This window comes from Pocillopora verrucosa, chromosome 3 (assembly GCF_036669915.1).
Source record: "Pocillopora verrucosa isolate sample1 chromosome 3, ASM3666991v2, whole genome shotgun sequence".
In the NCBI taxonomy this organism is placed as follows: Eukaryota; Metazoa; Cnidaria; class Anthozoa; order Scleractinia; family Pocilloporidae; genus Pocillopora; species Pocillopora verrucosa.
This window is the reverse complement of record NC_089314.1, coordinates 14,975,514-15,218,013: the sequence shown is the minus strand read 5'-3', so window position 1 is coordinate 15,218,013 and position 242,500 is coordinate 14,975,514. Positions and strand designations below refer to the sequence as shown.

The window sequence follows — 242,500 nt, the reverse complement described above, 5'->3', positions numbered from 1 at the left end:
GTTACCTGAAGAACTCAATGCGTATTGTTGGCTGAAATTACTTTATTTTGGAATTTCACAACACACTTTAAAACCTATTCTTTTTCTCTTATTTTCCCAGGTACCTACTATTCAGTGTTGCGAAACTGAATATAGTTCATTGACCAACAGTACTATTTACCAACATGTCTCACGCTGGATCCTTATTTGAAAACAGACGAAAGGGCATCGCATTTAATAATAAACTAACAACTTTCTAAAATGATTAAGGCTGAGCTCTTTTCTTTTAAGTTGCACGCGGGAATTTCATCCAAAACTTGTCTTCTATTTTCAAAACGTGTGTTGGATTATTTACAATCTTTAAGAACCTTCCAATTTTTACCGTTTCCGTGTTTCAGTTGTCTTCGTTAAAACGCTCGTCAGAGGTGCGGTGTAAGCACAGAGCACAGAGGTTCATAAAAAGCAAATGATAACAATCATGAAAAAAAAAAACCGTTCTAGAGAAGTCGACATTTTTCTGCTGGTCAGGTAACGTTTCACAACTCCTATATAATATGGATAGGTCGAGGCCAGTCATTTGTCAAATTAGAATTCGAGAGGCCTTAACCAACAAGGAAGGCGGAAAAAAGGTTCTTTTTCAAGCCATAAACAGCATTGCCATAGTACTTAGATTCTTGGTACTTACCGAGTGCTTGGAGGGAGTTAAAGAAAACCTACCAAACGAAAACGGGAGACGTGAATTACATATTTTCAATTGAACGAGAACAGCTTCCTTTTAAAAACAATGACTCACACACACTCACACACACAAATACATTTACAAACATAAGAGCTAGGCTATAAGATAACCAAATGCAAACCTGTGTCATGATGTAAAAGCTTGCGAAGAACAAGAAGATCGATCGTGGCCTCATCATAACAATCTTCAGTTTGCCCAAAACCAAAGAAAGATTCGGCTTCACCACGCAAAGGCGAGCTGTTAAATTAATTGTGGAAGCTGCTCATTAGCAAATATAATACTTTTTACCACGGGGCAATAGATATCTCTAAGTAGACATAAGATTAATGAGGAGCACCTGCCCAAAACTAGTTTTTGTCAATTTAAGATTTTAAAATACAAACAGGGCGACAACCAACCGAGAGATCGCTTAAATAGGCAAAATCCGCTGTATTCTGAAACTTTTGCACATGTATTAATATTCTAAACGGCACTGCAATAAACGTTGAGTGGATATCCACTCGTGACGCAATGTGTTGTTGAAACAAGAGAATCGCATTGGCTTTTAGGGAAAATTATATGTCAAATGTGTTTTGTCTAAAGCTCGTTCGACCGCCTACCGGGGAAGTTTAGCATAATTGCATCTCATCGCCAATCTTAAGTTTTCATGTAAATTAATTATTTAACAAAATATGCATTGGCCAGGTTTCCATTTACAAACCGCCCCATAATCTATAGATAAAAATGGATCATTTCACAAAAACACTCTCTTTTCCTTGAAAGCAATATAGGTTTTCTGAATGCGCGTCTTTCCATGACTTTTTGCCTCTTCATTTGACGATAATCTTTTTAATTTGCGGAAGTTAATCTCTAATAACAAAAATGCCGAGAACTGTCCTCCAACGCTCGAATTCGAACTATGTCATGGCAGTGTTTAAAGAATTGCCATTGTGTCATATTTTCTTTTATAGTCTGAGTTATTGGTAAGAAGACACTCTCCAAGGGTTCAAGCAGTCCCTTTTTGTAATCCATGACTTGATTTAATAAAAACTGTTGGGTCTTACACAAATCATTTATGTTAGCGTAAATATTATGCTCATTCAAATCCTCTTTCGCAAATAGGAAATGTCCTCCATTCAGCAAAACAGCTTGTTAATGAGACGGAAATTGAGTGGAAAGAGAGAGATCGGATGATTTTTGATGAGCTAATCTTCAGTTTTTTCGGTGATACGTGACTTCTAAAATGTATATCCTAGCGCCTTTGATGCGTAAATCTAAAATTTTTTCAATGGTTTCAATATATCATTTGGTATTTTTACGATTTAAGAAATTTCGTGCATGCGGAATCCAAGGGAGAATTTATTATTCATTCTGTGGAGGAAAGTTATGATGTTATGTTTTCTAGAAAAGAAGTCTCACATGGACAGTTTGACAGCTTTAAAGCAAATGATGGCATAAGTAAACCTCACAAAAGTAATTAAAAAAACTGGCTAAGTTTGGGAAAAAAATTAGAAAATGTCAACTATCGAGTTTGGACACAAACAGACTTCCTAAACTCTTGAAAAGGACTTACAAATATGGGTTAAGATCATTTTTTATCAGTGACGTAGCTCTTTAGCGTTCATTTCGACGCTTTCAGAACAGTAAGGAATAATAATTGACATAGTCGTCTTACTTAGTTTCACAATTGCGTTTGATAAAGAAACCTAGGCGACATGCATTTCAGATTCAAGCATGAAAATGTTTTAAGTTGAGTTTGAAGCTTGAAGCTTGTAGCTTGACGGGATGTATGGAGACCTTAAGCCTCTTGAGAGATTCCCTTCTCGGGCATTGACGTTTTGATCCATTCAACAAGTTTTATTCTGACCGAACTGCCAGTATAATTAGTAGATAAACACAACAGACATTTACATATCTAAAAAACCTGGTTTGGAAAGTCAAGCAAAAAAAGATTCTATAAATCGAGAGCTTCGTCTTAAGGTAGTGAGAAACCTATTGAATCTTAACCCTAATCAGCACTGAGTGGGTACTTCCTTTTTAGAAAAAAAACTCGTCCAACATCATAAGAAAACCTTCCCGAAATTACGAATTATACTTTGCAATTAATATGTTTTAGCGTTAGGGACTATTTTTGTCACCTCTTTGTTTTTTTTTTAAGAGAACAGATGTTAGGAAGCTGGTGCAACTTTTATCATTTTAGTGATGGGGGGTGGGGGGGGGGGGCGCAAAAAACACAGAACACAGGCAGATTGTTTGCCGGTAAACGAATGAATGAGTTGCCCGTAATCGGATCCTGCGTTTGCGCAAAGAGTTCTGGGATCGTCACGGGACAAACATTGTAACTCGCTATAAAGGAACGTGTGGTGAAAGGTTGCTTTGACGCCTAAAAAAGCAATTTTTGCGAGAGATTATGGCTTTTTCGCCGCAGTTTTACCATAGATGGTTAAAGATATGTTGGCACGAGGGAAGTGTAAGTTTTTGTTGAAATTACCACGAAATATGTTGAAAAACTTCTCTCCTAGCGTAAGGTCCATTGTGAAATCGTCATCGCGTAGTGGTCTCGAAATATTACAGAATTAGCCAGGAATCCCTTGGAAATAGCTCATTTAAGTCTTTTCAGATGTATTTATATAAGTACAGCCTATTTTCATGCTTGTTAACGTATTTAATGAACAAATTACGACGTTTTAAAATATTCCTCCTTTAAGGAGAGAAGTCGTTGTCCACGGAGATGTAATTATATTTACCGGGCTGTTGCTCTCTGAAAGGACGAAATAAGCGATGGAAAACATAAGGAAATCCCTCGTCCAAGTGATTGTTTGTTTGAAAAAAAAATTGAAAGGTCTTCGAGCTGCAACTTTTCTCCCCGAACTCCTTGAAACATCTTGTCAGGAAAGCAAGATCACGGGAACTCAGGCAGAAACTGTGGACATATCATCCGTTGACAAAATTTTTTTTTGGGATCAGTTTCTGAAGGAGCTTAGAAACCAGGCTCAACTCAGTAGCCAAGCCTACTGAATTTGTGCCCAGGCCAGAATTAACGAAGAAAGTGTATTTTAGCCAAAGGCAGAAGATTCATATATGTACGGAGCGGAGCGAGATAAGGTAATATTATTTCCCGCGAAAATTACAAAAAAAAAGGTAATAGATAACTTCCCATTTGTTTTTCCTGCAAAAATTATGAAAAAAGGTAATAGATAACTTCCCATTTGTTTTTTCTGGAAAATTACAACAATAAAAAAAGGTAATACATAACTTCTCATTTGTTTTTTTCCCGCGCAAGTAACAAAAATGTTTCCTTCCCTGTCCCCCTCCAACTACACTTCAACCAGTCGGGGGTGGTGAGTGAAAAATTGTCAACGTCATCAAAAGGCATGGCTCCCTAATTGAGCCTGGTGTCTAAGCTCCTTCAGAAAGTGATCCCAAAAAAAATTTATGCCATCCGTTGTGCATCGCTCCTTAAGGGACCAATTTGTATCCCTCAAAGTCACAGAAGAAAGAGTTCAGTTTTGAGCCGATTATCAACGCTGATTTGTTCGTATTCATCACAACAAAGAGGCAGTGTAGGTGATTCATCACTTTAATGTTCCGCAATAATATTTAATGCTCAAGCACGCCATCTCAATCTCCTGCTGCCTCAAGGTAGCTCTTCTAGCGCTCTTTTGTATTACCAAGCCACGAAAACGCTAGAAGTAGACTTACAAAAAACTGGAACGGCTTAGTTGAGTTATTCCTCGGCGATTTGTAGTTATGTTTTCAAAATTTCGAGACCATTACGCGATGTCAAATTCACAATAAACCTTGCGCATGGAGACAAGTTAATCGGTAGATTTTACTACATATTACATGGTTTTTCAAAAAAAAAACTAACATCCCCCTTGTATTAGCATTATCCAAATCCATTTCTGATAAAGGAACGGCGAAAAAGCAAAAATCTCTCACTAAAATCGTTTTTTTTTGGACGTCGGAACAACCGTTCGCCATACATTTCCTTTTAATGAGTTGCAATGTTTGCCCTGTGGCGATCTCAGAAATCTGTGCGTAAACGCAAGGATCCGATTACTGGCAACTCATTCGTTTTCTGAGCCGATCTTGAATTCTAAAAGAGTGGTTTTAAAGATCTAAAACTACTTCCGTCCCACCCAACATTTCTTATTACAATAGTTCTGAGAAAGTGGTAATACGACAAACAGTTTACACAAGATGATAACCTTATCACGTGTCTCCTAGACAACGTATTTCATGACGAAACTTTACATAGCTTTCCACTGAGAATGAAAAGATTACAAATTTGATCATCAAATCAGTCCCCTATCACGGCTTCTGTTACCAGCCACAAGGCAATACGTCGAGTCGGGGTCAACAAAATGGATATAAAAGACCCTGGAATCGAAAATAACCAGGCTTAGAGACTGAATGACAACCGGTGCAGCTTTCTCGTTTACAAAAAGTTGACTTTTGCCTACAAATATTTAAGTCAACGATGTAAACTTCGTTAGCACAGAAAGAAGCTCACAGTTTGAAATTTCTAATCGCAACTCCAAAACACTGGCGATTGTGAGGCACCATCCTGAGTAAAAACTGACTTTATGAATTATGCAAATAGTTAATAGTTAAAAGGAAATAGTTAAATCTCCAGTTTGGCTCCTAATAAGAATGAGTTTCAGCTTTACCCCTAAATATTTAAATTATTATTTAAGTGTCTAGGATAGTCTAGTCAAGTCGTAAAAGTGTAAACGATACAGTCGGTTGATTATACATATTGCGATTTGAAGCACAGTCCAAAAAGTACTCGCACAGAGTGAATTTCCGAAATTATTATTTTGAACGGTTTCTTAATTACTGACCTAGTTATCATATTTTTACGAAACTTGGGAACGAAAAGACATCTTTATCATTGTCTTACCACATCATATGACATTTGTAGCGGCGTTATTTGCCTTTTAAAGACATTCTTCAATTCCGAACTGTCGTTCACTTACGCTGCTGAAATGGCTCTTTTGTCGCCATGAGCAACACCACACCTTTGGGTTCAGTGTACGGACAAGTGTTACCGCCTAATTACCGTAATGATTCGACTTAGTGCCCGGGGCGCTTATATACTTATGGTATGTTTTACAGAAACCGTAAAAGAAACAAATATATTGCAGTGAATATTCTCCTGATAATGGTAGAGAATTTTGATAAAGGTTGAGAGACTGGACGAAGACCACCGTTTTTGAATTAAATGAGGCTGTAAGTGAGCAAAGGGAGCTGAACACGGTTGATCTCAACGTACAAGTACTCCAACAGTACTATCACTGAAACAGAAAAAGGACGCTTATTGGAATAGGGGCGCTCTTTGGAAGAAGGGTGCTCATGCAATAGAGGTGCTTATTGACAAATTCGAGGGGGTGCTTATTGGAGCGAAGGCGCTACATCGAATTATTACTGTAATCTGAAGTAAAGGATGCTTGCGACATTTGCGTTCTTAATATCAAGGCCTCGCGTCGAATAAGTTTAACGCCACTAAAGGTGAATTGGCAAGGAAAAGATTCGACCGTTATAACGCAATTCCCTAAAGCAGATGTCGGAAAGTTGATTATCAGCGTTTAGGAGCTAGGGGATACCCGATACGAGTGTGCACGAAGATTTCTTAAATCGTATAGATCATGAATTGACTTAAAGCGGCGCATAATGAAATCCACCAACGAAAATTCTGAGGCGGTAGTTGCTATACGACAACTTTTTACATTTTCTAGATCGATATCCAACACAAGTCTTACATTATTGAGGTAACGGGAAAAAGCAAAATTTATTGGAAAATGAGTTAAAACAGCCAAAGAAATTTATTTCGCAGTTTTTATCCTGAAAAAGTAAAAGTTTAATTGGTCATTTGTATAAATTTTAATTATATGAGTCTCGTCGTCAAAACTAATTACAGATTGTCTTTCTCTCAACCAATGGATTTTTTTACGGTTGTGCCCTAAGCAAATGTGTCTAATTTGAACGGAATATTTTTTCCAAGCACGTTTATCTTAAGTGGCTTCAGGTCGATCTGGTTTAACCCTTAACGTGCCATGTGATATCTACGCGATCGTTGACACCAAAAAGGAGAGTCTCGGTAAGCCTAGTTGAATTATTTCCAATGAAAACAACTCCGTAAATATTATGTGTCCAGACAGTGAGCTACCCTGAGGATGGATAGGTTGAGAAATATAAACGATCAAAACATAAACAATAACGTTTAAGTTCTGATCGTAGATTATTTCGGTGACTTGATTCAGTTCTTGAATTTTTAAATCACGCCGTAAGGACATTATATCGTAGAGACTTAAAATATGCTTCAATAACCAAATCGTTCTACAGGTATGGAAATGCTTTAGATTACATGGTAGAGCTCATGTTTGTAGCTTTGCTCGGAAAAAAGTGAGGTCTGATGTATTTTGTGACATTTTGCTCCATCGCACAAATTTTATAAATGAGAATTTTGAGCACCATTCTACTCTGGTGTTTAGAGATGAAGAGTCACGAACAAAGCTCGTCTTTTATTCTTTTCTTTCTTACTTTTCCATTAATTGTCAGGAGAAAGTTCTAGAGCTATAATGTTCTATTTACGATTGTTGCAAAGACTCTCTTGCATGAATGGGAAAACACTTTTTAAAAACATCTGTCGCGGTTTATGTTATGCAGAGTTATAAAATATCTTTAATGGCTTTCTAAGACATCTTTAAAAGAAACTTTAATAGCATTTAAAAGGTTGAAAAGTGTCACAAGACACAGTATTTAAGTCTTAGTGTAATTCACTAGTAAATCTGGTATAATAATTACCAATTAATTTCCCTGAGCTTCGCCTATGACAATGTACTTTTACATGTTTCATTAATATTTTATCGTTGTCATTCGTTATTACGGTTAAATGCTCAGAATTACATAAATAAATCAATCCTTATATGTACTGAGCTAGGCAGGTGAAAACCTAGGAGAGAGATCATGCTTTAACGAAACCCGTAGACACCAGTTTTCCCAAGCATACAAAATACTTCATATCAATTACGAAGGGTACAGGCTACATTTGGCCAGAAAGATGGAATAGCTTCTCTAATGTTAATTGTGAGACGACCAGACCGACAGCATGCAAGACACACGTTTCACATTTCCCTTCCATTCTCTTCTTCGATTGTAACTTCCACTGTGGCCTCATTGTAAAACTAGGACCGAAAAATATATTCAATGAAGGCACAGAATTTCAATTGTTATTTACCAAAGTCATCTTCGCGAGGGTCAATAGCCTAATAAAAGGTAGCTTTGGACACCGGATTGGCTTATTACAGCTGGGGTATTTGCTCGGTTAAGAAAAAATAAAGCTTGTTGTTTGCGTGTCTTATAATTCGCGCGCGACGATGCGAAGTCGGCAACGTTGAGCACCAAGTTAGAGACTAAGTTAGAAAACAGGTTTTTTTAGTTGAAGATAAATGCATAGTAATAAAGAATTTTTTTTTCAAAATATCGTAACGAAAAACACCTCATTATATGATGTATAACAAAAATTATATTATCTCCTTACTGTTCAAGATAAGGTTGACCTAAACGTATCTCAGTGCAGTTTTGTAACGTGATCGATATTAACCTGGAAGATTTTGTTACCAATGTTAAAAACAAAAACCACCGACGGACAAAAATTTAAATTGAAAACCAATAGCCTCAAGCTTTGATCCGCATCAAAATGATTAAATGAATTAATGAATGAATAAAATGATTAATTAATGATGAACTCCCCTCAGCTCAGACAATGCGCTTTATACTGGTATCAAATCACGCATTTATATAAGTAATTTTGAGATAACAGTGAATGGAAATAAATCACTTTAAAAATAAAATTCAACTTGATAAATTAAATCACTAAACTACGTCTATGAAATTGTAAATATATTATTTGACGTTAAACCTGCTGTGAAGGTTATTTGTCTCTTAAGGTACGTTATAATCCAGAATGTTACGATGAAACCTTTACATATTTCCTACCCTCAAGCATGTGTAGAGTTTCCTCTCTAAAAAAAAATACATCATTAACCACCATAGAAATCGTAAGTAATAATATTTCGTTGTGTTTTGACAGAGAATTAAACCTAATCTTGCGAAGGAAGTTTCGGGTACTGAAGGAGACCATACTGTCCACATCTCAGTCGACTTTTTTAAAAGACTAATTTGTTATAATTCCATAGGATCACTCAAAAATTTCACAAGATTCCCAAAAAAGGGGAACGTTGCGAAAAAGAACTCTTTCAGTTGCTTATTATTTGTAGCTGATGTGTTATTGCAAAGAGATCTGAACATCTTCATCAGGATACTTAGTATGAAACTCCTCACGGACTATCGAAAATATTTGATTTCTTTTACTTAATGTGGACTTCCATTGTTCTTAAGAATACCCCTTGGTAAGATTACACTACCTGTAACAAATGAATATTTGACAATCTTATAGGAAGGACTCCGCGCAAATGACTGATGATGAGCTTATTGCATATCGATACTTATACCGTTCATGTTTCCTGACCACCGAAGAATAAGGGTTTAATGTATACATAAGAAAATTAGCTTTCCACTTTATCCAGAGATAAGAAATATGCTTAGTACTTAAATACGTGACTGTTACAAAGTATTTCTTCCACTTATTTTGTAAGCAGAATATTTTCCAAAAACATGCTTAGTTCTTTAAGTACGACGAATATACTAGACTTTCTCTGAACAAAAATCCTTTTGAGGAACCTTAAACGATTTACATAACTTGTGGTCAACAGTTATAAACTGGAGCTTTAATAGATGTAGCTTCGGAAATTTTCTACAGTTCATATCATAAGCCGCCTTAATTCCAAATCACTTAATTAGCTGCAACAGCCAGTACACAACAAGTCACGAACACATTAACATCGTTAGGAATTAAATTTTCATCAACCCTTGGCTCTTTAGGTAGAGGACGAAGGCAACACGTGTATAACATCTTTATTTTGAATCTCCGGTCTATGGATTATTGGAACACCAGCTAAGAATTATTTTATAGCAGTGTATCATCTAAGTTTGAAACAATAGGCCTAATCAGTACTCTCTCTTCAATCAATAAAAGAGTGATTTTTAAATTCTACAACATGGAAAACATGTTTACGACAAGAGCTCGAGGCAAACCCAACTTGATAAAAGGTTATCCGTCACATACGACGCCAATTGCATACACAACCATGTGACATTTATAGTTATAACTATTGGCACTCCCAATACAGCTTTAAGATCGAATTGAGCTGCAGTTACAGCAGGGAGCCTTTAAAGAGAACAAGAGTTTGATTGAGGAAACTAGAGTAATAAGTGAGACGTATTTCCTTTACCACTTGGTTCAGTAATGGATTTTGTCTGACGATTTCCTCACGGTCATCACGACGGATTTACCGAAGTGGCTACACACGAATTACTGAAATACTTATCATTCATGTGGCTTCTTTAAAGAGATCAGACAGTTATATTCTAAGAAGGTTTGTGATGTCCTTGTATGTTAAATGCCACCCTTATCATTCTTTCATTACCAACCGTACTGTTCATTACGGAGTGGGTGCTTGTTGGCCCTGACTGTATTTTATGCGTTGAAAGCAGTGAAGGAAGTCGCACCTGACTCTCGTGGTTAGCTATCGAAACTGCTTTACCCAATTTCTGAGCCAGGAAGTACATTTACAGCTGTCCTATTTAAAGGTGAGCAGCGTAATAATCATTTATGATGATGATGTTTTCGAGTCTTTAAACGTATGCCGATTTGCCCTTTTAGCTATAAACATAAGTCATTGGTTTTGAAGGCACACGATTTCACCAATGGCATAGTTATTCTTAAACACTGCAACAGAACATCTATGAGCCCTCCTCGTAGTTGCGTGCAAGTCAAGATCCATTTCAAAGTATGCTTCTTAGCTTTGGTCTCTAAATAAAAGTTAAATGGTTAATTACAGAAAATAATGTAAAGCGATTAGAGGATTAACAGCCAGGTGTTTTTATCATAATTCCACTCAGATTTTAAGCCGATTGTTAAGTCATGTCATCAGCTCCCTACATTGGAAATACATCCACAGAAAGTCGACTGATATTTTAAAATGATAATTGACATTTTATGTACTATTTATATTGAACAGATGGTTAATATACATGGCAAAATGGAAAACACAGTTCTTTTTTTTCTTTCTAGTTTACTATGATCAAACTGTTTAGGCTTCAATGCATATTTTATTCATATTCGTAGAGTAACGAAATTAATAGATGGAGATACAGGCAGATTATCTAACAATTTTACTTTTTTAATAGTTACACAACCAATTGCTAAGGTTTGAAGGTTCAAGACTCTTAAAATCATAAAAATCTGAAATAGGTCGCGAATAGCTAATAAATTAAGTAAGATTCCTGAGCAAGCCCATGCATGGCGCTGAATAAATCAGTAGATGTCATGATGTTTGCCGAGTTTAGCTGAATACAAGTTTTACGACATCACTGGTGTTCGTGTTTCTCTCTACTCTATTTACGTTCTTGAAAATTTTTTTTCCACGATTCTACAAGGAAAATAGGTGAACGTGGATCATTAACTGTCGATGAAGAATAAAATTTCATTGTAATCATCAAATGCAACTCCTCCTCAGGTTTTTTCTACAGAAAGGTTTGTAAGCCTGAAATTAAGCAGCTTCTCCTAGAATTTCTCTCTGTTCAAGAAACCGAAGATACATTCGTAGAAAAGGGCAGAGTAAGGTGGTTGTTTTAACTTGTCTCCCTTTTGGTGCATAAAGGGTAACTGGTACCTAATACCTGGCTTAAATAAGGCTTTTAAAACTATTTTGTTAATCTATAAAAAACGGCCATTTCAATGTGGCTCTCATTGAAAAGTTGTGCTTCATCATCTCTAAAGATTCATACAGTTGGACTTGACATGCGTAAAAACAAAATACCTATGACTTGACATTGTTTCGAATCCAGCAAATGCGAGAGTATTCACCTGTGATACTTCAGCATCACCATGCAGAGAGAAACTCTTGTCGTTGGGTTGCCTTGACCTAATATGCATGGTCAAACATATTTTTGATCTTCAATATCGACATGAAGTAAAAAATACTTCTCCGTGTTCATTGTAAACGAAGACACGTTAAACACACAAAACACACAAAACACACAAAACACACAAAAAATAAATTACTTAAGAATTTGATAGAAAGTCTCCTTTCATTCATACGCCCTGCATTCAATGAAAAAATTTTGCCTAGATGTAAAGCTTCTAATAATATGGCCACTGACCGTTCTCATGGATGATTAACATTAAAATTCTCCTCTATTTTTGCCGTTGTATTTTCTTTGGAGGGATATCCAACAATATATGATAAAATGCCTTTTTAAGGGGCGATTTCTCTTTGCCGCCAAAATGCGACTATCTGGAGTCGATTGGCGAAAAGTCAGGGGTTAAAACGCCGTGTTTACAGCGTTAACGAGATTTAAGTACGTTTGGCATAAACCAATATACTTCAGCTCTCAACCGGATGCTAATTCGTCTTTGGTGGAAATTTACCTTACCATATCTGATTTTAATGGAAAATTAAATTTCTCAATATTGGTGTTTCTTCATAACTGATTTAGACGTGGATCAAATGATTCATTGTGTCAGCGACTAAGAATCGAAATGTAAACATGTCAGGATTAATGCGGTTTTAAAGAATGGAGCAGACAGTTTGACTCCGAGCAATTCTGCCGCAAGGAAACAAATTTGAAATAAGTGAAATTCGTTTTATTGCCAAGTTTATTGAAATTTTGCGGTCTCGCATTGAAACTCGATGAGAGAATAGCCAGCAAAACTTCCTTATTTTTTGGGTCTTGATAAGAACGAATATTGGAATTTTGAATTCTTAGGAAATACATTTCTTCGCTCTTAAATTAACTTGCATTGTTTCAAATTTTCCTGCCTTTGTCAGATATGACTTATATGTTCATAAAACTCAGCTTTGAGATGCTTTTTTCAGGCGTGATCTGAGTGGCAGGAAATGGTACTTGAGCATTTCGTTTGTCGTAAGTAACAGTAAACTAATCCCTCTTCACAAGGTTTCTTTCCATCAAAAATTGAAAGATCGAAACGAGATTACTTTGGTCAGCTTAATAACTTGAAATCAACTTTACCGAATGACTACTTTCCTATCGTGCTACTCATTTGGTTGATCAGCTTTGCTCTTCATCGAAACCGTGAAAATGATTCGGTAAAATATTCAAGATTACATTTCTCAGGAAAGGTAGGTGTTTCTTCATTGTATAAATCCGGTAATTAAAAAACGCAAAGTGCTATTTAGTTTTTGTGTGTACGCATTAGTAAAGGGTGAATTCGAGGTAGTCACTTAACCTCAGTTGTTTTTGCTTTAATAGAAAGGTTCGAAACGACGTGACCGGAAAATGATTTTAAACATTTGTCTTAAAACTGAATGATTCCTAGGAATTTCTAACATCGTTGTCACAAAGAGATTAACGGAGAGCCAATAACTTTGTTTTAGCTTTTTTCGTTGTGATTAATCTCTTTCCTGTTTTTCTGTCGACTAAAAAGGAAATTGAATCGACAGGCGAAATCAAAAGCAAGTACTTATTCCCTTAAATTTGGCAATTCCAGGCGATGTTTCGTACACATGTGAGAAATATTTCCTAAATCAGCTTGCGTGCCGCTTGGATAAATATATCCGCTAGTTAAAGGAGAGCCAGCCGAATTCGCCATCAAATATATAATGAGTTTCTTTCGGTACATGTCTTAATGTGTTTTCCAGTTGTGATACCATAAAATCCCACATCGTTGTGGAAGATTAGATGGCCTGGTTGTCTCAAAGTGTTAGTATAAACTGCTGTCCTGCAGCCTTACAATCGCAGCAGGTTAGTTGCTAAATAGTATTCTAGGACGGTTGGAAAGAATTTTAAAGCTGGGTGACATTTTCAGGGTCTTTTTGGAGCAGATCGAAGCGTTAAGAACAGGTAAAAACATCGAATGAAAATTTGTCGATTTTTCTGATCATGCAAGGTACAGTTTGCGCTTCTGGGTTCAAACGCTGTAGTGAGCTCATGATATTGTCATACTATCATGGTTCACCACTGGCCTGCTGAGAACTGCTCCTTTTTTGGAACTAGTTATTTGTGTAAAGATTTGTTTGTTTTGTTGTTTTCAACTGTCTGAGTTCCATTCTTTAGAACCTGGTGACTTATAACCTCCAGAGTCTACATTGTCTATAGATATGATGCAACGATGAGACAATTAGACTGTTATTTTCTTTCTGTTTTGTTCAAAGAGGGAAAAGAGACGAGCATAATTTTACCTAATCTGACATTGGTAAAAGAGATATTATTACTGAGGAAATCATCACCAAAAACATCGCTCCAAAAAAACTAATAATTCGTCTAATAAGAATGTTGATTTCATCCGTACGTTGAATCATTTCCAGCAGGATCACATTACGGTTAACCTGACGTATGTTAGATATGCTCATATTGTTTTTGTATTCATGAACACAAGATTGAATTGACAGATTTCCCATAATTTTTAGATTAGACTAAAAATAGCAACAGCAGCATCAGGCAGAGTGTGAGGGTCTAAAAGCGCTGGTTTGGATTGCGAATGAGTAATCTCCAATTCTTGCAAAAAAGCCGAATTACCTCCCTTTTTCCTTAAATATTCTACGGAAAAGAAGCAGAAGAAGACATACATGTGAGAGAAGCTTCCTTGCCCTTCATCGCAGGAAAATAAATTTCGGCAGCTAAGCTCGTATTTACCGCCAGGTAATCCATACCTAAAATGGACAACTTCAAATTTGCATATCGGTTTGATTGATTTTTCGTGTTTTGATCTCACGACCCAAATTGTTCACGCGGCGTTTATAAAGCTGGTCTTATAAAGAACAAATTGCCCCTTGTGATATCTTTGACAAACACGTCTTGAAGTGAAATATTATCTGTGTGCTGATGGGTTGACTTTTGCCCCGTGTCTTATATTCAGGCAGCAGAACACATTTTCTCCAAAAGGATCCACAAATATACTTTGTTTAAATTGGTATACTTAGGTAAACTTTGAGTCAAATGGCTCGAAAATAGAAGTTAGGTCCGCTCCTTTTAAACAAACTAAACATCTCTTCTCGAATTCTAAGAAATGCGAGGAATCTTAAGTAAAGAAAGGTAATACGACAAACGTCAAAATTTAGGAGAATCGCGGCGTTCCTTGAATGCTACAATTCTTACTGACCTGACTAGCATGACATGACTAGAAATCATTGTCTTTCCAAAAATTACTTGTATGTCCTCTGGAATTATCTCAGACAAAAATTTCAAATGGCAAAAAAAACAGAAAGTTGAATATGTCAAACGAGACTATGGTTTTGGAAACTTGTGCTCCTTTGTTCTTCTCTCTCCTCATTGAAATTTTTCAAACTCCTGTTATATAAACTGCATACATCATTTCTGCCAAAGGAAAACCCGGGAAGTTTTCATTTGAATCCTTTCCTTTTTCATTTAAATCCTTAAGTTCTTTCCAGCACTCAATCACTTGGAAACATTCCGTTACGGCTGGTAATTTTTCAAGCACTTCATGGTCACGAGAACCTTAAGTAATAGGGCATCTAGAAAGGAAGCATCAAATATCTGAGGCAGAGGATCTTTAATGCAGATAAACAGTTCTAAATACTAGATGAAACTTACACCCTTTTAAGAGGGAGGATTGTTTTCTGGGACTGGAAAACATAACAGAGTTTTTGACAGTTACAGCATAACCCAAGTGCTAATGACTAAACCTATAAAAAAATAAGGGTGCGTCATACGCGATGTAAGGCTCTAATTTCGTCTTCTAAAGCGTGACATGTGAGCAATCTGGTAAAAACAAATCGTTAAGTGAACATAAAAGCATTCACCACATGCCACGCTTTCCTAAACTTGTCTGCTTCATCTGTGAGCGGATGTGGTTAGGTTTCGTGACCAAGGCAACTGAGTAATCCACGCCATTAGTGGGGTAATTAGTTTTAAATCATTCTTTAAGATTCTAAAATATTGTCAACGGTAAAATTTCGTTGTTTTATTATAGTTAGTAACTTTCAAGCCTTAACTATTTGTATTTATCTTCAATTATTCTGTTTGTCATTATAGATGATAAAAATGTGCTATCTCTGATTCCAACTTACTTCAAGTGTGCCTTTTTATGATTTTTTTTTTATTTCATATACATCTGTATTGATAAAAAAACGAAGAGTGCTCGCACACTTGTTCATTAATCCTTTTTTCGGTCATTCTTTCATGTTCTTTTTAAATGATATCCATGAAAAGATATCCTAGATTAAAAAAATCAGAGGCTGTTCAGACGCACGAGCACTCAAAGTTAAAATCTTCAAACGAGAACTCCCTAATGAACCTGTGGGTTTTACCCAACGATTATGAAAGAAAACAATGTGTTTTAGTGGGAAAGAGATTGCGTTTCAAAATAATTATTCCTTTACGGACATAGAGGTTGAGAATGCATGACACACTAAATAAAACTGACCTGGAGGGCACACATTGAGACATGATCAGGCATTGCTATGACACAAAAAGATCACTTCATGAGATAATTAGCTTAGCGGCGAGCCAATACAAAATAACTTCACTTCTTGACAAAGTGCATGCTTCAGACTAATCTCGATGCGATTTTAAGAATCTTGCAAGTTTTGGCTACCAACAGGAATCCGCAAGTGACCTCTTAACATAAATACCCGTTTTCTTCCTTCCTCGGAACAGAAATCAAGTAAAGCCAAGAAGGAAAGCATCAAGTGGAGAGTTAGATTTAAGACTTGAGAGAGATACAAGTCTGCAAACGTCATGGATGTAACAAGGGTTCGCCTTACCTTAGCTTTTATTTGGATGTTACTAGGTAGGTATTTATTACTCGTTTTCGTTCTGCTGTAACTTCAAATTAACCACAAATTTGCCTTTGCTCAGGGTATTGTTGGTCAACACAGCTGCTAGAGATCTGCAAAATGTTGTGTCTTAAATAGGAATCTAAAGCCTTGCTCTGTTTTTTCTGTATGTACTATATATAGTGCTGTCAAGATGCGAAGCTAGTAAAGACAATTGCCTTAACATCGTTCAGTACATATACCACAGCCTTGGATTACGAAGCCGTGCACAAGGTGCCCCGAATATAGCGGGAGAGTGGACCTCATCGAGGTAGGAATGCATAAATATAGTTTGATAGAGTCACACTGATTATTTCAAGGAAATACTACAGTGCGTGTTGTAATCCCGAGGATTAATAAACGTTTCAACAACATAATCCCCTGATAAGGGGCGGCAATATACTCAGCGAAACGTATTTAAGTTATCCGTTGCTTTCGCCTGTGGTAAACATTCGAACTTAATTATTGTTTATTACAGTTGGTGACTTGGAGCGTGGAGGGGGGAGGAGATAAGGCAAATTAACTTCAGAGACGAGCGTCTACCTGACTGGAGGCGTTTATAATTGCTTCGATTCTCACAATTGGTTCACTGAGACAGAAAATTCCTGTCATTTTGACAGCAACATAACTGAATTTGTAAAAACCCAAAACTAGAAGCATCTCACAGTTTATTAACCGATTGTCTTTCAACATCTCTTCCTCGGGGAGTTATCAAGTTAATTGATTAATATGTGTGTAAATGAACATCATATGCACTAGTAACGGTGCACTTAAATGAACTTCACTCTTGACGTTGTTTATTGGTGGCCAAATGGCTTCGACAGTTTCAAGCGCCATTACTTTGTGCTCTTTTATTCATCATTGGTAATGTGGGTATCTTGGAATGCTAACAACGGAAACTCTTTCATTTTTGTTGAAAATTAGGGCGAGGTCCACTTGAAGCCAGTTCATATTTTACAAAGTATGGTAGTATGATGCCAATTTTTTCATACCTCACAGAAATTTAATTTGTTTTTTATTTCAAGATAGGCTAGGCCTTTATTCCGTCATTGTACAATTTACCGTGTGAATTTTATTAGCTACAAAACAATTTTAAGTGGAATGCAACGAAGGCTTTGTTTTGTTTCAAACTCAATCCAAAATAGAATCAGATCAAAGGTCAAAACATGTCACTTTCCATGAGCTTAATGGACTAAATTTTTTTTTCTTTTCTTTCCCTGGGTTATCGCAAAGGCGAGATTTAGTCGAAACAATATTAATGCGACAAGTAATAATTATTGGAAACTTCACGTCTCGGTCATTGTGATCCTATGAAAGACAATTACACGCACGAACAAATTACGCTAGGACCTTGTGCAGAACAAAAGATATCTTTTCTTGCGTGGTCAATAGTACCAGTGCGACAACATTTGATATATACTCTTAGAAGAAAGCAGATTTTTCTCCAAATATGTTATGTGATTTAAGAACCCCATCGTTGTCCTTCAGCCATTCATTTACTTCCATATTGTATTAAACAGGACCCATGCTACGCACGTGACCCACACTAAATTTCCTGTCATTATCCTTCGGGGCCAAGAGCTCAAATTTGTGTTGGCAGCTGGCCCAGTAATTCATACTAACCTTTTTGTTGTATCTAAACACATATCTTTAAAAAGAGTAAATTTCCTGTCTAAGCCAAAGCCCGAAACCTGGCTAAACGAGCCTGTAAGTGATATTGATGTTGTTTTGAGTTGTGTTTATGTCTAATAAAAGCTCATTATAAAAGCGGACACCCCGTGAGGCCATGATGTCTTACGGTTACTTTCTCTCAAGTGCTTTATTGAAATTTTTGATTCAGTTATTCCAACTAAATCACCAACAAGGTTTAAGATGCGTGTCTTTCCAAGACAACAATGGGAGGCTTTAGATAACCATCCGCGACGAACTCAGGAACATATAGATAACCGAGAAACTTTAATGTGTAAATTGTCTCTACTTAAGATAAGGTCTCAGGCAATAAAGCTCTTAAGCGTTTTAAGATATTAAAACGCAAAATACGATATTGACACTCTTGTAGCCTTTTTGTAGCCAGAGTCATAACATCGATATCCAAGCGTTGCACGATGTGCCTGAAGAACTGAAATAACGACTGCTAAACGTTCTGCCAAAAAGAGGTGTAGAAGAAAAAAATCTTCTCCATTAGAATTACTTTCGTTTTAAGAATTTCCGTGTAATAGTTGTTCATCACACGATATTTTTCAGATAAGAAAGAATGCTTCATTCTATTCTAAATAAGTGATTAGGACAAGCTCTAAATTTCATTAAACCATGCGAATAACGACCAGGGTGTCTGGATCACGCAGCGCACACGGTACTATACAAGTGTATTTGAGATTTTTCCATGTTGGCTGATTGATAGAGTCGGATAGGTTTACGGGTTGCATTTTTCTCTATGGCAAGACATTGCATCCATTGCTATTGCCAAGTTATTAAAAACTGGTAAATCCTACTTTCGTGATCGCAATTGAACGTGTACAGACTTGTTCCCGAAAATACCTCCAAAGCACCCCTAAATTTCAACGGAAGTTTTTTTTTTTGTAGTACAAGAGTTTTTTTATTCAATTTCGACTAGCTTTGCTTCATCTGCAAAACACATCTCTTGAAGCAGTGAAAGAGTCTTCAAGCCCCTTTAGGAACTGATTGTAAACCATACTTCAAAAATTCAAGTACCGCTAAATGAGTCTCAGTGTAGAATTGATGGATAGCCACTCTTTCGTTCCTTTACCTCTCTAAAATCATCATCTCAAAATTAATTCAAAGAAGTGCGAGGAATATGGTCTATGACACAAGCGTGTTGATATCATATGACCGCATAAATCGTTCTTACTGTGTTTGAAGCTTTTGGCTCTAAATGGAGATAAGTAAACTCTGATATTATCAGCTATCATTTTGTCATTGTTTTCTTGAGTAGGATAAATGACTGAGCCGGCTTGGTTGGAACACAGGCAAGACTTCTACTGACTTGTGATTATTATCAATTTTGCGGATTCGAGTCACATACCCCTTAAATCGTGTTACGATTTTTATTTCCGCTAATAGCTCACTCCCACACAAGGGGTCGGGTTTTTAGAAAAATAGAATATCATGGGTGAGATTTTTAATTTGAAGAAAACCTCATTACAATTTTATACTTTAGACCACGCAAGATTGTCAGCTACTTTTATTTGAACTATAATCTAGTATCCTATTACTATGTGTCCCTATCTCGAAGATAAAAAATAATTGAGCCGAAGAACACTGTGGTTCAAGCCATTTGAACCATATGGTCACATATACCGATTGGTAGCTGATTTTTGCAACTATCAAAGAAGTAATTTCTGGCGAATAAGCTAATATTTACGTGTTGATCCAGGAAAGTGGATATATAGCCTTTTCTTAACGCAGCGTAACTGTAATTTAAGCGACATGTTGGTAATTTGTTGGTTATTTCTGTTTTACTTTAAGCTGTGAGATAAGACCTGGTCCACAGTTTTTTACACGGTATATCAAGATCTTACGGAACTCCACGTGGGAAGGTTATTTCCATCGCTATAACGACTCACAATGTTCCGAACCCAAGTTAAGTCTCTACATGAGAGGATTTTACAAGGTAATGGACGAACCTTTGGAAACCATAAAGGGCAGTAACAAGGCATTCTTCAACTTCTCAACGATACAGCTCTACCCGCACAACGGCTACGAGCAGGAGATGGTTATCAATACGTCAGCCGGGCATTGTCCGAATACGCTGGAGGTTGTGAGAAGCCTAGACTCTACTGATGTTTTTGAAGTAGATAATAGAGCATTTAGACGACGAGCTTGTAGGAACGCATTTGGATTCTTGGAATCGGAATTTTCTGGATTAAAGCTCGAAACTCGGAGAAAGAAAAGCTCTAAATATGATAAGCTGTATTTTGGTGAGGTCCCCACCACAAGAGTTTCTAGAAAGTACAAGCCCAATTCTTACCAGCTCCCACTGATTAGGTACAATTCTCAAAATTGTACCAAATGTATAAAAATTCGATTGGGCACTGGAGCGCGTCCACCAAAGTTTGTTTGGAAACCACCTCGTCTTGGGTTATTAGAAGGAGAGTGGGCAAGCACAACTTGTGAGGCAATCCCAGGAGGCGTATTCTTGACGCGTCACTTCAAATTCACTAACAGTCAAAGTTCACGTAAATGGGAATGTAATTATTATTTCTATGTGGATTCAGAATGCAAAAAGCGTGACTTTGAACTGAATGGGAAAGGACACTTTTCGTATGCAATACCTTCCAAAGCGGTGAATGGGGCTTCTGAATACGTGTTCACCATGACAGAGGCAGCCATTAGGCCATTGGATAAGATCACTACGCGAATGTTGAACACCGCTACACCTAATACATGTGGCAAAACTGGAACTTGGAAGACAAACGTCAAGCAAGACATCACACAAACTCAAGGTTGTAAATTGTACGGCATTTCACTCCCGAACACCGAGTACGATCTCCTGAAGATGGACACTGATCATCGAGACAATAGACTTCTTTATGTGGGACAACGAGCTAGTGATGGTTCCGACCCCTCTACTCCCTCGAGGAGAGCAACGTCATTCCAAGTACCACTTATCGAATGCACATCGTACAAATTTAAATTTGTACCTCCTACAACTCGCCCAACAACTCGTCCAACCACCCGAATTGGCATTGTGTTCTCTATTGGGACGTTGCCAACCAAGAGAAAGGAAAGTACCACCAGAAGGCGAACTGATCGCGATCCTGGCCGTCAAACAACCCACAACAGAAGTGGAAATGGTTCTGATGTAAACACGGAGAATGTTGAATACCTTTACCGAAACAGTGCAGCCAGCTTGTTAAGTAAACTTTTATTGGTGCTAAGCACAGTCGTCGTTAGCATTTTGACGAATTAAATTTTTCATAAATAATGAGATGCTACGCGAAACATGTAACAAAACTCCTTTTGAACTGTAAAAGAAAACAATTGCGCAGTTTGAGCGCGGTCAAAGGGTGGTGTATTTCATAGATTAAGACTGTTCCTTTTCAAAAATGACTTTTTCGTTATTGTTAGATGGAACCTCCGACAATCTTAGTATAGTGTCGCCTTTTGGCTGGAGTGCTCGAAACAGTACTTAAACAAATGTACAGAGGGAAAGACTGGCAAAATGAGTTGGGGAGTTCTAGAAGTATAAGTGGCAGAGGGTAGCGTAAAAACTTCTTTAAGCATCGTTCCCTGAGTGAATTTGTTGATGAGGAAATACGAAAACTAATCGCTGAAGTTGATTTTGCCGGACTCGAGGAAACATTTTTCTGAAGACTTCAAAAAGGACGGTCTAAATTTTTTTATGAAATAAAAATATTCTTGGATTATTTCTGGTGTATAATTTCCCAACTGGGATATGTTACAAACTCTGATTAATAACAAAACTCTATCGCTTTTTGTTAGTCGAAAGATTAACTAACTTTTCGGGTGTTCGCCGAACATTCCAAAGGGTTCTTACAACAGTAAACCGGTCTATTGATTGATAAATATTTTTTCAGAAGCTAACATTGTGGGCAATATTCTGGGTTAAGACAATGGGATAAATCGTATGTATAAGGACCGATTTGGGCGTTTCAACTTCGCAGTATTCCCTGTGCGAATAAGGAGAATTTTTACCTTTAGAGACTAATGATTATCATGGATTGTGAAAAACGTTAAAAACTTCATATGCACGATTCTCGCGTGAAGAGCAACGAAACTTAAACTTCCAAAGAGTGTTTTAGTTAAGTTTTGTCAGTTTAATTTTGCAAGTAACGTTGAAAAAACGAATGAATTGAATCAAAGTTTTGTAGATAGAATAAATTTTCATTAAAACTGCACAGGAGTATTGGAAAACGTTGTGTTCCATTTCATAAGTATTGCTATAACTTAGGTCATCTTCCGGAAAGAACGGTTGTCGGTAAAGAGTTAAACGTTTCCAAAAACTTAAACAGAAGTCATCAACAGAGTGAAATCACTCATCAACAGTTTGTTTAGTAAATGAACTTAAGTCAATTTACAATGGGTTTACTTTCCATTGCATTACACTTCAAAACTCCTAGCTTTCATTTTTTTCTCATTAGGCTTGTATTACATTGTTCGGAAAAAGTCTACCTATTTTTTGCAACAGAAATCACAGGAGTTGTCTTTTGCCTAAATATAAACGAGTCAGTCTTTTTCTGGATGTTCTTACGTATTATGGTTAGCTTGTCGGAGGCTTCAGCACAATATAAGTTCATTATCATCACGTTGGTACTAATATCTAGTTAGAAAGAACCGAAATATGTCTTAAATGATATTTTCAGAAAAGATTTAGTTGGTTGCACATATATTTGAGGTTAATCCCTTTTTAGGATTACCGGCGAGGTTAGAGTAGGAGCCACGAGCGGCACTAATGATCCCAGCCACAGGAAACAGTGCAGACTATTAACTAGGAAATGCAAAGGGAGAGGTTAAGCCAGGCGATACCCCGGAATACTAATATCGTGTTGCAAGAAAATTCTTCAGTTAAGTAAATAGAGGTATTTTGAATAACTTTGAGTGTTAAGAATGCATATTGACATTTGATTCACACGCAGCTACACCAGCTACACGGTGTTTCTCTTACATTCCTCTAACACCCCAGTAATTCTTCCGACTGACTTCCACGCATTCTCTGTTAGAGCTATATAATTCTGTTAATGTGTGCGATCAATCCCTCTGCATTGGATAACGGATCCGTTATCTTAGTGATGTGATAAGTTCAGAAGAGGATGATGCAAGAGACCATAAATATTCGCAATTTCCCACGTTTCTAACTAACCTTCCTGGACAAATAATTCAAACCAAACCTAGTTTTTTAAGTGATAGATGGTGGCAAAGTAAGGAAAATGTTGATCAAAAAATGTTGATGTCTCCGGCATCGTCTGCATGTCATTCCCTTAGAACGGAAACATCGAGATAACAAAGCATTTTTGGAGATATCCTCTCTCTGTTATTTCCAAATTTCTGAGTTACTGTTACTCACACTCAGCGTAAGTTCCATATCCCTCGATGAATGTTTCCGAGATCAGGTGGATGGCCAAAATAAAAATTGCTTGTGCGCCTGAAAGTCTTAAATCGATCATCATTTGTATCGTGGTATTTCCTTCGTTTCCAAAGGAAATTGCATTGGATATGACTTTTCTTTCCTCAGTATTTAATTTTTGTGGAAAAAAAAGCCTTTAGCTGATAACTGGTATCACGGCAATCTCTTATCCAATCAGTTTACTCATCACTCATTGGCAATATTATCCTCCTCAGAGGCAATTCATTGAAGACGACTTTCCTCTTTACCCTGAGCTCAGTTCATCACTTCAATTATCAACTGTAAGGTTTAGTCCAAGTAGGAGTCATGACACCCATAATAGTTGAAATTGAACTTCTATGGCTTGATAATGGAATTACTGCCGCCTAACGATTCCAGATGAATCTCAGAAATCCAGTTTAATTGCTAAAATACCGTCAGTTTGTAGTATAGGACATATCTGTATGAGATGCCTTCATTTAAAGTTATGATTTCCTGTTCCATGGCACAGTATGTTCATTAATCTCAAAGAAATAAATTTTCACCGAATTTTACGAAAGTCTGAATGCTGTGATCTTTTGCATTTTAATTTAAAATGTAATCATCAGCTAATGATCTTATCTTTGGATTCGTATTTGTTTCATACGGTCTAGTCCTCGTAGCTTTGCCAAAAAAAATTTACTTGGTCATGTCTTGTAAATACTTGACGGCATTAAAATTCAAATTAAAGAGTTTAAGTCATGCCAAGAGATTACATTCACGGCCTCGGTCATGCAATATATAAGTTGACCTGTGAGACCTTATGTGACAAAACTGGACTTGCATTAATTAATTTTTGCTGTCTCTGTATGTGGAATATCAGATTACGGCACCTCATTGATTGCACTAGTCCTCAACCATAGATGTCAATAAAAGAAACATTAGAGTTTTCGGCTCAGCTACCATACCTTCATACTAGGGATGTATATTAAATTTATCACCTGAGATCAGTCTCCAGTGGGATTAGACAAGGATTTTTTTTTTAACAGAGAACGATAACAAAGTGAACAGTAATAAACCCTTCATCAAAAACGGTGGCTGAAAAGTTAACAACTAAACTTTAAGAGTAAATTGTTTTTTTTATGTGACAGTATGGGTCGTGGTGATCTATGGTAGCGCTACCTGAATCGTACATTTTCTTACGTCGAAGACACCTTTCGTTCATAATTGGCCAGTTTTGGAACGGCGGTCGCAATAGTGGAGAAAAGTCTATTAAAAATATGTTTGTTGGTTGTTATTGGTTGTTATTGTTAGTGAACCTTTACAAACCCCTTTTTCCTGGTCTAGAAATTGTAAAGTTCTCGTGACTTCTTGTAACACATGTCGTCGGTAGGTTAAATAGAATATTTTGATTCAAAAAGCAGAGTATGTTTTAACCTCGGTAATGTCAACATTGCTTCTGAAAAATTGTGTCAAACCGCAACATTTACAATCGCAGTTCGATGAGACAAATCATTTCAACGGTGAAATATAGGCATCACAATATCTCAACACTTATTGGCGATGGTTCTTAGGAATTACCAGAAAAAGCTATCTTGACAGTGCTTTTAATTTTCGCAATTTTTCAAAAGGAATGAAATCCTAATCTGTATATGAATTACACTACAAAAAACTCTTCAAATGAAGACGTATGATAGAAAGAGAGTACTACGCCAACCAGCGGGAGAGCAGCTTGGCAAAACAGAGAGGATCGACATGCATCAGTCACAGCAATTGAAAACCAAACAATCAAGCTTGACAAGGAGATGTGTAGTCAGTGACATTCATCACCTGAAGAGGACTGTCGTTATATAATGGTAAACTCGCCATTTGCGTTAAATGTGACAACTTTGCGATAGAAAGAACTTAATACTCTATTATTATCGTCTTACTCCAAGATAAATCACCCAAACCTCACGGGTATAACCGCAGCTTTAAAGGTAAAGATCACAGACAGCAAGTATCGTTCCGGAAGTCAATGTCGCATCCGTGGGCAATGTACATAGTCTTATAAAGCTTCTAAGATTGATTAAAGTTAACTTTGATTTTATTTTAATTTGTGTAAGCGTATGGGTCCTCTCGCAAATTTCCCTCAGCTTGAAGAATCTGTGTCCTAAAAAGCTTCAGCTCTCTTTTATGGACACTACTTTCTCGATGCAAAGTGAAAATGATATTAATTCTGCACGAAAGCATTCCTCTCAAAATGATTTAATTTAAGATTTTCCTCGGGATCAATTTATAGCAATATAATTATTTGCCTCGATTTAGCTAAAAATAAAAATAAAATAATCAGCGTTAAATCAGGACATTAATCCCGTTGCTTGTAAATCTGCGCGTGAAAGTTTTATCCGAAGAATCAAGTATAATTTAATTAGACTTCTGACGACAGAAGTTCTTAGAGTGTTTCCTTTCTGCCGATGCATGCTTTATATGATTTTAAGATTAAAGAAAACAAAAAAATTTCAAATTTTCGTTGGACAGCGCCGCTCACGAATACTAAATGACAACCAAGATTTGTTCCTATCGACCAAAGATGGTGACAAGATGCAATCTGCAATAAAAGAATACGAAACAGTATAAAGATACAGTAGGAGATTAATATTGACTTATAGCGATGGATTGTAAGTTAGTTTTATTGGTGATCGGTTAATGAGATTCTGCCAATGGAAGAACCTGGGCAGACGCATGGGTTATTCTAAGACCTTCTTGGTAATTTATGCATTTGTAAGAACGCATTATTATCACCTCACAATCCGAAAAAAGTATTTATTGGACCCAAAGTTGTTATATGTTTCGCACCAAGTTTTTCAGTTTAATCTTGTTTAACAAGTAATCCAGTAATAACAAATCTCATAAATAATCAGTGCTTTCCGTTTTGAAAATTATTTCCGGCTCATCTAAAACCACAGAAGAACCTTAAAAGAGCATTTGTTCCCATTTTGACGTGAAAAAGAACCCATTAAAGCTGACATATCGCATTTAACAATTTAAAAGTCTCAGTAATACTGAGAAAGCAAACTCCACTGCGACCTCAGGTAAAATGTTAACTTCCAGGAGTGTAGTGCAGCTCAGGAACAGTTTCGTGCTCTTACAAAGTTCATCAGTATTCAAGTGTAAGAGGAAGACAATGCACTATTCACTTTTCACCTCCATAATTTGATTGATGACATCCGACCACATCAAAACAGTTTTATAAGCTTAATTATTTGTTTGACGAGTACACCCATCTTTATACCCCAACTGTGACGTTCTGCATGATATTCATGGCGCTATCATGTAGCTGCATGCATCTGTATCGTATGAATCGAGGCTGAAACTAAAGCTATTAATAAATGGCATGGGAATAAAAGCGTCTTACAACCGGAATATGTATAATCTAAGGTTCTTTTGTTAACCCGATGAATAGAAATCAGACAAAGCCTCTGAAACTAAAATGAGAAAATATGTCCTCCACGAATTTAGCTACCTTCAATATGCGTCAGCCTCGCTAGTTCTATTCCACTCCAGACGCATCAATAGAACTTCATTTGTTAGATTAATCCCCCTCTCAACCTGAAACATTAACTTCCCATTCCCACCACTTTTACTTACTCGCTAGCGATCTATGGTCAACTTTTAGCATTGACCCTCAGAGGAAACCTTAACAAGTAAATTTGCAAGAAAAATGCTTACCATTTTTTTCTTTATTCTTGAGTTTCTAAGCTAAGAAATGAAAGTTATTGCATATTTCTGAACAGAATCTAAGGTTTGTTTTACCTGGCCTATCAGACCGTTGGTGCGTCATGCCCCTCACCGAGACCGAAATTAAGGCGTGAAGATGACATTTAGTCCCAGTTCTCTGGCGGTAACAACAAACATGGCGGACATAAGGCCTTCCGGCAAATACTGTCCAACTGTTAGAAATAGCGAAGACTTCTTGGTGTGGATTTATCGAGCGAAAGAGATAATCAATGGAAAAATATGGCTGCAAGTACCTCAAGGTAACTTTTTCACTGTTATGCTGGGCATTCCACATGCTAAACAAAATACAGTCAGAACAAAAGCGTGGAGGAGTTACTCGGTCCTTAAGCCAGTTCGAGAGTCACTCCTTGTCTGCCAGCTCCAATTCATACTCGGGGATGAGTTATTCGAGCTCCAAACCAGATTGAGAAATATTCCTATAGCATTTAAGTGGATTGGAATTATCAAGTGTGCTCGGTTTTAAAATCTTATCATTGTTGTTAGAACACACAGACTGATGGATCACTGGAGCAGGTACTTAGGGATATATTACAATGGTAGTTCCTTAGGCGAAAATACCTTTTATTCGCAATACCGACAATAAGTTATTTTACATTTACAATTGTTACTGGAAATATATTGAGCACGCAAGTTAAACTCATGACATGACAGAAAAATAATTCTTTGGGCTTTCAAGTTTTCTATTTTCTTAAAATTATAATAATATAACTATTAAACTTGAATCGCAATAACAATACAAAATCTAAAATTCTTAAAGTTGACTAGAAGTGCTGTGTCTTGTTCTATTTGTTTGTTTACTTTTCTGTCAAGGTTTGTTTGCTTTGGAACTGCAGTATATTATTAATTAATCTAAGAACTTGAAGGTTTTGTATAGGCATTAACATGATTTTAAGTGCAATTCGGTGTTAATGCGCATGATTGAACACGAGACAAAAAAATTGCACAAACCCATAGGGAAACTGTAATTTGTAGTTTTTGAAAAATTTTCCAGTGCTTTATACGCCAAATTGCAAGAGAAATCATGTCATGACTTGTTTAATAATGTACATGAAAAGATGTCACAGAAAGTCAAGACAGATGAAATTTTGAAAGTGTATGCTATTTGTAATTTGCACTTGTCTTACAAGAGAAAGCACTTGTTTTCAACCAATCAGAAGTGCATATTTTTTTCATGTACATTATTATACATATAATTTGTCAAAACTTTAATAAATTAGATAACTCTTGGATTGCTTTCTTTTTCAACCAGGGCCCTGACCAAGAAATTTGGTGGTGATGTCTTGGAACAATTTTGAAGAGTTTAAGGTTGCCCATTGTTATAGGATTTAAAACTTAAGTCAATAATAAGATCTTTTTCTTTATAAAATTGCTCAAAAGAACGAAAGTGAGTTGTTTACAGGAATGTAAAATTGTATGTAAAATTGTATGTAAAATTGTATGTAAAATTGTATGTAAAGGAGATACATCATAGAAGTAGCAGTCAAATTTGAGGTCATTTTTTATCAAAATTATCTGAGGATAATCTGGGAAGTCCTTAATTTATGTATTTTTTCCAATGAATTTAAACAGAGATTTTCCAGAAATAGTGGAAACATTAGGAAAAAGAGGCCTGCGTCAAGTGTTGGTGAGTGTGAAGCAAAGTGGTTTTGTGTACTATGTACACACCCTGCATTAAGATGTAATAATTATTATTATAATTGTTATATAATTTGATTTGATGGCCTTGTTTGGTTTTATCCTGGGGTCAAATTATATTTTGTTTTACTTGTGACTGATTATAATCATAAATTATGTAACTGTACCCAATATCACAGAAATTAAACAAGATTTACTTAAAATTAAAGACAGGTTATAGTGTGATCTCTGTGTTTTGGTAGTTTTTGTTTTGCTTGATTAAGCAAATATGACTTGAATTTGTTGGGGGAAAATTTTGCTGTCCAATAGGTATCAAGGTAGGTTATTAGGTAGTTCATGTTAACACTTTTTTTTCTTGCTGTCCAACACTTACCTAATGTACTATACTCTTGACCCCTAGAAGGAAACACTCTAAGTGGTTTACTTTTTCACATGTGAACATTGTGAAATGAAATGAGAGTAGGCATGACTTAAGATTTTCCATCCAAAAAGATCTACATTTTGCCCTCTCAGCTGTCCTGAAACTGAGTTATTTACTCAAACTGAAAGAAAAACACTTTTTTTTCTTGCTGTCCAACACTTACCTAATGTACTATACTCTTGACCCCTAGAAGGAAACACTCTAAGTGGTTTACTTTTTCACATGTGAACATTGTGAAATGAAATGAGAGTAGGCATGACTTAAGATTTTCCATCCAAAAAGATCTACATTTTGCCCTCTCAGCTGTCCTGAAACTGAGTTATTTACTCAAACTGAAAGCTGTCCAGCTCTTAAACCATCAAAAGTGTCATATGATACAGTTGTAGGTGCACTGTACCTACTCTGCAAATTGTTTTATATAAATTTTGAAGTTTTAATTCACATTCTTGTAAAATCAGTAAGAACTTTAATAAGACATTTTGTGGATCTTCATATATTATTCTAACTTCTACTGAATTAATTAATTTACTTGACATTAAATTCTCAGACTGGCAAAAATCATTGACATGGAAGAGACGACAAACAAGCAGTGACTCAATTTCTTATGTGGTAAGTGTATTTGGCAGGTTTCATTGTTGCATTTATGTTTGCAATGTGATAGCCAGGAATATGAACAAAATTTCTCTAATTTTTTTCATACTTACTTGTGTGAGACTCTCCCAGTTCATGAAGTCTCTCTAAAATCATATATAATGGAATTTTTTTGTAGTCTAACCCTGAAAATGTCACTGTGATTGAGGGCTTTTCCACTGATGAAGAAGATGATGATGTGCATTTAGATTCTGACTCAGATTCCACTTTGTGCTTATCAAGGTAATAATTTTCATGATCCTCAGCTTTTTCCAGAGGTACAATAAGTAAATTTTCCATTGTCAACTTTTTGCTTCTTCAGATCTACAGGTCTTTTCTTTCACATAGCAATGTAACACAAACTTTAAGGAAACTTATAGCATTGAATAACAAAGACACATCAGACGTGCATGTATATATGATATATATGCATGAATAGCATATTATTATATACACATCTATCGACCTGTGTCTGTGCATGTAAATGCATATGTGCGGTTAACCTATATCTGGGTGGTACTTTATGCATGTACATGTGATACAGTCATTAGGTAATGCTTTTCAGCATCACACCAAAGAATAAAATTATGCTATAAGTCCTGTGTATTGTCCCAGTATACACATTAGCCTTAATATAAGTATGTCATAAAGGTGCCTGTGACAATCAGGATTCTTCTTGATCCAAGGATTATTGTCTAACACCTGCATTTGTTTTCTCCCAGGAAGCTAGGTAAACCTTCTATCAAGAGAAAGTATTCTGATGTAAGAATATGTACTGTACTCTAATTTATATCTAATTTTTAATTAGTTGCCCTTGTTATGTATCACAAGTGTTATCTCACTAAATAGAACCAACACTTAACACAATTTGCAAAGTTTAATTTGAGTTTCTATGTTACCATGGATCTAATGCCAAACATTGATGAATACCATCTGTTGAATATTCGTTGGTCAGGGAACTCCTTTCATTTCTCTAATTAAATTTTCCTTTAGTCAATGATCAAGATAGTATATTTAAAGCGCAATTGAGTGATATGAAATGTCCTTACAATGGTAAAGCTATGTGATGCAATACACTTCACTATCTGTACAAAAAATAGTGCACCACTCACATGTGATAGCTATTGGTTTTTTTTCTTTTCACAGTGGAAAGCTCTCACAGAGAAAAGAGTTTCAACATCAGGTGGTCAGGACTTGAGTTATGCTGACCCCACACCAAACAGAAGGGATGGAGGAGATTATAAACACAGTGACTTCATACCTGATGGAGCTCATGAGCTGCTACAGTGTTCAAACACACCCACTGAGGATGAAATATTCTGGTGTGCAAGTGATGAAGAAGGTAATGTGAAATAAAGAAATCAATATTAAGATTATAGAGTTTAAAAACCACTTCAAACTTTAAGGGGTCCAACTTGGAAATACACAACTCTGATTTTTACTGCAAAAAAAATCTGAGTTGATCATTTTTTGTAATGGACAATTAGGAATTTTAAAAACTCCAATTTTTGTATTATAATTCTGAGTGGTCTATTAGAAAAGCAAACTACTGGATAATTGCAGAACAAAGTTGAATTGTGCATTCAGGAATTAGACAACTTGGATTTTTTGGATTAAAATTCTGAGTTGTGCATGAAAGGATATATACTACTCAGATTTTTCTTTTTATGAGTTGTGTGCTTATATAATTACAAAGAGACACTTTATAATTATATTTTAGTACAAATTTTAACAAATGTGTGAGGTTTAAAATTCAATCAAAAAAATAAATGGTTGATGCTCTATATAGGTCACAGTACTCAAATTATCCACAATAATACTGTTACAGTATATCCAACAGTGGCTTTGAACTCATCTGAATAATCATTTTCACCTGCTGTTTTGAATCCATAGAATTACCTTGTAAAGGTTTTAGCAATGGACCAGAAATTGAAAATTGTGACCCCAAAGCAAAATTTCCTAGAAATGAGACAAAACTGGAAAATGTAATGAAATCAAGGATATATAACAGCATCCAATCTACAGGGAACATGCCTGTAAGTACTGCAGTTCAGTTTTACATAGCAGTTATGTGATACATTTGAAGTCAATTGTGGTAGAGGGAGTTGATAGGTGTTTAGTATCTCTTGATGTACCTGATTATGATCTTAAACAGAAGTTAAATTCTAGAGGATTTCGGGATTCTTTGAGGAGAAAAAGTATGTATTTCCCACAAATTAGTCCGGCTTGTTTACACCTATAGAGCTGTGCAATTCCTGAGACTTGCCAAAATTTTTCCCATTCAAAACATACATGTGATTATTTCACAATTCTGCAATGCTCAAGATGAATTAGTGTTCTTGAGTACAGCTACAATTTAGTACAATACATGTATGACTTTTAGTAGAGAGGTAGACCTCATTCACAATAATTTGGCATCAGTGATCATTGTATTATTGATATCATTATTAATATGCTGGTGTTGTTTTTCATTTTGTAGGCCAAGGATGAAGCCATAAGTGATTATGAAACAGATCAAGGGAGTTCACAGGTCTATCTTGTTTTACTTTAACGATGAGTTAGTCTTAAAATGCTCCTCAGACCTCCTCCTATTAAAAGGAGAATCTTTTTGTAATGTTCATCAGTTAGCTTCATTGTCTCTTTGGTGTTAGATAAAAAGGACCAATGATCCCTTACCTATGAACTGAAGAATAAACAAATATTACTTCAGGAAGTCTAAGTACCATTTTTTTATCCCTTTTCTCTGAATGAGTGAAATTTTTTTTGTGTTGCATGTAGTTAAAAAACTTGTGCCATGTTTGTGCACTAGAAACATTCGTATTATTTTCAGTCAAATGTTAACTGGAGATTTAACATTTACTGTTTACAATAAATTAAACAACTTGCCACCCTTGATCTGGAAATTAAACATTTAAGGATAAAATAATGTACATTTTGTTTCACAGGAGTCTTTATCAGCTGACATAACTACCCCCACCCTCACCCCTGTTAGCCCTGTTGTTGCTGGGACTCCTAAGACTGCCAGTGAGTGGCTTAAAAAAGTTCAACAAAACTCCCCTCATAGGAGTGAAGTGGAGAAGTCTCCAGAAGGGAGGAGTGTTTATCTGAATGTATGTGATTCTGCCAAAAAGAAAAGAAAATTTTCCAGGTAAATACTTGAAAATCTAAATGGGGAATAAAGAGATGAATTATGGATAAATATCAGTAGATATTTCTCATAATTATGCAAAAGAAACTCTCTAGAAAACTACATCTACAAAGTCAAAACTTAGAGATTCACAGATTTTCTAAATCAATGAAAAAGTCTCTAAGACAAAATCTGCCAATGCAAGACATTTATTCAATATACCTCAATGCACTTGTGTTTTTTTTGTCTGGATGTTTGTTACAGCGGAAGTTGGTTCCTTGTGATGTAAATATAGGCATGTGTAGCATGCAAGAGTTATTTTTTTTAGCCGGGTAGGTTGAGATGGGACACTTTGTGTTCCTAATGTTTTCATAACTTTCAGAAGAACAAAAATATCACATTACTTCACTTCAAGAGAAAGCAAAAAAACAATTTATCTAAACTCACATAGGTACCATTATTTTGTGGTCTGTTGTCTCTATTGTCTAAATACATTGTACTTCTGAGCAGAAATAAAATGTATCGGTCCCATGCTAACTGTAGTCTCCTTCACAGCTGTTGTTAGGTCTTGTCTATTCCCCATTGGAGAGAGCCATTGTGTGACGAGACCAAGTAACGGTTGCAAAAGAGACTACCCTTACAGCTGTTCCTCTAACAGAAAGAAAATCAAAATTATTAGGTTGCAGTTAGTTGCCTCAAAAATATAATTCCATGTAATTTTACTGCAAAAAGCAAACTGAAACTGTGGTATCTCCAATAGGCCCTTACCAAAGACATGTTGTGATCTTGTATAAGAAAAGATACACTGAGCAAGAGAAAAGGATAATATTTCAAAGAGGGCTCCTTGATTGGTTGTTGCCTATTGGGACTTTGCCCTCTGTGTGTGAAATACCTGATGAAATGCAGGTTGTTTTCAAGGCATTAACATGCAAATGGATTAATTCCAAGGTAGCTAAAAGTGAGTTTTATTCATAGAAAAAGTCAAAACATGGAAGAGTGCATGGAAAATTCACTCTCACTATTTTTTTAGTGGTGTTGGATGATGCAGTTAAAATACAAAATGATAAAATGCAGGTTGTAACTAACTCAAAAATCAATTCTTGTGTGAAGCAATCTGTCTTTGCATTTCTATACTTAGTTATATTTTATGATCAATGTGTGCTTCAGGTCTGGTTTGGCACAGCATTTGCAGCATATCATTTCTCGAGAAAGTTCAGAGAAGGCATTCTGGAATCACAGATTCACAGAATTAGAACAGAGCCAGAGAAGTAAGCATGACAATGTTTACATTCAAACTCTCTTGAAGTTCTCCTTTAAGTTGAGTCTGTGCATTTAGTTACACATCGGGGATAGACCAAATTCCAGTGCTGAATTAATGTGGGACAGAATAACAGATTATTGATACTTGATATATTTGATGATTTAAAGTCTTGAAGAATTGTTTTTCATAATTTAGCATGCTGCTCAACATAAATTCTACCAGAGGATTTGGACAATTATTCTTCTGTGTTAAGGATAAATGTGCCCCTAGCCTGAAAGTGCCATGATACCATTCCAATATTAGATTGATAATAATAAGCACTTTGGAAGGGTACATAGATGGGTGTTACAAACTTCTCCAAGATGATGTTGATATTTTCTCATATTTGTTGTAGCTAATTCCTCTCAAATGGATAGATGTTTAGTTGTCCAGATCATGTCTGACCAGCTTCAGGGCTCAATTCATCTGACACAGTGTTTGTTGTGCAGTCATGAAATAAGTCTCCCACAGAAGTTTCTGTTTGTCCTATTCCCATGTGATACTTGGAAACAGTTTGCCTTGATTGTTGGAGCTACTGTAAACATTTATCCTCCATGGTATGTTGAGCAATTTAGATTATGTTGTAACTTCAGTTGTAATTAGAGGTTACTAGCTCTGTAGTGTACACCTTTTTAACTAAGATATCAAATGAGTGTCATTGATGGTATTTATCTGAAGGGGCATATATTAGTTGGGAATTGTGTGGAGAATTTCATCCTTTAAATAGTTGCCTCCTTACCTAAGAGAAGCAGGTATCTGCATAAACAAACAGTAACAACCTTCATTTTGATAATGGTCTGGTGAGATCATATATTTTGTGAATTTGCAGGCAGAGATTGGATATAACAGAGTGTCCATGGCCTGTTCTACTTGGTACATACTTCTGCAAGCAACACTCTGTACCCACACAACAGTTGCATGCTAAGAGTTTCAAGTCACTCAAAGGTTATACCTTTTTCTGTCATTCTTTAATGTAGTAAGTAATAATACAATATGTCCCGGATTTCATGTGCCATTTAGAATTTTAAAAAGATTATTTTATAGGAGAAAAACTTGTGAATGTGTCAGATAAATAATGGAAATTAGTTCTCCTTGACTTGCACTACAGATATCTTAGACATTCAAACAGATGATTGTTTCCATCAAACTTAATTAGCATCTAAGCATCATCAAAGTGACATATTTGTTTTGGTCTTTGTTATTCAGGTGGCTTATGTATTCCACTTATCTGTGAATCAACTTCATTGCATCTTCATCAATCACCGAAAAAAGTAATCAGATACTTTTTCTTAACCTTGTTTTCCTTTTCATGATTTTTTCAAACTCGTAGGTGTAGTCCAAAGTTTTGTTTCTATTTTACCTCATAGAATTTAACTCCTTTAAAGTTACTGTTTGACGATATTCATGGTGAAGATACCAAACAGAATACAACAGCAGTGTCAAAATTATATACTGCCCAGCTTGCACAACCAATCAGGTCAGAAAGCAAAAGAGGAAGCAAAGTGGACACATCAATACTTAATGCAGTAGAATCCAGTGGAGGCTGCAGTGGAGTGCTTGCCACTTTTCAGTGTTTGGTTCAGAGAGTGTATTACATGAAAGCCCAGCTCACAAAGGAAAACAAAGAAACATGGAGGTAGAAATTGAAGGAATGAAATGCTAGCCTGTATTACATGGAAATATAATTAACTCAAGCAGAAGTTATGATATAAACTGCAAGAAAACGGGGAATGAAATATAAGTGTTGGCAGACAATATCAGACAAGATTCAATGGGAAAGGAATAGAATGCAACATGAGAGTCATTCTGGCTAGTTGACCAAACTTTTGTTAGAGGGAAAAAGGAGGGTAACAGAATATTCGAATTGTCAATTACGTGTAAAATGCCCAGGAAACACGTGGGTGATCAGGAGAGAAAACGATGCACATTATGCGAACCAGTTTATTTTTCTTCTTGTTTATTGATCGATCCAGCTTCTCCTTGTTGAATCAACAACTACGATCACAGGCCCAATCAATGAAAGAGATTGCTGATAAAGAATTATGGTGAGTAAACTGATTTCCTCAGAATTGTGCATGAAAACTCCTTACATGCAACTAAATCTTATGAATGCATACATACTTTTGGTGTATTCTGTACGGTTCTTGAATTATTTTCTGTTTTACTAGCTGGAATCTCCTAGTCCAAGACGTTCACGGAATGTTTGCTGAAGTACAAGTTCCTCCACGCTTTCAAGACTCCACTGACTGGTCAGTTAGTAATGTGATAGATATTCTCAGACTGATTTAGATAACCTTTGTAATGTCACTTGCTACAGCAACCTGACCTGATAAACAATGTCTCGTTTAATTTTTATCCTCTGTAGGTCACTTCTTTCCTCTAGGTTTACGTTATATATTTTTCTTACTGCTATGTCGTTGAGCCTACTTAGAAATGAATTTTCTCTCCCTGGGTCTTCTGATTAATTAAACCGACGAGAAACGAGAGTCCCACATATTCAGATAGAAAGTTAACTTTTTGGGCTTTAAAAACACTAGCAGACAACGAGAACTCAGGCTTATGAGTGGCCACAAACACTTGTTGCAAAATGAAACCTTACACTGTATGCACATGGTATGCGAATAATTAGCGGTGACATTATTACGGAATTATATTCTGAGGTTCGGTTATAAAGCACACATTTTCCTGCTTTTGTCAAAGAACTAGATGTAAAAAGTAATGCGTCATAGTTGAGAGAGTTTAAAACTGGAAACAGAAACTTACTTCTTTTATTGTTCATCGACGATATGGATAAGCCATCACATGAGATTGATCTTCCTTCTCCTCAGGAAGTCTTGCATCACTAACGGAGAAAACCAAGTATTTATCTTTTCAAATATGAAAGTACGAAAGAGAACCAACAGAACAAGGTGAATTTACAATACACCATCAACATATTGAATTTCAGTTAAATTCGTAGGTCAGATGATATTTTCCTTTGCCTTAAACTCGGTGTCATCTATCACAGTAACCAAAAACGAAGGAAAATCATTTAAGATGTAAAGCAAGAATTTACTTGTACCACATCATTCACAGTGACACTTGTATGTCTAAATACGTCGACTATAAGCAGTCAACGTCATTCTCTGAATATTAACATTATTTCTAGCGTTGTCTGTGTGTGTGTTCTGTTATATGACCTGTGTTTTCTGTTATGTAACCTGTGAAGGAAGTACCATCGTGAAATTTTGATGCACCGTACACTATTTAGCGCACATTATATGAATGTTGGCACCACTTTTTCTTTTCCTCTTTCTCCCGCACGCTGAGCGGTTTTCTAAGCACCCGTTATGCAGGCTCTGAGTTTCGCTTTTTGGTTTATTCCTATGCTTCCTAATGTCACATGTGGTCGATAAACACTTCAATTAAAAAAAAACTACCAATTTCATAGATCACCTGGACTTTTCAGTGTTATACAGTCACTATGGTATTCAAATGATGACAACACAGCTAAGCAAGTGGATAAAAGCAGACAGACTGTGACCCGGGAGGTAATACAATTAATAAACCCTTCTTTTATCAGTTTTGCTGAAACTCCATCACGAATAACAACTGATTCATCACAACTGATGATTGCTTATATAGTCTTACAGCGAATACCAGTATTAATGGCCAAACCAATCGATGTGCTTTCAAGTTTTGCTCTTCGAAAAGCATACCACTGACAAACAATTGTTTGCGTGATCCTGTTAATGACCTCCCACCCACTAACTCTAGGTAAATAGCATAAGAAAGAAGATGAATTTTGAGCTCGGTGAGGAAATAGGAGAAGGATGTTTTTCGTCTTGTCACAAGCGTGGGACGAAGAAAAATTCTGAGTCCCCACGAGGAATCCAACCTCAGAAATTCGTATTCCACACTGTGATGCTTTACCACTTAGCCACTCCATGGTGAACAAGGCCACCACTTGGTTCATATGCGATACGCGTTCTGGATACTACTAGGATCAGAAATGTTGGTAGCGTCATGTTTGATGAAATACATCCCTCTCTATTTCTTAACTGAGCCCAAAATTTACCATCTTTCTTATTCTATTGACAAACATCGTTCTCAACTCTAGATAATTGTAACATCCTTCATTGTTGTCGGCAACTCTTTTTCAGTACACTAAACAATCGCTTAGCAATCGGCTGTGGCTGCTATGCATACCTCTCGAAATTATTTCTTTTTCTCGTTTCTAATGTTAGAGTAAGAGTCAAGAAACCCTCTCCAACTGTGCGCCAGACTTCTGTTACGTATTAACAGTCCAAGAATCAAGTCGAGCAATGCTCTGCCAGGAGACGGATGATTGTGGTGACAGTAGGAGGACACTGGGTGGGTTATGTATGACATATGGCTAAACTGAATACTACTACATTGGATATTATAGTGAACTTGTTCACGAGGTTCAGAAGGTTAGTCCGAAGTCCGAGCATTTCGTCTGGTTTCCCTGATATATATATATGCACACACATATAAATGAATGTGGGTAGAGTCTACCTTGGCATAAAGTGCGCAATGCTGTGGTAGCAGAGCTAAGTGTACATAAGTTAAAGAATTAAAGAGGACGCATCGATTCTCTGTTACTCTGAGTTTCGCGCCTAAGCGCTCGTCAGACAGAAAAGTTCTGTTAATAGTAGATAAGCTCTTCCCGAAAGACAGCAAACTTAGAAAAATCTTTAATCGTAACACAATCAAGATCAGTTACAACTGCATGAATAACACTAAACAGATCATCGACAACTTCAACAAACGCATTTTAAATTCATCCAAACACATCGATGACACCGCAAATAACACCAACACAAAAGACACCAAAACTTGCAACTGCCGACAGAAGAACACATGCCCTCCTAATGGAAACCGCCTCCAATCATCACTAATCTACCAAGCCACCATCACACGGAAGTACAACAGCACCACTGAAACATACATCGCACATACAGAAAACGACTTCAAGACTACATACAGAAACCACACCACATCATTCCCACACACAAAACACAGAAACTATACCGAACTCAGCAAACATCTCTGGACTTTAAGAAAATAGCATTGACCACTTTATTTCGTGGCGTATTCTTTCATCAAGATCACCCTACAGCAGCGCGAGCAAAAGATACAACCTCTGCTTCAAAGAAAAATTACTTATCATCCCCCGACCTGAATTATCATCAGTCAATAAACGTAATGAACTCGTGTCCTCATGCCGCCACAGAAACAAAGTGTTACTGCGTAACAAATGAACAAAGCGTTGAAATTTACCGCCACGCCTATTATGCAAATTTGTAAAGTACATAAACGATGGTTACGAATATTCTTAACAATAAAATCCCCTGATGAGTGAGTAATCACGAAACAGGCTTGTAGGGATGAAAGTATAGTCTCTTTGAATTTTTCCTATCTCAATATATATGTATGAGTCTTGCCCAAGAACACAGCACGGTGACCCGGCCAGGTTCCCGACCATTCTCTGACTGTCAAAGTTTAGAAAACCAGTGAGAATTTCTTTGTAAAGATAAATATGCTCCAACATGAGAAGAATATACCCCAAAATAAACAAGGTGCCCAAGGATGGAGACGATTATAGCGGATAAAGAAAAAGAGTTGAAAAAACAGAAACTTTTTTGTACGGTAGTTTTTTATACAGATGGCTTCTTTGCATCGGGTTCCACTAGGTCACCGTGTTACTGAGCAAGTTGTTCTTTTCAGGTTCGCTCTACAAACCTCAGGCTGTCAAGGCATTAAAGGATTTCCTTCAGGTTCCGGACACAGTCAATGAACCACAACGAGTCAGCACATTATGCAAGCTGTTGCATTGCCGTTCAACTGGATCATCCACTACGGATAGCAACGATCATTCTTTTTCTTTCGAGTTGTTTGTTACTGACGCCTCCTTACAATACGTAACAAAGTCTGTGGGAAGCTTTGACGGATTCCTTCCATATCTGAAAATTACAGGAAAAAGTTCCCAGGTGTTGCCTTCAGAGCTGAGAGCTGTGCCCACGAGTTGTGGAATGAACCTTTCTGCCAAGCATTTGCTTTTGAAAGCTCAAGGTGCGTGTGCGGTACGGTATACAACTGATCTGACAACATTGATAAAACAGAAAACATATTCACCCAAGATTTTGGAACGGGTTCTTTTGCTGTCCTTCGATCCTATACTAAGATTGGTTTTTGTATATTTGCTAGGTCATCATCAGAACTCGGTGATGTGATGATTTAAGTTTAATAAATTATAGTTAATCTTTTCGCGAACATTGTGATGTAAGCTGTGAGAAAATGCGGTTATTGATCACTGGCTATGAACAGATTGATGCTAAGACATATACTCGTGAATAGTTGTCAACAAATAAATTTTGAGTCACACTTATATTAGTGTTGTTGTGTTACAGAATCCCACCAGCTATTTGCTGATTCGTATTCTGTGATCAGAAAAGTTGTTCCTCATTCCACTGCGGGGGTCAAAAGCTCGGTAAGCCTTGGGAGGTGAATTGTGAGTGGTTGTGAGCATTTGAACAAAGAGCATTATGTCAGTGGCTTTGTCAATGATGTTCTTCTGTGTAATTAAAACATAATTTTTTCCACCTCATCCTGTTAATTTCGCTCCGTTTGAGTTGATATATCAACGCAGGTTTTTGTTTACTTTTTGTAGTTCTATGTAGAGTGTATACCGGAGGAGGTTCTGGACAGTCTTTATACCTTGAAACCAGTTTGTCTCCCTGACCTACCAGTTTGTCTCCCTGACCTAACAGTTCATTCCTTGCTCGGTTTCATTTTTCGCGTGGAAGGTTTGTCTTTCCTTTTGATTTGTGATCACAAAATTATAAACAGTTATCCTGGGTGCAGACTTATACATTTTCTGGCTGCCTAACTGACCTAACTTACTGACCGATTAACGGACTTGCTGGTTGGCTGGGGTGACTGACAAACTGACTGACTGACTGAATGACCAGCTCACTGACTGAATTGTTGGCTGGGTAACTCACTAGCTGAATGAATGAATGATTAGCTCACTGACTGACTAGTTGGCTAACCGACTAACTGACCAACTGACTGACTGGTAGGCTGACTTACTAGTTGGTAGGCTGACTGACCGACTAACTGATTAGTAGGTTGGCTGACCAGTGGCGTAACCGAGGCTGCCAATATTTTGGAGGTTTCAACCCAACAGACATCTTTTTTACAGGTGTTGTCATCGGGGTGGACGAAGAAACAGCTTGTTGTTGGTTGGTCTGTGATACTTGTGGAAATCCGGATATCACAGTTAAACGTGAATCTAAGTGAGTATTTTCATTGTTGTCTTCACTGGGCTGAACTATCAGCATCAAGAATATGACATTAACCTTGTTTATCTTGCAGTTCGCAGTTTTCCTGTTCATCTTGTAACTGTACCGTGGAATCACCTCAAACCAGAACATACCTTGCAGTGTTTGTTAAAGTCAAGCGTGCTAAAGATGCTCAAGTCAAAATAAAGGTGAGATCGATACTCTCTCTGTGTTAATAGATTCCTTTATCTTCACGTTTCCCCACGGAAGAGTAAATGTTAAGTCGACTTACGGGACAAGGGGCCATCCCTCCGTAACTGATCGTACTTTCTGTAGAAGGAAGCTAACATATTGTCTATAGCTAACCTGCGGTACCTGCGACTCTTCTATTTGCTTGTTTAATTTTAACGTTTTTCAAGCAAGCGGAGACAAACGTGAGTCCAGTCCATTGCAGGTTAACTCCCCCTCCCTCCCCTCCCCTCCCCTCCCCTCCCCTCTCGCACGGTTTCCTGGTAACCATCTTCAAAATGAGTGAATATTTATCTTGAAAATATTCATCCCTCTTGCGATCCTCCTTTTATTCAGCTCAGTATTTAGTACAAATTTCATTTTACTAAAAGTTATAAACTGAGAGTAGAGTTAGTACACGTAATAACATTTGATCATGTTTGGTTTCAGCTCCATCAGAGTACAATTGATAAACTGTTACCAGTGTCCTATCAAAACAGTGATCAGGTAGGAGGGTTGATCTTATGCTGTAGTTATTCAGTCCGCCCACGTTAGCCTATTGGCAGCGCATCCTGTCGGTAAAATCTTGTCTTCCGCCACAAACGAATATACCAAGGTGACCTTATAGCTCCTTTTTGAGATGAAATACGTGTTTCACTTGGCGGTCAGTACTGCATTGTTTTGACCTCAAAATGGAGTCATAACAAAAGATCATCAAAAAATGTAAATTTCTCTGTTCGAATGTACACTCGAATCGTAATTGTTGGAAAACGCAGCACTTGTTTCGTTAAAGCATAACCTCTGAATCGTAATTTCAGATGAATTCATCTTATGTGAGTCACCTTTTCGTTGTCTCCTCAGGGATATGATGTTGATACTATATTAGGCAAACAGCTTGGACCAATGAATTGTTACGTCACAGATCTTTCCAAACAACAACATGGCAGCCTTGCAAAGGACAGCTTTACTTTGGAAGAGATACAGATCCAGTAACTCAAACTGAGGTGCGTGTTTTTTGATATGATACCCATGTTTAAATAAGACAGGAATCATCTTTTTATGTTTTTCAGAATGACTAGAGAAAGGTAAATGTTTCTTTAACTTGACAGCAAGTTATGTAATTGGCGCATTATCGTCAATGATGGAACTTTACTTGACTCTCAAAAGTTTTCACACATCAACTAACCTTTCCTGTGAAAAGTATTTGAACAATAAAAATGGCTAGCAATTCAGGTCACGTTAATCGAGAAGCTGATTGCGCGCGACTCCCATTATTGAAAGCTGTTTGTGACGTCCGAATTACTGACGACATACTGCATTGAAAAAACCGGAGCAAAATAAACAGGAAAAATAATTTTTTTAAAATGATGGTGAAACCAGTGAAATGTTAGGTAAATATAAATCGAGGTAACTTCTTCTCATCAGTACAAGTACAATATGTAATTGATTAAAGTTTTCTTTTTCCTTCTTTTTTTCCATGGTTTAGGGAGCATAAAGGACATCATGAATATTACAGTCAATACCTTACGTCAAAAACTTCACATCCTCAATGAACAAGGACAAAGACTGCTTCAACGCGGTAACACCATGAGGAAGATCAAGCAGAGCAACATATGTTTGCAGAAACACGTCATTCTCATTGCACCACTTGGAATCGTTGGCTGTGTGATTCTGTCTCCGTTTCTTCTCTTCTCGTTTTTTGTTATGGCTCCTTCAGTGTTACTTTTCTGTTCTGCAATGGCACTCCTGGTGATGTCGTTCTCATTATTTTTCGGATTTCTTCTCAATTGTTGTTTAGTAATGTTTGTATTTGTATCGTCATGTCATATATTATACCACATCTGCTTCTACACCATTTGCCGTATCCAAACTTATTATAAGTACATACAGTCCTCACCGTCTTCTGTGTACCAATACCTTAGAGCACGAATGTGCGAGGTTTTATTGCAGCTCGTAGATATTTTATCTGACGACATACCACAGCAAAGAATTGATGGTAGAAAATGCGTGGGATCTTGTGACTCGAGCGAGCTGGAAGATATTGAGCCAGATTACAGAGACAGAGAAACCAAACTGTACGAGGCTTTGGTGAACAGTCCTCAGAAAACTGGCAAGGACACCTTTGAACCGTTCCCTTATTAAAACTGGTATACACATGAAAAACAATTGTTATACAATCTATTTTGACCAATGAATTCTTAAGAATAATTATTTAACGTCGAGCCCTAGGACTAAGAACCTTTCAAATGTATAAAGAAAATAAGTCGAGTTAGTGGTTTTGTTCCAGTTCAAGGATTTATTTTGTGTTGGTGTTAAAGTGTCATTGTTTGATATGCAAGTTGAGACAAAAATTGTTGAAAAGACAACTGTTCGAAGCTAGATCTGCTGTGATTTGTCAATTAATGAACCTCACTAATGATACAGTTGGTAGGTCGGTGGATGGCACCCGTGAAGGAAGAATGGGTTAAAACATGAGACTGACTAGACAGTTATAATACTAATACCTAATGGTCTCCATCAGGTTACGCCACGTCTGAGAGGTCCGGGTTCCACCTTTGGTATGGTCAGTGTTCTTGGGCACGGCTCTCACAGCCTCTCCCTTGCTTCTTCGGGTAGGCGAACTGTCAAGAAAACGATGAATTTCTAGAGGGGATTACCTTCAATTAACTAGCATCACGGTTATAAGAGACGTTAAAAATACTCCTTAATTCTTCGCGCTACAGAAACGTATATCACTAACCGCCTCCACTTCGGTCAATAGTTGTTAATTATAACCAGGACCCCGTATTTCAAAACGAAATGGAAACAACGAGAGGATGAGGCTTCTAAGTAGAAATTCAAGTTGTTCAGAGCCGGGAGAAAGGAGGTCTTTATGCTCACCCTGCTGTTATGTTACCTGCCCGTGACGATACTAAGTAGTGTATGTATAACTGTACCCTTTATAGCTGGGCACCACTTTCATGTTTGGTGTATGAATTAGGCGTATTCTTGTATGAAACTTGGATAACTCTTCATCGGTAACAATTTTTCTTTGTAAGAAGTGCGTGCGTTTAATTATTCTTCTAAGGCTGCTTGCACTTTAGCGCTCAAAAACTTCTTCAAACGAGGATTAAACTATTCAAATCATTGTATTTGGCATGCGCCGGTTTCTTCAGCAACAAGAAACTCCTTTAAAACACCAACATTAAATACTCTACCTGGATTTCAGTTGCGTTGTAACGTTCTCCACGTCAATTCATATCAATATCTATTCAGAGCACCGTACTCTTTTTTCATATCCACTGCGTGAATGGTACATAACAGTCTAAGATATTTAGCAAGTGTTAACAAGTGAGGCCTCCTCGTCATTTTTCAAACGCTCTTTTATTCGCAAACGAACTGAGAACTAAAAATACGTAATGCATGCATGTAACTGGTACGTTGGTATTTCGTAACTGAAGCCAACTATCAGACCATTCTGTAATGTGAATTTATAACGTCAAGTTGCGATTTGGGTTGTAATGACCAAGTATCCTCTTATCTCACTCAGTATTCGCGAGATGTAAATTAAAAGGGATTCATTTATTAGATCTAACAGAATTGCGTGTCCTTCTTTACACAAGAGGGTCTATTCAGTAAAGAGAAGATGAAACGTTGCTCCCCAATTAAGCATAAACTGACATTAACGAAATTCATCGGCGTTCAGAGCGACTTGCAAACGACTGTGTTTTTTGTTCTTAGTACTAGAACCCATTCACTGTTGAGACGGGATAATTTATATTTCTTTGTTGATTTATTTAATTGTAAATTTTACGTTCTGTTTGTGAAATAATTCATTCAGATGAGGATAAGAGGTCTGATGTGATCTCGATTGCTTTGTGTTTAAAGAACAATAGACCAATCGTGAGGTTGTGGTTGTTTATTTGTTATGCATAAAGCAGTATGTTTTCGGAGGTTACCTGAATAGCCGCAACACTCCTAAAAGTGTTTGTAAATTATAGTCTCTAACGTTGACTCGCTCTTCATTCAGCACAATTCGCCGACAAGATGAGTTATTCAGTATAATCAATGTTTGCATTAGAGGTTCATACTAATTACACTTCTCCTAGTTTCCTACAATTAACTCTTGTGAAGTCACTACGAAAGAAAGCAATAGATTTTGCAAAAGTATGACAGCTTTTTAATATCTGATTTAATAGCAATAACTCACGCTCCCGTGCGGGAATGAAATGTTTTGTATCATGTTTGAAACTCGTGAGGACGGAGAGATATTTGTGTTTAAATTTCAGTTTGCTACACATTACATTTGCCTAAGGGAAATGACTTCAGTCACACAAAAGTCTAGTCTGTGCTGCATGTATGTTTATTGAACTGGGTAAAAGATAACGGATTGCACCTGGAGACAAGGACTATCCTGGTCGCACGAATCTGTCACTTACTCATACTTGTAAAGGTAGAAGTTCACCATTGGTTTTAGCAGTTAGCGTTTGACCAAATTACCTATTGGTAGAGGTTTGAAACCGGGTTAGCACAAAGTTTACGACTTGTGATAGCGGCGAAAGCTCTTGAATCTAGATTAACTGTTGAATTTCAGTGTAACTGGTCAAAATTTTTTATCCATACACGTTTGTGTAGCTCTTTAGCATCTATTGAACCTGAGTCCTAACAAAGTCTAGTGTCAGCAATAACACAACAAAGTAAAATTGAAAAATTTCGGAATAAGTTTATGGAATATGTCATCACCCTGAGAGCGCCTGCAGAGGGTGAAGAAAAAGTATCGGGGAAGTGAAAATGATTCGTTTTATTCACGGGTTCAATATCGCAGACTAACTGGAAAGATGAAAACTTCCATTGACCTGGTTTTCGAAACCCCGAGCGTTCAAGGATTAATAAAAGTGCTATATTATTTGCGTCTATTTTCAGGTGCGTCAAAAGCGTGCTGTTGTCTTATCTATACGCCTCTCTATACAAACCTATATTGATGGTGAAACAAACCTGATTATTTTCAGACTAGACTTTATCATTTTTACATTCACTCATGTCACAAGTACTCAGGTAGCTTTTGAAATACGAGATCCTTCCTTCCTTCATAGATCCCAAATAAACTGAGTATGCATTACATGTATGCATTACACGACAGTGTCGTACTTCCCTTTTCTTTTCTTCTTTATGTTAACTTTTATCGCGTGGATCTGTCTATCTTGACGGGTTTACCGCCGGCCCTCACCCCACCCATATCCCACCGTTCAGTCTGCGTCGAAAATCCAGTGGCTACGTCATGTATGCCGTAACCATCATGGCTGCCGAGGTAAAGACCGAATCTTTTTGTGGACGTATTTTATGTGTCGGTCTTGCCGCTCTTGATATTGTGAACACGTGTGAACGGTATCCAAATGAGGATGAAGACGTCAGGGCAATATCACAAATATGGCAAACTGGTGGTAACGCATGTAACACCTCAACTGTGCTGGGAGAACTGGGAATTGATTGCGAACTGTTTGGGACCATGTCGTGTGGACCACAGGCTGATTTTCTTTGTAAACAGATCAGAGAGCGAAAAATACGCTATGAAAACTGCGTTTTCCACAAAAATTGTGGAACGCCAACATCTTCTGTCGTGTTGAGCCTGAACAGTGGTAGTAGAACCATTGTGCACTCCAGAAACAATCTCCCGGAACTTGAAGTTGCAGATTGTGTGAAACTTAACTTGACAAACTACAGGTGGATTCACTTCGAAGGAAGGAAAAACGAGGAAGCTATTGTGCAAATGATTGATAAGATCGAGGAATTTAATGCGACTCAGTCGTGCAACGAAAAGATTTCTGTATCTTTGGAATTGGAGAAACCTAGAGAATCTCATCTTCTTTTACTTAACAAAGCCGATGTAGTATTCATAAGCAAAGAGTTTGCTCGATTTCGCGGTTTCTCTTCGTCTGCTGAAGCAGTCAAATCCATTTACAACAAAGTCAAATCTGGTGCCGTGTTGATTTGCGCATGGGGAGAGGGAGGTGCGGATGGAATTGGTCCTGATGGTGAGATAAAACACAGTAATGCCTACCCCCCAAAAGTAATAATTGATACTCTGGGAGCAGGGGACACATTCAATGCTGGAGTCATTTGTGGTTTGCATGGAGGATTGACTCTTCAAGACACATTAGATTTTGCTTGTTTCCTGGCAGGTGTTAAATGTGGTATCCAAGGATACGATGGCTTGGCTAAAGCTGTGGCGAGCCATCATTGTTGGGAGACTTACATGAAGGGACTAGTGAGCAATAACCTAAGGTAACAATGGTGGAACACATTTGAGAGAGAAGGAAGTTGTGATAGGTACAATAATGTGTAAGGTACTATTTAGCCTGGGAAGCAGTCTCCTTTTTCTCAAGTGCCTAGTGGGAGTAGTGCAAGGTGTGAGCTTAGAAAGAGTTATGTAAAGGCAGAGGGAAAAAGGGAGCAAATTTCATAAGAAGCAGGTGGATGAGAAATGAAGGAAAGAAAAAGCTTGTTGGTGAGTGTAGCTATTTTACCAAAAGCCTTAGAAAGTCTCCATCAGGGCAACAAAGGTCATGACCTGTCATGTAACAAACAGTCATCATAACCTTCTGTTTAGCAAAATAAAAGAACACAATTTTTTTTCCACTTGAGAAGAATGTTTAACGCTGTCACATCAAAGAAATGTGCAAATTACTTTTGCATTCCCTGTGACAAAAAGTATTTCCAATTTGAAGGTCTCTGAAGAATCTTTTTTTTCCTTATTTTTTAATCATATAATTATGGACAATCTTGCACTCTGATTATGACAGCTATGGGGAAAAAAATAAACCTCTTTTGAAGGCAGCTCCAATTTTACTTGATTTGATCTGATCACTAAATTAGCAGTAAGCTCTGGCCAATCTGTTCACATCAATAGCTTTTATTGATGTATAACTGAATGCAGCTCATCTTCCCTCCCCCTTGCTCATAATTTTCTTTGCTCTTTTGCCCCATGCCTTTAGCTCATGCCCATCTTGCTACTTGCTAGGTTTCATTGATTTATTAGTGAAACCTTAGTTATGTGGGCAACTATGGGATTGCTCCTGTGTCCACTTGATACAGATCCTGGTACTAAAAAGGAAATTGTGCAATAATTCTTAACAGTTCATTTTTGGAGAACAAATCAACAGACTGAATTTGTTTGTAAACAGAATTGTAAATAGACACCTATGTTTGGTGGTTACATTTTATCACCAACTTCACCAGGAACCTCTCAAACCTTGCTAACAAGGGTGCTGGTTCACTTGTGACTTAAAAAATCCTCACTCAAACAAACTTTTTAACTATGTAACATATCAAATATTCCATTAGTGTACAGTGAAACAGCACAATAGGAGAAATCACATTTATGACAGAATTGCAAGGGTATTTATGAGGTTGCTTTAGACATCTGATTTGTGCAAACCACAAATCTTTCAAGGCCATGGCAAATTGAGACATACCATAAATTACATCAACTTCTGGAATAAAAATCAGGCAAATGTGAACAGAATTAATAGCGTCCTTGATTAAACGGTGATTTATTGTTTCCCTAGCTGTCCTAAGTAACTTGCATTTTAGGGGATTAACCATTAATTACATAAACCTTCCTTTCATTTCCTTTAAAACTTACACAGTAGAGATAAGCTTGATTTTGTCAAATGTTTTTATTCTCATTTTCATCTTACAACCTATGAGAGCCCTTTGCTTTTATACAAAATTTTCATGTTATTTACAGACAACAGCTATTGTCCTAAGTTACAGTGTAATATCAGCATTGCAGAGTGCAATATTTTAACTGACATATTCTCACAATAATCCTACTCTAAACTTCTTTTGCATCCTAATTTTTTTAATTGCCATCTTTGCTTGTTGAAAAGTTTAGTCAATTATGAATATAAATTTTTAGAAATGAAATCCGCCCATTGGTAAAGGTTGTGGAGTTCCAAACTTGTATCCTTCACTTGTAGCTTCTGGGGCAATCTGCTCAGTCTCCTCAGCACTCTGAAGACATAAACCAACACAAAGAGTTTCTTTTCTATAATTATTTGACAATTTCCTTTTCCTTTAAGTGCTGTGATGCCAGAGGTCCTTTAGCCAGTGCCATAAATCAAAAGCCAAAGTCAAAACTAAATTTGTTTGATTTTACTGTAGCAACTTATTTACAACAGAGTCCAAACATCTTTTGGGTTACCAGACAATTAGATGTCACTATAAAGAGCTCTGGCAGGGAGCCTCTTATCTTGTGCACAAAAATGAGCATCTCTGGGGTTTCAGCTGTTTATATAATAGTACACTGTATTTTTTCAATCTGAAATGAGGGCAACAGGGCTTGCAATTGCATGTGGGTAAAAGTATAATAACTAAGCCTGCAATTCACGAAAGAGGTCTCCACTGAACCGAATATAGCAGTATCATGCTTAGATGAAAAACAATGTAACATTTAAAGTAGAAATGAAACCTCACAGTTTTCAAGAAATCTAAGTCTGAAGATTTTAATGTTACCTCCTCTGAGAAAAATTTGTCAATTATTGCCAGAGCAGCTTTGTACACCTCAAAGTTTTGATGTGTCTGTAAACTCTCAATTCTTTGGACACCTGAAGAAAGTAAAAAAGGAACATCAGTCACTTTCTGAATCACTCCACATGTGAATTAGCTCAATTTCTTATTTTCAATGAAAAGAGACTTCGATCTTTAAAGAAAGAAGTCACTGAAATTCTTTAAGGCAAATTTTAGGCTGTTCTTCAAACTAAATTAAATTACAGGGTTATATTTTTTAAATAAATGGAACTTTGGCTTCATTTTGACATAATATTTTAATGCGTGCACACAACCATATTGTTTTGCATACCATCATGCTCTTCCATTTGGGTGCAGATCAGTTCAAGGATGGGAGCACTTTGACTAGCAGTCTGTGGGTAGAACATTTCACTCAGTTAAATTATGAAATAACAAAAATGCATTTACCCAACATCTACAACATGCTATGCCCAAAATTTTCAGGCTCAAACAAGTGAGCAGAAACAAATAATTTGTTCTATAGATCAGTGTATGCTTCTGTGGTTTGTCAATATCTAAAATATATCACAATTCTGCCACTGAGGGTAAAAATTAACTGCAATGTGTTTAACACAAAACACCATTTTACAGTGCCTTTCAGAATTGTTTGTACTATAAGGTTAAAGGCATGAACAGGTAGATACTCACTGAAAGAATGTTTCTGAATCCATCTAAAAGAACAAGGATTACCTAAAACACAAAGCCTGAGAGTCAGTCCACCAGAAGCAAAAATTCACAGAACAGAGCTCTCTGTAGAGCTGGCTGAGGTTTCAATCCTCACACAGTATTCATTCAGTTATTTTTCTCTCCTTTACTCTGCTTGCATGATATGTAGGTTCCACTTGTTCTGTGTATCAATTTATAATGTTATAGTGGGAACATTTATCATGTTCCATGGTATCAGTATTTAATTTAGTGTCTGACTGTACTTAGTGAGTTAGCCCAACCATTTCCAAGACAACTCTACATGCATCAGAAGCCACTAACTGTACTAGTCGTGTTCAGAAACCATCCTTGTCAGTCATGAACAATAATCATATGTCATAATATTATCTGAATGGACTGCTCTCTAATCAGAAAGAAAGTCAACAAATAATAAAAAACATTCCAAATAAGCATATATTTGCTAAAACTCCCAACTGCCAGGAAGCAAATCAATTGGCTTTTAACACAGGGAAGCAGGAGTGGATCTCAGAGTAACCAATATACATATAACAGGTGGCAGGGTGTAGGACAACCAGGTTACAAGTCCAGCACACAATTAACTGATGACAAAGTGAAACCCACAACATTACCTTGGCATCCAAAAAATTCAAGAGACTACACATTGGCTCAATAACCCCATTTTCAACAAGGAAGGTTATCTATAAAAATAACCAAACAAAAATGTATCAATTTTGGGGTTAGAATGGTATGAGCAGAACTATTTACCTTTCATGAGCAAAAAAAAAGAAAAAAGGGAAACAAAACATAGTTAAGAAAATTAGACAGTTTCCCTACCACAGCAATCACAAGTCATCGAGTGTTGGCCCAAAACTTTCAAGAGAGTAAAATCCAAAACAGGTACTTATGTGAGAGCTACCTTGAATTAAAGAATTTCTTGGGAGATATAATTTCTTTCCTGCTTAATTGGTAATCAAGGCAAATAAATATTAAGACATTATACATGTTTCTCTTTACTGTGAGATGTTACATTCCTGTTCCACATTTTTCACCTGATAGACATGTAAAGCATTCTCTGTAAGAGCAAACAACACAGTACCTGGTCTATTGTGCTGGCTGATGTAAAGTTGGTGATGGCCCACACAGCCTCTTTCTGGCTCTTTAAGTCCTTTCCCTGGGATTAATGCAAATTTCAAAGGCAAGTCTGATCACAAGCCTAGTAACTCAACCTGCTACAGCACATTGGAATTTTATAAAGCTCTTTACATTCAAGGAGCACACTTATCAATGGTTTATAGCTTATTTGCAATTTAAGGCCAATATTGTAAGTCACAAACCTTTAGAACATCTATAATGGAAGGTACCAAGCCTGCATTAATTACAGCCTGAAAATATTGAAATAAATTGTCTGTTAACACTCACATGTTAATATTCAATAAACATTTTATCACCTTGATAGACTCTTCCAAGGAAGGGAAGGTGGGAGGGCTTAATTGCAATGGCTATCATGAAAAACAACTCTCTTTTGGTTGGTTTCTTAAACATCTTAGAAATATGTTTCATTAACTAATCTCTACACAATTTAAGTTTAGTTAAAACTGTAGTAAGCAAAAAGTCCTATACCATGCTACATAGTTTTACAATTAATTCACTTTATGCAGTCACAATCAGCAGATACTGAACATTTATTTGTACCTGAATTTGTTCTTTTGGACCAGCTGTAATATTTGATATTGCCCAGGTTGCCTCCTGTTGGAAAAAATCATAAGCTGATGTGGAAATTTCAGATGAAATTTTCCCTATGAATAATATTCATGAAAAATGTTTTACTGACTGCACAATTAAAAAAAAGAGCAGAAAGGAGAACTTTTCTGGAATATTGCAAACTGAGCCAACATGACAATATTAAAAAGGGAAAAATCATCCCATTCAGCTATGATTGGGTGGATTACATTTTGACAACAAAAATCTGGGAAAAAACAGTCCAAGAAGGTTTTTTCCCCTTGGAACTTTTAAACAATAAGAATGATCATAGTTACCAACTACAATTACTGATTTATCACTAGATCTGCACTGACCTTAACAATGCTAGCCTTAGAGTGTGACAAAAGCTTCTTAAAGAAAAACAAGGCATTTTTCTCTATCACCAACTGAAATAAATTGATACAAAGGTTGAGGACAAGGTTAGGCTTTGGCAATCTAACTACACTTCTCTCTTTTTAAATAGCTTGATAATTTTCTTATTTGTTAAGATATAATCTAGACTGTGTTTATGGCTTATACTAGCACTGAATAAATTTATTGTTCTCCTTACAAATGCATGATTGAAATTCAAATTGGATACATCAAATGAGACACTGTGCCATACTACATTTCCTTAATGACAAAAAACACTGTTGGGCAGATTGGACTCAATACTTATTTACCTTGTAAAATTTGAAACCCTCAAAAGTTAACATAACCTAAAGTAGCTGTTTCAAGTAGGTTATATTGTGTATATTCTTCAGTTAAATTCATTATTACACCCATTTTGAAATCACTGGTGGTCCCTGTAATCTGATTGGCTCAGATTGATGCGATTTATTCACGAATGGTGCCATTTTTTGCTTTAAATCGCATCTTTTTCCCAGCCAATGAGGAGGTTACACTAAAAACAAAACAACCAATCAGATTTCAAGGCTTGTTTAAAGTAACTGATCAAATTGCAGGAAAATGAAAGACAAAGAGTATCATGTGGCAAATTTTGCAACTTTTGTTTCGAAAACTCTTACTTTTTCCCTCCAAAAAATGGATGAATTTATCAGCTCAGTACTGCATCAATAAAATATTTGAACTTACCAAGTCCTGTATTTGGGTTATTTCTAAATGGATGTAATAAAGTGGTAATTGAACCTTGTGTTGTGCAATTTTGGTCTGAAATCATACTTGTGATTTCAAATCATGTGTACAACTTCAGCCCAAACTGCACTCCACTCAATTCAATTACCATTACTTAAATCTGTAAAAGCATCAAATCATGTCCAGTTTATATTGTGGTTTAACTTTTACTTTGGTCAGATTTTTTAAACCAATTTGTGTTCTTCTTCCTCTCTGCTTATGGTAATCATTCTGAGACAGAAGGAAACCATGCAACCTTTATGTTCAAACCAAGGAAAAATGTGAACCATAATTTTGGTGGACAATGACTTACTTGTGTCTGAATATCAGATCCTGTCACTATATTACCAACAGCTCTCAGGGCCGGTGTCTAGAAAGAACAGCAAGTTGTTACATGAATACTTGTATTTGTTACAGCAATACCAGTGAGTGACAACATGACAATGATTATTCTTTCTGGAAAGGTTTAGGGGGAGAACCGGTGGACACTAAATTTATAAGTACAGGCTCCTTGAAAAACTGACAAAAATGTAAAATGATATAGTATGGTACCCCATTATTTTTATGGGAAAAAAACTTACCACAACAGTTACTTCAGTGTGGCCCAACAAATTGATCAAGGACAGAAGAATTCCAGAATCAATTACAAGCTAATGCATGAAAACAAACAGTAACTCAATCAATGGTTAAAGATACATGGTACTAAGGACTATGTTTTTGGTTTACAGCCTTTCTTTTCAAAGGCACAACATATAAAGGTAAATATGTATGGTCAGCAGTTAGGTACAAGACTGAGCAAGACTCATGGCCTTAACACTTAACCAGTCAACCAAGCTGTAGTAGGAAAATGATAGACCAAGTTCACTGTCTTCTGGATCCACTGGTCTGTTACCAGATCAGGATCAAAGATTGTTCTTTTTCCTTTTTTTAAAGCTAGTTCTTGAGTATCAATCCCTATCTTAATCATAAGCACACATGTCCACATTCTTCTACAAGTAAAGCTCCTTTAGTCAGATCTTTCAAAAGTTGCTGAAGATATGGAGATTTCACATGAGTTTATCAAACCACATACAAGAAGTATACAAGAACATGTAAGCTTGTTTTCCACCTTTTTCTCTAATGTGGTCTTCTATCCTCCTGTGGAGGAGAAAGGGAAGAGAGTGCACTCATTTCCCAAAACAGGCCCAGGGCTGGGTAACCAAGCCTAAAACACATGTTGCTTACTTGTATTCTATCATTTGTTCCATCAGTCAAGTATGACAAACCCCAACAAGTGTCAGAGAGAATCTGAAAAAAAAAAAAGAGAAAATTTTAATTAAATTAGACAACAACAAAAAAAGAATTAATAAGTAGTATAGGTAACATGAGAAAGAATGCCAACATTCATACACAAAGAATTTTATTTTTTGTGAGGTGAAAAGTAAAAACTTCACATGTAAATGCAAAAATTACCATTGATGATATTTTTTAAGTTCCCAAAATGATGGTGGCTTTCAGTTCATATAAATGAACTTCAGGATAGACTAAGTTTTACCTCTTTGTCTGTATGATTGATCAACAGTACCAAGGCTGGAAGGATCTGAAATAAAAATATTTCAGCTATTAGGAAACTGGGTAATCAATTGAAGCAGCTTTAATAGGAGTATGGGCTGGTAAATAATAGATATTGAAAAAAAAACTACAAGGAAAATTAAGTCAAATTTTGAAGCATTCAGTTTTTTAGTGAAGCTCAAGTGTTAACATATAACCCATGCTTATGAATAATTTTAGCTATAATTAAGTTTGTTATACAGGACAAATATTCTCCATGTTTGAGACTCAAGTCATCCAAGTTCTGTGTAGTAACCAGAGACTTCTCCAAACAGGGATTAACTCATTGACAGCTAATTCATGATCAAACCCCCAATATATTCTTAGTCTGAATATCCACCCAAGGAAAAATAGCAGTAAATACTATTTTCAAAACTTTTGCCAATTTATTAAGGATTCTTATGCCTCTTATTCAGTTCAGTTTTCCTCACCTCAATAACTGCTGCTATCTCAGGAGGTGGGTTCTTATTTCGGCACAGATTTGACAGTGTCCATGTTACATTACGAAGAAATGGAAGCTGTAAAGCATAGATCAGAAAAAAAATAAAATTAATCATATACAACAATTACAAATAAGCTTACAGTAAAAAGTGTGAAGTCTCAGCTTCACACTACATGTATGTTAGAGTCTGCACTGTTCAAAAAAATGTCACATTTCATAAAAATCACACTAAGGTTCAATAATTATGTGTAGGGTGAATGTTAAAGGATCAAAGCATTGCCTTACATTTTGGTTTGGTTTGATTAATTCCAGTAGAGGTCTTAAAGCACCATGGCCCAAAACAAAATTCCTAAGATTTGGACCATCACCTGAAAGACAACAAAACAAAAATTGTTAATCCAACTGAATCAGAACACGTCAAATGATGCTTCATCAACAGTGCTCTGTAGAAATGATCACAGGGATAATGTTGACTATCTGAGGGACTGACTGGCCAAGTGACTGACTGATTGATTAACCAACAGCCTAACCATAAGGTTTAGGACTGCTGACTGCTTGTTGGAAAGACAGATGGACTGAATAACTGTCTGTCTCACTGCTTTTATCTTTAATACAAGGGGAGAATTCACTCTCCTACTAGGTTTGCCTTTTTCATCAATTACATCAAGCAATCTATCTGATTGATGTGTGAACACTGGATTTATTTTTAGAAAATTATTGTGTTGAGAAGAAAAAAACCAACCAGGTGAGTAATGAGATGCAGAATATGTAGTCATGCTAATTGGTTTGTGCTTTTCTACTTAGATTCTGTGATCTGTTCTCCAATGTGATTGATTATAACACAATAACTATGTTTTCTGAGTTTGATTTTTAATGGATCAAGGTCAAACTAAAGTTTAAAATAATGTTTTTATGGAAAGAGGAGAACCAGAGAACTTGGAGAAAAAGACTTGAAGCAAGGACCAGAACCCAACCACAAACTCTGAATCCATGTTTAGTACCAAGTTTAAGAACTGCACTTGGTTACACAGGTAGGTAAAGCTTGTTACTCTGGATATAATATCATTCTTCTATACATTTTCTCACTGAAAGTCTATCTATGAGTAACTGCATTGTATAACTCACTTTCCATGTGTTATAGAACACAAGGAGGTACTGTATATTTAGCTGCACAGGATTGATTGACAATACCTGCTATATTTCCCAGAGCCCACACAGCCTGTTCTTGAACTTGAGACTCAGGTGATGACAGTAGCCTGACAAATCTGGGCACAGCACCTTCAGATGTGAAAAAAAAATTAAGGTATTAATGAACTTTTAAGTTAGAAGCATTATTTGTATCTTCATTGATCAAAGTTAAACAGTTTATGGGATAAATAGTCAAATGTAGCAAATCATGTGGTATAAATCGTGCTCAAATTAAGTCATAGCACTACTTGAATTGTCTCCAACTTAAAACTGGTATTTAAAAATTATTTAAAAAGTGTTTAAAAAGACCCCATCTCTTTGATTAGTCAAGTTTTACCTTCATACAACCACCCTCAACATTATTAACACCAAAGCACTCTATAATATTTTAAATTCTGTCAATAATTGCCTCACCAATCCTTTAAGAGGAAAAAAAATTGTCTGTCAGCATTATTAATACCTGCTATCATCACTGTCATCCAAACTAAAAATCTTTTTTTTAGTTTTTCTGCTTAGTACGGATTCATGATTCAGATTGTTCCTAAAGACAGTTACTCTTCTCACTCTCAATGATCAGTGTTTGTCTGGTAATCCCTTCCGCACCATCTCAAGGATTACAATAGAAATTTGCCTCACATTTTGCAACTAGCAGCAATTAGTTAAATGATGAAACAGAAAAAGTTGACCAACCTGATTCCACCACAACTTTTGTCTCATCACAGGAGCCTGAAGCAATGTTTGTGAGCACCCAAGCAGCTTCAAATTGAATGGAAGGACTACAGGAAAACATACATTGAAAAAAAAATCCTCATACAATTCCTGCCTAATCCTTATTGATAGCATCTCTCTCAAAAAAAAAAAAGAAAGAAAGAAAAAAAAAAGCAAAAAACACTTCCTTAAAAGAGGATGGGTAGCACAACTAATTATTCATGTAAGCTTGTCAACATACTTGTCAAATCTCTCCAAGAGAGTCACAAATTTTGGGATTAGTCCAGAGCTGAAACAAAATAATATGGCTATAAATAAACACTACTGGTCAAGTAATGGAAAAGATAGTGCACTACAGAGATGAATTGTTGAAATATGTTAATCACATTATTAATTGTACCATATTAGGGCCACTGTAGAGAAATAAATATGGTGTGAGTTTAAAACAGATTGAAAAACAATATGTTCATACAAGGCAGGGTTCTCAGTTGAACCCGTAACCCGTAACACCTGTCACGGGTGTCACAGGTAAGTGTTACGGCTGTCAAAGTGCTTCAACCAGTAGATCAATTCGTCTATCAAATGCAAATAAAAGAACGGCTTTTTGAGTAAATTGCTGGGTAAACTATTGACTGTTAGTTGCTTTCGCAATGTACCTTTCTTCGGTTTTAGTTGTCAAAGTGAATAGCCTTTTTGCAGACCATAGAATAACCGAACAATCGCTTCACGTCTCCGCAACGTTGAATATGGCCGCCATATTGAATTTGTAAATTTGAACCCAGGCCTCTCGCAGATGTCGTCTTTCCACGTGCAAAAACATGGCCGATTCATTCATTAACAAATATTTGCGCTATCTTATACTCTTTCTCATTTAGATATATAGCAGTTACTGGGTCAGTGTGGCCTTGAGAATTAGTTTTTGTAAGTGGGTGCCCCCATTTGGAGAGGACTGGTTACCTAATAATTATTTTTGTATAAAATGAATGCCATTAACTCAGAAAGCAAAGCATTGTCATTGCAGGTTAATATTTCATTGAATATTGCAGTGTAGTTTTCAGTTTGATAAGAGATAATTTCAACTTTCCGTAGTTCAAAGCCACTGAACAGATTACAAAATGTACTTAAACTTGTTTGGAGAAAATGAGAAAGTATGCCCCCAAAATGAAGGAAAAAGCATTTCTGAGCATCTTAAATAAAAAATTTCCCGGGGGAGCATGCCCCCGGACCCCCCTAGCAGCTTAGGCCCTACGGGCCCAAGTTACACGCCCAAAGGGCATGTATATTAGGGTTACGCCTGTAACTACCAAAGCAACGGCTGTACAAAATTCTACTGAGAACCCTGCAAGGTAATCAAATCAGATTGCTATTGAGAGAGTCTACAGTGGTGAAGGTGGCCTCAGGACCACAAGAGAACACTACACCCTTGAACAAGGCACATGACTTCCACATGATGAAAACATCAAGATGTTTGCTACTGTTTCTTGCTATTATCTACTCTTTAATATCTACTCTTTAATTACAACTTACTCAATGAAATCTTTGATTGGAGGGTTTTTGTGTTTTGATAGCATCTTCCTGAACAAAAGAAACAACAAGCATAATAATCAACAAAATAAGAGTTTTCCTTCAGTTGAGAGGTAAGAAGTAAATGCAATGGGGATACAACTGGCTCCCAGTTTCAACAGTTGATATAGATCATGATAATAAAGAGATTGTCCAGAAGCTAATTCACAAACAAAAATGCAAGGCAACCACAATTAGGAAACTTTAAAAGTTTCATCACCTGGAGATTTGAGCAGCTTCAAATATGGCTTTATCCTCATTCGAGTGGAGATACTGAAACAAAATCACTTTGAGTTATATAATACAATTTTCAATTTGTCTTAGTTTTACAGATACCATGTAACTGAACTGAAGTTGAGAGTAAGAAAGCTGAAAAAAACTCCAAACAACTGTAAGAATGATTTTAAAACTGAAGTCACCTGTGGTCTTCTATATATAGAGGTAGGATATGATGAGGCTTACAGTATATGCACCTCTCTTCACCATGGTTTTGTTGAAAAAATGTAATTGCAGAGGGATAGTGTCGAGAAACTAGAGACTATTTTTGGAGTCTGAATAAAAGCACTATTCTTATTGCCTGAAAACTTATAATTACAGAACCGTTGAGGAAAAATTATGTATTGGTTGCTTTTTGGAGTGAAATGGTTCACAAGATGAGCTTTCGCATTAGTGGGATCTAAGTAACTCTGATTAACCCCTTTTTAAGCCATTTCTGATAACATACATACCTCTGTAATGGTGGAAAGCGGCAGATGAGTACAAGTCTGTTGATGTAAAAATATATAGTGGCTGTTGCTTGATAATTTTTGTTTTACTTTTGCAAATGTCATTTAGTCTACTTTGAATCATTTCAAATGCAGATAGGAAACTATGCAGGAGACCCAAGGAAACACAACTATCTAGAATTGATGTAACCATGCATAGAACAGGCAAATTACCGGTAAATGACAGAAGGCAACAAAGACTTGAAATTCTTATAAACTTAGATCTATAGATATAATAAGCATAGTGGATCAGTGAAAAAAAGACAAAAACAAAACAAAAAAAACCCCAAAATTTAAACAAGTTCTTAATCTCACTAACAATAACAGTTCCAGATGACTAACAACCCTATTATCACTATTTTTGCAATTCTCTAGCACAGTAGCATAGTACCAAGTGCTTAAGCGCTTTGGTCAATTAGTGGAGTTAGCACTATATAAATTATGTTAAATTAAATTAATTAAATTAATTAATTACCAACTCAGAAAGTAATATAATGATGTCAAATTTTCTACAGTTTAAAGTTACATAGAGGGTTACTGCATGGTAGGCCATTCATAAATTGGATATATTGGCTGAGCTAGAAAATAAATAACATTTCATGCATTAACCATTAAATCAGTTGCAGAGTTTTCCACCTGATAAAAGAAGGAGTAAATTCTTATGGCATATTATTTTGGTGGATTTTCTCTGTTAGAGCAATTTTTTTTAGATTAACAACAATCCAAAAGCTTTTAAAACTGCAATTTTTTTCTTTCTACACAATTGCTGCATAAGTTATTTTAAAATAGCTTTTGGATGTAAAAAGTACTTAAATGAATACAAAACTTCACACCTGCTGACCATTACTTTCTTTCAATGGACTGTCACTTTGACCTTGAGAGATGTTGCGTCTTTTAAGAATCTGGTCATCCCTCTTACTCTGAGAAATATTAACAACAGCTACTTATTTCAATCTTTTTGTTTTAAATGGTGAACTGGCACTTGGCAATATCTTAAGAAAAAGACTGACCAGTTTACCACCCAATCCAGTGGTCTGAACCTCAAGATAAATAGGGGGGAAAAGTTTCTGGAGAAACGGTGATGCTGTGTCGCTAGGGGGTATTAGAGATAATTTGGTTTTATCAAGTGAAATTATAAAGAAAATTGCCACCGTAAAGAGTTTTTAAAGCTTCAAGTTTAGAACATTGGCCCTTTGTCAAATTAACTGAATTTCAGGATGTCAGGCAGTAAATGAATGCATTCATAATTGACAGAAATAATACTGCTCTAATGCAGCATAGTAAAAGATTGATCTTTGCTATAAGAGATCGTAAACTAAGTCCCTCTCCTCTACAACATTTAATGCAGTTAAAGATATGCATCATAATTATAAATTCCCAGGTCTGGAAAAAGGAACTGGTTACCTTCCGTAACTCAATCGTAACATCAGTACGCCTACGTCGTAGTTCCTGCAAACCAACCGTCAGATATTAGGTTACGATGTATTGAATACGACTGCCCTGATTGCTGTGCATGATCCAAGCGTAAACGAATGGTCACTAAGAACTAGGAAAACTAGGGAGTCTCTTAGAGATACTCTGGTCGTAAATTGATGACTTCTACATGAAACAAACCACCATACCCAGGTTTATAAATAAAGTATTATTCCGGTTCGGCTTGTTAAGATCTATTTTAACATTTATTTCACAAAGTTAGCAGGCGCTTGATGTCGAAGGCTTCGAGACACGGAAAACTACAAGTTGTTTATGAGCCCGTCTTAAAGTTATTCTCGAGTACATGACGATCAAATAAGGCTGCTAATGCCACAAGCGAAACGCGAATTTGAGGGGCGAATCAGAAGTACGTTGAGAAAGCTTCCACGAGCTTGAGATTGGCAATGTACTGTACAGTAGTTCCAAGTTTTCTTTAAACGAAATTGAGACACCATGTCGATTTTTCAATTTCCAGAACAACACTCTCTCCATAAGCTTTTATACTTGTAAGAAAAACCCCTGAAACTTGAGTTTCATCAGTCCACTGATGTTAAGCACATAAAATACAAGCTTGTGGACATCTGCACTAAAGAGAGATAGCGAATCATTTAACGCTGTGTGGATCGTGGATTTGAAAGGATTCAAGTACATTTCAGCCATCCCCATAGCAATCAACTGAATATTGCACCAATTTCCCTACTCCAATAGAATAAATAGGTCAGTAGGCTGCATTATTGGGAATAATACATGAATAACCACAAAACCATACACCATACCTCTGTTCAAATTATCCTAAATTATTCCATATTCGATTGAGCTCGATTAGCTTCGCGTTTTGTCACTTTCACAACTGCCAAAAAAAATTCGATTCGTCAACAATATTATCAGCAAACTTACACCAGTATCCTTTCCTTTGTTCTTGAAATTTCGAAGACGGTTTTCTGACATGTTTCTTTAAGGAAAATGGACCTTTTCGGAAGATCAATCAGCAAAAGGAATCCCTTGAAAACGCGAACACACGATGGACGGGGAGCAGTTTGTACTTTTAAAATCTGTACATTTACCGCAAGTTCCTCTTATGATTGGCTGAATTATTCCTACCCAATCGAATTTATTCACTTCCAACGGATCTGTACTGTTATTGGTTCATGTCTAAATGTCATTTATTCGAGAAAGGGACTGGCACCTAAGAAAATGCTCTCCTTTCCCGAAGAGGGAGGGGTGGGATAGCAAAAATGGCTATTTCACTTCGTATTTAATTTACTTAGAATAACGAGAGTGAAAGCATGCGACACTTTCCGCGTGACTGTCTCGACTTTTTGTAGTTGGAAGCCGTCAAAAGATTAAGACCAAGAGAATGACAGAGAACATAAAAAAATTTTTATTGATGCACTTGCACAGCTGATCAATATTTTGCTTCAACACCTATCTTCAGTAGAGTGAATGATTAGCAAGTAATAAGATTAGCCATTCACAAAAAAAATAAAAAATTGAAAAAAAAACTAAATGAATGAAAAATAAAAAGAAACATAGACCAAATTCTTAAGAGGATGTCATCATCCATCGAACAAATTTGAAATATTTTGGCACGTCACCCAAAATTCGTTTTCCGTCCTACTTTCATATTTTGTAGCCCAATATGTCCTTAAAATTAAGGTATAGTTTTAAATGTGAAAATATATTTCAGTTTTCGAGAATTTTTTTTTTTCGTTCGACCGCTCAAATATGCAAATTTTCACCCTGAATATTACCCGAGTTGTGTGACCTTATATAACGAATTTACTTGACCTCCGGTATTTCTGTCAACATAAGCCTTTGTTATATAATCTAAACTTAACACCCTGTCATTATTGAAGCTGACAAAGAAATATTTATTTTTTGGTGAAAATTTTGTCCGACATACTTTTGCTATGTCGAAAAGTAGCATCAAAACAAAGACAGTTTTAACAATGACCGACATGGCAGAATCTACTGAACTTCTAGCCTTAAAAAGACAAAAGGATGGTTATAAAGTTACTGTAAAAACTTCCTTGTGTATTAGTGTTGTTCTATCGTGAGACGAACTCAAAGTCCAGCAAAATTTACTTGCTAGCGACTATGAAATATGCATGGTGGCCTACTTGTCGCCACCGTTTACTAGCATAAATCACCACAATTTGTTTAAAAAAATCTAACGTAACACTCTTACCTTGTTTAATTATGATTTTATTAGCTGTTTCGATGATCAAGTTATGCTCTACCACATTTTAGCCAGATTTGAGTTCCAGTTTATAAATCTTCTCCACATTGTTATATCAGTTGCATGACAAGCGTGACACATATAAATTCAAAGATGACTCAACTTCCGAATTACTAAGAGATGGGGTTTTTTTCCTCTTTACATGTCTAGAAAAACCTTCCAAGAATTACTGTATTTTGAAAATTAAAATGTCCAGATCCATCTTTGCCGGCGGAAGTCAAAGAATGTTTACAAAAGTCAATTCGATTGACAAGCTACATACCAATTTAGCTAATTGATCTGTTGTTTAAGCGTCTCGTCTTACATGCCAACATGGAGATTTGCTGTTCATTTAAATCGTTCGCTATGGAGAAGCCCGACGTTGCATATCTCAGGTCGTTCCTTGCATAACTGTAAAAAAGACATTTCAAGTCAATTGCGGAGTTGCAAGTTTTCAGGTCCAGAAAGTGAAGTTGATCTTATTTTGTCGCGTGCCGGTGTCACAGCGGATTTGGACCCCCCGGACCAAATCCGCTAGCGGATATGGACCCCCCTTCGCAGATTTGGACCCCCCTACCAAACTTTCCTTTTAAGCAGCCTTTGTATCATATTTGGTAACTAATTCCATTTGCAAGCTTTTTGTCGATGTTATTTTCAATCACAACACAACATTCCTCAATAAAGGTTAAAGAGAAAACCAGCCATTTCGTTCCAATTCTACCGCATTATTATAGCGAGTCGTACAGTATACGTAAGAATCAGATGTGAACAAACTACTGCATTTGAACTATTGAAATTGTTACGATAAATCTTTACTTCTTCTGATGCGAATCAATATTGATACGAAACGTCATAACAATAGTGGAGACTATTGCGTCCAGTCACAAAAATAACTCAGTCTGATTTTCTAAAATAATAACATTAAACAGTTTCTGAACAAGAACGAAGAAACTACTCCTACTACAAGTCGTTCGTAAAGCCTATGATAAGTAAAAATGTTTCTATTCTGAACTATTGGAACTCTCAGCTTATTTTCAGATGCAAATCAACATTAATCAACATTAATGTCAATGTCTTAACAAAAGTGGAGGCTATTACATCGAACTCAATCTTGTTTTCTAATTTTAACGATTATTAACTGTTGAGGGATCCGAAATAACACCTTAACAATTACGAAGACGTCTAGAGTCTGGCGATCTGCAGACAATGCAGAGCCACTCGCCCTCCGGGGTAGTCTTAAATCATGTGAAACCATTCCTCGCACAACTCGCACCGTACCATGTCGTCCCAGCACTCGGGCATTGAACAATGACAAAATAGATTAGTGTCACAAGTTTGTCTCCTATTGAATCTAGTGGTGTTCGACTATCGCGGAAAAGGTTCAAAAACGACCTCTCCCAAGACATCAAACTAAAATCTTGCCCATTTTCCCTTGGTCAAAAGAAACATCCGACGGGATGCCAGTTCGTATGCATTAACGATACGTATGTTTTGAATGAAAAACATACTTTAGTACGCACTGGAACAAAAAGTATCATCCATTTTTACTGGAACGTTAAGGACGATGTTTTCACTCAGTTTTGTTAGGGGGTCCAAATCCGCGGAGGGGGTCCAAATCCGCTAGCGTATTTGGACCGGGGGGGTCCTTATCCGCTAGCGGATTTGGACTAGGGGGGTCCAAATCTAGGGGGGTCCAAATCCGCTAGGACACCGGCATCTTCGAGACGCCAAAAGATATCGATGATTTTACAATTTGCCCCACTCATAGATCAAATCTCGGTACCAGTGTTGGGTGGAGTCGTGGTTCCATCAGTAGATGTAGAGTGCCTAAAAAAGTGTCCGGCCATGATAAAGGTAGGGTTAGTCGAATCCAGAAGCCGACAGGGGAATTGGCAAGCGTGTACCACAGATAGTACGCAAGACGTCTGGAAAATTCATATAACATGGCTCCTGTAAGTAGGCTACTTACCACCTTGTGCAAAATTACGCGTCCCATCAGACTTAATCTCGATTGGGAATTGGTCAATAGGCTACCAAAAATCCAGACAGAGGCGGAGTTTTCTATACTAATGTCTGAACACTTTTTAGGCTCCGGGCCGTCTGGCGGGACGCGTAATTATGCATACTGTGGTAAAGGGCCCTTCCGCACTAGCAACTAGACGCTGGCAAAACATTTTTCTCTTGGCCGCAAATCACATCAAAATTTGTCCTTGCTAAATTTCAAGTGTGCTGCACGTATCAGCAACCCTGGGGGAACCCTTATACACACGAGGGTGGGGATGCGCGCCAGGAATTTCAAAATGACCCCTATAAAATTATAAAAGGTACCTGAGTCTTATCCGTGTGGGAGTGACAACAACTGATGTCTACCCCTAAAAAGTACCAATTTAAACACAAAAATTGAAACGATGTGCTCCAGAGGCTCAAGTCAGATCATTAAAATCGTGCTGGTAATGCTTATTTCAGGTATTTTATTGAACGAAAACACTCTAAAAGGTACTATACCAGCTCTGGCAGTCCACTAAAATTTGAGACACCATAAAAGGTACCAGATCGCTGATTTTGACCCCTGAAAGGTACGACGAGCATCCTCACCTATTTCCGATCTAGTAATACATATGTATCCAAATTCTTTCATCACACAAAAAGTTGAAGGACCTGATTGCATCTTAGGGACAGACCATTAGATTTTTGATTGAGGGGGGGGGGGGTTGTTGGGGGGTTGGGCAATAACCCCCCCAATAATCGAGCACAGCCTTAATGGAAGAAAAAGTCCTCCCACCCACGTAACACTTTTACATAATTCCAAAATGGGTTTCGTTTCGGAACGAAATCAATTTCATACCGCGTTTACATGCAAGATAATTTAGCTTTTAAAAACAAGTATTTACGTTCTCTTTTGTCTTTTTCTATGCTTCCCTCGCTCCTAAAGAGGATTCATACAGATATGAGCGTCGTACCGCGTTTACATTATACAGGTACAAAAGGTCGTCCAGAATAAGCGTTCGTTCCGGAATGAAAACCTCAATAAACTCATTCTGAAATGACTCGTTTCGAATAGTTTCACTCTGGTATCGTGTGGCAACTGGGATGAACTCGATCTTGAATAAAACTCATTCCGATATCATGTAAAAGGCCTCTAAGAGTTTATTCCCAGAGCATCACGCTTTGCTCTCCTATCAGAATACTATAAATTTCAATAGCATAAAAGCAACAACCCGTTTTTAACTGCTCCGCTGCCACTGAAACAACGATGAGTGACCGCAAAAAGTACATATTATAATATTGTCAATTCAACACAAACAAAAATCTTCATACAGGGTAAATATCCATTTGTGTTGGTATCAACTATTACGTGACTAGCTTATGATAAAAATGGGGTAGGGGAAAACACAACGTAAAACCTGGGATCCTGACAAAAAGTAATAACCAAGCGTAATATAATAATCGAAACAGCTTATAAAATCATAAATAAACAAGGTGAGAGTGTTATGTTAGATTTTTTTACAAAAAAGTAAACGGTGGCGACAAGTAGGCACACAAGTAAATTTTGTCGGACTTTGAGTTCGTCTCACGATAGAACAGCACAAATACACAAGGAAATTTTTACATTAACTTTATAACCATCCTTTTATCTTTTAAAAGCAAGAAGCTTAGTAGATTCTGACATATCGGTCATTGTTAAAACTGTTTTATTTTGATGCTACTTTTCGACATAGCAAAAGTATGTCGGACAAAAATATTCACCAAAAAATAAATATTTCTTTACCAGCTTCAATAATGACAGGGTGTTAAGTTTAGATTACAAAACAAAGGATTATGTTGACAGAAATACCGGAGGTCAAGTAAATTCGTTACATGAGGTCACACAACTCTGGTAATATTCACAGTGAATAATTTCTCGAAAGCTAAACTATATTTTCACAAAAAAAACTACATCACAATTATTAGGACATATTGGGCTACAAAATATGAAAGTAAGAGTGAAAGCAAATTTTGGGTGACTTGCCGCTGTTTGTCTGATGCATGTTGACATTGGCTCTTAAGACGCGGGACTGAAAATGACACAAGCTGGTAAAACACCTCAGGCTGTTGAGTACGAAATCAGGCGTAATAATTAGTTGAGCGACATGATGTTGAACAAGCATGTTTACCAGTAAAATCCCACGATCAAATAGCTTCCAGTATTTGGTGTTTGTTTAGCCATTCCATGTTGTGGGCAAAACACGAGATGTTGAACTAAACAGTTGGCTGGATGAAACATTCACAAAATCAGAATTTTTTCATTTGGAGGTGACGTGACATAGTCTATTCGTTAAATCTACCATCAATCCCAAAAGTTGATATCCCCGTCTGCGTTAATTAAACATGACACGAGTATTTCGAGTAACATATGAGCAACATACGGATGTATCGGAGTTCATAAGAGTAACATGTGGAGACATACAAGTAATTACAAGTACCATACGAGCAACGATCTGATACATTCGAGGACAAACGAGTAACGAGCGGATAAATAAGAGTACCTAAGAGTAACATACCAGAAACGAACGGATACATTCGACTGTATACGAGTAACATGCGATGCTTACGAGTATATACGAGTTACATACGGATGTATACGACTACATATATATAAACGAGTACATATACATACATAAATGATAACACTTGGATATTCATGGAATCTTCCTTTTCCGTTTCTTTTATGATATTCGAAGCCATAAGCTGGGTAAGGATCATCAGTGTAGGAGGCATGACTACTAAAAACAATAATACAATTAAATGGTAGCTTTCTTGCATAATTACCGACGCGCATAATCATATGTATCCGTATCCTAATCTTATCATTCTAGGGGTGCATGTTCACTCATAAACTGATGAAAAGTCTATTCAAATATCTAACACGGTTCGAAAGTGCATTTCATGCGGCAACCCCACGATGAGCAAAACGAATCTTGGCAAAACCTTTATTTTTGAGATATCGTGTGACCTAATTGAGAAGCATGTCTCAGAAGAATGAAAAGGCGTTGTAAATTTTTATGGAAAACTAAGGTCCGTAAGGGGTCGAATACTTCCTTTAAGACAATTTTTGGAATTTTACAGCAGTCTACTATAGGTTTTCACAGTATATCAAATTTCAGTAAGAATGACCAAGACTTAAAGCACTCTCTTTGTAAATTGAAAAGACAGTGGCCAATCAGCAAGATCAGTAAGATTCTTAGGGACAAGCCATTACCCACTACGGAAAGGGGTGGTAAACATAAGAAAAAAGAGGGGCACATAAATTTCATTAACTTTTAAATACTGTGGAGCTTACAGCTTTGTTTATTAGCATGCTCAGGATAAAAAAATGTGCTTGTTAAATTGTTAGAGAGGAATAATACAAATTTTAAACGACCTTCTTTAGTTACTATTTTATTTGCACAGCCCTCCGCCTTTACATAGAAGAACACCCTTAGCTAAGCGATTCGTAGTTTTTTCCTACGACAAATAGCATACCTATTTTGATGTACAAGTATAAAAGCTGCACTGGTTTTCGATTTTCCTGTTTTGAAGAGGAGGGGTGGGGGCGGAAGGTCGTCCCATGACCCTACCCACCTCCAAACACACACTGCTACACGACAGTAAGCTGGGAACCAGGAAGGGTTTTGAGATTAAATGCCCTTAACCGCTGACATACCACCGGAGATCATCACGTGATCGGAATAAATAACATAAGATGGTGGGGGAAGAACAAGATGTTTAATTTGCGCAGTTATTAACGCGACAATCCTTCAACTTTGTTGTCTTTGAAACAGGGTTATGGAATAGCATTCTGTGTTTGGGAACATGTCTGTGGAAAACACGTACTCTCCTCCGCCGGGTCTCGGCGAAGAGATGGGACCGATCATCGGAGCATTAAAAGAGGGTAGCGCCATGACAAGATACTACTCTAAAAGGCAAACACCGGATTTGAGGATTTTCATGTTGAAGATGGAAGAGTTTCAAGTTGTTTGGTGCAGAACTGGAAAAGAAGGAGGCAGACTTGAGGGCTCAGGTGATGATCGCGCTTAAACTGTCTGTCTATTTCACTGTTTTGATTCGCTGAGCATTTCACGGCACTTCAAAACTGTTACTGCTCAGTTTTCAGTGTGATCGTGTGTTCATTCATTCTGTTGTTGTTTGCAGTTTTTATTCGAGAGATTAAAGAAGTTCGAAGAGGGTTAGGGTCCAAAGACTTCGACAGAAATCCCGAATTAGCTCGTAGACTCGATCCAAACTGTTGCCTCGCCATCTTCTATGGCAATGAATTCAAGCTGAAAACGTTAAGTTTAGTAGGTAAGGTTATTTTTACATTTTAGCAGATCGTTTGCACACAGAATCTTGAATTTCAGATTAGATCCGCCTATATGCTGTATCCTCTTTCCAAGTAATGCCGTGTCTTTAATTCTAGCGCCTAGCTTTAAAGAACGAGAATACTGGGTTAGGGGACTCGTGTATTTGATGTACGAAAGTCTGATAGCGACACAAGAAGTGCTCATCCACAGGTAGGCTGTCTTTCCGTTCGAAAATAACATGACACTTTTTGTAATGATACCAAGGGTGACTATCTGACAAATGTGCAACGACAAGAATTGATTAAAATTTATGTGCAGTCTGTCCTGCTGATATGTGTACATGATTGAAATCAAGGGTAAAAATACAAAATATTTCACTTCCTAGGAGACATCCTTTTAGTTATGAAAATTTATCTTCAGGAGCTTTATGTCAGAGTGTTTTTCATTTGAGCAGGATATCGTTGTAGAACAAACAGTGTTTCGCTGCGGCGTTTTTGTTATGTAAACTTGAAACCTTTTTGAGGAATTTAGTGCGAGAGTTAGAAAGTGATGGTATTTTGTTCCTGTTTTCCAGATGGTTGTTGAGAGAATGGAATGGTATGGCTGCATTGTCATCTGCACCAAAAAGATCGTAAGTCAGGCAGCTTCTTCCCTAAGCGTAATAATTGTGATGCTAGACACAATTCTAGAGTAAAGAGCATTAGTATCTAATGGTGATTTTTTGACAGCCCATATTTTTGAGCACATAAACTTTGATCACTGCCCATCTGGAGACTTCATGACACTTTGTTTTTTTCCCTTTCTTTTCTAAACAATATGAGTGCGTTATTTATACCCAGTGGAATATTTTTTTAAATTTAAATGCTTGACCTGCATTGTATTAGCCACCTCAATTAGCAATTATTTTTTTCGCTACAAACATATCTGAGGGGTATTATGATTTTATGCTGAGTTTCTGACAATTAATCACGAGAAAAATGTCCCTTCCAGAAAACAGCATTGTTGACATGTTAATAGCACCCACCTATCTTTTTCCAGTAGTATATTTAGTAAACTTTCAGTTGTCAGGTTAAATTCATGTTTGCATGCAAATAGTTCAGATTGTAGAATGAAATTACTAGTATCAAGGAGGTAACCTTTTCATGGCAAGCCAGATTTTGATTTTATTGTTTGCTGCTATTTGCCAGATACCCTTATTAAAACTCTTATTTGTTGTGAAAAATTATTTCGACTAATTTTAACCAAATATACTGTGTACAAATGAAACTAAACTTAGAGTCAACAAGAACATGGATCTACAGCCTATGATATTTCAAACAGACCTCTGTCTTAGGGTTTTCTCTGGGGTTGTTACTTTACAGAGGTCAATATTGACTTTATATTTCAACTTACACTTAAACACATGGTATTTGCACAAAATAATAAGATTAATTCTAAGTGAAGGAATTGTTTTTATTAAAAAACTCTGTGGATTAGTTTCCTCCACACAACCTCTTTCCAGCTGTTTTCAGCGAAATCCTAGGGATCTTCTCCGTTTGTTTGTTTGTTTGTTTTTTTTTTTTACTTAGAAAGATACCACTTGAAGTACATTGAAGTCAATGTCTGTGGTGAACAATGGTCAATGGACCATCCCTGTCAAAAAGTTTTTTTTACCTCAACATCAGGATATTCTGTGATGAGATTTTACCTTGACTTCCTCTTTTTCAAGCACAAAAAAAAAATCTGTAGAGTAAGTGGTACTGAATTATATTATAAAGAGACTTATTTTGGGGTGAGGTGTGAATGGTCTTTGATGCAGTGTTTGCACTACAAATTCTATCATGTGGCTTTATGTTGTATAATTTTACCTGTATTTGTTTTATAAATCTCACATTGGCAGCATTAATGAAACAGGAAATCCATCTGCAGTATTGTAAGTTACTGATTGCTCTTCTCCTTCTTCTTCTGCTTCTTCTGCTTCTTCTGCACACTGATTTGGTTAAAAATTACCAGAGTAAAAGTATTCCTGTCAGGCTATTGATTTTTATTGTGCAATGTAAATAGCTGTTTCACTTTCAATTTTTTACCAAGACAGTAGTTGACAATTCAAATTTTAATTTATCGAAATTATTATGTAATAGTATTGATTAAGATACCTCAAGTAAAAAAAATTTAAAAAACTTAATTTAGTCCTAAATGTTTCCATTTTATAGCTGGTAGTGTGTCTACTGGTAAATACACAAATGTTTTACAGCATCCTTTTCTTGCATTGTGCTACTTGTTTCATTCTTTTTTTCATTTTCAATGTTGATTGTGGCTATTTGAAATGAAATTTGTAAATTTGGTTGACTCTGTGATCCTGATTTAAAAATTTCTTTAATTTTCATGGTATAATGATAAGTTTATAAAGGTTTTTATACTAAATAAACTGTCAATACTGTATCATTATACATTATAGAATCATAGTGACTAACTGAAAGAAGCAATTGAGAAGTGTCTAATAACAAAACTTCAAGATAGCTCATGAGTTATTTTAAAGCAGGAAATTAGGGATGTTATTCAAGTGACTTATAACCCTTAACTTGTTTCATTTGAAGATTTCCACCAAGGTTGCTGATATATGAGTGCATTTTAATATAGCAAATTGAATGCTATATTAAAGTAACAAGCCTTTTGTAGTGTGTGATTCAGTTTCTTTTCCAAGAGGAACTGTTCTCATGGAAAAGTTGTGGTTACAATCATGTTCTGTGGGCATCAGAGTAGTCATAGTTAACAGTCTTACTGCACTATGATTTTTTTAAAGTTCATCAGTATCTTGCACAAGTTTTGTTACTCTAAAGGTAAAAGAGTGTCAGATACAGACTTAGTCAAATGAATTGTTTTTTATTCACAACTTAGAAGATCTATGGACAAGTGAGATGATCGATTTGAAATTTGTTCTGTGTACCATGTTAGTTTGGTACAATCATGAATTTTCCATCTGTTTTCTTCTTTATCAATATTTTTACATCTCATTATGTTGCAATTTTTTTCACAGAGAAAACTTCCTCCAGTGGTACTCTTGGTACTGTAATGTGTCTTATTTAAAATTGATTTATTTATTTATTTATCTTTTTGTGTGTGTTAAAATAGCAGTTACAGTCCTCTTTGTTACATCTAGATAGAATTAGATGATTTTGTTCATGCCATTCACTAGAATCTTTTCTTTTATAATTCCAATGTTATCATAATTTACCCACTTTGTTGGACTAATCACAAATTGTTGTTCATTTATTAAGTTACCATGGAGATGTTGTCATATTACATTATTTGGGTTACTACATCTTGCTATAAATATTATTATATTTATCTATATCTTCTTGGTGTACTATTTCAGCAATTTGATTGTTTGTTGACACAGATGTAATTTTTTACTGGGAAGAATTGTTGTCACATGTTGATTTAATTCCATCACTGAATTAGCTATTAATCTTCAATCAAATGTGTTTTTCACATTTTCATGAACTATCAATTTACAAAGTACATCTTCACTTCTATTCACAACCACATACAGTATATAGAAAGTTACTGTAAGTAAAGTCAAATTCATGAATGTTTTAAAGTTGTGAGTGTTTGTCTGTGTAAGGAACCACTCGTTACTTTGGTGGTACATAAATTAATGTTGTGTTTTTCTTGCTTTATACTTAAAAGCTGATAAATTTACTTGTATGTCAGATTTATTTTCATTATTTTGTAATATAATTTTGAAACTTGCACAACATTTTGCACTTGATTAGCAATTTCTTAGATCTTCACAAATTGCATTAAAATTTTGGTATCTTTGAAAAAACAAGCAAACAAATCTGTTCTATGCAGTGTTTTTTGTATGAATGGTGCTTTTGCCAAAGATTTTTTAAATTACAAATTATTTGTGGGAGGCGGGTGCTCCAAGTCAGTTACATGGTGGTTACATCCGCAAACTTTCTTAAAAACCAATTAATGTCATTAAACTGTCTTGGTCAGAAAATATTGGGAATTACTATACCCTCTAGAGATCTCAGCTATAGTTTTTCTCAATATGGACCTTTAGCCCATCAGTAAAAATACCTATTTATTGTTTTATGGAAGTTAGAAGAGTCACTTTTTAATTCAACATTGTTATGCATTTATTTCTCAGTGGTCAAAGTTTCTAAAATGTTACTTTAATTTAGAGTTTACATGTAGTTTCCATGAGATAACAGGTTTCTATTTGTTAAAAGGACTGACTGTTTTTAATTATTGAGTAGTATTTTAATGTTTGACTTTAATTTTAATTTATTATTAATAATATATGTGTAAATTGTGTGAGTTGTCCTTAGGAGTACTCACTGTCATTATATAGTGACACAAAAAGTCTGTGTAATATGTTTAATGGAAAATGTTTGTCCATATTTGTTATCTGGGAGATGCAACGTAGTTTTCAACTGATCATCTCCTTGTAAGTTACATCAACCACTTTAAATTTGAAAAATGAATATTGAAAGTTACAGGCTATGTCAAGTTGTTAAATTTAAACCATCCTTTGTTTTTGGGATGGGTGTTTTGAAATAAAGTGAAACGAAGGAAAGATATTCTGAACCAATGGTTAGATTAAGCAGCAACAGATAAGAGTCTTTGCATTGGAAGTGTTTTTTTTGTTTATTTGATAGCAAAAAAATTAAGGCAATGCATTAATTTGAACAAGTTGCTGCAGCAACAGTGATCCTTTCACATCATATTTATAACCAACTACCATCTCTTTGTTATGGTACATTTATTTTCTTAATTTAAAATTGTTAATAAAACCAGTCTGATTTTTATTTCCCTTTGCTCATATTGTTCCTTGTCATTATCTAAAACAAACTAAAACTAGAAAAAATAAACAACAACAACAACAAAAAAAGCAAAGTATGTACAATGTACTTTTGTCCAATGTGATGTCTTACCATCTATTCTGTTTTAATGTGTAGGTCTTTAGAACACCCAGTGTCTATTGGCATGAAAGAGCTTAGAGCATTTTTCCAGCGTGCTAACATCAAACTGAGTAATGCAAGACTTAAAGAGCTCATTCAGGTATATGGCATTTTTTATTTTCATTGCAAATTGCATGGGGAGATTTGGCAATTACTAAATGCAAGTTTAGTTCACTGAAATTTTATGTTCTTGAAACTGTTAGCATTGACAGGTCTAATTTCCACCCCAAATTGATATCAGTAGCAAGAATTAAATTTGACTCAGTCAATAAATTTTGTTTCAAATTTGTCATTTTGTTTTTATTGAATTCAGATTGCAGGAAGAGGGGAAGGGCACATTGATTTTGAGGGATTTCGAAAAATTTACAATGAGATAATGACTGTTAAGGAGGTAAGTTTGATAATATCTCATCTCTTTGATGATCATTTTTTCCTCTTTTTTCCTCTTAAATTGTTCAGGAGTCTACAAAAACATTTACAGGAAGTTTTTGAGATTCTCTCATTATTGGTTTCAAAAGCCCACTGTTGTGTTGAAGACTGATTGCAGAAACAGATTTTAGTTTCTATTTAATAGTTATCTATGTAAGTGTTGTTGAAAAGGTTTTGCAGTGTTTACTTACATTGTATTGAGTTGTTGGCTTGTTTTTCAGCTGACAAAAAGATTTGGTGATTATATAGAAAATGGGTAGGTATGGAATAATGGACATTTTTAGTGTGGCTCATGAGTTCAGTGTTTCTGACTTAACTCTCTCACTCCCAAGATTGCGTTGTCTATCACACATTTCCAATTTTAGCTCAAGAATTTGGTCTAAAAACAAAGAAATTTCAGTTTTCATGCCATAGAAATTGATCCAGTAAATAAATGCTTTATATATTTTGAATTGTAGCGCTTAAGTAAAACTTTTTCTTAAATTCATTTGCTATTCTATCGGCAGTGTGTTCAGCTTTTAACTTTTAGTTAATAACCTAAAGTCTCTCTCTTTTTATGTTAGCAAACACAGTGGAACAGTTTCTTTTACAACTTAAAACACTGTTTAATTTAACTATTAATCCTCAAACACAGGAAGTCTTTTATTTGTATCTCTTGCTTTAGTACCTATGTACCTCTTGCAAATTTTCAGAGATTCCTTTTGGAGGAGCAGGAGGTAAGCCTATGTGTATTCAGGATTTATGTAATACCTCATCACTGTTACTTTGATTTAAAGCAATTTTTGGAAGAATAAATTTATGGTTATAACTGGGTTACCATCTTTCAGGAGCCTGGAGCTAAGGATTTAGAGACTGTCAGAAGTTATATGCTGGAATATTTAGCAGATGGAAGTAGAAGCTATTCTGAACCCTATTTCACTGTGTCAGAGGTAGTGTATTCAGAAATATCTAGTAGTACTTCTTGTTGCATCCAAAGACCTATGTGGCCAATTGATCATCTTATCAAGGGAATATGTTCATAGATTGGTGTTGAACAAATTAAATAGAGTGAGGTCCCAAGTGACCAATTGAGGTCTATGAAAAGTGTGAGGGCCCTTGTAACAACAGTCAATACATTATCAAGTGAGCAGGTCATGAGACAAGTTAGACAAATCCACAATGTATGAGCTAGAGAATGTTATCATGATATAGCACCATGTTCTCATGAAAAACAATTCACAAGGTACCTTACATTTGTAATGATGGGAGGTGGATGATATCAGAATAAGTTCTTCATGTGTTTTGTTTCTTTAGAAAACCTTTACACACAAACAAAACTAAGATGAAAATGCATGTATTGAAACTGATAGGAAATTTTAATCGAATTTCTTTGCATAAATTAAGATGGTTAATGTGATGGGATGGTATTTTTCATAGTTCTTAGATTACTTAATGTCAAAAGGGAACAGTGCATTTAATTCATCACATTGTGAAGTCTATCAGGACATGACGAAACCACTCACAAGCTACTGGATTGCCTCATCACACAACACGTATGTTTTATGTTCCACTCCTACTCATGCTGTTTTAAGTTTTGCTTGTTGGTAGCAGCAGTTAAAGATTTACCCTAAGCTCATCACAGAATTTGTATGATTATACACAAATGGTCATATGATGATCAACTTGTACTCGTGGGCTTAACTATATTGTCAGTAATAAATGTTAAGTACTCATCTGTATTTATAGCTATCTGACTGGGGATCAGTTTCAAGGTGAAGCATCTGTTGAAGCTTACATTCGTGCTCTGAGGATGGGTTGCCGCTGCCTTGAATGTGAGTTGTATCATGTTTCTCTTGAATAGAATTCATAGTTTACCATTAGTACATGTTGATCTAAAGAGAGCAGATTTTTAAGACAAATTTCTAAAACTCTTAGTAATTCACAAGTTTGAACACAAGAACAATACCTCAGTTTAATTAATCATCATAATTAATCAGCTGTACTGCCAGTTAACTTTTTTTTTTGTTGACAAAAATGTTTACATCACAATTCATGAACAAAGAAGCATTCAAAAATGAAAAACCTCAGCCAGTAGTTCTAGGTGTTGGCATCCATTTTTGTCAAATTTGTACCCAATGACTGAACTTTGTACAAATCTCTATCATCTTAAAAAGCACCACCAACATCAAATACAGAAACTTTAATTTTTCTTTTTATCAGCCATTTGTAAAAAATATTTATTTCCCATTTGGTTTGACTTAGGAATACTCCCTCGCAGCAACTTTGATTGCCCAGTTTTTGGAGAATGAAAACAGCTTAGAGTATTCTATGCAAAAGTCTCCACCATCTTCACTCCTACATGACTTACAACAAACAACAACAAATTTTCCATGTTTTGATTATTTTTTAAATACATAATCTCATGGAAAAATTAGAGCACTGAAACAATACCCCCAATTACTAAATATTAAAAAAGTGTGAATAGTTTTAGAAGCCATATCAAAAACTTGTGGGTCGTGTTTGACTGAGATCTCCAGACACCTCAAACAATAAAAGCACAAGGTGGTAGGCCAAGTGCTTTCATCTGTTTCTCGGTGTCTGGACACCCTAGTCAAACACTAGCACTTGTTTTTGATATATTACCTAAAGAATTTATTTGCAGGCTATTGGTATGAATTTTTCATGTGATTTGATATGTATGAAAAGGGCTCTGTGTGATAATAGTAACTAACTAACTAAAGGTAATTCCAGAGGGCCATAGTAACACTCCAAGGTCTTGTATGGTAAAACCAATAACTGAGGTTGAGAACATTGACAACTTGACACTGATATAAGCAGAGACTAAGCAGATGCTTTCAATGAGGTAATAAGCCCCTTATATTCTTCTCAATGAACAAATAGAAAAGAAATGTTGAAACACAATGTAGGCAAGAGTGGGTTAATTTCTCAGGTTTAGGAATTGTTTCCTAATTTACTGTTTGGTTTATTTTCTAGTGGATTGCTGGGATGGACCAGATGGACAACCCATTATCACACATGGCCACACCCTTGTCTCTAGAATCAAGTTTGTGGAAGTTGTTCGAGCAATCAAGGACAATGCATTTGTTGCTTCAGAGTGAGAAACAACCTTTTTTATTTGATGGAAACTGTAGCTTGAAATAAACCATGATTTCAATCACTTGCTCTCTAAGTTGTTCTTACTTTCCTATTGTTAGGTGTGATGAGCCAACAAATGTGACTCACCAAGATTTCAATTCATTTGCATTTTCAGCTACCCTTTGATTTTGTCTTTGGAGAACCACTGCAGCATACCTCAACAGAAAGTCATGGCACAGACATTTAGAGACTTGTTTGGAGGTTTGTGGTCAGACTACTCATATTCTTAATTATGTTTAATAAATACACCTACCAAACATCTGGAATGGCTTAAATGCAAACTCAATAGGCAAAGAAGTGGTTTAAGGGCAATTTGGACTAAATAAGTGCATTTAAATTGTTTAAAGAGTGAGAAAAATTTCACAAGCCCCTAAGGTGAGAGTAGTAAATGAGTGTTCATTACCATTTGAATTGAAGAGATAACTCTTTGACTAGTAATAGTTCTTGTGTGATGAATTTAGTTGTCATTGTTTTGTGGATTATAGATTGTCTTCTCACCCAACCAATTGATCCCCTTGAGAAGGAGATGCCATCCCCAGCTTCCCTCAAGCACAAGATTATCCTCAAGGCAAGAAAAAGAAACTTTTTTATAAAACAATAGAACTTTTAACAGTGTTTCTTGTAATTCTAGAGCACAGGCACAGTTGTTGATGCAAGAAGTCAATTCATAACAAATGGGGATAATTTTGTTTATTAGCCAATCTTTAACACATGTAAAATTTAATTATGTGTCAGTTTTAAAAAATCATTTGAGAATATTGTGGTTAAAAACTACTCTTGGATCCCACATGTTGCAGCACATAGGAAATTGTTTCTAATTAGACAAATTTAGGGTATTGTTTATGTTTATCTTCACAGTAAGATGTAATAGTTATTTTGTTATCATGTTAGAGGGTGATAGTTTTCAGCAATATTAACCAAACTGCTTGGGAATTTTGCTAAGGAGAAAGGGAAATATGTATGTTAATTTTTCATACACTCTTTTTGCAGCAAAATTGTGCCATACAATTATATCGAAATTTAATAATCAGTTTTTTTTATAGCATAAAAAACTACCCAAGGATCCCAACCAGGTTACAGAAACCAATTTTGGTGATACCAGTAAGTTACTTGGCATGCTTATTTATTTGGTGTCAACTTTGGGTCAGTTTAACATATTGAACTTCAAATCAACATGAGCACATAACTTTTCAAAAGTTGTTACTTACAATGGTTCTCAGGAAACATGATTCCTAATTAAAAGAAGCCTTGTGAATTATTCAAGTATAACTACAGATTTCACCTTGAGACATTCCATACACTGTGCCTGCACTGAAACTTCATTCAGGAGAACCTATTTTTATTCATCAATAAATTTCAGAATGTTAATTTGTGGTTTTTTTTTAACTTTGCAGTTTTGGAGGATGATCTGAGCCAGTCAGTAAAGAATGGTTATTTACTGTTAGAGGATGAAATTGATCATGTAAGTTCTTTGCACAACAAGCATAGTAGATCTTACAAAATGAAATACTGAACACCAAATTTTTATGGAAAGTCATAGCAACTGGTTTTGGATGTTAGAAAGTCAAATGATTTTTGTGAGTTCTAAATATCAACAGTTAATTTTGAATGAGTGGTGATTTTTGTGTTACTGCAGTTATGAAAAACAAAGAGGAAGTCCCTAAAGACATCACAGAAAGTTTTATTGGTTTGAAATAGAAAAAACCACAAGATTAGATAGTTTATCTTTTTGTTTTATTGATGGATCTGTTGTTTATTGGTTATTTACAAGATACATTTTACTGTCAGGGTTGGAAACGCCATTTTTTCTGCCTAACAAAGAATAAGCTGTTCTGGACGGAAGAGCAAACCAAGTCAGAGGATGACGATGATGATGAGGGAGCTGATGGAAATGGAGTTGGAGAAGTAAGTAAATCCAAATTTATTTTGGCATATCTTTATATTAGGTTGTGTTTATAGGCACATACTTTTCTGTTTTACTTACAAATATAATAGTAATACTAGGTGTGTGCCATATTGTTAAGTAATCACTTGTAAGTCTATCTGGCAGTCCCTAACAGTGTGACTCTTTTTCATAGGATTCCTCTGAAACTAGAGTTTTCACTCCCTCGACTCCTCTTAGATCAAACCTTTAACCTCTCCATTTTATGTCTTAATTAGTTAAGGATTTAACACAGTTTAACTTGATATGAACTGTGATGTCTGTTGGAAGCCAGCTACATGTTTTTATTCCAACACTTGATTTGTTCACAGGCTATCATCTGGTACCATCTAGTAAGTGTTTAGGGATTGCAGAAAACATTTGTTCACTTAAGTGTATTCTGTAAGTCTTGAAGAATGCATGACACAAATCATTACAAACTGATCTTTCTCTGAATCCCACAGTTTATTACCCTTTGTATCACCATCCAAATGTCTGTTTTCATAGGAAAAGAAATATACCTGGCTTTTTTTATGCCTTGTTAAAAATAAGTTTGATACAAGATCTAAATAATGTCTTCTATGATTTATATCAGGAAAAAGCAATCCTTTTGTCAACAAGACTTTCAGTCAGTTATAATTAATTTGGTTATGATTATTTTGTTAAGATAATTTGTGTTCATCAAAGTTCACTGATCTCTTATTTATTTAGTTATTGCATATAATTTTAACATAGTGTGAGGAGGACAAGTACAAAGTAAATTGTTAATACAAAATTGTCAACCAGGTGATATTGCCTAGTTGATAAAAAACTAAATTCTCCACGAGAACTAACAAGCTGGGTTCAATAAGTTGGGAAGAAGTCAACATTCGATCTTGGGAGTGACATGGTTAAAGTTTGTGCTGGGTAACTTACTCATGCATGAACTCACATGTATACACCTTGTTTGTCAAAGTTAAGTCAGATTATCTTAAATTATTTATCTTCTAGAGATTGTAGTTTTTAGTATCAATGGAATAAGACTATTAATTGTGAATTATTTAACTCAAAATGCTTGTGAAAGTAACTGGTAACCTCTACTTAAGACACTTAGTATACGTTATTCTATGCAGTGGGCATAGATAGTCTAAATCCATGTCCTAATCAGAGTTCTTGTTACTGTAAGGTCATGGTGACCATATTTACTGGAACTGGTGTTTTTCCTTATGGATAGAAATATTAAAAAGAAGCACTGATACATCAAATTTCAACTATGGAAGGTTTCTAGTTTCCATTTCTATTTCCCCACCTTCAGTCTCAACATCATCATCTTTGGAGTAAATGTGATGCTAAGATATCTAGCGACCATGATATTGCATCATACATATCAGGGTTCTGATTTGGGCTTTAGTAGCTTTTTATTTATTTAGTTTTTAGGTCCATGTGTTTTTAGGAATAATTAATTTTTGTCTGATATTCATCTAAATGCTGTAATTGTTTTTAAAAAAGTGAAGAATAGAAGACAATACTGTAATCCAGTGGGGGTATACATGTGTAATTGTTAGTTTAACTAAGCATACTGTTGGGTGAATTTTACTGCAGGAAAATAGATTTCTCTTTGCTTGTTAAATATGATGTTTAACAGATGTGTTTTGAAAGTAACTTTAATTGGTGAGTAAACTTGTGAATGGATGACAGTATGAACATTTCACTCTTCACCCCATATATAGTAATTTGTATTAGAAAGTTGTTTTAGAGATTGTGGAAAATTCATTCAAACTATTCAACCTATTGGTGAATTGTCAGTTATTGGTGAATTGTCAGTTGTTGGTGAATTGTCAGTTGGTAATTCTAAGGTTGTCCCAGTAAGTACTGCATAGAATCTTGGGGATTAGCTTGATGCACACTCAAAACTGGACACCTACATAACCAAAACATATAATGCAGCATATCATCACCTGCATTACATTTGAAGGAATCTGAAAGTACATCACATACGGTTGTACACAAACCTTGGTTCATGTGGTAGTAATTGGATGGATTGGCTACCACAACAGCTTTCTGTCTGGTCTCCCTTACATTAAAATCAACAAATTACAGAAAGTACAGAATGCAGCTGCTAGACCTATTACAAACTCTTTGCGTTATTGTCACATCACGCCAGTATTACAAGAGTTACATTGGCTACCAGCTAGATTCAGGATAAACTTCAAAATATTGTTAATGAAATTCAAGGCCATTCATGGACTGGCTTCAATGAGGAAGAAATTGTTGTTAGTTCAACCTTCCCACTAAAGTCAAAGAAGAGGTCAGGAGACAGAGCCTTTTACGTGGCCACCCCACATAATGGAATGGATAACCATAGAATATCAGACATGAAACTAATATCATACAATCCAAGAAAGAAGTAAAGACTTTATAATTTAGCAAAACATATATTAAGTAACTAAGTTTTTCAAAATGTTTCATTAAAGAGCACGTTTTTTAATTGTCTCTGCGCATGTGCTGCACGCACACCACAGGTTAATAGGTTTTAATAGGTTAATTGTTTAAATTTTTAATTGTTAGGTTTACTTATTTTATTTCAGTTATTTTCAAGCACATTAGATCATATCCTTATGTATATTGGGCTATATAAGTAATTGTTATGAGGCAAAAGTTTATTAAAATAAGTAAAGAAAATGTAAACAATGTTAAAAAGAAAAAACTTTGGTCAAATCACATGCAATTGGGTTCTAAAAACGTGTTATTTGTTTGTTGTAGTCATCTAAAGATGAACTTCACTTTGGTGAAAGGTTAGTACATAGGTCTAAACAATGGTCTCCCCAAAAACTATCAAGTGAAAGCTGAAATTCTTTGACTGAAAATGGAATTGCCATAAAATCTTGAGTGCGTTCACAAGTTTGCAAGTAGTTTTTGTCCTCATGTGAGTAAGAGTTTCAGTAAATATCAAAATGAAAATCCGACCAGTAAGTTTGTTGCTACAATTTTCTCAAAATATTTCTCAGTGAGTAGTTTGGGGAATTATAGTCTAGAATTTCTGAAGCTCTTCCACTTTGACAGTTCAACAAAATACAAAGGCATAATACGGAGCAACCAGTTAATTAAACTGAATTTACCTGAAAAGTTTGGTGATGTTAAAAAAATTGAATCTTTTGCATTCAAAGTGATCTCTTTGTTTCCTCCAAACCAAGGGCCCTTACAAATTAAAATCTAGGAATTTGCCCAGTGTGGTAAATATACAATAGATTTCTGACCAATCAGAGTACATGTTATGTCTAAGTTATATTATGATAAGTGATATGTGATTAAAAAAATTGCAAGATCATTTAACATGAATTTCATTATCATTGTTTACATTACATTTTAGGTTCAGCTCTTGTCTGTTAACTAGCTATGAATAATTTTGGGGAATGTTACTCAAGGATTAGATCTGTTTGCAATTTTTAGATGGTTTCATGGAAAGCTTCCAGATGGACGCAAAGCAGCAGAAAACCTTTTGAAACAGTTTAATCGTGGAGATGGATCTTTCCTTGTGCGGGAGAGTACAACCTTTGTTGGAGACTTTTCACTATCTTTCTGGTGTGTAGAAGTTTTAATTTGAATTGCATGGTGTCTTCTAAGAAAAACAATATATTATCACATCAGAAAATTACAACAGCGTACAGTAATCATTGGCCATAATACCTTGGAAATACTCATATGGGGTTTTTCTAACACTCTAGGCGTAAAGGGAAAGTCCAGCACTGTCGAATCAAATCTAAGCAAGAGAATGGACAAACAAAGTACTACCTTGTTGATCAAGTGACATTTGACAGTTTATACAGCCTCATCAACTTTTACCAGACTCATCCACTAAAAAGTATGAACTTTGAACTCACGCTGACAGATGCCATTCCACAGGTGAATTACTAGACTTGTTCCATGACAGACTAAAAGCACTGGCCTTAAAATCATCTGCATTTTACCAATTTTGAACTAAGGAAGCCATTCATTTATTTTCCTTTGTATAATATTCATTGTGTTTGAAAATACATTGCTCTCTTCATTGTGTGATCCTGGATACAAGATAATTCACCAAAGTACGTGAACATAATGAGAGCAAAATATATACCGGTAGTTAATAAGATGAATGGCGGAGGTTATTATCAGCTTTACTGTTGCTGTTTTATTTTTGTTTTCCTCTTTTTTGTTCACTAGTTTTTAGCCTTCTGTCATCATCATTTAATAACTGGTATCCTTATCATTGTGTTGTCTGGTGTCTGTTGACACCATCATCTTGATATTAAATGTAAAAACACAGAAAGGTCCATTAAGATGTTCTAATTTTATTTTTTGATGTTGTTGTATTCTTCCTTTCTGTATGTCCAAAATCCTTGCGGTAACAGCCAAATGCACATCTTGAAAAAGAGTGAGTACACAAAAGATTGTTTTTTGAATCATTCCTAAAAAACAAATGTTAACATATGGATCTTAACGTAAGACATCAGTGCCAAAAGAGTGGTCAAGTATTTGTCGTAGCTATGTCTATTGGCTCATTAATAATGCAAAGTGATTTACTTCTTGTTGTAGTTGGTACCATGATAATCTTAAAAGGGACAAGGCAGAAGACATGCTGAAGAGGGTCAGAAAAAATGGAGCCTTCCTTGTTAGGAAGAAAGAGTCTGACAACCCAGCAGCTGAGCAAGAGCAAGCAGAAAACAATCCAGAGTCACAGAATGATGAATCTTCATTTGCCATATCATTTAGGTGAGCTTTGAGGTTTGTCTGTTTTACTCCTTCAACCATAAATGGGACTGTTGAGTTGGAAGCTTTTCACTGCATCCAACGGCTCCTCTACAGTCACAGTGACCAGTTAAGCGTCTCAAAAATTTCTTTGCAGTGAACAATATGGCTTGCCACTTAAAATTTAGTAAAGAAGTTTATATCAATTCCTCCATTAAGGCTTCAATGTCAGCTGCTTTTTGTAACACTTTAAGTAGTTGAAACAAATGTCAGCCACAATAACCATTTGATTTATTTTTCTTCCATAAATTGTTAATAAAAGCCTTCTAAGAAATATTCTGGTTTCAACTTAATTTAATGATTAGAAACTTTTGATAATGTTTATTTGCAGAGCTGAAGGCAAGATTAAGCACTGCAGAATAAAACGTGAAGGACGCTTGTATACAATAGGAACTGCTCAGTTTGAAAGTTTGGTAGAATTGGTTGAGTTCTACATGAAGCACCCTCTGTACAAGGGCATGAAGCTCAAATACCAAATCAATGAAGATGTAAGAAACTTACCTTTTCCGTAATGTCAGAAATCAGATAAATTACTGCTGTAGAGAAATTGGAACACTCTTCTCTGTAAAATCATAAAAAATGATGGAAACTGGGTAAAGAAGTTTTTTCTTCCCATTACACAAATTCACATACAGAGGATTGTCTTTATTTGTCTTAATCCTGTTTTTTTCGCATACATGCTGAGAAAATATTGCTTTGAATTCTTACATTTGTCACTTTTTTTTATCCTACTATTTGTTTTGTGTTAATGATTTTTAAGCTTTACTTTCACAGCGTGAGTGGAACTCTAATGATCTTGAAGTTTGTGAATATGTTATGTATGGTTTATGATCATTCTTCACCTAAAAATGCTGACTTAATTTCGTGTTATCTGTAGGTATTGTCTAAAGTAGGTCAGGTATGTACAGTTTGGGTTATTCCTTTTCCCAGTTATAGATTACTATTAATATGTTTACTTAATGACAAACTACTGTAACATTGCTGTAATGCTTCTTTTTCTTTCTTTGGTATTTGGTATTTCTAATTTGCCTTTTTAAATGTGATTTAAACCTAAAGCAAATTATAGAAAAACTTGCCAGCTACCCTCTCAGACACTGTTTTTGGGACACTTGCTGCCTCTGCTGCCCCTCCTAGTATTATTCTTTGAGAACTCATGGACCCACTGTCAATAATTGACATTGGAAGAGGGAGAGGTGCAACAGAACACAGGTGGTGTTCTAAGGAAGTTCCCAACTAGTCATCTCAAGAAGGGTACTTTTTTGTCACTGAAGACTTGATCATTCAAGTTTTCAACTTGTGCAGTTCTTCATAAATAAACAAGACCCACAACTTGAACACTACTGTAAATTATTCAGTAAAACCTAGCAGGGCCTTGTAGATGAATCAGGCCTATCCAATGAAAACAGCTGCTAAACTTATAGCCCAGACCATATTATGTGTATGACTGCTAACAGTATAAGTTGCTTATCATGTAAAACACTTCTGTTAGTCTCCAGATGAAGATGCAATTTATGGGACTGGAGATCATTACCATGAACCCAACCAGTTTATCACAAAGGTAAAGTCATTTTTTCCATCAACCTGTGTCCCCTCAAGAAAAAGTTTGGAGCTATTTGGTTAGAATACTGTGTAAACAACAGTTATTGGTGCTAAATTATTGTCTGATCTGTGAAATCTTGTGCAGTGCTGTCTGATATTTAGATTCAGTGGCCTCAGCCTGATTCAGGCTTACATTTAGAAAACATATATAGCAATTTTAAAATCTTCTTCAGATTTACAAATGAGATTTATATAAAGAATGCACATCAGAAACAAGTGTAAATTATCTTTTGAACATTTTCACAGTACAGCTTCAGTTTCACATGTTCTTGCAAAGTCAAGAGAAAGATTCTTCTCTCTGACAATGTCACAGTGGCTCTTGTGTTTGTGTTTTCTCAGTGACACTCCAACATTTAAGGGTATTCTTGTTTCCTCTTGACTTTTTCCAGGCTGCATGCAGGGCACTGTGGGATTATGAAGCTCAGAATCCAGACGAGATGTCATTTTGCAGGGGAGCATTTATCACTAATGTCAGCAAGGAGGATGGGGGATGGTATGTTTTTCTTTCAATTTCCTTTTTAGTTGTATTCTGTAAAAGAAGACATTGTTTAAGAGTAAAGAGCAATAATATATTAGAAAGCAATGCTGTTCACAAATGAATGCATTTAGTGCTTAGGAGTCATCATAGTGAAACAGCACAGTGTAAGAATAGTTGAACTTTTGAGATCAATGTCAGTATCTGAGCAACTGCACAGCTACCCCTCCCTCACCCAACATCAACCTCAACTTGTTTTTAGTTGACTGATGTCAGCTTAGGGGAGCCGCAGGTGCACAGTTGCTCAGATGCTGACATTTATCCAACATTTGTTGGTGACCAACAACTGGATTGTGATCTTTTGAAGGGTTCTGAAGTCTATTGGGTATTGCTATGAGTTAAAAGGAAAGTAATGGAAAAGAAAAGGATTTATGAATGAATAGAATGCTTAAAAAAATCATCCACTTCATTGCTTTTTGAATTAAAAGGTGGATTGGTGATTATGGAGGACAGAAACAGAAGTTTTTCCCAGCTAACTATTGTGAAGAGATTAACTATGTTGCAGAAGATGAACAGAACATTAATCCCCAAAATGACAATACTGAGGTGAGGAAGAGGCTAAATTGTTTTAATATATATCTGCCTTCTTACATTTAGAACAGAACGTGAGGGGAAATTTAAGACTCAACACAATAGACCTCTTTAGCTTGACTGTCTATTTTGTTAACCCATTTCTGGTCAGATGTTGATGCTTCAGAGAACTGCTTCTTTCAAATTTCTCTTATTGACATATGTACAAATAATTTACAAAGATGTAGCTGGGAATTCCCTGGAGACCAGGAATGGGTAAACAAAAAAAATGCAAGCTAAAGACTGAGGTCTATTGGTTATATGTACACATTATAACTTTGCCCTCTTAGATTGTTATTTTTGATCAATTGAACTGAGATTTATCTGAAATGTTCTTCAGATATATGAAGAAATATATTTTTTTATTTGGGTTACTCTCTATGGTTTGATTCTGTTATTTGGTTTTTAATGCAGTGTTCTCCCTTATTTTAAGCATGATAGGTAAAATAAATTTTCAAACCTGTAAATCAATCCTTTTATCTGTTGAATTTTCAAGAATTCCAAGGAATTCTAAACGGTAATAAGAGGTACTACAGTCGGTTAATGTTACCAGTTACTGCCTGAAAAGGAGAACATTTTAATGCAAGTGTAATTAAAAAATGGACTTTTTGCACTATCACCAAATGAATATATTGTGTCCTGTTATTTAACTTGTAGAATCATGAAATGTCGCCCCTGGGGGATCTCCAGAAAGGAAGTATAGACCTCCAGGGATGTACTGTTGGTATGTTTCAGTGATAAATGTTGATAATGAAACTTGCTTCTTCTCTGGTAATGGTGGAGAGTGGCCTCATGTCTTGTTGAAAGTTAGTGATGTAACAAACATTTTATCTCACTGATATTCACATTTTTCTGCAAAGTCTTTATAACAGTGCTGGAAGTTTTTTTGTTTGTTTTCATTTTGTTTTATGGTTTTTTGTGGTTTTTTTTGTCTTTCTTTCTGTAAAAAATTATTTGGTGGTTTGTTTCTATTTATGCTGTTTCTAATTTTAATTATTTTTCCATTTATTGTTTCTGGTTAAATTCTGTTAAATTAACTGTTACTTTACCTGTGGTGGCTGTTTTTATGTGTTACAAGTTCTACATGTTTTTATTTGAAGCAAGAATTAAGGTTGTTTTGAAAAATTGTGCTGCATTAGGTACTGTGTCTAAATTACACATTTGGTGCCTCCGTGATAATAGTCATCATCTCTTTCAAATTAATCAGGAAAGATTGTTTGTCATAAGCAAGCTACTCTGAACTGTTTTGTGTTAGTCCTTTTCTGTTCTAAATATTGTTATGCCACTCGTGAGTTATATTGTTGTTATTTTGTTTTTTTCAGAAAATATAGCAGGTAAACCAGGACAGAGGCATGTATTTCAAATTGCCAAACGTGATGGTCAAATTTTACTTGAACCTGCAGCAGAATCCCAAGAGGTTTGTGACTTAATTCTTTTCAAGTTTCATTAACTTGTCTTCAGATGGAGTTTTAGCAAACATCTTTTTGTTACACAGGATTTAGGTGATTGGTTACAAGCACTTCAACAGATGGCAGATAAAAGAGAAGCAATGGTTCAAAGAATGGTGCGTCAGTCAAATCTAAGTCAAGAGCTGTCTGACTTGGTAGTGTACTGTCAGTCAGTACCATTTGACATTGGAAGTAAGTTGTTTTCATCAGTGTTGTTTTGTTGCTCTTCATAGTGACATGTGCACTACTTGCCAAGCTTGCTCATCCAAAACTCCTCAACTTTGCCTTGACTGATTGCTCAACATTACTGTCAAACACTGACAATTTGCAGTAACAGTGCTTTTTTGGAATACAACCAGTATGTTACATTCTCTATTGCTTTTCCTATGTATGGGTTAATTTTTTTATCCTGTACAGATGTATCTGGCAAACACTATGAGATGTCATCATTCCCTGAAACAAGACTGGATAGATTTTTTGGCAAGAGGTTGAGCAAACAATTTATCAAGTATCCTTTCCTGTTTGTAAAACATTACTTTAATCCATTTATTTAAATAGATTAATTATTACTGTCTATAAATACTAACATTGGGAACATTCCAACATGTCATCAAACAATTCAGTTATCTGAAGCATGTGCATGTACATGATATGGAATAAAATTGCAGTTCTAAATTGGAACTCAACTCCTAAATTTTCCAGACAAAGAAACATGTTATAAGAAGATTGTTATAATTGCCCTCAATTATAAGGAGCAAACAAAGGCAGTGCCTTAACAGCAGTGAAGATATCACAGAAAACAGTTCAGTAGAGTTTATCCCAGAGGGAGCAGAATTGATTCTTCTAACTATGACCCAGTGATGATGTGGAACCATGGGGTACAGCTGTGTGCTCTCAATTATCAAACACCAGGTAAGAAATGAGATATGGACATAAAAATTGGCTCTAACTCTACTAAAAAAATTAAAAAATTTTGTCCTGTCTAGTCCATGTTCAATAATATTCAGGTAAGAAAACTGGATGCCAGGTGCTTACCAAAACAAATGACGTTGTGTGGGAAAGAGACTGCTGTATGAAGTATTTGCAAGCAAAGGGAAAGTTTGATAGAGCCACTTCTTATGAAGGAAGTATGGCCATGTACAAGGGCTCTCATCAATTTTGGTGTCCATGTGTACTCAGGGGAGAAGTCCACTGGGAGAAGTTGGTTTAACATCAAATATGGCAGGAACAATTTCAGACTTGGGCTAATGTGTACTTAGAGCAGGTTTTGGTTGATGTGGGGTCTGTTAAATATAGGTTGCTATGCATTGGTTTGATGTATTAGTAGGCTTAAGGATACTTGAGAGATATTGTGGCAGCTGAACAGCAGTATTTATCCTTTACCTCAATTTTTAGATCGAGCTATGCAGTTGAACCACGGTAAATTTTTGGACAATGGAAGGTAACATCTTGATTTCTGGAAGTTTTAGTGTAAAAAGTGTGGTAATGGCTTAACAGTAACCATGCTGGAATCTGTATTTAAACGTTGCAGTATCAGATCATGCCAGACCTATTGTTTGGTTCTTGGGTAGGACACTTTGATTGTAATGTCAGTATATTGTCATGAAATGCTAACAAACTGTGGGAAAGGGGGTTAACAGTGTTCCCTGTAGTAAGAACTACCTTGTGGCTTTGTCACCAGCTCCTTGTTTTTAAGTGGTGGTTGTTTAAACAAGAAAAAACATTGAAAGACCTATCTTGAACTGAAATAAATTTAAAGATTGATGTAAACTGGAAGGAAACAGTGAATAAAAGCTTATGTCCCCTTGGTACCCACCTGTTTACTGGCTACTTTTTTTTCATAGCTTGCTTCTTGAAATTCTCTGAAGAACACTTCAGGGGAAACTTGCAATGGACTTAAATCCTATCTGACTGTCATCCTAGTTGAGAGTTTTGTTGTGCTTTAGAGACTGGGTAAAGCTTCAATGCCAGGACTACTGTGTGTACTACAAGGAGATAAAACATTATAAAATACATAGAGTTGGTTATTTTTAGGTGTGGTTATGTGCTTCACCCAGAGTGCATCAGAAGTGAAACATTTGATCTGTACAATCGGGATGCTTCTGGAGCAGAGCCATTGACTCTTACTCTAACGGTAAGAAACACTTTGGTCATCCTTTTTTGAGCAACTCATTGTACAATTCAGCATGTTTTTGAAGTTACACTGTGCCCTGCAAGAAGTCATACACAAGTCATTTTATTTAAAACCTCATAAAGCTTTATGTTTTCTTGTAGATCATTGGAGCAAGGCATCTCGTGAAATCAGGTCGTGGGATAGCATCTCCTTTTGTGGAGGTTGAGATAGTTGGAGCACCTTATGACAACACCAAATTCAAGACAGAGACAAAACGTACGCAGGTTACTCTTTGTTTGTAGGCCTAGTTCCAAATCAAAATTCATAATTTCTCTCATGTCTCTCACCTTGTTGAGTAGTGCTTTATCAATTCGTTATACCCTTAAAAGCATGGTTGGTTATGTTTTTTTTTTTTTAGCGGATAATGGTTTGAACCCTGTATGGTGGGTCAAGTTTGATGTAGACGTTATCAACCCCCCTCTGGCTTACCTTCGGTTTGTTGTCTTTGATGAAGATATGTTTGGTGAACCTAACTTCATTGGCCATGCAATATTTCCCATGTGCAGTCTGAAGACAGGTTGGTACTCTGTGTAGTTCTCTGAATGGAAGCAACAATTGATCTTTGGTAAATTAATAGGCCAAGGGCCAGTTAAGGATTAATTTCACAGTAGCAAGGTGGACCTACTAAAAGGATTGTCTTTGCTTATAAAAATTGAATAGCTCAGTTTTAATCACCTGAGTTTGCACAGCTTGCTACTTCATGAAAAAAGTTTTCATGTTAAAATTCACTTTATTTTTATAATTTTTCTAACTTAATTGATTTCATTCTGTTTTTGTTTGGATCCAGGATACAGATCTGTCCCTTTGAAGAATGCATACAGTGAGGAATGTGAACTTAGCTGTTTACTGGTCCACATTGACATCAGAAGTGCAATGGTATGTACATGTTACAGCTTGTTGTGTTACTCAGATTGGTTTTCTGTTCACAGTTTAACGAAATCAAAGGTTTTTCATTTATACTGGTTAACTAAACTAATGAGGACCCTAATATGTAGCTGACTTGTTGGTAGTGGTCTTTGTGATCTAGAAATTGGAGCACCAGCTGGAAGGGAAGGGGGAAATGGCTATAGAGTATACTTAGTTTCTTGTTATCCTGCACACCTTAAACTTGCCTTAACTGTTTGTTTTTTTCTTATGATGATTGGGGACAAATCAACCATAGGAGGGCATCATTGCATTTTGACTTCAACTGATGAGAAATCATGTTTTGTTTCAATGATGCAGGGTGGTGATGAGAACTTGTATGCATCAATCCAAGTTCTTCGAGATCGTGTAGAAGAGATATCCAATCACATGGAAAATGAAGAATTGAGAGCACGTGCAACTATTGCAAATTTACTGAACCAACAGAATGGACCCATGTCACTGGAGGCACAGCAGAGAATCCAAAATGATCATCAGCATCAAATGGAAAACCTTGGCAAACAGCTCAGACAGCAACAAGATGACTTGCGTAGACTACAGAAAGAAAGAGCTGCTAGGTTTGTTGACTGATGGCCATCTTCTAGTAATAGTGAATGTACCATTTGGTTATAAACTTTTAAATACCATGATTGTTTTGTGATATATGTTATGAGAATGACCAGATGATAACAGCTACTGTATATTCTATTATTGACATATGTTTAAAACTCACATATTAATGGCTGAACCCTTGACTCCACACACAATAATAGGATAGGTTAATCAACAAACATTTTCTCAAGCATAGATGACTGAGAAAATCCCCAGGTGGTGTGCTTGGGAGCCTTTTTGGGTGGTTGTGTACCATAAAGATGTAGACTGGAAATTTTATTACGTATGATAAAATGATGGCCAGATTTAGGAAAACAATCCATTATTCAAGTCCCATTAGGTCTCACTCCCTTTTGAGCAGAAATGATTATTTTCAGCCATTTTTTTTAACCAGCATTGTACACTTGTCCATTTGATTTACCAGACTTCACTCAAAAATTGTCTTGTTTCCAAGGGGGTCAAATTTTCATCTAATGATTTCAGGGTAACAGTAGATTCTTGATGATACTTTTTCAGGGCTCCAGGCCGTGTGATGTTATCAAAGCCAAACCGTTACACAAGGAATTCTTCATCTTGAGTCCATCACTATGATAGCTGAAGTGCAGACTATTTGAGTGTAATTATTACACTCAAAAAATTGTAGATCTATGAAAGGTTGATTTTAGACTTTGATTATGTAATGCTTGTTATTAATAGAACTAAATGTGAATGTATTTAACTTTTTGAAAGTTGCATTCGTTTTGCCTTGATTGTCTAGAGGTAGAAATTCCTGAATATCACCTTGAAAAGTAGTTACTTAGCCTTGTCTGCACAATGAAGGAATTGAATTTGAAATATTTGAAATTGTGAGCAATTTATATGCTGATGGAAATTTGTCACAAGGAACAGGCATGGTAATTGTTGATGAAAATAATGGGTTCATTTTCTGTGCCATTAAATGTAAATATGAACATCAAAATTACATCTAAAAGGAATTTAGAATCAGTTTTAGTCAATAATATAATTGGAGAATAACAGTGCTATTTCATGAGTAGGGTTATTTGTTTTGATTATCAATAATCTCTGAACTGATCATTGGTTTTGATTTTGTTTATCAGATGAGAAAAATCATAAAATATTGTCTGTGCTGTATTTCAAAATTTGTATTAGAGAATAATTTACTTAACATTAACTTAGAAGGCAAAAATGTTGCAAAGAAAACAAGTAAATGTCTTAATTGATGCAAGCATGTATTATTCAATTCTACATTTTATGTGTCAACATTCTTTGTTTATGAAAACCCCAAATATATACAGTGTTAGGCCAGAAAGATGGATAAGCTTCACATTTCATAAACCACAAAAATTGACTTTTCAGTCTAGTTTGTAGCTTTCAATTTTAATTTCAGACTTAAAGTCTGTTTACAATTTGGAATAAAAATGTGATTAATCTCTTACCAAGGGAACACAATTGATGGACAAGGACACATTTTATGACCATACATTGGGTTCATTCCTTGATGGCATTTTTCCTTGACACTTGTTCATTGCATGAGTCAGTGCTTGAAATTCTGTAGTCATGAAGCTAGACAGTCAACTTGATTCAATCACTGGGATGCTCTTGTCAGTAGACAGCCTTCCAAACTCTTTAAATTCCTTTGAGATGCAATCTGTTTGCATATGAAAGCTTTTACTTTGTTTTAGTTTGTTAGGTAAAGCTTACAGGCTAGTGCTGAATATTTGTGTTACTCTTGTGCATTACTCTTGTTTTGAAATATCACCCTCTCCCTTCACACATGTGATCTCGTATGGGGTGGGTGTGGAATTTTGGAACACAGCTGCAGTTTAATAAGGGTAGATAATTATGTTTACATAAGTGGTATCCAAGTCAACAATAGCAGAATTTAATGAATCAATATGTATGAACATGTAAGACCAAAATCTCTTACTGCTGGATGTAATGCAGCAATTATTTGAAGGAAAGAATGGTAGAACAGATGTTTCCTTGTAAATTTGTTATTAAGCATCAATCAGTATCAAGATAATGGCCAAGATACAAAATAAAGCCAAGTCACATCATGTTTTGTAGTTTTTTTGATTGATGTCTGACAGATGAGATATGCCTCTCTAAGGCCTTGATTGAAATTAACTTCAGTGAATTAATACTAAGAATTCTCTTTTCTGTGGTTGCTGTGTAGTTCCATACACTCATATTACTCCACTCTCTCTTTCCTATGATGGCTGGGAAATGGAGATATTCACAGGAGTGCACATAGAAGTTAGGTCACTTATTGTTTCAGTGAGGACTTGGGTAAAAAGACCAGTTAGAGCTCTCTACATCTTGAGTGTCATTATGCTAAAAAGATAATGATCCCGACTCAATCATGAAAAGAGACATGGGACAAGAAATAGAAGTCATACTCAAGAAACCAAAAGTTCAAGGTTACAGGTTTTTACCATTCAGGTCAATTACCAACTTTTGTTTTTCCTTTGGATGAAAAATTAAAGTAACTTTTGAAGGTGTTTCAGTGATTGTGGGAAAAGATTGGAAAATCCAAAACAAAAACCAAGCAGATTATGTGAGTTACTACCATGCTCATTGATAAAAATAACTGAACTGATGACATTGATGTTACTGTTGGATAATTATGAGCCACCTTTAAGGTGTTCATGGCACAAAGGATTATTTTTTTGCAATAAACTAGAGCAAGAGCTGTTTGTGAACCTCCTACTGTAGTTTTAGGTGCAGGCAGGTGACTGAATTGTTATTAAAATCCAATTGGAAAAAATTCATAATCAAATTGCAGCACATCTGAAGAAGAACCTCACTTGTCTAAGTTACTCTTGGTATCTCAAATTGCAAGTGGTTTGTAATTTCTATTTGTAAGAATTGAAACATTTACACTATTAATAACTCTACTGTGAAAAGCCATGCATTGGATAATGTAGTGATCATTATGATTTTTTTCAGGCATGCATCTTCTTCCCTAAATAGGTTGGTGGTGCATGTGATCTTTCTTGATTAAATACAGAGTCTAAGGAAGGAAAAGCGATGTGATTCCAGGTTACTTTCAAGACTTGGATGTAAACTGCTTCCTTAAAAAATATAGATCTAAAGGGGGGCACAAGTAGGAGAGTAAATGAATATTGAAAAAGGATTATAGTGTGATTGTGCTAACTTTACAGCAGATATGCTCGACATCTGTTGTATGATGAGAAGAAAAGAGTTAAGCAAAGAGACGATGTGTTGATGAGAAAACTCAGTTGAAAGATTGGTTGATTTTTAAGCTGATAGATGGTCAATAGTCTAGTGATGGAAAATACACTGACAAGGAGAAACGACATGTAAGGAGCACGGTTCACAGTTGTTTTGATACAAAGTTGTTTGATTCAAGTCATTTTGATACTTGTCGAGGTCGATTTGTTACACATGTAAAGTCGATTTGATACAGACTGAAGTCCTTTCAATACAGAAGTAAACTTGAGAAAAGTTCAGTATGTGTGTGTTAGTTTTTGTCTTTGATATGTGTGGTGATTTATTGTTTTCTATTCAACAAATAAATAAATAAATCTCTGTTCTTGACAACTAAACTTAACCAAAACTTGATCTCGTTTGCGTGTTCTCATTGTGTAGGAGGCTTTGGTACATGTAGAGTTTCCTGGAGGTACGGGTTTGTTTTATTTACAACGGAGGTTTGTGTTCACTCTAGTAGAGTGGTTTAGCAAGAGGATGAGAATGTTAGTTGACAACGGCGCATGAAGAAGAAATGCCATTGAGAAACTGGGTCGAGAATGTCACCCCATTGTGTCTCAGAAGTGACTTAGCAGTTGTTGCAATGAACTGTTAACATTATATTTGTTCTTGAATTCCCTAACCTTGGATCTTTTAAGATCACCATCACCTTTGAATTTTTGGTCTTATAGACCACTTTAAGGACAAGGAAATCATCTTCTTTGAGAGTTATGCAACAAGTGCAAACAGAGGATAGTTATAGATACACACACTTTTTCCTGTTCTGAAATGACGTTCCCTTCCTCTTGCTAAATCCCTCTAGTTGCTTATGGTGAGTATTTCTTTGAGGGTTTGTTTGGTCATTTATATATAGTATAGTATTCTGTATTAAACAGTAACGTCAGTTTGAAATAACGTCAGTTTGTATCAAATTGACTTTACATGTGTAACAAATCGACTTCGACTTGTATCGAAACGACTTGTACCAAAACGACTTTGTATCAAAATGACTGGATTCCAGGAGCACAGAACTTGTATACTACAGGTAGCCTGTGAGTCTATGCCATTGTTAACATTATTTGAATCAGGTGGTACTGAGTGGGACTGTTGACTCGTATATCATGATCGACTGACTGTTGAGCAATGAATGTAAACTGAAGCTTTGTCAAGGCTACTCAAAGTACACATGATCCACACATCTAAGAGAAAAAACTCTAGTTCCCTGACAAAGGTACGTTATAATTTGGTTTTATCAACTGAAGGTATTGTATGTTGTAGATCAATATAGCCCGCATTTGTCCATAGTTGTAGTCTGGTTAAGACTAAGAAAAATCGCAGATATAAAGACAATCATTCAAAACTGAAATTCGAGGAAGACATACTACTTCGATTGAATATAACAAAAACATGATAACTGTATATTTTACGAGGATTTTTTAAACTCTGTGGCTTCTTCTTTCTGCCACTTTTCAATAAAGTGCAACACTTGTTGAGCTTCTACAAGCTCCTTGTGTATAAAATACTTTCGTCCATGAGCTTCAAAGGTAGAAAAAGCTCTATCGTCTGGGTATACAAAAGTGTCATCAGCAGGAAATTCCACTCTTTTTCGCAACGCAAGTAAAGATAACGTCTCAACAGCGAACATCATTTCCTTTGGATTGAAGTCCATCTTGAGCACATAGGATTTGGTTACAAAATGAAGTAATGCAGTTGAACCTGTACCAATCGTACATAATAAAAACACTGCGATCGTCTTCACTGAGGCCGAAGTTGCTTGATTTCCAAAAAGCACCAACAATGGAGAACAAACTAAAGTCGCCGCTGCTGTAGTCAGGGAAAGCAACTTTACAAGTTTGACTGATCTTGAGATTGGACCTTCATACACAGTTTTCCAGTCGCTTGATTGATCAGTCATACAACGGTACTGCCAACTTGCCGGCCGCAGAACAGACTTAGTCCTAGGTAATACTTCCTGGTTAACATTCACTGCACTAAAATGCTTTATCCATCTGATTGTGTGTAGAGAACTGAAGTTTGATGATCGAAATAATGGCTTTCTCCCTAAAATACAAAACATGTCCACACGATGACTTGTCTGTTCTACTTGTAAACACGTGCATCTGGAAAGCCGCTGACCTGCCTTAATATTATCACGTGATCCGATCTAAACCAATGAATATAAAGAATATAGAAAGTTTGTCCGCCATTCTCGAGTGAAATGGAGACCGATGAAACATATTATTCCTTTATCGTAAATGGATTGTGAAGAAATCTAGGGATGTTTTGATGCTAACCATTGATCTATTTTGTAATTGATCAGTTTGGAGTTGACTTGGTGAGTTATAATTCGGTTCATGGTCTTCGCTATAAATCTTACATTCAACTTGATAATCTGGATGATTTGAAGCTAAGACCTTACATGGTTTGAAAACATTGTTTGTAGTTTCTTTTTTAAATTGTTTTTTTATTTTTGGTTGTAGTTGGTTCTGTCTGTTTGTATGGAGTTGATAGCTCCGTGAGATTTGCGAGGCTCGCTTACTGTTTGGCGGACTACCTTTATAATTGGAGGTGGTTCAACCACAGCTTTTGGATCGAATTAATCACAATCATTTAGTTATATGTTGTATTACAGCTAAAAATCTGCGTTTGTTCCAGCTGCTCGTGGATCATGCACAGAAAAAATGCCAAGAAAAATGAATTTATGATAACTGTCTTCATATTGAATTTCAACTTTTCATTAGGGTTCTGTTAGAAATTTTGTTTACAAACCAAGTATTATGGATTAGTTAAACCGTAGATTAATTAAACCTCGTTTCAAAACCATTGATTTGAATAACAATTTAAAAAAAATTGTATCAACCACGGTGCTTAGAAAATATCTGAGGTCCCTATGATGACAGCTTCTAACCCTAGCCAGTTCTAACTTTGTGGTTGGATGCTCAAGCAAGTGAGCTGTAGAGCACTAGCTGGTTGACAAGGTCATGCACTTGGTTAACCATGAACACTCTTACATCAGTTTGCATATTCTCCATAATGTTCCCTATGCTTGTTGTAAGATACTAACAAGGATTATTTATTTAACAATCAAGAGCTTCTTTAGTAGATGACCATCTCCCTTATTGTCATGACCTTAATGTGCAATTCAGAAGTTATCATGTTAGGAGAATTTGATGCTAGTCACTCTTAGGGGTCAAAGTGTTATAAAGATATCAGAATTTCTTTGGGTTGAACACAATTAAAATTTTTTATTGAAATCTCTACTTTTGAACTTAACCAATAACAACACAATGTTCAGAAACTCTCTTGAAGCATTGTAGAGGTTTAAAATACATGTGAAAGAAAATTATTATTATAGCGGAGCTTGCAGAGGGTAGCCCCATAATTATACAAAATGGTAGTAGTAATAGTAACCCATCAAGCCAAAAAAAATTTGGACTTACAACTGTACGACTGTACAACCATACAAGGTGCTACTTTTAACATGCATGGTCAGCTGTACCGCGGGCACGCCAACACCACAGCTTTGTCCAGTAGTCCAGTGGTCAGTGCACTGGGCTCTGAGTCAGACGACCTGGGTTCTACTCCTGGCCAGGGCAAGGCGAAGTGCCCTTGAGACGTGCAGGGAAAAAAAAATGCGAGCTCTGCTTTTAGGCTTGGCAAAATCTATATATTATTAAAAAGTAATAATGGATGTTTGTTACTTTGTTGAAGTTTATTTTTAATTGTGGTTGCATCCATATGTTTTATTCATGTTGTAGTAGCAGTATCTAAGATTTGTGAGACAAACATCCTTTCAACTACATCAACTACATAAGAGGCTTACTATGACATTTTACAGAGAGGCTGTTTAACCATGTCACTGAAATTGTTGGTTTGTTTGCTGCACCAAAATCAGCTGTCCTTAAAATATAAATCCTCTGGTACTTCAAACACTTGAGTGATACAATTGTACATTTTGACGACTGAAAGATTTTCATGAATTTTAGATAGGTCCAATGGACCCTGAACGAAGTCATGTGTCAGTCCAGAATGATGACAACCACAGAAGTGTATTGCCATCAAGCTCCATAGAGGAAGGATCTTGTTCTGTGGCAGTGGAGGTCTCTGACTCTGAAGGAAAGGAGAATGCACTTGTGGAGAAAGTTCAGGAGATAGCATTAGACAGCAGTAGTAGTGTCAAGACAGAATGGACAACTTCGAGGGCGAGCATTCATTTAACAACAAGTGTGCATAATAAGACTGGAGCAATGTTTGAAGAGGAAGAAGAAGGAGAACTTGATTACGAGGAGGATGAAGGTGAAGTACCAGGGGGCCAAGAGGATAAGAATGGCCTAAGAAATGATGTTGATGATGGTAAAGAGGAAGGTGAAGTAGAAGATGATGAGCAAGATGATGAGGGTGAAGAAGGAGAAATCCTCTCAGATGATGATGATAAGGTAAAGGGCTTTTACATCCCCAAGATCCTTATATTAAATCTCCTTGCTTTGTTTGTATGTTTCTCAACATATTAGTTCTGATAATTTGGTGTTAATCAAGCATTGATATTGTATGGAAAAATTACTGTCTGGTAACTATGAGGAATGAAAGGGTGTAGAAAGTTCCAAGCCACGGATCCAAACTTTTGAGAAAAACTTATTTATTTGGCTATACATCCATGAATGTATTAAAAAGAAGATAAATTTGTTCAAAAAATGAGTGGGGTAAGTTTGGAAAAGAACAGTTGTATCCTGGTGCTATAACTGTATTTCCAGCTAAGTTTGTATAGGTATGTGTGTTGTTTTAAAATTTTTTATTTGCTTTTCAGGTAAATGCAGAGAAAAAGCCTCAAGAACAAAAAGATTCAGCTAAGAATGAGGTAAAAAAGGGAACAATAAGTTAGTGATGGTGCATTCTTACCAGTATAACCTTTGTGCTGTTATGATATGTAACTCACACAAAGTTAATGAGTAGAAGACCTCAGTAGTTTCTTTGAAATCTTTTAATGAATGAGCAAGCATTAGACAAGGTATATATCTAGAAAGAGATACTGATTGTGGTTATAATTATGGTCTCGATGAATAAATTGAGAGGTCAGTAATTATGTAATAACCAAAAAGTTGATATTGAAATTTTCACTCCAGAGATCTGGAGTCAATTCAAGTAACCGATGACCATACACTTCTGTAGCCAGTTTGAGTGAAATTGATTTTATAAGGGGGCTAAGCATATAAATAGAAGAGGATAGTGTCCAACCTTGTCATTACTTGTCTTCACAGTGGTGTATTGAAATTGTAAAGAGAATTTAGGCCTTTGATTACTCCTGGCAGTCATGGAGTTAATGAAAAATCTCACCTAAATGTCTACTCTTTAATTTTCTTTTGTTAGGCTGATGGCCCTGAAGAAGGAGAAGTGATTGATGATGGAGATTCCATGGGTAATTGAAATGGAATGTTATGATTCAATTGGTTTCCTTTTTTTTTGACAAATTACTGACAAAAGCATTTAACATTTCTAAAATACTGTATAGCATGAAAAATTTGGGGATTTGGAGGATAGTTTTTGATTGGTAAAGTTAAGCTCAAGAAAAAGATTCCTACAATATAATAAACCCACTGAATTTCACAGAAATGGGTTTGCATAGTAACAAGAAATTACAAATAGTGTTTCCCAGTGTAATTTATCTTTTTTTGTGCAGGGCACTGAAAAATTTAGTCAGCCCCATCCTGAGAATAGTAGAGTTTAGCTTTATTTTGGTAATCATTTCTTATATTAGGTGAAAATTGTGTTTTGGAGTGATTAAAAAAAAAAAAAAAAAGCATGTTAAGTGGTATGTTGCTCGTAATGATCAAACCACTGCATTTGGGTATGTATGTCACACCGATCAGATTGCCACATTAGGTTATGTATCTGGCACTAATCATATCACAGCATTTGGATATCTTGCACCAATCACAGCATTTAGGGTATGTGTCTCGCACCAATCAGAATGCTGCATTAGGTTATGATCTCACACCAATCATATAAGAGCATTTGGATATCTTTCACCAATCACAGTGTTTAGGGTATATGTCTGGCACCAATCATATCACAGCTTTCTTGCAAATGATGCCATGGAATCAGGAGGCTGTGCACAAAGAATGATATAAACCATAAATTTTGGGCTAGTTTTGATAAGTGCTATGGATTGTGGCCTTCACAAGAGCCTCTTTGATTAAGGTCGAGATTCATCAGGATATGAAAGGTTTCCATCATTTGTATCATTTTTAAGTTTAAAATTTTTTTTTTTCAGCTCCTTTACTTACAACTCACGCACCAAACAACCTACATTCCATCATGTACCATGAAAACAGCATCCAAAGTCTAATCAAAACATACCCAATCATTGCACTGCATGAACATCTGGCAATTTTTCGTGTGCTTGAATTGTATTCCACCAATCAAATTCCATTTTGCCAAATTAGACTTTGCGTTTAAACTTTTTCTACAAACAATTTTGGCTTTTAGCTACCTTGGACTTAATCCAATTGAGTGTTAATTCCTTGTTAACAACCTGCATTTATATCACACACAGAGGGCAAAGTCCAGATAGGCAACAACCAATCAAGGAGCCCTCTTTGAAATATTATCCTTTTCTCTTGGTCAGTGTATCTTCACTCATTTGAGATCCCAATATATCTTTTGTTAAGGTCTATTGGAGATACAACAGGGTTTCAGTTTGCTTTTTCGTGGAATTATGTGGAATTTTATGTTTGAGGCAGCTATCTGTAGATGAATAATTTTTATTTTCTCTCTGTTAGAGGAATGTTGGTAAACATAGTCTCTTTCGCAATCGTTATTTGGTCTCATCAGGCAGTGCACTCTCTCTCCAACAGGTATTATATGGTGTTTTGTGATGAGACCAAACAACAGCTGTGAGGAGAACAACAGTAAATGTGGCACTGATGCATTTTATTTTTGTTTAGAAGTATTTAGTATTTATTTATTTCTCTACATGGCTTTACTGATGTGTAATCTTGTTCCTCCATTTTAGGTGCACCAGTCCTAAGAACAAAAGTCTGCAGATATTTTATGTATGGTAAGTTTGCTTACCAAAGCTGTTTTGTCCACTGACAGTAATGCTCAAAAACAAAGGTTCGGAAAGCTGTGCTGTAAATTACATGGCATCAAGTGCCATGTCAAGTATCTATTGCAGAGATCCTTCTTTCAACTTTTTTTTGTTACAGTTAAGATTTTACTTGCACAACAACCTTGTTACATTCTCATATTGCTCTTCTTTGCAGGTGGTTGCACATGGGGGAATTCTTGCAGATTTCTTCATCCTGGTCACAATGACAAAGGTGTGGTCAAGAATTCAGCTTTAATCTCTCTTACATCTACAGTAACTTTGGAAATGCAGGACAAAAACTGGATTTTAAGTGAAGTAGAACCTCAGTTTTGCCTGCTCACTTGTCAGGGTTTGTTACCTTTGTTCAATTCCATTGTGCACCAAAAGAAACATGAATAGTAGAAGAACTTATGAAATTTAAGTACCTTTTTCAAAAATTACACAGGAAGTGCTTTAATGTATTCCATTTGAGTTATAGAAAAAGAACAAGATGATTTAGTTTTAAATGTGGTCTTGAATTGTCTGATGTAAGAAGCAGTGGTACAAGAACTACTATTGATTTGAATAATGTTGACAGGTGCCTATCAAATGCTTCCTGAGCCTGGCCAGTACCCAAGCCCCTTCCCCAAAGCACCAGCAGTTGTTCCTCCCATTCATCCTGATGCTATGATGATACCAGACCAAGATCTTAGTCAGCTGGTAAGTTTTCTCCACCAACTCATCATATTTTCAGTGTAGTTTATTGACTCAAAAGCTGGACATCTTGATTTTAGATTCCACCCACTGTATTTCTTGTTCTTGGTGTTTTCTTAAGATAATAAGAGTACATATTAATATTTTCCTCAAAAAGGAATTATCTGTCTTGAATAGAACACTTGTGACATTTGTAAACATGTGGACACTTTCATGTTAATTTGAAGAGTCCTTACACATTGGTGCATAAAGTTCCAAAAACACATGTTGGATTTATCAGTAAAGAACACAGCACATTAGTTTCTCTTTTCTCTGCACACCATGTGTACAATTTCTTATATTTCATTCAGGTCAGGATACATTTGAGTTAATGTTGCAGTAATTGTGATGTTTTATTTTCAGGGTGATGAAGTTAATGACAATAGTGTTCAACCTGCCTTAGAGGTGATACCTCCAACCAAAAAAGAAACCGCATGGGAGAGGGGACTGAAACGAGCAAAAGAGGTACTGAATTATCTTTTACAAGGATATGTATGTATGAAACATCTCTCCAAGGGGAACTGCATGTCAGTAGAAACATACTTTTCAACAAATGCTGAAAAAATGAAAAAAAAAATTTACCCTGCACTGCACGAAAATAAATGAGGAATAGTACATATAAGTTGTCTTTTAATATTGTGGAACATTGTTTGGTGTTTGTTAGTATTCACTATTGACTTTGTTTCTGCTTAAAATGTGAACAACAACAATCCTTGCCCTGAGACTAGACCATTTTAGTATTGGAAAAAAACATAATAACTTAAGAGGGAAAACCTAATTAAGAAAGAATAAAAATGGCTAAGTAGTGGGAGGAAGATTGCAAAAGAATGCTAAAGACCAACGGAAACAATTTTGATTGGTACAATATTTCATGCCACTAAAACCGTATCTTGACTTCTTTTATTGAATGCAGATAAAAAAGGCCGCTCAGAAGAGAAAAGAAGAAGACGCTGATTTTAAGGAAAAGCGAATGATACTGGGAATCACAGCTGAGGATGACGAAGATGAAAATGATAAAGAAAATACGATGAGACGGCGTGAAATGATGCGGAGTAGGCTGGAGAAAGAAGCTATTCACTGTGAGGAGGACGATGTCAGGTATCGCAGAGGTGCTGACATTGTGTCTCGGTGGAGAGACAAGAGAGAAACTTCGCCTCTTCAGTATCGGGTTCGTTGATGGACTTAATTTGTTCACTTGAACAGTGCTTTACCAGACATATCCACGCTAAAATTCTGAATTGGGGGGTTAACGTGTTAATTGATCGTTTTGTATGTTCATCTGCAACAAATCGGGTTAGAAAAGGATATTCTAGGTGGTTGTCTCTTATGTTTTCATTTAAAATTGTGCGGGAGAAATCGGCGAACGGCTGGCCAGAATTGATCAATTTGCATTTGACCGATATATCAGTAGGATTAAGTACGTCCATTTCGGAAATTGGTGCGCACAGAAATAAAATTTGATGAAGGTCTTTTCGGTTGTAGGATCGTGACAGAAAGAAGAAGAGAGGTTTTCGCACTCCTTCGTCTTCACCTGAAAGGTAAATATGATAAATTGTATTGATCAACCTTGCCATCAGTGAATTGGAGAGTAGATAAAAGCATGTTCCTTTTTGGAAAAATTAAGATTGTAATATAGTCAAACATCTACGTAACCATCTATGACACACGACTGTGATGGGGAGGCAAAGGAGTAGTTGTATTAGATATTAAATCCTCTTGGAAACAAGAGGCTATTTTTTTCCTGAAATCACAGGTGAATTACCCTCCTAAATCAGCATTATCACTGAAAAAGTTGGCCGAAATGGGTATTGTTTTTGTTTTAAAGGCATTCACTTTTTCTTGCTCTTTCAGGGACAGACGGAATAGACGACGAGGAGGTGAGAAGGATAAACAGAAAGAAAAAAACAAAGAAACTGTTAAGGAGAGAGAAACAGAACAAACGAGAAAAGGAACGAAAGAGCTGGAAAAGACAAGCGAGGAGAAATTTAAAAAGAAGAAGGACAGAGGTAAGGAGAAGGAGACGGAAGAGGAAAAAAACGACAGTGCAGACAAGGAACAAACAACTCCAGCTCTCAAGGAGCAACAAGAAAGGACAACTGACGAGAAAAAGAACAGGGATGAGGGAAAGAAAAAAAGGACTCACGAATCAAGTGCGGAGACAGAAGTTAAAACAGCTAAGGATATAGAGAAGAAAGAGGAGACCAGGGAATTAGATGACAAGGACAAAGCTAAACCCAAAGCATTAGGAATCTCTAGTTCTCGTCTCCCTAATGACGACTGGATTGATCCTTGGCAAAGAACTACTTCTCCTAAACGACAGTCAGCCTCTTCACGGAGTTCACGAAGCCGATCGTCATCTTCCTCATCTGACTCATCACGCTCGTCACGTTCACGTTCACACTCAGGATCAGAGTCACATTCCACTTCACGCTCTGCGTCACGCTCACGGTCTCGTTCAGTCTCTGCAGCGTCTTCTAGATCACGCTCGCGGTCCCACTCCGGATCCCGATCTAAATCACGCTCCCGATCTGGATCTCGATCCTCGGGTAGCGATCGTTCGAGTTCGTCAAGCAGCCACAGTCCTATGAAAGAGGCGAAGACTGCACCGAATGCAGACGACGACAGAGGTGCCAAACAAGCGTCAAACGAATCATCAGACTCGGAATCCGAATCAACCAAATCCAAGTCTCGATCACCCACACCGGTTTCGAAAAGCCCCATAAAGCCAAAAGCTTCTCCAGACAAAGGACCTCGGACGCCACCAATCGAGTCATCAACAGGACGTTACTTCAAAGAAAAAAGGAATCGCTATGAGTATGGCCGAGCAGACAGAATAGAAAAGTGGCGAGAGACGCAGTTACGATATAACAACCCTTGGGACCCCCGAAGGATGGGTGGTACAAGGCCAACTGAAGATCCATATAGGTGAGTATCTTATGTCGTAGAGGTGGTGGTGGGGGGGGGGGTGAGAAAGCTGTTTTCCGGTTTTCCATCTAAAATTGGCTATTGGTGGACGTCGGGAAGTAATCTGTTTTTCTGATGTAGGGAGCGAGAGCGTGGATATCACTCTCGAAGGGGAAGGAGTCCCACGAGGAGAAGAAGATCTCGATCGCCCCGGAGAAGGGTAGGTACCTTTCTCATTGCATAGATGAGTCCTTAAAAGAGTGAAAACTGAGGTTAGAGTTAAGGTGGTCATCACCAATTGATTATCTAACATATATCCACCATAGAATAAGAAAAGAATCAGACAACTTTTCTGTCGTTTCATTAGAGCTTATTACGTGAAGTCTTTAACGGTACCTTCGTAGCGATAAGTCTGAGTAGAAAAATGGTCTTTGTGATTGTTGACGTTTTTCTTTTGACAGAATGAGGACCGAAGGCGACCTGACGAATTGAAGACGTGAGTTTTCTTAGTTCTATATCAAGACTTAATTGGGTACATGATTTGGAAACTGATTTTGAGCTGAACGACTGTAAAGGATTTTTAGTTTTCTACCTAGTGATTTATGAAATGAACCATGCTTGAGCCATGGGTTAAAAGTGATAAACTGATTCTCACAAGTAAACTGAAATCCAATAGATTGCTAGAGTGCTGAGCCGTGATTAAAGAATTCTTGGAAGCCTGAATTCCTTTCTGCAGGGTTTCTGTAACAGTTTTAATTGTAGTATACCATGGTGGAGTATCGTTTCCCAGCTGCGGGTCACCAGGGCTTGTCATAGAGTATGATAATGTATGCAAATAGCACGCGCTTGCGCAATTCAGCATACAAGAATCTTCCATCTTTGTGACTTCAGTTTCCAGTTGAGTACCAGTGTAGTTGAGTATTAAATTATTTATCATAGATGTTTGGAAATGAAATACATAAAAATCTCTATTCGGCTGTTGAGTGCTATTACTTACTTCTATCTTTAAGCCGAGAGCGTTCCTCGAGTGCAGATAGCATGGAGCATGCGCTGGCTCGGCCCAGTTCTCCTCGCGGGACACGGGAACGAGGCGGAATGCGGCGTGTGTCCAGTGCATCATCAAGTGACAGTGAGAGTACTGACAGTGGTAGTCAATCTGAAGACGAACAAAACCCGCCTAAAACACGCCGGACAGCCCCTGAACAGATCAAACAAGCTCGGAATGTGCCGCTGACAAGTGGAAATATTAGATATACGGGACATAAAGATATTAAACTCACTTTGAATAAGGTACGATTGAAAAAAATGGTCGCTCTTTGTTCTACAAGGTGCTGATGTCAGCAATCCTGCCCAAAGTTCTTCGTAGTGAGATACATGCAGTTACATGGTGTTTTGTTTTTATTACGTATCTCCTTCTTACAAACAATGCAGCGACTAAAGCGCAACTGCAGATCAAGTTTTAAAGAGAAGAAAGTGATAATCATGGCTATGATTGTATGTGTGCACTGAAGATGTCCAACATCGTGCATTGTTGATGGTGTTTTCACCGTCAGGGTGACGAAATGTCATGATGATGATGATGATCATGGTGGTGATGATGAAGTTTTTATGTTGTCTGATTTTATTCTCACTTATTTCATTTCAGTCTGTCACGCGAAAAGACAACTCGGAGCCATCCAAACAACCCGCTCCTCATTCACCACCAGCAAGATCTGAAGCCAGTAGCAGCAGTGATAAACCCTCTGCGTTCAAAAAACGGCCACGTGACTCACCTTCAGTCCCTGACGCTCCAGCGGCTAGGAAGGAAGCCGTGTCATCATCCATGCCATCTGCTATCAAACCTGACAAACAGTCAGCGGATCCTCATGTGGAATCAGCGTCTTCCGGGAGAGGAAACGCGGCGAACACAACCTCAAGGAGAGAAGAACTTCTTCGTGAGCTTAAAGCTGTCGAAGACGCTATAGCAAGAAAGCGCGCCAGAATTGAATAATAATCGTGCATATTTTCAAGTAAATGTATAATAAAGACCTGTCTTTCGCCATTGTATTTGTTATGAATATTTTTATTTCAAGCAGTCAAACTACGCATAACACTGTTAGAACTACTGTCACGTTGCTTCTGTCCCACGTTGGATGGAGGTTGATAATGGCCGGAGCCAAACACCTTAGTCTACCCTAGTCTTAATAATAATAGTAATCTTTAATGAAGATGCCAACGTCACGAAGTGATTTACAGAAGGGTCCTCAGAAAAATACTAAGTTTAGATTAAGAACTAGTTAAACATACAAAAATGTAAAAGATTAAAAGAGTATATACAATAATCAAGCATCAAAAATAACTAGTTAAAAATACAGGAATGTAAAAGATAAAAAGAATATACAAAGAGTAAAAAGCAAAGAATGTCGTTAAGAATCAAAGATAACTTTTGACAGGCCACGTTTAAAAGCAGGCAGTGATTCTGTATTCCTTAATGAGGTGTCTAACCCGTTCCATATATCAGTGCTAAAATTTACTGACGACCAATGACCCCATCTTCTTGTGGCACTGGATTTGCGAATGTCATTTCTCGATCTTGTGTAGTAACTATGAAATTCACCATTGAATGTGACAGGGATCGAGTGACAGAAATGGTTGTTAATCAATTTATACATAAAAATAGCATGATGTTCCTTTCTACGTCGCAATAATGGCTTCCAGCCAAGTCTCTTTATCGCCTCAGCTGCAGGAAAATGCGCAGGAAGAACTAAAGTGAGGCGAGCGGCCTTATTCTGTAACACTTTTAGCTCAGACATCAGGGAGGCATTTCCGTGATCTCCCCAAATGATATCCCCATAGTCAAAAAGAGGTAAAATGAAACTATTAAAAAACAATTCTAGCATCGAGGGGGAGGCAAGATTTAATACGCCTCAAGAGACTTAACTTTTTACTGATCTTACCACGAATATAATCAACGTGATCAGTCCAGGAAAACCGGTTATTAATCACAATACCCAAGTACGTATAAGAATCTACATTATCGAGGGGGATATCATCAGCAGAAATAAGGATGGACCCAACTTTGCTTAAACGGGAACTACTACCAATAAGTAAAAACTTGGATTTCTTAACATTCAGAGTAAGTTGGTTAGCCCATTAATCTTGCTTTGTAAGTCTACAGTAGATTAAGAGGCGAGATAAAGAACAGTGTTATCTGCATTTAAAGTGACCTGACAGAACTGCAAAACGTCAGGTAGATCATTCATTTAACAATTGGTTCATACGTCAGCGTGCGTTCATCGAGATATGAAGCACGCGGGAAGTTTGGAGAGCACGAAAGATGCGTAATATAGAGCCTTGAGCAACGCCAATCGAAACAGGGGCAACTTTGGAGCATACATCGTTACAACTGGTCACTTGTTTTCTGTTCGTTAACAATAAAGCGTAAATGAAGTAAACCAGGCTTTAGCAGCATCATCAACACCATAATTTGAGAGCTTCTGAAGCAGTATTGTGTGATTGACAGTGTCAAACGCTTTGGCGAGGTCTAAGAATACAGCACCGGTCAGGCCACCATTGTCCATCGAGTGAAGGATCTGATCAGAAAGCTGAGAGGCGGAAGTAACAGTAGATGACTTCAATCTAAATCCAAACTGGTTGGGTGTAATAAAATTATTCTCAGTTAGATATGCATAAAACTGATTATGAACTGTCTTCTCTAAGATCTTGCTTATAGTCGGCAGAATGGAAATTGGCCTGTAATTAGAAGCGTTCTGTTTATCACTCTTTTTAAACAAGGGTATAACCTTTGCTATTTCCATACAGAAGGAAAAGTTATTGTTTGAAGGGATAAATTAAAAAAGGCCGTTAAAGAAGGAGTAATAACGTCCACAGCATCTTTTAGAAGACGCGCGCTAATTTTGTCGAGACCAACGGCCTTATTAGTTTTCAATAAACTGATGGATCTTGAAACAAAATCTTCACTAATCGGTTGTAACGTAAAGGTAGAATGGCAGACTATAGCCTTAGCTGTGTACGGCTCAGGAACGATCTTTTCCACAAGAAATTTTCCCACGTTCACGAAGTATGTATTAAAAGTCGAGGCAATAGATTGAGCTGAGGTGAGAAGGGCGCCATCAGCTAACAGATTGGTAATTCTGGAGGACGTTTTAGACGATGGTAGAGTTTGTTTGAAAGCTCTCCAGAAGTCTTTAGCGCTTGATTTGCTACTGTCAATTATTAGGTTAGTGTAATAATCGGATTTGGCTTTCTTGATGCTATGGGTGACTTTGTTCCTCAGATCACGGTATAGACGCCAATGAATACTGCTTTTATTTCCCTTTGCTTTCTTCAGGTGGTAATTGCGCTTATTCATAAGATCTGTAACGTGAGAGTTCAACCAAGGAATAGAAAAGCCTCTGACCCGGCTTGTTCCTATTGGAGCATGGGATTCGGCAACCTCTGAGAATAGTTTACTCCAGGTGTCAGTGCAGTCTTCGATATCTTCATGGTTGTTTACAGTCACATGCTAAGGTACTTGGCGGAGTTCAGACACAAAGGGATCTCTATTGTAGTTTTTATACGAGCGAAATTGGATCGTTTTTTGGTGGAGCTCGATAACGACCGCTCTTCATTACGCAGTAAACCAAAGAATGATCGCTCAATCCAGGATCTATAACGTCGGACTCGGTAATTTTTTGTTGAGCATTGGTAAAGCACAAGTCCATAAGAAATTCAGAGTGTTCCGTGACGAATGTTGGAGATTCAATCACTTGCTTGAGATCGTGAAGCTCAGTAATTTCCTTGAGCAATCGTTTCTGAGACGAATTTGCATTTCTCCTTCCAACTGAAAAATCAATGTTAAAGTCACCAGGCACGACCTTGTCAAAGCCAGAGTCAATCTTAGACAGTGACTCACTGAAGTTATCAATAAAATTGTCTATAGGTTGATCTGGTGGTCTGTAGATACAACCAACAACAAGAGGTGTACAGTTTTTTCGGTTCACTTGAATCCAAACAGCTTCATTTGCATTATTTAGATCTTCGCGAACAGCAAAATTTACAGAATCGCGACAATAAATTGCCACTCCTCCATCAGCCTTTCTTTGGCGATCCCGCCTCACACAGTTATAGCCAGGCATAAGAATCTCGTCATCAGTCACCATATCATTCAGCCAAGTCTCCGAGAATGATAATATATCAAACGACTTTGCACCGCCCATGACGAGGTTCACCTGATCCATCTTGTGTAGTAGACTACGAATATTAAGATGAGCTAGAGGTAACCCTCTACTTTTGGGGCACAAACCCAGAATTGTTTAATTGAAATGTAGGACCAGGTTGGGGACAGATATCACCAGCTAATAGTATAAGACCAGCAGCGCACAGGCTAAGCTGTGTAATGTTCAGGATTCTGTAGGCCTTGAGCGAGGGAACAGTAGTAACCGAGACAACATAACGCGATCTTCTCAAACAATCATTACGGCCCGGGTAAAACTTATTTTTCTTCGATTGTTTGTCACCTATTACTTCACAAAACGGTATTGCAATCGTAGAATACACTCTCAAACGACTTCATTGTGGAAATATGATTTTCGATGCATGATTGACGCCTGATTGCCTCCAGAGCAAAAATTCCAGTAAAAGCTTTGGTGCAAATGATCGTTGCAAAATCAACCATACAGTCGGTACTCTTGATGCTATTATATTCTTATATTGCCAAAAGCGCTACTAAAACCCGTATTGATAGATGGCGAGAAATTCAAGTAATTGTGGATCTCAGTATTTGTCGATTTCTACCGGAAAGGGTTGGCTTAAATTTCAGGACCGTATTTATCAAAAATAAGACGAATTGTGGAAAAAATTAATATACTCTTATCATCCAGGATTGTAGGATTGCTAGTTGGAGAGAGGCTGAGAATATTCGAAGTTGAAGAAATTCTTCTACCGATCTCAATATGTTTACTGCAAGCTTTTGATGAGAGCACACGAAATCTTCATTTGAAGGGTATCATGCATCTTGACGATATGAAAATGTTAATCCTCCTGTCTCACCCACAAAGAAACGCTTCGTAATCAGTAAGGAGAAGAACTAATTGGATCTTGGAGTAAAAGGGTTTTACACTCGCATTAACTCAAGAGTTAAGTCAAGAATACAAACATGTATTTTCCATGCTGCATCTGATTAATTATTAAGGGAGCTCTAGTCATATATAGGCATGGAGGAGTAAAACCTTAATTCTCCTACATTAAGTTCAACGCCTAACTGCAGAATTGTTCTTATCACTTCTGTTGCATTATTCCTTTTCTTTAGCTCGAGCAAGAGGTAGGGAGAGAGGCTATGTATCCCCCACTGCCTGCGAGAGTATCTCACACGTCAGTGAAACGCCAACGAGAGCCTGCAACCAAGGTTGAAGGCTGTCGTGTATGTTCAAACTTCCTGGAACTACGGTAAATTCCACGGAAAAAGAGAGAAAAGAAGACGTTCTACGATATTTTCAACCGTGTAATATTCTTCAGAGGTACTGTTCATGAAAAAGACTTTTAACCTCGTTAGATCCACTGACAGCTCTCAGATCTAGGAACCTCATCTCAGTTGTACGGAAACATGCATGGCTTTATCAGATGCAGTTAGCGATACAACAATGACTAATAACTATGGCTACAATGAAAAAATCTATTAAATATTAACAACTCCACATTTATTTTATTCTGCGACTGACGAAAAGAGCTTGCACTGAAGAAAACAAATTCTCCACCAGAGGGGCTCTCCGGTCTCGTTGAATTGCTTGTAGAAGGGATAACTGTATTTCAAGAAGGTAATTTCATTTCAAACTTTTTAGTTTCATTGGTTTTGCCACAATTGGCGTTTCCCCATATTCAGAATTACTTAAAACTAACTTTCGGTTTGGGAATTTCAAAATTCACCTGCCATACTTCGCTTCTAGTTTGACACCAAATAGAAGCCCTATTTCTATTGGTTAATGAAAACCCTAAGCCAATCAGAAATTACTATCCATTGCAGGAATAATTTTCGCAATAGTTCATAAAATGCATACAGTGGTGGACCTTATGGCCGAAAAAAAAGGCGAAGAAGTTCGAAAAAGGAACAAAGAAATACCCTCATGGGCACCTGGAGGAGCTGATTACGATCCAAACCTTCCTTATGGGCCTAAAGTTTACGTGGCAAGACGAAAAAAACCGGATCCGTGGTGGGTAACAGCTATTGAGGTACGAAACAATTAACGAGTTCCTTCTGTGATATTTATATTACTACAAAAAATTATTATTTTCATGTCTTAACTCGAGAATGGCAAGTTCTTGGTTTCCTTCTTTTCAAGAGTATTTTATGCTTTTGATATCGTGTTCTTTCGTAATTTTTGCAGCATTCAGTTGTCTTGTTAGTACCTACTACGTTTATGAAAGTGCTTGTTTACACTGAAGATCGTGAATCAATTAAGGAGCTTATTGTTTTCAGTTTTCATTAACAGTAGTGCTTCTGGTATCGCTAATCGTGGAAGTGTTAGGCTACAGGTAAAGGAGATAAGGCAATACTATTAATGTGCTGGTACTGTTGTTTTTTTTAGGTTACAGTGGTAGTTGGTGTTCTGCTCTTCTTTGTGTACATGTATTATTATATGGATCATCTGCATTTTCATGTGCTGAACGCCTATGCCAACGTTGGAGTCTCACACGCACAGCATCATGTAGCACACAAATACCTCAATGGTAAGACACGGCGTTGAAAACTTCTATTCCTTCGAGTATAATCAATTTTCTTTGGAATTTTGAGACACTCAGACATTAGGTATTTAAAATTTCGAAATGTTCATCTTAGATAAATTGTCTAGATTTAAGGATGAAATAAATATTCTCAGGACTAACCAACAACTAATGTATTATCACCAGTTAAGAGAATCAGCTGGTAGTTCTCAGATTTCAAAGGTTATCAGCAATTGTAATCCATCAAATTTTTCTGCTTGTGCATGAGAAGTATAAATGCATCAATTAACCAAATACTTTCCTTAAAACTGGGGAATTTGTGAATGATAGCCTTCATTTGGTACAAATATATGCCTGGATATTTGTCTGTGGACATTATCTGTTCAGAGAAGCAAACAATGTACCAGTAGTGAGCTCAAAACAAAAGAGTTCACTTTTAGATTGAGTATCATTTTAAGAAAAACCAAAATAATCACAATGGCTGATCAAAATAAAGGAAAATACCCCTTAAAGCCAATGGTTGAGAGAAGAGCATGAATTTTCTGGACTAATTATAGAGAAAGATGAAGCAAAGCCAAAGCAATCCCAGATTACTGTTGGCACTCCATTGAAAGCTATGCTATACCACTATTCTATTTAACTGATTGCTACTTAAATACCTAATTTTTTTTTATAGTATTATACCATTTACTTTGCTGTTCTTTTCAGGGCGTGGAGTATCAAAGGATGAAAAGATGGCCTTTTACTGGTTCAGGTTAGAGTGAACTATATACATGGAGTATAATTTTCTCATTAGGCGTTTTGGTGTTTAGTATTGCGGAGTTTTTTTTCACTCAATTTGCACATTATTTGTACTCTACTCCCTCAACCAAGTAAATGACATTTTGCTTGAACATGGAACAAAACCAAAAATAGAGTGATTCAGCCTATCAAGTTTGCATAAATACCAATCAGGTGCCAATTAGAAAACCTGGTAAAACTAGTTAAGAGCAGGTCTGATGTAAGAATTATGTGTGATGAAGTCTCAATTAGTTCTACTATTCCCCTAAAAAGACTGCCAGAGTAATCTAAGTAAAGCAAAACCAATTCAAATCCAGGCTCATTTGTGGATGAAATTGAAAATGGCTCCTCTTTCCACAGGTGTTTGACCATAACCTGAAACATTCTTTTTTTTTGAAAGAGAAAAATTCTGTTTATAGTGTCAGATTAAAATTTGCCTGTTGTAGCATGAAATATAATGTGGTGGAAAAATATTTGTACATTCATTAAGAAATATTATTTTTTTAATTCCTTGTAAAGTATTGAAGTGTTTCAGGCAGTCATATTCAAGTAGTGGAAAAGGATGGGAGGATAGGGGGGTGGGTTGGAAGCTGGGAAGAAAAGGGACTGATGGAACAAGATAGATTGGGACGCAAGGAAGATATGCAAAAATGCAAACATTCTTGGTAATAAAGATGCAGTAATCTTCAGTGTTTGAAAACAACGAATAGAAAATGGAAGTCAAATGTGTGGGAGAGGGAGGAACATGGTGCAGAAGAGAGCTAATGTTGCCACCCCCCTTTCCTCCCTCCCCCTCCCTCTTAAAATAATTAATTGTCAATTTAAAGGTATTGTACTGTGGATTTTTGGTGGAAGATAATAAATCATTAGGTCTACCCTCATATGAATGTTAATTTCTTTAGGTAATTATTTTATATTGTAGAGAAGCTGCAAAGAACGGACATGGCCATGGAGCTTACAATCTGGTGGCTGGACACTTGCAAGGATATGATACAGATGTAGAAGAACAGTAAGAAGGACACTGTTTCTTCAAAACTATTGGGAAAATATATATCATTGAGTAACTCTGTGCTTGAAAGATAAACTAGCAATGTTAAGCTCAAGCACCTGGGTCTTTCAGATTATTGCTGCAAATCTTAGAATAGTATCTTTCTACACTGTGTTGAACATTGTAGTCCTAGTATTGCAATACAAACTGTCTAAAACACAAAGTGTCTAAAATGGTGTGAAACAATTATTTCTGCCTCAAAAGTACTTAATGAGCATTTTTCTTGTGGTTTTCAGTGAGGTGGAACCCCTTCTTAAAATGGCAGCAGATAATGGTGTAGAGGAAGCCAAAAAAGCTCTCAAGGACTTGTATCCACATAGATACACATGACCCATTAAACTGGTTAGTTAATTATTTAGAGCTTATTGCTATTTTTGTTTTCTAGCATTCTTATAGTCCTCTCTGAAAAGGTGACTTTGTGATAGTTGGGAAATTATTTTTCAGAGTACTTTGACTCCACAACCTGCAAGGAGAAATGCAGGATGGGGGGGACACCAGTATGTTTTTAGTGGGGAAATGCTCAGTGACTCCCCAAATCTGGCCCTTCTTGGTTGGGGGGGGAGGGGGGAAGAGAAATCCATTTGACTTCCAAGAGTCAAATGATCGACTAATTAATTGATATTAAGTGAAAACTTTATCCTTGATTAATTTAGCTTTTACAGTGCTTTTTTTTAGCATCATTCAACCTCTGAAACATGGGTTTTGTTTCATTTTATTCTTCAGGCTCTCGGTTTGGTTTCATGATGCCTTTCTTACACCTTGAAGAGTATGTTATACTGTATTTGATCTCTTGTTTATAGGGTTATTCAGTAAATTTTGTTTGTTCAATTGCAAGTTTTGTTGGTGTGAAATGCATGTCAAGAAATAGAAGTTGAGAAACCAGATGTACCTCTCCCCCTCCTCTCCCTCAAATGAGTTTTTTTTCTTGCCAGCAATTCTTCTAAGACTATCCATTGTACATGTTACATAGTGTATCACCAACTTAGAAAAAGGAATTAAGCAGTTCATATTGTTTTGGTTAGGTGTATTTACAGTTACAAAGATGAATGTGTTTGTCACAGACAAACAGCCAAATTCCTGTGCAGCTACGTTGAAATGGTTTATGATTTTTGGTTATCACTCAAAAGCCACTTGCCTTTTGTATTGTCTTTATAAGTCACTAATTATGTAATTTAAAGACTTGGCTAAATTATAAAAAGGACAGGTTCAGAAATTTTTGCTGGTATCATTAAACTTTCAGCCAGAATGATATTTATTTAATGGAACAACTTATTCTTTATTAAAGAACGATACTGATCAATTATCACTTCTAATCAGCACTCATAGGGATACAGTCTTTTTCACTCACAAGTGAAAATTGTTTCAATATTTACCACGTCTTTCTTGTAAAGTTAACAATCGGTTCATATGTCAGCGTACGTTCATTGAGATATGAAGCACGCTGTTTGGAGAGCACGAAAGGTGTGTAAGAGTTGCTTGAGTGCTCTCCAAACATCCTTGGTGCTTTATGAACACACAGCTGACATATGAGCCAATTGTTTTATAATATTTTCAACCCAATGGAAAATTTTTTGTCACAAGGAATTTGTTTGCTGATGTCATGAGCTCGCACTATAGGAATATGAAGCATGCTCACACAATTGAATTTGATTAGACAAATTTACTAGCTGTAATAATGACAGTTGTTTCACTGCCTGTGATATATTATTGGTTGTATACATTTATTTATCATTGATTTTAGTGAACACAGAATTAATATATTCATTTGAGAATTAGTAATATAGTTTAAAAAGTTCTTTGGACTTAATGAATAAAAATTAACCAAGGGAATTTAAAAGCTGCTGGAATGGCTCTAAACATACAAAATGGAGGAGTCTTCTACAGTCTGAGAATGTTAACAGAATGGCAGCCATTTTATAGACAGTATCAACAACTGTTTGTTGTTAAAAGTTAGTTTAGTTGCTGCTTTTGATGGTCAACCAAATTGACCTTAATTTATGGAAACTGTTTGTGTTGTTAGTCCTCCTCATATAAACAAGATTTAGACCAAGTGGTCAGTTTATTGCTGACCACCCACTAGCCACTAAGAGGGCATCATATCAATTTTGTACATGTGGAGTTAACAAATAAATTATCAAAGGTTGCTGTGTTGTTTATATCTCTCTGTCACAGAGCACAATGAAATTGAATGTGGACAAATATAAGCAGGATAACTCTCAAAGCTTTAAAAAATAAGTCAAAATGTACTTAAACCCTGGGCTGCAGAATCTCTTCCTTAGACTCTAGTGTTAAGTCCTGGTTGAGGCATTGTATTGTATTTTCTTTAAAAGTATAAATGCTTATTGGCAAACTGTTTGGGAAACTGATAAAATTCTAATAAGAGTACCAGCAGCACTTTGTACCACAGAAACCTGAAGCAAGCTTTGATAGTGATGAAATGCAAGAGGAAGGTTCCAATTACAACGGTCTGAGGTGGGTTAATCATAGCTACCCTAGCATTTGAGACACAAAGCAGTATAAAATTTGCCTTACACTTATGTAATAGGGGTTGTTTAATTTTTAATTCTCAGAGTTGCTACGTTTTGGGTAAACCATCCTTGTGATTTTCATTTCACCTTGAAAGATGATCTCTTCCTTCTTTATAATTAATGCATCAAGAAGCAAACAGTTCATTTATCTTTCAAAAAATTTTATTATTTTGTAGAATCCCCCCCCCCCCCTTAGAGGCAAAAATATTTCTTAACTACACTAATTTGACAAATATATGATAATATACAGTATCAACCAAGGTAGATTAAGTACTGGATAGTTCCTAATCAGCAATTTTCACAATAATTTAGGCAAATTCTTGTGATATATACAAAAGGAAAACCTTTTTTTCATTAATAGCATGTGGGGTAAAAGTCCAAAATGATATACCAACAAACTTTTACTGACTTCCTAACCTTTCTCTACAGGTGGCAGAATTTCCCCCCCCCCCCCAAAAAAAAAAAAAAAAAAAAAAAAAAAAAAGGAAAGTAAACTTAATTTAAAGCCTACATGTTGCTCTCAACCTAAAAGTACTTATATTAATAGACCAACTTAAAACATATTTCTTGGTTGTGAATTTTTTTCTCATTAATCCCTTTTAATAAATGTAGACATTGGATTCGATATTACTAATTTCTTCAAAGTTAAGCTCACAAATTTTGGACTCAATATTACTAATCAATATTACTAATTTCTTCAAAGTTAAGCTCACAAATTTTGGACTTGATATTACTAATCGATATTACTAATTTCTTTAAAGTTAAGCTCACAAATTTTGCGATGTTGTTTAAAAAAACTGTAACTTTAAATAACCTTGCATTAATACAATTTTCTTCTTCCTGTTTTGTGAAAATTTAATAACTTTTTAATTTGACAAAACCGAACATATATTGCAACTAAATTTTTGCTAGTCATATAAAATATAAATTTTTATATTCAGTGCAACCTGTAGATAAAACCTGGCCAATATCGATTATATAAAATTAGACCTCTTTCAATGTTTAAATCTTAACAACAATTAATTTATAAAGTATGATTGGAGACAATTAAATGATAAGATATATTCTAATATTCACAGTTTCAAACACATTCACCAACAGGGTTTAATATTGTTTGAATAATTTGACTAAATGAGTCATACAACATAACTTTTTATCAAATTCTATTTGGTAAACTTTAAATCTCTCAGTGATAGATTCTAAGTTCACTGTAGGACACTGTACATTTTCCAGTTGTAATGGCAGTGAAGTTCGATTCTTTAATTGCAACATCAACAATAACTACTGTCTACAGCATCTTCCATGTTGTTCGTCAGCAGGGGTAAGCGGGTCGGCACATGTTCAATGCTGTCTCGGTGCAAGACTGACATCGGACGAACTTATTCGTTACATATTTCTCGCTTTAAACCTGTAAGAAAATAAAAAATTCAACTTGAGCACATAAAGAGACAATTGGTTAGGAGGTTTAACATTCATACTCCATAAAAGACCTGCTACTATGAAGCATAAAATGCTGCCCAAAACGCAAGTAAACGCATCAGTTTCAGACATTGTTACTGCCCGATTTTTCAAGTAAAGTTACTTTTGCGTAGCAAATACACAATTCAGCGACTTTTATTTAGAACCCTTCAGTTAGCTATCATAAGGTTCCTTCTTCGTGTTAGATAAAAACTTGCCGCGCAACAAACTAAACTAGCGTAACCTGACGTCTCTCTGCTGGTCGTAACAATGATTCGATAGACAAACGCCAAGGGGAGTAGTAAGATACGTATTAAAGAATTTGTCTCTGCTACTCCAGAGTTTTCCTTTGCTTCTGCGTGTCTGTTATCGGCATTGACGTTGTTGACGATGAACTCAACTCACAACCTAGTAAAAGTAAACAAAGTATTCTTGGTTACCTCTGTAGTCTGTCCCTTTATTTTCTCGTTTTTCTCCTCGTCTTCTCCAAGGTTCTTTCCATTCTTAGGACTGGGAATTTCTAACGAGTTTCGCCTCTTTGGGGAATTGTCCACGTGGGATTTCATCGATATCTTCTCTATAAATGATCTCCTCCGCGGTGCAGTGTTATAACTGTCTTTTTCCTTACTTGCTCTCCTTATAACTGGTGAACCAACAAAACTGTCCTCAAGACTTCTCGATCTACTTCTATCCGTAAATTTCTCCCGTAGAGAAAAAGATTTGAAAAAATTATTTATCTTTTTGTCCTCCTTGTCCTCCTCTGGTGTCACAACAAGTTTGTCTTTTCCAAATTTGAGGCCCGGCGTTTCCTCAGCACTACTTTTTCTTCCATCAGAGAGATTTTCCATGCTGCCGGAGGTAACTTCCTCGACAAGTCTTTCTTTGTTATTCAGTTGTGCCAAAGGTGATTTCTCTGTAGATATTTTCCGCACTTTATTGCGTTTCCCACCAGATTTCGACAGTTTCTCTTCGAGTGGTGTTACAATGCTGGTTCGTATAGAGTTCTCTTCGTCCGTTGCAGGAAGATTGAGGTCATAGACACCGCTACTGCTTGAAGACTCCATGCTTGAGGCAGTCTCTGAGCTAACAACTGATAGACGCTTCTTTGTCGAACGGGGACTGTAGGTGTTGGATGGTAGGGACTGAGTCCTAATAAGAGGCACATGAACAGCGTTGACTACCGGTTGGTATGGTGACGTGTCCCCGGGCTGGGTACTAGGAATTACTAGAGGCGGTTGACTTCCAACACTAATACCTGTTGACGCTTCTGTTAAACCATACTCTGAAAATTGAAGATAAAACGATTTTTTTGAATGGGTTTAACTTCGCTCTGTGATTGGTCTAGACTGTTAGATCATGAATAAACGAACCACGAACGATCAAAAACATGAACTCACATTTCACATCGAACAAACAAACCAACGAAAGTACGATAACAGAAACGAAACACCTATGAGCGTGCGCACGCACGTTTTAACGAACGAAGGCACTGGAGTAAGAACAACCGAGTGCATGCACATACACACGAACTCACGTACGCACGCAGGCATCAATGTGTGACACAAGTTAAACACTCACCCCTATTTCGCATCGCTTGTTTCCACAGTAACCTTGTGATTTCTGTCACCCAAGCCGTTTTCGCTTCGAAAGATTGTGCCTACAGATCAACAAACGAAAACTGACGTCAATTGGGGACCTGGAAATTAAGTTTCAACACTAAATTCCGCAAGTCTTTGCCCCGAACACTTGATTGATATTTCTTTCAGTATCGAACTTCATGCACGATACAGAAAGGTGAAAGGGTTATCCTAAATCTAGTATCTGAACAATACGTGATACGTGTAGAACACTGAAGCGAAAACACGAAAGAGTGTCTCTGGACATGAACTGCTGACCTGTAAAACGAATGTGTCATCTGGTTTCCTTCTTCTGAACCATAGTTCAAACTTGAGCCCACTGTCACCGACATTCTCCGTTAGACCCAAATCACTTGTCTAAATGAAAAGAAACAAATATCGGGGTCAGCAAACATTGAGACCATTACAGGAGATTGGATTGAGCAAAATCCGGCTTGGAAATACTCAAATGCACGTCAATAAAAAACAGAAGGGGTTCAAAAGATTTTAAAGTCCACACTGTTTTCACGAAGGACAAATTAAAACTAAAAAGCTGGGATAAAAAAAGTTGAGTTAAAAAAGGGGTGATTTCCTCGTTACTTAAAAAATAGCGGTAGTGTTGGCATCCCTCTTTCCGAAATCTAAATACATATTTATTCCTGTTTGTATTTATAAACTAATCCAGTACCTTAAGGGAGTTTTTGTAGTAATACAAGTCAACTCCTCCAGGCTGTTTCCTGACTTTGCTGAATATAACCAAATCATCCTGTAAGAAAATTCTCCGTTGATGCTTTTTCTTCCCATTCCAAACAGTGAAGTTGTCTTGGCGTAATAGACGGCCCTGTTCTTTTAGATTTATCTGCAAGTGGATATTTGGTTTTAATTACAGTTCTGAATATAAACTAAAGTAAGAAAACCGTGCCTTTCAAAGATCGGGAAAAAGTAAAATCCAACTAAACAGTGTAGATAAAAATACGATAGCCACATGTTTATTACCCTTCGATCGGGTTCGCTTCTCACTTACGTGTAAGCGAACTTGGGAAATTGTGTTGGATCAGTTTTATTGGTGTCATCTGTCTTGTTCCTTGAAAATCTTTATCCTTATTTCCCTGTTGAGGCGCGACATGGTGTACTCAGAAAGAAGAGGTCCGAGTTTGCACCCTTGCTAGGTCATTGCACTGTAATCTTTGGCAAGACTATTTACTGGAACAGCATCTCTCTCCGCCCTGGAGTATAAGTGACAACTAGCGAAATGTCAGGGAAACCTGACGTTCTCCCATTTAGCTCAGAAAGTGGAGATAGGAACTTGCAAAAATGGACCATTGGGGACAGAAGACTACTGTTTTTCGCTTTTTTGCTTGTCCACCATTTTAAAGCACAATCATCCATAACAAGTGACGTTCTCTAATACTTACATCACAGCCCCTCAGTGAGTCCCAGGCCAGCAAGTCGTTCCCATGCCGCAGTTGGTATTTAACCATTTCTTCAGCAGCCTGGAAATAAAAGAATCAATAGAAAATCAGCTACACTGCTGGCTGTTAGATAAAAGGCAATTTTTTATTCAAAAAAGCACTGCAACCATGATTCACACAACATTATCATATACCTTGAGCTCAGAGATTTTTGGATGTCCAACGCTGAGTGCCTTAATCATATCCTGTGATGGAACACAGATAATGCGTCAATCGTCTAAACAAATACGAGTAACGGATTGAAAACGTCTCGCGCCTGTCCCCTCCCCACCCCCACCCCCCCCGCTGGGTGACATGCTCCTGAGTGAAGGAAGGCACTGAGAGTTAAGAAACACAACACAATGGACCAGCAAATTTCGAACTATGACCTCTCCACCCGAGTCCAGGACGCGAGCCGTCTCATATTTAGTAAAGCGTCCCCTACGTGGGTATTTGAGGTCTTCTCTGCTAGAAAGTACGCTCAGCAATTCTATTCTTCTCAGAGAAATTAGGAAATTTGGCTTTTATCCTTGAAGGTTATGTTTGACTTACGCGCAGTAAGAGACTGTACTTTCCCATCCGCTGAACTGGTTTTATAAGAAAACTGCCGAGATCAAGTTTGTCTCCAAGTTCTTTTTGACGAGCCTGGAAGATATATAACATTAGTTTTACTCTTCTTGTTTACTACAAACTATAATGAATGCATTTTAACGTCATTGGAGAAAAACGCCAGTTTCTAGTGACCTTAACCGAGAATAGAAAACTATAAGTAGAGAGCAAATCGTTACTTCGACCAAGTAACACAAACATATCACGTACACGTTATAATAACCAAGCAGAACTTAAAACAAAAACACACTGCATAACATTTCAAAGTGTCTGACACCACCACCTGATCAGAATGGTTTGGATTTCGATAGGATCAGTGACATTGGAGGTTCATCTAACAAAACAAAAATAAATAAAAGCACGACTTACCCTGAAGTACACATTGCCATGATCAGAGAGCAGTTGATCTGAACGGGGCTTGTTCTTGTTATACAAAGCGTACAAATAAAACTGGCGCTCCTACAAACACATCATACAGGCATGTCCTCTATCAGACGACTTGCAACTAAATTAATTGAATACACTTAACTCAACTCGTTTCACTCGGCAATCCGAACTTAGTTTGCAAGGAACATAATACATCTATGAAATCCAGCACAAGATGGCTAAGTGACCCTTTGCAATATCCTTGTTTTATCAAAATACATTCCCTTTCTACGTACCCATTTCAGGAAACAACTCCCAATGTCCAGGAATCTATCCTTGCATGCTTCTAGTTCCTGTAGGAAATACCTACAAGGCAAAAAGAATTGACACTCAACATATACATGCCATCTGGAAGGCAAACAAAACGTTGATCTTAACTTCACGTATTTCATCACACGCGATACGCACTTATAACACCAAACGATTTCCTTTCAGCTGGTAACCGTTGTTTGAACACGACTCTTACCTTTTGTGAAAATCGTGAATTCTCTCTATGTTTCCAAACAGAATGTTTTTCTTTCCTTTCAAAGAGGGAAGTAAATCTGGGTTATCCATCTCTACAATGTAATTCTACAACAAAACGAAAATCAAAATGAACACTGATGTATGAGCCGTATCGCCAACCAATAATAACCATAAAAATCTTAACTCGTCTTTTTACCCACTCTATAAAATTTTACAATATTTCAACTCACATCCATGATGTACTGCAGCGATTTGACATAGTCCCTCTCGGTGTCAACCATTTCTTGAAATATGTACATCAGCTTTCTAGGATCGAACAAGTAAACAAATCAACACAGCTGTACAAAGGGCAGCCATTACTCGTGATATGTTAAACGAACAACGAGGCAGGGAGAGAAAAAAGAACTGGATACGATTTAAGCCGAGATTTGCAACAATTCGTTTAGAAATACGTGAATTTACCTAAGTTGCTTCAAGGTTGCAAGTTGCCATATTTTTCAAGGTGTGAGGAAACATTTACAAATTTCTTGACACTTAAATCAAGGCCACTTACTCCTCTGTGCGGGGATTCAGCGGTGGCATTTCTTCAACAATGGGAAGTTCATTCTAAAAAAAAAAAGAAAAAAGGCAATTTCCAACAAAATAAACCCCTTAACAGAGAAATTTTTTATCGCAAAATAAAATTCTATTACTAATCTATTACCAAGTGTTACCTCTTTCCATGAATATAAGGCAGAGGGTGGGGTACATGATGATCTCCGCCGTCGAGAAGGCGCCTCCACGTGCGTAATCGGTTTGTCCGCTTCATCTTCACTCTCACCCAAGTCCCTATCGTCCTCGCCCACGTCCTCTTCTCGGCCAGGACTGGAAGAAGTAGACTCATCACTACCACCAGTAGTGGTGCTGCTAACTTCGCTTGAAGGGTGACCCTGGAGGAACCAGAAATCAGAAGAAAAGAAAGTTCATACATACATACATTCAGTTGACTCCTGAGAAGTTAATCTCGCGCTTACTAGAATCGATATCTATTTTCCTCTGATTTACCTCCTGTGTTAAAAGCTATTTCTCCCTAAACAACTCAAAACCTTGTTTCAAAGTGCAATACAGTATTCTTCGTTACTTCGTTTTGTCAGCAATATTTGGTTCCGTTTCTAACCCTTAACGTTTGAACAGAAGTTAAACATGTCAGGAAAGATGTTTTTCTTTTAGTTCTTTAGTTCTTCTTTAATTTCATTCATTCCTCTCATCATTGCCCTTTGGTAAAACTTTTTACGATTTTCCTTAACGATCAGCTGCACTAAACAATTGCCTTGCTGTCAAAACCCTCTCCGAAAAGAGGCCAAAAAAGAATTTTCCAGTGAAGGATCGTCCCTTTGGACCTCCTGTTAGCTAATTCTAGATCGCCACATGTTATGTCTGCGAAAAGTGGCTCTGTGCTCTGAGTCACAAAAAACACTTGAATCGCAAACAAACCGATAGTCTCTCCTCAGCTCTGCGTAGAGTCTCCTGTCGCTTCTGTAACATGTCTAAAATTTCCTTGTATCTTGTCAATATATTTTCAGCGATTTTGACCGGTTTAGCGCTTCCCAAATTTGTGGCCAGCTCAGAGATCCTGTTGAGCCGGCTTTCACTCCACACTGGAGTATCTTCCAGGTATTTTTCCAAAGCCCGTGACAGCGCCGTGACTCCTTCCAAATAAAGAATTTCTTCCATGTTCATAGTTGCCATCTGAGTGAGAGTCGCCATGGACCATTCAGAGGCCTATTAAATGAAGATTACACAGCTGCACATTATTCATTTGAAATTTTGCACAAAAATTAAGGTGAAAGGACCGAGCTTCAAATTCTCGTGTAAAATAGTTACTTAAATGAACTATAACTTTAGTTGTTTACCTGCAAGCAGAGCCTCAACCGATACTTTTGGAAAAAAAAGGTAAAATTTAAGGTTTCTTCCGTAGTGTTATGTTGCAATGGTAGCCTGGTACGACACTCAGAGAGTTTCTGAGGCTGTTGTAGCTTTCAAAGGAGGCACAAACTAGATTGTAAATTTAGTGAAGTGCATTACCTGATCAACCAGTTGGTAAAACTCCATTGAAGAACTAAGTTGTTGTCTTCTCTGTTCAAGTCTTCTACAAAACTTTCTGTAAACCTCTTCTAAAGATCGCTTCCTCTCCTTTATTCCAATTCCTTCATAATGGCCTCCTTCCACCATACTGCTTCCTTCCTCGAGCAGATTTTCCACACGGTCACAGTAACACTGTAAACAACAGCAAAAAAGCGGCAAATTAAAACGACAAACATATTGCTCTTATTGAGAAAGTGACTAATTGTATCTGCTATCGTTACATTCTGAGGGATCAATCTTACTCAAACTTAAAGGAGACATCTAAATCTTCATGATGACCAACCATGTGCAACAACAAACTCTCTAAAATGAAGTAAGAAACAGCGCAACATGCTACAAGATATCTAGCGGTGCACAACCGCACTGTGCACGAACAAATAAAAAATATTAGACCTGACAAGTACCGTACAATTGCTAAAGACTGATCAATACACCCTCATCAGAACATTAGTCGTACTGTTGTCATCCCTAAACATTAAAACTACGATGAATGTCCAATGGTTACGAACTGAAGTCCACAAAAAGTGTCTGTACACTTTACTGTACTGTAATCATAGCAAATTCCACACGTTACAGTTACAGAAGTTTCCTCCGAGCAGATTGTACACATCATCACTTTCACTGACAACATGGAATCACAAATAAAAACAAATAACATACAAGACGATATTTTCTGTTAATTTCCGCACGAGTAAATACTGTGGCTAATTAGCAAATCATAACCCTCTCTCAAACCTAGACACTGTCGCTTTCTGGCGACTTGTCTTCAACCTTTAAGTGTACACTTAAATATCAGTGAGTGTTCTCTTTTAATATGGATGCCTCCTCTTTGTTACCTTAGCTTTATTTTCAAAATTGTCGAACTCTTCTTGAAGTGTTTTGACGTGCCCAATGGAATCTCCAACCTCGGTATGTTTGTCGAAAAACTGTTCTCCTTTCGTCGATATCCACCCCACTACCTACAAAAAAATGGAATGTTACAGAGAAGAGCCATTGTTTCAAAAAATCAGGTAACAAGTTCGCTCTTTTTCAAGAAGTGGCACGGAACAGGAAAGTACTGTGGAAATGAAACTGTAACCTCTTCGTACAAATTCAGTATATCATACAACAAAATGGTTACGAGGAGCTGTCTTGATACACACTAAATTCTCCAAACTAATTTCAAAGAACGTGTGGCACCAAGAAGAAGAATCAAACACAAAATCTTGAGACTTATAACAGTATTAACAAAATTTAGCGAGCTCAACGCAAAATAACGACGATGGCAAAGTGCATGTAATAGCCTGGACACGAGTTTCACAACTTCACGTTCACGACGCAAGCGGACGTGCTTGTAAAGAGATCGTGACGTCATTTACACTATTGACGTAAACACCAGTTCACAACGTTAAGACAAATCGAACGGTTTTGCTAGCACTTTTGTTGCAACCTCGTGTGGTTGATGCTTTGTTTCGTAAATTTTCCATTGAATAATGTTAACTTTCTGCTTGGAAAATAACGGTCGGGAATTTGCTGTGTTTACGAACTTTCACAATAATTTCAAAACCTCACACTTGTAAGAACAACCTCATTGCCAACTCCCTTCACCCATTAAGAAAATAAACAAAAACAACTTTGAGTTTGGGAAGAAGGCTGATGTCTCAATATCCTTATATACATATACACCTTCCATACCTCTTCCATGTCTTTTTCAAACTCTTTCAAGGCCAGACACTGTTCTAATCTCCTTGTTCTGTTTTCCGTCAACATCTCTAGTCTACAAAACACTTCATTCATCTGATGGTAGAGTTTAGTGACACAGTTCACAGTTTCGATGTAATCTGGTACTTTCGGTAACGAAGCCTCATCTTCTTGTAGTCTGATTAAGATCTGTTCTCCCTCAACTTGTAAAGCTGACAATCTACTGTCTTCAAACACGTCCTTGATCTTCTGATGATGTTGTTCTAGTAAATCTTTGCACTCTTGAATGTTTTCTCCCAGCGTGCTGCTTGTGAATTGTTGCATGACGCCCATAGCCAGTTTAGCAGCACTCCTACATCCAGTCATGAACGGTTCAAGTTTCTGAAACACGAAAACCGTGTTATTCTCAAAGCATACCTCTGAAACAAACCTCTCTTTCCCTTGCGTCAGAAAGTGCCTCCTTGCGCCTAAATTTGGGGAGATATTTAGCGGTATTTTACTCTCTTCCGAGTGTTTTGAAAGTTGACCGCTGAATAGAAGTACAACGGTAGCTTAACTGTCGCGAACAATTGATACTGTGAACAAGTTCGGTTAAATTCATAGGAAGTCGGCTTTTGGACGCTCAGCTAAGCTCTCAGCGTTGCGGTTTGTAGCAGGGTGATACAAAGGATGGATATTGGTAAGAACAAAGAAATCATTTTTTCAAAACGGCAATACACCCCGCACAATTAGATCTCAATTAAGACGCGGTATTCCTTTAATTTGCAAAGGAATTTAAAGTTATTGCCATATCGAGATATTATGCATGTGCAACTGACTGTTCAAGTAACTTCACGAAATTAGTAGAAAGCTGCAAAGAAGAAATCGTATTATTTTTTCAATGAGTTTTTCTTGTCAAATGACACAAACAGCATATAACTCCAAAGATTAAAAACCTGGGATTAATCTCTTTGAAATGATACAAGTTCCGAAAGGAAATAAAAAATATCAAAGACTGCGAAAATTACGTGAGCTTAAGCTTCTGTGTACAAATTCTGTTCAGACGAATCTTTTGCCTTTAAAAACAATATTCTGGATTTAAGCTTCCACACTAAAAGACGCTGTGTGAGAAGAATTTGCCGTCTGTACATGTACGACTTGAAATCTACTTTTATACGATGTGGATGCGGAATTAATTCCTTCACCAGCTAACAGGTTCAATTTTGCTTCGAACATCTTAGGCCGTTGAAGCTTTCATTTTTCGTGCCTACTGACTTTTGTACTTCTAATTAATAGACCTATTTTTAAACCGTCCTTATTCCAAAAATACTCATGAATTGAACAACTTTCAACAATGAAAGTCAGTGAAGCAAGTAAGCGGAATATTTAGTCTTGGAACAAAGACCGCGAGAAAAACCGACCTCCTCAGAGAAAATGGAATGATCCAAAAAATGGATCAGCATTGATACAAGCCAAGGGGCAAATTAGGAAGTATTTTAGACCAGGATCTTTTTAACTGTCCAACATCACAAAATTTGTTCGTCGACGAATATATCATCTTATTTCTGAAGTAAAGTCTATTTGTATTACGCGAGTCAAATCACAGGTTGTAAAGACAGACGAGTTTACTCCAGCTTACAGGAAATACAACAATACACACACACTTATACCGGTACACAGAAGTTGAATAGAGTGCACCGTTAATAGAATGCCATATCCGCAGTGGATTTTTTCTAGAAAATCATTAGCATAACACAACCGAAGAATATCTAGCGTTTCCTGTCTTATTGTTTGTGACATAAGACGGGTTTAATATGTGACAATTCCTTCACTAAAAAGGCAGAGTTATTTACTGCAAGAATAATAGTTAATTGGAACAAATTAATCTGAAATTAATTCTTGTCATAGTGTAACTTCACCGTTAAGAATCAATTTCCTTCTTTCGTCAAATTGCCTAGAAAGAGGCATTATGTTAAGGTATTCATACAGCATCTTGACACCGAAATTCGTATTCCTCGAGAGGCAGTTAGATATCAAAATTTGACAATGTTGGGACGTCTGAACTGATTCAAACGTTACTTGCACAAAACACGTGTCTATTGACCCACTACGACAAGTTGGAACCTGCGCTAAAAATTTGCGAAGTTTCCCCAATAATTTTCAGTCAAATAATGTCTTTCGGCGTGGAGAACAAAAAGCATGATTAGTGTTAGTGTGGTTTACATCGATATTTGTTAGACAGGATTCGTGGCAGATACCAGTTCAAATGTCCAAATATTTATTCTTACTGAGCCAGCTCGACAGACAACCCGTTTTCATTTCCTCAATGCGAGTCATTTTCTTAAGGAAGGCACGTGCAACTTACTCTTGAAGTGTCAATTCTACAGTCGTTAAATTGTGGCGCCCTTTAATGAAAGTGGACAGATTGCGCTGCAAGTAAAACTATCTTAGGACGTCAGGTCAAAATCTAAAGAATTGCCCCAAGTTGACGGAGAGTTACGATAACGAGTAAAACTTACTATTCTAAATCTGATCCACTCGTCGTGATCATAATTGAAGACTCCACCAAACTCAGGTGTAAGCTGTGTCCGGTCGATGTAAGACTTGAGTTCATCTACTGTTGTTATGAGCTTGAACTGAAAAGACAATACAGCTATTATTAAACAATGCTACAGATAGTATGTCTAGAGTGAGTTAATATCACAAACATGGCCAACTGAACAAAGGAATGGAAGATAGACTCTACCAAAATACACCCCACTTACAATAGGAGCACAGTCTTTCAACGTAAAGTAAATCTATTTTGGCTCGAGTAAGAGGCCGTTAGGGTCGACTAAATAGTGAAGGGAGATTGATAACCACAAAATCAAGGGAAATACTCTGCGGATTTAGTAAAGACTACATCTGTGAGATGTATTTACATATCAACTTTGCCAGGAGAGAGGGATACTGACACATGAATCCCTGAAGAAAAGGACAACATCTTATAAAAAAAAAAAAAAGGTTATGTGGCTTGCTTGCTGTGTATCAATATGCATTTATTTCTACTTTGTGTGCATCGCATACTTTGAAAGCCAAACTCACCAACTTTCTGCTACATTAACCATAAGGAATGAATTAATATTACAATCGAACGAGTCCTAAAACTTTAAAACAACTCTTCAACTACACTACAAGTGTGAAGTTAGTGATTAGCATTAAATAAGTACTTGATATAACGACATGACTTCAATTATCCATATCAGAATGAGCAGGATAATTGTAGAATAATAAAGTTTTCCTGACAATTAATACGAAAATCAGGAAATGAATGAGGGAAATCTAGGTGGAGGTATAAAGTTACGCATAAAAATACCGAGTTACTTTATTTCCTGCAAACTAATATCAAAATTTGAGGACGAAAAAGATGACGAACCACAAAGTAAATTTTTGTAACTAATACAAGTTTAGTCCTCTTTAATAGCGATTGTGCAAGCTTTCATTGACCTTCTAAAATCTAGTTCAATTTAGTTTATAGAAAATTCATCGGTGAGTTTTGAGAGGACACTAGGTACTACTAGCAATTAATCACACGCGGGATAGTTCATGGGCCAACATGGCTTTTTATGTCGTCCACTACTGGAAAAATATTCCATCACAATAAATCAGTATAATGAACTCTAGAACCAGTTAATAATACCAATACATCAAAAGACCTTCTTTCTTCACATTTCATACTTAAAACTCAACCTCTCAAGCTGAAATTCTACCCAAGAGGCATTGAGAAGCCACAGTTCTAAACTTAAAAAAAAAGCGGGAATTTTTCAACGATATTCGGCTCGTTTGTTGCTATGACAACAATTTACATCTAAATGTGAAAAACCAGTAACAATACCAACTATAACTACCACAGTAACCTGGAAACCCATGTATGACGCATTTCTTTTTCTTTTTTTGCCAGAACATACCCATAGGACTCTGTGGGTTAAAGACCGGTAGACTGTACAGCGGTCTGTATTTTGTTCGTATTTCAGTCCCCAGTTATCCTTTGGTCTCGTCACTGAGCACGATTTTTTTTTAAATTGTCGATCAAACTATCACACAGCTGTGAGAAACCCTGAGTCGGTAAATTTCTGTTATCTTAGTTTACGTATTTGTAACATTACGAGTCTCTCTTGACCTTTAGATCATACGAGTCTATGCAGCGATAGATTGCCTCAAGCCATGGCCAAAAGGGCAGGTAATATCAGATAACATTTGAATAAAAGAGTTCTTACATAATATGTCGCATCATGTTTACCAAAACAAAAATCAAAGTTTGATCTGACGTATCTTTTTTAAAGAGTGTAACAGACACTTAAACAAGAGATTGAAACATGCCGCAACTTTAATTTGCCTTTAGGGGTCACTTCTAAGTATTTTACTGCGCATTCTCACAACGCAGAATTTCCCACGTGATAAGCGCGCGCAAAGTAAAACATGTCGACTTCTTCTTCATGGCCAAACTTGGCAGAGAAATAAATGGAAAGTTACTCGTCCATGAGTATAAGGAACTATACCTTACATATATCGTTTCCTAGGAATAACTGTCTTTTTTGTGACATAGATATAGACCAGTTTCCATTTAAAAATAAGAAAAAAATACCCACAGAGCAATTATGTGAACGTGCAATGGCCGGCCTAAAAGTAGTTATTGTAGTTCTGAAAGAAATTTGCCGCTTTTAGATTCTGAGTTTCTCAGTAACACTAATACAATGAACAATAAACAAAATCTGCGGGCGCCTGGTTTGAGTAAAATACGATGAACAAGAAATAAATGGTGTGGGATTGAACCACGGTCAGACTCTTGCTTACCCTGGCTGATGTTTTGGCGTCTTCCAACATCTTTGGTACGTTGAATTTTGTGCAGAGGGAAACAGATTCTTTTTGCTCCCCTTGCGACCATTTTGTTTGAGATGAAGATTGATTGTTCTCGTGCTCAAACATTTTTCTGTTTCAGCTAAAACAAGGACGATTACCGCCAAAACTAAGCACCACCTTCCTAAGCCTAAACTAACGTCACGGTCGAACTTGAAGCATGCGTAGACCGCAATTCGAATTACCTCAACTCCAAATTTTGCTACGAATTAATTTTTGCGCAACTTTGCGAATTTTGCTGCTAAGCAAAGATTAGCTAATGTTCCAAGCGCTTATGGAAAGATTTATACGACCCGTTTAATACCTGCTTACTTAACTGTGAATGGATATCTCTTAAACATTACCAAGAATACTGCTACCTACTTACCTATCTATCTTATGGATTAGATTCGATAGGGATAAAAAAGAAGCGAAAATAAAAATTAAATTAAATCTTAAAAACGGAAAAATACACAGAGCACCAATGTTACAAACCCTCAAGTTTCATAGAATAAAAATTAGTAAAATAAAAATTCAGTGGAGTATCATGCAATTAAGGATCCACAGTCAAATATCAAAACACTTTGCCAAGGGCGACGACATACCTCTGAAATTCCTATCACCTGTGAAAGGTTTGTCTACATATTTTTTTTATAAACGTAATCTCAACTATTAAGGCGAATTCGTCACGTTCTCTCTCACGTTCCTACGAAGCCGAGGCAAAGCTCTCAGTGGAACACTAATACCTACGCGACCAGTGTCATGTGCAGCAAGACATACTGGCACGTGCAAACTCTAGTCCGTATATTGTAAAGCAATCAAGAATTATAAAACGATAAAGAGAGATAAAATGTATCTGTTCCTCAAAGAAAGAATCGTCATATCCTACACACCTCTACTTTACAGACTGCTAACAAAATAACATGAAAAGAGAACAAAAGAACATTTTCCTGTTCGTGAATCTTTCGGAAATTGTTTCTTGCGAGTAGCTAGCGCACTTCGGATATCATAAGATATTGTCCTTTTTGTTTTCACCAACATAAAAAAAGTATTTAAATTGCACTAAGAACGCCGCCCCTCTTAAAAGAAGAGCAAGAAACTTACCACGTACGGAGACGAAGCTAATTCCGACAAATCAAACGCTGATAAAGTACTAACAACTTGTTCAATTAAAGTCTGAACGCAGCTGTTCGCAACAGGCGCTCGGCGATTCCAGCCCCACATTGGTACACAACGCTAGAGAAGTTGGCTATAGCACTGACTTGTTTTAGATATGGTGAAAAGTTCGCTGTGTTTTAGGTCAGCCGAAGTCATGGCGATTAATAAAACAAGTATCCACACTTGACCACTGCCACAAAAACTACAGAGCCATAAAGATGATTGTACCGCGTCAACAGCTAACTTAAAGTATAGATAAACAGTCAAACCTTCCCCATACGGAATTACCCCAGGGACAGTGAGTATTAGAGGGTGTCCCTTTTATTGGGGTCACCACATGACCGTGTTACCTTTAAACTCCACTGACAGTTTTAATGCGTCTGGTAGCGAAACACAGGCACATGCATGCATGCATCCTAATTCCAGACAATGTCTGGCGGACGAACGATAAATACTAAGACTTACTGCCGAAAAGTAACAGTAGTGCCTTAAAAACTCCTTTCAACAGTTTACTAGTGCTGCGAACTGTTACAACAACAAAATTTCCTGCAGTCTTTTTCGCCTTAAAAGATGTGTGTACTCTATCTGAGAATTTTTGCGAGTTTTGGTCGTCGGAAATGAACAATAACGATAACTGGACTATAATGACTTTTCTGAGGTAATTGTTGCTGCACGTGATGAAAAAAAATCATGTTGAACCGGCTGTAGCTACAGTATTATATTTTGTAAGGCCAAGCTTCGGTTAATAAAGAGTTAAAGTTTCTAACAGCAAACAAGAAATTGCATTATTGTACTACGTAGATTATGAGCCCTTCTTTGGTGCGAACTAGGGATAGAAGGACATTGCAGTTCATCATTTGCCGAAAAAATACAAAAGTGTCATCATTTTCATCCCAGTGTAATGAGGACATAATCGTTATAGTCGATCCCTTTAGATAAAAATTTGCTTCTTCTCCATAACTGAGAAGCTCATCCCCAGTTGTACTCCTAATTTCAAACAAAACGTCAAAAACATTTCCGCCATCTTGAATCAAAACTAATCCCAAGCTCGCTCTGCGAACCCGACCGTTGGGAATTTCCGTATAAAAATGACCACGCGCTTCACATTCGAGTTCTTGCAGGGAAAACTTTTAATAGGGCCGTTATGATGTAACTTAAAGGCAGTTCAATTCATTGTTAGCTTTTACTTCCATATCTATCCCATAAAGAGGGCAAGACTTAATTCCATCTAAAATGTTTGGAAGGAAAATCAGTTTTGATCGCAGAAAAGTCGCCAATTTGGCGACCTTTACCATGGTGAAACATTTTCATTATTTTATGTTCAGAGCGTGAAATTAAAGTGAGATGACAATTTCCTTATAAAACTATCAAAACTCCGTCGTTTTCATTTTCTCAAGAGAAGCTTCTTTCTCCTCAGTTGTGTAAGTATTTGACTTCGAGATCTCGCTTTGACCTTCGGAAAAAAACAATTCCCTCACATATTTTATTGCACAAGTTTTCTGTGTCTTGTTTTCTCTTAGTTTGCTTTTTCCTCAGAGACTAAATGCAATTGTTGCGCCAATTTTATGATCTTGGCTCTCTTACTTTCAACTTTGACAAAAGCTTGAGCTTGGAGCTCTGCCAAAAAAATGTTCCGTGCATTTAAATCGTTAGATGTTTGTCAAGAGTTGTTATGTAACCAACTGCACACTAGTACTAATCACATGAGTCCCGTGAGCCAATGGTGTACGTCATGTGACTTTCACCATGTATTTCACTCAGTCAGATTTTCCTTCATTTCCGTAATTTGACTATTTTAGTTCAGGCTGACTATATATTCTAGGCTTAGTATGCTTTCGTGAGCGACTAAATTATTTTTAACTGCAAGTGTATTTTTAAAAATATTGTATATATCAGCGATGGCTGCCAAACTTCGCACGCCCACCCTTCCATTTTCCCTTTCCGCAATACTGTGCAAAGTGTTATCCATAATCCTTGAGACATAAATTCGGTATCGTCAGACGGAAGGGGAGTGGAGTGGGTACGTAGTGTTGGTTACCTAGTGCCTTTATAATGTGCTTCATTTGACCCCAATTGCATATGAACGGTATAAGTTTTCAATCAAACATATCTATGATGCTCTTGAATGTTGAGATGCCCGATTTTAGTAGGGAGTAAGCGTCAAAGACCAACTGACCGACTGACAACTTAAGTGACTAAATAGCGTTCGATTACCGACTTCATATAGCTTAATTTTTCACGTCTACTAAATTAAAAAGAAACTGAACATTAAAGAAGGCACTGAAACAGAACCTGCTTAATTTTAAAGGTTTAGGGTTATGACAGTGCATCATAATACAGCATAGCAACGCATGCGCAGCACAATATGGTGCTGTTCCATTTACACTCTTACCTCAAAGTTGAGTTGTTCTTTGACCTTTGAACCGCTGAATATGACGAGAGGGGAGTCCTTCTTTGTCAAGATGTACACCATGTGTACCCCTCCAGGAGTGCTTTCCTAGAAGAATTTAAACTATCGATAAGACACATCGCTATAAAGACAAACAAACACAAAAACTAACCAACCGGCCTCAACCCTCAAGCCGGAAAACCAAAATATTCCTGGAGTGAGGCTATGAAATGGCGAGGCTAGTCCACGATTTCAACTTTCAGTCAAAATGATGTAGTGCTGAGGAAACACAGTTGTCCATAAATTGCTCTTTTGGTCTTCAATCTACGTCACTTAACATATGCAGTGAAAGAGGCGTTTAAAAAGCTGTAACTTTATTGTAAAATCTGAGAGACAGCGATCTCAATTGGACAAACTTCATATCACCCGGCAACCATCTGCTGAGAAGTTTTAAGCGCTTTGGGAGACACAGTAATAGGTGTGTATTTACTGTATTGTCAAGGCCGACAAACTGTGAGAAAAGGTGGAAACCACACCTATCGAACGAAGCAGCTACAGTCTGTGTAAGATGCAGCAACTTGCTCTCTTTCAATAAGCGAGAGCAGCAGAACAGGTTTTCTTTTGAGAAAAAAGGATTAGGAGATAGCAATAAATCCGAATGCGATTCCAAAGACCCAGCTATTACGGCTGTACATTGCAGAATTTATCATTCACGCTTGTTACCTACCAGATTTCGATCAGTTTGTGTGCGTGTGGGTGTGCGTTTTATTTTTAACCAGAGAACCAACAAACAAGAAAGGATCCCTTTGAAATAAACCGGTAAGAAAAAAAAAGGGGAAAAAATCGAGCAGCTCTCCTCGTATGTAATGATATTGACAACAAACCCTCTTTCTCGCTCTCTTTATTAAAAAGGCATATCTCATCATATTTATCTTCAAACGAACGGAATCTAACAATCATCGTCTCGTCTGCAATCGTCTCACCCAAGGAAATCGTCCAAACATTCCATGGCGTTGGGAATCTTTATGCAATTTTATTAAAAGTTTTTCGGGGTTCGATTGTTCCTTGCGTTCTTTTCCATACCTCGAGCGACGCGTTGTACATAAAACAAAACAATTACAGATGACGAAGTACTGATATTTTAGCTGGAATTATAGACCATTGCCACAAATTATGAATATTTGACATGGATATACCGTGCTGTGTTTGTTCTGTAAAAAGCTAGCACTGAGAAATAATAAGTGGAATATTTACAAAGTAAATAACACGTGGTCATTCAGGGTCAGTTTTTTCGTTAAGTCACGCTTTTCTTTTTCCTAGTTAATGAGAATAGGTCAGACACTTAAAACGTAACATCAGAGGCTTAATATAATAAGTGCCGCTTTGTTATATCGCAAAAAGAACTATTTCCGTCCATTAGACAAAGGACAAATACCCTCAGATAGCGGCGTTAAAGGAAACCCAAAGAATTTTAAATTTTATGTGAAGAATAAACGTCGGTGATGTTCAAAGATTAAAATATATTTGGTGAGATATATATATATATATATATATATATATATAAATTTGATATTTTTAAAACGTGTACGTTAATGTTATAGGTCATCTTTCTTCCGACTTGAATCTCCACCGTCAAATTCTTTCAGATAAAAATGTGACGTATTCAGCACACGTAGAAAATCTGCTAACGGAGCGGCATCGTTCTAAAATAGTTTATCAAATAACTTACCTGGAAGCAAACCATTGCTTCCACAACGTCTTCAAGATATTTCCGTTTTGTGCCTGATTTTCGAGCGTCGATGATGATTGAAAACCCAAGGCTATGGATCTCTTTTCTGCGCAAAAACAAAACATATGTGTCATTCAAAGACCACTTGCAGCAAATCTGTCAGACATTTGATAGCGCCTTGCACCTCTACTGACACTTCCGGTCAACTGATCAACACTCACAAATACCAAGTGTCAATAAATTGTACAGTTTGCAGATAAGTAAATCGCCGTGGGAAAATTTAAAAGTAAATTGTACAAAAACAAAATGTATAACGTGCAAACCGTTCGATGATGTAAATTTTTTCGCTCCAAACTATTAGAGACAATAAACTGAACAGGATGTAGGCAAACGCTGACCGTCATCTTAAAGAACAGCGTGAAACGATGGTGTTGAAAGGCAAAACTTTCAACAATGCTTTTTCTGAGGCGAAACTCAATAGTGCCGTGCCTACAAAATCTACAGGAAATTGGCGTTCATTACAACAAGAAATACGAGTGAAAGCTATTTGCAGGGGTAGTCAAATCAAGCTGGGTGCCCTGAAGAAACCAATTGTACCACAACTGTTATGGTAAATTGAAATATGGACACAACGAAACACATCACTCGAAAAAAATTTACGTAACTTCCGAAAGTTGAACGATCGATTTCCACTTTGACATCCTTAGAATAACAGTTTACGGCTAACATTCCCTAACTAAGCATGTATCCTCAAATTAAATGCCTACAAACCTTCCAGCATCAAGGAAAAAAAACCATCCTAATTTACTCTGAACATTGGAAAGCCTATATTTTGCTGATTAGCTAGCGGTTTATTCGAGGATATATTCTTCTGGAATATTCTTTGACGCCACTTTGTCCAATCTGTATTTGTTTGCTCCTTATTAAGTTGTTTTCTACAACTGAATTACATTTGTGTGCACAAATTGAAAATGCTGCCGCGGAAGTACATCAGTTAAGAATCTGATCTCTCTCAACCATAGCAAAAAAAAAAGGACTGGAAGTCGTTTTGCATTAACAGTGTTAATTTGCTAGAATAATGGCGTACCAGGGGATGTTGACAGATTATAAACTTGTTAAAAAACAATCTTTGTTGTTGGTTTTTTCTTTTTTTCCGTTTGCCACAAAAAAAAAAAATGCTATCACCTAGCAAACATCAGAGGTAGCTTTTCCCCGATAAAAACTAACTGCTTATGAAGAATGGATGCGTTCATCTCTCGTTCTCTGCTATAGCATGCATTTAGCTTATAAAAACATAGGATTGTGAACATCAAAAGGGTCAGGGAGGCGTCAAACAAATTCACCTTCGGACAGCACCAGGCCACAGTCACACCAACTCGAACAAAAACTGACCACAGCTCGGAGAGATCATTTTATGAATAGAACTAATCAATATTGAGCCGCACTCGATACTGATCCCAGCTCCATATTACGCCGCACTTCAGTTCTGACTAAGATGATTCCATCCCGGCAAAACTTTTCCAAAGCCTCCCACGGCCTGCTATATCTTTTGTGTTGGTAAGGCTAGTGGGTGGTCTGACTCTCAAACGAACAGCCAGTTATTATAGGGATAACATTCAGTAAGATTTGATGATTTATATCTTATCATACTGAGTTTTATTTAAAAAAGTGAAACACCCTGAACATTGAAAGTACAGGTCAGTTGACTGTACCAAGAAACAACAAGTGTGATCAAAGTAGACGCATACATGGATCTGGTTCCTTCAGTTGGCGGAGACGCCCAGATATCTCCTGTGCGACCTTTGACATCGTCGTGTTTTTCAAACGAGTCTTCTCCAGAGCTTATAAATATTTCCTTAGTAGAGCGGTTTTCCATGTCTACCGCGCCTTTAGACTATCGTTCTTCAATGCGTCAATTCAGACACATTTCGGTTGAGACGTAAACACTCGATACAATTGTGGTGCTTATGGAAACAATGCCTTTGACAAGGAGATGGGCAGACCTTTCGTAGATCCCTCCTTGCTGTTATTTTTCTTCAGTAGTTGATCGCGTGAAAATAATTTAAAGATTTTTTTTTCGTGTTTAAATAAGCAGCTCTCAACAGTCTCCAAAAAAAAAAGAAAGAAAAAGACGGGATTGTCTTAACCGAAATGTAAACAAAGAGAGACGTATCACTTTACGGAAAGCGTTTTAGCGAGAGAGCTTTCTGACATACTTATATGAAAGAAGGCAAGCAGATTATCAAGCTAAAACACCAACAATAAACACAGCATAATCTCCACAGCTCACCAACAACTACTCCATAAAAATTTTATATGATCTCTTGCAAGATGAACATACCTTTGGTTGGGTACCTTAGTTAAGATACGGACTGACCACAGGTAAAATTGTTGCTACGGCGAAGGATTTCAATGCGGCAATAGTCTCGAATAATTATCCAACGGATTTACACGACCCAACATCCACTGATAAGGATCGCAAGGCCAACCGACTCAACAATGATATTAGACACTCGGATTAGCCCTAACTGCACGCAATGCAGACACTGATTTCCGCACTTGTCATCACGCTAAGACCACGTGTACGCTCTCTCAGGGAACTATACACTCAAAGTATGTGCGCGGACAGAAAACTTCATCGTATTCTAGAAGTAAGCGCCTACGAGATTGACGTAACTTTCTGTTAAGCTAACACAAACTGAGCCTTGTGGCACAGTGTGCCAGACTTAGCAGAGGGAAGGGATGAGATAACAGACCTGCTAAACAGACCACCATGAGACTTGTAAAGTGGAGGCACTTTCGGTTGCCACTCATTAGATTAATCAAGACATACCAGTATAATAAATTATTCTATTAACAAAAAACTCATAAAAAATAACTTTCCTTAGAACTGGACTTTCATAATGTACGTTGGGTTTTTATGAAGCACGTTGAAATCTTCTTGAGAAAACAATCATGTTTCGCAAAACTTCTGACGAGGTCACTTGAATGAAAGTTTAAGAGACGAAAAGCACTTTCATGTCGGACTAATATTCAATGTTTTTCAGCAGAAGTGTAGTCTATATCAGCCTTGGTTTCTCGCGCTCCCCAGGTAACAACACAACGCCAGGCAGTCGCATTAGAGAGGTACGCACAAGAGAAGAGAACGTGTCTAAACATTTTGTAAGAATTTCATTTCAATGAACCCTTGATAAAGCGTGGGCGTTGAGAAGAAATGACCACGTGGTTTATAAGCAGAGCGTGGGTTCATTTCGTTGAGAGTCCTTATTACCACAGGATCACCAATTAACTCCCGGCTTAATGTAGAGTCTCTCTGTGTGACTTCGGATTTCAATATACTTATATTATACGCTTCGACGCCACACTATTGACTCTCACTTGATTTATCTCCCTCCAGCGTACCACACACCAAAAATGTCAATTGCTTGTGACTTAGCGCCCGATAGAGCGCTATTAAAAAAGACTCTGAGCAACTGCAATAGACCATCCGGACAGAGCAATAATTTGAACAATCGATTCTCTTATCCAAACTAAATATGTTCAGATCAAAAAAAATTTCAAAGAAGAATGAATGATTAAAAAATTGGAGGTACTCACATAGGAATGCTGTGGAAGTACATGAACAGTCTTGCTAAGTCTACACTTGTATAAGCAACATTATCCCAATCAGGGCGTGACATGTCGACCACAAGGATAGCTCCACCTCTTAGGTCTCTGTTACCTAAAGAACAAAGATAACAACACATCAATGTGGGAGGCACTATTATCACCATCACCTCATGGTTACTAAACCCGACTTCAAGGCATGCCAAGTCCTATGTGTCTTATTCTTGTCGACGTTACTCTCACGGTGCCTTTCTCTCCACCCACCAGGAGTATAAATGGGGGGAAGAAAATTGTCAGGCAAACTTGATAAAAAAGGTTTGCAATAACCCGTAACAGACCAGTATCCCAACCTTTGAAGAGTAGTGATACCTCAGTAGCAGCAGTAGGGGGAGGTGGGGGCTGGCTCAGCTCATGTGCAGTCTTTTCATATGGCATCAATTACTTTATGAATTGGACCAGTGTGAAGAGAAGAGTGTTGTCACTTTTTTGACTATGTATACCCTGAATGCCCCAAGATTTTACAAGTTGTAAACATTAGACAAGTCTTGGGACATTGATATTTTAAAACAAATCAACCCAACATACTAAGTCAAAATAAACTAAGTTGTTGAATTTAATCCCTCCACTCCAGAAATCTCAATGGTAATTCTCCTTACTGTCTGCCCTACATGACTTTTCAAGTTAGATCTGAGAATTTGATGTTCAATCAAATATCTCCTAGTAATTATTTTCCTTTAATCTCATTAGCTGTCTGCTAGATAGTATTTTAATATTTCAAGGAAAAATTATCTCTTGGTCCCTCCTGGGAGCAGAAAGGTTAATATTTAATCTGAAAGTGTGGGATCATCAAATTCACTACATTCAAAAACTCAGATTTAGTGTATGTCACTGTTTTGCATGCTACACTACCTTTGTTACCAAACAATACAATACTTTCACCATTGGTGCATGTTAATAATAAATGGCACACAAGTCCACATAGAACAGTTCAAGAACCAAAGTAACAAATTATTCTAAAACATTAATTTAAAAGGAAGACTTGTGGACTTTGTTTTGATCAACAAGTACAATATAACATGATTCACACATCAAAACTTTGAAAATGGTAGTTGTCTAACCATACCAAAAGTTAATGATTAGTATATAAAATGAGATAGTTTGCTGTTACCTTTACAGTCATCTAATGATAACAAGATCCAAGAAGAATACACAGGAAAGCAGTATGATACCAAGTGACATCATACTTTGATAACAGTGAACTTTCTATAACATTCACAGACCAATATTGTTTATATTTAAACAAAAACCCTTAAAATAGCTTTCCAGTCCTAGAATTAAAGGTCACTTGCATAGAGCTTTTTCTTTGTTAAAACTGCATTAAATATGATCTTACTTCAGTGGTTAATGAAGTGCTCACTATAATTTCTTTAAGGCTTTAAAAATCTCTGTAAAATATGCATCTGCAAAGAATATAACTGACAAGTGATAAATTATAGTAAGGACTTCTCTTGAGAGGAGAGAAAGTTAAACGATATATAAATACATATATAGCTTATAGTATGCAGATAAATTTATTCAACTAGTATTACTGACTCCAGCAAGTAATATATCATTTATACACAGATGTTAAAACAATGTTCTGATTTCAAGAACACTGAGATAAAAAAATCTTCCTGTAAATTATCATGGTATCATCAGATTAGTTTTTGATATGCTCATATGGTGCATGTATAAAAAAAACCGAGAAGAAATATCTCTTTTTGAATTGAAAGATGGGTGATCAGTTGTAAACACTACTTAGTATTTCATACTTAGAGGTGGTAATATCAATTTTTTGTCATCACAGATTAAGTGGGTAATGTAATGGTCCATTTTTCATGAAACACCATGAATCAGCAGTAATTGAATCTATAGATGTTCAGCAATATTCACTATTCATATTTCCTACATAACATCTGATGATCAACAAATGTTTTACTAAGCATAAATACACAGGAAGTAAGGACATTAAATACAAAAAAGTTCAATGTACAAAATTTGCATTTACCGTGAAGAAAACCTATCGAATATACTTTATCTATAAGAAGAGAAAAAACTCTAATATTTGAGTGTTTGGTACACAGAAGCTGATAATACCAACACAATTCAGTGGCTTAAACAATAAAAATGAAATTCAAATTATTATTTCTTAACTTCACTGAGATGTCATAATGTGAATTTAGAATGATTTGCCAAAAAAGTTCCATTCTGTTCCTACTTGCTAATTTTCATTGTGATATCAGAGATATTTTATTACCATTCTTGTTTATTTTGATAAAAATGCCATAGCAACCATTTGAGACCAAAATACAACAATAAAATGAAAAAGACACAGCACTTGACAGAGAGATAAAAATCATCATAAAAGTCAATTAATTATATTGCACAAGAGGAACTAAAAGCACTTTTGAAAATCAACAGCAATATATAAATAGACAACAATATCAAACTTACTTCAAATTAGCCATGGTGAGTTGACTGTATAGAGAAATTATTTCCACTTCCATGGATTTATAGTTAATTCATCATTGAGAGATAGGCAAAGTACTAACATTTTCAACAAAACAAACAAAGTTGCACAACAATTTATTTTCCCTAAAAGCTTTCCCTTTAAAAATGAGGGAAAGAATGTTAAAAAGGAAGATAAAAAGTCAACAAAACTGTTTGACAAAACTTGCCAAAAAAGTGTAATAGCCCCGAGACAAACAAAACATCTTTTTAAAAAAATACTGTTGACTGCAAAAAAAATCCTTAGGGGTCTGTCACTTGATGAACACTATTTACTACAATACTACAATATGATAACATTGAAGTATTTATAATTTTAGAGAAATCCACAACTATTACTAGAAAGGGTTTTAAAGAACAAGAAGAAACACTTTAATCACTTCCTTCTCTTTGAAGGAAGTCAGGAAATTCCAAGTTCCCCTGACAGTTTACTAGTAATTTTTTAACTGTGCTTAATGTGGAAATGAGACCCTGTGAGAGAGGAAGAACATAGCAAAGAGAAAGCCTAAACCAGGACCATTTGAGATGGAAACACGTCAGCAGCATCTTGAGTTTTTGCTGTTAAATAGAAAACTAGTCAAAAATCATACTCCTCTCAACACTCAATTCACCACGACAACTAAAAAAATAGAAAAACAGTCAAAGTATTTTTTTTCATACCAGGAAGTGAAGCCACACCGCTGTGAAGCAACTCAAAGTTCACATCAAAGGCATTCATTGGTTTCTCCATAAACAGAGATTGACGGCTTACTTTGCAACTTTTCTCCAAGCCATCTTCATCAATAGCTGTGTGAAATTAAAAAACATACAAAAAGTAATGGTGTAACTGCTGAGTAACAATTTCTTTTACCTATTTTAATTGCTTAGCAGTGCAATTTCCTATTTCAAAAAGGTTTTATGTTTTCATATGTGAAAGTGTGCTCCCAAGAATGGAGTCAGAGTCAAAGTGGAAATTGTAAGAATGCTTTCACCAAGTGAAAATCAAAAACTGGAGTTGTAAGTGGAATATTACACTTACAACTGTGGATGGAGTCCTACGACCAATGGAATTGGAATCATAAAATCACAACCATTCATTTTCCTCCACTTTCCCTTACTGACTCCCATGATTACCATCCAACAGAAACCAGATTTCCAGAGCAGCACAAGCAGAAGTGGAAGAACAAACCAATTAAAATGATGGCTTTAGACACAGACAATCCAGTAATCACTGGATTGTAGGCGATAGAGTCATCACAATGTTCTTCCATTCAGGTTACAACTCCAGAAATTCCTCTCTCACAAAAGAAAACCAGAAGATCTCTGTTTATGAGATCAATGAATCAGCTGAGTAAACATGTTTACATCCTCTTTGCCTTCCCAATTCAAAACATCAGATGACTCTTCAGGAGTTCACGTTTTGTAAGTCTCCTACACGCACTGAGTGCATGGGACATTAGTTTGTACAAAACTGTTCTAACCTGCATGTTAACACAATGGCCAAACCTGTCTACTCCTAGGTAACCAAGTGGAAAAGTTTCCACAAGACCAGTCCATTCTATGAACCAGGATGAAAGTTGAAAGATTGTACCTTATTCATTTTGCCTGTCAGGCTAAAATTTCTCAAACAAACAACACCCAGGTTCAAATATCAGTTTCATAAAGCAAGCCAGAATTTCCTTTATGGACAGGACAAAAAATTAGTCCTAGTTACCATGTCATCTTGTTCCCAAGCATAGATAAAGAGGCCTTGAGGTAAACATGAGATTTTACAATTGGCAGCTAGTTACTAAATGAAAAGTGCTCCCATGGCTAGATAATCCTAATATACCAGCTATTGTTTACAAAAATTTATAGGAAATATCTAACACAAAATGCTAATAAAAGAATCAAGACAAACATCCTGATACATAATCATTAATCAACATACCTTTCAACTGTTTAACACTAACATTTCCGCTTTCAGACATGAGGTACCTCCATGGCCTTCTTTCCATTCCTCTCTTGGAGTTTATAATACAGTTTAAAAATAAAAAACGTCCTTGCATCTCTATTCGCATCTTGTCAGTCCAGTTCTTCTGCCAAATGAGAGGGAAGTCTTCAGCCTTCAGTGGAAATGACTGCACATTTCCAGCTCTGTAATATTTTATTATAAGATTTCCTGGAACAGCTAAGCTTAAGTTCATACAAAAATCTCCTTTGTGGAGACTTGAGTCCAGTTTAGTAACATGAATAACATTGCCAACAAGTTTTTTGTAATAAGGTACCCAGGCATCATCTGGCTTCTCACTGCTGCAGAAAAAATTCTGCAACAAAAAAAAAAAATTATCAACATCTTGATCTTGTAAAAAAATATTACACTTGAAGCTACAAAATTCAAGTGCTAAGCATGAGTTTAAGATAAGTGAGCCTCTAAAACCTTTTAAAAATTTTTTTAATTCTTAAAAGAATAACTATTATAATGAAGAGAAGTAGAGAAAAAGTGAACACCAATAGCTTATGGAATGAAAAGTAACTGATCATGCATCAATAACTTAGATTTATATTTACTCATCTAATAACAACAAAACAATTCTGAATACAAAAAGAAACTACTTTCACTAAAGTAAGAAATCCTGATTTTTTCCAACAGGAAAAATAAATCAATAAATACATTCCATGTTATATGTTATATAATATATTTCATATAACATCAAAAAGTGGTAAGAACAAAAAATTGGCCCTTGAGCTACTAGCCAGTGTGTTCCTAAAAAGGTTCTTACCACATTTTGATGTTCTCTGTGATCTGTTTTTATAAACATGTGGCAGCATGAAGGCTATATGTTTTGTATGATAAGGAAGCGGAAAATTCTAATTGTGACATCATCTCTGCATGACTTGTGTCCCCCAATAGATCATAAGTGAGGAAATAATTGAAATATGTGTGTAATGTAGCTTGTTGTACCAATCCCTCTTCCCACTTAATTTCTTAAGAGTTGAGAGACAATCCACATCTGTTTGTTGTACTCTAAAATGATTTCAAGTTAGAATAAAGGTTCCTCTGTATTTTCCAAGAAGATAAACATTTCTTCAGAAGTAATTTCCTTACAGGGAACCAGACAAAAAAATTATATCACCAACCTAGTATCATGTTGATCTACAAAGAATTAGAGATTTACCAAATAAATATCATAAACATGGACAACAGTTAAACCAAGACTTAACACTCACCTCAGCTGACACCTTTAATTTCTTGAGTAGTGCTAAAACAGGTTCTAAGTACTGCTGAATGAAACACTTCACATCTCCTCTGTAGTGAGCTTCAAGAATATTTTCCAGATGTGGAACTTGACGGTCAAATAAAAAGTCCTGACAAATGGATCGCCAGTCCCAATCATTGTCTCTTACCTGTACATCAGAAAATAATGGGTCCTGTGTCTGTTAAAACTATTTACATAAAATGTTTCTGATCATGCTTTAACTCTGTCATGAACCTTTCTTTTCCATGCACTCTTAGAGAAATTTAAAGTGTAAGTCAATTATATTTGATATGTGCAAAATAGGTGCAAAAAATTCATAATAAAGGAAATGGACACATTCCACCTTGGCAGGAAATGTAATTTTTTGAGACAACAGAGACAATTTTTTCATACTAAGAGAAAAAATTTATAAACCCAAACAATGTTTATAGAACTGCTTCTCAGGGTAAGAGTGAAATAACAGCAGCTGTATTCAAATAAGAAATTATTATGTTTTTAAGTGTTAATATATAAATGTAAATTTTGAAAATTGCTACCATCATGTGAATCAGGCGACTCTGATAACTTGTTATCAATATGGAAGTTAACAGACACCAACATTAATAAATAAATACTTAATCATCAGCTTCATTGATACACCGCTCTCATTATGTATTTGCGAGGAGAAATTTTCTACTGAATTGCACGTTCAAATTGAACTTTGACGAATTGATTCTTTGACATTATTATTGCAAAAAATATTACATAACCATAAAGGTCAACCATAATCAAGCAAAGTGAAATTAAATCTCAAAAGAATAGCGAGAGAATATTTTTTTTGCAACAAAGCAATCACTGGAAACTGGAAGCACTTCTTCAATTAATGCGTTTAGACGCGAATGTGTAGCCATGTGATATGTTTAATCCGACTAAAACTGGCCCTTTAACAGTCAAATTCAAGAAAACAACTCAACACCTTTCTTATATTAAAGACAATTAAGGCCTTATTTTGTTAACTTCTTCCAGGTGATGTTTAAATTAATGTTATTCAAACCCAGTTGAGAGAAATGAGCAATCAATGAAAATGAATCATTCCATCGCTGAAATAAAGGAAAACTGGTTGATCATATCAAATTATGACTTTGACCACCGACTTCCTAACGTTACTGGCAGGGGAATCAAAACAGCAACTGTGTAGAAATTCTAATATTTGTTCCAAACGGCATTCATCTTAGCAATGAACTGTGAATCTCTACACAGAGCTGCGAGGAAACCACTGCTCGACACGCGAGCACCGCTACGTGAAGTAACACGTACCGATTTTACCGTTTCTCTGTTCCTTACCTTAAAAGACATTGGCTGCGGTGGCTTATAAGAATCAAAGCATTAAATAAATAGTTTGAAAGGTAAATATTTCAGAACGTTCATGGCTCATCTGTGGCATTCAGCCGCTCCTTATTGGTCAGGGGAGTTCACAACACACTTCCGCCATATTGGATTGTGCGCATGACTTGCCTTCCGTTGCACTTACCCTCGGCACCCTTAGAAATTGAAAACCACCACCCACCGGGCTCACAGGGATTGATACTCGCGGACTTCACATCAAAGAAGTCAGTGACCAGAGGGCCTGTACTCAGCGAAAATTGGCCCAAATCCCAACTTCATTTACTGCCAATGAAACCTTCCTTGAGAGGCGCTTTTGTTCCGTAAAACCAAGACAAGGCAGAGTGCTCCACGAAAATTTGACAACTGTTGAACATCCAAAAATTTGGCATTTAAATGTAAACGTGCCTGCAACAGCCTGATTTGAAAGGCAGTTCACAACTTACTCTCTTCAACTTGGGGTTTCACAACCAACTACTGATGCGAAATTATCTCAACGAGTATCCAGCGCACACTTCATTCCCCAAAATTATTTCTTTCTCTTTCAACCCGCTGCTGTTATGAAAAAAGAGGTTGCCGGTGCAATCGTCCTCCACCTTTCCTAAGCCTGAGCTTTGAGTTCCATTTGAGTTCCATTTTGTTCCTATATGACCCCATCTGCTGCAGTTCTTGTTCGACTAACCTTTATCAGTTCTTTCCAGCCTTCCACGCTTTTTGCCGTTATGATTTTTTCATTAGTTGTTTTTTTCCTTTTCCTTCTAAACACTCACCTGATAAAACTTAGACTGATCGCATTTTAGTGCGTAGGCCGGCAAGTTTCGTGTTCATAAGTTTCGCGGGTAGATCAGGAAAACATTTCACCGAAGTTTTATTTTATTTCTGTTATGTCATAACTATCTCTTGACTTCAAGCAAAACAATTCTTCCCTCCCAACTAATTTTTTTACTTTCTGGTCTAGCCAAAGTATTTATTTAACATTGCAAGCTCTTTCACAATATTCAAACATTCAAGCTAACACCTGCCCCTATTGGGAATTAGTGTGCAAACTGTCATAAAGAATACTGCAAAAAAACTACAACGTCAAACTTAGCAGGTCCCTGCAAACTAAGTAAATAAAGTGAGGTCTAAAATACAGTGCTTTCATTAATTCACTGATTTATCTCAATAGCAGTTTGCCGTTTTCCACTCATTCCATTCTTTCTTACACTAAAAATCGATCTGCTCAGTAATTTGGATTTCCTAAGCCTAAGAAGGTTTTTACACATTTTTTACATAATATATCACTATTATTGTTGTTTCAACCTGCTTAAATTTTTCTTCGCGTGACTGAAACATCAACACAAGCACAGTCTCATTTCTCAACTAGAAGAACAAACCCACTTAGATCTTTCAAAACAATTAATACTTTTTCTATTTAATTTTTGCAAACTAACCTTGTGAAAACATTGTTATGTGCAGCTCATTTTATATAGGATTAATCTTGTTATCTTTTATTGTTATTCATGCCATGTCAATTTTGTTCTTGAAATATCTGAGTCAGACAAGTTTCCACCTCTGCAAGATCGTATGAAAAAGGCCCTACCCCTCCCTGGTATGATATAACATCATCCTTGATGACGTAAAGTCTTTCCGGTATGGCACCATAAGCGGCATTTGCAGCGTCGCACATTGTATCAACAACTATTGAAACCTCGTCAGGACAATAAGGCTGAAGAAGCTTAGCAGCCGCGCACCTTTCTTCTATAGTTCGGTGTTGAAGTATCTTGGGGTTGTTCTGTCAAAATAACATTACAAAAAAATAGAGTAAGAAACACAAATTCTATGTTCGCCACAGTTGAAAAAGGAGGGTCATTAAATAACCAATATCAAGTACGTTTATCATTTATTGGTGAGATCGTTGGGTTCAATGCGAGTTGTTTTGTTTCCCTCCCAAGGGATAATCCTAATTGGACGCAAATTAATCTGTGCACTTTTCTTCTAAGCTTTTTAGGAGATCTGAGGTCCCGTATACCCAGCCCCCTTAATCATTTTAGAGTCAAGTTAAAAATTTCAGCCATTTTTAAGGATAATGATCTTTTAATTCAAGAGAACGTGCTTTCGTGTAAGTAATTAATGCATGCAATTAGAGGGGTATTCATCTTCTGTATTTCCAATTGTGATGAATGGAAGAATCGTGAAACAAACAATGGAAAACATGTCGTTAATTTTATCTCTGAAAGCGCATATTTTCATGGGTAAAACAGTTAACATTAATCTTCTCTGGGTTTTCTTTGACTACTCTTTCTTATAGCCTACATTTCAAAGTCTTTCAAAGCCTACCTCTAAACTTAAGAAAACTGAATTTTCAGCTAATTATGGTATACAAGTCCTAATGTTGAAAGTACCAGAATGGCATGAAAAAATGTTTGAGAATATGTTTCTGAAAGTTGTTAAACTTGTCGTAAGGCAGGGTCTTTGCGTAACATCCAGTTTGTTCTCTCTCTAGCGTAACAGAACGTAAATTTCTTTTGTTCTCTGAATTGAAGAGGAATCATCAGCCATACTCCTCTTCATTTGTTATCGGATTAGTAAGCCGGCTAAACTTCACATCTCATTGTAGCCCGCTCACCAGTCTTAAAACCTAGCTCACAGAATTTGCTTGAAAACATGAAATAGTTAGATTTTTGAAAAATGAAAAACGTTTCCTACGAAGACTTTTTTTGAACAGTTTTCGGCTCTTGAATCCATAGTAACACTGTTCAAATGTTTAGGGACTCTCACTATTCCAATTCTTTTTCAATTTGCTTTACCTTAAACGCCCAACCGTCCACTGGATGTGCTTCTTCGATGTATAAAACAAGGAAGTCGACTTGTCCCTGATAGCGGCGGACCATTTTATTAAACTGTTGTAGGTCCACCATGAACTCTGGTCAGGAACATGACCCAAAGTTTATCACCAATGGCCGGCCTGGTTGCTGGAAGTCTAACAAATTACACCGCCGAGGAATTTCACCATCAAGGCAGAGTACTGGAACGTCAATTGCGGGTCCATGAAGAAATGCTTTCTTGACAAGATCTCTCCAAAGAATATGCAAAAGAGTGTTTCGCATTTCAGTGTTAAACATAGTGTGCCAAAACTCTTCTGGATGTACTCGACACCTTGTCCATTTTAGGAAGAGGTTTTGCAGCATTTTCTGACACACTGGAATCATATTGAAAACTTTTCCGACAACGAACGCGAGCCAAAGAAGACTCGCAAAGAAGTACAGTTTGCAAGAAGGAAGGTTAATCCGAATGGAGAACATGGCTAGCTGCTAAAAGCACAATTATCTGATAGGAAGTTACCTGATAGCCCGCTTTTACTTCAAAATAAAAAAGGCACTGGGATTTCAATGGAAGCATAAGTCATTACTCTGAGGAGGCGTGGAATCTGCAACAAAGGTTTGGTCATAAAATGTACTCCTCCGGGTACCAACAACCCAAATAAGTATTAATTCAAACCCTTAGATGTATTGTTCAATGTGTAAATCATAGTACGTGGGTATGACTGAAAACTTTTCGGCCTGTAACACATTATACATAAAATGTGCAAATCTATGCACGTGGGTCTGGTTTTTCAGACATGTAACACCTTCATTTCGTATCAACTGGTTAGAAGTTTGGACATGTGATCAAAATACTGTTGTTTGCCTGTGGAAAACGAATGGGAACAAATCTATGTAAGATATCTCTGCATATTTTATTATGGGTAAAATTATCTGAGGGCCTCCGATAACTTTACGTAGAAGCCAGTAAGTGAGAAACACAGTGACCAATAGAAAGTTGTCGAAATGACGAACGTAATACAAACGTGTCGGATCGGAGTGTACACAGGCCAATTAGTCCAGTGATGTTTTGGTATTGTAATTCGCCCACTCAAGCGCTGTAATAACAATTGAAATATTAAAACAAAAACCTAAAAAAACAAGGCGAGCGCTAAGGTAGTGTGTTGAATCTACAAATTTCGCCCCCATATCATTTACTTGTTTAAAACGTACGTACCTGGCATGACGCAGCACTTTGTCTCGGCTCAGAGATGCGTCAGACACGGTAAACTAGTCGAGTATCACGCTCAAAGTCCCGTTTATTAGGCTGAAGATGTCAGCAGTCTGACCATCTAACGCAAAAGGATTTTCAAGTACACGTTCGCGAGTTACGTTCATATAAAAATAACAAAACTTGTCAAATAATTTTGAGAAAAGTTCAAGTAAAGACCCTTTTAGTACATGCAGAGAGGGTTATTCTCAGTCAAGTAGCATTGCCCTGCTCGGGGCCAAAAACAAATGCATTGATACCCTAGGTCTCACAGCCATCTTTCCCCTTAGCTTGCGTTGGGAAAACTTTCCCGTCTTCGCCAAAAACAATGACACTTTGGTTGATTTCGATCTCAAGTTTGCACGTCTCGTGGACAAGCCGTTAGTCCACCAGAACCGTTTTATTGTTTTTGCATCTTTTGGTTCGAGCTCCTAAGGATAAAACAGTTTATGTAATGTCAACACGAATATTTCGCCCTTTTTTTCGTTGTAACACATGCTCCATGGAGTAACTGGGCCCTTGGAACAATCGAGGCTTGCCAGTACGAGCACTGACAAACATTAAAAAAAAGTGAAAAAAAAGCCTAGATTAGGCATCCAGGTAGTAAAGTGGCGCGGTCAGGTAGTGGAGGGCGATACAGGGATGAGACTTATTTCCGACTGAACGACCGGAAAAGTCCAAAAATAAATGAAAGCTTCTGTAACTTGGGTAACCCTTAGTAGGAAGGATAATGCTAACAAAACTGACATCTACTACTCAGAGTATAACCAGGGTTTTTCCTCGTTGATTTTCACAGTTCGCTGGTCTTAATCAACTTGAAGACTGATTTACTATGAATTTATGCAGAGTGCCACAGAACCTGTCACGGTGTGCGTCATAATCCTACGCCAGGATTTGAAACGAATCGAGAAAAGGCGAGTTAAAGGCGATATATTTCATCATCAAAAATATGGAAAGCGCTGCAGACAAAATCTCGCTAGGGAAACTGAAATCGAATGAAAAATGTTTCAAAGGCAAATCACCTAAAAACAGAATAAATAAATTAAAAAAAAACAACAACAAACAATGGAAAGGCGCATATATGAAATAACTAAGTCTAGATATATATATTCGATTAATAATGATAATAAGACCAAGTGGAGTCCAATTCGGTCTGTAATCATACGAGTAATGAACAAAATCGGACGACCGCGAAGCGGGGGTACCATTTGTCAGTCACAAGTATGATTAAAGGCAGAATTGGACGACACGAAGTTAATCAATTAATCATAACCATTATAAAAACCAAATACATTTAGGACAAATATCTCCAGCAGGGAAAATGTCTAAAGCAAAAAAGTTGGAATTTCCCATTTTTTTTCCAGGGTAAGTGGTAGTTTCTATGGTTATTATGATCAATTCTGTGATTAGTGGATTTCGCTGAGTGGACTTACCATGATTGGCTGCTTCAGCTGTTCGGTTACACTGTCCGATTACACTGTCCGGTTACAACTGTACAGAGTGATTATTGAAATATAAAGCAGCTGATGCACCAATGACATTTGAGGAAATTGTAATGGTTATGATTAAAAGAATTAGAAATCTAATTACAATTTCCACAAGATAGATAATTATGAGGTCAGGTCTTCGATAATGCTCTTGTGTTTTGGTGAGTAGTTCCACTGCGCAGGCGCATTGTGCAGAAACCTCCAACCAACCCCAAGACCGCTTACTGCTTTTAAGCGAGTGGTGCGCGGTCGCTAAAATTTTTTACGATAATGTGCACACCTTACACCTAAACGTGATTAAACACTTACGGCAAGCGAAACGAAGTATCGAGTCACGTGGGAAAAGTTGAAAAAGGCGCCTTTGCACGAGCCTAGAGCCCGAGCCTTGAGCTGACGGCGCGGTTATTCCTGTTCGGTGTACGTGTAATTGCTAAAATTGCTTATGTGACACCACGAGGAGCGTGCAGTCTCATTCATCGAAGATTAATCGTTATTGCCCCAGGCGAATACGATTTTATCAATTTCTACGGGCAAATAAAGCGAAAGACAATGCAGTTTCAAATAACAACCCAGATTGGTTTTCGGGTTCTTCCTACCGCACAAACCCCTCCTTTGGAACATCTTTTTTATAATAGACACCGACTTTGAACCCAACGGAAAATCAGAAACGCTCCTATCACATTTCTATCTAGTCCCTTCACTGGCGAAACCAATCATTCACCGTGACACTTTTCTTAGTTCCGAGGGAGCACCCCAACTCAAGTATCTACTCAGACGTTAACCACCTTACCCCCAAAGATTCATCGTAGACGGGTATGCATTTAACTTTTCATTCTATATTTCTATGAAAAGGGTTTTGGAGCTACCCTGAGTATGGAAACAAAGTTCAGTCGAACTTGTATTAACCGGCATCTTACTAGGCGGTCGGTTGCCAAAGTCCCGAATTTGTTTGAACTGTCACTAAAAGCCGAACCACTCAAATAAAACTAAGAATAATCTTTCAAGTAATTTTTAATCCATGGTTTTCTTCCAAAATTAAAGAAGTATTTTTGAGCGAGATTTATACATTAGGAGGTCAATTGTGGCATTAAGAGGAGTTGTTTATCGTTTTCTCTAATAAGAGCAATCCCTTAAGGTTGGCCTGATAGAGGAAGCCATCAATACAAATATGACCTCACCAAATGGAGCGAGTCCCTTCAAAGGCAGTGTTCACACCTGGTGCCCGGGCACTAGTACCCGGGCACCGGCACAAAATGGTGCTGTGTTCAGACACACGGTACCCAGTCTGAAGATATGTTCACATTCAATAAACAGAGCACACGCTCACTATTGAACTCCACTTTGCACCGTCGGACGCCATTTTGAAATCTCGAGTGGGACAAGGAATTGTGGGTACGAAAACAAGTGGTTTGTGGGTAAAGTGCCAGGGCACCAACGAAAAATGTGTTCACACAAGGACTCAGTGCCCAGTTTAGTGCCCGAGTACAAGGTCGAGACCTTGTACTCGGGCACCGGCACCGTGCCTGAATTCTGGCGTGGGTACCAGGAAAAAAAAGGTGTGTTCACATTGGTGCCCGGCGTAGAATAGAACCCGGGCACGGTGCCCGGGCACCAAGTGTGAACACTGCCAAAGATTGCGGTTAATAGACCTTCTTTCAAATCACATTATTCTTTTATGTCTGTATCAACTAGACTGAATGTCCCCGTTTGTGTCAACAGGTTTGCGTCAAGACCAAAAAACTGTCTCCTTCAGTTTCAGAATAAAATGTACATATATCTAGATTCAAGATACAAATATAAAAGCAGACAGATTCGCCTGATGCATTGTGAAATATATAATATTATTATTACGGTAAATGTTGAATATACACTGGAATTGTTAAATACTTCTTAAATGATTTTATACAATGTGAATAAGATATACTTTAAATTTCCTTTGATTCAAATAACTAGGGTTTTAGATTTTAAGAAAATTTTTCTGAACCATTCCTCAACTGCCTGGAATACCTGTTGTGGCTTAATTTTATCCGTGAGCTAAATTCTATTTTAGTTTTTGTCTACCTCATATGATTCCCAAGGCTACTATACTCTAAAAAAGGGGCAATAAATGTAGAGTGAGGATAAAACAGCAATAAAGCATATACTCGTACTTCACAACTAACTGGCTTAGAAAAAGTCAATAATAAAGTTGAAAAAAAAGACAAATTCCTGTTTACACTGCCATTGTTCCTACAACCTGTGAATAATCCTAATAAAAAATAAAGAGCTCATTTGTTTTGTTGATCAAAAAAGCATTTAAAATCACAATGTTCATTTTGTTTTGTTTTACATGTAAAAGAATTACAAAAGTACTTTTCATGGATGAATAAATTTTTTTACTTATCTTTAATCACATTTCATGGCAGTCTAAAATTCCTTACCTACGCATGGTGTTTTTAAATGGAGTACAACAATGGTTAAATATTGCTTTCAGTCTGGGATAATCTGATGATTCTTACAAATATCATGTACATTAAATTGTATGATATTATAAAAGTGAAATATATAACAATCCCATTCTAGCAAAGACAAGTTGCAATACTGTTTGCCCTTCATGCATGCAGTTTCAAGACAGGTAGAAAATACATAATTCAACTTGATTTAACAGGCTATACAAAAAAGTCTTAAAACATAAAGATTCTTGCTTCTTTGCATAAAGTAATATTTTCCAGTAATTGAGAGTAACCCCTTGCTTGAGTTCTTATTGTTCATCACAAAGTGTGCCTCTTTACAAGGTCCTATTCATCAAGCAAGGCTTGTTCCCTATAAATGTTATAACTTTTCACCACATGTAATCTTACCTAAAAACCATAAATTGTGTGAAAATGATTTTAGTCAAAGGTAGAATTTAAATAACAAAGTTATTTAGCTGACATAGTGATGATAATGATGGTGACTGTGATGGTGGTGGTGCTCATGGCGATGCATGACTGGTTGTCCATCCTGATGACATAAGTCACTGTCTCTAGTTAAGTTGCGCCTACAGTGATGATATTCACTGTGTCTGTGACTGTGCTGTGGTGAGGGAGATCCATTTGCAAAAGGGAATGACTGACTTTCTGTGTGGTAAGGGTAGGTTAGGTGATCTGTTGCAAGATCAAGGTACTGAGGGCAGCGACGAAGGCCACAGCCCATATCACAGCTGTTGGTTTGGCAGACACGATGTCGATGGTGCAGCTTATGTTTGTGCCTGTGGTGTTCTTCACGGGGTTCTTCCTCCCCCTTGTCATACATGTGACACCACTGATTGATCCAATCCTTAACTCTGGTCATTTCCTCGCTATTGGATACTGGTGGGTTACATTCTCCAGGCCCAGTTTGCATTCTCTTAGGGAAATGATACATTCCCTTTGAGTCAACAGGGTTGGCACTCCTTCGGGGGTCATTTCTCACACAATCCTTGTCAACAGGTTGCCTGTGCTCACACCTCCTGCATGATGATGATCTGCGAGGATGCCCACTGCTGCTGGCATGTTGCTCTGACTGTATTGGCTCACACAGGCTGCTCTTAGGTCTGAATTGACCAAGGCAGTCTGTAGATGGAGGGTTCACAGTCAAAGACCCCTCTCTTTGTATTGAAAGGTACTTTCTGCCTTTACTCCTTCTGGGATGTTCCTCAAAGCCACTACCAGTCAGGACACATTCATGCCTTGTCCTACTATTAAGATCTCTGCCTCTTTCCTTTGAGAGTGACAATTTCACACAGAGTTTTTTAACAGGATCTTTTTGTGTTCCTTTGGGATGAGAAATGCTTTTGCCAAGGACATCATAGATTGACTTCACAAGGTTCTTCACGTCCTACAACAACAAATTATCATCAGCTTGAGGAGATAAACAAAATAATCCTTGTTCCTTGGAGGGAGAACTAATTTCAGGATTTGCAATGGCTGAAAAAAGTTTAAGATCCTATCCTTTAAATGAAAATCTCTCACATACATGTACTTCTTGCTTATCAAAAGCTCACTAGATCAGTAATTTTCAAAAGATTTCCTTAAAATAGTTTTTTTTAAATGAAGAATACTCTGAGTCAAACAAAACCTTTTTGCTACCCAGGCTTTTCAACAGAGAATGAAACAGCAATAGAATATTTTAATGTAACAACATAATATCCTCCCTGTTTAAATGAAATTTGCCTTAATTAAACCACGAATTCTAGAAAGTTCCCAGAAAATGCTACTTCCACCTAATATAAAGCACACTCTGCTCACTGTTTTCTATCTGTTGAAGGAAACTAAATTAATATCCCAAGCCCTGAATATGCATGGCCTGCTTTACTACTCTGACACCATAATTTTCTCCTCCACAACTTGTATCAAGCTATGACTCTGATATTCCAATGTAATATCGCATATGTTATATTGAGAATTCAATTGATTTCCAAGAATTCTGCAAGTTACCAGAAAATTCTACCTCTACCTAATGTACAGTACACTCTGTTCACGGTACACCATATAGAGAAGGAAACTAATTTAAGCAGATAGTAGACCCTCAATATTCCCAGCTCTGAATATCATGAAACCATTTGCATGGACTTGTGTTACTACTCTATCACAATAATTTTCTCTTAGACAACTTATATTAAGCCATGGCTTTGACATTCCAATGTAACATCAATCCTGTTATGGACAAAGAAAACTTACATCTCGAGTGACTTGGCCTTGGCCTTCAAAGTCATAAAGGGTGTATGACCATTCCTGCCGGTCTGATCCTGTTGATTTAATTGACTGACCACATTCACTTACCGCCTGTAAAAATATAAACCAATCAAAGTAGAGGGAAAGTCACATATTGTTGTGTAAAATAGTTCACCTTTAGAGCACTGTTACAATAAAATATGAAAAGTACAAAAAAATAATTTGCAGTCATTACTGTACTGTACAGTAAAACATTGCAGTATAATTAGAGTGAAGCCAATGGTTCTATTAGAGCAAGACAACGAAGTTTCATGTAGAGCATGAAAATTCTTAAGACAGTCCTTGTCATTTTACTGACTCAAACTATAATCAATAGTATTTATTTCTGAAAGGCCAGTTATGTAATTTTACAAATGCTTTTCATTCAACCAATTTATTCTCAATTTCCACAGTTACCATGTTTCCCATCAATAGCAGATGCTCTGTTTCTGTATATAAACAACACGCAAACCGCAATATCTCTCTTCTCTCTAATGAAGGGATTGCACTTTAAACATCAGCTTTGATATAACCAAATTACCCTTAAATAGCCCCCACAGATGCAGCACCACAGTTTGACACTTATCCTCTTTATTCAATTACTGTAATTTTGGCTATATCGAAAAAAAAAAAGAGTCGGTAAAATGAAAATCATGTGAAGGAGATCAAGAGTTAATCCCCTGTTTCACGCGCTAAAACGAAAAAGAAAAACTCTCTGCACATGTTCTACATACAGTTTTGTGATAGGTATTTTTTTTAAACAAATCTAAAAGATGTTCTTTTAGGAGAGGTTTAACATTTACCGTGATTGGCCTCGTGGTTTGGGTAGAAGCTTCAACCTGTCCTTCGCGCTCAAAAAACAGCTCAAATCTTTTACCATCTGGTTCATCAGGTAATTCAACAACTACCAAGAGGAAAAAAAAAAAAAGCATCACACATTTAATATTTTTCAGAGCTGCTTAATTCCTTCCCTTGTCTTCATAGAGAGGGTCTTTTGAAAGGCAGTTTTTTATAATCAAGGACAAAGACAAGCTTGGTTTGAATTCTTAACATGTTCATGAAAACATATATCTACCGCTATTTAGGGTTGACATTATGTAAGAAAGCAAAATCTAAAGATATAAAATAGCAATAACATCACTTTCTGGAAAAGCTTCCAAATGCATTTGATAGATTTCAATAACTCAGGTTTTGTTTAATCATTTCAGAACACCCCATTGCAGATTTTCTTAATTTCCTAATCTACATGTGTAGACAAGAACAATGCTGCATATGAGCAAGATCCTTCTAGGCCCAAGTAAAAAGTGGTCATCGTAACAAGATGAACCACTCCTTCAATCGTTTCAGCCATGCACTTCCTTTCCACATTGTTTTGAGGGGGCAAAGAAGTTTAATGTTTTTCTTTATTCCACCCAGGATTTAGAGATAGGGATGGAGCTGTATTAAAATCAATCCAATCATTTAGACTGTGACCTACTTTGACACTATACCACAACAGAGAATGTTGACCGCAATTATCTTGTTACTGAACCATATGTGATAAGTAACACGAATGTCGCCCCCAAGGTATGGGAAAATTTTTCTGTATAAGAGCTATAGTCAATTTATCCAAAGGACTTTTTTTCAGTGAAAGTATTTGTGTGTAAAGTAACACTGCTTGATGGCTATCATGTGAAAAACAAATATAGTTCCTGTCGGTTAGAGATCTTGCACTTTCCAAAAGATTTCCTCATTAAACAAAAATTCTCTTTCTGAGGGTGGATTAGGAATAATTAGTTTATGAAAATTGCCTTAAGAACTGACTGATAAAGAGGCTCTAAAGTGTGTTTAAAAAGCTTACAAAGAGTTTAAAAAATACCACTCATATTCATTAGACATTATTTAATTATTAAATCTAATTAAATATAATCCAGATGAACTAGTCCATATTTCTAAGTTAAAATAGAGTCAAAACAATTACCAAGAGTTCTGGCAAAAGAATATCACAACACACCTTCAATGGGATAGTCATAGTAAGAATACTTTTTACAGAACTCTTTTTCTGATCCACAGTGTCCATCTTGCAGCTTTGAGAAAGACAAACAAAATAAAATAATTCAAATATTGTTCCCAAGCAAAGGGGGCTGAAAGACATTGAAGCAGAATTGTGCAACAGATTAGCAAGGGAAGAGCCACAATAATTGTGCTAAGGACTGCAACATGAATCTTGCTGAACTTTGCAGCACATGATGCTTGTGGCTGAATAAGCTTCTTTATGGAGGAACTTATCTTACATTACATACATTTGAGGACATAGCTCTGCAGCAATGTTTTCTAGATGAAGAATGTGAAGGAATGACATCAGCAAAGGGAAAAATGCTTTTAAGGAGCTTTCTACCAAGAACGAAACGTGATCTCTGATACTTGACTTCAGCGGCTCAATTTAAATTCCTACGCTTCAAAAACAATTAAATCATTCTAACCACAAGACAAAAGAACAAAATCTTAGCTGTCATCCACTACAATGAGTTAACATTGATTTAGTTTTAGAACTGCATAATTAATATTGTTGTAAAATTACCATAATTTTTCTTAAAAGTTATATTAGTTTGCGTAATTGAGCGGCATTGTGTTCTCTTTTTCAAATCACTTGTGACAGAAAATCTGAAAAAAAAGGCTGAAAACTGCGTTTAAGTTTTCTACAAAAAAGGCATTATAAATATATATTAAAATGTTTTCTTTCGGTCCGTAATCAAAGTTTAGCCACAAAAATAAAGTAGGCTGTATGTTTCTGCAAATATAGGGGTTTGATTTCGCTAACAGCAGGGAAAGCTAATTCAAGGTTCAGATAAAACATAAAACGGAAAGCTTTCTTGGTATTACCCAATACGTCACGACGAAACTACATGCTAGAAACCTCTCTAAAAATTTGTTTTTCCAACACTTCAGAACAAATCAGGAGAAATCTTCAATGGAGAGAAACGCAGTTCATCTCTTGAACATTTCTTTCGCTACACATGGACTTCGAAAAACGAGGTGACATTCTAAAATAAACATAACATGTTTATGAAGGCAGTACACACTTACTTAAGCATGTTATACACACACAAATGTATTTATTTTCTTTCACATTCAAATACTCTATATCAGATTGAATGTGAGTGAGAGAGCGTGTGAGAAAGTGAGGCGTGCAGGAAACATGTCCCCTTGTATTTCAGGAAACATCATCAGAAATCTTTCAGCCTGCCGCTCCTCTGTTGACAGGCTCAAAGTTATTTACGGTTATTCAAGGAGGCCCGCTCAATAAACCAGTGTCATGATCACGAATGCCGAGGAATAGACGGAAATCGCTCTCTTTGAAGGTATTTCTGGCTTAAAGCAAAGAGAAGTAACAATCGATTACGCATTTTGGAATTTTGACTCCTTCACCATTTCCACGTTTAACTGCCACACGCATATTTCGATCAATCTGCCAAAAATTAAATATCTCAGAAAAAGATACCGATTTATTTAGTCTACCCAGAGAGTTTTAAAACGTCGTCATACATATCTCAATTCGCGTCTCAAAATGTGACCACAAGTCAGCAGAAATGAGACTGATGTTATTTGGAGTAGCGAGCTGAGTTCATTTAGGAACGCAAAGCAATTTGCTATAATGACAAATCACGAGCGCAAGTCGAACCATACGATGGTGTGGTGTTGACCTTTGCGAGTGGCTCTGTTGTTTTATCACTTCAGTCGAAACCGACAGCTATCAAAGCCGTCATTCGCTAGCTACCAACAACCACAGGAAAACACTTCCTTTTCACACAAGAAAGTTGCTATTGCGAATGGCATGTTAAAAAAAGTTTTAATCACCTCACATGTTGATATTAGGGTAGATGGTATATATGGGTCTCGGCTGAAGAATCAATCATTCCCTATAAACGGCAAATCAATTATATTATACTCACTACATTGACAGGGTAGCCCTTGTATGTGAAGTCGGCCGTACATGTAGCCTTTTCTTTCGGTTCTTCAGTGAAATCCAAAGTCAGATTTGTAGCGTCATTTTCCGCCACGCAGTCCCCTGTTTTCAAGAGCAGAAGGAGAAAACGAAAAGAAATCATTAGATCGGCGTGAACACTGCACAAAGGCAGCGAAAAATAAACAAGGCAAATTTCACAGCTCTTGGCTCGTTCTTCGACTATGATACCTTCGGGTCCCTCTCTTGATATCCACGCTAGAAAGGAAAAGAATCTTGATGAGGAAGAGTACAAAGTTAAGCCTCACGCCGAGAATACGCACGGTGGTATATTAAACATGTAATTATGGCATCTTGTCTTGAAGAGTTAAGCCATCGAGCGAACGTGCTCGGCGACCTTCGTCACACAGAACCTTACCTTGTTTGCTGTACTTCTTTCCCATATCAAGAATGCTTTCAGCTCATTTCTACTACATAGGCCACAATTGTAAGTAAAGAATGATGCGGGAAAACTTGGACGCAAAAGTCTGGCGGAATGGCCCAGTTACCTCGCTCCGTTTGAAGTACAGAGAGAAGTCGGCTTACTGCTTTGTGCGACTGACAGAAATTGATTCGATTGTTCTAATCAAAGCTTAATGAGAAAAAGCTGCGATTTTATTGGCTGGCACTAAAAGTAGCCAATTAGAGTAGAGTACTAATTTTGTAGAAGTGAACCTTCGCTTGCACTTACGGTGGATTGTATATCAGTATCTTCTGTTTCCTCAACGTTACAGCAATAAAGACGAGAAAAATGAGTCTGATAAACGATATATTTCCCCTCTAAACCATACGATAAATTAGTTGTTGATTGCGGTTAACTTTCGATCAATTTTTTCAATTATTCCATGATTTCCATATCAATCTAACAGCAAACCATCAAACTGCTCTTCATTAGAGCTGAAACAATTTTTCTGAAGTTGGTTAAACAAGGAATGAAAACAGAAATTCATTGCACTTTCGTGTCTTTCAACATTGCTCTTCTGAAAAGATGGTGCGGTTTTTTGTATAAAAAAAAAACGATGACACCGAAAGACTTTCGTGCAAGAAGATCTCAATATTTGCTTTAATACAAAACACCGCTCTCCCTGATTTTGTAAAATAACGGCTTCAATGCATTTCCGACGAAGAATTTGATTTAGAGAATATAGCATTTCGGAGGTTGACAGGTCTTCAGCCGGCATCTGGCTGGCCGGACATGTTCATCCCGATATGTAACAACAATGCCGCCAGTCCCAAGCAAAACGTTATCGGAAAACTTAAAATGATCGGCAGGAGTAATCGTTGATTTTTTACACAAACTGAATTTTGAAGAGTTGAACAGAATGGAGATTAAAAAGTCTGACAAAACATTCGGCGAGTTATGTTTACATAAAGTCACTTTGTTTAAGACAGATAAAATTTCATGAATATTTTAAGTGGACAACTTGAGAGAAGCTCGAGATTGGAGAGGGGTTATAGAAAAAAGGCCATTTTTTCATACCTCTGTCTCCACAAGCCCTTCTCCTTGACTTTTTTCCAAGTCGTCTATGAAATCTTTTCATCATTTAGTAACACGTAGTAAGTTACATATTTTCTGTTTACTGATTAACTTTGCCAAAACCCATGCTGAAAAATTCGCAGGTTAAACTTTTAGGTTAAGTTCTCTAAATATGGAGACATTAATAGATAACTTTGACCTGGCGGGCCTTGTCCTACAATAAAACTTAGGGCGACTCTCTTCAATCAAAGGGATTGTAGAATTTGGCTTTAGTCTGCTTGAGGTCTGAAAATTTTGAAAAAAGGTGCTTGATTTAAGAGGTGTTAACGAGAACTAAATACTGGCGCGTATTGTTTAGGAGCTATTGTGTGAAAGCTTTTAGCGACAGCAAGTGAGAAACAGGGGTTCCGGAAAATGCCTGGAAAAACACAAACAGTGAAAAGCAATTGAAAATGCTTTAATTGCGGCTCGACTGATGTTCAGTTTCCTCTCTGGCAGCTGTAGCCGGCTGTGGCACTATGGCGGTAGAAAAATCGGCGCGGGCTTATCACCTTTACCGAAACAATAACAAAATAAAATTCATATTCTTAGTGTGAATGAGGGTCCAAAATTATCTTTTCATCGCATATTAAAAGACCGTATCTTCGTCTGGTCCTTCCATATGAACATTCATCACAATCAGAGGTACTAATATAACTCGGCAGCAATCAGCGATATTGGTGCATGCGGTGCGTATTTTTATCAAAGTATTCATTGCGTGTTTTGAGAGGTGCACAATGATTGGATGAGCCGACAATTTTTTTGGCTGATAATCTTACACCCCTCTTTAGAGGATGAAGAACACATTTTTCTCAATTCAAAAATTATTTCAAATAATATTTTATTTACCAAGAGAGGCCTTCGTCAATTAGATGTTTCGTGAAGATCTTTGATGAACTTTTCAGATCAGTGAGAAACTTAACGCCGCCGGCAGTGGATTCAGTTCCGCTCCGACTTCCCGCTCCCGTCTTAATGTCGTCATTCCTCAAGTACCGAGGTTAAGTGCTGACAAACTCACATCATTCTGTAATATTTATTGACATTCAGGTATTAAAGCTTCTGTTAAAGACAGCGTCAACAAGAAGGGATACTCAGTCAGCCCTCCCGTTCCCTGGGGGTGATATTAACCTTTCCCCTTATCTACTTTCCGGTACTCCAGGGCAATATCACTATCCCGATTATCTCCTCCTCTTCTCTCGATTCTAAATTTTACCCAATCACACTACCTGTACCCCGGTTCTCAGGGGAAGAAATTTTCGTTCCACTTACGTGACCCCTGTTCCCTAGGTGATATTAGCATCCCACTTATCTCCAGTCTTGTTCCCAGAGGAATATTTTTCAATCCACTTAGCTAAACGTTCTACATCATTAAAACTCGGCTGAAAGTCTTTTCGAAGTCAAATCAATTTGCCTAAATCGGGTTGAGACAGCAATAGGTGCAAAAGTCAATCGCAGCTCGAAATGCTCAAGCGCTGTCCTCAGAACCAGAGTTTCTGTGATGAACGTTTCAATTTAATGCCGACTTAAGTCTGATTGAGTTGTGACTACACCCTTCGGGTCCATCCAGTCAACTGAACATTCAATCAACTAAGGACGCCACCAAGCCATAACACACCACATTACTATTACGCTTTTTCAGTAATCGAATGTTGTCTCGTCAGTAAACGCCATGTTGAATCAAGTCGGAAGAAAACTCACCAGCTGCGCATGAGCGATTTTTCCATTAGGGGCGGCCAGTATAGCAAGTTTCCTGGGTGGGGTGGGTGCCTTCAACTTTTATTACAACAGATTCCTACACTGAGTTAATGAATTGAGTTAAGATCATGTTTTTTCAAGTTTTCTCCGCAATTAAAGTCATAAATGAAATGCTGATGTTGACCACCCTTTTAGATTTCAAAGATCAACCTAAGCTTTCCAAACTGTATCCCTTAAACACTCTTGAATTTAACAACAGAAGCCACCATCTAGCCACCTGGCTGATAATTTGTGACCTGCGACGTCTCTGTTCCCTTTTTTTCTCAGTGTTTCTTCGTTGCCTTACCAGCAACTCTGTGAACCTCACTGCGGTTTTGCCTGCGCAGCCTAGTTAATGAGTGTTTTATTCTTTGCATTGAAAAAAAAAATGGCGTCATATAGATTCTAAAAGTTTAAGTACATTTGAAGATAGTTTTGGAGTGGTCAGGTAACTCTTTTGAATCTAGGGAAGCTACACACGGCTGCGCACGGTAAATTGTTATAAATAAAAGAACTAAGGTGTATTCGACCCGCTCCTTTAAAAAATGTATGTAACTGGTTTCAACTGTAACGATAGGATTTTTAGTTATCGAGTTCTTTCATGCTTACGCTCAAAAAAACACAATATTCCACGTAGAAAACTTAGTTCAGAAAAGCGTAAACGCTACCAGTTCTCCTTTAGTCACCCGTAAGCAGTTGTTATTAGTGTTAAACTGTAACAGCCACCTGTCATGTCCTTTTGTGTAACTGTTATCCACCGGAACTCTTAAAAGTAATTAATATTGTAAAAGACGAAATTCCTACTTAGCCAATAGTGTAGTAGATTACATGATCCTGTAGATTATTCATGGCATTACGTTATCCATGTACGTTAGGCTTAAATAGGACTGTTCGGTAAAGCTTAGGAGTTGGGTGAGAGAAAGTTAGGAAGAGAACGGGGTTGAACCAGCCCTGGCCAGGTCCGTTCTGGTCAAAGTTGTAGTAGAGCTTGCAGAATAAATCTACGTTGGAGCCAACCCTGTTGTCGTTAGTCATTCTCTCAAGGATAGTCAGCAACCGTAATAGATTCCGGTTACCTCCCCGCAGCCAGCGAGTGCCCCCAAGGAAAGCCTTTACCCAGAAGAGTTTTTAAGAGTTGTCCCCGTCCGTCCGTTCATTTGTGAAGGCAAAAGCCTGTTTTCACACAACATTAACGGCAAAAAGCGGACACTCTTGGCGATTATATAGAGTTTCATATGAAGGACTGTGAGTCCACTTATAAGAAAAGATCGGAAAGTTCTGCAATTTTCTTGGCTGATACACCTGGGCTAATAGTCCTCATCCCTCGTTCTCAGGTCTTTCCTTTTCAAATCCTTACGGCAAGTGGGGAAGGGGTCAGGGAGAAAAGAATGGTGACCCAAGTAACGATATCGTAAACGTTCGAATGTCCTTGGTTAACTCTTATACTTTACTTTATAATTTGCCGCTTTAATCAAATGTAAAACTGATCATTCTGGTGTAGTTCAGAATATTTTGATGCATTATCAAGCGCAATCATGTGAATGTGATCAATATTTTGGAAAAGGCTGATATAACAAGAAAACAAAGCGCCTTGTCTGGGAGTTGTTTACTTCCATAATTGAGCACTCAAATGTGATATTGAATGACCATAAAAAAAGGTACAAATCAATCCTTTATCTTTAGAGGATCGAACAGATTAATGAACTCTTGAAAGAGAGAGAGCGGTGGTTTTGTAGAAATTAAACGCCGAGTTATTTTGCTCCCCAGCATGCATTCTATAGTCCCACTGAATCATACGCAAAGTTTCTCTTATATCCCCCATTTTGACTATACTGAGCATGACAGTTCTAGAAAGCACTGGGTAATTCCCATTATCACACGAAGGTTAAGTCTGCAGCGCTTGATAAGTGGAACACAGGCCGTAAGTTACTTTCATCAGCTGGGAAAGCAACGTATTGAGCCACAGTACTCCCACTCTTTGCACGTAGCGAGCGATCTTTAGATATGTCACAGCATCGTTTTTAGAACACCTTTCTAAATTTACATTGACCTCTAGAAGTTAATTTTTCATTCCAAGATACCATTACTTCGTCAGTTTTTATTTAACGCCAGTTGCGACATCAAGTACGATTACTTGATACCTGTGCTTGCCAATGATTTTGAAGAACAGTTCGCACAAATTTTTTGAAGTTGCCTTGCACTCCCATTCGGACATGTCGATGATAAAAAAAAAACGCAAAACACTTTGAAGGAACCATAATTACAGAGGAATGTCTTCTAATAAGCTTTAGCATATTAGGCTACAACAGTAAACATGTACACACGAATTACTTCAGCCCAATTTCACAGAAATACCATCCGTTATTTTTATGATCTTGAAACATATTTTTTTTTAGGTGCCTCCGATTAAAATCCATTTTTTGTTTTGGTAAAACTCATTGATGGCAAGTGAAAGCGCAAGTCCATACAAAGGAAGCTTTTGAGTAGACATCCTTTACACATGGAGTATAACACTCAACAAAAATCCCGTGAAAAATAATCCGGAAACGTATTTTACAAACAAGAGTGTTCTATATTTCGAACAAACGCATTTTTCATATCTGTTCAATTCCCTTGTCACTGAGAGTCGAAGTTTGAAAATTTTCTCAAAGAAAGTAACATACGTACTGAAATAACTCACCTTTTGGAGGGCTTCGTTCCTCTTTAAAACACTTTGACCCCATGGAACATTCGAATTATCTGGAAAGAAGGCATCAAAATGGCGTTTGTTCTTGTTCTGAAAATACCATGCGTTTTAAAGTGGTCTTTTTAATTTTTTTGTCTTCTGAATGTTCTTATCAAAAGAAAATCACAAAAAACTTTTCAAAGATCTAAACTTCTCCCAGTAAGATCAGCTTGAAACGAATTCATCATTATCAGTCTTATCTGTTAACAACAAGAAGAAAAAGCTATTTAGACCATAAGTGAAAATGGTCCTGATAACTGGGAAAAGCTATCGGTTACGATAAAAGGAAAACCGAAATTTGTATGGAACACCGGCAAAGGCCGTATTGCATACCTGTTCGTATTTTTTACTCTCAGCAAAAGAAGACGAAAAGAACCTCTCCGGTGATGGAAAAGGAATCTGAAATAATATTTTGAAATAGGCGGTCTCGTGATTAAGTCTTAAGTTGAGGGCCAGGCGAGTTAAGCTAATTACTACAAGCGCTTATAAGCTTTTTGTTCTTTGCTTTTTTTAGTTTCAAAGAGACAATTGAATGCCAGAAAAGCTTAGATATTCGTTCAGAGATTCCTGTTGCATTGGTCACTGGCGGAGGGGGAGGGAAAGCTTTCTTCATCTCGCATGACATTGACCTCTTGTGACTCGTTGACTCTTCCGAAAGGTAGGGAGATTAATCAGCCATCAAAATGGTTTAAAATCAAAATTTATAGTCACGTGTTTGTATGTGACATCCACCTCCTTTGGCCTTTCCCCTTGGGAACGAGGTTACTGTGTAATCAGCAAATGTGACTGAAAGTCAACATGATGTCAGCTAAAATATCCATCGAGCGCCTGTACCCGACCACATAGTCTGGTTAGTTTGCACAATTGAAAAGCATGAAATCTTCGAATAAAGAAAGTAGTGTTCAACGTGGGTCGAATTAGAGAAACATTTTAGTTTTTAAATGGAAATAAACTGCCAAAATATGAAGAGAAAAGGATAAAAAAGATCGAGACTTGGCTAGGTCAGTGCCCACGCTGCTAAGTAAAATTAAAAAGGGTGGTATCCATAATCGAATTTCAAACACTTGTGAAGACGATTTTGAAAAGTTTTGGTTACTGGTAGGGAAACTCAGGACGCAGAGCGCACGTTGAGTCTAAGTTTAGTCATAAAATTACTGGACTACGTACATTGGTCTGGGTTATTAAATAACTCTAATACTGATCATACTGATATTATAATTCCAATTTCAAAATATCGCACAAAAAAAGACAAAGACGCAAACAAACAAAAAAAATAATCTCATATCAAAACAAATCAAAACAATCGCACAAAAAATTTCCGAATAAATACTTTTTTGCGAAAAAAAAAACCTTAGGAAAAATTAATTTAAGTCGCAACAAATCGATCAAATCCTTACAGATTATCCTGAAAAATCCTCTGAAATATCTGAACATCCTCTGTAAAGTAAGGAAAGCTGCGATGATCGCGTATTGACTAGTATTAACAGAATGCCGTACCGTTCGGCCACTGCAGTTTACTCCTGAAGCATTCTTTAATTGCTACTGAATAAGAAATATGTGGAAGTTATGCCGTTTTCCTTCACGTAATGTTTAAAAAGGTAGCTTATTGAATTCGAGACATTGGAGAATCGAAAAGAGTGAGCTTAATTGATCCTGCTAATTGTTACCCTTACCGAGGGAAATTTAAGGGCGCCTGTTAGGCCGGTCAGAAATTTGTCAAAAAGAAAGCATCAGGTTTTAAATTGTCCTCTCTTTATCGCAGCATCCACCCGAGCCAATATGACTGTAGATCTGCATAAGTTTTCTAATACTTCCTCCGTTTTAGCGAAGAGGGTCGCCGGCTGTCTAATTCGGTATCTTTAGCTTCATAAATCCTTTCATGTTAAAAGCGTTTTGCGGTTATTTTCGCTGTGCAAAATAGTCAATGAGGAATTCACATAGCTTTTCAAAGTTCTGTATTCTAATTGTCTCTTTTGAAAATAACAATTATGGCAGCAGAGCCTGTTGAACCAGACACTTTGTAGTAAAGTGAACCTCTTTGTTTTTGGAGAGGAAAAGATACCGACTCTTTCAAATTTTCATAATGATTCCAACAAATTATGTCGGCATTGTTCGCGGTGTCTTTTTAGGACGTTTGAATTTCCAAAGCCGAATCTTAACTGCATAATTTTTCAATGAAACATCCCTTAGCTTAGCGAGATAAGTTTAAGGAAGTCGGGTAATATTTGTTTTACTCCTTAAGCGCAGTTCCCCACTCTTTTCTGACGATATACGAGAAAACGTCGATCTGCCGACGGGAGAGAATCAACAAAAAATTCTGCGTTTTGGTATACTGATTAAGTTTATGGTTTTGCTTTTTCTCTCCAATTCAATTCCATATTGTCTCCTTAACCAGTGCTTGCTCAAAATAAAAGTATTCCTGACCATTTTTCATCATGCTTAGAAAAATGCTTAGAACATTACTGGAGTTTTCAGAATCAAGTATACCACTCTTTTATGGTAATCACCATGGTTTGGAGCCTCTAAACAGCATGTATCGACTTCTCGAATGATTTGTCTTTCATCTGACACCGTGGGTTTCCTTTTCAATGTCAAAACATTGAGAATTTCTACTTTCCTTCAGTTAGCTTTGAAATTTAAACCGGCCCCTTTGAGATTTTGAACAGGGTAAATCTCCCTGAGAAGTTTAACTGAAATGTTTTCCAAACTTATTTTTTGTCTTGTTTCATATAAAATGTGCTTTAAGCAAAAAATAGATGAAAAACGTACCAGTACGAAGTGAAACTTTTCATGGGAAAAATAAAGCACGATTTTTTATCAAAAACCAGATATAATTGTCGAAATGAACAATACTCATATATGCCCAGTAAAAATGTAACAAAAACGGCTCCAAAGCCGTCTATCATTAAGATAAACTTTTCGTCTTTCGATGCACTTAAAAAACTTTTCAAAATGACTTTCAAGACAAATTTGTTGCTGCCGACCTCCTGAATATTTCTTGAGAGCAGTTAAACTTTCAGCAAAAATAAATATATCCATCGTCATACTTTAGGAAAAAAGGGTTTCAAGTATCACATGGCGGCACAAACAATAGTCTTTGGGGTAATAATCAGGAAGATGTAATTTCCTTACGGTGGTAAGTCTCTTTGTAACCGAAGGAGCTGAGCGGTTACGTTTAGGATGCAATGTAGTGTACAATTCCAAAAAGACACGAAGCAAACTCACTTTAACCGGACTAATAAATTTTCCTTATTTTTAAATAATGGAAACTCTTTATAAGCTTTAAGTGTATAGGCTCACAGTTTGTTGAGTTTTCGGTTCTGTTTGGCCACGGATGACACGGATCCGGCTCTTTTTATGACAAGGAAGCCCTCACATCAACGCCTGTTATATTCGGTTTCATTGCTTATTTTGACTCAAAGAAACCGCTTAGTGTCATGAAAAATGTATAACTCTGTTCAGGAAAAAATGAGAGGACTCATTGAGAATTCCCTCTTGTTCTGTTCTATCGCTTCATTCAAGAGTTCTTTGCTTTAATGTATTTCAATACGTTCTCACAAAAACGAGAATGATTAAGTCAATAGATCATCAGCTGCATTCCCTTAGTTTCTTTCAATTTATTCAATCTAGCTCGAGAAACGAATTTGTCATACAGATATATCTAAACTTCCGTCAAGTTTCGAGGGAAAATCCTCACGAAGCCGTAACGAATGCAATTGTAACGTGTTAGTCGCTGAAAACTAATTACCTGTGTGTTTTGATAGCTTCAGGCGAGTGAGGTCGAGTCGAATCGAAGCGATGTCCAGAGCGCATATGTCGTCCTTCTCATCCTACCGCCGGTGTTTTGAAATATCTGCTGATGAAAATATGTTATTCCCGTGGCTTACGAAGCGGTAATAGCCACACAGACTTGACAATGAGCGGGGTTTTTGACGGTGCTTCGCGGGAAACTTGTCGGCTCTTTTGTAACATGGACAACGGATTGTGATATTATTATTTTAATCACAGATAAGTTCGGAGAATATTAGTTCGAGATGCGTTCGGTTATGATAAAGGAGACGCTTTGTTTCGCTCATGTAAGGGTACAAACGTTGTTTGAGAGAAAAGCGATGGTGTTCTTCATTGGGAACTATGATTAGCGGATAACTTCGAGCGACTTTATTTTCACTATTCTTAAAGAGAAGAAATGAAAAAGATTATAACGATGAACCCGAAATTTCCGTCAGAAATTGTAGTCAAATCGATTGCGGTCAATAATCGCAATTGGGAGAATACTGTAAATCGCAGCTCTTCAGGCTGCCTTGTCAAAATTTTTCTTTTTCTTCTGAATATTTCCGTCAGACGAGAACAAAGAACATTGTTTTTTTTCGTCTCGAGGGGTTTCAGTTTGCTAATTTGCTTCATTTCTACGTCCAACTGAATTTTATAATCAACCTTTGAACTTAGTAACATTGTTTTTATCAATAGAGACTTTCCATCTTACGACTTGCCTAAGTTAACTTTTTTGAATAGCTCACCTTTTTCAAGACTGAGCCATAATTACTTCAAGCACTCGTATGTTACAAAAATGCCTAGGGCTTTGAAAAAACAGGTCATCGACTGAACCTAGAGCGTCCTCTTTCTATTTTTCAATGCCCCATACCTCTGATGTATGTCATTTCCAGTCCTCCCTCAGACGTTAAAATTCAAAATGGCGGCAATACCAAGACTTCTCCTCAATAGGTTAAATGTAGGCACTTTGGCAGTTTGCTTAACTCGTGCACGAGTTTCAACTCGATTTTTGTCAAATGATCAACATAGACCCACAGAAACAAACACATCAACTGAGGAAGACATGATGTCTTCTTTGTCAACAGCAAGTAATTCTTTTGAGAGGTAAGTTGATTCGTATGAACTCAAATGCACTGTGTGGTGTACTGGTGGATCCCCTAAGTTGCTGATCAGAGTAAATTTAGGAAAGGGCTTTAAGAATAAAAAAGTGTGGAAAAAACACGATTTTCGAAATATTATCACGACGATGTCAAACTGTCGTATGATTTCGCTAACATCTTAACAAAGATACGCATTTCTGTACTTTGCACAGCTAACCCAAGCTGCAGTATTGTGCTAATTTACTTGATATTATATGGAGATGTTTGAACGTTCGAATTACCTCCTTACCTTAGTTTTCAAGAAAATATTTGAAATACTCACGGTGTCTTCTTGTAATTCTTAGTTTGTAACCCCCTGAACGAATATAAGCGAATTGTGGTGAGTCATGACTATCTTTCAACACCATCAGGGAAAACTTAAAATTTCTCATGGGAATTATGAGAAAATTCGAGCGTTCAAATGTCGCTATATCATCTCAAGTAAATTGGCATTATTCAGTAGCTTTGATTACCTCTGACGTAGGATCCTTTGATAGGTTATACTCTAAATCATTGCAATAAATGGATTGTAATGAATTTTCAAAGCTGTTGACTTATTCAGGTTTAACTAGCGGAAGATATGCATATTGAACTCTGGCTTTTGTTTCAGTCCACAATAGTTTGGGAAAGAAAGAAAAATAAGAACTTTTGGATTAATTTTTCTGGAATTATTTTTGAGAAAGGATGGTGGTAGTGTTAAAAATGGACATTTATGACTATCTACATTGTATATACCATGTATTTTAGCAGGATAGTGGTTACATTTTCCCCCAGAAACTTATACTCAATATTCTCTCACACTTAATGCCTTAATGATAAGATTCTTTATCTTCATTGCACAGTTTGTTTTGTGTTGGGGATTTTGATTGTGAGGAGTTGTACAAATGCTTGGGCTGAGGATCATGTAAGTCTGAGAACTTTAAAAAAAGAGAGAGGGTCATAGATTGGAGATGTTTGTGACACTTTCTCATAAAGCCATTTCTCATTCCTCATTCATTTCATTCCTCTCTCAGAGAGGGAGACAGTTGCTGTGTGTAAAAGACACCGAGTGAAAAAATTATTCAAAGCTTGTTCAATTTGTGTTAGGTTATCAGATGCTTTCTCTGGTGCAGCAACAACACCTTTTAGCCAAGAAATCATTCAAGTTCTGATGTCACCTATCAATGAAACTGATGTTGAGATCAAACCAGATGGTATAGACAAAAACATTTCCTGTGAATATTTTTAATGGTAACAGGAGGCAGTGATGTCCAATTCAATCTATAATATTACAAATGATGAACACAATCAAATTTTCGTGAAGCAGGAGCTGGTTTTATGAAAAAAGTAAACAGTGCCAAGTTTTTTTACCAAGTACTCAAAACTATGAAAAATGACTTTTAAACACATTCATAAATAAAAAACAGTATAATTGACATTTTTCCATAAGAAAAGGAACCCAGTAGTCTATTTAATAGTGCATGCAAATGGCATATATCATCTAACAACAAAAACATGAGGCATTAAGAGTTCAAAACATTGTTCACTGATAAGCTAATGTGTACACTGCCAATTACTTGTGAGAATTTTGTTATGGTTTTGACGAATAGTTGTATATAAACCAGTGGCTAGTGTGTGCTCAACTTTGTTATGGTATTTGTTCCCAACATCTAACAAATAAAAGCAAGATAGATATGTACCACTTAAGCTCATCTGGTGGTTCAGGCAATCTTCAAATTTAGTACCACCGGTTGGTTGTTATGTGTAATATCAATTCTTCCCTTTTTGAATTCAGTAACTTTTGGTTATGTACCAGCTGCATTTAAGTATATTAATTTTTTATTAAAGATTTAAAGTTATTGACAGGACCTTTCCTATGATTGTAATTTAAAAAGTTGTTAGTTTCAAGCTTTTTTGAAAATTTAATGGAGGCTCATTTGACTATATTGAATTGCTGAGTTTGTGTTTTCTGAGTATAGAAAGTATTTGCATGGTGATATAGCAGGAGACATCTCACTATTTTTTATTCAAATATACTGTTTCCTTTTCACTATTTTATATATGTTGTTGAAAATTACTAGTACCAACTTTAACCTTAGCAAAAAGGTGTCTGATTGATGTGAATATTTCATTTAATTTTAAGTTTCTAATGCTATCTTTGTGCAGGATTGATTTATCTTCCTGAGATAAAATATAGAAGAATACTTAATCAAGCATTTGGTCCAGGTGGATGGGCACTGGTGCCACGAGGCGAGTCTCTTCAATTTCAGGTAGATACCTTCAAATGAAATAGAATGTTATTTTCAAGTTGTTGTTTTTACTTTGAAAGCCACTGGACTCAGAGACTCTTTGTATGAACATGTGATGGTCTTATTTTATTTGTCTTTAAACAAGAAAATCAGGTGTAAAAGTAGTCTGACCTGGCTATTCTCAATGAGATATCACAACATAAGTAGCCTTCAAGCACCCTAATTTTAATTTTATAAATCACATTATATTTACAGACAGAGTTAGTATCCTGTTGAAACTTAACTGAGAGGAATTTTTTCTCATTTATTCCAATTAATTCATTTCTTCACTCATTTGTTCATTCTTCATTTTGGTGCCATTTAAGTTTATGAGATACTTGACTTTGTGATATGCCATAACATTATAGGAATACAGCATTAATGTGGATGAATGATCTATTTTGTTAAAACTTCTTCTTATGAGATAACACTATTTTATATTTTAGAATGATAAAGACAACAGCCAGCTAATTGTGCGGGAGTATGCATTATTTTGTTTGGGAAGATTTGTTGCACAGACTGTTGGTGAACACACTTTTTATTCCTCTAATAACATGGTGTATGGAAAAGCTATGGAGGCTGCCAAGTCTAATGCATTGATGAGATGTTGTAAAGACCTTGGAGTTGCCAGTGAGCTTTGGGATCCACAGGTAGAATTTGCTAATTATTTAATATTTATTTGGTAATGATCTATTTTAAGGTAATTATCTTGCTATTGTTAACAAGAATCCTTTGTAAGATTAATTAAGATAGATCCTCTGGAATCCCAGCAGTTTTGACCTTCTTAATGAGAGAAAATTTTGTCCTTTATATCATAAACAAGTTATCACATGTTTCCTGTGTCATTTCTGTTTTTCAGACAGGTAAAGACACTTCCCTTGTCACTGGGCAAGTCAGGCAATTTCTCCAACATTTGAAACATGCATGATATTAATAAATCCTAAAGTTTACTTGGCCCTACATGATTACCTTTTCCAACTTGACCATTCAAGATACAAGTAAACATAAAAATGCCAATTAGCACAATAGAATGCAATAAAAAAAAGGAAATTTCTTACTAGACTGTGGTTTGTGATAAGATTGAGATGAGAATACTCTTTAGGATTTGTAACTGGTGTGTTCCACATCCTAAATTATTATTTCACACTCAATTTCATCAGAAATTATTTAATATTGGGTTATTTGACACTTCTGGAAAGACTGCCAATGCAAAATTGGTCTCACTTTACCTGGTGATATCATGCCAGCAAGGTCTTATGGGACATGTTATCCATAGCTGATAGAGGTCTTGTACTTTAGACCATAAATGAAACCTATGAGAGCATGAGGAAATAATCTAGGAAATAATATAGGAGATGTGCTTTACAAAGGGATTGAAGTACTTCATTATGATGAATATTGATCAGGAATATTGCTGCTCAGAAGGCAGGGTTATTTCTCTTATGTGATACATGAAAAAATGTGGTGGAAAAAGAGAAAAATATCTTTTACTATTGCTTTGATTGCTTGCCATATTCATGTTACACTCCCTTTGTTATTTTTCTCTCAATATAAAGCAGACATGTTTTGATGATTCAGAGTATGTGTTTTATTTCATTCAATCTCTTATAGTTCATCATTGATTGGAAGGACAAATATGCTCTGAACACATGGTGTGAAAATGTGCGAACAAGAGATAAAAAGAGGTTGTGGAGGAGAAAAGACAGAAAGTCAACACATGCTTTTCAATATCCATGGAAGGAAGTTGCTCAGCAGGAGAAATGATTTCAGTAAAGTAAACAGATATTTCCAACAAATCACTGAAGGCCAATTTCACAGGACAGTCAATGGTGTTTACACAACACCAACACTTACACAAACAGTTAATAACTCTGACAGTTTTGTCTCAGGCTAAGAAAGGATTTCACGTTGTCAAACAATGTTATTGGACCTGTAACATTTTTTACCTACTGTAAATAATGGTAATAGGACTGAGAGGAGTCTAATTTGGTTTACTATCATATGAGTGCTTGACAAAATTGGACAACTGTGAAGCAGGAGTCTATTTGTTAATCATGAGTTCGATGACAGAATTGGACGACACAAAGTCCTGTTACCAGTTAATCAAAACTATGACAAAATCTGAGAAAGAATGTAGATATTGGTTATACATTTTCATAAAAAACAACTGACAGTTAACTTGGCAAAATGTGTAACTACAGTCCACACACATGACACATACTGTCTATTTACACAGGTGTGATGTGTCAACTGTCCTATTACTCTGTCCAATTACAAGCAAGACACATACACTGTCCTATTAGTGCTCAAATCAGGCTGGTCATAATCAATGGTATTCAAGAATTTTGTTATAGTTTTGATTAAAGTGCAGAACAGCTACCCACAAGTCATGGTGGTCAACTGTTCAACAATAAACTACCAGCAGGTCAGCAGAATTGCCTTTTAACTACATTTGAATAGTTTTTCTCAACTTTTTTCTGTCTTCAGATGGCAAAGTAAGGCATGTTATTGAATAGTTAAAAATTCATAGACAGAATTCAGAGCCCAGATATTTCATGTCAAATGAGTTGATAACTTTAATACATAATGTCCATAGAGATGTACATGATGTATTACTGAAGGTACAAAGATGCAACAGCACCCAGTAGTTGTCAAGTGTGTAGTATAAGATGTTCAGTCAGGGAAGACATGACCTCTTTTGATGTTCTTATAGCCAGTTATTAATCTTATAAGGCAGGAATCTGAATGTACACATTTCATTTGCATTAAAAATCATAACAGCTGGTCCTGGAAAAGTGTTGTTTAATAAGTGTTACAATACCAATACAGGTATTTCAATAATGAACAAACAGAGGAAGGAGTCTAGGAAATTAGAAAAAGAATGGACAGGACAAAAATGGATTTCATCATAGAACCTAAAGTAGCTGAAATGGGTGGATTGAGGGTAAGGGTTACTGCAAAGGGTACAGCAAGCCTCAGGGAGATTTTATCAAAGTTGTATTATTAAGTACTTAAAGTAAGATGAATGAAGTTTCTTTGTTCTTGTGAACTTCTGATAGGCATTCTGATTTTCATGGTGACCTCAATATCTAAACTTCTTTGAAAAGCACTGAATTTTGAAGAATACGACTTGTGCTCTAGAAATATTTATCTGGGGGTTGGGATATTAATAGAGGTGTGATTGTGAAATAAATGCAAACTGAGATAACATAACTTAGCTGCGCAACAAGATATCATTCTTTACACTATGACTCACTTAGAAATCAGAAAAATTCAAATCATTTTGATTAGCAAACAGTATTTATTGAAAGAAAAGTCACACAATCAAGTCAATAAAAGCATTACATTCTTGTACGATTTAAACAGTGCATTATTGTCTTAGCTCTTAAAGTATTATAATAAAGTTCGGATATAACGCGCACTGTCATTGGTTAAAAGAGCGTGCTCTATGAGAGTATAGAGCATAGAGCTGAGCCAAAGCTCTCACGCTATCTGCCAAATTGTAATATGTTCAACCTTTTCCGTGACTTCTTTTTAGCTTTTTTCCGATAATTGAAACTGAAATTTCGGAACAAGCGAGCCAGCAAGTAGCTACAGAACAACCAAACAAAGGTTTGTAAACAAACCAGGCGCCGTAATTTACGTTATTAAAAGGAAAAACAAAATAGACATTCCGAGTTTTAAAGATTTTCACGCTCAGTTAAATTGCAAGCTTACGTACGGTAATAAAAATCAAACAGCTAACACTCGTATAGTATATAAAGTTCAGTGTTCAAAAACAAAACAGAACAAAACAGAAATGATGAAAAATATAACCAAACTGGCATAACTGTTAAAATTCATACTAATCATGACGGTGTCTGAGCGAATATGATCATGCTGAAGTTCATCGCGGCTCGCTCATCATGGCGATCTCCGGTCATCACGGTAAAGCAAGCCTCAGAAACTACATCGGCGAAAAAATAAGAGCTTGCTCTGATATCCTTTCCGATGCGTTGAGTGGAAAGTCACATCAGTCACTGTAACCGAGTTTTGCGGCGCTGCCATCCCGAGCGATCTTCGTGTTCCGGTGAATTCGGCTGCCGTTCATTCAAACAACACTCGCCTTGAACAGTTTGTTTTCTACCTTGTCATGTGAAAAAACTCACGTGTTTTTATGAGCCATGATTCGGCTCAAGAAGTGGGAAGAAACACTCGACTACGTCTCGTGTTTCTCCCTACACTTCTTTCGTGCTCTAGCCGCTTCCTGCGTGCTTTATAACAGAACAGAGCACAGTCAAGGCTTCTCTATTTGTTAAATAAAGAGTGAATAACAACACCAACATTGGTAAAAAAAAAACAATGTTTGTTGAAAAATGAGTTTCTACCATCTTAAAAAATATATATATTTTTTTACAATTAAGAATTTTTCTCCAACTCAAATTACAAAGAGCTAGCTATTCTCTTGGTTTTGGTCTCAAAATTAATATTCAAAAAAAGTTTTCTTGCTTTACAGTTGAGGTATTTAAAGACCACCAGAAATTTCAACTCTGTACACTTCTCAGTGACACAAGTTTACATGGTAGTCCATGTCTTGCTTCTTTTGATTCTTTTCCCTCATTTTGCAAAGTGTAGTCATTATACATTGAATTAATCTGCGGTAAAGTAAAATCACACCTTGTGTTTAATGATTCCCTTTAAGTTGATCAAGGATCAAGATTGGTGATGGAATCAGTATTATCTTTAGGAAGAAACATGTGGTCACTCTTAAGAATTGGCCAAAACATTTACTTAGTTACTTTCTGATCATTCCTTGAAAACAAAGGGCAAATGCTAGAAAAGCAAACGCCTTCAAAATCAGGGGAGTCCTTAGGCATGAATGGTCAATCCTGGGGAATATCAACTCTCTTTGCACCACAATATCAGACAATAACTTCAAAGCTTATAACTACATGTAACAGCTGCTTTAATATCTTGTTGTTTTCAGTTACTCAGGTTACATGGAAATTTTGATTGCACTTTTCATCAGCCTGGGTAGCCTTTTTGTGTAATATTAGACAACACCAAAGTGAAAATTTCTGTAAGCAGTCATCAATAATTAGAATTAGAAAAATTAATAACTTTATTTATACTATGATGTACCAGGATTTCAGCTGCAATTAATACTTGAATTATTGCACACAGTTGTCTGCACAGGTCTGCCAATCTGAAATGAAAACATAGTCTGTTATGAAACATGTTATGTTTACAGTGCCAACTGAAACATTAAAAAACAAGACAATTATCAATCAGTTTATTTGACGTAAACTCTTCAATATCTTTCCCTGATTTAATTTATTGATAGAAATGAGTTATTGTAGTTCATTACCTGCATGAAACAGTGAAGATAGGAAATAGATAAATTAGGTAAGATAAAAGCTGCCGCTGACTAATACTACATATAGTAATCAAGTTCAAGCTCCTATTTGCAGGTTTCTTTAACTATACCATACGTACCCTAGTCGCCAAAAAAAGTAATATTCCATGTTAAAATAAGCAATTACTATATACCAAAGCTAAACTTGGATCACTCAGTTTTCAATGAACCATTTCAAAGAGTCAGAGACACTGAACCCCTTTTTCCCCTTCTACCCCAAAAATGCAACAGTAGAACGTTTTTCCCTCAAGAAACATTTTTGTTTTAAAACTTAGTCATCTTTGACTTAGATGATGCTGATAAGTAATTACATGAATGTTACAAAAACCACTAGCAATTCCATTCCATTGACAACCTAACTCAACAAAACCTGTTTTAAGTATGACTTTACCTTGAAAGCAATCCGCGCTTAGTTCCTCATCTGCCTCTTTGACGGCATTTGCAACAGAGTCGTTTATTTCTTTTATTCTAGCTGGATCTTCGGGTGGGAGAACTTTCTCCATCTCCTCTTCAAACTGCTTGATCCTTTCTCCTACCTTCTCATGGAAAGTATTCTGGGCCTCTGATACCAACTGCATAATCGCTCTTTCAGCCTCTTGACTTCCTTCCAAGAGCTCTGTCCTCTTTGCCTCAATGGTTGCCCTGTCTTTTTCTGGGTCCAAGCCGATCAAATGACCAAGGCTGGCCAATCGGCTCATCAAGTGATTACGTGACACCTCTACATAGGTGTTTGAAATGGACCAAACAACATAAGAGGTCTTATTAGCTTGACTGACTTGTTCGTAGATGAGGTCACGCATGAAATCCGTGTCAGTGTAGCCCTTAGTCAGCCTTCTTTCTTGGGCGACTTTGGAATATTCAACAAAACTTGTTAGGCTCTCCTTTTGACACACCTTGATGATGTTGGTAATACACTGGAAGAACTCCACCAGTTTCTGCCACCTTTCGCGTACTGAAGCAAGAGCCTTGATGCCTTTTATCAATGTCTCTCTTATCTGGTCAAAGTTAGCAATCTTCTCTGGGCTGAATTCCACAAGGCTTTGAAGAACTTTACTTAGCTCCTTGTTGCTCTCCTTCAGCTGCTTGTTTCCTTCGTCATATAGCATCTCTTGTTTTTCTAGCAAGCCTCTCGTTTCAGCAATTTTAAACCGTGCACTTTCAACTGCCATGTTAGCAGCACTTGATGATGCAGACTTTGCAAGGTCAGCCATGTTTCTTGCTTGTCTTGGCGGCTTGGTGTAGAAAGGATTGGTCTGTACTTTTGTCTGAACTTTAGTGCAGAACTTGAAGATGTCATCTTTTAGTTTCGATGCTCTTTTAGCAATTTTCTTCATCTTATCATTAGACAAATTGAGGTCTTCCAACTCTTTTTCCGCTTCCATGCATATCTCCAAACCTCTTGACAGCAGTTTTAAGCCTTCGTGGTCGTCTTTACTTTCTTGCTTGGTGGACCAATCTTTTTGCAAGCTTTCCATTTCAAGTCTTGTCTTTTTAATGTCTTTGGCTGGCTCGCCTCCATTACTTTTGTCTTGAAATGTCGCAAGAACTTCCACCAACTTGGCTGAAAAAACTTTCATCAGTTCTGCTTTGACTAATGCTTGAATTGGTAATTTTGAATCTCTTTTTGCGCTCTGTTTTTCACTAGGATCCACCCTCAGATTTGGGTCTGCATCTGATGGGGCACCTTGCCGTGGACCAGACAACAAGCTCATCCCTCTCGTAGCTACTACAGGAATCACTGTCTCAGCAGCACTTGTAAAAACTTTTGTGATTCCCTCGACAACTTGCATACCAAGAAGGTCCCATCCACTCGGCATGGAATCCAAAGCCTTTTCCCACTGTGCTTTTGCCTCTTTGACTTGTTTGGCTAGCTTATCTTGTTCTTCTTTTGCTCTTTCTATTTCTTCTCGGACCGATTTTTCCTTGGTCAAGGCAATTTCTCTTCTCATTTGCAGTTCTTCTTGGGTTTTTTGAAAATGTCCCTTGGCAGCTGAAGAAACCTCCAGTAGCTCACCAGTCAGATGCATCACATTCTCGAACTTGCTCTCAACTTCTTTTGCTAATTTCAAGGATTCTGAAGCATTCTTCTCAATTTTCCTCAGTTCGATGGGAAGGATATCTTTCACATCCTCCTTGCTTCCAGAGACAAGAATGCGAACAACTTTCTTCACTTGCCCAGGTACTTTTGCAGAATAGAGCCGGATGATATCCATATTCTTATAAAGTTTCAAAAAGAACATGCATATTAAATTTACATACTGAAATCAAACGATGATATCAGCAAAATGTTCCATATCAAGCCCATTGTGTACACACTTTTATCCGAGTCCATAAACACTTTACAACTACGATTAAAAAAATTGTAAAATTCAACTCTGATATTATGTCTGTTTCTGATTGTTTAGACTTTGAGAGTTACTAAGAGCACTTTTGAATTTAGTAATAACCCCAAGCAATTACTGGTCTTTTAACTATTTTGAAATTGATTGACTAATAAATATCAAGTTGAGCTGTAAAAGACTACAATACATGAAATTAGAAGATCCTCGCAGCTAAGAACACTACTGAAACTAGTAGTTGTAAGTAGGACCTGAAAAAAATTTCAGGCCCGTACGGGATTTGAACCCATGACCTCTGCGATACCGGTGCAGCGCTCTACCAATTTTTTCAGGTCCTACTTACAACTACTAGTTTCAGTAGTGTTCTTAGCTGCGAGGATCTTCTAATTTCATCTTTCCACCGCAGTGCAAATATGTGAATTTTCATATATCTAAATCTTCACTACAATACATATTTTTGGAACTTCTGACAGGTGTAGGGGTCAAGAAAACTGGAATTTTTTTCTAAGAATTCCCTTTAATATTACAAATACCAACACCGAAATGTTTGATTTCATTCTTATTAAAATTTGCTCTGATACATCATATTCAAAAGGGAAAAGGTGGTTTCGATGTAAATGCCACCACGGAAATTGAGTAAGGTATAAATTCTTCTTGAATTACAGGAAGGCACTATACACTTTGAAAAAAGGAAGAGAACTAACACTTCTCTTTCGAATTGACTGAAATTAAGAGTGACTGACTTATTGCATATCAAAAAACTTTTTTTAGTCAGAAATGTGAGGTTTTCTTTGGAGGCTGATTTATTGCAATGTGTTTTGGATTAGTTGTGATTAACTGTTATCTGAATATACGAGCATGTTTTTTAAATTTTCTTGCGCAGAGATGGTATCTAAATGACATTTGAATATGAAATTTGGTTTCTGCAATGTCCTTTCGCTTACTAAGAGAAAAAAGGACGCAAAATCTCTTGGGATACCAAAGGTTCTTTGGGAAACCTGGCGTTGTCTGCATTTTTATTATGAAAGTCAAGTATTTTTCGTTTGTTTTTTATAGAGATATGAACATTTGCAACGTGATATTTTTTGTCACGCCGGAACATATTCTTGTTTTTGAAAGAGATCTAAAGATTATCGATGCAGATCTTCTGATAATATTATTTTATCTCTATCGACTTTGTTTAAGGTCATATATTTTGGTTACAACACATAGAGGTTCGATTGTATTTGCTTTCTTGCGTATACATATACCAATTCAAGAACTTATCAAAGCCTAGGGCCCTCAGAAAGAAAAATCTAAGTAACAATTGAGTCACGACCTTTACTTAACCAAATTGGGATGATGTTGGGAACCAAGAATGATACCTTATGGGCCTCATTGAAAGCTCGCCATCCAGCGTTGCTCACTTGCACCAGACATGCTCTAAATGATCTTGGATTTTGGATGAACTGGAAACCGTCCTTCGGCTTTTGACTTTCCAGTGAGAAATCCTTTTCTCCAGCTATCAGCATCAGTTGCCCCAGAAGTGCGATGGACATGGGTGCTGGTGTAAGGAATTCTGCCCAGTTCATGCTAGGAGACATCATTAACAAAGCTGTTTCATTCTTGTCTTCTCCTGAGATGGCCCTGATCATGGCCTTGTTGACATCCTCTATCACAGTGGCACTAGGCTCAGCCATGATCTGTTCATGAAGACACCAGAAACATTAGACAAGAAGCGCTTAGAAAGAACTGAGGGAAATCACTAAAGAATTTGAGTAAATGGTAAAAAATGGGAATTTAGCAATGGACAATCCACGAGATGGCTCTTCTTGTCCGCCGTTTCCACATTGGCATGGCATTTGAAAATCTTAGTTTTTGCGGAGGGAGGAAAACCGAAGGACCCGTAGAAAAACCCTCAGCGAACTCAACTCATATATGACGCCATGTCCGGAAGGGTTGAGTAACTGGAGAGCACCACCACCACAACTTTTATATGAGACACTAACCACAAGATCTTTCGATTTTGCCTGTATATTAAACAATTAGTCCAAGGGGCAACGGATATTTAATGGTAAGTAGCCAAGGATGTGCCTTGCATTGGTATCTGACTTCTCTTGGCCAACACGCAAGCATTAAATCGTTGTTGAATACATCAGACTTCTGGATTAACTTCACGCGAACGTAAGCTCATAAAAAAGAGTCTACAGAGGCAAAATGTACTGAAAATAAAACTCATTTTGGCCCGAGATCAGAACAGATTTTGACCACAGTGATCCAAAATAAGTTATGGTTTCGGTTCTAGGAAACCACGAGGGCGCATAGACGTGTTAATGTTTTCAGCTCAAAGCGAGTAACAGAAAAAGGGAAATAACGAAACTGTATCATTCGAACAAAATTTTCTGGAGAATTTCAACAATATTTGACTTTGGTTCTGATGAGAAGTTAAAATATGCTACAACAAAGCGCAATGGATTTGCCAAGCGACCACAACTAGAAACGGCTGTGGATAATAAAACATTTGGGTCTGAAATAAGGTCAGGATTTGGAGAATCAGGAAGCATATCCATACCCAAGATTACAAGGAGTATCACCTTCCCGGGAATGACTGTTGTTACAAAGATATTAACTTGGTTTGTCTTGAATAACGAGACTGTTAAATTGTTCTACATATTCAAGAGGACATATTTCATTTTCTCTTGCCATCTTGATCTGAACTTGACATGAAGAAACATTTCCTACGTACATTTAAAGCAAATGAAAATGTTTCCTTAGGCGAATCAAGACCAATCAACGGCGGAACTGACGCATGTAGGAGAAATTTCCTTGAACCCTATGTAAATTTATGTAAAAAAACAGCCTTACAATACATTCTATGTTTGACAAACTTGAACAATAGATGAAGCAAAACTACCTCCCATGATAAATGGATCTAAACAAAAATGTATAACAAATATTTCTCGAGGCAACTAAATTGCAGGTCGCCTCCTGCTCTGTCTTCTGCGAAAATGCAATTTCCTGCTGAAGCCGGTCGTTTAAATGCTCTGTTTTTAACAAGGTTTCTAACACTTTACTGCACCAGCCAATCCCAGTTAAGTAAGAAAAACAATTCTAAGAGAAAAAGCCTTGCCGTCGGGAATAAGACAATCCATTCTACAATTGATCTTAATGTTATGAAGTATTTAGTTATTTTATTATAAGTAAGTCAGTTGGTTAGTCAGTTCAATATGATTAAATTTTTCCTTTTTATTTAGACAGTATTTAATGCATGAATTCGAATTCCGGAGTTACTTGGGTTTGAGCTGTCGTTATGAGTTTCTAAATCGTGACAGTCTTTTCTAACTTCCTCAAGTGGACGAATTTAGTTTGTTTACTGACCTTGCTTTGGACCCACACGAAAGTTCTTGTCATTGACTCAATTGATCGGAAGCATTATTATTAAGTACTTTGAAAATCAGATCTAAAATCTCGTGAAATTGTTTGCTTTAGCGTTGTAACAACAAATGTTCGATCTCCCAAGGTCAGCCAGCTGGCAAGCCCACACGTACCCGTCAGTAATGAATATATAAGTATGTTCTTTAGAGTTTACTTGGAAGAGAGTGGAGAGAAAAGATAAAAGAGAATGGAGAGAAAAGGGAAGAGGGAAAGGAAGACAAGAAGAATGTAGACAGTGTGCAGTAGAGTGGAGTCAGAATTCTGCAGTTGAAGAAGAAGTATCCAGTGAGAATCAAAGTGTGAGAGCCTATGAGACTAACTATGAGTTTCACAGAATGAAATAAGCTTAGATATAAGTCAAATTGTGTACCAGAGAACCGAGTAATTAAAGAAAGTAGAAATAGACAATTCGAGAGTCTTGGTGCCTTTTCCCGGGCGTGGTTGAATGCAATGTTGCGTTACGTTTGTCTGTCTTTGAAAACAGTTCCTGTCTTAACAAGTGAGGACTCGAGTTTGTAATGTTGTGAATTCAAATAAGTTATAAATTGTATAATAGATTAGTGGTGAGAGATACGAACTGTGTACTACTAGAAGTATGAAAATTACTATGATCAGTCGAGGCCAATCTGTTCCAGAACAGAAAAGATCCTAACTTTCGCTATGTGACTTGTAAGTGATATGTTTCCGTTGAATGCAGTAGAGAATAATTAGAACATGTAATATGGAGTTCAGAGATATTTTTTTTCGTTTGGACTCATCGTCATTCAGAAATAAACTACCTGGAGTAAAAATTTTTAATCTATCACTTAACTATTTCATTTCGAACTATATCTCTTAAAATCTTTTGTTGAAGAGGTTTAGTGCTCAAGTCAACAAATGGTGTAATTTTAAACATAAACATATTCCAGTAGATATTGGATCCCTAGAAAAACAATAATACTCACTTTCGATGTTAATTCTGCAAATAGCCTGATAAATGCATATTTATGGCGGAGTAAACCAACGCTTGACACAAAAGATTCTCTTGTATTGTTGCACTGGCCTGAAAGAAAGTGCTGAAAGGGGGGTGCTCTATGCACCCAAGCATCCCGGTTGTTTACAGGTAGTAAAGTTGCGGCATTTAAGAACTCTCGCTCAACTTAAAAACGTCTTGTCAGAGTACCCCTCACTGAGATGATTACCCAAGAGAGTGGGTAAGAAATACCAAAAGAACGAAAGCTTGTCTAGGATTCTGCTTTTGAAACTGCGAAACAGTACAATACAATTAGTTAGAAAACACACTAACCGGCCAAGAGCCCGTCATCTTGTGATGTCAGTATCTGCCATCTAAAAAACACAGAAATAATTCCTTCTCGTGCTTCGAAGGCACAGAAGCAAAGGTAAACCTTACTTTGCTGATAAAACGGTCGTCGAAATCTCTCTCGAAAACAAGGTCCTTGCCGTGAGGCTCACCGGCCTCCATTCTTACTCAGAGTCAAAAGTCTGATCAGAGTGAAATATTAGTTAGCTGGAACAATTTAACTTTGCTATTATCGTGGTAAAACAGATAGTCGCTCTTCGTGTCATAAACCAATGAATCTGTAGATCACGGACAGAACATCCCGGGTGCAACAACTGTTACTTTATAGTCACGTTATGCAGTATAAACACGCTATCGTCAAATGTCATGATACTTTAGGGCTTAGCTAAGCCGTTCTTGTCTCTGAATTATTCTGCAATAGTGAAAACTGCCATTCATGCTATGATTGCGTAGTCATTTCCAAAGAGAAATTGTGCGAAAGAGTCCTAAATTTACGTAGCACTCCTAAAGCGCAAGCCGCGCGGATCCTCGCGCATGGTTACATTTTAATCGTCAACTTCAATTAATTTCACGTTCGAAGCCAAACACCTCTCTTTCACTTACTAATTGAGTACACTCGCTTTACAGTGACAAGCCTATGGATCATTTTACGCTTCCCTGGTGAGAATTTTTTTTCTTGAGCAAAGCTCGTCACGAACGTGTCTAATCCCAATTTGCCGACATTGAAACTACAAAGCACATTCACTGACAAACGTCCCACATTCAATGATTACAAATATTTGCATTTATGAAGGATGTTAACATGGTTTTGTCATGAATTACGAGATTGGCTGTCATATTGAAAAGAAGATGACTGGTGATATAGAGTCTGAAGGTTACGCAGTCCTCGAGAACTTAAAGGAAATCGCTCTTTTTAACACACTGAGATTTCTGAAATGATGATCTGATAAACTGATTAACTCACTAGCCCCGTCAATTCATTTCAACATTAAGTGTTCTGCATTGTGAAGCGAATGAAGCAAATTTTTTCTTGCTATCTTTCATCTCAACTTGACCCAAAAAAGCAGAAACATTTCCTTCGTATATTTAAAGTAAAACTGTGAAAATGTTCACTTGAGCGAATCAAGACCAATCAACAGCGAAACTGACGCAGGTAGGAGAAATGTCCATGAACACTTACTGTGGTATTTTATGTCAAAATCAGCCTTACGATAAATCAGTTCTACGTTTGACAAACTTGAATAATAGATGAAATTAAACTACCTCCCATAAAAGGATAAACTGACCACAAACCTGTAGCAAATATTTCTCAAAGAAGCTAAATTATAGGTCGTCTTTTGCTCTCTCTTCTGAGAAAATGCAATATCTTGCTAAAACTGGGCCGCATAAATGCTGTGTTTTTCAAACAAGGTTTGAAACACCTCACTGCATCAGCCAATCCCAGATGAGATGAAGCAGAAAAAAACAATTCTTAGAAAAAATGGAAGTCTTAAAATTTTAACAGCGTCCTGTTTAGGAGATATTGGATCGTCGTGTTTATATATAAAAAAAAAGAGGTACCCTGACATTTCCTTGAAATCTCTAAAGCGATGTTTTTAGAAATCTTTTTGTTCTGTGAAGCTGGAGTAAAGAAATCCTTGAAATCTCCATTTTGTTTTGCTTCATCTATTGTTCAAGTTTGTCAAACATAGAATGTATTGTAAGGCTGTTTTTTTACATAAATTTACATAGAGTTCAAGGAAATTTCTCCTACATGCGTCAGTTCCAAACAAAGAATTTTTGTTACACAAATCGCTTTGGAGATTTCAAGGATTTCTTTACTCCAGCTTCACAGAACAAAAAGATTTCTAAAAACATCGCTTTAGAGATTTCAAGGAAATGTCAGGGTACCTCTTTTTTTTTATATATAAACACGACGATCCAATATCTCCTAAACAGGACGCTGTTAAAATTTTAAGACTTCCATTTTTTCTAAGAATTGTTTTTTTCTGCTTCATCTCATCTGGGATTGGCTGATGCAGTGAGGTGTTTCAAACCTTGTTTGAAAAACACAGCATTTATGCGGCCCAGTTTTAGCAAGATATTGCATTTTCTCAGAAGAGAGAGCAAAAGACGACCTATAATTTAGCTTCTTTGAGAAATATTTGCTACAGGTTTGTGGTCAGTTTATCCTTTTATGGGAGGTAGTTTAATTTCATCTATTATTCAAGTTTGTCAAACGTAGAACTGATTTATCGTAAGGCTGATTTTGACATAAAATACCACAGTAAGTGTTCATGGACATTCTCCTACCTGCGTCAGTTTCGCTGTTGATTGGTCTTGATTCGCTCAAGTGAACATTTTCACAGTTTTACTTTAAATATACGAAGGAAATGTTTCTGCTTTTTTGGGTCAAGTTGAGATGAAAGATAGCAAGAAAAAATTTGCTTCATTCGCTTCACAATGCAGAACACTTAATGTTGAAATGAATTGACGGGGCTAGTGAGTTAATCAGTTTATCAGATCATCATTTCAGAAATCTCAGTGTGTTAAAAAGAGCGATTTCCTTTAAGTTCTCGAGGACTGCGTAACCTTCAGATTCTATATCACCAGTCATCTTCTTTTCAATATGACAGCCAATCTCGTAATTCATGACAAAACCATGTTAACATCCTTCATAAATGCAAATATTTGTAATCATTGAATGTGGGACGTTTGTCAGTGAATGTGCTTTGTAGTTTCAATGTCGGCAAATTGGGATTAGACACGTTCGTGACGAGCTTTGCTCAAGAAAAAAAATTCTCACCAGGGAAGCGTAAAATGATCCATAGGCTTGTCACTGTAAAGCGAGTGTACTCAATTAGTAAGTGAAAGAGAGGTGTTTGGCTTCGAACGTGAAATTAATTGAAGTTGACGATTAAAATGTAACCATGCGCGAGGATCCGCGCGGCTTGCGCTTTAGGAGTGCTACGTAAATTTAGGACTCTTTCGCACAATTTCTCTTTGGAAATGACTACGCAATCATAGCATGAATGGCAGTTTTCACTATTGCAGAATAATTCAGAGACAAGAACGGCTTAGCTAAGCCCTAAAGTATCATGACATTTGACGATAGCGTGTTTATACTGCATAACGTGACTATAAAGTAACAGTTGTTGCACCCGGGATGTTCTGTCTGTGATCTACAGATTTATTGGTTTATGACACGAAGAGCGACTATCTGTTTTACCACGATAATAGCAAAGTTAAATTGTTCCAGCTAACTAATATTTCACTCTGATCAGACTTTTGACTCTGAGTAAGCATGGAGGCCGGTGAGCCGCACGGCAAGGACCTTGTTTTCGAGAGAGATTTCGACGATCGTTTTATCAGCAAAGTAAGGTTTACCTTTGCTTCTGTGCCTTCGAAGCACGAGAAGGAATTATTTCTGTGTTAGTTAGATGGCAGATACTGACATCACAAGATGACGGGCTCTTGGCCGGTTAGTGTGTTTTCTAACTAATTGTATTGTACTATTTCGCAGTTTCAAAAGCAGAATCCTAGACAAGCTTTCGTTCTTTTGGTATTTCTTACCCACTCTCTTGGGTAATCATCTCAGTGAGGGGTACTCTGACAAGACGTTTTTAAGTTGAGCGAGAGTTCTTAAATGCCGCAACTTTACTACCTGTAAACAACCGGGATGCTTGGGTGCATAGAGCACCCCCCTTTCAGCCCTTTCTTTCAGGCCAGTGCAACAATACAAGAGAATCTTTTGTGTCAAGCGTTGGTTTACTCCGCCATAAATATGCATTTATCAGGCTATTTGCAGAATTAACATCGAAAGTGAGTATTATTGTTTTTCTAGGGATCCAATATCTATTGGAATATGTTTATGTTTAAAATTACACCATTTGTTGACTTGAGCACTAAACCTCTTCAACAAAAGATTTTAAGAGATATAGTTCGAAGTGATAGATTAAAAATTTTTACTCCAGGTAGTTTATTTCTGAATGACGATGAGTCCAAACGAAAAAAAATATCTCTGAACTCTATATTACATGTTCTAATTATTCTCTACTGCATTCAACGGAAACATATCGCTTACAAGTCACATAGCGAAAGTTAGGATCTTTTCTGTTCTGGAACAGATTGGCCTCGACTGATCATAATAATTTTCATACTTCTAGTAGTACACAGTTCGTATCTCTCACCACTAATCTATTGTACAATTTATAACTTATTTGAATTCACAACATTACAAACTCGAGTCCTCACTTGTTAAGACAGGAACTGTTTTCAAAGACGGACAAACGTAACGCAACATTACTTTCAATTCCGGTATCCACACACCAGCTTTTACAGAACAAAGCATTTTCTACAAACATCGCTTCAGAGATCTCAAGGATTTCTTTGTTCCAGCTTCATAGAACAAAAAAATTTCTAGAAACATCGCTTTAGAGATTTCAAGGAAAAGTCAGGGTACTTTTTCTATATCTAAACAAGGCGATCCAATAATATCTCTTTAACAGAACGTTCCATATTGAAGGGCACATTTCAAAATATCTGGCATTATTTTCAATAACTTTTATAGGAGTGGTTTACTTTTTCCTTCTTCACACTGTTTATTACCATTTTTCATGCAGCACTTAACCTTTAAGGCAGGAAGTTTTCAAAAACGGACAAACGTAACGCAACATTGCATTCAATTCCGACCAGCTTTTACGTAACAAAGCATTTTCTACAAACATCGCTTTGGATATTTCAAGAAAATGTCTGGTGACTATTTCTATATCTGAACACGACCCTCCAATATCTCTTTAACAGGATGTTTCATAGCATGAGCTGCCTTTGATTGAAGAGCATTTCTCGTCATTCTCTTCCAAGTAAACTCTAAAGAACATACTTATATATTCATTACTGACGGATACGTGTGGGCTTGCCAGCTAACTGACCCTGGGAGATCGAACATTTGTTGTTACAACGCTAAAGCAAACAATTTCACGAGACTTAAGATCTGATTTTCAAAGTACTTAATAATAATGCTTCCGATCAATTGAGTCAATTTTGACAAGAACTTTCGTGTGGGTCCAAAGCAAGGCCGTAAACAAACTAAACTCGTCCACTTGAGGAAGTTAGAAAAGACTGTCACAATTCAGAAACTCATCACGACAGCTCAAACCCAAGTAACTCCGGAATTCGAATTCATGCATTAAATACTTTCTAAAAAAAGAGAAAAATTTAATTATACCGAACTGACTAACCAACTGACTTACTTATAATAAAATAACTAAATGCTTCATAACATTAAGATCAATTGAATGTAGATTGCATCATCATGTTCCCGACGGCAAGGCTTTTTTTCTTAGAATTTTTTTCTTATTTAACTGGGATTGGCTGATGCAGCAAGGTGTTACAAACCTTGTTAAAAACACAGCATTTAAACGGCCGACTTCAGAAGGAAATTGCATTTTCGTAGAAGAAAGAACAGGGCCCATTTTAATAAAGGGCGGATAATGCTTTCCAACGGATAAATCGCTATCCAGCGGATAAGTGATGGCAAAACGATAGTGTTATCCACCGGATAGAGATTTATCTAGTGGATAGCGTTATCCGACGTTCGAACAACCGGGGCCAAGAGGAGAAAAAGACGACTTACAATTTAGTTGCCTCAAGAAATATTTGTTATAGGGTTTTGGTTATTTTCATGTATCACGGGAGGTAGTTTTACTTCATCTATTGTTCAAGTTTGTCAAACATAGAATGTATTGTAAGGCTGGTTTTTTACATAAATTTACATAGGAAATTTAAGGAAATTTCTCCTACATGTGTCCGTCCCGCCGTTGATTGGTCTCGATTCGCCTAACTGAACATTTTCATTTGCTTCAAATGTACGTAGGAAATGTTTCTTCACGTCAAGTTCAGATCAAGATGGCAAGAGAAAATGAAATATGTCCTCTTGAATATGTAGAACTTCTATGTCAGTCAGTTTATCACTGACTTCGTCATTTCAGAAGTCTCGATATGTTAAAAAAGCAATTTCCTTAAGGTTATCATAGCCATAGTGTTTGAACAAGAAATGTGATTATTTGTCCTGAATAATTCCTTTGATGATAATCCTAGTGGCAACTGGCCTGCAAACTATGGGTTGAGAATTCAAAGAAATTTGGTGTTCATTTTTCTCCGTAGGTCATTGAAGTAAGCTAACTATGGACTAATTCTTCGTTATCCTCTTTAAAGAAAACGACAATGGCCCAGAATAGTACCCGGGGCAGGTGGTACTGTGACTTTTGTAAAAGATATAATGAAAACCTAAATGAAGAGTTTTCTTATCGTTGCCATAGCTGCAACTTTGACTTATGTCTTCACTGCATTCACCCACGCCAACATCCTAGCCATGAACATCAACTTCAAGTGATAGATGTCTCCTCTACTTGCAACAGCTGGTCTTGTGACATCTGCAAATATGACAAAACCGAAGAAAAGTAAGTTTGCGGTCAGTTGTATATGTACTCGCTCACGACAAGTTATTTGCACGGGTATTCAAAGTTATAACCCATCCACTAATCTTCGCGCGATTGTATTGGCTAATGTTCGTCGAGTGGTGCAAAATCACTGGACAGTTATCACAAAAAAACCCTTGTTTCTGAAGATACTTGTCCTCCGATTATTTCCGTCGAAAAGAACAAAGCCAGCACAAAAAAGCCAGTTCAAGAGTTTTGCTTTTTCATCTTCATTACTTTACATGGAAGAAAAGTGATGCAGAGGCCAGTGGTAATAACATAAAATAGCTGATCTCAAATGCTGTTCTGGAAAGTAAACAAAAGTAAACAAAATTTCCATTCAACGGACCGAGATATGAGATTTAATAGGAGGGTAATAATTAGTACCTCTTCTGGCTTGCTGTCGGCTGATAATGTACCTTGGCAGAGAGACTGTCCGAAAAATGAATATTTGGTCGAAAGCGAAAAGTAGAGGGCAGCCGCGGAGATTATCAGCCGACATACCAGCCGCTTGAAGGGGTTGATTTACCAAGTACTGCTAACTAAATCCAATGATTACGCTAACCTTGAAATAGTGTTTAGGTAATGTTCTGAATTCCTTCTTTGACTGAACTGAAAATCTTCAAGAGTTGAATTTAAATAAAAATAAAAAATAAAAAATTAAAAAAAAAAAAGTAAGTAAAATTTGAACATCGGAAACTTAGATCAACTGTGAAATTGACCTGGAAGCCTTTGCATATGGGATAAATATGATGCTACTAGTTAAAAAGGAACGGGAGAGGAGTTTAAAAATTGTGAATTGAAGAAAAATCGCAGGGTTGGGTCGTTACATTTTCCTGGTTTTGCTTCAGGTGTTTCGAAAGGATAAACTTCGTTCACGTTGAAGGTTTGGTTGATTCTCACTTTACAGGCTATCCCGTCGTTGTGGAGAGTGCAATTTTAATATTTGCCGTGACTGTTTCAAGCAGTACCTCACCAGCCTGCACGAGCATGCATTGTTCAGAGCATGCGCACTGGATGTCTACCCAAAGTCCAGAGGTTGCTGGAGATGTGATAACTGCCGATCTTTGTTTAGGAACCCAAATGAAAACTGGCCGTGGCATTGCCACAAATGTGAATACGATCTCTGTGACCAATGCATTGGTGCCAATTCCGGGAAAAAAACAGGTGATAAGCGAGATACCTTGTGAAACCCCGTTAGTAGAAATGTCATTTAATTTCTTATCTTTCTTATCTCCTTAGACGACAAATGTCTAAACTGCTCTTTAGGTTCAGTGCATAGTGAGATATAGAAAAATTAAGGTCGTTATGTGATCATCTGTTGTGGGACTAAAGTGCTAAACTTCTGCTGTGTGACAGGAGTTAAGCGCCTTGACAAGCACTGTACTTCATTTGTTGTCCCGATTTTATCTTCCTACTCATTCCTTTATAGAAAGGAGATCTGGTAATCCATCGGTTAACGGGCTGTTATGACATTGAATATTGGCCATTTTAAGAACCAGCAATGCAAAGGATAAAAATAAAGGAGAAAATCACACGCGAGTAGAAGGAAAAGGCAGAAAAAAACGATACATAAATAACTGACAAACAGGGAAAAAAGTCTAAAGGATTCCACAACGATGCTTCGATCTTCGAAAATCCTTCTTTCCTTTTTTCAGTTAATCAAATTAAATAAACTATTTTCATTTATTTTTTATCAGATGCTGTGGACAATGTAAAGGAATTTGTCGCTCCACATTTTTGTAGTGGCCTCACGTCGCTAGAAAATTTCGTCCTGATTCTGGATTCAGCACCACTTGCGGGCGATATTAGTGTAACCGCTGCCCGGCGTATGATGCCTGGTCTTCTTGAGCTTGTAAATAGTGCTCATGAAGCCTTTTGTTTGGCTGATTCTGCGATAAACAAAATTAATAGTGAGCTGGAAAATGACTTTCTGAGGGTTGTGGTACAGGAGAAATCTACAGGCGATCGTCTCGATCAAACAAAACAAAGTTTGGCCAAATTACAGGAAAACGTAAAAGTATTACAGCAGGAGTATAATGAAGTGAAGCAGCAACTATCCCAAGAAGAGTCCAAACTGCAATCAGCTCGAAAGTTTCAAAAAGAAAGGGAAAGAAAACTAAAAAAGGCTGAAAAAGGACGCAAAGATGCAAAACTCAAAGGTGCTTTTTTTGGAGGAGTCCTTCTTGGACCTTTAGGAGCCGTGGCTGGTCTCGCCATAGCTGATGCTGTTGAAAGCACCAATGTTTCCAATGCTGAACAAGCTGTTAATGAAGCGTCATCTCGCGTAACTGACATTACAAAACGTGTCAAAGGCAAGGAAACAGAGCTTTCCAACCTGGAAAACGAGAAAGAACAAGAACAACAGAAAATGAGACGGGAAAGCCAAGAGCTGGAATCGCTGAAAGCCAGAAAGCAACAAATAAAAGAATCCCAGCGCCGATTAGCAAAACTTGATGAATCCATTAAAAGTTGCGCAACCCTCGTGAATGTAACGACAACACGAGCAAAACTGATGGCAGATGAAGCAAATGGGGAGTTACCAGATATTGAAGCAATGATGCCTCCTTTGAAGGCCGTCGCTGAAGATCTCTCTGATGCAGCACTCAGTGACTGCAAGCTTTTGTCTGGAGGGTTAAACATGAAACAAATTGTTTCTAAGATTCAAGCGATAACTTCAAAAGCATTAAAAAGCCCCACATCAGATGACCTGTACCAGTGGGCCTGATAAGAGTGATTAAGGAGGATGCGAGAAACGTTTACAGTAATAGAATTGAACAGTCGTGCAACTGCTGAAATGTTTCCTCTCAACTCGTAGTTTATTTAACTTTACCTTGCGTTAAAATGCATTTTAGCCCATGTTTCTTAGGACGTAGCACATAGTTTAAAAAGAGAAATGTTTCCTCCCTTCTTGTTGTGGAATTTTATTTCATAAAACAAAGCAAGGTCTTAGCAAGCAAGGTGCTTCAAAAGCAGCGCGGAGTTTTACTAGTAACGGTGTGTTTAGCCATTCAACATCTTTTTCCAGCTCAACCTGTCTTCAACTCTGATTTTAGAGACCTTCTAAGCAAGCTTAAGCTAACGGAGAAAGACAATATACTTTTTATTTAATGAAAAAAAAAATGCATCCTCGTTACTGGGTTAGGTTAACCAATTTCAATATTTCTCCTTTTGTGTCTTAAATTGATCGCTAGGAGTTGCAGAGGGATTTTAAGGTAGGGCAATCGTCAACGATAACCTGTCAAGGTCAAATGGATTTTACGTTTTTCCGAAGCCTGAAAATGTTTCAGCTGAGTCAACTTCTTCTAAGATTTTTAATCAAATTTATACAAACCGTTTGTCTGTGTACCTGGTGGCAACAAAACCAGTTTGAAATGATCACACATTTTTTATTGGGATTTTCGTTCAAAAGAAGCAGCACCTCGTAAATGGTGATCGATTCCTTTGAATTTGACATGTCTTATTCTGTAAAAAGTATTGCTCCGTTTTATTTTACAGAAAAGAAGTTCTCACTAAATTCAAAAGAATCGCAAAATTTAAATGTCAGCTTACTCGTTTGTAAGAAAATTAACCCTTTCCTTTCAAAAGGAGTGCGGCCTATAGTTTGAGCGTTAAAAGGAAAATGTGTAGGGATCGAAACAAAATTGAGAGAAGGTCAGTTCACTCTCGGCATCATCATCGTTGCCATCGACCTCATGCCTTAAAACACGAATGGGGTGCTAATCATGCATAATTTCCGCGTTTTTATATATATATATATATATATATATATATAATGTATATATATATATATTATGTATATATATATATATATATATATATATATTATGTATATATATATATACACACATTTTCAAAAACGTAATTTTGCGACGTTTTTGAAAACGGGTTTATAAATATAAACAACAACAACAAAAACAATACAATTCTAAGGAATGACCTTAGAGCATTTATATTTTTAAATAATTCTGTTAATAGGTACTATAATCAAATCAGCAAGTTTCCGTGACCAAATAGTGAATCTATTTAAGATATTTTCTTGTACTTAATTAATTCAAATTGTTCATTTTCTTACAGTGTTCTTGAAATATGTTAAAAATTTATGAATAATTGCAAATAACTGCAAGGTTTGTCGTCTGCCTGTATTAGCTTCAACTACCTAGCGGGCAGCAGCGTTTGTAGCTAATGTAAAAGTGTGTGAAAGCGAAATGCTGATGGAATCAGATCAAACATTTCACATCGTAGACTTTTTCTGGGATTATTGGTTATTGGATATTGGCTTTTTTTTTTGTTTTTGTCAAGTGTTCAGCCTTGATCAGATATGTTTCTACCATGACGGTTTATTCTATAACTGAACAATTTTACCACATTTCGCAAAGGTATGCGCGGGGGCCGCTCCGTTTCTCGCCTCCAACTACTGATAAAAACCGAGTTATCCTTTTGAAGGAATAAAAGTTAAGAAAGAAGGTTTTCTTGGTGAAACAAAGCGGACCATCCTAAGCGAGCGAGAAAGGCAAATCTACTGTCTAGACTTGTAATGTGTTCCCTGATCTAATTTCTTAACAGTCTATCAATTATCTTTTATCAAAGAACCTATGCAAACAATCATATGTATTCGACACAATAAAGATTTATTTCATAAATGGTCCTGTTTGAATATTATGATACAGACGCCAAAAAGCCCAACGGATAGGCACTCACAAGACCTCTTCATGATGTTGGTATGACTACAAGTTAGCATTATGCAAATAACCCTTTAACCCGTAAGAGTGACAAGGTTTTAATTTCTCCTTACAATATCACCCCTGAATAAAAAGTCACGAGAATAGAGGAAATGATCAACAACTAACAAAGCTCTTGATGGTTTTACAAATTCTCCTTGTTAGAACCTGGGGAATGTATAGAGAATAGTATAGAGAATATGCATAATGGTGTTAGGGTGTAAAGGGTTAAGATGTTGTTTGATGAACAACCAGTATGGTCAATTACAATTATAACATCGAACAATCGATCTATTCCATGAAATAGATTTAACCGAGCATTTGCTACCTTTTCAGTAAGAGAGGGAGACAGAATGCCGGACAAAGCGTGCATACATCTACACATGGGGTTCAAGGCATTGCACCCAACCTCTCACTATGTTGCTGACATCTTATCTATTCTTGACCTTATATAATCTAAGACTGGACAAGAAGACTGTGAACTGTTATGAGGTCATAGCTCCTCCATATCGACCTGAAAACACAGCAGCTGGAAGCGCATGCGCCGTTTGAAAGTTGTCATCAAAGCTTCTATTAATCTGTAACAAAGAAACATTACTATCATATACCGTGCCTTTTAAAACAAGGAAAAAATTATCTAAAAAAAACAGAAAAGTTCTCATGTGTTATAATTAACTGTCCGCAGAAAACTTTACACCCAAAATTGAAGTGTTTCTCAGTGTGTAAACCACGGGTTCCGTATGGTTGAGGTATTAACATATTCAATACTAGGTAAAATAGTAAAAGACAGGTGAGAAGCTTGGCATGCATTGCATCTCACATCTAGATGTTAGGCAGTAACTCGTTCCCACTCTTCCTTTTTGATTGCGAGAAAAGCTAACAAGGTTCGGCAATCAGCGATACATTAATATACGCAGGGAAGCATTCTCACCCCTCTTTCTACAATTTCCGCCCCCAAATACCCTTCTTGTTCACTCCCTGAGTGCAAAGACTTCGTGGTCCACCTCACCTCTTATCTGAATCTTTAGTAATGCTGGGCACCTTACTGAATGCGGCTTGGAATAAATCCCTGAAATACAACACGATTTCTTAACATCAAATCCTGTGAACTGAAACAGAAGCTTAAAGGATAGGAAACCAAATGTCTATCCTGTACACTTAAAAAGAACAAAACGAAAGATATATTAAGCAAAACATATGTTAATTCAGATTATTGATCATGAGCCTTAGTTGCACCCTAAAAGAGAGGAGACTTTACAATAGAAGATCTAAGGAACTGACAAAAAGGAAGAAAGAAGCTTTCCCATGAGCACAACTCCTAATACAGAGTAAAAACAAAACAAACACACCTAGCATACTGTGAGAGATAAGCTGTTAGTGCTTCTTGAATAGCTTGTGCCTCCAAATGTGCCTTAAAAAAAAAAGGATGCTGTTAATCAAATGTACAATTCCTGATCAAAGAGATTAATTTGTTCTACTCTTTTGTTTGGAGGACAGATGAGTTTTGTTGGTACATATTACTTGAGAGATGACAGTAACAAACAGGTCTTAATAACCTAAGCCATAGAAAGTACAGCCAATCAGAATACAGAAGGACTATTACATATTAAACACTTCCACACCCAACTTTCTGATTGTGCAAAGGATGTTGTTCCTAAAAAAATTTATCGAGAGCTACCACCTCTAGTTTTTTTAAGGGTTTAACTTAATAACTCTGTTTGACACATATTCTTCGAACTGTGTCCTGAGTTAAAAGAAGGTGGAAAAAATTAAAAATTCTTAAAAGAGTTCTGAGAACATTGTCAAGATTTTATTAAATACAAACACTCTCCTGCATTATAACTTGGATTACCTACCTTGTCATATTTAAAAAGTAATATTTTTTCTGTATATAGACGTGTCTAGAGGTGTGTGTGTATAAAAGGAAATATGGGTGATCTGTAGGACATTGCATGACAGTTGACTTTGGTATATACTCCGGGATAAATGACAAAGCTAGACTATTGCGTGTTGTAAGGGTCATGAATTTGAGGCAGATAGATTATTATCTAAGTTTACTCCATCATAGAGGTCACAGAGAAATTTTGTTTCTTCCTCTGTATGCACTCATAATATAAACCCAACAACCATCTTTTTTGTTCGAGTGTGAGCTCAGACAGTCGACCTAGACTAATTCAGAATTATACAGTCTGTTGTCATGACTCAATGGTTTTCAAGTTCAAGAATCTCAGGTTTGAAGACATAGGAGCCTCATAGCAATGTTTTCCTATGATAAGGATACAGCCATCAGATTGTTTGGTAAAACTTACAGCAAATTCTCAGCTGATTTTAAACTAAGTTGAAATAAAAAATACATTTGTATTTAACTTACAGTAACAGCTCCAGCTGAAGTAAATGTTTTCACCCCACTAATGAGCTTGCAGAACTCATCTACCAACATGTCAGTCAAACGGGACAACACCTGACTTACAAGCTCCTCAGATACTGCAAACACCTGAGGTAAAAATACAAAAGCTAACTTTAGAGCTACAATCAAATGCTAAAAAAAGACCATCTATTTATCTTTACTCTCATCCCTTTGCATTGGTTGGCCTGTAATCTCTTTCTCCACACTGTTCCCTGATTTTCCACTAGTTGGTATTTTTGCCTGTTTGTCTGCTTTCCTATACTTGTTTACCTCTCTGCATTTGTCTGACAACACACCTGCTTTCCAGCCATCTGTTAATAGAGGGTGTGTCTGTGTATGTGTTCATGTTTGTTTACCATTCTGCTGCTTTGTCTGTTTGTTTGTGTGTTACTTCTGTTATTCTGTCTGCTCCTTATTTTGCACTGCAGCAACTTCTCAGCATTATAAGATCAGGTTACACATACTGCCACCCACCTGTGCATGTACAGTAACCAAGTTCATTATAACATCTTTAACATAGCTGCGCACATCTGCATAACCACAAAAGGGAAAAAAACTCATAAAAATGCTTCTGAAAGTCAAGAAAAGCAATCACACACAAAGCGAAGGAGTGTTTTTTAACACAGTCTACTGTTGACATTTCTGTATCCTTGTACCTTTTGGAGGAAGACAGTTGTGCCATTTGAAGTCACCTATTGTCATCCCAGACTCCACATGGGTCAACAGTGGCTCAGCTTTCTGATCAATGTATTCCTTGAAGATTTTGTTTTCCAAATCACACAATTCACTGGTGAGATCCTTATGACAATGAATGAATGATTGTTATGTAGCATTCACTCATTGGAAATAAGCAGCAAAGTGACAAGTAAATATAAAGAAACCTATTGACATCTTTTTTTAGCCATTTTTGAACCAAAGTTTGGAATAATAAACTAAGAAATATATCTTAAGTAGAATAATACATAATCATGACACATGTTGATGTCAACATTTATTAGAAGCATTGACTTATAGCTAACCATGCCTGCAGGTTGTACTCACTCCATTTAGTAAGTGAATTATTTCAGAATTGACTTGGAAAAAACAAAGAAACAAAAAAACGAAAAACAAAAAAGTGTGACTGCCTTGTACATAGAGTATCTAGTTACAGGCTTTTGGCTTCACTAACTTTGTATGCTTATACATATTCAAGTACACCAAAGCTGATTTTCAAATACACTGCACAGTGTACTTTTTTTGCAGTTAAATTACCTTTTTAAGCTTGTCACTGATAGGATAGTCGTTATTTCTAAAGCTGTCCACCAGTTTTGGAAGGACATTGATTCTTACATATCGACAGTTATTGAGCACAATCAGCAACCTTTCATCCTGGTTAAAAAACAGATCAAATGAAATACACACAATAAATTTTGTAGAGAAATAGAGTATATATTGCCAGACAAGTTTGATAAGTCATGAAGAGAATGCTTTCAAGTGGTTACTTAAAAGGAATAATTGATTACCTGACCACTTCCCGAATATGGGGGAGGGAGTGCCAAGGGCTGCCAAACCAGTCAATATTCCCTCTGTATTTCAGTGACCCAGTTTAGTTTTTATATGGTCAATTCAACTTTTTATACAGTCAACTCTCTACTTTTTATATGGTTTTATGTGGTCCCCTTTTTACTTTTAATAACATCAATTTTTACTTTTCACATGGTCAACTCAACTTTTTATTTTTTGTATGGTCAAGTTGACTTTTTATTTGGTCAAGTCGACTTTTGATATGGTCAACTTTTTGCTTTTGATATCGGTCAGAGAAAAACACAGACTGCAGACTGGCAGTGAAGTGCAGACTGAGTGTAAAATGCAGACTGAAGACTGCAGACCAGACCAGGGGTAAAATGCAGACTCAGTTCTAAAACAACCCACTTCTTCAGAAAAACTTCAAGAGATAGCTGGGATTGAGGCTGGCGATAATTGTCATGGCGATTGATGTTTTAAACTTCACTTCCTCAGATGGTTTTGGCATCGACATAATGTTTTAAGGTAAGAATGATTAGCTAGCAAGCTAAATACATTGCCCTTGTTAAGGAATAAACAGTTCTGCTAAGCAACATCAGGCAGCTTTAACATACATGTAGTTCATGTATACTTTGTTTGGCCTTAAAAGAAGTAGCGATAAACTTTCATCACAAATCAGCAATTTTGATTACTTGGACAATAAAATCCCATTTCTAGTACCGTTGTTCAGTTCGCACTGCGAAGGTGGGTGTGATCTTGCATGGTGCCCTGTATCAGAAGCTTCAAGACATTCAACACTTCACTCTTGCTCTTCACAATCAGGACAATACCACAGTCACAAACTGTTGATTCTTTTAGATCCAAGTCTGCATTTTACCCCTGATCTGCAGTCTTCAGTCTGCATTTTACCCCCAGTCTGCAGTCTGCATTTTTACACTGACCACATAAAAAGTCAAGTTGACCATATAAAAAGTAAAAATTGATCTTATCAAAAGTTAAAAGTTGACCACAAAAAAACTTGAGTTGACCATATAAAAAGTGAAAAGTTAACCGTATAAAAAGTTGATTTGACCATATAAAAAGTAAAATGGGTCACAGAGGGAATATTGACTGGTTTGGCTCCTCATAGAGTGCCATTTGAAAGAAAGAAGCAGAACAAAACATTCCAAGCACAAAAACGGGATGGAAATCCCCTATGACAGAAAGAAGACTGAAGGAGTTGAACTGACAACAAATGGGAGGAGTACACGTGTAAAGCTGTAGGGTGGTACACTTCAACCCAGAACCACTGGATTGAAGTACAGCATCCCTTACCACTTGATCAAGTTACCCTGAACATGTTTTTAAGTGTGGTGAAATCAAATGATACACTTAACAAACCTGTACATCACAAGCTAGCAGGTGAGTGATTTACAAGGTAGTAGCTTATTGCTCAAAGTCCCATAACATCAAAAATTGGGTAATATGAATCTTTCATGCTGTGACTTGTAAACTTAATAAGCAAACAACTCCACAGGCTTAACAGACCAATTGATTCAAAATCACACACTTTTTACAACTGCATGGTTATACCACTGTCATAAATAGACCGTGCAATTTGGTTATCAAGAACTACTGGTAACCCATTACATCTCAGATTTCAAATAAACTAAATCTTCAAAACTGAAGTTGCCTTTGAGTCGCACAAATCATCTTAAATGAAACAACATTTAAATGTTGATGTTTTGTATATTAAACAATTTTGGCTTTAAAATTAAGTAGAATTTTCCAAGCTTTAGCTAAAGATCTTCCATATGAACCTCTATAACCCAAAAAGCCTACCATTGTAAACAATATTTGCCAGAACTTCTGACAAAACTTACAACATCTGGTGTATTGTCTTCCATTGACTGAGATGATATATCCAGATTCTCTTGAGACCCACTTCCAGTACTGCCCTTTGTACCAGACCTGCTTGTCAGACAGAACCCAAAACATTTATTGAGAAAAGCTGATGGTAACCTTATGTAATGAGAAGGCAGCTGACTTCTGGATTTCAGATATGCTGATAAATCATAAAATGTGATTTGACATATTGTACACTTAAAAAAGGTTGTTCATTTATATCAAAACAGGTGAAGTTGCTAAAGAAAAGGAATTCTTTTCACCTTGAAAAGTCTTGCAAAAAAATAATGTATCACTCACAAAGAAACTTTGTCTGACTCCTGATCTGGTTGAAAAGCCAAATGGTGAAGACACTTGATAAAAGCCTGAAAAGTCAAAAATGAAAACATTATCACCACATTGTATTATGTACCACAACACAAACTGATCAGGATAATAAATTAAAAATTTCAATATAAAATTAAAGAGCCTTTTTTTTTGTTCACTCCTCTGTTTACTCATTCATTTGTTCATTTATCCAAGATAAACTTGTTGTTCATTCAGACCCATGCTGATGTTATGCAAACTTGCTATACATGCAATAATTGCATTTGGCTCACAGATGGGGAATTCCTTATATGACTCAAACCAATGATTACAAACCTGGAACATCTCCTTGAAAAGATCAACTGCATCTGTTTTCAGCTGTATATTCTACAAAAGAAAATGAACATTTTTTTTACATTTGACAACCAAAGCCAACATTTGCCATCTTCTGATCCTACTACATTATGTACCAAACTTGTTACATATTTTCAAAACACTATTTTTCTAATTGTCAGCATTTCTGCATACACAGGCAAGAAAAACATCTCAGTCTCTTAATTGGAGAAGTTTTCAATAACAAGAGTGAACAAAATTCAAAAAAGAAACTTTCATTGATAATAAACTGGGATTTGAAATACGATGGTGCACTCAGGAATGCAGACAACACTTCAGGTACCAATAACAGATTCTGCACAAACAGATAAATTAATATTCCATTAAACAATCCATTAATAAGAATATAAATTAAGTACTATATTGTATTAAAAGGCATTAAACCTTTCACTCCCATGAGTGACAACACATAATTTTTCCTTACAATATCAATATAAAATCAAGCGGATAAGTGATGAGAATAAAGAAAAATATAAATTAGGGGATTATAAGTTAATCTAATACCAAATTCTCCACACTTACATGTACATTATAAGAACTGTATGGCACACCGTAAAGAAAACAACTAATGTGATCTTGGGAGTGAAAGGGTTCAAAATGAATAATAGCAACTGGGTTGGTTTTCATATTATAACTATTATGAAAAGTCCCCAAAAGACAACGACTTCTTAAATATGCAAAATGCAGAAATCATTACCTTCCTTTTATCTGTTTCTCCACTCAGAGCCATTTCTCGTAGTGTATGGAGCGTTTCCATGACAATGTTTTCAAACATTAGAGGCTACAATATATTGAAGACAGATATTCATAACAAAGTTTTGAGATGCTGAAAAGGGATAGACTGTAAAATGAATGGCCATGCACATTATCCACGATGACCTTATTTTTACCATATTACCCACGGTAAAACTGCCAAGTGCACTTTGTACTATCATCTTATCACCCATTGTAAAAACCTGCCATGCACATTTTCCACAATTACCTTATTACATCATGTATAATGCTGGTAAGTGCATTTTCCATTGTTTCTGATTTGATTCTCAATGAAACTGACATGGAACACCCTATGTCATCAATACAAGTAATCAGCTGGAGAATGAAAATTGAAAATCCTAAAAGAGGGAGCACACAGGTATTTTTAATTAGCTCTTTTCATTTGTTTAAAAGTGGCCAGTGACACTAATTTTTAATTAGCTCTTTTCATTTGTTTAAAAGTGGCCAGTGAAAATACAAACTAACAACCTTACCAAGCTTGTGATCCGACCAACATTTTCCTGCAGCTCCAAGCTCCAGAACTCACTGCAGTGTAGTGATTTGATATCTACATAAAGATTTGGAGAGAACAGCTCAGTTAAGTTTCTCCAGACAATGGTCCTAAAATGTAAATGTCCCAACAAAAAGTTCCTAATGAGAATGGCATAATTGTTATGCAGAGGACAATTTGATTGGTATGACTTTCCATTAGCGGTATTTTTTCTTAACTTTAATATAAGTTTATTTCTAATTCCCATAGAAACATACTTCATTGTACATCTTCTTCCATAATTTAAAACTTATTGATGCTACATGGAAAATTCAAGTTTTATCTAATTGTAAGTCTGAAAAAAAGTATCTGAATTAAGAAAGACTTAAAGAAGGATGTTGTTTTTCCATTGTCACAAGCATGGGAGAGAAAAAATTAGGAATCAAACCTCTGACCCTCAGATTCTGCACTCCAATGCTCTATCACTAAGTCACAGAGACTATATGGTGAGCAACACCTGTTAGTTCAGTAAGTTCATGACATGTGCCATGCATAGTGCTAGGATCAGCAATGTCGAGAAAGTCATGTTTGTAAATACAATAGGAGAGATGATAAGTTTCCAGTTGCCATCTCTCTTATTTCATTTACAAAGAAAGACTTGTGGGAAACACTAGTTAAGGCATGGGGGACAGAGATACTCAAAACAGAATTGTGAACACTTCACAGATGTAACCTTCAGTGGCTTCTTTAAAGACTTCTTTAGCACAGAGCATACGCAGGTCTCCAACCAGCTTTTTAATACCATCTAAAGCTTGATGTGGAAGAGTTAACCTTTGTAGGGACTCCATGCAAGATCTGTTAACAACAACATTAGGTTAGGTTAGGTTAAGACTCAGTGTACATGCACATTAAAGAAAAACTTGTATGTAAAAAAATATGTAGAGTCAATCACAAACTTGGCCAAAACACTGTCCCTAAAGGTTTGCAACTAAAACAAATAAGAAAGACTCAGGTTGGGGAAATGTAACACACAAAAGTTTCTGAAGCATCATCAAATGAGCATCTCAGTGATGTCATAAGGTGTGGGTAAAAGAAAAAACATATACAAACAATACAGATGAAACAAAATGCCTACAAAAGTTTGTTGCTCAGTAAAGACAAACCTGAAACCAGAAAAAATTAAAGTTTGCATGATTCACTGAGACCATTTTGTTGCTCCACATTCTGTTGGTAGTTTTGCTCTACTCACAGTTTAATACCATGGCATATTTTGAGTGATCTGATGCCCCTATCTGGCAAAATGGCAGAACAGTGCATAACCATAATGGTGTAACCATATGGTAATGTCATTAAAAGTTCACACAGAGTAAGATGTATCAATGAATGGGCATTTCAATGCTATCAGAATAGTTACCTGACATATCTGACACAGGATGGAAGCCAAGCACCCATCCCCTCTAAAGGAGTATGCCAGGATCCTTGTTTCTCTTTAGAAGGAACATTAAGGACAGTAGATGAACTTGGAAAAAATGCTGCTTTAACAAGATCTGCATATGATGATGTCACATCATGTATCATTTCCTGAAAGAAGGAAATAAACCAGGAAGAACACCATGGCAACATGTACATTACAGGTAAAAAGATAGAATCCTTTCCTTGATACATGGCCTGCATTTTTTTTCCAACCAGGAACATGATTAAGTTAATCATACTTCCACGAAATCAATACTAAACATACATGTATGCACAAATATTGCTGCAAATACCTCAAAAGATTTTTGCTTTTGTGCTGTAGGCTTGAGTTGCTTTGATGACCCACTGGACTGTTTGGAAAGGGAAAAAAGTCAACTTTAAGTTATTTGATATAGATGGGAGTATATGCACAAAGACAAGTGCTGATACTAGAGGAATAGTAGGCTGCTTTGAATTATAAAGGGTCTGACTACTATGGGTGGCAAAGAATAGAAGAAAAAAATTATTACAAACTTTAAGATGGTTAACAGCCTGTAATAAAACTAAATATTGAGTAAAATCCCTTTAAGTTAATATGTCTTCCAACTATGCATTTCGAATTTGGAATTGATTGGCTTAAAAAATTATAGATGATAACTATGGTAAAGCAAAATGACTGAATCATTCCAAAGGTGAAGCATAGAAGTATAGGAATAATAATACCAGAGTGTCAAATCTGTATGAATTTGGTCATCTATACTGCACTTCCTTCTATCTATTTTAATCTAATGAATCTGTTGTGTGATTCATCAGATGATTATGTATAATGTGTAACAATGTATAACTTAAAAATACCGTATTTACCCGCAGATAGGCCGCACCCGCGTATTGGCCGCACCCCAAACTTTCAATGGTTTTCATGGGAAAAAAAAATTGTTGAGGTCGCGTACCGGGATAAATAAAGCAAAGTTTGAAATCAACAACAGCTGATGTGTATCAAGTCAAGTTTATTTTTGCAATAATTCCTACACGAACGTGAAAATGTTCAAACTAGAAACTGAAACGTCTACTTGCTAACATTTTATATACAAAATAATCTTAATTAAAGATAATTTTTTCGAACAAGTTTCTGTCCTTATATGTACAAACACGAGTAAAGTGAAGCATAACCCTTGTAAACACGTTCGCCAAAATCATAAACAAGTTGTAATCTGTTAACAACTATTAAAATATTTACATGAAACTAATATACATTCCGTGATGAACTTTTCAATTGATAAAAGCTACACAACAAAGTTTCATTGTTGTCCGATCAAATTAAAATCCATTGAAATCACCTTCATCAATGTCACTTTCACCAAAAATGTCACGGTATTCTTGTTCGTTCACATCCAGGACGGGAACTTCCTCTTCACCAGCATAGAAAAGTTCACCTTCTTTGTCTACAATTGACTCCGCTCCATCATTGTCGGCAAACGGATCACTTTCATCCATATCTTCCCAGAGAATGTCGTCTTCAGTGCCATCAAGTGCGTTCGTGATGCAGCATTTGAGAAATGATCGTTTGATGGTGTCTGTGGAAATGGCATTCCAGCTGTCTAGAATCCACTGGCAAATCTGGCGGAGGTCAGGTTTTCAAATGCGGCCTGCTGGTGTGAATGTGTGGTTTCCAGCAAGCATCCACTCGTTCCAGTATTGTCTTAAATTGTCTTTGAAGGGCTTGTTGACACCGACATCCAAAGGTTGTAAAAGATTTGTCATCCCACCCGGTATTACGGCCACATCTGTGCGTGAATTTTTCAAAACCCGCTTAACATTGTCACTTAAGTGAGCTCTAAACGAGTCCCACACAAGGAGATTTCTTTTTCGTAGAAGCCTGCCAACTTTGGTCCAGATGGAGTTCAGCCAGTCTTTTACAAGCGATTCGTTCATCCACCCTTTGGCTTGAGCACAAACATGGATACCCTGTGGCAGCACCAAATCTTTTGGCAGAGTTTTTCGTTTAAACACCACATAGGGGGGAAGCTTCGTTCCATCTCCTAGGCAGGCTAGCATCACTGTGAAACGATCCTATTTTATAGAGAACGGTGGTGAAATTTCCTGCAAAGTGACTGGAAAAAGGAAGCACTCGAAAGGCTCACGAGGAGGAATGGCTATTCCTTGCAAGCTGTTTTGGACATCTTCAAACAAGAGACATGTTAAAAAACTTGATGCGCTCATTGCTGCAGAGAAAATCAAGATTCTTCGAAGATATGGACTTCGTGTTTAGTTGTATGTGTTGCAAGTTAGGAACAATTTAAAGCGAACATTAAAATGCGAATTTACTGTACTACTGTGAGTTCTCGTGCATATTAATGAGGTGTCAAAACGCTTGTACCCGCGTATAAGCCGCAACCCCAATTTCGGTCCCATTTTTTCGGGAAAAAAGTGCGGCCTATCCGCGGGTAAATACGGTACATATCATCTTCTTTGTCCCGTTCTGCCCACACAGAGAGTAGGGTCATAAAAATATCTGCACAACTGGTTTTAAGACTTTGAACAGAAGGTCAATGATAGGCACAATAACATTAACAAGAAAGTAACCAAACATACATCTCCAATCAGGGTTCCATTGAAGTAAGCTTGGCCCAGTTTCCACAAATCAGGTAAACCCTCAGTCAAAAGCTCTGATAATTCCTCAACAAACACCACCCGCTGCGGCACTGAAGAACCACTTTTAACTGGGTGAAGACAATCAGGATGATACACATTAGACAATTTAAACAAATTGACATAAATAAAACAGTCAGCCTAAATGAAACCTAAAAAATAATATGACCACATTAGATTAGTTTGAAATCACCACATTTTTACATTTTATTCCTTCAAATTATTGTTTTTGTCATAATTATACTATTTTTCACTGGTGCCTACAATGTACAAGCAATATCAGTAACTTGTAGACAGTTTTTCTATAACTATAGCACTAATAAAAGAAGACATTTAATGCCAGGTTAAATTGTTCTGTTGTTGGCAAGGAAATGTTATTTTCACACTGTCTCTTCCCGTTAGGGTGGAGGGGTGGGAGAGGGATGTGGTATTGTAATGGTTGGACTGAACTCTAAGTGGAGATATTGAGGTTTGATGCCTGGCTAGTAAGTCATTGTGTCGTGTTCTTGAGCAAGATACTTTACTCTTGCATTACCTGTCTTCACCCAGGAGTATTACAGGGTACCAGCAAAATGTCAGGGAAGCCTCAAAAATTCTATCAGGTTACCTTGGCATGGAGCGGAGGGGAAGGGTTGGAAATAGCAAAATAACCCTGTTTACTTCACTTCTCAGAAGCTGACTATGAGAATGAAGTGTCTTACCCAAGAACACACCTCAGTGAACCACTCAGACTGCTGGATTGTCCAAAGTGCTGATCACAATGCTATCTGATCTTGTTACGATAACTTCCTATGTGTAAAGGCAACTGCCGTAAATTACTTAAAATACACAAACTTATCTATAAGAAGTATTCTGTAACTTACTGTTTCTTTCTAAAGAAGTTGTCTTGTTTAGTGCTGGAGTGACTCCAAGAATTCCTAGAGATTCACTATGATAAGATCCTGAAACCAAAGATATTCAAAATTTCTCAAAAGTCCTTAAGAATAAGTATAATTTTTTATAATAATAATAATTTTTTTAAAATTTTTTTAGTTACATTAAGGTAACATTGTTTGTTTTTCATTGTGAGAGTAAGTTACAATAATTATTTATGCATGCTTCTCCTGAACAATTATTTAATATTCAAAAATTATAAAAAAAAAATTGAAGTTTGAGACCTGTGTGAATATAAAATAAATTCTGACCAAAAAAAAGAGGCCTTAAGCCACAGCCTTTTCAAAATTTTTCCTTTTAATTCTGACGTTAAAGACAATTTAAAATTATTAATAGAAACTGAAAGGAAAATTATGGCAATGACAATTTAAAGTAAATACAATTTGAAAACCCATCCTCAAGTGGGAGAAAATGTGAATTATCAAGTTGCAATAGGTTCCATTTTGGTGCCATGAACCTTCCATACTAATCATGCCATAAAGTAACCACTAACCTGATACATTCCCTAATTTAGGGATGCTACAGTAAACAGATCACTGAGTGAACTTGTGCAAATGCAAATGTGTGTCATGTACATCAAAAATCAGATTATAATACACAAACCCATGGTGTTCACACTTCTTGATACTCTGATGTCTAATTCTGTTTTTGAAGAATCAACTTGAAGCAGAGGAACAGAGTCTGACAAGAAGAACAAAACTACTTCAGCCAAGTAATATGAAAGAGAAGTTGAACAAGATTGTAAGAAAACAACTACAAGATTGCCAACTTAAAAAGAAAGTCTCCTAGAAGTACTTGCCTTTAGATTTGTGATCTTCTTGGCAGGTGGTCATTAGCTTGAGTAACCAATCCTTCTGAAGGACAAGACATTCCCAAGCAGGGTCCCCTTGGTAGTCTAAGTCCACTAGATACCTAGTGTATAAAGGCATATGAAATGGTGGCTTAGAGGTTTCCAAATTGACACAAGTTCTTATAGTCTCTTTTATTGTTGTGTTCATGCAGAACATAACATTGTTAACAAACTTTGACTTTCTGATGAGTATTGAGGTGTTTGGACATGCATTTACATGTATGTGATCAAACATGGTACATAACTATGTATTTCAAGTAAATAATATACACTGTATTTACATTATCAAAATTAAAATAATAAAGTACACTGAGACAGGAATACAATTATGAGAAAAGGTTTGTATTTCTTTTGTCCTAACTTCATGGATAACTATAATTAATAAAGAAAAGGACTTTGCACATGGAGAACACAGAATGCCTTAGAAACAACTAGTTCCCCAAACGAAAGTGCACAAAGATCTTTCTGGTTGAGTTTCATTTCTTAGGAGGGGCACCAACTTTAGTCAGACTGTGGAAAAGACATGTTTTCCACCAGTTTACTTGATTCTTTAAACTCTGTTAACTTTATCTAATGTCAGTAATACCTTATGAGTCTCTTCTGTTCTTCTGGTGGTGACGGCAAATCAGCAAGTTTCAGTTTAAGATGTTGACGGAAACTCTCTATTTTGGCTTCAACTTCTTGCAAAACTAGAATATGAGTAATTAACTGACTCAATCAACAGTTAAGATAACCTTGTTTTACTTTCATCATCATTTTGTAGATATTTAGACCTAAAATTCTTTTTTGAAAGGAAATATTCAAGTTTCAAATGATTGATATGTAAAAAGCAGGTTGAATGAAATGCCAGAACTGTTGTTGGTAGCCATAAATATCATTTGCAATTCTAATGTTCTTCATACTGGAAAGCTGTTGACCTAGGAGTTAGCACACAGGACTCTGACTCAAAAGGTCTGGGTTCCAGACCTGGCTGGGTCAATGTGTTGTGATCTTGGGCAAGATCCTTTACCCTCACAGTGCTTCTCTTTATCCAGGAGTTATGAAATGCAGGAGGGTAACCTGCAATGAACTGGCATTACATCCAGGGAGAGTAGCAATACTGCTGATCACTTCATGCTTAAAAAGTCAGGATAAGCTCTGGTACCTTGTGGGCCACTAAGATTAATTGCTGACTTGACCTTAAATGTTCCTCTCCTATCCTGAATTACCGTGAATTACCACGTTATCAAAACGCTCACCTCTTTTGAAGATCTTTATGTCTGTTCCAGCAAACAATGATTTGGCCCTTCCATAATCACTAATTACCATCTCATAATCACCCTGAATTCATACAACAAAGATAAGTTTGGAATACTTTTGACCTGAAACTCATTGATCTGTACACAGATATGTGTCTACCTTGGCTAAAAGGCTTCACCCCCAGAATACTACTTTGCAGGAAAGATGACAATGCGAAGCAAACATGCTCCATGCTGAAGGGTACTTTTCTAGACACATTTGAACCCTTTACATGTAACTCTGTGAGATTAAATTATTAATTCTCTCTTCAAATGACTACATATTTCTGGTTAATAAGTTTAGAGAATTTTTTGTTAGAGTGTATATGAGAATAAAATAATCCAGTTGATAAGTTTCTCTCTTCTTATCCCATGTTTACTGGATGATGCCATAACATTGTAAAGAGAAGATACATGTTGGTCCATGCAGGTTAACAAGTTTAAGGGTTAGAGCTAAGATTAAGGCATACCTGCTGTATGTTTCTCTCAATGCATTGTGGCAGACTAAACAGAAATCTGAATCTCTGTAGAACATTGAGAGCATTTCTTGTTCTGTCAGCATCATCTTTGCGACCCAACACATCCTGGAACAAGCCCTCTGCATTTTTGCTGGCACCTGTTGGGAAAAAAAATTAATAATTTTGTCTTTTAGTTTAGAATTAACTTCAAGTCAAAACGATTGTAAGCAAGTTCAATTTTTCCTTCTTTTGTTCCTGGTACATCATTGTGTTGCTATTTTTAAAAATTACTCAGGAGACAAAGAGAGCTTAATGTGTACAACCCAAACTTGTTTAACATCATTTTACTCTTTAACTCCCAGAAGTGATTAATTCGTAACTTCTCCCAATAAGTTCAATACACTATCCAGCAAACAGGCAATGAGAATACACAAACTTATCAGGTAGAAGTTGTTATCTTGATCCAACACCAAATTTTCAAAACTAATTTACAGAGAAATATGTAGCAGCTAGAGGAGAGGATTAACAATCACATCCTGGAGTTAAAGGGTTAAAGTGAAAAATTTGTTTTAACTACAACATAAAAATATTATGTACTTTGTTCAAGGATTTGGCAATTTTCATATTTCAAACCAAGAGAGGTTTTAACTAAAACATGCAAGACCATACGAATTACATGTAGTGCATAATTGTATACTGTAAATGAACTTATATATTCTAGAAAAAAAATGCAAAACCAATTTTGGAAATGTTTCGGAAAGAATCAAATCACAGCTTGTTTATTAATGTAGTTTAAAATAAGTAGTCTTCAGCCCTTAAGTGCATCAACAACACCTTGTACAAAAGACTCCAGTTTCTCTACAATGGATCCTCCATCACAAGTGCTTTCATCCCGCAGCATATCATGCTGAACACCTAACAATCATCTTAGTTAAAGAAATTCAGCCATTAAATACTCACAACATGTGTGTTATTAGCATACCAAAAAAGAGAGCAATTTTGTCAAGTCAAGTTAGCCTTCCATGCTTGAGATATTACCCCACAATTACGCTGTTTTAGTAATTGTTAACTTCATTTTGGCCTATCAATTCCCATTTTGAAATGTGAACAGTACAAGTACATGTATATCCACTCTATCTAATAGAAAGTAAGTGGATGAGGAAAAAACAGAGAGAAAAAACTGACACGTGTATTTTACACAACACCTAGAGGTATTATTAAGTTATCTCCATAATATGTCAATAATTATTTAATACCAGTATATCATTTGTCCCCTAATAATTATTATTGTCATATATAAATGTATGCATAGCCTATCTACCCATTACACTCATTTCCATTGAAATCCCCAACCTTAAAGGATACTTCTGAGAGTGTCAACAGCATCAAGGAATGTCCCAACATTCTCTTTGACAAACGCAAGTGGACCAGTAGCCCTTCTTGACTCCTCATGTCTCAGATATTTGAGACCAGCTGATAGTGTATTAAATCTGAAAATATATATATATAAAATCAAAATAAATTTCAAACTTAAGATAATACTTTTTGAAGACATGTTTTGCCATGAATTGGGTCACCATCAATTTCCTGTTTTGTATCTATTTACTCTGTTTTTACACTTCACATTGAAATTTCATTATTTAACAATACAAATCAATTAACAACTAGTCCCTTCAGTGTTGGCAGTTAGTTGTGGATATTTACCAAGCTGCAAAGGGGCAAGTTAAATATCCACTGCTAGCCACTGACACTGAAGTAAATATTTGTTTTTGTACAAACTAAAACAGTAACTAATTTAATTATTACAATACTTTTGGGTGCAAATCCTGCATGAGTTGCTTGAAGGTGAATAGGAAAGAATATTCAGAGTGTAATCAGGACCCACCTTTCCACTGTCTTAGTATGTACTAAATGACAACATTTGAAATTACAGTAATTACTGTTACCAATAGTTTTAGAAGACCCGCACACATGTAAGTTAACCCTTAGAAGGTTCATCTCAGTAAAAAAATAATTACAATATTATATTGCATTGTATCTATTCCTTTAGCTCAGGTTACTAGCAGCCAACACACACAGTGCCTCCTTTAATAGGCAATAAGCAAAAGCTAAAATGACTTATTGAATGTCTAAAAAAAGTATCATTGTGAGTTTGAAATTTATTTTGATTCTATCATAGTCACAAAAATTAAAACTTACCAAAAGCAACTCAAAAGCTGCCACTGACTGCAATTTTTAATTTACACAAATGCTGAGTTTTTACTCTCCAACTGAGTGAATATTCAAAAATTATTTGGTTTTCAAAAATTGGTGCATATGCTCACTCATCTTTTTTTAACTTAAGAAAATGTGTGTTTCATTAATAGTAAAAATGAGTGATAAAAGAGTTTGTCATCACAGACCAAGATTTCATGAGAGGATTGAATCAGCCTGCATACTCAGAAAAACAGTTGGACGACTTAACAATAGAATAAGAAAACTGAATGACTATTTGATAGTCAAATGTTACTCACTCAGTTTCTGAGTGACTCTCCATTAAAAACCATCCTGGAATAAAGTTTTCACTGAGGATAATTCCATTTCCTTCAAGGCACAAAAACAATAACAAAAATTAAAAAGAAACATACACCAAAGAATTCTGGAATTACTCAGACAAATGTGATCATGTGTAACACACAAAATGTTCTAACTTGAAGTTTCCATGTACTCATTAATAAAAGTTTGAAAGCATCTATCAGATACATTGGCCACTTATATTTATCCACCCTATATGACCATCTAGTTAAAAGCTTAGAGAAATAACCAAAAAAATATAGATTCAAATTGCATTGGAAGGCTTTAAATAACACAGGTACAGCAGTTTTGATCTTCTGAAAGAGTCATTTTTAGGCAGTATGATCAAGCAAAAGTTGACATTTGTAAAAGAATTATCAACTTCTGAAACCAGTAAAGGTACACAATGATAGAAATATCAGTAATAGAAATACCAATATTATGCAACAACAAGTTAAGAAAAATTCATTCCTTAACAAATGATTCCATTTGAAATAAATCAACCAACCTTCAGGATAAAACTCTTCGAGTTGTTCCTCTGTAAATTTATTGCTAACAAAAGATTTTAATATAAAAACATTATAGTTAATATCTTTTAAAAAGAATCAGTTTTCTACATGTACAAATAAATCCTGGACTGTTGTCTTTGTTTGATATCATATGATTGCATCATTCATCTTAATATCAATTGACAAGTTATTGATAAGTTCTTTTCTTCATTAAAAGGAGTTTTTCTCTAGTGTGCATTTTAACAAACATAGCAGAACTAACCTAAATATATCAGTGCCTGTTCCTAAGGGATCTTGGCTGGTATTCATCTGTGGTGACACAGGTCTTACTGAGCCAGACCGCACCCTTAATTCTTCTGGGTCTACCTCTTCCAACCAAACAGCACTCTCTTTCAAAGGATCTGCAACCAAAATTGAAAAAAGATGCAAATAAATTTTCTTTCTCTCAATATATAATATTTGATATTACATTGACATACCTCATTGAAACACAATTTCCCAAGGAGAGGCTAAATTTTTAGCACCATTTGTTATCGCCTATATCTCAAACTCAATAGTGTACTGAACTGTTTGAATGAGGTAGGTTGTTCAGATGGAGAAAATTGTGGGTAAATATAAATTATACAACATAAAAAAAAGGAAACAATAAAATTTAGCACACTAATTGTCTTAATGAATTATCCTTCAACTTTGTAGTGCCTTTTCTTCTTACAAATCAATTACTGTTTTAAGGCTAAACTAAAAATAAACTATTAAATTGTGCAGATAGAGAACATATACCTGGAACCACCATGACACTTTTAAACTGTACAGTACAGCTTCCTTGTCCTCCTGATCGTGTTGTGACTATCACATCTCCTTTCCCTGGTGGAGCCTTTCCAGTCCGTGCTATGATCTTGCTGGCTGACTTGTAGTCAGCTGACAGCAGACAATTGGCACCACAAATAGTCAGACCTGATAACATCAAAAATCAGTTAAGGTAAATATTTAATTTATTTGTTGTACATATACCACAATTCTCTATAATTTAATGATTTAATAACTAATAAACTGATGCTGTATCTTCTTATCACATCTACTTGTTTGCATCCTGAGTAAAAGCCAGAATGCTTCCACATTTTACAGCCAAGTTTTTTTACAACCAACCTATCAATATCACCAATGGCCACATTTGGATTTCCTGTCTTCATAATTATATTTCAATGTTATCTCATCACTAAGTACCCCCCTTGATTAACCATCATCCTTCCAATAAGTGCCCCTCCCACTTTTAGCCAAAATTTCAAACAAGCACCCAAGTACTTATTTGAGAAAATATAGTATACTCTTCTTAAAATGACCTGCAACTGTTTTTTTTTTATTAAATAAATGTACATCTTAGAGTGTTTAACCTGTAGAAATCTAAATCTGGAAATAGGAGATTATCTATCACCCCTATCCCCAATCCTTACCCCAATTTTATTTTCATTTAATTAATTAGCCACCTCCTCAAACACATACTCCAAAACAAACAAAATGCAATAATCCTTGAGTATCCACAATAATCATTTGTAATGTAGACAAAATGAGCGAGATTTTCTCACTTGTGAAGAAAAGATTATCCATTTATATGGGAGATTTCGCAGACAGTACAGGAAACTTTAAGTTTGTTAACCATATGCTGGAGACGCCAGGCTATTTTGGGAGAGGTCACAAAGATTGTATGTTCTTCCACCCCAGTAACGTAACCACTGTAAAGGAGGAGCAAGTCACCACATTGCATTTATATTTGCCGGATGAAATTTCAGAAAAAAAATTGCGACTGATTTAATATCAAACTCAGAAAAACTAAGGAAATATCTTTACAAAGATTTCCTGATCAGACATGTAAAGCACCTGGGTCAGTACATTTAGTTGACGAACCTGTCACATCTTTCGCGTTGACACCGAGGTGTTCTCCACGAATGATCACCTTAGTTCCAGGTGGACCCTCTGCAGGAGAGATGCCAGTCACTACTGGAGGCGGTCTCATCTTAATATTTTTCTGAAGCTGGGAAACAGAGCAAAGTATTACACTAACTTCCTCTCCTGAGACTGCTTTTCCGCCATGTTAACGAGATAGCCAGCGATCCTTTGAACAGCGTACGTAAGTAAAAAAATAGAAAACTACAAGTAATATACTTGAGGTGTGTTATGACCACATGGCCAGTGAAACAGCAAAGTTACTGTAGCTTTACTTCTTAACAAATAAGAATTCGATTAGACGTGTGGTATTATCAGTTAGGGATTTAAATGGCAAATCAAGCATCGTTTCACTAATTCCTTTCGTACTTTGTCTTTCTTCTGGAAATAAGGGAGTAATTTATGAGCATGGAAATCATACTAGGTGTCCTAGCGGATTTGGACCCCCCTGATTACGACCCCCCCCCGTCCAAATCCACGTAGTGGATATAGACCCCCCCCCGTCCAAATCCGTCAGCGGAAGTGGCATGCAATGGAATTGGAAATGGGAACTGAAAATGACCCGGTGGATGTTTCTCTTGATCAAGGGATAATGTGCAAGCATTTAGTTTAATGTTTGGAGAAAAGAGGTTTTGAACCTTTTCCCAGCTAGACTCAATAAGAGACAAACTTGTAACATTAATTTATTTTGTTATTGTTCAATGCCCAAGTGTTGGGACGACATGGAACAATGCGAGTTGCGCGAGAGATGGTTACACATGAGCTGCAAGGGATTTAAGACTGACCCGGAAAGCGAGTGGCTCTGCATTGTCTGCAGACCGCCAGACTCGAGACGTCTTCGTAACTGTTAAGGTGTTATTTTGGCTCCCTCAACAGTTAGTAATTAATCGTTAAAATTAGAAAATAAGACTGAGTTCGATGTAATAGTCTCCACTTTTGTAAAGACGTAGACATAAATGTTGATTTCCATTTGAAAATAAGCTGAGAGTTCCGATTGTTCAGAATAGAAAAATTTTACTTATCATAGGCTTTATACGAACGACCTGTCGTAGGAGTAGTTACTTCGTTCTTCTTCAAAAACTGTGTAATATTATATAATTAGAAAATCAGATCGAGTTATTTTTGTGGTTGGACGCAATAGTCTCCACTATTGTTATGACGTTTCGTATCTATGTTGATTCGCATTAGAAGAAGAAAAGATTTATTGTAGCAATCTTAATAGTTCGAATGCAGTGGTTTGTTTGCATTTACATGTAATTCTTGCGTATACTGTACGACTCGCTTTAATAAATGCGGCAGAATTGGAACGAAGTGGCTGGTTTTTCTTTACTTTCATTGAGGGATGTTATGTTGAGACTAAGAAGAACATCGACGAAAAGCTTGCAAATAGAATTCGTTGTCAAATATGATACAAACGATGCCAAAGGGAAAGTTTGATAGGGGGTCCAAATGTGCGAAGGGGGTCCATAGCCGTTAGCGGATTTTGACCGGGGGTCCAAATCCCCGAGGACCCATATCCGCTGTGACACCGGAACGAAGTCAGATACAGGCCAAACTTTCCTTGTGAAGACACTTTTATTTGATGTTAGTTACATAAGGAGAATAAAATTGCAATTTGCGAGTGAAAACATCTAAAGGAAAAATTTTAGCTTCCTCCGTCGCGTGTTATTTTCCCCACCCCTCTCCACTTAAAAATGAAATGGTTCACCCGCTGAGATATCTAGCTTCGCTTTCTACTTCTTGTTTTTCCCGGAAAAGTTTCATCATCCTTTGCCAAGAAACGGGTGGTTTTGTGAGGTTTATTTGACTTTGTCCCCATTGTCCGAAAGTGTTCAAAAGCACGATATTCCATTGAAGGACGGATACGGTAGACCATGGAAACTGAGAGATGAAAAGTCAAACTTTATTTCAAAACATCGATTTTTCCAAAATACTAAGCTCTTGAAAGGTGGGTAAACGCGAGCAAGGTTTGTGGTCCACGTAGTTTTGTCCATACAGTTTCCCTATCAAAATACTTATTACTTATTTAGCCAAATTTGAATCACATTTAAAGGACTAAGTTAAATGAAAAATAATCTATTTTTGTTTCTTGTAAAGTGTGGTTGGGTGTAAACATGTTTTCTTTAATTTAGACTAACACTGCTCGAAGCAAAATTTAGTTTCATTTGGTCTAGGTAAATACTCTTGTCATGTCTATAACAACGTGTACTGGACCATCACAATAACCACGTTGTCTCATTACTTGAATTGACATTTATGCATTTAATTTTTTGTGTTCAGTGTTGTACATAATTGTAAAAAACACCCACGACAAATTGTTTAGCCCCACTCAGTATTGTTTTACTATCTCTTAGTATTTTATAATTAATGCACCGATTAGAATTAAGGTACAAAAAGTGCTCTTTATATGTGCTACCAGCTATTGGGTGCAGATGTGGTAGTAGTTCAAATACATTTTTTGCTTACACATAATTGTGTGGTTTCAATGCATTGTGCAACTCATAGTACCCTGGCCAAAACAGCTTACTGTAATTTGGGAAACGGGAAACAAAATGAAAATCTGTAACTTACGAAGTGAATTTCAATCTCTGCATGAATATGAATCTAGACATTGATAACTGAGAGGTTTGGACTGGGTACAGGCAGTTTACTTATTAGTCTTTTCCTTAACATTGAGCAATAAAATGGTCGTTAAAATAGAGGTGATACAAATTAAAGAGAGATGCCTCACCAAAACATTTTCATTTACGTAACGATAAAGGTGATTTAAAAGGCCTCAAAACAAACTTTGAAACATTATTTTTACAAGTATCTGTCACAATTTGACTCCTGTCAATTAAAGAGTGCATAAGAAAAAAAAAAGTGCATGTACACTTTTGAAAAACAACAAAACTAGTTTGGTAAGGACTGTCATGACAATGATTTCTTCAAAAATAGTCAATGATGTTACAGAAAGTATTATTCATTTTCATCAACAATTAATTCATGTACAAAGATTTACCTCTGTTCATTAAGTAATAATGCAATGGCGTGTATAAATCTGGTCTTTCCTCCACAAAAACTAAATTTGAATGATACACTCCAATGAAATGCAAGGGGATTTAATGCAGCCTTTTCTCATTGAATTCCTTCTGTTTCTGTTGTGCAATTTACAGTATAAATGTCCAAATTGAACAGACTTGGAAAGACTTACCAAGAGCATATATTTGTTGCAGAACTGAAATTAAAACTTTGCTTGGCCTTTCACTACAAACAAATTGTTTGAGAAAATTCAGATATTAAATGAATGAAGGAATCCATCGATTAGTACAACTGTAACCAAATACTTCACATTTTAACTTTCTAGGTACTTTTTGTGAACAATTAAAATTAATTGTAGGTAGTTTTTAGTACGCTTGTCAACCAACATAATGACACTATTGCTTATACAAATTCATTCTAAAACCAATATTTTTCTATCAACCAAAGTGATTTGAGTAAGAGAAAAGAGAGGATTAATAAACTATTTGTCAGCTTGAGGAAGTGACTGATGTCTTTGCTTAAAAATACTGCCCAGCCAGAAAAACAAGATATATTTATGAAAAATGGCAACGAAAGTAGGGATGTACATGGCAACTCACAAAAGCGTTACCGTTGCCTGTGGGCAAAGATAGGAAAATACAGACTGCAAAAGGAACCAATCAGATTGCAGGATTCATTACCATGCCCTCTGAAAAAAAATAATTGGCAATATTCTCTCATGATATTTCCCAATTTCTTACCTTTCAAGCCAACTTGGCATAAGGCATTGAGGAAACCTTAATTTTAGGAAAAAATTCAATTAAAAAATGATAGACACAGAGGTTGTCAATGAATACTGTTATCTGTTTCTTCATTTCCTTTTTGTATACCAATTTGGTATTCAATATGGCTTGTACATATAAGTGTCCAATTAAAGTTTCACCTGCTGATATATACTAAGAGGATTATATTAACTGTAAAATTTAGTTAAATATGTAAATATGTATTCAATTCTGTAAAATATGTTTTTAAAGAATGAATTGTAGAAAGGTAATTAATAATGGTAATTGAGATGAGTGGAGAACAATTTGGGCTGAAATCATATGCATGATTTCAAATTCAAACAAGCATGCAGCACGAGTTCAATTTGAAATCACAAGTATGAGTTCTGACCAAAATTGCCTGACATGAGGTTCAATTACCACTTTATTACATCCATTTTGAAATCGCCAAAATACAGAACTTGGTCAGTTCAAATATTTTTTTGATGCAGTACTGAACTGGTCTGAAATTAAATTCATCCATTTTTGGGGGGGGTGGGGGGGTGGGGAAGCAAGTTACAGTTGTGGTTTGCTTTCACCAGTGTTTAAAGACTGAAAATATTAAAATTAAAAGATTTGCCATACTCATCAAGATTATTGTAAAAAAAAATTGCAATAACCTTGTGAATCTCAATATTTCTTTCAAAAAAAGCCTTATCCATCAGCACACATTCTGAAAAGTATTGTTAAACATCGGTTCATTTCGTCAAAACATTCATGCAGCCTGTAGAATCGTGAAAGAGGTACGTTGTTGGACGAGAAGAGATACTCCTATTCGAAGGAGACTGAAAACCATATTTAAATGTAGTATTGTCGTGAAAAAATGTGACCTAATTTTATCCACTTCCGAAATTGGACAGTTCCCTATTAGACTGACGGTTATTAAAGAAAATACATGTATATGTTAATTTGCATTTGTGTTTTTGACCTTCTCTGCTCTTTATTTCCTTGCTTTTAACTTTCAGGTGTTGTCCTTAAAAATGAAGGTCACCTGTTCGAAAGCAGCAATCTAGCTACCGCACAACTGCAGAATCTTTCCCTTTCAAAGAGGAGAGAGATCATAAAGAAAGGTGAACGTGCTGACGAGGGCGAAAAGCAACGTGATTTCCCTACAAGAAAAATTATTTTGACTTATCAAAATGTCTTCAGAGGGAGCTGTACATCAAGAGGAAAGTAGCAACATATTTGACAAAGAAGGAGGGAGCAGTGTTAGTGTCGATTTGGATTCTGATTGCTGTCACCAAGATGAAGATCAGTTAGGTGCAGCCAAGTGCCCTATGCATGAAGATCGTACTGAGCCTAGTCGATCCCCGTTTGGTTTACCAGAGGACGAATCACACCTCCCCACAGTGGACGAAGAAACGAAATCTTCTAGTTGTGGGCAAGAAATTCGAAGAAAGGAACGTCACAGATCTGCATCCGTTCGTGGACATAGTTCAGTGAAGAGTGACTGTAAAGATGTAGGCGCACGTTCTTTTCCTAGACGAGGAAGTGACGACGTTCCATCTTTACAGCAAAAAAGTCACAGAAGGGATGCTCCAGGAAAATCAAAGAAAACCACTGGCAAACATTCTGGTGACACTCCAGTGACTCCAAAGCGTGGAAGGGATCTTGAATACAGAGATAAGAAATACAACCAAGCTAAAAAAACTAGAAAACCTTTTAGAAGTGAAAGAGACAAGAAAGTTGCTGCTCCATCCTTGGCTGAACAACCCTGTCGTTTGGTCATCAAACCTCCCTCAGAGCTCCCTGTCAAAAAAGATGTCGTGACACTCTACCTTAAAGAATGTCTTGGTGACGAGATCACGTTTTATCACGAGGAAACTAAGAAAACTGATGGTGGGTGTCTCGAATTTACATTTGTCTTTTAGAATAATGAGCAAGGAAGAAGAGCTGAACTGATTCTAAAAGAAAACATCAGAGAAGCTGGAGAAAAAATTGAAGTTTCTATTCTCACGGAGGGAGCGCGTACTGATATGATTTTGGTCGAGTGCTTAGCAGAGCTTCAGAAAAAGATGACAGCAATCGAAAAGCAGCATACTGTCAAGATAGAGAAAATCAGTCGTCACATTAAGGCTCTTCGTGTGCAAAAGCACATACCTTTTAATGAATTTGAAAAAATATGCTCGGAGAGAGAAGTCCTGGAACACAAGAAGGAGGAACTTGAATCACAGCTCCGAGAATTTCGACGTTTTGAACTTATCACAAGATCTACTCTGGACGCCCAAAGACGGCTGCCACCCTCCTGTGTTGAGCCTACAGTGAAGAAACTAAGGGAAGCATTTGGTAGAGAATGTCGCAGGATCGAAGCAGCCCTACCAATGTACGCGAAAAAAACCAAAATTGTTCAGCTCATAACGGAAAATCAGGTCTGCGTTATTCTTGGAGAAACCGGATCAGGTAAAAGTACACAGATGACCCAGTATTTGTACGAGGCTGGTTTTGCTGAGAAGGGTTTAATCGTTTGTACCCAGCCACGTAAAGTTGCTGCGACAAGCCTAGCATTCCACGTCGCTCGAGAAATGGGGAGCACTGTTGGAAAAGTAGTGGGCTGCCGTGTAGGAGGAAACGTTCAAGCAAGTAAAGAGACGACTGGTATTTTGTACGCTACAGACCACATTCTTCTCAATGAGTGCCTAAAGGATCCTCAGTTGTCAAAGTATTCTTGCATAATAATTGACGAAGCACATGAACGAAGTCTTTACTCGGACCTACTTCTTGGTATGATCAAGAAAAGCCTTATTCAACGTCCTGAGCTGCGAGTGGTCATAACCTCAGCTACCATTGATCCAGCTCTCTTCGTGGCATATTTTGACCAATGTCCAGTACTGAAAGTGTCCGGCAGAATGTTTCCCGTCGTTGAAATTTGGAAAGGTGATCCATCTTCCAACGTTGAAAATTATCTTCAAGAGGCTGTAAAAACAGCTCGCGAAATTCACCGCAAGGAGGATCCAGGGGACATTCTTGTGTTTCTGACTTCTCCAGCAGAAACGGAACGTGCTTGTGAAATGTTAAGAAAGGTTGAGCGGGATGCTGACCTAGTTTGTCTTCCTCTCCACGGAAAGCTACGTCAAGAAGAGCAAAAGAAAGTGTTCGAAGAAGACGGAGACAAACGTAAGGTGGTATTTGCTACCAACTGTGCGGAAACCTCTATCACCATTCCTGGGATAAAGTATGTAGTGGACACTGGTATGGTGAAGGAAATGAAGTTCGAACCAAAACGCAACAAAAGTTCTTTAGAGGTAACAACCATCAACAAAAGTTCTGCTGAACAGCGAAAAGGAAGGGCAGGAAGGACACAAGCAGGGAAGTGCTTTAGACTCTACAGCAAAGAGGTGTATGAGGCAATGGAAGACCAATCAAAACCAGAGATCCTAAGGGTTCATCTTGGTCAGGCCGTGCTGAAGCTGATGGAACTTGGTATCGAAAATGTCAGAGACTTTGATTTTGTAGAATCGCCACCTTTTGACTCAATAACCCTTGCATTAGAGTTGTTGAATTCTCTTGGTGCGATAACAAACGGAAAACTTACACAGCTGGGAGGCAAAATTGCTCGTGTTCCGGTAGAGCCACGATTGGCAAAGGTCATATTTGAAGGCATTGACAAAGGTGTAGGTGCGGATGCGTTAGCATTGGCAGCCATTGCAACTGTGGGTGGGAGCGTTTTCTTCCGCATGGGAAGCGAAGAGGAGAAGCAGGCAGCTGACAGTAGAAAAGTAGGTTTCTGCCTGAATGGTGGAGACCTACTGACGTTGTTGGAAGTGTACAGGCAATACCTCAAGCAACCGAAAGATTTACCTAAACGAAAAAAGTGGGCTGTTGCTAACAGCTTAAACGCTAAGTCACTTCGCATGACAGACGAGACTATCAAAGAGCTAAAGCTGACGTTAAAGCATGAATTAGAGATAACGATCCCGAATACGTTGCAGAAAGACGAGAACACTGATGTGAAACTTCAAAAGATTTTGTTTTCTTGTTATGCCACCAACTTATGCTTGTTTACTGGCCACGAGAAAAAAGGATACAGAGTGTTGTCTTCAGACCAGTGTGTTCAAGTGCATCCATCGTCAGCACTCAAGTTTCTCGGAGCAACGCCTCAGTTCATCGTCTTTGACCAACTGCTCAAAACGTCTCGTGACTTTGTCGTCAACGTTACCCCTGTGGAGGAGACGTGGCTCCGGGAAATGATTTCAACAGGAGCTCTCAAGTATGACCTAGAGAACCTATTGTCGACTGTATTAACCGAAATGGCATTGCCATGCAGTCCAGAACTTATTAAATTGACGTTTGGAGGTTACAAAAGAAAAAAAGTTGATCAAATTGAGGACAAAGTTTCGAAGTCATGCGATGACAGCTTGGTTGTGTTAGAGGAGGACAAAGAGAGGGGGCAAATAAAAATCTTCGTTCCTCCAAGGTACACGGCGAAAGCCCTGTCAGTGATAGAGAGTATCTTGGAGGAAAGCAGAAAGATACTTAGGAGTGAGGAAAGAGAAGAGCCCCTGAGGGAAGAGTCCCAAGGAAGTAGAATGGTTTGGGGACAAGGCGGTGAAATACGAGAGTTGCTGATGCTGGACATGTACAGGACTGTCACAGTTGGTAAGATAGAAGATGGCTACTCAGCAGCTGTTTTAGACCACCTTAGATCCTTCGGAGACATCGTGAAACATAGTCTTAGGGAGCAGAACGGCAAGATGCGAGTCTTTGTGACTTATAGGGATTCACAGGATGCGCTAAAGGCAGTGAACAGCCCTTCCAATTCTTGTTCAGATATCAACATCAAAGTACAGCCGAGTAACTCGACAGGCGATGGTAACCAACTACGTTTTTCTCAGTTTAAAGTGAAAGTTAAGTGGCTCAGACGTCCAGGAAAAGGCACAGGATCAGTGCAATTCTTCCATGGCGAAGACTTCTTTTACACGCTCGGAAGAATATCGTCGCTGATTATTAAATCCAAAAGGGTGATATTTCAAGCCGACAAAATTCACAATCAACAGATATTCATGAGAAGGCTCCACCCTGAAACATCAGAGGAGGATGTGACTTCTGCTATCGAAGAGAAGCTTCCCTCAGTAAAAGTGATGAAAGTTTTCATCCACCGAATAGCAGAGTTTGAAACAGCGGATGAGACTCTTGTAGTACAGAAGACCCTCTTAGAAGAAAGTCTCAGCAGCTTTGCCGCACAGGGTGAGTTCTCAGTCTACGTAGGAAAACCTTCCACGAAATCTTTTGAGGGATACGCCCACCTGACGTTCCAAACCCCGAGGAGGGTGAAGCCGCTATAAGAGGTCTTAATGGAATGAACATCCCTGGCATTGGTATGGTAACCTTGCATCCCAACCTGTCAACTGTGTTGTCATGTGCCAGAAATGTTTACGAAGTCATAGAAGATGAGTTCATGGAAACTATCAGCGAGTTGGAATCAACCTTTGAAGCAAATTTGATCATTAAGGTCAAAAATAAGCCTACAGATCAGCGTGTTTTGATAGAAATTCAAAGTGAGTCCACGGAACACTTCATATCTGCTACCACTGTTCTCACCGAAATTTTCAATGGGGATAAAATTGACTGCAAGATTTCTAAAGACCTGGAGATTCTTTTGACTAACTCAGCAAAAGACGTTCTTCGAACAATTCAGAAAGACACTGGAACTGTAATCAGTCAAGATTGGAAGAACCAGGCTGTAAGAATTCATGGACCCGAAGCCAACCGAGAATCAGCAAAACGAGCTATAAACAAGTTTCTCGATGATTCCATCAATGGCAATCGCCACTCTTGGCAGATTCAACTTCGAGGACCAAACAAGCCCCGCGGACTGCTGAAAGCTCTGTTTAAAAGGTTTGGCGTCAATCTTCAAGGATTACGAGACATTAATGGTGTCCAGAAGATCCATGTTGAATTTAGAAACCACGTACTCAAGATAGAGAGTTCAGATGAGGCTGAAGAACTAATCAACAGCTATGTGGAGGAATGCTGTAAAAATCTTTCCCAAGAATTGTTTCCTTTGCAACAAGACCATCAAACACAGTTAACCTGTGGTATATGCTTATGCGACTTGGATTCAACAGCAGACGTATACAGACTTTCCTGCTGTGGTCACGCTTACGACAAGAGCTGTGTTATCCAACAACTCAAGTCTCCAGACTTTCCGTTGAAGTGTGTCGTGGAAAAGTGTGGAGAGCGTCTTGTATGGAAGGATTTGCAAAACTTGTTGAATGACCGCGAAAGGAAGAGGCTCGCTTTGACCGCTCTAGATGAGTATGTCAAAAGAAATCCTGAAATTGTGAAGTACTGTCCAACGGCGAACTGTGGCATGGTATACCGCGTCTCAACTAATGGGAGATCCTTCACCTGTGATGCATGTCTGGCTCAGACCTGCACATCTTGTCACGTGCAATGGCACGATGGGCTCACTTGTGCTATGTTCAAATCAGAGAAGCAAGTAGAGGGACGTCTCGTGGAGTGGATGATGAAGGACCCAAGCAATAGAAAGAAATGTCCCAAATGCAAGGCACCGATTGAGAAGAATCAGGGATGTAATCACATGGAGTGCTCACAGTGTAGAAGCCACATGTGTTGGCTGTGCCTGCAGGTGTTTCCAACCGGGAACGATGTGTACGATCATCAACGACACTGTCCCAATAAGACTGCAGCATGAGTTCAATACTGCCTGTAGAGACATACCCTCAATAATAAAAGTCATAGGTTGATGTGCTAATGTAACTAATGTTTTGAACTTTGTCCGTTGAGGACAATAGTTTAGATGGCTTTTAAATTTCCGAAGCATAGCGAAAATGGACAAGTTTCGATTAACAGGAAGGGTAAAGTAGAAAATGACACTTAAGTAACTAACGTGTAAGCAAATGAGTTAAGAATGTTTGAAGATTTTAATAATCCTGCCATCAAAACCCGTCTGACCAAAAAAACCTGTCTATGTTTTTTTGAGAGCGATGTAGCTCACTGTACCCACAATGTTTAGGTAGCATCCCACTTAGTGCTTTTCCCTCAATAAAGTGCAGCTTTATTGTTTACCTTTAAATTTCAAGTTGTTGATAACTAAAATGGTTTCCTCGTCAAGCTCTTTTTTCCCTTAAAGTACAACTGATTTACTATCGCTATTAGCTGGATGAATTGCAACCAAGCAAAAATCATCAGCGTCATATGAATACATTTTGTAAACAGACGTTTTCAGTAACACAAATATTCGTCTAGATATATGCACAGGTTATTTTATCGGTCTTGTACCCACCATGACAATTAAATAAAAACTTTGTCAAGAAGGTGAATGTCGTTTCTCATGAAAATGATTTTTAACTAGTTTTTCAATCACTAAAGTCATCAGCAGTAAGTAGGGTGGCCTGAGCCTGGAGGGTATGGGGAGGGTGAGAGGATTTTATTGAATGGGGTCACATGGTCTTCAAGAGGATGGGAGGAGGTATCAGTCGTCGCCAACATAGTACAAATGGGAGCTATAAAAAAACTGACTGCCAATTAAATTCCAATGAGGATGGGATTATCAGCAAAATCTTACTGCGACGCAAACAAAATCCTCCGCTCCTCCTCCCACCCCAAAAAAAAAAACACGAATACAATATACCAAAATAAAGCAAAACAAACCAGGCGATACATAACGAACCGTCTCTGAATGGATAAAAATTGCATAATATTAACCATCATTTGTGAGACACTCATAAACCCAAAGTGATAATCACGTTATAGCTTTGTTGGCCAGAATCAAGGATCCTTCGGATCATTTCCTCAGTCGGGACTAGCTCCTGTTTAGAAATAGGTAGCGGTGTCTGTCCAGTCATTTAATTTATTTCTCTTTCAAGAATGCAGCCTCGTTATCAAAATCTCGACTATTTAATTCTGTACGTTTTCAGTGTTTTATTAAACGGTTTCCCTTTTGGTTGAAAGTTTTGTTAAATACAGCAGAATATACCGGAAATATTGTGCCATCCATAGCAAAATAACGCAATAGAATTAAGTATTAAAAATACATCATCCAATAGGCCAGTGACTAGAACAGGAATAAGATCCATCGTGGGCTTACTTTTTAAAACCACATTTTAAACCTTTCACAAAGTTTACTTTGGTTGAGAAATGTGATGTAATTCGATGAAGTCAAAACACCACTACTGCATGTAAAGTTTGGAAAACTGCTCAAAATTGTTGACCTTGCGTAAGTGAGACCTGACATAACCCGACCAGTTAAAGAAAGAATGCTCTTTACTGATGAGTGATTATAAGTTTCTCGTTCGTGATGATTCTTGAAGAAATGGCTTTGATTTCCCACACGTATTTGATCGTATTTGTTTATGGAGTTAGGTCGCCCCCTGGTTGGAACTTCGAAAATTGAATCATTTCTGTGAAAAATTCGATAAAGAAAAAGCTTACAAAATCCTTTTAGTCAAAAAAGCATTTGATTAGGTGCAAGCGAGGGTAAAATAAGATGGCAAACAGCCGTAAACAATAGGTTTTCCTTAATTTGGGAGTCTTAAATATGCTGTGTTCCAGGATACAGATGTCCCCTATGTTCCATAGTTCAATACCACAACAGAACATGAACCGAAATTTAGATCAACCTTTGTGAGAGACCGCGGAAGCCTGACATTTGGTACAGCCGACCGTTTCTTTTTATTTAAAGTTACTCGAGTGAGTGTTTGTCACAGCAGAGGGGTAGGACAGTTCAAGACTAAGGTTAGTGTTGGTTGACGAATTGTGCCTTGCGTCTTTCAAATTTGCTGAGAATGTTCTATGGAAAATTATGGAAAGGAAGAATTTTTTTCGTGTAATCTCGCTTAGGCGACTAAAAAAACGGTTCCATCTTTAGTCGATCAATTGCATCAAACAGTGTTGTCACAGATAAACAGAAAATAAGCCTAAGTTCAGGCCCACAGGTCATTGGGTTGTTAACAATTAACAGAAAATATTAAACCAATGGAGGTATCCGTTATAACACCGTCAGATGTCTTTCAAAACTTCCAGTTTAGTGAAAAGAAAGACTGTGACCCGAAGTTTATGATTCGGAACGAGAAGTCACTCTTCTCTTTTTTGGACAAAAAAGAGTAAAGAGGCCAGACTTTTGGGTTTGATCATCAGTCACCTCGATAATTGACTGATTTTTTTTTTTTTGCTTATTTGTTTGATTAGTTGTATTTCTTCCCATTACTGAAGTTTGAGCCTGACACTTATGAAGAGAAATACAAGAACAAGAACGAAACAAAACTTTCCAAGTTTTAAGTGGCGCTCTTTTTCTTTGCTTGAATGGTTTTCAAACTAATTGCTTGTTTCATCAATAAATCAGCTCGAGAGAATATTGTGTCTTCAGGTTATGGCAAACTCGCGATTAGCTGCCATTATCAACTAACGTGCGACAGGAATAAAAATTGTTTGAAATTGGATGATTGTGTGACGTTGAGTTGGACGTGATGCAAGTGGCGTCTTTTTGGTCAATTCTCGCGGGTAATAGTAGCGTAGTTGAGCTCCGCTCACAAGCCCCAAAAATGGAACACAAGAAAAAGCGATTTCACGATCTAGTGCTCTTCCAAAAATGAACCTTCAGTCTGAGAAGTTGGTGAGATAGGTCATGTTAATAATGTCAGTTTTGGAGAGATCATCGTTTCAATTTGTCGATCTGGGTTCTCCTGCGGTTTCGACAGAATTTTTTTGTTTTTAACCGTGAGTTTGTTGAACAACTGAGATTCTCCAGAGGAATGGGAAAAAAAATTTTTTTGTTTGTTTTCAAGTTCCTGTGAAAGCGTGTGAAAACAGGGTTTTGCCTTCACAAATGAACGGACGGACGGGGACAACTCTTAAAAACTCTTCTGGGTAAAGGCTTTCCTTGGGGGCACTCGCTGGCTGCGGGAAGGTAACCGGAATCTATTACGGTTGCTGACTATCCTTGAGAGAATGACTAACGACAACAGGGTTGGCTCCAACGTAGATTTATTCTGCAAGCTCTACTACAATTTTGACCAGAACGGACCTGGCCAGGGCTGGTTCAACCCCGTTCTTCTCTTCCTAACTTACTCACCCAACCTCTAAGCTTTACCGAACAGTCCTATTTAAGCCTAACGTACATGGATAACGTAATGCCATGAATAATCTACAGGATCATGTAATCTACTACACTATTGGCTAAGTAGGAATTTCGTCTTTTACAATATTAATTACTTTTAAGAGTTCCGGTGGATAACAGTTACACAAAAGGACATGACAGGTGGCTGTTACAGTTTAACACTAATAACAACTGCTTACGGGTGACTAAAGGAGAACTGGTAGCGTTTACGCTTTTCTGAACTAAGTTTTCTACGTGGAATATTGTGTTTTTTTGAGCGTAAGCATGAAAGAACTCGATACTAAAAATCCTATCGTTACAGCGGGAGTTGGTGCGGGGGAACCAGCGGACTGATGAGCAGACTGTGAAACACAACCATTTCGAATTTGAGTTGAATTTTGGTTATGACAACTTTTGGGTCATCTCAAAATTAGCTTGTAGAGAAGCGCTTTTTCTTTGCGTTCTGCAATCGAAAGGAGGCAGGCACGAGGCGGCGCTAGGCGCGAGTCAAGCGCGTGAATCGCGCTCGCCTGAAGCTTGTCTCCGTTCGCCTGTAAAACACGAAAAAATTACGCCTGTTCGGCAAGCTAATTTAAAAACATCTTTTTTCTGTAGAGAAAGGTGTTTTTCGTCATGTCACGAACGTGTGAGTCTCCATGAGGAATCGAACCTCAGAGCTCCGATACTCTACCACTGAGCCACAGAGACTCTTCTGTGAGCGAGGTTTATTACGAAGTCCAGATGAAACGCGTCCTGCATACTGCTAAGATCAGCAGTGTCGACAGTGTCATTTTTGTAATTAGGATAAGAGAGATGTAAGTTTTGAGCTCGGTAAAGAAATAGAGAATGATGTTTTTCGTCTTGTCACGACCATGGTATACCAATTGTCACGTTCTGCGTGACACTTGTTGTGTGCGCGTGTCTTCGCCAACATACGCCCGAGGAACTGGTAACTACACTAAGGCTTCGCTTGAGGTTTTTTCAAAAAATGGCGCTTAGAATTACGGAACCGTGGATCAGGGAACGTGTCAAGTTAAAACATGATCATTTAGGTATGATGTCTTTACAGATGCTCCATTTTCTCCATGAAATTGTTTTCTCCCCTTTTTCCACTCTTGATCTTTCGCGAAGTCGTTAGCAATGACGGTTTTCTCCTGATTTGCTCGTGCATTCCAACGGAGTTGTGTCAATGTTTTGTTTGTTCTGTACGTTGCAGGAATGTTATGGTGCAGTACCTCATAGATTCATCTTAGCTAATATTCATCACCTCCGTATCATGTCAGTCAATCTTTGGTAGTAATAACTGCCTTTGTTTTAGGGATTGTATTGGCAAAGCTTTATGTGAATGTATGAAGGTTTCCTCCAACTTCATTGGGTTTCCGAAACTTGACTTTCGGAGCTCGGGAGCTGCGTTGTAAATTGCTTCTTGAGGTTTTCTAATCCATTTCCTTGCAATCAGATACGACTCTTGGTGAAAGTTCTTTTCATCCTTGCTCTTATTAAGTCATAGAAAATACTGATATGGGCGCCTATTCGAGGAATTACAGTATTTAACCTTTCACCTTAAAGTTGAAAATGTAATTATAGGGTAGAGACGTATGGAGAATCCTTCAAGAATTTATAAGTTTATATTGATGCATCTAAAAGCTTAAGATGTTTTCTGACAGAACTGAGGTTTCTGTTAATTACCTCAATCAACCCCTTTTCCTAAAATCACACCAAACATTTCTGCTCATTAAAATGCTTACAATGGACTTGCCAACTCCCTTGAAACCTTTTGATTCCAAGAAGTGATTAGTCCTTGAAGTTTCCCCTCACGGCAGCATTGTCAAGCAAAGAGGTGATGAGAAAGAGAAAAACATCAATATTATTCCAAGGATTATCTCATTTCCACCTTTTTTATTTTACATGGAAGAAAAACTAGCTCTTTTTGTTAAATTCAGCGATAGTGACATTAAAAAGCTGATCTCAATTGCTGCTCCAGAAATGAAGAGAAAGTCAACAAAAGTTACTTTCAATGGGCAATGCAAAAATTAATGGGAAGGTTATCAAATAACTAAACCACTTTCTGTCTTCTGTTATGTTGGCTAATGATGTCCTTCGCTGGGAGGTTATCCTCAAAATTTCACTTTTGCCCTCAAGGCATTGCTTCTCAGCCTAACCTTCATTTTCTGGACAACATTTCAGCTGTAGACATTATCAGCAAATATACTAGCTGCCAATGTCAGAGTTAATTGGGTTAATTGAGACAAAGTACTTCCTTACTAGAAATTATGGGAAATTTGTTATATTATCCCTTGTGTAGATGATGTGAAATCTCTCTCACTTCCTGGTGCATATAATGAGAAGATTTCATCCCTGGGTACAGCTCTTCATGGATTCACTCGACTCAAGTCCTTAGATCTGTCAAGGAATTCTCTTATGACTACTGAGGTAATAATTATGATTTGTTGGCAAAATCCTTTAGCTTTTTAAAAATGGAAGCTGTTATGTCTTATAGGTAATTTGAAAAGAAAATAAAAAGTAGTGTTCTTGACAACTGGTAATTTTTTTGATTTTGTTGAAAATTATTTGCCAAAGGTGCGGTGAATATTCATTTGGTGAATAATACTCCAGATAAAGTCAAGGGACTATTTTACAATATTCACCAAGCCTGAGGCAAATAATTGTCTTAATTGCTTGAGTGCCTTTAAATTCTGTCATAAATATTTCTTTTAATATTGAAACTATTCTGTTTCAATTGTTTTGGTCACTCATATTGAGATTAAGAGACAGTTTCCCCCTAGAGTTTCACAGGTTCATTTAATTCAATCAGCAAAAACTTCATATCTTTCTTTTAAAAAGGGTTACTCCAAACTCTATAGCACCTTTTGTGCTCTTTGGAATTGAGTTTTCTTTATAGCCTTCATCACTTCCTTGTAAACACTGGTAAACATTAGGCAGAAATTTTGAAATTTACCTCTCCTGCTATAATCTCCTCACACAAGGTGATTATAGCGAGATATGATGCAACTGATTCTTTCTTAAAGTTCACACGGCAACCAGGTGGACAATCAGACATAGTTTGATGCTACTCTGGTTTGCAGATTTAATGAATGTAACTGAAGAAGTTACAATTCATAGATCCAACGTTTCGACATTCCTGTCTAGTGCCTTCAATTATAAATTTATAAAACTTGAGCTTGGAGTCAGTTATAATTCACTTTCATCAGTAATGATTTCCTATTCTCAGGGTTATACTGTTAAAAAATTTTATTCCCTTCTTGTTTTGTGAATAACAGGGTCTGGAGAATCAACAAACACTGGAGTCACTTAACCTGTATCCTTCCTCATGTTTTCAGCAAGACAGTTAACTGGATTACTGTAGAGATTTTCAGGACTGTAGTATACTTCTGCTATTTGACTCTTCCATATAAGAAAATACTGGAAAAACAACCAAGATGTCATAACAAACTAGACTTAAAATATTCACCCAACAAACAACTCATCCCTTTCATATCACAATGACTCCCACTCAGATCTTTGAATGTAAACTATTTTAAGTAACTACCCCCACCAAGTAAATGAGAATACATGTTCAAAACAATTACTGTTCAAAGATATGTACTACTTAAAATTAATCTATACAGACATTGAGTCCCAGTTTGCATGAAACGTTTTTCTGCAAAACTTCACAACTAAAAGAATATTTGAAATTACTGTTCATAACTGAAAAGGACTGAGTGTCACATAAAAAACTCAAGGATAAGCATTGATGATGAACTCCATAGAACTAAATACAATACATATAGAAGAGTATTGTTAATGTAGTGCTCAATTTTCCTTTAATAATTTGTGGGGAAAAGCAAGTCAAAGGTCATATAGACAAGTTGTTTAATAATTAAGACAAACACAAAAAACAAGTAGTTAAAATGGAATGAAGGTTAAAATGTACTTTCAAATGTACTTTCCATGTTTGAAAATTACAACAATTTATCCACAGCAATTTGGGAAACTCATTCCCCAGTTCAAACTTGATGCATTAAAAAAAGAAGAATGAATTCTTATTGAGTCATTTCTTCTGAATTCATTATGGATATCAGTTTTTTTTCAGGCTTTGATATTCACTGAGCCTGAGGCAAAAAGTTTTTATTTTATTAAATTTAATTACCTCAGATTATAAAATTGAAACAAAAATTTCCTATTTCTTTCAATGTTGAGAACATATAAATCACTCACATTTCATTGATCTTTGATCATTACCATTACACCATTATATTATGATAATAATTGTTTTTGATGTTGTAATCTTAACATAAATCAATAACAGATACTATAATAACATTTCAACTTTGAAGGATTTACATGGGTTAAGGAATTTGACAAATCTAAAGGTAAATAAAACTGATGTTGCAATATTTAGTGTGCAGTTGTGGCAATAGTCCATTTTACAGCTGAGCACTTGGTTGCCAAGCCTTTGAACAGGAATGAGGCTAAGGGTGACCTTGTTATGATACAAACCTTGCTGCTTTTCAAATGCAAATTACTTTGTTATCATGCTAACTAGATACTGGTCTCTATCACAACAAGGTCACCTTCAGCCTCACTCCAAATCAAAGGCTTGGCAACTAAATACACAACTATAAAATGGCTTATTAATGCATTGGACCCGCTATTGTTAGACAAAGAAATGGAATGAGATAATTTCTGAGAAAATTTCTTAGATAAATCCCTTTGCATTTAATTTCTCTTTATTATACAGTAATACTGCTGAATCATTCATGAATAAAGGAAATGTTTGCCAACTCAAGATGCTTTGATTGTCAAACAAATGCTCCTTGTCTTTACCAAAAGGAAAAGTATAAAGAGGAGTATGCAGAAGATGGATTGATAATGATGCTTGGGCATAAAGGTTCAATAACATGTGTACTGAGTTGAAAAAATTTTTACTGAATGCTGTATAATCCAGCATAGTGAGTGTAGCATTTTACCACCAACAATTCTGTGATTTTAAATATATTATATTGTAATTACAGTCTAGCTCAAAGATGAGGGGACCAATGCGGTTAAACTTGTAGACAACAAGTCTAAGACTAAACACCAAAGACCAAACATCTTGACAGACAAACCCGATGCATCTAACACTATACGTGTCTGCCTAATTACTATGTATAAGCTAGCTGATTGTTTCTCTATTGTGCAAGGGTCATTTTTGTTATTTCAATGGGCATTGTATTTGCAGTAAAAACCGTTGGTTAAACTGCACTAAATACCTGTTAATCTTCTTGTGTTTCTTACAGCTGTGTTTATTTAACATTCACCACTGTCAGTGTGGTCTTGTTAACTTCACACAGTTTTGGCTCACTAGCAAATTTTATCAAGGTTTGCTCATCAAATAATGCAGTACCTTTGGGTTGCATCATACTTTAAAAAGAAAATATGTCTCTTAAGCAGATCATTTTGTGCCTAACCATCCTAGATAAAGAAAGAAATGTCTGCTACATAAGATGTCTGCTCATGATCTAATATCCACACCTAAATCTTGTTTTCCCTTATTTCAAAGGACTTAGATCTGCGGTTGAACCCAGTCACCAAAAATGAACCTGATTACCGTCTGTTCCTTGTCCACATGTTGCCAAATCTACGGCAACTTGGTAAGAAGAGGCATCTTTTTTTCAATTGATTAGCTGATATTGATATATCCTTAATAGGCCATTTTGTGTACTTAGCTGAAGAATTTTATCTGTGTGACAGGATAGCTTTTCTAGAGTTTTGGAATAATTGTTCTTTTAAGCCAGCTAAATATGCGTCAAGCGATTCTCTGCTTTTCTGCACAATGAGAGTGCATTATCAATGTTGCAAGAGCTATAACTTGTCCATCAGTTGGCAATGAACAAGAGTAACTTGGAGTCAACCCAGCAGGATTGAAATGAAAATGTTCACTACAGTGAGATGGCAGCCTGGAATGAACAATAGCAGCAGGATGGCAGGATTGGAACAGTGTACTTTAGACCTTTGAGATAGTGAGTTGAATGTGTAACAGGATGCAGTGGTCGAGCTGGTAGGGAACAAGGGGGATTAAACTGAGGACATTCAAAAGTGCTGTGAAACCACATTAGGGGCCTCTGTGAAACCAGATTCGTGGGTGTTGTGAAACCACATTCAAACTTACACGTGTAACTGTAAAGGCATCCCTAAGTGATATCATAAGCTTGCTAAATCATAACAGAAAATTCCTTATTACAAAACAAAATAGTAAAAACTACATGCTCCCATATATGTAGTTACTCTGAGAAATTACTATCTCTCTAGCGACTGTCACACTATTCCCTCCCCCCCCCCTTCATTTTGCTTGTCATAACTCTTGTCAGCTAAACACTACTAGCTAACTCCCTATCACAGATGTTGGTAATCAGTAACACTTACTGTAATGTCCAGCTGTTGTTCTCATAGAAGGCCTAACAGGTCCCACAGGTAGCCTGTCATCAGTCTCCGATTCATCAGCTGTGCTCACACTAGAGTGTTTGTCTATGCTTGTGGCATTGCCTGGAACTTGAGGTTCTGCTCCAATGAGTGGTGCCAGCATAAATTCAATGGCAAGCCCTGGTTGACTGTCTTCATCAGAAGGGTCTGCATGTTGAGTTGGAAGAACTTACTGTCTCCTTGGTCTTGCAGGTGTACTCTGCAATAAAGATAAGGAGCACACCTGTAATTCAGCTCAATTTACCACCTTGGTGCTACCTTGTCCACCAGCTGGCTCAATCTCTTAGGCCCCATTGTTCAACTGCTGAACTCCTTTATGCACTCTATAGTTCCATCAGTCCTGTATCTTGTTCCTTCCTCATCTTCATCGGTCTCTGACGAGTACTAGCTGTCCAACCTGTAAGCGTAATGGTTTGGTTCTGCTGTTGTTGTCATATTACAGCTTACATAGCTCTAACTTCTTCATCAGTCTCTCTGCTGCTCTTTGGTGTGCATTTCTGAGCTCTGTGTGGTGTCTGGTGACCTGGGCAGTTTGCTCTTGACTTTAAACATTGTCCAGGTCCACCAGTCGCTCAACTGGGAGTCACAGGTCTCTCCCAAACATCAAATAGAATGGCAAGTACCCACTT

At 36.8% G+C, this 242,500-nt stretch overlaps 18 protein-coding genes and 1 pseudogene across 31 annotated transcripts in view; 10 read left to right on the top strand and 9 right to left on the bottom strand.

Annotated features, from left to right (window-relative positions):
* The window catches only part of LOC131771809 (adhesion G protein-coupled receptor L4), a 37,613-nt gene extending 36,395 nt beyond the window's left edge, over window positions 1–1,218 (bottom strand). Inside the window, exons 1-3 of one of the 3 annotated variants that reach the window (XM_066164014.1) lie at window positions 1,117–1,218; window positions 840–955; window positions 665–692 (exon numbers count right to left, since the gene is read on the bottom strand). In XM_066164014.1, coding sequence (XP_066020111.1) covers window positions 665–692; window positions 840–896 — 85 coding nt within the window. In that variant the 5' untranslated portion in view covers window positions 897–955; window positions 1,117–1,218. The other 2 variants (XM_066164015.1, XM_066164016.1) reach the window with 2 other exon arrangements.
* Window positions 1,219–10,260: 9,042 nt separating this feature from the next.
* LOC131771805 (protein APCDD1) lies at window positions 10,261–23,196 on the top strand. 5 transcript variants are annotated; one of them, XM_059087673.2, is made up of 4 exons: window positions 10,261–10,414; window positions 16,466–16,598; window positions 16,768–16,894; window positions 20,110–23,196. In XM_059087673.2, exons 2-4 carry the CDS (start codon window positions 16,547–16,549, stop codon window positions 21,551–21,553), a joined length of 1,623 nt encoding a protein of 540 aa, XP_058943656.2. In that variant the 5' UTR covers window positions 10,261–10,414; window positions 16,466–16,546; the 3' UTR covers window positions 21,554–23,196. The 5 variants fall into 5 exon arrangements, with proteins under 5 accessions (XP_058943656.2, XP_066019942.1, XP_066019943.1 ...); XM_066163845.1 differs by lacking the exon at window positions 10,261–10,414 and adding an exon at window positions 12,829–12,969; XM_066163846.1 differs by lacking the exon at window positions 10,261–10,414 and adding an exon at window positions 13,452–13,591.
* A 4,377-nt stretch (window positions 23,197–27,573) lies between these two features.
* Window positions 27,574–45,955, top strand: LOC131771802 (DNA repair-scaffolding protein). Of its 2 annotated transcripts, XR_010716980.1 has the most exons (29): window positions 27,574–27,705; window positions 28,716–28,771; window positions 29,036–29,090; window positions 30,070–30,131; window positions 30,292–30,395; window positions 30,875–30,914; window positions 31,299–31,494; window positions 32,046–32,188; window positions 32,632–32,682; window positions 33,098–33,300; window positions 34,447–34,547; window positions 34,935–35,136; window positions 35,409–35,524; window positions 35,786–35,850; window positions 35,947–36,215; window positions 36,553–36,624; window positions 36,748–36,828; window positions 37,408–37,488; window positions 38,010–38,109; window positions 38,806–38,932; window positions 40,310–40,654; window positions 40,993–41,072; window positions 41,253–41,388; window positions 41,787–41,880; window positions 41,960–42,074; window positions 42,544–42,600; window positions 42,955–43,097; window positions 43,580–44,240; window positions 44,615–45,955. XR_010716980.1 is itself a non-coding variant. In XM_059087670.2 (28 exons), the coding sequence occupies exons 2-27, from the start codon at window positions 28,742–28,744 to the stop codon at window positions 43,084–43,086; spliced, it is 3,057 nt and encodes a 1,018-aa protein (XP_058943653.2). In that variant the 5' UTR covers window positions 27,574–27,705; window positions 28,716–28,741; the 3' UTR covers window positions 43,087–43,097; window positions 43,580–44,472. The 2 variants fall into 2 exon arrangements, 1 of the variants encoding a protein (XP_058943653.2); XM_059087670.2 differs by lacking the exon at window positions 44,615–45,955 and having other exon boundaries at window positions 43,580–44,472.
* A 1,397-nt stretch (window positions 45,956–47,352) lies between these two features.
* Window positions 47,353–49,616, top strand: LOC131771787 (ketohexokinase). Its single transcript, XM_059087653.2, has one exon. It carries the CDS (start codon window positions 47,369–47,371, stop codon window positions 48,356–48,358), a length of 990 nt encoding a protein of 329 aa, XP_058943636.2. The 5' UTR covers window positions 47,353–47,368; the 3' UTR covers window positions 48,359–49,616.
* A 150-nt stretch (window positions 49,617–49,766) lies between these two features.
* On the bottom strand, window positions 49,767–62,965 carry LOC131771786 (importin subunit alpha-1-like). The gene is made up of 24 exons (XM_059087652.2): window positions 62,806–62,965; window positions 61,840–61,884; window positions 61,269–61,355; window positions 60,400–60,435; window positions 59,892–59,944; window positions 59,636–59,683; window positions 58,350–58,397; window positions 58,091–58,176; window positions 57,404–57,490; window positions 56,498–56,580; window positions 56,202–56,288; window positions 55,715–55,759; window positions 55,405–55,467; window positions 54,762–54,830; window positions 54,494–54,550; window positions 53,382–53,453; window positions 52,999–53,052; window positions 52,641–52,688; window positions 52,403–52,477; window positions 51,936–52,004; window positions 51,289–51,330; window positions 50,933–50,993; window positions 50,587–50,678; window positions 49,767–50,085 (listed from the first exon to the last, which is right to left on the bottom strand). The coding sequence occupies exons 1-24, from the start codon at window positions 62,854–62,856 to the stop codon at window positions 49,987–49,989; spliced, it is 1,557 nt and encodes a 518-aa protein (XP_058943635.1). The 5' UTR covers window positions 62,857–62,965; the 3' UTR covers window positions 49,767–49,986.
* Window positions 62,966–69,831: 6,866 nt separating this feature from the next.
* Window positions 69,832–95,541, top strand: LOC131771788 (1-phosphatidylinositol 4,5-bisphosphate phosphodiesterase gamma-1). 4 transcript variants are annotated; one of them, XM_066163095.1, is made up of 42 exons: window positions 69,832–70,166; window positions 70,298–70,447; window positions 70,563–70,656; window positions 71,021–71,077; window positions 72,326–72,358; window positions 73,463–73,489; window positions 75,393–75,495; window positions 75,709–75,786; window positions 76,046–76,080; window positions 76,489–76,540; window positions 76,652–76,753; window positions 77,241–77,356; window positions 77,550–77,635; window positions 78,798–78,918; window positions 79,075–79,160; window positions 79,445–79,527; window positions 80,003–80,060; window positions 80,354–80,421; window positions 80,748–80,864; window positions 81,213–81,233; window positions 83,623–83,654; window positions 84,310–84,441; window positions 84,585–84,762; window positions 85,248–85,270; window positions 85,432–85,608; window positions 85,976–86,132; window positions 86,522–86,542; window positions 87,134–87,202; window positions 87,633–87,736; window positions 88,207–88,324; window positions 89,006–89,072; window positions 89,671–89,765; window positions 89,844–89,988; window positions 90,214–90,304; window positions 90,584–90,708; window positions 91,192–91,237; window positions 91,831–91,930; window positions 92,071–92,185; window positions 92,328–92,486; window positions 92,757–92,845; window positions 93,194–93,450; window positions 94,001–95,541. In XM_066163095.1, exons 1-42 carry the CDS (start codon window positions 69,959–69,961, stop codon window positions 94,059–94,061), a joined length of 4,056 nt encoding a protein of 1,351 aa, XP_066019192.1. In that variant the 5' UTR covers window positions 69,832–69,958; the 3' UTR covers window positions 94,062–95,541. The 4 variants fall into 4 exon arrangements, with proteins under 4 accessions (XP_066019192.1, XP_066019193.1, XP_058943637.2 ...); XM_066163096.1 differs by lacking the exon at window positions 81,213–81,233; XM_059087654.2 differs by lacking the exons at window positions 72,326–72,358; window positions 73,463–73,489.
* An 811-nt stretch (window positions 95,542–96,352) lies between these two features.
* Window positions 96,353–98,794, bottom strand: LOC131771800 (transmembrane protein 70 homolog, mitochondrial-like). The gene has a single exon (XM_059087668.2). It carries the CDS (start codon window positions 98,769–98,771, stop codon window positions 98,118–98,120), a length of 654 nt encoding a protein of 217 aa, XP_058943651.1. The 5' UTR covers window positions 98,772–98,794; the 3' UTR covers window positions 96,353–98,117.
* Window positions 98,795–98,890: 96 nt separating this feature from the next.
* On the top strand, window positions 98,891–109,460 carry LOC131771794 (zinc finger CCCH domain-containing protein 18-like). The gene is made up of 15 exons (XM_059087662.2): window positions 98,891–99,029; window positions 100,681–101,130; window positions 101,499–101,549; window positions 102,059–102,107; window positions 103,704–103,748; window positions 103,954–104,010; window positions 104,356–104,477; window positions 104,874–104,975; window positions 105,424–105,678; window positions 105,993–106,048; window positions 106,362–107,435; window positions 107,556–107,634; window positions 107,876–107,910; window positions 108,425–108,704; window positions 109,060–109,460. The coding sequence occupies exons 2-15, from the start codon at window positions 100,690–100,692 to the stop codon at window positions 109,402–109,404; spliced, it is 2,991 nt and encodes a 996-aa protein (XP_058943645.1). The 5' UTR covers window positions 98,891–99,029; window positions 100,681–100,689; the 3' UTR covers window positions 109,405–109,460.
* A 2,507-nt stretch (window positions 109,461–111,967) lies between these two features.
* LOC136279589 (uncharacterized) lies at window positions 111,968–112,633 on the bottom strand. Its single transcript, XM_066163531.1, has one exon. The coding sequence runs from the start codon at window positions 112,631–112,633 to the stop codon at window positions 111,968–111,970; it is 666 nt and encodes a 221-aa protein (XP_066019628.1).
* A 1,482-nt stretch (window positions 112,634–114,115) lies between these two features.
* On the top strand, window positions 114,116–119,083 carry LOC131771791 (DAP3-binding cell death enhancer 1). Its single transcript, XM_059087659.2, has 7 exons — window positions 114,116–114,208; window positions 114,415–114,620; window positions 114,977–115,118; window positions 115,821–115,866; window positions 116,815–116,901; window positions 117,177–117,282; window positions 117,664–119,083. Exons 2-6 carry the CDS (start codon window positions 114,441–114,443, stop codon window positions 117,268–117,270), a joined length of 549 nt encoding a protein of 182 aa, XP_058943642.1. The 5' UTR covers window positions 114,116–114,208; window positions 114,415–114,440; the 3' UTR covers window positions 117,271–117,282; window positions 117,664–119,083.
* An 833-nt stretch (window positions 119,084–119,916) lies between these two features.
* Window positions 119,917–150,259, bottom strand: LOC131771801 (puratrophin-1-like). Its single transcript, XM_059087669.2, has 26 exons — window positions 150,122–150,259; window positions 148,770–148,946; window positions 147,490–147,865; window positions 146,241–146,366; window positions 143,025–143,148; window positions 139,428–139,533; window positions 137,702–137,806; window positions 131,796–131,912; window positions 129,292–129,678; window positions 128,454–128,576; window positions 127,558–127,749; window positions 126,967–127,254; window positions 126,207–126,422; window positions 126,047–126,099; window positions 125,724–125,799; window positions 125,495–125,598; window positions 125,265–125,334; window positions 124,972–125,061; window positions 124,546–124,638; window positions 124,149–124,199; window positions 123,958–124,035; window positions 123,231–123,401; window positions 122,822–122,920; window positions 122,505–122,583; window positions 121,367–122,208; window positions 119,917–120,876 (listed from the first exon to the last, which is right to left on the bottom strand). Exons 1-26 carry the CDS (start codon window positions 150,131–150,133, stop codon window positions 120,871–120,873), a joined length of 4,161 nt encoding a protein of 1,386 aa, XP_058943652.2. The 5' UTR covers window positions 150,134–150,259; the 3' UTR covers window positions 119,917–120,870.
* A 1,411-nt stretch (window positions 150,260–151,670) lies between these two features.
* LOC131771818 (type I iodothyronine deiodinase-like) lies at window positions 151,671–153,351 on the bottom strand. Its single transcript, XM_059087681.2, has 2 exons — window positions 152,950–153,351; window positions 151,671–151,934 (listed from the first exon to the last, which is right to left on the bottom strand). The coding sequence occupies exons 1-2, from the start codon at window positions 153,349–153,351 to the stop codon at window positions 151,671–151,673; spliced, it is 666 nt and encodes a 221-aa protein (XP_058943664.1).
* Window positions 153,352–156,698: 3,347 nt separating this feature from the next.
* Window positions 156,699–164,974, bottom strand: LOC131771803 (protein naked cuticle homolog 2-like). Of its 2 annotated transcripts, XM_059087671.2 has the most exons (7): window positions 164,774–164,974; window positions 164,587–164,613; window positions 164,345–164,460; window positions 162,406–162,478; window positions 161,216–161,316; window positions 160,380–160,484; window positions 156,699–159,537 (listed from the first exon to the last, which is right to left on the bottom strand). In XM_059087671.2, the coding sequence occupies exons 1-7, from the start codon at window positions 164,796–164,798 to the stop codon at window positions 158,605–158,607; spliced, it is 1,380 nt and encodes a 459-aa protein (XP_058943654.2). In that variant the 5' UTR covers window positions 164,799–164,974; the 3' UTR covers window positions 156,699–158,604. The 2 variants fall into 2 exon arrangements, with proteins under 2 accessions (XP_058943654.2, XP_066020075.1); XM_066163978.1 differs by lacking the exons at window positions 164,345–164,460; window positions 164,587–164,613; window positions 164,774–164,974 and adding an exon at window positions 162,695–164,279.
* Window positions 164,975–175,053: 10,079 nt separating this feature from the next.
* LOC131771799 (mitochondrial genome maintenance protein mgm101 homolog) lies at window positions 175,054–181,186 on the top strand. The gene is made up of 5 exons (XM_059087667.2): window positions 175,054–175,244; window positions 176,366–176,472; window positions 177,425–177,528; window positions 177,993–178,196; window positions 179,158–181,186. Exons 1-5 carry the CDS (start codon window positions 175,060–175,062, stop codon window positions 179,308–179,310), a joined length of 753 nt encoding a protein of 250 aa, XP_058943650.2. The 5' UTR covers window positions 175,054–175,059; the 3' UTR covers window positions 179,311–181,186.
* A 1,321-nt stretch (window positions 181,187–182,507) lies between these two features.
* On the bottom strand, window positions 182,508–191,374 carry LOC131771807 (flagellar attachment zone protein 1-like). Its single transcript, XM_066164237.1, has 4 exons — window positions 191,288–191,374; window positions 186,645–186,962; window positions 183,333–185,157; window positions 182,508–182,731 (listed from the first exon to the last, which is right to left on the bottom strand). The coding sequence occupies exons 2-4, from the start codon at window positions 186,957–186,959 to the stop codon at window positions 182,697–182,699; spliced, it is 2,175 nt and encodes a 724-aa protein (XP_066020334.1). The 5' UTR covers window positions 186,960–186,962; window positions 191,288–191,374; the 3' UTR covers window positions 182,508–182,696.
* Window positions 191,375–192,069: 695 nt separating this feature from the next.
* Window positions 192,070–200,184, top strand: LOC131771816 (uncharacterized). 2 transcript variants are annotated; one of them, XM_066164174.1, is made up of 4 exons: window positions 192,070–192,147; window positions 196,190–196,434; window positions 197,363–197,619; window positions 198,153–200,184. In XM_066164174.1, exons 2-4 carry the CDS (start codon window positions 196,199–196,201, stop codon window positions 199,178–199,180), a joined length of 1,521 nt encoding a protein of 506 aa, XP_066020271.1. In that variant the 5' UTR covers window positions 192,070–192,147; window positions 196,190–196,198; the 3' UTR covers window positions 199,181–200,184. The 2 variants fall into 2 exon arrangements, with proteins under 2 accessions (XP_066020271.1, XP_066020270.1); XM_066164173.1 differs by having other exon boundaries at window positions 192,091–192,147; window positions 196,139–196,434.
* An 882-nt stretch (window positions 200,185–201,066) lies between these two features.
* Window positions 201,067–221,689, bottom strand: LOC131771798 (exocyst complex component 2). Its single transcript, XM_059087665.2, has 29 exons — window positions 221,493–221,689; window positions 220,371–220,544; window positions 219,853–219,991; window positions 219,590–219,633; window positions 219,042–219,111; window positions 217,894–218,018; window positions 217,363–217,443; window positions 216,541–216,686; window positions 216,032–216,113; window positions 215,380–215,482; window positions 214,743–214,855; window positions 214,547–214,624; window positions 213,874–213,951; window positions 212,954–213,081; window positions 210,676–210,732; window positions 210,324–210,490; window positions 209,643–209,764; window positions 208,914–208,987; window positions 208,364–208,447; window positions 207,610–207,660; window positions 207,268–207,332; window positions 206,946–207,033; window positions 204,832–204,948; window positions 204,237–204,378; window positions 204,055–204,110; window positions 203,545–203,667; window positions 202,523–202,584; window positions 202,183–202,242; window positions 201,067–201,751 (listed from the first exon to the last, which is right to left on the bottom strand). The coding sequence occupies exons 1-29, from the start codon at window positions 221,599–221,601 to the stop codon at window positions 201,667–201,669; spliced, it is 2,823 nt and encodes a 940-aa protein (XP_058943648.2). The 5' UTR covers window positions 221,602–221,689; the 3' UTR covers window positions 201,067–201,666.
* A 1,573-nt stretch (window positions 221,690–223,262) lies between these two features.
* On the top strand, window positions 223,263–232,621 carry LOC131771815 (uncharacterized; annotated as a pseudogene).
* A 3,762-nt stretch (window positions 232,622–236,383) lies between these two features.
* The window catches only part of LOC131771796 (centrosomal protein of 72 kDa-like), an 18,128-nt gene continuing 12,011 nt past the window's right edge, over window positions 236,384–242,500 (top strand). Inside the window, exons 1-5 of one of the 2 annotated variants that reach the window (XM_059087663.2) lie at window positions 236,384–236,461; window positions 237,715–237,842; window positions 238,691–238,728; window positions 239,719–239,782; window positions 240,952–241,042. In XM_059087663.2, coding sequence (XP_058943646.2) covers window positions 236,398–236,461; window positions 237,715–237,842; window positions 238,691–238,728; window positions 239,719–239,782; window positions 240,952–241,042 — 385 coding nt within the window. In that variant the 5' untranslated portion in view covers window positions 236,384–236,397. Of the gene's footprint in view, window positions 236,462–236,481; window positions 237,250–237,714; window positions 237,843–238,690; window positions 238,729–239,718; window positions 239,783–240,951; window positions 241,043–242,500 lie in introns of those variants that run through there. The other variant, XM_066163885.1, reaches the window with a different exon arrangement.

Coding starts and splice junctions, on each gene's coding strand:
- LOC131771805 (XM_059087673.2), top strand. CDS start 16,547: ATGGATGTAACAAGGGTTCGCCTTACCTTAGCTTTTATTTGGATGTTA. Junction 16,599..16,767: donor TTTTATTTGGATGTTACTAG/GTAGGTATTTAT, acceptor TACTATATATAG/TGCTGTCAAGATGCGAAGCT. Junction 16,895..20,109: donor GGAGAGTGGACCTCATCGAG/GTAGGAATGCAT, acceptor TTTTACTTTAAG/CTGTGAGATAAGACCTGGTC.
- LOC131771802 (XM_059087670.2), top strand. CDS start 28,742: ATGTCTTGGAACAATTTTGAAGAGTTTAAG. Junction 30,396..30,874: donor TCCACTTTGTGCTTATCAAG/GTAATAATTTTC, acceptor GTTTTCTCCCAG/GAAGCTAGGTAAACCTTCTA. Junction 38,933..40,309: donor TGACAGTAGGAGGACACTGG/GTGGGTTATGTA, acceptor TGTTCTTTTCAG/GTTCGCTCTACAAACCTCAG.
- LOC131771787 (XM_059087653.2), top strand. CDS start 47,369: ATGGCTGCCGAGGTAAAGACCGAATCTTTTTGTGGACGTATTTTATGT.
- LOC131771786 (XM_059087652.2), bottom strand. CDS start 62,856: ATGTCAGAAAACCGTCTTCGAAATTTCAAGAACAAAGGAAAGGATACT. Junction 54,831..55,404: donor GAACAAATGATAGAATACAA/GTAAGCAACATG, acceptor TTCATGCATTAG/CTTGTAATTGATTCTGGAAT. Junction 52,478..52,640: donor CCATTATAGATGTTCTAAAG/GTTTGTGACTTA, acceptor CATTAATCCCAG/GGAAAGGACTTAAAGAGCCA.
- LOC131771788 (XM_066163095.1), top strand. CDS start 69,959: ATGTCTGTGGAAAACACGTACTCTCCTCCGCCGGGTCTCGGCGAAGAG. Junction 73,490..75,392: donor TTCCTCCAGTGGTACTCTTG/GTACTGTAATGT, acceptor TTTAATGTGTAG/GTCTTTAGAACACCCAGTGT. Junction 80,061..80,353: donor AACCAATTTTGGTGATACCA/GTAAGTTACTTG, acceptor TTAACTTTGCAG/TTTTGGAGGATGATCTGAGC.
- LOC131771800 (XM_059087668.2), bottom strand. CDS start 98,771: ATGTTTTGTATTTTAGGGAGAAAGCCATTATTTCGATCATCAAACTTC.
- LOC131771794 (XM_059087662.2), top strand. CDS start 100,690: ATGGACCCTGAACGAAGTCATGTGTCAGTCCAGAATGATGACAACCAC. Junction 104,478..104,873: donor ACCAAGATCTTAGTCAGCTG/GTAAGTTTTCTC, acceptor TTTTATTTTCAG/GGTGATGAAGTTAATGACAA. Junction 107,911..108,424: donor CGACCTGACGAATTGAAGAC/GTGAGTTTTCTT, acceptor TCTATCTTTAAG/CCGAGAGCGTTCCTCGAGTG.
- LOC136279589 (XM_066163531.1), bottom strand. CDS start 112,633: ATGGATCAGGTGAACCTCGTCATGGGCGGTGCAAAGTCGTTTGATATA.
- LOC131771791 (XM_059087659.2), top strand. CDS start 114,441: ATGCATACAGTGGTGGACCTTATGGCCGAAAAAAAAGGCGAAGAAGTT. Junction 115,119..115,820: donor AGCACACAAATACCTCAATG/GTAAGACACGGC, acceptor TGTTCTTTTCAG/GGCGTGGAGTATCAAAGGAT. Junction 115,867..116,814: donor ATGGCCTTTTACTGGTTCAG/GTTAGAGTGAAC, acceptor TTTATATTGTAG/AGAAGCTGCAAAGAACGGAC.
- LOC131771801 (XM_059087669.2), bottom strand. Junction 127,750..128,453: donor ATTTTGAAAATAAAGCTAAG/GTAACAAAGAGG, acceptor TGTTGTTTACAG/TGTTACTGTGACCGTGTGGA. Junction 125,800..126,046: donor CTGAATCCCCGCACAGAGGA/GTAAGTGGCCTT, acceptor GTTCGATCCTAG/AAAGCTGATGTACATATTTC.
- LOC131771803 (XM_059087671.2), bottom strand. CDS start 164,798: ATGGGAAAGAAGTACAGCAAACAAG. Junction 161,317..162,405: donor CTATGACTATCCCATTGAAG/GTGTGTTGTGAT, acceptor TCCTCTTGGTAG/TTGTTGAATTACCTGATGAA. Junction 160,485..161,215: donor AAACCACGAGGCCAATCACG/GTAAATGTTAAA, acceptor ATATTTTTACAG/GCGGTAAGTGAATGTGGTCA.
- LOC131771799 (XM_059087667.2), top strand. CDS start 175,060: ATGGCGGCAATACCAAGACTTCTCCTCAATAGGTTAAATGTAGGCACT. Junction 175,245..176,365: donor GCAAGTAATTCTTTTGAGAG/GTAAGTTGATTC, acceptor AATTTGTGTTAG/GTTATCAGATGCTTTCTCTG. Junction 176,473..177,424: donor TGTTGAGATCAAACCAGATG/GTATAGACAAAA, acceptor ATCTTTGTGCAG/GATTGATTTATCTTCCTGAG.
- LOC131771807 (XM_066164237.1), bottom strand. CDS start 186,959: ATGGCTGAGCCTAGTGCCACTGTGATAGAGGATGTCAACAAGGCCATG. Junction 185,158..186,644: donor CTTTCAATGAGGCCCATAAG/GTATCATTCTTG, acceptor AAACTTTATAAG/AATATGGATATCATCCGGCT. Junction 182,732..183,332: donor AAGCGCGGATTGCTTTCAAG/GTAAAGTCATAC, acceptor TTTTCATTTCAG/ATTGGCAGACCTGTGCAGAC.
- LOC131771816 (XM_066164174.1), top strand. CDS start 196,199: ATGGCCCAGAATAGTACCCGGGGCAGGTGGTACTGTGACTTTTGTAAA. Junction 196,435..197,362: donor TATGACAAAACCGAAGAAAA/GTAAGTTTGCGG, acceptor CTCACTTTACAG/GCTATCCCGTCGTTGTGGAG. Junction 197,620..198,152: donor CAATTCCGGGAAAAAAACAG/GTGATAAGCGAG, acceptor ATTTTTTATCAG/ATGCTGTGGACAATGTAAAG.
- LOC131771798 (XM_059087665.2), bottom strand. CDS start 221,601: ATGAGACCGCCTCCAGTAGTGACTGGCATCTCTCCTGCAGAGGGTCCA. Junction 220,545..221,492: donor CAACGCGAAAGATGTGACAG/GTTCGTCAACTA, acceptor TGATGTTATCAG/GTCTGACTATTTGTGGTGCC. Junction 201,752..202,182: donor ACTAAAGATTCAGATAAGAG/GTGAGGTGGACC, acceptor TCTTTGTTACAG/ATTAATAGAAGCTTTGATGA.